The sequence below is a fragment of the Macrosteles quadrilineatus genome, unplaced genomic scaffold, assembly GCF_028750875.1.
Source record: "Macrosteles quadrilineatus isolate MER2022 unplaced genomic scaffold, UCM_ALF_1.0 Scaffold_35__1_contigs__length_1230758, whole genome shotgun sequence".
Taxonomy (NCBI): domain Eukaryota; kingdom Metazoa; phylum Arthropoda; class Insecta; order Hemiptera; family Cicadellidae; genus Macrosteles; species Macrosteles quadrilineatus.
In genome coordinates, this window is record NW_026542628.1 from 978,947 (window position 1) to 1,230,759 (window position 251,813).

Genomic DNA, 251,813 nt, shown 5'->3' on the forward strand with positions numbered 1-251,813 from the left:
AAGAAGAGCAATGAGGAAAGTTTTTAGCAGTTACATAGATTCTGAGACGTCTCCAACATTTACCAAGCTTCAGAACTTAAGACTTAGGGAAAAGGTGTTAGCAACAAGAAAACTGAAAGCGTGGATAGGGAATCAGATTAGAAAAAGAAGATTGCAAGATGAAGATGATAATTAATTTCAACGCTTAACTTTCCGAGTATCTGCTCCAAATGTTACATTGCAACATTAATTAGATCAAATACTACATTTGTAGGTATATGATAAAAACTTTTAAATTCATAATTGTCGATGGTGTATAAAAGAAACAAAACAAAATCTTTCATTTTCAATTCGTCTCAACACGTGTATTTTTTCAATTGCAAAACAAATGTATTAACTGCAAGACCACTAAAACATCAAAGTGGATGGGTCAAAAGTGTAGTGCTTGTTATCAATGGGAAATCAACAACAATGGGGAGAAAAGGCCCGAAGGAATGGGGAGAGGAAAATGGCGGCAATTGCCAAAGGTGCAGAACAACTCGGAAGAAAATATTTAAGACTTACTTAACATGATCCAAGACAATTTTTTAGACGTTCCAAGCTTCCAAGAACCTGACACAACAATTTGTTACTTTTTACTCATAAATCACATTTTAACACTATAGTGACCTGATGTATAAGTTCTAACACGTTTATGGTAAAAAAGCCCATAAGTTTACCAAATGATAAGTGACAATAGTAAACGTTTAACAAAATGCATTTATTCTAGTAGTACCAGTAGCATCAGTCACTCTCTGATTCTCGGTCTAAAGATCGAATCTGAAGAATTTGACGGCACTACGGTTGCTTACGGAACTTTGTAAGCAAGACTATCAAAAATATTGGAAACCTTCGACAAAGGGGAAATACATAAGTATAGAGGCAAAGGTATTGATGACATCAGTATTGATGACGACGTACAGTCATCAACATCTATTGATGACCCTGCAAACCCTGTTGTCGTAGAGGAGGACGTAGACCTGGATGTGCCTCTAACAGTCGAATGAAAACGGGGAAGAACCGTTTAAACAACACCAGAAAAGAAAAAAAGCGAGGTATCTTGTATTACTACCAAGTACTAAGATCTATGCTCTATGCGCCACAAGGCTCCCGCCAAACCAGACTTTGAACCGAACAATTGCTCAAGGACCTACCCCCCCCGAAAGATTAAGGTATCCCAGGACCTCTGATGCCAATATTTAAATCTATTAGCGCATCACAGCCCGGAAACGACAGTTTTGGCCTGGTTACTCCTACCATCCCAGAATTCATCGGAGCATTTTCTACCGCGGAGGTAGAACAGGTAGTCCTCGACACCTTAAACTATTAGTACACATTACTTTCTGTGCTCTTTGTATATAAACTATGTTGTATTCAGCTATTCAGTCTTCCTGGAGAAAAGTTACTGAAATGTCGAGTTTCGCTGAACTCGTTTGTTTTTTAATTTTTTCACTCTCGGACTTCATGTTACACGACGCAAAACCAAAAGCATTAGGCGTAAAATCGTTAACTTCATTGCGAACTCCCAAGCAATTGAATAAATACGTATTTTAAAATAATGTTTAAAGCTCTTAAGGTATATGTTTTACGAAAGATAATAATTTCTCAGGCCTGAGCCATGTGATAACAGTAAGCTTGGCAATTACTACGAGAAAACAATAATTTCCATAGTTTCTACAGTTTCTAAATAGTTCTTTATAATTTCTATAGTTATTTTAATGAAAAATACCCAGTTGTGGCATTACAATAGAAATTCCAGTAGTATATCCAGTTGAACGACAAACATCGAAAGGAACAACTAAACGCCAGCACAAATGTTATTGTAAAATAGGCGAATTTTCAATAGACCGTTCAAAATGGAATAAGATCATAAATGAGCAAGAGAAACTGATAACATCTCTGTTTATCCAACAATAATTAGTGACTATTTCTAAAACATAAATAAGGGTTGTATTATACGAATGCAAAATTTAAACTATTCATGTAGTAACACTACTAAGAGAAGGATTACTGGCAACTCAGAAAATCTTTTTACCATCTATGCCTACTGTAGCCACAATCACGAGACAACATTTAAGTTACCTTGTTACCAAATCAGTATTTGTGATGACGTAAAAGTGGATGTTTATTGTAATGCTACAAAATACTAACATTCCGGCGCTTGCGAACTACATGCATTCACAGACAACATGTTCTCCGATGAAGAAGTTATCGCTGCCGCTGATGAAGCAGTTGAAAAATTCAACCCGAATTGGAGACTTATAGGACCGCGGCAACTCAGCAGACGCATGATGAGCGCAATTCATCCATCACGGATGAAGAGGTAATCACCAGTGCTGATGCCATAGATGCGAGGATTGTCTATGAATTGGAGGATAATAACGTCGAGCAGGAGGAGGAGGAGGACAACAGTACAACATCAATGTGCTGTCAATGGAGGAGTTGCTTCAAATACATTTGGAGGCAACTACAGAATTGAATGAGGGATGGTTAGCTCAACCTAGGGATGACGGCGAGGAGGAAGCTAAGTTGAGTAATCTATTAACCTTTATCCCCATGGTGGAGGAGGTAATATCATCCATGCAGCGGAGAGAAGACACTGGCTCCCCAAGGGTTCGAGGGGGCTTTTAAGGGTCGGCTTAAAACCTACTGTTTATCCGAGCCTGCCGAAAACACCGTCTCACTTCTGGAGTTCCTGAATGGCATTCGTGATAAGGTAATCACACTCATGTGGACTATTTTAAATCACACTCATGCCATTAAGTGTAATATATTTGTGTAATGTAAATTTGTAAATGTTCATGGTGATACATGGAAGCGAGGTTTTACAACTAAAAATGTACTTTTTTCAATTGTCTCACATTGACGAATTAGTTCAAGAGTTTATTCGAAATGTATTATTAGAAAAGGAAACATGTGAAATGAAGGGATCTGGCTGGAGCTTTATCAGGGTTTTGGACATGCAGATCCGTGTTAATGCCTATAGCCCACTCAAAGGCAGTTCTTACATTCAAATGATATCACCATTAAAAAAGGAACGGTTAATGTGCTAAACGATGCGGATGAACGTTGTTTTGAATATTCAATACTTTCTAAATATTTTGATAAACGTCAATATCAACTAACGCCTAACATGTTCACAGCAGAAATTAGAGAAAGAGCAAATTTTAACTTTAATGACTCAATTTTCCCTGTAAGTCTTAACCAAATCCGCACGTTTGAGCGCAATAACCCAGGCGTTAGTGTTAATGTATATGGTCTGGACAAGAAGAAAAAGAAACGTTTCATGGACCCAGATACCCTCTTCGTGTCGCAGATCGTGAATTGGCGAATCATTTTGAACTACTCCTTCTAACAAACGATGTCACCAACCACTACATATGGATCAAGAACTTTACGAGATTGGTTTCTTCACAGCTGAGTCTAGGAGAGCATCACCTTTATATATGTAAGCGCTGTTTTGCATACTTCGATAATCGGATCTTTAGCAATGTCTGCTAGGTTCAGCGACCCTCGTGCTTGTAACTGTCACCTGAGGCAGTCACCCATCTGTACAAGCCACTCCTGTCCCTTTAAGAATTGTGTAAGACGTGCCTGGAGGCACCGTTTCAACAGGTCTGTTGTTGACGGTGGCAACATAATTGGTCATCGCCGTATGTCCTAATTCATCTACCTTCACCTATGACTATGTTTATGGTGTGTGCTGCATCTACTTCCCTAACGCTTCGCCTTTACCGTCACGACATGAATCCTACTACATTTGCCCGTGAGGTCGTCGCCTTAAGTTTTGTGCGATTGTGAATCAGGGTATGTTCTTCACGTGATTGTGTACACTGGAAAAGAAACTGAGATATATGACTCAGACAACCTAGGTTTGTAGGGTGCGATTGTCACAACACTTCTCGCACTTTACAAAGGCCATTGTTTGTACGTTGATAATTGTTATAGTAGTCCTGATCTGTTTATGTTTTTGCATTTGAATGAAACAAATGCTTGTGGTACAATAAGATGGGAGAGAATAGGTATGCCTGAATTTCTGAAAGAGTTACTAGCTGGTGGACGGGAGGTTAGTAGTCTATAAAGGACAGGAGTAGGGAGGGCGGAGGCGGTGGATAATTAGTGTAATTACTCTAATTACTACAATTTAGGATAATTAAAAGTTATTAATTTAATAACATGTATCAATTTAATTAAATGAATAATTTAAAAATCTGTTATGCAAATAATAATATAAATTATTAAATAAAATATAAAATCCCCCTCCCTATCTGATCAAAATTATCGCCCTCAAGACGGGTTAGAGACTGGTGAGAGACGGGTTAGAGACTGGTGAGAGACAGGTGAGAGACTGGCGAGAGAAAGAGAAGATAGAACCCTCGCCGACCAGTTGGATAAAGAGCGCCACCGCTTTCAACCCAGAAATCAGAGACAGGATGATGACTTCATACCACCGCATATTAGATGTGATAAAGGAGCATAGCCCACGGCGAACTGTAACAAAACATTCGACGTTCAAACACTACAAGTTTTAAAATTTGTATTACAAGTTATTGCAAAAAGGCAAGAAGACATTGAAGGACAGAACATAAAATCATAAAAACACAACTGTTTTGCATATTAAAATCAACAACTGAGGATGGAAATTTTGGTAAAACTATCGACCTCCAGTCAACGCTCTATTTTTTTTATGTTAGTTTTTTTAGTGCTGATTCCAAAAATGATATTCATTTTCTGCAGAAAAGTCCCGTTTTCCCAGGATATGGGAAAAACGGGAAACATTTTTTTTGCTCAAAACCCATGTTGTGGGTACTACTCAAATTGTGCGGAATTGCACAATGAATTCAACGGTATACTGTTTAATGCGATACGACCTAATAACCTCAAAAACGGCCGCCGAACACTGCGAATGCGCCGTCTGTGAGCGCGGAACGTTTACCTCCACACCTACCCACCCCCATCAACCCCCACTCCAAATCTCGCAGTCGTGCGGCGCAGTCTCTCTCGTCAGTTCAGGTCGGGAGTTTGGTATATACGGACGTGTCATTGTTTAGTCATTGAGTCATTGTTTAGTGTTTAGTATAGTTGTTTTGTTAGGGTTAGTTGTTAGTGTTGGCGTTCATGGCTGTGAATATTGGGTGCGTTTCTTGCGAGGCGGGTACGCGGCTTTATTCTCCAAAAGCCAAATTGTGGACTTTTGGTTAACCACAAAGTGATTAAGGGCGTTACAAACTGTGGACAGGGTTAGTTGTTAGTGTTGGCGTTCATGGCTGTGAATATTGGGTGCGTTTCTTGCGAGGTAAACTTTTGGTACGCGGCTTTATTCTCCAAAAGCCAAATTGTGGACTTTTTGGTTAACCACAAAGTGATTAAGGGCGTTACAAACTGTGGACAGTGTGGTAGTGTCGTATAATTGGACCATGATCTTCTTGAATTCCGCTGCACTAACCACGTAACTGTACGGAAACAAAAGAAGGCTACCTGTTTTTGGCGGGCATCCGCAAAATCAGGAACTTTTTTGAACAAAACAAGGATAGACATTGCCAAGTTCTGGCGTATGATCCTCTATCAAAAGCCACCGAGACATCCCTTTTTAGTTAAGACTCTTCATCTAGGGGAAAATACTATAGTTGATAGGTTTTCCTTCTACAGGGAAGTGTTGTTGGACTATCAAAAAAAGAATAAACAACGTATGGGAGGGCCGGGTTGTGTAGTGGAGTTGGACGAGGCCAAGTTCGGTAAACGAAAGTACAATCGCGGCAGACTCGTAAAGGGGCAGTGGGTCCTGGGAGGGGTGGTGCGTGGAACAAAGGAGGGGTTCTTTGTCCCGGTACCTGACAGGACAAGGAAGACCCTAATAAAACTAGTTAGAAAGTGGGTCTGTCCAGAGTCCATTGTTATCACAGACTGCTGGCGGGCGTACTACACTCTCCGGAGCCAATTTACGTACCTAACTGTCAATCACTCGAAAAACTTTGTGGATCCGGAGACCGGGGCCCACTCAAACACTATTGAGCGCCGTTGAGAGAGATCCGGACAAATATCCCCAAATGGACGGGAGGTCGTCCAAACATTTCTTGGGGTACTTGGCCAAGTACACATTCAAAGAAAGGTACTCCGAGGAATACCGGCCACACAGTTTTTTCGCTGCCGCAGCTGATCTCTTCAGGCTCAGACACTAACCCCTTCTATGGTAAGTAGTCTACAATTTACATGCTTTGGGTTAGGTTAAGGTATTTAATGTGTAAGACGTTAGGTTAGGTTACCTTAAATTAACCTAACCTAACCTAACCTAACCTAACGTTTTGCGCTCACAGACGGCAGGTTTTTAAAAATATAAACTTTACCATCTTAATATTTAGCACTGTTAAACCTAGGGACTTCTTTGATATTACCATAAAGAGTTAGGATTTCAATGAATAAATTTATACAAAAATATTGACCACAGTCCCGACGGCACGACCGCAGTGTTCGGCAGTTTTTGAGGTTATTAGTGGTCTTATCGCATTGAGCAGTATGCCATTGAATTCGTCGTGTAATTCCGCACAATTTGAGTACCCACAACATCGGTTTTGAGCAAAAGAATGTTGAAAAAAATTTAGAGCGTTGACTGGAGGTCGATAGTTTTACCGAAATTTTCTTTCTGGAACTCCTTGCATAATAGTGACTGGTTCCCAAGACATCCTGTATATAAATGGTCCAAAAATGATATAGATGAAATATTAGTCATTGGAAACTCCAAACACATTGAATCACAAAATGCCCTAAAACGCAAGAACATGACTTTTTCGACTTGCCTTGCTATAGATGAAGTGGAACCAAAATTTAATATAAGAGGTGTATCAATTCCAGTCAGCAAACTTGGTCAAATATACCTATATTAGACGGATACATATCAATTTTAGGTCGAGTCAATCCATTGCAGTATAGTGTACTTAAATACGACATATGCATATTGACATTTGTAAAAATAAAGCAATGTCAAAAACTTCAAACAAGGTATAAGCTAACTATAACTTCACTTCATCTTTAGTATTACTATACTTGAAATTGTAAGAGAATTCAAGAAACCAGTCACTCCTGAAATAAAGAAAAAAACTTTTATTTGCAGAAGTTATTTCCAAACAAATAAGAGAAAATTACAAGGTGCAGGGAAACAATAAAGGGAAAAGAAATTTGGCAGAAGCGGTAACAGGAAAAGTTATTAAAAAGTATTGATTTACTGAATATTTAGCCTCTCTTACATCTGCAGGAAGTTTGAGGAGAAAGCACTATTTTAGACGAGTTTATTTGAGCAGAGAAATTGAGGAGGCTAAAAAGGAAGTATGCAAGTTTTTAGCTAAAGATGAATCAAGTAGATTGACTGCAGGCAAGAGAGAGAGACTTTAACTAGAAAAAAAATAAAGAAACAAAAAAACCGATGAATGATTCACTTTAAAATCATCAACATCCAAATTTTAAGAACATTTCATATTCCCTGTTTTGCAAATTTTGAGCATTCTGGATTGTTCCACCAAACGCAGCAAACAAGAACACATGTCTGTGTAAAGTTCATGATAACATGAAACTTCTAACTGCAAGAATAACATATCACAAAATAATTTAACAAACCTCTGTCAGTGATTGAATTCATAGCTTATGCTGCAAAGGAGAATTCACAAAAGATTTTCTTGAGCGAAAATGTACTTAGTGTATCAATAAGTTTCTCAATCCTAATGAATTCGACCCTGATGAACTAACATTCTTTGAAAATGGAAAAACTTTAAAAGTTCCTGTTATTGTTAAGGGGAAAGAAAAGATTTGCAAACAAGGTTGTTGTAAAAGTTAAAGTCAGTGTACAAAAGGAGAACTGTTGTCTAGGTTGAAAACACAAATCAACCCGTTTATGCAACACCCGAGTAATATTAAACACCAATTCAAGGCTATTTCAGAAATAAAGAAAAACCTTGGGACGCAAGATGTATTGTTGCAATTTGATTTCTGAAAATTACAGTTGCAAATATACGGAGGAAATTCAATCTGCACATTTTGGGGGCTCCAAGCCTCAGATAACATTACACACGACAGTGTGTTACTACAAATCTACCACCGATGAACTAGCACATAAAAGCTTTTGCACTGTCTCAAAAAGCACCAGATATGATCCAGCAGCTGTAACAGCTCATCTTGATTGTGTCCTTGATAAAATAAAAGCGACATTAGTGTCTAGGTACAAAAAAGTCCAGTTTGTAAGTGACGGTCCCAGCATGCAATATAGGGGACACAACTGTGTTTCATTTGCTTGTAAATCATATCGCCCCCCAGAATGAAATGTGAAGAGTGTACCTGGAACTATTGTGAAGCAGGGCACGGGAAAGGATCCCCAGATGGAGTTGGTGGTTATTTGAAAAGAACTGCTGATGGATTTGTTTCCACACGTATAGACATACCCGATTTTGAAACTTTTGTCTCTGAACTTAAAGCAGTTTCTACTAAAGTAGTAATTTTGACTGTTGACGATAAAGACATTAATATGATTGACATTATGCTCCCAAAAAATGAATATATTGCACCATTTAAGGGTACAATATATTATTATTTTAATGATGATCCATAAAATTTCTTAGTCAGTGGAATCATCAAGCCTACAAGCAAGACTCCTCAGTTGTATTGAGTGTCAACCACACATTGATTGTGCTCATTATGGGATTGGATCAATCACTTTTTCAAATGAAATTTGTATCCTTTTATTTGTATGGTTCTTTTTTTATATCATTTTGAGGTTCAACGACCAGGGGGAGAAACGATTGCAAAGAAGAGAATTTCTAGATCGGCTTGTATGGAAACTCGTCCAGTCTCAAATAATAAAATGACTTACAGTTCTTTCCTTACCTAGGCAGTTGAAGAAAAGGCTATGGCACTTCTGGGAATTGAGGAACCACAACACCAGTCTCTACCTAATGACAACCGAGTGGGATGATGCCACTTGTGTGGTAGACAGCGGGATAGGTCAGCCCGGAAATCAAGTTGTAGGAGTGGACAAAAGTATGCCTAGAACACTCTACCTTTGTTTGCCTAGGAAGAATAATGAATTGTGTATGGCTTGATATTTGGAACAATTTATCATATTTGTAGGTAAAATAACCTACAAATGTATTTTTCAACATAATTAGTTATATCAGTATGTTATAATAAATAAAAATATCTAAAACGTATACAAGTTAACTTTATACCTTGTCTTTAAAAAAACTACTACAAAGTTTGAATTTTTCTTAAAAAAAATCACTAAATTTGAAAAATAAAACTAGTTTCTTATTAAATAATTTACATTGATTGACATTTGGTATTACAACTCATTGCCAGTCGACCAAACACTTACAGAAGATATGTGTGAAATAAAATTTATTTAAATTGTATAACAAAAGATAGTAATAATTATAATACAAGAGGTTCTACCCGCGAATTCACGGGTGTACAGAAGCCTAAATTAATTTTATAAACTTTTTTGACTTTCCCTATTTCATTTAAAGGGCCCAAGTTCGAGAAATTGTCATCTAAAGGATGTTAAAGGCAATGGAACCTCATACCTTACGTCTAAGGTGGCCGAGGTGGGTACGGTTGTACCTGAACTCGCCGCTCTCTTTCACAATGTCTTTAATACTTTAATACTTTTCAATGAAATGGTGACCTGTTAAAGATTGGTGACAACCTCTTGGAACGAACAACATACATGGTTTGTTAATCTCATATTCATCGTGTTTCGAACACCTTTAATCACTCACTTGTATCAAACAGCTAGAAATAGCTTCACTGTCCATTCACTGCACCTCTTTAAGTACATAAAAGGGTCATTCTCCGAAAAACGTTAAATATAAAGTCTCCATACAAAAATTACATTGTATAAAATATAATAATAATTTTATTTTTAAGAAATGTGTTAAATAAGTTTGTTTTTTATCATGAAGATGTTTTTTTTTCACATTATAAAGAAAAATAAATAAATTTTAATGTCCACAGACCATGACAAGTCATGTCCGTGGACTGTCACACCAAATTTTTCTATCACTTATAATTTATATAAAAAAGGAAATAAGTTTTATTTTTGAATTTAATCACTTGTATTGCAACAGTAAATTATATATTATCGTAAATTATATATTAGTTTCAAATGTTTAATGTTGCATTTGCTGTTTTATCTTTCCTGAAAAGGAAGATATTTGCTCAGTTGAGCTAAATGATATTGTTACTAAATTAAATCAGCCAACTGCTAACAATCGGCAACAGTACATTTTTTTCAATTCCTGAAGAATTATTGAAGTTACTGTAGACTAATTGATTACAATTCAGATAAGAAATGACTTGTACTACTTTTTTAGATAATAAAGAACTATAATTATAGTTATTTTTATATTGTTGTTATTAATTTCCCTAAATAGTCATGTCCATGGACATAGCAGTCATGTCCGTGGATACTCCAAAATAAAAATGTAATTTAAAGCTGAAAATAGAGCTGAGGTGTATCTAGGCGAGTGTTTCAGTCCTAATAATTATTATTAGGACAACAATAATTTATTGTTTTTAATCCATAAAATAAACTTTTATAAATTTTATTTCCACCCAATGAAACTTAACGTTTTATGGAGATTGACCCAAAAGTAAATCATAAAATTAGTAAAAAAAAAAACAAACTAGGATTGTCAATTGCATTGGCCAGCTGTTCACTAAATTAATTGAATAATGTTAACTTCCAAAACATGCAAGGCGTAGCCCTTTGGAAATCAGCCTGTGGGGCAGAGCCCTTAAGGAATTCGTCCACGAACAGTTTTGCTAATGGAAAGCAACTAACATTGCATTCTTTTAATAAATCTGAGATCAGGACCTCCAGTATCGATCAAGACAATGCCAATGTATCTAGCCCTAGTTGTAGTTCAACTAAAGTCAATCTGTCTAGGCCTAGTTGTAGTTCAACTAAAGCCAATCCGTCCAGGCCTAGTTGTAGTTCAACCAAAGTCGATCTGTCTAGGCCTAGTTGTAGTTCAACCAAAGTCGATCTGTCCAAGCCTAGTTGTAGTACAACTAATATGGATCTGTCCAGGCCTAGTTGTAGTACGTCTGAGAATGTTGGATTCGGTAAAAATTCTGTAATCCCTTGTACCATAATATTGAATCAAGTAGGAGTATGCCAATTAGCAATTTCTTGCTAAATGAAGGTGTAACAAAAGCTAAAATTTTATAGTGTGCCTACATTGTAACATCTCGCACATCCACTCGAATGGGAGGTACAGCTGTAAATATTTTCCCGAGTATGTACCTAGATGGCATTATTCCATGTGGGGCATCGAAACTGAAGTTACAAAAAGATAAAATTGGCTACTCGTGGACTTGGTCCATATTTTGGCAACCATGTCATATCTAGTGTTAAACGAAGCCCTGTATTTGCATTATCAATTGATAAGAGTTTAAATGGCATTTGTCAAAAACAGCAATTGGATGTTGTTGCAAATTTTTGGGATACTGAAAGTGAGATTGTCTGTACAAGAAAATTAACATCGTTGTTTCTTGAAAAGTCAACTTCCCGAGATGTGTTGGATACTTTTCTCGGGTTTTTAAACAATGGAAATCCACCCTTGGATAATCTTGTACAGTTAGCTACAAATGGGCCTAATGTGAATTTAAAACTTCTTTTTGGTTTAAATTGCCATATGAAAAGTACATTGCCAAGTGAGAGGCAAATATTAGATGTAGGACATGCTCTCTGCACATTGTAAATGGTGCATACAAAACAACACATAATCTGTGGATTGGGACTTGAACCAGTTTTTGAGAGCTATCTAAAGGCAGAGGTGTATTGAAATACTACCTCACTTAAAACATATGTGACTGATATAAAGAAGCCTCCTGAAACTAGAAATGTTGGAATCGTCAAGAAGGTATTGGATGCAGATAGCACTCTTGGTGCCAAGCTGAATTTTTCTGCTATGATTGCACTTGAACTGGAAGTTTTTAACAATATTTCAAAAAATTCAACTGTTACTTCCGTTCCTACACCAGGAGGTTTTTCATCTTATGAGGAAGTCATTCATCTTATTGCTAGCAAGTTTGTTAAAAGCTCCGTTATGGAAAAACTGACAACTGGACCAACTGGACAACTATGTTCTCTTGACCTCAATTGTGAATCTAATTTCAAGAACCTGGATGGACAGCATTGACATTAGTTTTGGAGAAAGAAATTGTTTGAAAAAAAAAATGGTTTCAAAAAAAAAATTTCAAAAAATGGTCCTATTCAAAAACGAGTGGTGTTAGGTGTTACTTGTTTGAATCCAAATGTAATGAAAAATGACATAATGAGGGAATCACTCATCAAAGTAGCCATTGAAGGACTCATTAAGTCTTCTTCACCCCTGCGAAAAACATTTAAAACATGACTCGGGCGTCCCTCGCTCCTGATGGAATTCGTAAAGATATATTGCTAGAACTTTTTTTCATTACAGATTAATGTTGGTTCTAGGTCCCTCATATACGATATATCCAAGAAAATCAATAGTATAAGTACAAAAAAATGTTAAAAGTAACGTAAATTCAGTTACTTATAAAGTTCAATAAAACTATTTTTTGTTTAATTTTCAATTTTTTGAGGTATAAGAGCCTAAACTAAATTGTTGCCAAGTTTAAAAAAAAATCTGTTGGAAAACAGCGTCCGAAACGGGGGACAAAATAAATATGTTTTCTCCCAAACTCCGGTCGGCGTAAGGAAGGCTACTGCGCTACTAGCCTTTTACAAAACTTGGCTACGACCATAGACAAACACAGGTGAGTCACTGACACGTGGTCGCTATTCGCCTACTGTCACTGTCCACACACCAGACTAGAGGACTCGTGCATTACGTGAGTGAAGTGTTGGTATCCTGTTGTTTACTACAAGAGTTGTTTCTATATCCAACATCATATTGTGTTGATTTAGTATTATTTTCACTGTTTGATGCAAGAAAATGGCAAGAAGGTGCGGCAAGAAATCTAGGCTTTTATTGAGTGCAACGCGGAGGAAAAAAGTTGTGAACGCAGGACTTGTAAAATGGCGACAAGACAGATGTATGAACAGGTGAGGCATTTTTGTATACTTTGTCTGTGTACCTATAATATTATCAATTTATTCTTAGATTGAAGAACAAAACAGGGTGTGTTTTTCATGTATTAAGTTAATTTCAGTGTCCCGTAAAGCATGCATTCCTACCTCTAGCAAAAATTATTCAAATATTTTTTTAGAAAGCATAGCTTAGAATAACCAAAAATATTTTGTAACTGTTACTTTAACATGTATTACACAAGTCAAGAAAAATTAACAAAAATGTAAGTAGGCTAACACAGATCTAGTTTTCAACACACATTTTTTAAATATATTTTAGTCCTTATTGTTGGAATTTTTGAAACATTTCTACACGATTCCATTTATTTATTCATTTATTTAAGTTAGTTAGGATACAATTTAGGCCTTTTAATATGCTGATAAAGGTATATAGGGCTTAAGTAATTATTTTTTTCTGTTCTACTCTTTTTAATGTGGCAATTCGGAAATCGTCATATCTGTAACATAGTATGATGATCGGCTTTTAAGAAAAAGAAAAAAAAAATACTTATGCTCAAAACACAATGATGAATTTTTACATTTCAATTATTATCTACTAGAAGTATATTTTGACAAAATTTCAAATTTTTAAGTTTAGTCCTTTTTGAGATATAGCACTCCGAAAAACTGATATTTTGCTAAAACGACAATATTTTAAGGCTCGTAAAACTTAAAGGATGGAATTGACAGATCTCAAATTTTTTCTAAGTGTAAGCACCTGTTACATCCTTGTGGGGAAAAATATTAAAGATGTGTTTTCATCCCTTCCATAGGAAATAAATTCATAAAGTCGGCAATTTGTTCTAATTGAAACCTAATTTTTCAGTCAAATTTTAGGTAATTTGCTTACAAGATACAAAAACTTTGGTCATAACATTAATTGTAGATGGTTTGATTTAGAATTAGATGATTTTTGTTTCAAGTTGATATCTTAATAAATAAAAAAGTTATTAGACTTATCGCTAACCCTTGAAAACGCGTGAAATGCGCAATCTTCTTACACAAAATGGCCGCTAGCAGACAAAGCATTGATGAAAAAAAATGGAAAATATTGTCTTGTGCTCTCAGATATATATAGTAACAGAAAATAAGCAAATAAAAATTAAATAAATTATGTCAGCAATAAAATATTTTTTTATTGGTTGATTTCATTTGGGTTGACCCTTACAGTTTTTTGTTCATTATTATTTCCTAAACAAAAATGACGATGAAAAACCTAACGTAACATAATTTTTATACATTAATTGTTCTACATAAATAATTACAATTTACTTTTTAATTTTAGGTTGCAAGTTGAGAGAAGTTTGACTATTAGACAAATTATGCCAGAGATAACAAATGGAAGTTAGATTCCACATCTGTAGCTGAATTTCAACAGTAAGTACAACGTTAAACTGTCAACAATATTTGACAAACAATGTTTATAATACTGACATAAAATGCGGTAGAGTGATAGCTAAACAAAATCCACATACCTACTTAATTTGCTATGAAAATTACATCTAAATTTAAAATTCAAATAAGAATGGATTTGTATAGAATGAAGTTAGACGAAATAAATAACAGAATTGAACGAATGTTTAGAACTAGTGACAAACAAAAGGACGTGTTCAGGGGCAGTTGTGAGCTTCTATGACAGGTGCCGGGATTAACTTGTACAGTGATAGTAATGTTAAGAACTCATTTGCATAGCAAGTTCGCTGTTTTAAATTATAATGGGAAAATGAATTGAATTTCGTAAAAAATCCATTCAAATTGACTACTTATCAATTATTAATCACTTTGGCTAGATAATTCTTATTTTCACACAAGTAGGCCTAAAATAAAAAAATTCAAAATCGTATATATTCATTTTAATTCACATTTTTTCAGTGTACGCTGTGCGTACCTCGCAGCCGTAGGAGTTTAACGTACAGCGTGCCTACAAAACCATAAGAAACGTTGAATGATGAAATTAGTTTTGACAACAGTGATAGTAGCGAAGGAGTTCACTCAGTTGATGAGTACGGAAATGACATCACCCCTTTAGATATTGTTGGAAGAAGAGTAGTGGACTTTAGTTATTTTTTTCAAGAGGTTAAAAAGATAAATGACCACAACAACACGATGGGATGCACAATATCAAACATGAACTGCATCAAAAAAAATAGATTCGGTTTAAAATCTGTGTTTACATTGAAGTGCAATATGTGCAATCTCATTTGTAAACTGAGCACAGAAGGAGATTGCAATGAAATAATGGACATAAACACTGCTAGTGTAGCAGGCACCATGGCAATTGGCATTGGTCACTCTCAGCTGGAGGAGATTTTATCAGCCATGGAAGTTCCCTCTATGTCAACTAACACGTACATAAAGTACCATGACCAAGTTTCCGATGGTTGGCAAGCTGCAGCTTTGGCGGAAATGGAAAAGGCAGCCAAAGAAGAAATTCAACATGCGATCGATGAGGGAAGATTTACTAATGATTCCGGTTTTGACGGTAGTCGCGGATGGCAGCTGGTCTAAGCGATCCTACCGTAAAAACTACAATGCATTGTCGGGGGTGGCAAGTAGGCTATTTATTCAATCCAAAAAGAACTACAATCAATTACAACCCTCACATTTTCACACTTTACCCTCACGTAGCGTACTTTACCTTACCCTTATTTTTAAATAACTTCTTGATCAGCATTGTACGTGTTATTAAATTTACGGAAAGTAAATAAAAGAAACGTCTTATAACACTTAAAACATATATTTACGCTTATACTGTTACTCACAAGACGGTAAATATACAAAAACGATGGTAAGTGGTGATCGATTTCGATTGGACACCCAATCATCATCAGACCCAATAGGCGAATGACTCATTCGCCTATTGGGTCTGATGATGATTGGAGTGTCCAATCGAAATCGATCACCACTTACCATCGTTTTTGTATATTTACCGTCTTTTGAGTAACAGTATAAGCGTAAATATATGTTATAAGTGTTATAAGACGTTTCTTTTATTTACTTTCCTTATTTTTAGATAGGCTAATCTGAGTAGCGCACCACGCAAAAATTCCAATATTCGCAATGCATTGTTTATTAAAAAGTAGATAGTACATGTTTCACTTACTACTGTACTGCCAATATTCAAGTATCCCAACCAAACACATTTTGAACATTAAAAATGCATTATTTACAATACTTTTGATGGAAATGTAATTGAATAATTCATTAAAAGACACGTAGGAATGTGTGATTTTCACTTTAAATTTCCCGGGAGAAACACCCGGACCTCCCTCTTTGATAGGGGCATTCCATACCCCACAGACCCCCCCACTGTCGCCCAATGTAAATTCCTTAAAATATGCTATGAATAATGTTACCAGTGTTTAAAAAAATGATCATAGCTCCACACCCGAAACAACTCTGAATCTAACTATGCTCTGAATAACTTTGCCATCATCAGACTGTTCAGCCGAAAGGCGTCGTTATAACATAAACGTCTGTTGTGTTCTAACGACACCTTTATAATAATAACGGTAATATTTCAATTTAGCATCTAATTTGGTAAAGCTGGTAGCCGTTTAGAATGTGTGTTGACATGGAACGCATTACATTTATGTTTCAACCTTTAAGCATCAATTGATTTCTAAACTCGTCATAGATATATGTATAGTTATGTGAAAAAAACATAGCATTCAGTGGATTAGCTTGTTAAACTTATTATTATACTTCGTATAATGTCCTCTTCTTTAGTACAAACAAGATGTATTCCAAAAAAATAATTCCTAAGTTTGATAAACACATTTATTCCTAAAATTTGTTTGCTTTACTTAGCAACCTATAAAACTACGACATCAAGCTCCATAGGTAAATTATTTACTAATTATTATTTTTTTTTACAGGCTGCCATTGTGGGAGCACACACTAAAAAAGTTTTGTTCTTGGGGGTGAGGAACAAATATTACACCACCTGTGCTCGAGCAGAAGCCAAGTTTATGCCAGTCACAGAACACAAGTGTTACAAGAACTGGGGTGGAAGCTCGGCTGGCATGGAAGCAGACATCATCGTAGAAGGGTTTAAACGGAGCGTTGAAATGTACAATGTCGTGTACGGTACAATTTTCGCTGACGGAGACTCGAATGTTTACAGCCAAATTTTAGATTCCAGATCATACATTAACTGGACAGTTGACAAAGTAGAATGTACTAATCACCTGCTTAGGAATTATTGTACCAAACTTAGAGACATTGCCTCAGACACAAAATCCGGTCCCTCAGAAATGCGTAAGCTGCTCAGCAACAACATTTTAAGACTGAGAACTGCAGTGACAAAAGCTGCACAACACATACAAAAAGAAAGTGGCAAGTATTTGGTTGCTGCTGCAAGATATTACGAACTCTGCCAGTCATGTTTTTTGGAGAGCATCTTCACTGCAAGAAACTGAAATATTTTTGCCAAGGCCCAAAGGAGTCGGAGAAAAACCATGTTCCAGATTTGAAGAAATGCGGAATGTATTCGCAGATAATGAAACATATTAGCTACTAAACTGATAATGCAAGGAGTCTGATATTACAAGAAAGCAATAACCCTGCGGAGCATTTTAATTCCGTTGTTGCTAAGGTAATTGGCGGTAAACGAGTAAACTTCTCGAATCGCAGATCGTATGAAGCAAGGTGCTCAGCAGCGGTAGTCTCTCACAATTCCAGACTAGCGTTGTACACTCTCCACAAATCGATGCGTAAGCATAGCCCAAGAAAGATTTTTAAATCTTTTCAGCAAAGACGGGTGGAAAAAGTACGCAAAGCTGCGATCAAAAGAAAAGCATCAGTGAAGAAACGAAAGTTGAAAAAAATTCTGTTATTGAGGACAGAGAATCGATGAAAAGCTACGGGCCTTTGGCTCAAAAACCGGACATGTCGCCAGACTTGCTGGAAAAAAAGAAAAAAGATTTCATCAAAGGTCTTAAAAGAACCGAGGAAGAGCGGTAAAATCTTCAACAAGCTACGGTAATGCAATCGCAATGCGGAATGTGGAGAGAAGAGAGGAGGAAACTACTGACTGCATCTAATTTCGGAACTGTATGCAAACGCAGGAAAACAACTAGTTGTGCGGGCTTAGTAAAGACATTGCTGTATTCGGACATTAATTGCCCAGCAATGCGATATGGAAGAGGGAACAAAATTAATGCAATTTCATGGCTTGAAGAACACCATGGTTTATCCGTGTCAAAGTGTGGGCTCTTCATTCATAAAGAAATCCCTTATCTGGGGGCAACACCAGATGGACTTGTAGGCGAAGATGCGGTTGTAGAAGTGAAGTGCCCCGAATCCTGCAAGACCTTATCACCGGAAGAAGCAATAATTAAAAAGAAATTTAACTTTTGGACGGTCACTAAAGAGGGTGGTGTAGGAGGTATAAATAAGAATCATAACTACTTTTATCAGGTCCAAGGCCAGTTACACGTCACCAATAGAGACAGGTGCTTATTTGTGTTGTGGACCCCTTTAGGAGCACGAGTTGAAGTGATAGAACGAGATGACAAATTTTGGCAAGAAAAAAATGTTAGAACCTCTCAAAAGGTTTTATATTGATTGTCTACTTCCAGAACTCATCGACCAGCGGCACACCAGATCAATGGAAATCAGAAACCCAGTGTACTATGTGGAAGCAAAGAAGAAGACATGAACAGTACTAACATTGTTTTTATTGCCTTTTTCTCCTGTAATTTTATAGTTCGCTCTATTTTATAATTTATATTTTGGAAACTTTGTGTAACAATAGTTTACAACATTTCAAAAAGTAAAACTTCTTTTGAATGAGTTTGAGGTGCGGGCGATGTAAATAAAAAATGTAAATACAAAACCCATGTAAATAACAACCTGTGTTTGCAACTGGCTTTAGAGGTGCTGACTTCATTTTATGGTGAGTAAAACGAGTGTTATTGTTTCATATGGTCATGCGGTATTATATATAAATCGGCTCAGCTTATTATATTATATAAAATTGTATGAAAATAAATCATACAAAAACAATAATTAGTATGACAGTCGAAATGTAATTGATGGTCATTCCTTAGTATGACAGTCGAAAAAATGAATTTGAATGTTTTCAGAATTTTTGCTTTCTGCAAAGGTTTTTGGTAATTATATTAGTTGCATTTTTCTAAAAAACTGCAAATGCTAAACAATCTAAAAGCTTGTTTTGAAGGTCATTGTAATTATTTTGAAAATATCCATAATGCTAAGGCACACAATGTTACGCATATTATTGATATTAACAAACAATTAGTTGCGCTCGCCACACAGCTAGTGATGTTAAAGATCGATAAGTTCGCCGCTGCGCGTGCGTAGGTGCGGAGTCGCGTCTTTAGTAGTAGTTTGTTTACACACGATGTTTTCAGAAAGGCGCGCATAATGACCCTGCGCTACCCGCTCGTCCACACCACCTTCCCCCCAAGGCTATCCCCCCAAAACTGAACTACACCTAGGGTGATGAAGACTCTTAAGCCAACCAGCTGACTCATGCCAATGGTGACATTATTAATAGGGAATACATCAAGATTTGTAAGGAAGACAAAGTCAAGAAGGAATTGGACAGTTTTAATTGGAAAAAAGACATCCAGTCTCCTTGTGTACCGGTACCCTGTGATGTGCCCCCCCCCCCTCCAGTGTTCTATGCGAACGATGGCCAGGTCGCAGGGCCAAGTGACAGAGCAAGTAGGTATGAGGCTTACAGGACGTGTTTTGAACAAAAAAAGTGCCCCCGTTACCCCTCTGTGTGAGAGGCTACCTTACGAACTTACGACCAAACCGGCACAAACTTTATGGGGCCATATCCTCAATGGTGCATGACGAAAGTGATGTTGAGGATCTCTACGACTACCTCGGGCAGTGGGGAGGAGTACCAGCCCGTCTCTGAGGATATGGACTCGACCGACAGGGAGGAAATTTCAGGCCTGTTAAAGACCAACCCAACAACTTTACATGACTGACGAGACAATACATCATGAAGTAGGCACAGGCCCGCCACCCAAGGTCCCCAGGGCAGCCTCCCGTCAAGTTGACGCCCCTCACCAACCATCACCTGATCACAAAACAGTACTTCTACAAGGGTTTACAATTTTATTAATCATCCTGCACCATAGGTTAAAGGCCTAATTTATTTGTATGAATACATTTTGATTACTGTTTTACAGACGATGAACCAGAACCACTTTTTGGGGATGACGACTCTGATGCTGATAGAGATTATGTTCCCAACGAAGATGACATCAGCAGTGATGGTAAAATCTTTTTGGTCAACATTAAAATTTTTTAATGTCAAAATTAACTAAATTATCACAATTTTCCCATGAGAATTTTATTATTACTCAATGGGCTGCAATACTACTGAAACCCTATCACCCCAATACCCTATAATGTCTGGCTAATATAATGCCAATGCAATTAACATTAAAATAGCCTTGCAAGTTTGTAATGTTGATGTTGTTTTCAGATGAGTATGCAGAAAGAAATGGGAATGCTAGACAAGAAGGTTTACCCTGTAATGCGACCCCCCCCCCCCCCGGCCAAAGCAGACAGGAAAAAAAAGGATCCAGAGGCCAGAAATGTGGAAGCGAGCTTGATCCAAAAAAGCCAGAAATTCTGGTGAAGCTTAAACGGACAAGAAGCAAAACATTCATAGAGCTAAAAAGGTACAAGAACTTGGAGATCATCGTTGCAGGTATGGATGTACCACTAATATTTCACAAGAACATAGAGAACTTCAGAATCTTCAGAGAGTATTAGGCACTAGGTAACTGGATCTCCAAACAGCTTTCCTAAATGGGACTATAGAACTAGACGAAGTAAAAAGAAGAAATCCAAATGCAGTTACCAACAAACAGGTGTCATGTGTTTACTATCTGGGAGTCTATAGAGTATGTAAAGAGTTTGTAGCGAAAACTCTTGACGTAACCAATAAACGTTTACAAAACCTAATTGTAAACAAAAGAAGAGCCTCCACAGGTGTAGCAAGTAGGCCTAAGGACAAAAGAGGAAAGGCAACCCCTGCTAACAAAATTCCTGACGAAAAAATTGAAATCATAAAAGAGCATTTGGGTCTATCCATATCAAGTTATTCAGAAACAAAATAAATGGTTGCTTGACCATTTTTTTAATAAATAATATTTTTATCCTAGATAGGCTACCTATATCAATTCTGGGTTCAAAAGTGATTTTATATTTTTTTTTATCCCTTTTGTAGTCTACAGCGGCCATTTTTGTTTTGCGGAACACACAAATTTTTGCTCATGTATGGCCTTGCGTTAACTTGCACAACTCGGTAACCATGAACACTAGAGTAATGAAAAAAAAGCATTTAAATCTGGAAGAAACAGCCTAAATATTATAACATAAATCAATAAAGTGTTTATTATGGTATTTTGGAAAAGGAACAACTCATATTCTGTGGGAACTGATACAGTCTCCAGTCCCTACAGGAAGTCGCAAATGAGTCACAAAACACAGAATTTCATAACAAAATAACTTATTTTCATAACAGATGAAAAAATCACTCTACACTACAACGACAAACTCCTCGACTGATTTGAAAACTGTTTAAAGACTACTGGAACAAGATGCTTACATTGTTTTATTCCTGTACCTGACGGTAGTAATGTTAGGTGCTTCATAACCTCACTAGCAACTGAATATGAAGTTCATTCAACATCAAAAGCTGTAAAAATTACACTTCATACAAAAAAAACTCTGTCGCATGTGTGTATGACAGTGGTGGGTGGCAGAGGTGATCGACATCAGTGCCCATAATAAAGATCCAGCAGGACCAAAAACCACCTTTAAAAAATGAGAAAGACGAAGCTTGGGTGCCTATAAACAAAGTTTTGAGAAAATCAAATCCCTTGAAACTGACAACAACCACTGGAAGGACATACAACATCACCCCCAAACTGAATGAAGACATATCCAAACTTCTTAATTTATTAGCAAAATCGAAGTAGAACAAAAACCACTAACAAGTTGTCTAGCCTATTTGTTTTTCAAACAACTTTTGTATGTGAAATTTATAATATTCTTAATTAAAATAACAGTGGTTCAATAAATTTATAAATAAGCTAGAAATATTTATTGAAATAAAAAAAATTGTGTAAACCTGAATGAAGATAATTTTTTATTTTATTTCACAAAGACAAAAAAATTGCAAGAAAAAGCTATACCTACATTACTTTAAAGTAGGTAAGTTTACATTGAATAAAATAATTACCTACACCTATAAATCGGTTTTTGCGATTTTCATGATACTGTAACTTAGCTTAAAAGTAAATCTCAAAGATGAAATTTATACAGCAGTACCTATAACAACCAAAAGATGGGTTTTTAGTAAAAATTTCAGATTTTTAAACATTGTCCCAACAAAGATATTGAGACTCAAAATTTGAATTTTTCAAAAAATTTCACTTTTTGAAAAATTATAACTTTTAAAGGAATTAAGTCTCAGGGTTGATATTTGAAATACAAACAGTTCTACTGACTTGCTACACACACACACAAAAAATCATGTCTGAGATTTTATTCGTTCCAATGGTAATACACCTTCAAAAGTTGAAATTTTTCTGTATTCTTATGAAATGTTGAGATGGGTTGAAAACTGTTTTTTATACATATTTCAATAAATATGTACAGAACATAATATTTAGGCTGTTTCTTCCAGATTAAAATGCTTTTTGTTTCATCACTCTAGTGTTCATGGTTACCGAGTTATGCAAGTTAACGCAAACCCTTACATGAACAAAATTTTGCATGTTCTGTAAAACAAAAATGGCCGCCGTAGAAGTAACAAAAGAGATAAAAAAATTTTAAATTTCTTTTGAACCCAGAATTTATAGAGGTATCTAGGATAAAAATATTATTTATTTTAAAAATGGTCAAGCAATCCCTGTTGGATCACTTGATATGGATAGACCCATATTAATAAATTCCCCCGCTACACAAGTCACTATTCTAGGAATAAAAATCCGAATAGTAAGTACTTATCTCTGGATTGTAATTTGGAAAATATGTACAAACTCTATTATGAATTTTGCAGGGAGGAAAAACAGGATGAACCTGTCAAATAAAGTTTTTATAGACATATATTTAAAACTCAGTTCAATCTTAGTTTTAAAAGACCAACCACTACACCTGTGACAAATTTCAAATAAAAATTGATCATGGTGAAGCAGAAGAAAAGACTTTAGCTCAAAGAGAGAAAGAACTTCATTTGCGTAAGGCGGATCAGAACAGCAAAAGATGAGTTTCATAACTTAAGGGATCCTAGCCAAGTTGCGATTGTCCTCAACTTGCAAAAGACTGTGCCAACTCCTCATGTTTTCACTTCTAAGGCATATTACCTGAGACAACTGTGGACCTACAATTTAGGGATCCATAACTTACAAACTGGAACGGGCCATTTTATTATGTGGCACAAAGGGCAAGCTTTGCGTGGCTGTCTGGAAATATCATCTTGTTTGCTGAAATACCTACATCAAAAGTCTTCCCTCTTCAGTTAAACACATAACAGCATTTAGCACACAACTGTGGGGGCCAAAATAAGAGTAATCACACAGTCAAATTTTGGCTTTACGTTGTCAGAAAAACCAACATTGAAACAGTAGATCATCGATTCTTTGTTTGTGGGCATTCTTATAATGGGTGTGACCAAGATTTTGGATTAATTAACTTAAAAAAGAAAAAACAAAAAAAACCGGTATATCCCTCAAGATTGTATGGAACTTGTAGCCACAACAAGTAGAAAGTTTATAACAGTTAAAATGGAAGACGAGGACCTCCTTGACCTTGATGCTCTTGGGCCATACTTTAGGAAAGCCGTAAAAGGGATACAAAGTATGCAATGGTTAAATTTCCAAAAGGACAAACCTTTCACTCTGTTTTATAAGAAATCAGCCGGGAATGAAATGGAAGAGTTTAGTGAGCTTTCAATGAAACCAAATAGAGCTGGGAGATTTCACAGCTTCCTGCCTAACCTGGCGCCAGTAGCTAACAAAAAGAAACCTCTCATCAAACAAGCTAAATACTCAAACCTCCAACAATTGCTGAGCTATATGCCTCCAATTCACCATGAATTTTTCCTGAGTCTGAAACATGACGGACAACGAGCAAATTTGGAAAGGATTGAAGAGGAACAAGGTGAAATTGATCAGGGAGAAGAAGACGGTGGCAATTTGGATCAGAACTATGATACTGATGATGAATAATATTACAAGAGATTTGTATCTTAAAATATTTTTATCTAGTGACCAATAAACCTGTACTTTACTACTATGATTTGTGCTCTGCTATTTCCTTCTGTCATACTCTTTAGAAGTAAAGGGGTTTAAGTGCGTCAGATAGCTTAAAAATAGGTAATTTAAATAATTTTGACTCAAACAAGTAAACAAAGACTAGATCTAACAATCTGCCAAAGATGATAAATGTAAAAAAAAATCATTGCAATTACAGTAAAGGCTCAACTTTGAGCTCGATTTACTCAAAACTTAATTTTTGTCACTTAAGTTATACCCCTTTGGGTCCTCAATTGAACTTCAGTGGGGCGATGTAAAAGGCAAAATTGATAATTTTTTTTACAAAATAATTTAACTTGTGTGCAACATTTTTTGAAGAATATTCTCAGGGGAAGTGAGAAAATTGTTGAGCATGTAATAAAAGTTGAGAAATAATACTGTATATACCTCTCAAAAAAGATAAAGTGAAGAAACAGTTATAAGAATGATAAGTAATAGGCCTAGCCTATTGGGCCATTCCACATCAATTCAACCAACGAAAAATTATTATCTCACCCACCATCTCAGAATTTGATGAAACTTGGCTTGTTTGTTCTAACCATAAAGATAAATCACCATACCAGATTTTAACTCAATACCTCTTACCTTTTCCTTTTTATAGCCTTTTAAAGTTTTTCGTTTCCGCTAGTGCTAACCATCAGATGTCGCGGAGTAAAACTCGCTTACTTTTAGAAAATAATTTATAACTTTTCTGTTTACTGAAGAATCTTCATAAAAATGCATGTACTTATTCTTTAAGACATGAGGATTCCAGAAAAAAATACTAATACCTCTTAGTTTAATGTAATAAAGCTAAAAAAAAATTCTTTTTTGTACCTATGAATTTTTTAAACGCGAAGACTTAGTTTAGCGTAAAATGGATTATCTAGAAAAGGGTATTAGATAAACACAAAAACCTTTTTTTACTAATAATCCTTATTAAACTAGCTATCATATGCTGCAAAAAAATTCATGAGGTTTTAATACATTCATAGTTTTTTATCAAGTTAAAAATCAAATTATGAATTTATTTATTTTCCGTTCGATTTACAGAACTATACGAGTTTCAAGGAATTAAAATGCTCTAGACTTACACTACTACAAAATGTTTTTAATTGCTAAATTAATCTAGTCATATTTCAACCCCTTAACTGTTTCAAAAACTTAATTTCATATTACAGCAGTAATTTAAAATATATGAATGATAAGATACTGCCTTTGAGCTGTCTGAGCAAGTAGCATCAGGCTTTCATAGTCAGCATACTTTGAAGCATGAGCTTCCTGAGCAAGTAGCAACAGGCTTTCCTAGTCAGCACACTTTGAAGCCTGAGCTTCCTGAGCAAGTGGCAACAGGTTTTTTTCAAGTCTTAACATGAAACTCTATTGTTGTACTGTTTATTGGCAGGTCTTTGAAACATAAAATATTATATTGCAAGTGTTAAATGAAATGAAATGAAAAATGTCTTTATATTTAAGAGTCGAAGTTAGGACTTGCAATTCCTCTCTACCACTTAGCCTCTAAAACAGTTAAAAAACTTATATAATAACTTCATGTAACTTATATAACACTTATATCAATAATCTAAAGTCCTATATATTCAAAAAGTAATTGTGAAGAAATTCAATTTAGTAACCCTAAAAAATCCCATTCACACAAGCTGCCAACAACCCGTCACACCAGCGCCAGAGACTCACTCACGCCTGATGTTCAATATAATAGATTTTATCTCTGCCCCAAACCTCGCACGGTTTTTTCTGAGTTTTATATGGTCAGGAAGAGAATTCCACACTCAAATTGCTGATACCAAGAAAGATTGATTAAAAACTATTGAATTGGTGTAGATAAAAGGTGAGAGCCTCTACGAGTGGTACGGGTGCTGATGTCAGAAATAAAATGGAAGTTATCTGATAAATACTTGGAAATTTTACTATTGATAATGGAGTGTAGAAGACGGAGGGTGTGAAATTCCTGAAGTTCATTTAACTTCATCAATGAAAGCAGGTTAAAATAGGGAGTAACATGGTCATATCGCCTTTTTATGAATCCGATACAGGAATTATGCGTTAGCTGAAGTCTGCTAGAAACTGCATTAGTGATGTCATTGATCACCACATCACAGTAGTTGAAATGAGTCAAGATGAGAGTTCTTACTAACATGATTGGAGGGAAGAAGTTACCAGTTGTGACAGAAAAACATTTAAATCCATCAAGCTACGTGGCTTGTACATATGATGATCGATGGTACTTAGGAGTCATAACTGAAGTTAATAAAGAAGGCTGTGATGTGACAGTACAGTTTTAATGCATCCTGCAGGGCCATCACCATAATTTCAATGGCCTAAAAGCGCGAGGACATTTGCCCTGTACCAATTCCGCACGTACTGGCAATTGTTGATCCACCAGACACTGCTACAGTAAGAACATACAAATTCCCAGAAAAATGTACAGTAGGCCTATGAGATCAATTGAAGAGAAATGTTCAAAACTCCATTAAATTATTTGTACATAGGTACTGAATTTAATTAAGATACAAATAAATGAAATATATATGTAAGTACAAGACATTATTGTTCATAATTTTAATTATGGCGTTAGTAAATATTAAATTTAAGTTCTTGAGACAGTTATGGGTTAAAATATGATGATATTAATTTAGTAATAATTAATCATTAACAAGTTCTTTGTAATAGTGTAAGTCTAGGGCATTTTAATTCCTTGAAATCCTTACAGTTCTGTAAATCATACGGAAAAAAAATAAATTCATAATTTGATACTGTATTAAGCTTAAGAAAAAACAATGAAGGTATTACAACCCCATGAATTTTTTTGCAGCATCTGATAGCTAATTTAATAAGGATTATTAGTAAAAAAAGGTTTTTGTGTTTATTTAATACCCTTTCCTAGATAATCCATTTTACGCTAAACTATGACTTCGCGTTTAAAAAATTCATAGATGCAAAAAAGACATTTTTTTCAGCCTTATTACATTAAACTAAGAGGTATTAGTATTTTTTTCTGGAATCCTCATGTCTTAAAGAATAAGTAGGCCTACATGAATTTTCATGAAAATTCTTCAGTAGGCCCAAACAGAAAAGTTATAAATTATTTTCTAAAAGTAAGCGAGTTTTATTCCGCGACATCTGATGGTTAGCAGAAATGAAAAACTTTAAAAGGCTATATAAAAAGAAAACGGTAAGAGGTATTGAGTTAAAATTTGGTATGGTGACTTATCTTTAGCCTATGGTTAGAACAAACAAGCCAAGTTTCATCAAATTCTGAGATGGTGGGCGAGTTGACCTGGTTGAACTGATATGGAATTACCCTATTGCTAACTTAAATGATAATGATAAATCAACAGATTACAACTCGCCAGACACTGAACAAAATCGCTAACTTAGGCCTATATTCAGGAAAATAAGTTAGGCCTACCTAATAAAGTTTCTCATGATTGATAATTGAATTGATAATACATGATGTATAAATTAGGCCAAACTGAGTTAACCCTCCAAGTGTCTCTAATTTTGGTCTTAATGTTCGCCCATTTAATTGCGCAATCGCAGGGTTTTATTAAAATGTATCTTGGAAACTTAAAAACAATGTAAAGTAGGCTTATACTGTTTTATATATCATTTTGTTTGGAAAATTATGGGCTTCAATGTAACATATAAAACATTAAAAAAAAATGTTCAACAATTTTTGTGGGGTTAACATTTCTCAAAAATTATAAAATAAATGAAAAAAATGTATGTTTGCGCTCAATAAATTGTTATAATTTAAGTTATAGGTCTACAAATATTTTAAAATAGCCACTAAGTTCAGAATTTTATGAGGATTCCAAAAATATAATAATATAAGGAAGTAGGTTTGCAAATAAATAAGTTATGGGCAAAAAACAATTTCGGTACATAGCGTTTAGTTAAAAATGCATAGCCTAACCATAGCTAGGAATATGGCTGATAATTTACATCAATAACTTTTTAAGTATCACTACCTACTTCTTCAGGATCATCAACCAACCCTTCAAAATCACTTAAATCTTCTTATAACGCACCACGTAAGTATATCACTACACTACTTTTGATTTTTAAAACTCAACACTGATAAACGTAATAAAACACACCTTAACCTTTACCTTTACCTAGGTCCTCTTCACCGTAGTCATTGAGACCAGGGAATCGTCATTCTTCTTTTGTTACGTGTATATATGTGTGTATTTGTGTATTAGTGTAGGTTGTGAGCAGTTTAATGGTTTAGTCTATTGTAGATGCTGTGATCTACGTACAATTCATTTAGGTTGTAGTATGGTTTATTTAGCAAATAACTTATTGTTTTAGTTTTTTCAAGAAAGTTTTGTCATTGTGGATTAGTTTTAAATTCTCTGGTAACATATTAAATAGCTTTGACCCTATTATTTGCGGATTTTTACACATCAGTCATCGATGCGAGGTTAACCAAGCTGTTTACAAATACGCATGTCAGCTGTCTGCTACAATATTTTAGGAACTAAAATGAAAAGCAGGCCCATATAGAAAAGCATATTGTCACCCTAATATGCACAATATCAAAAAGGTTTTTCAGAGCCAATCTAATCGCTAGACCAACCATGTCAGATAACTTGACAAAATCAGCCGCCGTAGGCCTACTAGGCCTCGTTTTAGGTTAAGCCTGGATACACTGCATTTTATCCTAGGCTACGAACCTAATAAAGTAGGTCCTATAAGTTAGGCCTACTTAAGTTAACTTAATCAAAATAACATTGTAGCCTAATTGTTATTTGTAACCAGAACAAAAGAAAGCCTAACTTACTTGTAGGCTAGTCTCAGTGCCCGAAAGTAACCATTAAAAAAGCACATCAAATAGTGGATCACCTGTCGTTTACGCTAAATAAATATAAATACAAGTTCCTCAACCACCAAAAAAACACCAAGAAGCAGTCATGAAGAAAAATAAAAATCAGTGTAGGCCTGGCTGTCTGAGTGAAGAAAGCCTGTTCCAAGCCCAGGGAACTGCAACCAAAGATTCATCGACAAAATGTGTCCTAGGCCTAGAGTAGGCCAATCATAATTGACAAACGACATAGTCCCCTCGCAGCATTTAATGGTTAAAGGTCGATTCACACACATCAGGCCAGTCACAGTTCCGTTACAGTCCAGTTGCAGTCCAGTTACAGTCCAGTCACAGTTTGCATCCGCAATTTCTCAGTGAATTGTCCGTCAGTTGGTTTCAGTCAGTCTTCCGTCTCTAATATTTACAGTAATTTACAGTCAAAAAAATAAATTTTAAACCTATATTCTATTAAATTATCATTGTCCATCTTGTTGATAGTTACAAACAGTACTCAAAATGCAAACGCAACCATTTAAATAACAATAACACTATTTTCTAACCTCAAACAGTTCCGTCAGGCGTCCGAACAATCAAAAAGTATCGTTGGAAAGAAATCTGAAATTGACTGACGGATGCCAGCAGAGTGACTGACGGGACTGCAACCGATGAGTGTAGATAGCGCAATAGAAAATCCATCAAAGAATATTTTTGTTAACTGTGACGTGCCTGAAGTTACTTTACTGTGACGTGCCGTAACTGATGTGTGTGAATCGACCTTAATACGGAGTTGAGGGAAAATCCCTGCAACACATTCCCACTTCCCAGAGCCAGAAGCCTAGGCTACGCAACCAACAATTAAATTTTAAAAATATCCTGCAGCTAAATCCGATGGAACACTAGGCTAAGTTACGTGGGCTATTTCACTACCCTATGGCAATAAACGAATAAACCTATCATGATAACTAAACAAAGTAAAGCACTAAAATCATGAGTCATAAGTGATGGCGGTGGCGTGAGGCGTGGCGGTCGGTAAACGGCAAGCGTAGGACGTCGGGCGTCGGCCCCGTCGGCGTCGGCGTCAAGTCGAACAAAGAAAGAACAAAGAAACAAAGAAAAGAAGATGAAATTGAAGAAAAGAAAAAGAAGGTCAGTGGAACTAGAACAATGTTGCCAACTGCCATAGGAACAGTTCTGCTAAAGCCTACGATTATTGAATCTATATTATTTATCTATACTTATTTAATACGCAAGCAGGTTTTTTGTGACAATTACTCCTCCGAAACTACTGAACCAATTGACATGTTTTTGGTGTCATTGGAAAGAGCGTAACGTGAAGTTGTGCAGGAAACTTTCTTTTTAAGGAAATAATTAGATAGTGAGGCCCTGGGGCCCTTTAAAGTTTCGTATCTATCCATAAGATTAACATGGGAAACAAAATTTGTCATGGAACTCCAGCTGTTGTCAGAAATTAAGAGTGAAATATTTATTGATGGTATCCATGGTAACAAAGAACAAACCTACAAAATTTAAAAATGTAAACAAGCAGAACTAACTGTCAAATTAATTTTGATTTCACAATTCCACACAGCTGGTTCAAACATATTCAATACTGCATGATTATTAGAACAGGAACGGTAGGGATCATAAACATTAATCAAATATGTCACTCGCCCGTATCATTTTTGTCTATGCCCGAATGTAAACATTTAACATAGATTAAATGTAACTGTCAAACTATATGTTAATGTCATTAGTATGGAATTCTTTCAACATTATTTGTTGATCGAGTTTGTTTCAATATTTTTGAGCTGCTGTAATAATATTTTACAGGAAATAATCGTTAGATAAATTCATGGATATAAGTAATAAGATTCTTCAATCTTTGCTGTTATTAAAATTGTGTATCCGCAGCATACCTTCAGACTAAGCGAATTTCCATTTACCTGGCTTAATTAATACAAAGATTAATTATTCCCTTAAAATGGTCATTTTTTTCCTATTTCCATAACATTAAGTTAATTTTAATATGAGTACTTAGGTTTGCTGCTACAGGGAAGGTAGGTGTGGTTTTGTTGAAATGTTGATAGCTAAGTATGATTGTTATTGGTTTGCAAATCCTGTAATAGGTACTTTACAATTGCTCGAATTCGAGCAACATGTACACTAGTACTTATTTAATACGCAAGCAGGTTTTTTGTGACAATTACTCCTCCGAAACTACTGAACCGAATGACATGTTTTTGGTGTCATTGGAAAGAGCGTAACGTGAAGTTGTGCAGGAAACTTTCTTTTTAGGGAAATAATTAGAGAGTGAGGCCCTGGAGCCCTTTAAAGTTTCGTATTTCTCCATAAGATTAACATGGGATTACAAATATTGTTATGAAACTCCAGCTGATGTCAGAAATTAAAAGTGAGAAGAAGAGCATATGTCAATATTGTAAACAGTCAATAAGTCTGCTAATTTAACAGTTTGCTACAAACATTTACTTACTTGGTTGAAATGAAATATTTAATACTGTATTTGAATTTAGGTTGGCGTAATTATTACAATATAAAAAGCAAAAGAGCCTGGATAAATTGATATACTAAGAAGAAAACTGAATTAACACTGACTGTGCTGCATTTCTTAGTAATCATTGAAAGAGCCGATTTGCAAACTATGGAAACATAGGAAAGTCATAGAAACCCACCAACGAGAAGAAATAGAAAAAATGTTTTTTTTTTTAATATTTAAAATCGTTATTATGGACAACCTAATGCGGCTATGAGTTAGGCTATTTGTAGAAAACACTAAAAAACAAGACCAGATTTTGAAATATTCTATACTTATTTAATACGCAAGCAGGTTTTTTGTGACAATTACTCCTCCGAAACTACTGAACCAATTGACATGTTTTTGGTGTCATTGGAAAGAGCGTAACGTGAAGTTGTGCAGGAAACTTTCTTTTTAAGGAAATAATTAGATAGTGAGGCCCTGGGGCCCTTTAAAGTTTCGTATCTATCCATAAGATTAACATGGGAAACAAAATTTGTCATGGAACTCCAGCTGTTGTCAGAAATTAAGAGTGAAATATTTATTGATGGTATCCATGGTAACAAAGAACAAACCTACAAAATTTAAAAATGTAAACAAGCAGAACTAACTGTCAAATTAATTTTGATTTCACAATTCCACACAGCTGGTTCAAACATATTCAATACTGCATGATTATTAGAACAGGAACGGTAGGGATCATAAACATTAATCAAATATGTCACTCGCCCGTATCATTTTTGTCTATGCCCGAATGTAAACATTTAACATAGATTAAATGTAACTGTCAAACTATATGTTAATGTCATTAGTATGGAATTCTTTCAACATTATTTGTTGATCGAGTTTGTTTCAATATTTTTGAGCTGCTGTAATAATATTTTACAGGAAATAATTGTTAGATAAATTCATGGATATAAGTAATAAGATTCTTCAATCTTTGCTGTTATTAAAATTGTGTATCCGCAGCATACCTTCAGACTAAGCGAATTTCCATTTACCTGGCTTAATTAATACAAAGATTAATTATTCCCTTAAAATGGTCATTTTTTTTCCTATTTCCATAACATTAAGTTAATTTTAATATGAGTACTTAGGTTTGCTGCTACAGGGAAGGTAGGTGTGGTTTTGTTGAAATGTTGATAGCTAAGTATGATTGTTATTGGTTTGCAAATCCTGTAATAGGTACTTTACAATTGCTCGAATTCGAGCAACATGTACACTAGTACTTATTTAATACGCAAGCAGGTTTTTTGTGACAATTACTCCTCCGAAACTACTGAACCGAATGACATGTTTTTGGTGTCATTGGAAAGAGCGTAACGTGAAGTTGTGCAGGAAACTTTCTTTTTAGGGAAATAATTAGAGAGTGAGGCCCTGGAGCCCTTTAAAGTTTCGTATTTCTCCATAAGATTAACATGGGATTACAAATATTGTTATGAAACTCCAGCTGATGTCAGAAATTAAAAGTGAGAAGAAGAGCATATGTCAATATTGTAAACAGTCAATAAGTCTGCTAATTTAACAGTTTGCTACAAACATTTACTTACTTGGTTGAAATGAAATATTTAATACTGTATTTGAATTTAGGTTGGCGTAATTATTACAATATAAAAAGCAAAAGAGCCTGGATAAATTGATATACTAAGAAGAAAACTGAATTAACACTGACTGTGCTGCATTTCTTAGTAATCATTGAAAGAGCCGATTTGCAAACTATGGAAACATAGGAAAGTCATAGAAACCCACCAACGAGAAGAAATAGAAAAAATGTTTTTTTTTTAATATTTAAAATCGTTATTATGGACAACCTAATGCGGCTATGAGTTAGGCTATTTGTAGAAAACACTAAAAAACAAGACCAGATTTTGAAATATGATAAGATATTTACAATAAATGTTGATTATATCGATCTGCTATGTACATCTTGAGTATTTCCATAATCTTTGAGTTGAATCTTAGTCATCAGAAATTATGAGTGTTGTTCATTTTAAAATAACGCCTGTAATACTTAGCAATTGCTCGAATTCGAGGAACAGGTACACTAGTAGAATATTAAAATCGTATCGAAAATAGTTTTCACTTGATACAATACTATAGTTCGGCCGCTTAGAAAACGACCTGCGCGCTAATGCTAAACCAATGCTGGAGGAGGTCGCTTTCTAAGCGGCCGAACTATAATGATTTAATTCATTGTATTTTTTCCAGAAGACTTTTTTAACACGATCTGCAGCAATTTGGTTTGATAGGTTCGTTAGTCGTCGACATAGACCAACCAACACAAGGTTTAGTTTCATAAAAATAAACAAAGACGTTGTTGGCCCGAATCCTATACTAATAACATTGAACATTTTTATGTTTTGGCAGTTCCATTTAAGTAATGTTAAATAATGTTTATTTTTGGGCCAAAAACGTCATTTGTTTATGTTTATGATCCATACCAGTATTTTTCTAGTAATCGTGGTTTATTCTATTTGTCTATGGTCACGGCCACCTTTAACTCTCAGTTTTGAGTAGCTATAATATTGTTTATGTTTATGCCATAACAACAAACATGAAACAAACAGACTTGAGATTTTGTGAACATATTTTTCTTAAGGAGTTAAGAGCATACTGAAATGACAAAAGACATTATAGCCCAGTCAATCTAGGTAAAAAATTATAGAAACCCGAAAATGCGAGATATAAGCTGAATTTTGGCACAGATGTTCTTTATGATATCCTTGACCATATCCTGAAAGTCCCCTACCATCCCCTGTGTGCTTCTTCCGGTATAAAGAAAAAAGGGGGGAGGGGCGAATCTTATATATTAAAAAACTTGGTTTTTCTTTTCCGAGTTCGTTTGGCTCTTCCACCCGACCGATTTTCATGATTGAGGTCTCAAATTGAAGGTATGCACGCATAGATTTGCCATCAAGCATCGGCATATCCAGTTCCGAATCTTAGGTATTCTTGGTAACCTTGTAGAAGCATGTTGATTGATATTGAATTTGCCTTGTGAATGCCTTGTGATCATTATGCCTTGTTTAACTGACGATTCCAAATGCATGTAATTTGTCAAAAAGAAAATAAATATTCTTATTCTCCTTCGCAACTACTTCAAAGTAGAGTTCTGAACACAGTTATCTGTAATACCATCAAATCTTAAACCACAGATTATTGATGATAAAGATGTGACAATCAAACTTGGCCAGGGTATGCAGTATAATAAAACAGCACTAGGGAAGGCCAGTTTTTTTCATTAAGGGACAAAAAGTATTAATCAGGAATATGAATTAATGAAATAATGAAATAATTAAATAATGAAATAATGAATTTATTTCCTCCAATAAAAACACACAATGGATACAAAATTGGCTTGGAAATTAACTGGCCACTTTATCCAGTACATGTGGCCAGTGTACAAAGAAACTTATCAGGAACTTATCAGTGAGTCCAGTCTTCCACTTAATTGATTACAAGGTCGCCGCTGCCTGTGACGATTTCATTTTCTTAAAAATTAAAAACTTAACTTTAACTTCTTATGTAACAATATATTTCCAACCTTCAGTGGGAAGAAGGTATAATAGTTGATGTGCTGGGATGGGAAACAGATCATAAATTGTTGAAGTAAATGGGAGAAAGTTGCGTCGTAATTCGTGGTATATTCGACCCTTCATTGAACGTACCAGAACCAGGATAGTCAAAGCTAAAAAAAAATTATATTTGTGAAAAGGGGCATGTTTGGTTAAAAGTATTCCTTGATCTGTTTATAGTCATACTAGCTGCACCCGCGGGCTTTGCCCCGTTTAACTTCACAAGTGAACTCGTTCGTATGGCTCAATCACGTCCTGGGGCCTATTTCATAATAAACTACAAACTAATATTATTAGTAAATCAGCTGATCGCCCAATGCAAATCTAATGGAAATTACAAGTTACAAGTTGTAACTTGTAACTTGTAGTTTATTATGAAATAGGCCCCTGGTTGAAGTTCGTTCGCTACGCTCACTCACCTTTAGGTTAGAGCTCGTTCGCTCCGCTCACTTGCCTTCAGGTTAGCTCGTTCGCTACGTTAACTCGCTTCCAGGTGGAAGTTCGTTCGCTACGCTCACTCACCTTTTGGTTGCAAATTGGCTGTAATCGTAAATTAAAAAAAAATAATAGTGCTGCACCCTGTTGGTAATCCTTGTAAATTTAACGCTATTGAACATCATAGAACAGAACCAAATTGTTTAATTGAAGTAGCTGTTAATAAATTCCTTTTAAATACGAAAAAATCATAAGGTTAACATGGGAAACTCCAGAGCCACTGGGGCGGAGCCCGAACGCCCGATCAGAATAAAAACTACTTAGTTTTCCTATTTAATGCCCAAAGAATCGGTGTACCGAATTTCAGCCTCCTATGTAAATGGGAAGTGGGAGAATTAGTGATGAGTGAGTGAGTGAGTGAGTGAGCCAGTCAGTCAGTGAGGGCTTTTCCTTTTATATATTTAGATGTCATATTGTGTTACTGTATTATTGTTATTGTTTACATTTGAATTTTTTACAAGTTGTACACAGATTGAGTTCAGTAATAAAGAAACTTTTGTTAAATATGGAAATTAGTAAATTCTATTAAACACCTTTTTTCGTAAGTTTAAAAACTATTGATGTAATCAAAATATGACATTATCTATTTCGACATGAATAATTATTCTAAAAAAAACATGAAAGTTGCAAAATGTACCCTAGGGACACGTGACGGTCGTAAGTTTCGAGACTTTCAATACCTAGAACCATTTACCATCGAAGTCTTCGCCGCAGTCCTTGGAGACTGGGGAATTATCAATTCTTTTTCATCTTTTCTTGCTAGCTTCTTGATTGTGTGTAGTTTTGCAGTGTGACCGAATGTATGATTTGTATTATGAGTGTTATTTTGTGGGAAATTTATGTTCTTCTAGATATTCTGTAACTGTGTAATAAGGTCGATTTATGAGGTATTGTTTCAGCTGTTTTTTAAAGATAGAGAGCAAGTTTATGTCTTTAAGTTTGTTGGGTAAGATGTTGTATAATTTTATTCCCATGTAATTTGGTGTTTTGCTGGTTTTCGTTAGTCTATGTTGGTTTAGATTAAAGTTTGATTTTACTTTGAGGTTATTCTGAGTTGAGGTGGGTTTGATTTGATAAAGAGGATGGTTTCGTAAAGATATAAGGATGTTAAGGTGAGGATCTGGTTTTTGACAAAGAGAGGTTTACAGTGTTCTTCCCGATCAACTTGTTCCAGAATTCTGATTGCTTTTTTTCTGTTGTACTAGTTTTTTCAGGTCGGTTTCATTTGCAGAGCCCCATGCAATTATGCCATATCTAATGCGTGAGGAGAAGAGAGCGTGGTATGCCATTTTGCAGATCTCTTTGTTTGTGATTTTCCTGATTCTCCTTAGGGCATATACAGCTTGGGATAGTTTATTGTCCAGATTTTCAGTATGGTCGTGCCATGTTAGTCGGTTGTCCAGTGTGATTCCGAGAAATTTAGCGTTTCGTTTATTATTTCCTTCCTGTATCTGGCTGTTAGAAGTGAAGTTTAAAACTGTTGTTTTTGTTGATTTATTTTAAGGTATAATGAGTTGCAGGTGGCTATTGAAGTTTGAAGTGTTTTTCCTATTTTTTTCCTTTTGGGTGTTGGAATTAGATGGTGTAATTACGGTAGTGTCGTCCGCAAACATTATGCAGGACCTATTTAAAGCCAAATAATTGTGTGTAACATGTTGCCCCCGTCCCAAAAAAATATTAAAACACATAATGATAAACTACATATTCAGTATCTACGGAGTAAAAGGCCAGGGACATAAAAACGTACGTTTCAAAATTTTCACTCACCTACAGATCTAGATTTTTAATTCATATTGTTTCGGTTTTCAATTCTGTATGTTTTATTTTCAATAATTTAATAAATTGATGTTCATAAACTTTAATTTGAATCAATAAAGTGTGAGTTAATTAAATGATGTCACCTGTTTCCTGTTTGCCATGTTATCTTATGGGACGTCTGTCACTAAACAACACCACTTGCGACGTTGCCAACTCTACCAGGCTGAGGCCTGTAGTTAAAGGTGGCCGTGCGTGGTGGTGCCTTGACAGCGACTACGGCCGCCTTTAACACGGCCGCCTTTAACTACAGGCCGCGGCCATCGAACTGGCAACGTCGCAAGTGGTGCTGTGTCACGTGACTGTGTTGTTTACATTTTGTTTGGATTGGAAGCAGCCGACGCCGACAGCCGACACGCACTTTTAATACACTTTGCACTTGCAGAATGCAGACCAGACAAGTAAGTTAAGTACAGTTGTGTAATGTGTAATCAAGTAGTCTGTTGTTCCACTTGTACTATTGTACAGTAGACACAAAATATGCTAAGTTAATTATTATTTCTGTAAATCATTTGAAGAATCGAGTTTTATCAGAAACAATACGTAAGTTTGATTTTGGTAACAAAAACTAAAAACTACAGATTAAAGAATCAGCTCAGATTTCCGTTTTAATCTTATTGTCAAATTGCCCACGTATTTATTAACTTATTAAGTAAGCCTATTTTGTAGTTTGATCTAGGCATTTGTCTTTATAAATATAGCCAACATAGATCTGAAAGTAACAGACATAAAAATTGCGTCAATTAATCCCTTCATAAAGTTGAACGCAGATAAATTTAAATGTATTTTTTAAAGCAATAATTGAACAACAAAATGACCCTCACGAAAGTATTCGTGCTACTGGCCTATTGTCTTAACTTTACAGCATTATCATAGACATTAAGTTTATGATCCATATCGTGTCTGTTCGTTTAAAGCCTATCATTGGCCTGTTCCTGTTCTAAGTTAAGTTAGTACTGTATTCGTGGGTTAGACATAGCCTATAGAAGCATTACATAGTTAGTTTCTCTAAATCTTTGTCCAGACAAGGTAGTATCAGAGAGGGCCTAGGCTAGGCTTCACTGTGGACATCTAACTGATAACCTATTTAGTCTACCATGATCATTTAATGCTTAGAGAATTAAGTTAACAGGCATGTAGGCTATTGGTTAGTGACTGACTTAAATAAGGACAAGACTCTGCTAAGAAAACTCTTTAATGTAGTGAATGGTTTAGTGACTACTAATTTGACAATTACAAGACGACGACGACGACAACGACTGGTATGAGTTTTACTGGTATGAGTAAAAGTTTTTATGTCAGCTTACTGCTGTACTCGCCTTGTAATCAAAAGGTAGCTGGTTTGTAATAACTCTAAGCTCACATGGAACTGCCTCCGCTCTGAAACTTGCATGTTGGAGGTACCATCAAAGTTGGATCGATTGCAGACTAAATTGTCGTCCATCTCCGCCAACTTATCTTCTCTGGAAACCCGTGTGTCAACAGTGGAAGGTCGTCTCACCAACTTGGATGCGAGAATGGCGGTGGTTGAGCAGAAGGGGCCTTCATCAAAGTCTACTCCAGAGGAAACCATTGCAGAGATCAACGATCGCGCTAGACGTGCTAACAATCTAATGATTTATAACTTTCCTGAAAATGCATCTGGAACAGCTGAGGCCCGAATGGAAAAAGATATATCAGTATTTAAAAGACTGTTATCTTTTTTTGCACCTGATATTCCTTCTGATTTTAAGTGTTATCGTGTTGGGCGTACCCTGAAGGATAAAATCCGCCCTATGAAGGTAATCTTCTCTGGCCCTGAGCAACCTAAATTGCTTCTAAGTAAATTCAATAAAGAAGATTTGGATAAAATCTGTCCGTCCTTTGGATCTTGAAAATCGAGCAAAGGGAGGTGAAGCTGATCTCACAATCAAATACATAAACGGTATTCCCACCATTGTTAAGTCTACTCCAAAAAACTAGATCATCTCAGCGGCAAATGTGCTGCTCTTCTCTACTCCCAGAATGTAAACGGCCTGCGCTCTAAACTGACTGCTCTGTGCTCTTAGGAAAAATGTTTCATCCTCTATTTATGACATTATAAAATTTATTGATACTAATTTATCTTCTGATATTGCATCTTCAGAACTTGGCCTGGACTGTTTTTCAACCTACATAAAAGATAGGTCCCTCGAGACAAGCACTAAACTATCTCATGGAGGCGTTCTAGTTGCTGTACACAAACATTATAATTCCCGTCTTATACATACCTCATTTCCCAACATCGAATGTGTCTTCGTCTCAGTGAACTTTCCTTCTAGACTTTTACTTCTGGGGGCTGCTTATATACCTCCTGCATCAAATCTAGCCACTTACCAATTGTACACTAACGCATTAGACGAGGCCATATCTTCAGCAAATTATGACAAGGTAGTCCTCACAGGGGATTTCAACCAGCCTGGGTCGGATTGGTCAAATCCAACTAACTCCCATTTCAACTCTAACTCTCAGTGCCTCATGAACATGTGCCAACTACATAACCTAGCTCAGAGAAACTTTATAATGAATTCAAGAAACGTTATTTTGGATCTAATATTCACAACTAACCACGACACTCAAGTTTCACTTGCTTCAGAAAATATCATATTTCCTGAAGATCATCATCCACCCCTGTCAATGGAAATTCTTTTCCCATCTCAGAAGAAGGAGCAGCCTATATTCGTCCCTAATCTTAGACGTTGCAACGTAGAAGCTGTCTTCGATTGGTTATCATATCAAAATTATCCTCTGGTAAACCCCTGTAATGTCGACATGATAATTACTTCGTTCTGCCAAGACTTTCGTCATGTGTTGGAAGCAAATTGCCCCCCAATGAAGATCGGCCCAAGAAGATTCCCTCGCTGGTTTTCTACCGATCTAATCCATTTAGTAATTCGTAAAAAGTCAGTGCATAAACGCTACAAGATGTCAATGGACCCGAATCTACTGGTAGAATTTCGTAGATTGAGACGAATTTGCAAGGAACTCTCAGCGTCATGTTATAATAATTACATCAGAAAAGTGGATAGTTCTCTCTCCTCTAACCCCAGGGCCCTGTGGGGGTTTGTCGGTGCGTTGAGAAAAGATTCAAATCAATCCCCTCAGATGTACAAACTCAACGATGACATCTCTGAGGACCCTGCCAGGGTTGCAAACCTATTTGCCAGCTTCTTCTCCTCAATCTTCAAAACTCCCCAAAACGAACCTTCTACTTTTGATAGTAAGACTGAAGAATCCTTTTCTTCATGGAAATTTTCCGCCCTGGATGTTGAAGGAAAGTGCAGCCGGGTCGATGTTTCGAAAGCTGCCGGCCCTGATGGAATTCCTCCGCAAGTTATAAAGCAGTGCAGCCCAGTTCTTGCTCCCATCCTAACTATTTTTTTCAATTGCTTTTTTTCTTCTGGCATTTTTCCTTCGTATTTGAAATCAGGCATCATAGTCCCAATTTTCAAGTCAGGTGACCGCAGTGATGTCTCAAACTACCGCCCGGTTGTCCTCCTTCCCATCATCGGCAAAATATTTGAAAGCCTGGTACTTGAAGGACTAAACTTCGAACTGGGGAAACACATAGCCACTCAACAACATGGTTTCAGGAAGAGCAGATCCACCTCGACCAATCTAATTCTCTTTGAAGACTACATTGTTTCGGCATTTGGGAAGGGACTGCATGTTGACTGCATTTACCTTGATTACTCGAAGGCTTTTGACCGAGTAAGTCATAAACATCTTCTTGTCAAGTTGGAGGCATACGGTGTGACCGGTGCACTTCTCAATTTCATCAAATCTTATCTGACCAATCGCTCCTTGGTGGTAAGGCACTCGTTGGCCTTATCGGATCCGTTTAGTGTCACTTCTAGCGTTCCTCAAGGGTCTCTGCTTGGCCCTTTTTTATTTAACATCTTTATAAATGACATCGCAGATATTCTGGACGTTAGGTTTCTCCTCTTTGCAGATGACCTGAAACTCTTTTGTGAGATTTCCTCAAAGGATGACAACGCTCGCCTTCAGAGAAACCTTGACAATGTTATTCATTGGTGTCGAATCAACTCTATGGACCCGAATGAGAATAAGTGTGTGGTCATGCAGTTCACACGCTCTTCACAGATGAACTGTTTCAATTACCATATTGGTCTTCAAGTTCTGCAGTCTGTCAAAGAGGTCCGCGACTTGGGTGTTTTCTTCACATACAACCTTCACCCTGGCGCTCACATATCTCGCATCTGCTCCAAGGCCTACTCCGTTCTCGGTTTCATCTTCAGAGCCACCAGAGGACCATTTTCTCTTACCACCATTAAATCTCTCTATATGACTCTCGTCCGCTCAATTCTGGAATTCAACTCAACTGTGTGGTCCCCTTACCAACTGGGATTGGTTAATGAACTAGAAAAAGTCCAAAACCGTTTTCTTAGATTGATCGGAGTCAAGATGGGTTTTCGCTACACTGAAGTTGAAATCAACGAGATTCGTCAGCTTCTTGGCCTCCCGCCGTTGCTACTTCGAAGAGAGTTGATGGACTCAGTATTCCTCTTCAAGCTAGTAAATGGCTCATTGGACTGTCCTGAGCTGCTGGGAAAGATTGACTTCCACGTCCCTCGTCATTCCAGACATCAACAATTGTTTAAAAGAGATCACTACTCCACCTCTTACATTCAGCACTGTCCGGTACCTCGCTTGATGCGCACAGGGAACAGCATCAGCGGAGACGTCAACTTCTTTGGCCGCAGTGATTAACCGAAGAGACGTTGATTTACATAAAACAATTAATAAAATCAATTACAACAATGAATATTGGCCGATACGTGGCAGAGCTGACCACTGGGGGTAGATTTCCGGGGGTAGATGTCCGGGGGTAGATGTCTGGGGGTAGATGTCCGGGGGTAGATTTCCAGTCGCGGGCTGTTTCTCGACCATGTATAAGCCCCGCCCCTCGTGACGTCAAAATGACGTAGGCGTTTTTTCATGGGGGTAAATATCCGGGGGTAGAAATCCGGCGACCCGCAAATTCAATATCAATCAACATGCTTCTACAAGGTTACCAAGAATACCTAAGATTCGGAACTGGATATGCCGATGCTTGATGGCAAATCTATGCGTGCATACCTTCAATTTGAGACCTCAATCATGAAAATCGGTCGGGTGGAAGAGCCAAACGAACTCGGAAAAGAAAAACCAAGTTTTTTAATATATAAGATTCGCCCCTCCCCCCTTTTTTCTTTATACCGGAAGAAGCACACAGGGGATGGTAGGGGACTTTCAGGATATGGTCAAGGATATCATAAAGAACATCTGTGACAAAATTCAGCTTATATCTCGCATTTTCGGGTTTCTATAATTTTTTACCTAGATTGACTGGGCTATAATGTCTTTTGTCATTTCAGTATGCTCTTAACTCCTTAAGAAAAATATGTTCACAAAATCTCAAGTCTGTTTGTTTCATGTTTGTTGTTATGGCATAAACATAAACAATACTATAGCTACTCAAAACTGAGAGTTAAAGGTGGCCGTGACCATAGACAAATAGAATAAACCACGATTACTAGAAAAATACTGGTATGGATCATAAACATAAACAAATGACGTTTTTGGCCCAAAAATAAACATTATTTAACATTACTTAAATGGAACTGCCAAAACATAAAAATGTTCAATGTTATTAGTATAGGATTCGGGCCAACAACGTCTTTGTTTATTTTTATGAAACTAAACCTTGTGTTGGTTGGTCTATGTCGACGACTAACGAACCTATCAAACCAAATTGCTGCAGATCGTGTTAAAAAAGTCTTCTGGAAAAAATACAATGAATTAAATCATTATAGTTCGGCCGCTTAGAAAGCGACCTCCTCCAGCATTGGTTTAGCATTAGCGCGCAGGTCGTTTTCTAAGCGGCCGAACTATAGTATTGTATCAAGTGAAAACTATTTTCGATACGATTTTAATATTCTACTAGTGTACCTGTTCCTCGAATTCGAGCAATTGCTAAGTATTACAGGCGTTATTTTAAAATGAACAACACTCATAATTTCTGATGACTAAGATTCAACTCAAAGATTATGGAAATACTCAAGATGTACATAGCAGATCGATATAATCAACATTTATTGTAAATATCTTATCATATTTCAAAATCTGGTCTTGTTTTTTAGTGTTTTCTACAAATAGCCTAACTCATAGCCGCATTAGGTTGTCCATAATAACGATTTTAAATATTAAAAAAAAAACATTTTTTCTATTTCTTCTCGTTGGTGGGTTTCTATGACTTTCCTATGTTTCCATAGTTTGCAAATCGGCTCTTTCAATGATTACTAAGAAATGCAGCACAGTCAGTGTTAATTCAGTTTTCTTCTTAGTATATCAATTTATCCAGGCTCTTTTGCTTTTTATATTGTAATAATTACGCCAACCTAAATTCAAATACAGTATTAAATATTTCATTTCAACCAAGTAAGTAAATGTTTGTAGCAAACTGTTAAATTAGCAGACTTATTGACTGTTTACAATATTGACATATGCTCTTCTTCTCACTTTTAATTTCTGACATCAGCTGGAGTTTCATAACAATATTTGTAATCCCATGTTAATCTTATGGAGAAATACGAAACTTTAAAGGGCTCCAGGGCCTCACTCTCTAATTATTTCCCTAAAAAGAAAGTTTCCTGCACAACTTCACGTTACGCTCTTTCCAATGACACCAAAAACATGTCATTCGGTTCAGTAGTTTCGGAGGAGTAATTGTCACAAAAAACCTGCTTGCGTATTAAATAAGTACGAGAGGTCGTCCAGTGGTCGAAACTCGACCAAAAATATGTAATGTACAGACTTCTCTATTTTCTCCCCACTCTGTAAATAAAACATGTGATTTGAGTTTCTTCCATTTGTTTTGATTTTCTGTTTATATTTCGTTGTTATTTCGTAACCAGCATGGCAACCCATAAAATCCATGTTAATTTTTTCAAATTTTTAAACTAATTTTTTGTGCTTATCTTTGAGCCTATTTTAATTTATAAAGGGATTGTGCACACCTACAGGAAAATAGCTTTCTAACGGTATGCGTAGATTTTCCCTACGATGCACACGAGCTGAGAAAAAAGGTTTTAAAGAAACATGCTTGCCTATTAATATATAGATAAATAATATAGATTCAATAATCGTAGGCTTTAGCAGAACTGTTCCTATGGCAGTTGGCAACATTGTTCTAGTTCCACTGACCTTCTTTTTCTTTTCTTCAATTTCATCTTCTTTTCTTTGTTTCTTTGTTCTTTCTTTGTTCGACTTGACGCCGACGCCGACGGGGCCGACGCCCGACGTCCTACGCTTGCCGTTTACCGACCGCCACGCCTCACGCCACCGCCATCACTTATGACTCATGATTTTAGTGCTTTACTTTGTTTAGTTATCATGATAGGTTTATTCGTTTATTGCCATAGGGTAGTGAAATAGCCCACGTAACTTAGCCTAGTGTTCCATCGGATTTAGCTGCAGGATATTTTTAAAATTGATTAAAAAAAAATGATGTCACTAGCTTTTTATTATAATAATAGTTGTTTTATTACAAATCCAGTTTTTTTATTATAATAAACCTTTTAATTGGAAGTCAACTATACTTTTTATACTAAATAAATTGTTGTTAATTTAATTCCCTCATCAGTAGATTGAAATATATATAAAAATAGTCACACAATGTCCACAAAATGTCAATATCAAGCAGCTGATTCGAATCCTACCTGGTTATTTCTAGTTATGTTTAATTTTTTTACTCCTATAATAAAAAGTGTTCCAATAGTTACATGAATAACGAAACCCGGTTCTTATAAAAAAAAGTTGACCCATAAATTGAACTAGGTATATGTTGCTTGAAATCGAGCAATCGCAAAGAAGTACATAAAGGAGTTATTTAAAAACAAATAACTTGTTTAAGAACAAATATAATTTATAAATTCCGATGAGTCTAAAAGAGTCAACTCAAAGATTACGTAACTAATGATAATACTCACAATGTAACTTACCAGTTCAACATAATCAACATTTCTAGTAAATATTTTATCATGTTTCAAAAGCTGATCTGGCTTTAGCATGGTGGAAGGAAAAAAACATAGGTGTGCTATTCCCGTCATATTCTGATGTCACTTGGATTGCAAACAAAAGATCACCTGATTATAACTGTCAAATTAGTATATGTATTTGTTTTGATTTGGTTGTTATTGTTTTTATAATGTGTGTTTTTATAAAAAAACATTAACAATCAAATCAAAACAATTACATACTAATTTGACAGTTACAATCAGGTGATCTTTTGTTTGCAATCCAAGTGACGTCAGAATATGACGGGAATAGCACACCTATGTTTTTTCCTTCCACCATAGGCTTTTAGTGTGTTGTAGAAATGTTTCCCACTTATAGCCACAATAGGTTGTCCATGTTGGTCTTTGTCAATGATAATGTAGTTTGCGTGGTATCACCCATTGTCGCCAGTACGTTTACAAATTTCAGTCTTTATTTTAATAGCACCAAATAACCATTAACTACCTGATTTTCTGCATAACCTCTCTGTCACAATTTTACAATTAACATATGTTCTTCTTCTCACTTTAAAATTCTGACAACAGCTGGAGTTTCATAACAATATTTGTTTCCCATGTTAATCTTATGGAGAAATACGAAACTTTAAAGGGCCCCAGGTCCTCACTCTCTAATTATTTCCCTAAAAAGAAAGTTTCTTGCACAACTTCACGTTATGCTCTTTCCAATGACACCAAAAACATGTCAATCGGTTCAGTAATTTCAGAGAAGTAATTGTCACAAAAACCTGCTTGCGTACCTATTTAATAAGTATAGATACAAAATTAGGTACATCAATCTCCTTAAAACCAAATCACAAATCCTTCAATCACTCAAAAGTCACAATAAATCATTAATAAAAACACAAACATAAGCTGTTATAAACTTTAGAATATTGCTATGCCTTTTTAATAGTGTGTCATCAAAATATATAAAAAAAACAACATTTCATTTCATATAATTTTATTCATTTCAGTACATCAATACAGGAATAGCAATCTGGAAATGATTAATTTACCAAGTATCGAAATATAAGAAAAGGTTTCTACTGACTTATACAATCCCCGCCCATAGAACAGGCACCCTGCTAGTTAAATATCAAGATAGGTATCTCTTTTTACCCAAGACAAGGTCAGTTAGTGAAAGTAATCATTTTAACAAAGATAATAATAGTTATTTGTGCAACTAGTGAGCAAAGTGATAAATTGACTCACTCGAGAGAAATACTTACTCACGAGCCGTAGGCGAGTGAGGAATGGTTTCTCGAGTGAGGCAATTGCACTTTGCACTCGAGCTGCACATTATATTTTTCCTACAGTTACCATAAAACAAATAAATTGGTAAAGAAACGTAACATATTTTTACACAGAAGTGAACTTTTAATATGACATTTAATGATACAACAGTAAAACAGCTGACCAGCTGATTTACAGCCAGTGCTGCCAACGTATTTCGCGCACATACGACCTTGTCTGCATGTTACGCGCTCACTATTTTGTGCCTTCACGTTGCAAATCTGGAGTGAGACAAAGTAATTAGAGTGAGACAATGTTAACATTGTCTCACTGATGAGCGAATTGGCCACTTTGCTTTCTCAAATCAGTGAGAGAACATGTACATTGTTAGGTAACTGTAGGAAAACAGTATTTTTTTACCAGGCAGAAGTACAAACAAATATTAAAAATGTAAGAAAACATCTTCATAAAAACAATAAAATTATCTTAATTTAATAATCTAAATGAGAAAAAAATTTAAATACTGATGTTCAAAATAAATGTTAAACTAATCAACATAATAGATCTAAACTGATTTGTCTCCACTTCTTCAGCCTCCTCTCCCCCAACCTCCATGCCTCCATCGCCATCCACCCTGTCATCAGGCCTGGATATAACAGAACAAAAATTAATATTAAAAACAGTATTCTGAACAGAACAAGAGTCTTTTTATGCATACTTCTATCATTATTAAATGTACTCAGTGGCGTACTGAGGGGGGGGGGGAGGTTTGCACCAGGCCCCACACCAACATAGGCCTCCAAATCAGGGCCGTATTCCCCTGACGGTGGACACTGCGATTGCCAAGGGCTTCGGCCTGGGAAGGGGACTCACTTGGGGCCTCAAAAGAATGCTTTTTCTCTTGGAAAATTTTCCCACAATCTGTTAGAATTAGGGGGTACAATAATCCAAGTTTGTCTTGTATTCTCATGATAGCCGAAAGCATCTGCAAAGATTGCGTGATCGAAATTTACGACTACCAGCGCGTAGTCGTAAAATATAGCCTACATTTCCTAAAAAACAAAAGCAAATTTTTGGGCACATCTCCAGTTAAAATGCTGGTTAAATACTAGTAATTCAGGAGGGTTATGCGACATAGGCTTGGGGGCAATGGACACGGCCCTGGATTTATAAGTATTAAATTTAAGTAAAGGGCAAAACTTACCATTAGTTAGTTCTCTTCAATCTTAGTCTTTACTTCGCCCCATCCTCCATCTCCTCTTCCTCTGACACCTCTCCCCTGTATTCTCCAATGTCGGAGGATATTAATTACAACGCCCCCATTTTACTGGTAGGCTTCAGTTCTGTACAGAAATATTGCAAAAAATAGTGTTATACAAATACTTTGAGTCCAACAAATAATACAAGTCTGTACACTCCTTTCTATATTTGTGATATTCAAATAGGTACAGATAATAGGAAAATGTTTGAGCAAATCTGGGTCAAGTTAGTATACAAATATTATAATTTGTAACAATAATTTGGTTTAGACAAAATAAATTGGTTTAACACGTTCGCTACCACAATTATATAAAATTTACGTTTGCATAAACTAGCGACGCAATTGTGCGTCGACTCGTTTCTCACAATAGACCACCGACGCATATTTGCGTCAGCTGATCATATTGAAATAGACTAACGACACACACTTGCGTCGGTGTTCAATGTTATTAATCAGCGTATTTCTTAGCAACGGTCTATTTTAAAGCCCTGATTTTATCGTATCAGTCTAGAGGGATATCTGCCGCAAATGTGCGTCGCTTGGTGTGTATGACGATTGGTTACGTCACACAACAGTTGGCAAAATTGTTGTTTACATTGTGCATTCCGCGACATCTCAGAACAGATGTAAACATTATAACCTTTGCAGTTTTGGCGAGTGTTTGGAGTTTCTTTATTTGTTTGAGTAAAAGCTTGAAACAACCAAATTTACAACGACGCTTAAACGTGCATGGCCAGGTCTATCGAAACAAAAATGTAGGTAATCTTTTTATCTGGATTTTATTAAATAGACTGACCGACGCATATATGCGGCGTTTTAAAATTTGCTCAAAACGATAAATAAAAACAATATTTTTTGCTTACTAATTCACTTAAGGTCAATATGAAGTCAATTAGTCCATTCAAACGATATTTCTCTTTTGGTCTGTTGGCAATGTTATTCCTATATCACTTGGTCTGTAAGCAACGTCATGAAAAAGATCATTCCTTTTGGTCTGTAGGAGTGACCGGACCGACGCATATGAGCGTCGCTCGGTAGCGAACGTGTTCAACATTAATTCTTTGTTATTCCCCAATTTGCAAAAATGCAAGCTCTAGCCTAATTAATACATTTTCAAACAACATGTTTTGAGATGTAATCCAAATGCATTTTAAGTAGGGGCCTAGTTTTGAATGTTTATAAAAAAACTATAAATTTGCATAAAGATTAATAATTATCCTTATGTTCCACCAAAAACTATTAATAATAGTTTATTTGTGTAGGTAACTAGTGGGCGAAGTGGCACTTTGCTACACATGAGAGAAATGTTTACGCACGAGCCGTAGGCGAGTGTGGAAAGTTTGTCGAGTGCAGCAATGGCAGTTTGCACTTGTGTTACACATTATATTTTCCCTACAGTTACCATAAAACATATAAATAATTAGTTGTTCAAACTCTGTTCAACACAAAATGCAAATGATTCAGTTTGGATCAGTGTCTATGGTTGTCGATAATATGGAACCCACCCAAATATGGACAGTAGGCCCTCCGGATAACACTTACCAAAGTACCGATTTGAACTTTGAATAACTTAGTTAACAAACATAGCCTAGAATCTATCACAAAGGGGAAAGAATGTTGACTCACCTCACTTAAGTTATGGTTAGACCAAGGAACATTATCACGGCAGTATGGTAATTGCCTCCAGGGTCCACAACTCTGGTCTCTCTTTCTCTCTCATCTGCTGTGATGTCGATGGCAATGTCGTCCAGAAAGGTTAGTCCTCTTAACTTGTTGGTTCAAGACAATATTTAAAATAGAGACCAATTTGGGTTCAGGTCAAATTACAGCCTTTGCTCCAGGATCATCTATAAAATTAACATTGATGTCATCAGCAATGAATGATATAATCCAAGTCTAGTCTTACACCAAATACAAACAGCTCTAGAATATTTTACAGCTCTTAAGTTTACGTCCTACACTCATTCCAATGAATATATTTCTTTAATACTTTCTTTCTTATTACTTGGCGACCATACAAAGTAGGTATTTTAAGCCAAGTACGAATGGAAATGAGTGTAGGATCAGGATGAGTGGCGCGATCTTGTAGTCTTGTTAGTGACTAAGGCCGACATTCAAAGATTCAAAGATTTATTTACCATTAAATATTTACAAAATACAATAGGCTTCGTCATGCTTATATCTAGAACAGTGCAAATCACAAATCACATGCAAGTGCTTAACAAACTTACATAAGAATGACAAACAATATAAATAAGACACCTGATTTGGAAAAATATAAATATGAAACCTGATTTGGTCCGGATGGAAGGTACAGCAGTTAGGGGTTTAATAGGGCAGAAGAGGTGTTGAGGTTGGTGTTGTAAAATTCATTAGTGTGGTAAAAAGGATGCAGAATGAGCCAAGACTTCATGACCTGAGTGAATCTTGGAAGGGGAAGGTTTCTGACGGTGACAGGCAGCTTGTTAAAAAAACGTATACCTGAAACAGGAAAAGATTTCTAAGTTTTTTCAAGCCTAGTTCTGGGATAGAACAAATTTCTATTTGACCTTGTATTATGCTCATGAACCTCACCAACGGATGTAAATAAACCATTTCTTTCCTTTATAGCAACAACACAATGAAATATGTATAGACTATATACAGTTAGGACCCCTTTCTCTATGAAAAGAGGCCTGCCATGATCAAGCCAACTAGCACCTGAAATGACTCTAATTGCTTCCTTCTGCAGCAATAAAATTTTACTTACACTTGGACAATGTCCCCATAAGATGATTCCGTAAGTGACATGGCTTTGAAAGAAGGCAAAGAAAGCCTGTCGTACAAAGCTGTTTGGAAGCTCAGTAGCAAGCCTCCTTAACAAACATATAACTCTACTAAGCTTACTACATAGTTGATCAATATGAGCGTCCCAAGACAATTTGGGGTCAATTGTGAACCCTAACAACTTTACTGGTTCACTGATTTCAGAACTGTTGCAAAGACTAAAAACTATTTCCTGGGTCTTAGAATTATTGAGTGAGAGCTTATTATCAATAAACCATTGTGAAGCATTACTAAACAATTCTCTTGTTGAAGTTACAGCTGCCTGCCAACTGGTGTTACTAGATACAAGTGTTGTGTCATCTGCAAAGAGCAGGACACCATCCCCAACTCTGTGGTACAAGTCATTAATTGATACAATGAAAAGAAGTGGCCCCAGTATAGAGCCCTGGGGAACTCCGTGTTTTACATGAACAGGGGTAGACATTCTACCGTCCCAGCTAACAACCTGATGACGATTGTCAAGATATGATTCAATCAATCTGAGTGCACCACCCTCTAGTCCATACTTCTCTAGTTTCTCGAGCAAGATTTTGTGCTGAACGCAATCGAATGCACGAGATAAATCACATAGAATTGCCGAAGCAGATTGCTTGGTTTCAAAAGCATTGATAATTACTTGAACAAACTCTTCGACAGCCATTGAGGTTGATTTCGCTCTGCGAAAACCAAATTGGGCCGGTACTAGAAGGTGTTGCTGCTCAAAATAATTATAGAGCTGACTGAACATAATAGATTCAAAAACTTTGGCTAGTACAGGAATCAAGGATATTGGCCTATAACTAGCTACCTCATTCAAAAGTCCTTTTTTGTAAATGGGCACGGTCCTTGACATTTTAAGTACCTGAGGAAAAACTCCCTCCAAAAAACATGCATTTAATAGATACGTCAAAATTGGGGCAATTACATGTATAACCCGTTTTAACAAATTGGGGGTCAAGTCGTAAATATCTTTACTGTCAGATGCTTTAAAACTATGAACAGTATTAACAATATCAAGTGAATTTACATGATTCCACTCAAAGTGAGTAGCTACAGCTGGAATATCATTTGCAATGTCACACAGGTTAAGGTTGGATCTAGGTACATTTTCCAGAATGGAATCCACCGAGTCTACAAAGTATTGATTGAAATCATCTGCTGTAGCAAAGCTGGAATCAGCAGATGGACGTCTTGACCTGTTCCTGTTGATCAGGCTCCAGGCAGCTTTGCAAGGGTTAGATGCTTCAGAGATAAACAGAACATTCGCATTTATCTTAGCTTCCTTTAGTTTTTTGCGGTAGTCTCTCCTCAGATTACGCAACAAAGGTAATAGATGAAGTTCGGTAGCAGCGAGGTCGCTAACAAGGACAATGAAACCTCTTAGCCTAGCAAGCTCCGGAGTAAACCAGTTCTTTACTTTGGGGGAGTTACTCAATGGTTTATTATGAGGTTTCTTAGGTTTTATGTTCTTGACCTTTTTTGGGAAATATATTTCAAAAGCTTCTTGAAATTTCTCAAAAAAAAGAGAAAAAGCATCATTTGCTGTTAGAGTCTTTACTACATCAAACCAAGACCCAACATGCGTAGTAAGATAAAGAGAAAAAAGTTCAATTGCATACTCATTGACTTCTCGGTAGGAAACACTTTTAGGAACTAGGCCTATATCTAATTCATGGTTAGACTGTCTATTCAGAAAAGCAGTAAGAAAAATATGCTTGTGATCAGCAATCTGATCATCACTGACCACAACCTCATAGTCCCACTTATTGAGGTTAGTAATAAAAGAGTCTAAAGATGCTTTACCTCTGGTAGGCAAAATCACTGAACTGTAGCAGTTAAAAGTTCTCAAAATATTCAGGAACTCGGGTGATTTATTCTTAGAACTGAGCAGGTCTATGTTGTGGTCAGTACCAATCAAAACAAACATGCCTAAAGTCAATATATAGGTTAGACACTTATCAAGTAGTTCAAAAAACCTACCCACATCACCATTTGGTGATCTGTACATGGCCAACACAATTAGGGAAAGGCCTTGGAACAACACACCTGAAAACTCAGCATGAAAGTCCTCACAGTACTCGCCGAGATCAAGTGGTTTACAGAAAGGCTTAAGCCTATGGTCTATGTACACTGCGGAGCCGCCACTACAAGATTGTCTACAGAAGTAAGCAGCAAGCTCCATATTACCCAAAAAACTGAAAGAATCAATCTCACTATTTGTGAGCTGATGCTCACATATACACATGATATCAATGTTATTTTCAGAGCAAAGAATCTCTAGTTCAAGTGTTTTGTTTCTTAAGCACTGAATATTAATTCCACAGAGTTTGAGGTTATGTAGGCTATTCACTGGTACATTAGGCCCTTCAGATAAAAAGTTGTTATTATCTAGGACTGAGGGCTCTGTTTCCCTAAAAAAAGTCCTACTGTGTACAGTGAGACCTCTTTTAGGGACGTATTTCCTTATCAGTGTCCCTTCAGGCCAAAATTCAGCCTTCCACACTGTATCAAAATCTCCAAGTGACACACCTACCTTGAATGAAGCATATGTAGGGTATTTAGTTTCTAGTTTTTCACACTCAAGGTTATCGACACCGCCTTTCTTTACAAAATTTTCAAAGGATTCTTTAGTGACATCGGGTTGAACTCTTGAGACAAATAACCACACTTTTTTTTCAACAATTTTTAGGCCTTCATCTTCCGATGAGTCACCTTTACTCTTTGTACCAATCAAGGGCCTATTGCCTTCTGATGTCTTCTTTTTCACTGAAGGATTCTTTACAGCATCTGCAAAATTTTTCCTGAGGCTAGGCTGTTCACCACCTAAGCCTACCTTATTATTTTTGCGCCGGCTGTTGGGATAAGCAAAGCCAAAGCCTGCACTGTCAGATTTCAAAGGGTTACGACTGTGAATGTTGGGGTTATTACCGGTAGATTGCTCTACTTCCTCATCCCCATTGTCTTTAGAACAGTTGTTATTCTCATTCGATTTAATCAACAAATTTGATTCTTGACTAAGCATAGGCCCAGAACAGGTTTCAGCAGAACCCTGTTTTTGAGTTTTTACAATACCATCAAGTTTGTTATTAAGTTCAAGACATTCCTTAGACACAGCTGTTAATTAATAGCCCATACAGCTAATGGCAACTAAGGGACCTACAGTTCATAGTGGAATCCGAACCACATTATTGCCTTGGTCTATAGCCTATATGAATTGGTCTAATTATCAGGATAGTACTGCGGATAGTCGTAGTACTCACTCAAGCGGACGTTAATCCACACCAGGGAGTATCGCATCCACAGTGCATGCCCATAAATATCCACAATTCGTGACCTCCTAGTAGCTGGATTACAGGACGACGCCACCCGTCCCAGTCATATTGATTATTTCATTCGATAAACTTAGGCCTATATCAATTTTGGGTAATGTTAGGGTGAAACCTAACCTAACTAACGGAATGAAGTATTCAAAATATTAAATAGTCTAACTTATGTACTCATATCGGGTACAGTTTCTTAACTGGTCTATGCTAATATTGATTGAAACTATCGAATTGAAAATATTGATTAGTAATCGATATTTTTAAATACATCTATTGCAAAATAAAACTATCATAACCTAACCTAACCAACCAAACTTGCTGATGGTGAAAAAATCGCATGAAGGTTTACTAATCGAAACGATAGTTGCAATCGATATTAGCATAGCCCAGTTAAGAAACTGTACCCTTAATATCTTTCATTTGAATGAATAAAGGACATAAACTAAAGTGCAGCCGCATATTTTTACATAGGCCTAAACAAATTCTTAAAGTTGACACTGGCCACTGGGTCAATGGGAATAAGAGACAATCCTAATAGCCTAGGGATATGCCTATTCAAACATTTGCTACAATATTGCTTGATGATTCAGAATTAGCCTACGAATAAGCTGTATCTTAAGTTCTTGTTGGTGACTTGCCTAAAGTGTCTGTTATCATGTTGATTAGCCTACATAACCTACCTATACAAATTATTTCACATTGTTTCCCTTAAAAACTAACCAGGCTGAAGTTAGCTGTCGAGCATCTGACGAATGCTAGGCCATAAAACTGTCAGGACGAAACAATAGGAACACTCGCTTCAACTTACAACAGACCAGCGCTTGGTCCTGGTCCTGTCTCGTTTCTAGTAGACATTGGAATAGCCTTATATGGCGTGTTACACGATACAACGATGAGATATCTGAATAAATTGTATTTTCTACTATTTATAACGTAACCACAAAGGTGGTGACATATAATTAAAATGTGTCAATGATATCAATAAGGATTAGAACGAAAAATTGCCTTCCAAACATGACGTCTTAAACGCTATAGCGATGAGCTAATTGAATAAATTACAAGTTTCAACTACTTAAACAGCAACAACCTAGGTGGTTGCAGTCCTAAGCATAAAATATGGCTTTAATAGTTATTGAAGCTAGACCATTAAACAATAAAAAATGATTTCTATAGGTGGAGAGCCTTGGATAATCCCGTGTGAACATTGCGTGTTAAGCGATACAACGATGAGCAAATTGAATAAATCCTAAGTTTCGACCACGTCTACGGCAACAACCTAGGTGGTGGCAGGTCTAATGTTAAAATATGTTATTAATAGTTATAGGAGGTAGACCATGAAACAATTTAAAATGATTTATATTTGTGGAGAGTCTGTGATATTTCCGTCTGAAGATGGCGTACATATAGAATAAATATTGTAAGTTTCGACAGCTTCTACAGCAAAAACCTAGATGGTGGCAGATCTAAGCTTAAAATATGTCATTTATAGTTATTAAAACTATACTATGAAACAACTAAAAACAATTTCTATAGGTGGAGAGCATTGGATAACCTCCTTGTGAACATGGCGTGTTAAGCGATACAATGATGAGCTTCGAGCTTATAATGAATAAATCGCTAATTTCGGCGACTTCGCCATTAACCACCGGATTTCCACTAAAAATTCCAAATACACTGTTGGATTTATAATGGCTGAACTACTTCAGAAATTACATAGATAGGGCCATATGTGAGATTCAAATCTGTAAATGGCATTAAAAGGAACTAGAACATGAAACAATATAATTTTTGTGTAGATCTTTATACTCTGATAGAATGCGAGTGTTTTTGTCTACATTAAACTGATTTTTGAGTATGACTTCGTATATAGTTACTTGTAATTTGTATACTTAAACATTATATTTGAATACCTAATACTTATATACTGATTATTCTTGTTGTGATGTATTGATATCCCGTTTTAGGGATAATTTGAAACCGCTATAATTTCTTTATTAAACCAGCTGATTTTGCTAGAAGATCATTTTGTTTCTTTTATGGGTTTAGGACTTACGCGTCTATATATCTGATCTAAATATATACTGAACTATATTCAATAAAACTAGCAGTACACAAAACCTGAAAACTTTTAAAATGATTTCTGTCAGTGGATAACCTTGAGAAACCTTGTGAGTCTAGCAGTGATATACGGCGTGCTTGTAGAATAAGTTGTAAGTTTCGTCCACTTCTACGGTAACAACCTAGGTGGTGGCAGATCTAAGCTTAAAATATGTTGATCATGGTCATTGAAACTAGACTTTTAAACAAATATAAATGATTTCTATAGGTGGAGAGCCTTGGGTAATCCCGTGTGAACATGCTGTGTTAAGTGATAGACGGCGTGCTAATAGAATAAGTTGTAAGTTTCGACCACTTCTACGGTAACAACCTAGGTGGTGGCAGATCTATGCTTAAAATATGTCATTAATAGTTATTAAAACTAGACTATGAAACAATTAATAATTATTTCTATAGGCGGAGAGCCTTGGATAATCGCGTCTGAACATGGCGTGTTAAGCGACACAACGATGAGTTAGTTGAATAAATCATAAGTTTCGACGACTTCTACAGTAACAACCTAGGTGGTGGCAGGTCCAAGCTTAAATTAGGATATTAATGGTTATTGAAACTAGACTTTGAAATAAATATAAATGATTTATATAGGTGGAGAGCCTTTGATAATCCCGTGTGAACATGGCGTGTTGAGTGATAGACGGTGAGCTTAACACGCAAGGTTAATTATTAGTTTCCCCGTCTCACATTAAGACGACTAAATAATATATTAGATATCATACTTCCGACTAAATCATGTTTCAAAAACTAAGAACTTATTAAATGTAATGTTGAAAATTGTTATATAGTTCGGCCGCTTAGAAAACGACCTGCGCGCTAATGCTAAACCAATGCTGGAGGAGGTCGTTTTCTAAGCGGCCGACCTATAGTCTGTGACATTTTGTAAATCGGTTTTTTAACATGTTATGTGATAGCATAACTCAGTGTGAACATTGCGTGTTAAGTCATAGACGGGTGGACGGTGCACTAAGGTTTTAAGCTTAGATGGTGGCTGATCTAAACTTAAAATTAACTTAATAAAACTTAAAAAACGTAAAATATGTCAATAATGGCTATTAATACTAGACCATGAAACAATTACAAATTATTTCTATAGGTGGAGAGCGTCATACGCTGAGGGTAGTGGTCACCGGAGGAGGGATGGGGAAATTCTGAATCCTACCGGGAGGCGTTAACTTTTTGTCAAAGAGTAAACCTGTATTCGATTTTTTTCATTATCAGCAAGTTTGGTTGGTTTTGGTTAGGTTATAATAATTTTATAATTAAAAATTTTAAAAAATTGAATTTTAGGCATGTGTAATTTTATTTCATGAACAGAACGGTTTTGTTTAGTAAACCTTCATTTGATTTTTCATTTTCAGCAAGTTTGGTTAGGTTATGACAGTTAAATTAAATTTATAATTAAACGTAAAAACGTAATTATAAATATTCGCAGTAATTGGAAACCAGGGCTTTGGGGCATATTACTTAGAATTACACTATGATTTATTAGAACATTAGTTTGTTCTGAACCCTTAAAGTCTATTACATAAGATGTGTTTTGTACTAGATAGTGCACTTTTAGAATTGGTACATTTCATACGGTACGTGAAGATGGTTGTGTTGTAAAAAGGCCTATAAATAATATAATAGACAACATATGCCTAATTGCCGTTTCGTGATGTTGGGACTATAAAATGAGCTGTTTATTGCATGAACTATATTGTGCAAGAAATTACCGAAATAATCTCAGTTGGAACTAGAGTTATAACTTCAACCAATGGTTATACAACAACGGGTCGCCTACAACAAAGGTTGAGGCCAATCGTTACGGTGAAGTTGACAATTCCTGGAACTGACCACACTGGTAATGCCACTGGGAACAAAAACAGAACCCCTTCTTAAGTGTTTGCAAAGCAGTTTTACGTCTCATTTAACACCCATTCAACCCCCTTTTCTAACAGCGTGTACAATTCTAAGAAGTGATAGACGAAAATGCGGTCCGTGCTAACTGAAGGATCAATAGACCCTTGACTCCCACAAGTAGAAACAATTACTAACTCAACGAATTTAATTAGCGTAAACTTAATTCTCGCATTGACATATTTCTTGAGCGATCATCAAAAGATCCGATTTATAAATGACTGAATAACAGAAAGGTGCTAGAAAGCTAATTAGAACAAATAGAGATAATCTATAGGTTTTTTTTTTAATAGCCGTCGTTATGAACATTTTAATATACAGTACAACATTGACTATGTGAAGAACGGTTAGCCTAAGTTCTAAGATTATAATATATTATGAAACATACTGTTTTTGATCAGTGCATAAAAACCTCTCAAATGCTAAACCAAAACTGGCAGGCCTACGTCAACAACATTTTAATCTGAGTTCCCATAACAGTCAAGTGTTATTTTGAAAGTATGTCTTTAACCTAGAAACCTTCATTATTACTTTAGTTGTACTGCTTCCGCGCACTGATCCGGGTCCCCCAAAAGGATTAGCGAGGGTCACTTATTCCCGTTCTGGTTTGCTCTTTATTGGGGCCAGATAGCCAACGTGACGGTATTCACCACCATACAACTATTTGTAAACAAACCCTTACGAACTGGATAAATATTTGTAATTATAGTCACCACTTGCCACAGGGCCGGATTTAGCACTTTTGCGCCCCTAGGCCCAAATCATTTTCCGCCCCTAGTCTGGTCACAGTTACTTTCCTTCAAACCTTTATTAAAAACTATATCATGCCCATAGGCCTAAGTTAATTGCTTGAATACCACTCCTCGTCGGAATCATTGCAAGTTTTTTTTATTGACTTGTTTAGCCTTAACAAAATGCCGTCTTAAACACAGTTAGCAATTTTATACTTTTAATAAATGCTCACGTTTGTGGCCGTGGGACTGAAACAAAACAAGTAACAATTCAATCCACCGAGAATTCCTGAAAAAAAAGAAAAAGAAAAAAACATGGACATTGATTCCAATTCCAGGCCCAAAAACCTGAACTCCATACAGTACGTTATACCATAGATTAAACATAGGCTACTCCTTTAGTAGATTTGTCATAATTTTGGATTAGCTGAAAACAATTCTCGTTATTTAAGGAGTACGTTTTATCTATGTTTAAACCTAGTTTATCCAAAATAAAACGATCTAATCATCAACAATAGGTCGTCTCCTGTTTATATTACAAGAAATTAAAACACAAATCATAGAACTAACCCTAAAATTATAAAAACAAAATTACGTTAAAACTAACGTCCAGTATCATCAACATGAACTAGACATGAAAAAATATTGAATTAACAATGTCATGAGATGTCGACTTGAGCTATATTTAATCTATGGTCGTACTGCATCTCAGTTTATATTTCCAAAGCAAAACAGAGCCAATACTCCTGCCAACCATACCGATCCTTAGGTCTGAGGAGAAAATGACAGCATTAATGGTGCTTTGGAGGGTATTGAATGTTTCTAAAATCTAATGCAAACTGAGATTGATATTTTTTCGTTAAATTTAAACGTAAATTAATCGTTGTTTTAATATTCAACACAACGTATTATATATTTTAACTTTTGATCCTGCAGATTGTTGTAAACTAATCAAAAGATTAGTTAATAACTTTTGTTTTGTAAAGTGAGGGTGGTAACAATGTCTAGCACGCTTCCGCCCTTAACACTTTGATCAGTAGTGCCGAGCCCGAGCCTGAGCCAGCCAACGAGCCAGCATAGTGGCCCAGTGCAATGACAATACGTTGCGTACCCCTTGGGCGCTCGTCAACGTCAACATCCCTACAGCCTACTCCCGTATAACCAATATTTTGTAACGAAAATAATGCGTAATTCTGAATAATATTTTTAATTTCATAACAATAATTTCTTCTTATGAACTTCAGAAGTTTTTTTTATAAACTATGACTATTTATTTTTATTTTTAGATAGCCTATAAAAAATTCCTCTTGGCCGTGCGCCCTCTGGGACCTTGCGCCCGGGCCTATTGGGAAATCCGGCCCTGACTTGCCATCGCCTACATTATTTTCTACCCTAATCAGATCGGCTGAAATATTTGCAAATATGCCACTGCCATTTACCTGCATTCTTTTTCTATCCTAAATTACATTCTATTTTACAAGGTGACTCAGATTTTTTAAACTACATTATTTACAAATAAATATAATTTATTAGTGTAAAAAGCGTATTGCAGTTATACTCTAACATAGCGATTGCAATGGGGAAGGACAAAATTTTATAAAATTTGAGTCTTTAAATTTAGGGTATGTTAATCCTAAAGAGGATGTTCGTATATATATTTAAACCTTATGGACTCCGAAACCCCTAAACAGATAGTAATGAAACTTTCAGGCATTATTACGCATTATTCAAGGATGGTTTGTGTGCAGTTTGGTGCAGATCTGTCAATAGATGGATTAACTAGACTTTGTCAAATCTAGTTTGATTAAAGCACAATTGTTTTATTTTAATTTTAGACGTAAAGATTTGTTTGACATGACTAATGCAAATTTGTATTTGTTACTTTGGTTTAATAAACGAGTTATTGAGTTATAGAGCTCCGCCCCAGTGGCTCTGGAGTTTCCCATGTTAACCTTATGAGTACTCATATTGGAGTACAAATAACTAAACAATTTGATTCTGTGATTATCAATAGCATTAAAAGGTAACAAAAATGTACCAACAGGGTGCAGCACTATTAATTGTCTAAACCTTTTCCTCGAGTAGAGGGGTGATGACCGACGGATTAGTGGTGGGACTGATGACTCAACCAACCAGGTTTAATGGCTCCGTGTTTAGCCCGGACGTGTTTGACGCGGACACCCTCAAAATGGTGGTGCGCGCGGACAGACGCTTTAGAAATCCCCGCGCCAAGGTCGGTTGGGTAATTCGGCACCTTTCGCCCCCGTTATCGAGTAAGGACGCTCGGTGGCGTTTCCCTCACAACACAAAGATTTATAATTATCGTAACCAGAACTGGCCCATAGCTACCAGTGGGAGAAAAAACTTTGATTTATTATTAATTCCATTAAGATTTCAAAAATGAAACATTACTATTATAAGACCTGTATAATTGCAAGCACGTTGCAATGTGCAACGGAATCTATCTCTAATATATAAAATTCTCGTGTCACAGTGTTTGTCTGCAAACTCCTCCGGAACGACTTCACCGATCGTTATGAAATTTGGTGTGTAAATTCTGTAGGTATGCGAATCGGACGTAAACTATTTCCCGTTTCGAAATTCTTAAAAGGGCTCCGCCCCAGTGGCTCTGGAGTTTCCCATGTTAACCTTATGAGAAATGGAATTAATGAATCTTAACAGCTGTTTCAATTAAACAAGTTGGTTCTGTTCTATGATGTTCAATAGCATTAAAGTTACAAGGATTACCAACAGGGTGCAGCACTATTATTTCTTTTACATTTATGACAACAGCTAATTTGCAACCAAAAGGTGAGTGAGCGTAGCGAACGAACTTCAACCTGGAGGCGAGTTAGCGTAGCGAACGAGCTAACCTGAAGGCAAGTGAGCGCAGCGAACGAACTTCAACCAGGACGTGATTGAGCGATGCGAACGAGATCATCTTGAAAATTAAACATAACGGTACTTTCTTTCCATCGGTCTGTCTTAGGGGAAACCTATAACTTAGGCGATACGAAGTTCACCGGGTCAGCTAGTACTATTATAAATTATAAATATTGGTTCTAGTAATCACTTTTAAATTTAACAATAAAATTTTAAAAAAATTGAAAGTAAAGCCTTTAAATTTTAGTATTACATCAAATATTGCACATGCTTATGAACAATTAACCTGAGCATGTTCCATAACAATTTACTTGATAATGATTACTTAGGTGTCTATTTTACAATCAAAATTTAAACTTCACTTTTAGTCCTGAACCACGGATGGGAACAAGACTGTTTCATGATTCTCAGCCTGTATTTTATATACTGCTTTACTGCGGTTCCGGATTCTTTTGATTATGACACATCTATATACTGTATATTAACTAGGTGGCGTTTGCAGAGGCATTTACAAAATTGAGCGGAGTCATCAGGGTTCCTTATAGTATATTGTTATTGACCGTCACCATTGAGCTTCATAATTATTTTTACCAACAATTTTAAGTGAAGGAAGAGAACGTTTGTGTAAAGATAGGTATTGGTGTAATTAGATACACGTTGTTCGTAATGAAGGGGAGTAAAAAACACAGATAGACTAGAGATGTAATTTTAGACATTTTCGGAGACCTGAATTTACATGTTAATTAAAAACCCTCAGGATTGATCATGAACTTATTCTAAAACAGAGCGGTACAGTTCTAGCTAGCTATAACCTAGAAATAAATCCTTAACAGTTGGTTTCGGATTCCACCATTTTGGCTACTAATTACTGCATAAGAGGACATGATGGTGAGTATATCAGCGAAACCACGAAATATAAACGAAAAATATCGTTAAAAAAGTTATATTGACATTCACATTTGCATTGATTCAAGCGTTTAAACCACAAGAAAATAACCCATGTGTTCCACGTTAATAATTGTATAAGCAATCGGAACTGGGCTATAATGCCGTTATTTTAAATACAAATTTAATGTAGGTTAAGATAAGGTTTCCGTCATAAATATGACATATTTAAGTAAATAAAATATACATGTTGATCTTTAGCTTGTGTTCTTATAAGCATCTAGACTGCCAGTGCAAGTCCGAGGAACGGACTCAGATCAGGATCGTGGATCAGATCAGTGGATCACCCCCCACCACCGCTCAGTGCCGATGGCGTGACGTCAACCATTACTGCAACGATACGGAACTGAGTCATGAGCCCTTGTGGTGAAGTGGATAGCGTGTCGGGCTGATAATCTGAAGGTGCCGGGTTCGAATCCCACCGGGAGCATTAACTTTTTGTCAACAATTTTTTTCATATCAGCAAGTTTGGTTGGTTTGGTTAGGTTATGACAGTTTAATTTTATAATTAAAAGATTGTAAAATTGAATTTGAGACATTTATAATTTTATTTTTAGAACAGAGCTATTTTTCGATTAGTAAACCTTCATTCGAGTTTATCATTATCAGCAAGTTTGGTTAGGTTATGATAGTTTAATTATATTTAATTCAAATTTAATCTACAAATTATACGTTTTGACAGCGACAGTGATACAGATAACAATTTTCCACGAACAGTTAGGTACTGATCTGATCCACGATCCTGATCTGAGTCCGTTCCTCGGACTTGCACTGGCAGTCTAGACGCTAGTTATGTTCTTTATTTTCATACCTACTAATAATTGTTGCGGCACGTGATGCGCCAATGTTTTGGTAATAATACAAACTAACACTTTCAACTAAACTATGATTTTATTGATGTAGACATGAAGAAATTATATCAGTGGACTGTATAGTGAAACTGTAATAAATTAATTTACATAATGAAACTACTAAATGTGGATTAAGAGTCATAATTTAAGACTAATGAAATACGTGAGATGCTGAAAGAAAACAATGTTACTCGGCTGACACGACAATCAGTAGGCTACTGATCACATAGACCACAGACCACATAGGACTACCACCCCACGGTCCTAGATAGAAATAGTTATTTGTGCAACTAGTGAGAAAAGTGAGCAATTGACTCACTCGAGAGAAATCCTTACTCACGAGCCGTAGGCGAGTGAGGAATGGTTTCTCGAGTGAGGCAATTGTACTTTGAACTCGAGTTGCACATTATACTTTTCCTACAGTTACCATAAAACAAATAAATTGGTGAAGAAACATAACCTATTTTTACACAGAAGTGAACTTTTAATCTATACTTATTTAATACACAAGCAGATTTTTTGTGACAATTACTCCTCCAAAACTACTAAACCGATTGACATGTTTTTGGTGTCATTGGAAAGAGCGTAACGTGAAGTTGTGCAGGAAATTTTCTTTTTAGGGAAATAATTAGAGAGTGCGGCCCTGGGGCCCTTTAAAGTTTTGTATTTCTCTATAAGGATAACATAGGAGATAATTTGTATTTACAGAAACATATGTTTGTTACTTGAAAATAGTCAAAGTATACTACATAATAATTGCTGTACATTATGACTGTTAATGTATACTACATTTCAATCAAGGATTGTGTACCTTAAAGTTTACTCATAATGGATCTTACTACTTTATTTTAATGCTGGGAATAGTAAAATTTAGTTGAGAATAAGTTGCCATGATTTAGAAAACTTTACTATAATAATTTATGTATTTAAAATCACAAATCTTTGACATTATTAATTCATTTGAAACAAAACAGCTGATCGATAAATCAAACAAATCATCTACTTCATGTTAATAATGGTTGTTACACAAACATACAGTTGTTTTTTTTTTAACCAATAACTTGATTCTTTTTTACTTGTGGGTGTAATCTAAGTTTGCAGTTATGAAAGCACCAAGCCAAGTAACTTTTATTTAATTTTCTTTATAAACTAACAGTATTAATTAATTAATTACTACATGAACTTGACAAGTTAGGTAATTAATTGTCAGTATGCCAAGGGGAAGAGTGGGTCCTCGAAAACAGACAAAGGCGGAGACACCCATTTAGAAAATCCAACTGAGTTTTAACTATAGAGGTCAGTGGATTGCCAGGACACAGATTAGACTAATAAAAGAAGGCAGTGGTTTTATTGATGAGAAATACATCAAAAAGAGCCTCAATAATGGCACAAGGCGTCATGTGATCAGAACGGGTAACAACTTAATAGAATATTAAGTCCTAACTGGAATAAGTGAGTGGGGACATATTTTGATTTTGAGAATAAAAATTTGCCCGTTTGATGATAATTTCTATTATCTTTGGCACTTGCAGCACAAGCCCTTTAATTAAAGAGCAGCGCTGTTCGTACCAAGACCAATTTCAATCATGAACAACTATATTATATGTTGTTTAAAGTAAGGCTACATCTCTTAATAGGATACGCATATTCATTCAAATTCTGACCAGGATAATATTCCTGAAGGTATCTTTAGGAAAAAATCGTAGTATTCATGAAAGTGCTTTTGTGATAAAAATGTAGTTTTTTAGTGTTTATTTTTAGAGTGTTTTCTTCAAGCAGAATTTGACCCTCAAAATATGCTACATAGCCTATTGGTTATTGGTTCATTGGTTTGATATGATAAAATGTTTTGTTAAATGTGTTTAATTTTTTTTTAATAACTACCCTATAACATACTTGAACTTGAACACTTATTAATTTACTAAATATAACACACATACAGCTAGAAAATGGCTGCACTGCTTCCCTTCTAAGGCTTCATTATTACTGTATTTAATTTTCAATGTCGATTCAATATAAAACACGATGATTTTGTTTGCTAAAATCATATTTTATTTTGCGGTGCATTGAGCCGCACAGGTTCACTAGTATAACATTTAATGTGAAGTGACAAATACAACAGTACAACAGCTGACCAGCAGACCACCTGATTTACAGCCAACGTATTTCGCGCGCATACGACGTTGCCTGCATGCTACGCGCTCACTATTTCGTGCATTCACGTTGCAAATCTGGAGTGAGACAAAGTAATTAGAGTGAGACAATGTTAACATTGTCTCACTGATGAGCGAATTGGCCACTTTGCTTTCTCAAATCAGTGAGAGAACATGTACATTGTTAGGTAACTGTAGGAAAAGGAGTTTTTGTGACCGTATTTGTTCTTTACGCAGAAGGACGGTCTCAACTGCTTTGTTAGGAAGCCGACTAATTGCCCTAGCAGAACGAATGAGTGGTTTATGCGATCGTAAACAACTCTAGATGTTTGACAATATTTGAAATTTAGAAACGTAACTATCTCCTAACAGCATAAATATACCCAACAGATTAATTAAATACACTCTCCCCAACAACGATTGTTTCAAGCAAAAAATACTCATAAATAAAAAATGTTTGAATGAACAGTATACAAGTATTTGACAAAAATCGTTTACGCCATCTTTAATTTTGGACTTCAGAGACTCCGATTTCTTTACACCGTTTCACTAGTAAATGCACACAATTCTTAGTCAAAATAACCAATCTTTAATTAAGCAATTTTCTTAGGGTTGTCTTACGGATTTACTCGACTATATTCAAATCTTTGAATTAAGTTTCAATTGTTTACTTATTAGTTCAGTATATTTTAAATACACAGAAATTTATGTTGATGACTAATGCTGTGAATACAATTCAGTGACACAAGAACCAAAAATCTATGTAAATAATACCCCCGCCGCAACAAACCTGCAGACTTTGCAGAATTTCCATTTACCGGGTTCGATTTTTACTAAAATATTCATAAAAAATTGTAAGCTCTACAAAATGGCTTGGAGGGAAATTATAAAACTTTGTGTTTTTAGGGTCAAACATAGGAAAAATCAATTTTCACCCCGTAAAACACCCTATCAAAACGAAAAAGTAAATCGGTCCTGGATCTAGTCTTACCATGAGACCTACTGTAATTGCTATATGGAATATATGGGAAATTCGCTAAAATTAGAGTTTTGTCTGTACATGGCTTAGAATGATAAATGTTTCGGTAAGTTTCATCGTATGGAACGAGTCATACGATAGGAAAGCAGAAACGCGTGCTTACTCAATTTCTGCCTGTCTGTCTGTGACGCACAAGATGTTATTTTACGCTCTCTTCGACGGGAAAACGAACAAACAGATCACGATGAAACTATTTTGATGTATTCCTCTACAAGCTTGAGAAGGCTTTTAATTACTTGAAACGTGCCTATGTCCATTGGAAATAAAAAATACGAACACTCAAAACCCCAGTTTTGCGCGTAAGGCTCATTTTGTTCTAGGTGAAACCATTGACTAACCAACCACTAGTAGACTTTTTATCCCATTGTAAATTTTGAAGCTCGTCTTTCGTGTCTAGTTCATGTTCGGCGACACTGCGTGCGTTAGTGTCGACGGATTTTTATTATTATTTTAGGGTTAATTTAAGGATTTGTGCTTTACTGTTTGGTTATGCACCGGCTTCAGCTGTTCCATACGGGATGAGAAATCTACTAGGGGAGTATGTTTGATCTATGGCTTTACTCAAGTGATCTATAAATTAAATAATACTAGTGGTCGTCCGGTGGTCTAAAACTCGACCAAAACATGTAATGTACACCGTATTCACTATTGGGTACTGAATAAACATCCCATCTATATGGACCAGCTGTCGCCATTTTTTAACTAAAAAAACATGTAGATGTGTGAGCCAATCACCGAATCTTTGTCTTTAATTCTATTTTCTACCTTATTTTTGGTTGGATTCCACAGCATTTTAGAGTTTCATGATTTGTCTAACCCTTCTAAAATGTTAACATTTAAAATTTGGACGTCCACGGGGAGTAACCAGAGGTACTGTAATTGGGTTATTAGAAATCTACTAGGTGAAACCCGTCGAAATCGACGGTTACTTTCTTCAAGGCTTACCTTAATTCATCTAACTGCAATAAATTGGGTGAAATATACACATTTTGAGCATTTAGCATTGTTTTAAGAGTAATACGTGTAACAACAATAATGATATTAATTGCGTTAGTTGCCAAATTTGGTTGATCATTCAATGAATAACATATTCCCCATACCGTACGTCATCGGTATTATTATTAGTATGTTATATTGTATCTCTTTCTTAGGAAGAACTTTTAAACAGTATTAAAATCGTATTGGTGGATCTTTTGTAGTTAAACACTTCCGTGATTTGTAACATGGTTTTATTTCAAAAGAAAATAATGTTTGGGAAGACATATTCTAACTTCAAAGGGGTATATCGGTTACAGTGTAAGTTTCATTTTTCCTTCGTCACGTCGCGTCACTTCATATCGTACTTCTGTGCTAATGAATGAACCCTCTAGCATATTTTTGAGAAATTGATTGTGGTTTACTGCTGGAATTCCTTGACATGGGGGATGTCAGTTAGTTGTCTCAGCCTTATCCATAAAGTTGTCAATATAATCTCTCTACGGAATGTTAGGTGTAGTGGAATACTTGAAGTGAAGTTGGCTTTTATTCTTGAACTGTTAGGGGCCTTCTAGTTCATATGGTCATGCGGTTTCATTGACAACAAATAATGCAAATGACATAGCAATGGGACATTTCCAAAAAGCAAAAATACTGTAAATTGGCTGTTACGTATATATTGACGTTTACATATTGTTAATCAACGTATCTTATAAAGGATTATGTGATCTAGTTTAAAAGGAATATGGCCTTTCTGTCATGAGAGTAGCTGCTTAAATAGTATTTTCTCTTTGTGCCATATTTTACAGCCAAAACGTCGTGTTATTTTCAATAATATTACCAAACCAGTGTGCCAAAGTCCGTAACAAAGGCAGGTGCAAATATTTTTTCAAGATGGGTACCATTTTAGGCAAGGTTTCTATGTTTGGATTTTATTAGACACGATAAGAGCAGATATTTCCACATAAATATTTGATATGTGTAGAATAATATGATAAAATGTAATGTAGGCAAAAATGGTGAAAAAGCAGACACCTACCCATACAATAGATATAAGATAGTTCAATAAGAAATAATTTAAGAATTGCTGTGATAAAAGGATTTTCCACTGATTTCGTAATGGAACGTTGCAAAACATGACATGATAAAGAAGAAAATCAATTTTTGTTTAATCAGAAAATAACATTGCAAATACTTATTTGGTAGAATTCAGTAACTCCCAATAAATGTGTGTTGTTTGAAATACAATTTAAAACTGAACAGCTGTTTCATTAAAAAGTATTATTCACATGGCCAAAATGTAAACAACTCTGTGGAGGGATCTTTAAAGGCTTCTGGGGCAGAGTCCTAAGGGATTTTGCTTAGTTTTTCTTTTGATAACTCATCTACAGACCAAGACCTTTCTTTGGACACCTCTACCAAGTTTCTACGCCGAGCCGTTCTCTCAAATTAGTGGGGACAACGTTTCCAATTAAATATTTTGATTCACCCATGTTAATCTTATGGGAGAAACTCCAACATTGATGGCCTGTGGGGAAAAGCCGGAGGACTTTTATTACCGGTATTGGGGAACAAAAATACTTTATTTTGACTCGTCGTTTGTAAAAATCCGTCCATTATTAACGGAGGAGTAGTGTTTCGTAGAAATTGCCTTCACGTATTATACATAATATAAGGATACTATTATAAAGAAGAGGTGGTGTCTGTGTGTTTGTATGAGATAATCTCAAAAACTACTGAACCAACTGGGCTCAAATTGCACACAACTGTAGCTACAGCTCGAGGATACATATAGAACTATTCCCGCTTCGATATTGTCCTAGGGCTCTGCCCCGTGGGCTTTCAAAAATTTGAGGTGAGAGATTTAAAAGTAAATATTGATTGATGGTATCCATGGTAACAAAGAACAAACCTACAAAGCTCAAAAATGTAAACAAGTAGAACTAACAAACTGTCAAATGAATTTTGATTTCACAATGCCACACAGCTGGTTCAAACAAATTAAATACTGCACGAATGTTAGAACAGAGAGGGTAAGGATTATAAATTTAAAATAATGATGTCACTAGCCCTATTGTAAACATTATTTAAATGGAGCTGTCAAACCATAATATGTTAATGTGATTTCATAAGTATATGATTCTTTCAGTTACTTCATTTGTTTATGTTTATGATCTATTATACTGAGTCTGTTCTAATATTTGTGAAATGCTGTAATAATGTTTTACTGGGAAATAATTTGTTGTAAAAAAAAATCATTTATAGATACCGGTATAGGAACTAATTAATATTCTATAATCATTGCCGAATCAACCTAGGCCCTTATCGTGAGCTTTATGAGGTTTATTTCTTTGAATTATTTTTGTGTAAACCAGTAATATATAATCCCCCTGCCGCAGCAAATCTATAGACTGAGCGAATTTCCATTTGCCTGATTATAATTTCACAAAAATATGTTAGAAAATTACCCATAATTTTCCATATTTATTTATATTTTCCTTTTTTTCTATTTTTTTGGTTTGGAACTATTGTGATAGCTTTTCGTTTACAATGCAAACCATTAAACACATTCTTTTATTATTACCTTTAAATCCATCATTGGTTTTGTATCGTAGGTAGGCCGAGCCTAAATAAGTATTAACAGTATGAGTTAACAAAAACGTACTATTATCAAGTTAAGTAATACAGTTAAATTTTGTTTCTAAATTAAATGGTAGGAGTGAAACCATTTGGCATTTTCAAAGAACCTATGTGTATCTTTTGCATACTGACCCCGTTGCAAGGCACGGGTCGGGTATAGCAAATACGAATAGTAGCGCTGATTTGCAGTAGTAGTTCAATAAAATAACAAGCGACCGGCTGACCGGCACAACTAATTGTGACCAACGGGATTGATTTATTTAGTATCTTATATGCATTAGAAATCATGTACTACCACAAAGTCTTCTTTTTACATCAATTGCAATTCCATAATACCCCCACCGCAGCAAACCTGCAGCCAAAGCAAATTTCCATTTGTGTGGCTTTATTTTCAATTCAATCTAATTCAATAACGTTAGGTTTAACGAGTACCTAGGTTTGCTGCCTACAGGGAGGGTAACGAAGTGTGAATTTAGAAAAATATTATTAGCTTAGTATGAAATAAATAAATTTGCTAAGTTTAAAGAAAATCTATTCATAAACGAGCAATATTACAACAGTTTACTTATCCGACTAAATATTATAAGTAAGAAAGTTTAGATGTATATGGATGTATGGATGGATGGATGGATGGATGGATGGATGTTTGTGACAAGTAAACGCGAAGAATACTAAACCGACAAGGTTGAAATTTGGTATGACGATAGCTGACATTCCCGATTAACATATAGACATATTCTTACCTCAAAAATCCTTTCAGGCTCCACCCCAGTGGCTCTGGCCATGGAGTGCCTCATGTTAACCTTATGAGTATTCATATTTAAAGAAATTAAAGAATTTTGTCAGCCTTTTCAACTGCACAAGTTGGTTCTATGATATTAAATAGCATTAAAAAGTTATAAGGCTTGCCAATAGGGTACAGCACTATTATGTTTTTTGCATTTATGACCACAGCTAATTTGAACCAACTAGCAACAAAAAGTTGTGGTACACAATGAGAACTTTACTTTTTTCCATGGTTTAGGTGCAGTGGTAGAACATTAGGGCTATGGTAGATGTGTGTTACACTATAGGATACCGTATAAATTAAAAGACCAAATTGTCTTAAACCGCGTCTTCTCCCATAACTGCAATAAACATTTATACTTATATGCAAACCCCGTAGGAAGGACGGGTACTCTGCTAGTTATAGATAAAACATAGTCTCTTAACTATTAACCTACAAAATCAGAGCTATATTGCTTCGGTAGTTTAGGTGTGGTTGAAAGAACTGGGCGCTGGGAGGCAAAACACGATAATTCCTCGGACGATTCGGTAACGGGGATATTCCCCGCGAGCCGGGTAGATGCAGGGAGACGTCCGCTCAATTACCCACCCGAACCAGTTTTGTCCGGCTCACGCACTGTCCGCCTCACGCACGTCCGGGGGAAACACGGCACCAGGTTTAATGGTGGCAAATGTCACAAATCCTAGAGTGTTAGCAAATATCACTGGTGGCAAATAAAACCTATTCGCATAATTTAGTATACAATATGATATTGAATATTCAATTGCCTTTTCATCTTAGTATAGGTTTTAGAGACTTAATATTTTTTATCTCAAGTAAGACCTAAGCATCTATCACTGGTAACACGTCATTTTCACACGGCATTATCCAAGGTACATATAGAAATCATTTTCAATTGTCTCATGGCCTAGATAAAATAACCATTAATAATGAATTTTAATCTTACATCTGCCACCACCTAGGTTGTTACCGTAGAAGTGGTCGAAACTTAAAATTTATTCTATTAGCACGCCGTATATCACTTAATACGCCATGTTCAGACGCGATTATCCAAGGCTCTCCACATAGAAAAATTATTTATATTTGTATCACAGTCTAGTTTGAATAAACATTAATATCATATTTTAGGCTTAGACCTGCCACCACCTAGGTTGTTACTGTAGAAGTCGTCAAAACTTATGATTTATTCAATTAGCTCATCGTAGTATCGCTTAACACGCTATGTTCAGACGCGGTTATCCAAAGCTCTCCACCTATAGAAATAATTGTTAATTGTGTCATAGTCTAGTTTTAATCAATATTAATGACATATTTTAAGCATAGATCTGCCACCACCTAGGTTGTTATCGTAGAAGTGGTCGAAACATACAACTTATTCTATTAGCATGCCGTCTCATCGTTGTACCGCTTAACACGCCATGTTCAGACGCGATTATCCTAGGCTCTCCACCTATAGAAATAATTTTTAATTGTTTCATAGTCTAGTTTTAATCAATATTAATGACATATTTTAAGCTTAGATCTGCCACCACCTAGGTTGTTACCGTAGAAGTGGCAGAAACTTACAACTTATTCTATTAGCACGCCGTCTTTCACTTAACACAGCATATTCACACGGGATTATCCAAGTCAATTGAGGGTCAATTCCCGGAATTCCCACAGTGACGATTCGTATGCGTCTCAACAACTGTTGTATATGATTTGTTAATTTCTAATAACAAATGGTTGTGGTATCTGTTATAACATAACAAAGGAGTATAGTTTAATCAATTATCTTTACTTATTTAATACAGTTCCCTATCAGCTCATTATCTATTTTTTTGCTAATTTCTTTAGTGTGCAGTTGTGCAGACCTGCAATTCAAGCGTAGAACATGACATTCTTAGGATTTATTCAATTAGCTCATCGTTGTATCGCTAACCACGCCATGTTCTGTCGGGATTATCCAAGGCTCTCCACCTATAGAAATCATTTTTAATTTTTTAATGGTCTAGTTCCAATAACTATTAATAACATATTTTACATCTAACATCTGCCACCACCTAGGTTATTGCAATAGAAGTCGTTAAAACTTACGATTTATTCTATTAGCGCACCGTCGCCACCCGTCTATGACTTAACACGCAATGTTCTCACTGAGTTATGCCATCACAACATGTTTAAAATACGCTTTCAAAAATGTCAAGACTATAACAATTTTAACATTACATTTTATAAGTTCTTAGTTTTTGAAACATAATTTAGTCGGAAGGATGATATCAAATAGATTATTTAGTCGTCTCAATGTGAGACGGGGAAACTAGTAATTTACCTCTTGAGTGTTAAGCTCACCGTCTATCACTTAACACGCCATGTTCAGACGCGATTATCCAAGGCTCTCCACCTATAGAAATAATTTATATTTGTTTCAAAGTCTAGTTTCAATAACCATTAATATCCTAATTTAAGCTTAGACCTGCCACCACCTAGGTTGTTACTGTAGAAGTCGCCGAAACTTATGATTTATTCAATTAGCTCATCGTTGTATCGCTTAACACGCCATGTTCAGACGCGATTATCCAAGGCTCTCCACCAATGGAAATTATTTTCAATTGTTTCATGGTCTAGTTTTAATAACTATTAATAACATATTTTAACCATAGATCTGCCACCACCTAGGTTGTTGCTATAGAAGTGGTCGAAACTTTAGGTTTATTTAATAACTAATCGTTGTATCACTTAACACGCCATGTTCAAAAGGGATTATCCAAGGCTCTCCACCTCTAGAAATCAATTTTAATTGTTTCATGGTCTAGTTCCAATAACTATTTAAGACATATTTTAAGCTTAGATCTGCCACCACCTAGGTTGTTGTAGAAGTCGTCGAAACTTCGGACTTATTTAATTAGCTCATCGTTGTATCACTTAACACGTCGTGTTCAGACGGGATTATCCAAGGCTCTCCACCTATATAAATAATTTTTAATTCTTTCATGGTCTAGTTCCAATAACTATTAATAACATATTTTACATCTAACATCTGCCACCACTTAGGTTGTTGCTATAGAAGTCGTTAAAATGTACGATTTATTCTATTAGCGCACTGTCCACCCGTCTATCACTTAACACGAAATGTTCACACGGGGTTTTCCAAGGTTCTCCACATAATATAGAAATGATTTATAATTGTTTGATGTTTTATTCCTTTACTATTAAAATGGTTTATGTGTTAATAATATTACCCATTTGTTAGTCAATCTCTATACTGTTTTTGAAGTCTTTAGACCTTTTTAAGGGTATAATTTAGTGCATTTGTTCATAGGGCAAATGCCTATTACCGTACTTACGGTACGTGGCACGGTTAAAAACTCGACATAAAACCACAATTCGTTTGAATTGTTGTATATGTGTATACACGTACGTGAACGCAATAACTTGAGTAATCTTTGTCCGACTTTGATAACATTTGGTTTTTGAGATGTAGGTTGGGATACACTTTATTATGAGTTGGCGAACCTGCATGATTGGACCATAAAAGGAGCAGGGTTTGATATATATTATCAAAACTCTTGACACTTTCCAGAAAGTTATAATAATAATGTCACACATAATGTAATAATAATCATAATGTAATTTACATACAATAATAATTGTAATACATTTTTTTTACTTATTTACTGGTAGCCAAAAACAATACCCATATCAACTTAAAATACCAAAATTATGAATGATAAATAATAATTTAGTTAGTTGGGAGCTGTACATTTCTAATTTAAGTTCAAGCTAATTTTCAGTTCTGGGTGTATTTCAATAAGGCCATCCACCTTTCCAGGCAAATTCTTACTCATATGTTTTGGGAGTTCAGCGTTCAGCTAAGTGGTATGCATCTCGAGTTGGATGTTTTGAATCTTTTCATTCCACTTAGGCTTAGGTCGCATTGCTATTTCTCCTCCCTACCCTACCTGGGACCTGGATTCTTTTGAATACCAAATGTATTTCATCATTTCTAATATAGTTTCTAATATAAATAATAATATGTGAATTATTATGTAGAAGTGAAGTAGTCCTAAACAATTTACATATTTAACACGAAAACATACATCAGTTATACAGATACATACATACAACGTGGTCTAAACGATGAAATTAATAATGTTTAATTTAATCAAAATATAAAATAGCAAACTACATTTTTCCAAATGTATCCCATCCACATGGAGGTCTACTATATTTTGAATTCCGTCCAGTTACCACTCGGCCTGTCATAAATCAAATGGGCAAAAAAACAGGTCGTCAGATGGACCGTCAGCTATCTTCAGCCTGGTTAAAAACTATTGTTTGTAACACACGAGTCACCAATTTTCCTGTAAGCAAGGAAAGAAATAAAAAAAGATAAATATTTACAATATAAAAGTAATAACTTAATGCTTAGTCAAAATGGCCAGCTTATCATTTATTCATTCTCATTGTCCGTCGGAATTCGGAATTAAATATTGCGACTAAATGCGACTCGTGAGTTGAGGAACTGAACGATGAATTAGAACAACTCCTTTTCAAGAGTAGCTCCGAAGAACGGGAGCTTGTCGATATACTGGGACTATTTCAGTGTCGACATAGTGAAACTATTTCATTGTCGACAATATGGGATGTCAACAATTTGTGGTGTCGATCATTTGCGACGTCGGTTATTTGGGATGTCGGTTAAGTGGGAATATTCCAGTGTCGACAAACTGGGAATAATTCAGTTTCGATCAATTTCTACGGTTGTCGATATTATGGAACCCACCCACCACAGTTTATTCACTTTATCCTTTAAGAAATATAAAACCATGTTTATCCTTTTCACAAACCATGTGAAAAGTGCGCAATATTATATTATTTTCATAACTTGTTCATATCCTGTTTACAGTTGCAGACGATCATTCATGTTTTCACAACCTGACTTAAAAATTGATCTGATGAGTACTCCTCACATTTTTTCACTTTTAAACTGTTACTGTATAGTGTAAAAGTTGGTCAACCATTGGAAGCACCTTCTAGGAATAAATCAAAGGCTTAGGGGTCAACATTTTGAAGCCATAATCGAAATATCCTTTTAATTACCATTTTGTGCTGCGCTAGATCTTAAGCTTTTAAAAGACACCTCAATCGTAAAAATCAGTGAAGTAGGTCGGGTTGAAAAGGACTGTTACAACTTATTGAATTATAAATATGGATAATGTTAAAACAGACATCGACATATCGCATGTTTACTACTGGATATAAGAAGGTAAAGCAATTTATAAAATCAATTATACAACACAATGAATATTGGCCGATACGCGGCAGAGCTGACCAATGGGGGTAGATTTCCGGGGGTAGATGTCCGGGGGTAGATGTCTGGGGGTAGATGTCCGGGGGTAGATGTCCGGGGGTAGATTTCCAGTCGCGGGCTGTTTCTCGAACGTGTATAAGCCCCGCCCCTCGTGACGTCAAAATGACGTAGGCGTTTTTTCATGGGGGTAAATATCCGGGGGTAGAAATCCGCTACCCCTCTTTGGGTCACATGCGCACAAGCACAAGCAACTGTGTTCACACTGGGCTACTTTACACGCCTACTCGCTCAAAAGCTGGCGAGTTGGCGTGTAAAGTAGCGGCAGTGTCAACTTTTTCCAGAGCTTTTTTACAAGCAGCTTTTGAACGAGTACGTCGTTCACACTTAGCTATTTTACTAGCTGCGTGTAAAAAAGCCGACGTGTAGCTTGTAAGCTCGCCCCGTGTGAACGGGGCTTAAGTAAGCTACTGGTACTGGTATAACCTTATCAGAATATTTGTTTACTAGGCTACTAAGTTAGTGAGCTTTCTGGACGGCCCTGCTTTCTGTCAAGTAAATCTAGCATTTTCCTTTAAACTAAGTAGCCTACTAACCAACAGAACAGTCAGAGTTGCGAGAAGATAAATTATTTTGAACTACAAGACTAAAACCGGGCTTAACTTACCTAGTTTTGAAATGAGAATTTTTTTAGAATAGGATAGGCTAGGAGTAGGACATTGGACGGATTGGTCACTGGGCTAGTGGGTTAGGGCTATAAAAAACGACTCCTGTTTGAATGTAGAAATAGATTTTCAATTAAAATTGTTTTGGTTTAGAACACTATATGTTTTATATTAAATATTTTAATGGATTTATAATCATTAATCATACATTTAAATTTAAATAAATAATCCGTAAATTACTGAGCTGGTGTCACTTGCTTTCCATGTTATCTTATGGGACTTCCGGGGCTGGACAGCACCACTTGCAACGTTGCCAATTCTACAAGGCCGCGGCCTGGTAGAATTGGCAACATCGCAAGTGGTGTTGTTCACTGACAGACGTCCTATAAGATAACATGGCAAACAGGTGACATCGGCTCATTAATTCGCCCTTAATTGATTAAAATTTAAATTAATGAACATAAATTTATTAAAATATTGAAAATAAAACATGCAGAATTGAAAACCGAAAAATTAAAATAAATTAAAATCTATATCTGTACATTTTTAAGCGGAGTCACTATTAATTGTCATAGTCCAGTAACCATATCTTTCGTAAATAAACAAATACCATAGCTTCTTCCAAACAAAACAGCTGTTACAACACCACTTGCGACGTTGCCAGTTCGTTCGAAGGCCAAGGCCTAAAGGTGGCCGTGCAGCGACCCGAAAATCAACACAGTCACTCTTAAGAAGAACCAGCTATTTTTTCATTTTTTTTGTTAATCGTCTTGATCTTTTTTTATTTTGCAACTTGTCTGTTGCTGTTGTTTTCTGTTGTTTTGCTTAGGTTTGATTATTCTGTTCTGTTATTGTTGTTTCTATTCTATTGCCTTATGGAAAATAATTGTGAAGTCATAATGACGAAATTTGTATAAATCTAGTTTTATAATAGGTTGTGTTGTTAGGTTATCTACTTCTGAATTTGGTATTTAACCTAGTTAATCAAATGAACATTTTTATCATGTTAAAATTGCTAGAGGCCTAGTAGGCCTACTCAAACTTTTAATTAATTGTAGTCCTAGCGAACTCAGCCCCGTCTAGCTTCTAGGTTTTTATTGATAACAAATAATTTGCATGTTAGTCTAGCTTTTATCTGCAAGTTGACTGGTAGGCCTAGCTCTAAAACAATCTCAGTTAAAATATCTTAACAGCATTGTACTTCTGTTGAGAAAGAGTTAACAACTTATTAAAATCATAGGTTAGTGGTCAGTTTTGGTTAACTTCTTACTGTAAAGCCCTCATTTTATTAGTATAGGCTTCAAGAAACCCATTATTAACATTACCAACATACTTTTCATTAAAGAACTGGACCTAGGTATTAGCCTAATTCCTTTGTAAATTTATATAAGTAAGGAATGTGAATTCCAAGTCTAAAAATAAAGTTTCAACTTAAATGTTAACCATCATAGGCTAGGCCTATCTTATACGGCAAAATTAAGTGTCATTCGTGTGGTAAAAATAGGCCTACCCTAGTTTAATAATCTGATCAAGGTAGGGTTATGTACCTATACTTAAATTTAATAGGGTTTTACATGAGCTTTTTTGGGAAGACAAATTTCAAACCCACTTAGGCTGTGATGCTGTTTTATGGGTTTTCTTAATAAAATAAGAAAGGGGTTTCCTGACTTGTTTGAACACCAATATTTTTAGTATCAATAGAAACTTTAAATGGCCACCATTTCACAACGGGTGAACCTTATGAGACATGGTTTCCGACATTGATCCCACTTAACCAGCCCTGTAAAATGATGTGCATATTTACCTTTGCTTAACTTACATTTAAGATTTTGTAGGCCTACTTAAGGACGTACTCCCCATGGGCCGTCCCCCCGTGGAGGTAAAAAAATGGTAATGCTAGTAAAAAGTAGTTTTTATACATAGGCCTAGGCCTATATGTAGTTAAATTGCAAAGTTTTAATTTTCCAACCAATTTGGTTAAAAAGATATTTAACTCAAGAGGTGTCCAGACCTTTTGAACATCCAGTACAAGAATTGATAGGCTAAGTTAATACAATGGTGTCGGATATGAAAGTTTTGCCAAATCTATCTTATACAAGTAAAACTTAAGTAAGTTAACTTATATTAGGCCTACTTAAAAAATAAATAAATTTAACAAAACTACAAATAAATAACCAACAAATAGGCTTTAACCAATGTAAGAACTAGATTCAGGTACACGTAAACGTTAGAAAAGTAGGTTAACTTAGTTATAGGCTTACCAGTCTATCCTGAAGTGTTGCTAGCCTACTTTTATGTGCTTATGGAAAGAAATAATTTGTTTTACTGTATTCTTTGATCTTGTATAATACATTATTAAGACATTAACAGATGCAGCTTTCTAGGTTAACTTATACGAGCCTTAATGTGTTGTTTGATGGTAGTTGCTGATTTTAAATTTTGCGGGATATTTTTATTACTTCTACCAAGTGTTTACTACTGTGTAACTCAAAATTACCAATCTGACGACTTCAAGCAAATGCTAAAACAATACCTTTCCTTAAAATTACTCTTGTTGTCGTTTGGTTTAAATCGACCTGATGATTTTAATACCTTTCTTTCAGATGAAACAAGAATGAAGAAACTGAGTCCAATCTCTACAGCATCACAAATATCATCAATGTTTATTTTGTTTGGAAATAGATAAATATATGTGACTTATATATGCCTCTGACGGACCAGTCTATTTGACCTGGTGGTTTTTGGTGGTATTTTGTGCTAATGTGTGGTTTCAACGCAAGTTGAAGCCTATATAAGTTACCCGTACTTTGTGATTGATTAGAGTGACTATCTTAAAGTTTTGAGATTTATGTTAGAATCTTAATAAGTACTGGGATTTAAAGAATTTGCACCTACAAAATTTAAAAAACAAATTATATAACCCTTACTTTTTTTGTTAGACCACATTTTGTATGTGCTCGATGGAATTGTGATCACAAGGTCTATATCTATATAATCCTTAGACCTAGCGCTGTCCAGTTGCTAAAATACTGATTAGATTCGGACTTCTAAAACTGTTCTTGCTGGCTTATTGAATAAAATGTCGCTTTTATTAAATTTACCTCTTGGCTCATTGGACCTTTCAATACTGGTTGTAGACCAAAGAACCAGTTTGTAATTGTGAGGCCAAACTACAAAAGACTTGTCACTCACACTCATTAAACACTTGTTTCACTTTTTATAGGTACCTTGTTAGAAATTTGCCCAAGATACATTACCAACTTATTTTCAAGAACTTTTAATTGGAGTTTTGTAAAACCTTGAATTTGTAGTAGCTACTAGAAGAAACTTGTTGTCATTAGCTTTTTAAACATATTTAATTAAGCTTTATTATGTTATTACTTTAACATAGGGATGGGATGTGTAGTTCTATTAATACTCGTTAAACTTAGCTTAACTGTAGACCTAAGTTAAAGTTATCCCTAGTTTTTAATCAAAATTACGTAGTTGAAGTGAGCCATTGACAGATCAAACCGATGTAAATTGCTGATTTATGTCGCAAATGCAGACTTTTTCCATCTCAAACTGATAGGATGCCTTATTGTCAGCTGTAGCATCTTATATGTCACGTCAACTATCTCGGTAACTATTATAAGGTAGAAAAATAATTAAAATGTAAAGTATATTCTTCACCAGTCAACTCAACCTTTCTCGTTTACTTTGCACAAGATGTTCTTGTTGCAAAGTATGTTCTTGTTGTTGTTCTATGTTACTTATTTTACATAAAAAGGTTTAAAGAAAGTGTGTTGTTTTATTTACAAGTCCAATTTCATTTTCAGTTAACATTTTTTTAAACTGTTCACACTGGTTTCTTCATCACACAGGTAAGACAGTTATCATACTATACAATTACTTATAAAAAGAAACTTTATCTATAAAGCTCACTAATAATAACCAATGGTTACGGGATAGATTTCCTTCATCGAATATATATTAAGGCTTATATACTATCTGCTTTTGGTTAAAGTATATTTTAACGGTAGGCCTATTGTAATTGATGCTGGTGAGTGTATCTAATTAAACCTTTTTTAATTGTAGTGCGAGAATTTCAACCTCCAAACTGGACTGTGCAACATAAACTGAAAACCCCCTCAAAAGGTAATATTCTCTTATTTATTAAAAATAGGTTTTTACTTCCTTCCTTAAGAAATTTCTGAACCCCCCTCCTCTAACTTAATTAATAATATTTGATCCAACCAGTTACAACTGAACTCCATCCTGAACAACTCTTTCTGTTGCATGTTGACAGATGTGAGACGTGAATATAAAATCAAATGTTAGGATGTAGATGTCTGCAAGGTGCGGAGGAAGCAGTCGTGAACATTTGCAGATTGTAAGCCAGCCGGCTCTAATTCACCAGTTTCATTTGAGGGAATGACTAAAGTGGGGGGAAGAATTTTACATGCGGAACATGTGACAATACAAGAGATTTTAGAATTGACCCAGAAGGCCCCTGTGAAACTATCGACAACTTCAAACTGTGCGTATTAACCATGCCGATCAGCAAGCAAAGTTTCATCAATTTTAATTTCTGCCTCAATGGAACTAATGTACACTTGCTGCTGGCATTGTTGAGCAAATATGTATCACCTAAAAACTCCCTTGCATTTTCAACCCCTAAGCATTTCTGCATAAAGATCCATCCACTGGCAATGCATTTCAGTAAGGGTCAACCCCATTCCATTGAAACTTAATCACAGATCATCTCACTCTATTCTACTCTAATCCTTCGGTTAGGTTAAAATACACCTTCACTTAATATTTTAACCATCATCATATATTTATGTTATCATCAACTGCGGGTTCCCATCTAAATTGATTATTATTGCGATTCACATTTGGCAAGATCAGTGATTTTCTCTTACATTGTTTTCGGCAACAAGACTAATCGTCGGCTCGTCGTCTATGGGTCGGCACTGATTATAATAGGGTCTAAGATTTGAATTAGCTTATCCTCAATTAATTGTCAGTCACTGTAGGCACTGTAGGCATTGCCTGTTGTAGATTCATGAGAAGTTTTCAAACTGTTAACATCCACCGGTACGAAAAGCCAATTAAACAGCTGTGGCACACAGGGGTTTCCTCTTTAAGCTACCATTCTGATGTTTTAGCTCAGATATTGTGTTTCAGATAAAGCTGTGGTCAATCCTCATTGGCTAGAAGGATCAAAAGAGCCTGTACAACAAGATGGTAAGTGGCCATAAACATTGATATTACTAAGTCAAATATCCATTTCAGTAGGTACTGTACTCTATTAGACAGATCATTTTTTGAATTTGTAACTTTCAATTTAGCTTAATATATGTGTAGGCCAACTAAACTTGTATAATAAGTTTGATCCAGATCTTGGACATTTATTTAAAATTATTAATATTTTAGAGAATTAATAATCTTATTATAGCTTGTGACATGTAAGCTGGCTTTGGGCCCAGCGTGGGTAGTGTAGGTAGGGTAGGGAGGGTGGAGGAATGGAAAAGACCAGACTACAGACACATCCGCTGACTCACGGGGTTGACTCCCCATGTTTCATGTACTTGAGTGCCTTCATGTGGATCACAAGGACAGTAGACGCATCCCGCACGATGGCAAATAATGTTTTTGGAATAGATGCTAGTAGCAATCAGTCAAGTGCCAGCTTACTGTCACGAGCTATACATTTAATAATAACAAAAACAGTCTTTAAATAAACCCAGTAATTTTTGGCTGAAAGTAATACTTGCCCAGAGCTTTTAAAAAATTCAAACAATCCTGTTAGCTTTAAATCTTATTTTTTCATCACACACATTTATATTTTAATTCCAGTGGTATTTTGCAATTATAAAATAACAAATTACAAATATCCAATCACAGGCTTGAATTAGTTGGTGACATTTATATTTATTAATAAATATAATTTTGACCAGCAGCCCTTGCACTGGTGAAAAAGCCTTCACCAGCCACAGAGGAGAAGAAGCCACATATCAAGAGACCCATGAATGCATTCATAGTCTGGGCCAAGGGCGAGAGACAGAAGATTCTTAAGGCTAACCCCAACATGCACAACTCTGTCATATCCAAAATTCTTGGTGAGTTAAGTTTGACCACACTTATTCACAGTTTTATTGAACAGAAAAATATATATATATTTATAAACAGCAAACAGAAACAATCGAACAGAATCAGCAGCGTTATTGAAACTAGTGGCCCACTACCTTAATTTTGTTTTTCTCCCCCTGTAGCTTACAACAGTTGTATATAGAAATCATTTGTAACAGCCACTATCTTAGAGGTAGAGGTCCGTTAGTTACTACAAATGCCCAATGTAGCTAAACAAGCTAGCCGAAGATGATAATATCACAAGTTCATTATCAATGACACTAGGCTCAAACTGGACCACTTTTGGCCAAACTATGTAGCCTATTAGTTTGCTATAAAACTATGACAAGAAACTTGTTTGTCAAACATTTGCCCAGTATGAATTAGGCTGTTTACTATTCCATCTCTCGTAACATATTTTCACTGTAATTTAATGATCTTGAACTTAAACATAATTTGTACGCACCGCGATGTATGCAGACGTACTGAATGTAATGACTTATGTAATAAATGTTGTGTAATGAACTTGGTTGATGGAGCTGAAATATAAGACTGCGCATGGAGTAAAACACTGTTTATTGAAAAATTATGATAATGCTACTGTATAAATGATAATGAATAAATGAGAATATGTAACTTTTAACTTGATTGTTATATGTGACAAATAATTTATTTGAAATACATGAAAATGACAATCAACACAACCGAACGTTACTTACTGACCTGTGCCACTTGCATCCCCGAAGCTTGCTTGGCCCGAAGCACCATGTCAACTGGGTGCCATGAGGGCTGATGATTTTGTTTTAAGGCTGTTGACAGCGACATCTCTGAGTTATTTGAGGATGGTGTTGTACTGGTGCCTAGAGAATTAGTGAAATGTGTCTTAAGTTCTACAGTAGGCCATGCCATGCTAGATTGTGGCTCATATACATGCAGCAAAGTATTATGCTTATAATCACACTTCTTACACCCTGAAGATCTGCATTGTTCGATCTTATGTCCCTGGCTTGGACAGTTGTGACATAGTCTTGAATTTGAAAGTAGTTTAAGTTTGTCATCATGTGTAGAGTTTAGCAGTTTATTACAACGGTAAATTGCAAGATTACTGTTGCAAAGTTTGCAAGTTTGCGTCTGAAATTCGTGAGACTTGGGTTTGAAAGATTGGTTTTACCAGTTGGAGTGATTTGAATGTTTCTGTGTAATTTGTGTTTGTTGGAAGAAATGTTCTCAAGGATTTGACAGCTCTTCTCTAGAAAGTCTGCTCTCTGGGCTCAGTTGATAGCTCCCATTCGCGTTGTAATAAAGGGTGGAGTTTGGGAATGATTATGTGTATGAGCATATTTACAAGTGCTCGTTGGTTAATTTAGACATTTCAGTGCCCAAAGATGTGTGTGGAGACTATTGATAAGTTGCTTAAGTTTTTGAGGTTCGTGCTTGTGAATTTGTGGAAGGTTTAAAATTGATTTTACATGATTTTGTACGATGATTCTTTCGTTTTGGTACTGATGCTTCAGTAGCGATAATGCTGTTCCATAATTATGTGCAGTCAAATCCAAATTGTCTAATGTTTTGCATCACCTGTCAAGGAAGCCTTGAGGTATTGCAGGCGTTGTACATCGGTTAGGGCGTCATTGTTGACAATTAACGAAGAAAAAGTGTCATAGAAGGACATCCATTCTTCATACTTTCCCGAAAATGTCGGGAGGTTTATTGTTGGGAGCTTGACTGGAATTTGATTGTTGATAGATGGTGAAATTGACTGTTGCGGAGTTGTGTTACTATTGTTCTGTTGTAGGTGTTGTTTTACCTTAGATATTACGTCAAAATACTGAATTTCAAACTCATCTCTTTCCGCTGAATGATCTGACGTGTCATCTATGATTTCTATTTGTTCTTGTACTGTTTCAAATTCACTAAGGATGTTGTTTAATTTATCATATCTTAATTCAATTTCTGTTAGGTTTTGTTTGTTTACTGGGTTTTGAAAGAATGTGATGAACCGTGTTAATTTTTCCTTTATCTGACCGCTATTGTTGGTTAAAACTTTAAGGGTCAATGTCACATAATGATGAATTTTCAGGAAAGTAAAAAAAATTATTTTTTACTTTTAAAATCGATATACTACTAGCCTATTACAATCAGTATTTACCAAGGAATAATGTATACTAATCAGCAGAGCTGAATTTTACTTACCTTAATTTATAACTCTATTTTTATCTTGAAGGTCACACAAAAAATGCCAGTCGGTCACGCTGATGAATTGGCAAAAATAAAATAGTAAAAATGATATTAAATTAAAAATTTCATCATAAATGTTACTTATACCCTTCAAAATTCAAATAAACGAAACCAAAATATTTAATTTCCTTCAATTTGTGGAAATTTTGACAATTTTAGCTAACCTAAAATGAATTGGCTCTACTTTGCAGACGAAACTTTAGTATGAATGACAAATATTTCAACAGTAAATTGTTGTTTGTACTGAAATATGATTGCCAGTATGGCATGTATCAGAAAACACATAAACATCATAATATAGGATAAGCAGTTAGTGAAATATATTTGTTTTGGTAAGCGTGAACTACTGGCGTTGACCGTGAACTACTGGCGCTGACCGTGAACTACTGGCATTGATGGCATTGAACAACGTATAACTGGAGTAAGTTACTGAAAAACACACAGAGTAATGGATATAATTTTAAGAAATGTAAACCCAAAATGTAATGTTTCAACAATATTTTAATGAAATCTTTTTTTTTATGAAATTACAAACATAGCCTAACATTCTTTGGTCGTTTGTGAAAGATTCATTTTGTTTCGAATTTGATGTTATAATGAAAGAACAACTACCATTGAGAATATTTAACAACTTTTTAACAACTAATCTAAATCTTTTTAAGGTAAAAAAACATTTTTTTTTAGCAAACAGAAGTCCCCTCTCATCAACAAAATGTTGGATAGTCTTCGTCAGTTCCATTATACACATTTGTTGTTACTATCACAAAACCTAATTTTTGGTAGTTTCTTACAGGTAACACATTTAAACTTTGTAATATATAATGAAGGAACAACTACCATTGAGAAAACAAAACTTAACTACTAATCTATAAGGTAAAAATAACATGTTTTAAAGCAAACAAAAGAAGTCCCTTGCCATCAACATAATTTTGGATAGTCTTCGTCAGTTCCATTTTATACATTTGTTACTATCACAAAACGTAATTTAGTAGGGTAGTTTTTTACAGGTAACGCATAACAATAACATAACAGCAACAACATAGCAATAACATAGCAGGTAAACATTGTAGGCCTAATATATATAGAAGGAACATCTACCATTGAGAAAATAAAAACTTAACTAGGCCTACTAATCAATAAGGTAAAAATAACATTTTTTTTAAGCTAACAATAAGTCCCTTGTCTTCAATGTTACTTTGTTGGTGTTCTAAACAACTTTTTTAAATTTATAAAAAACTCTGTCTCCCTTAAGGATCATGGTTGGTGTGGGAACAATTGCTTTTATTTGTGATACCGGCACAGACGGTTGATCTTTGTCGTTAGCAAAAAACAAAGTGTTTTCTTTTTCGCAGTTTTTCAGGAATAAAACTTCCACTTCATTGTTTATTACCCCGCCTTGACAGATCCCAAGGTATTGTTTATTCTCAAACTTCTTCCCTTTCTTGACTGGGTACTCCACAATAACATGAACATCCGAAACCAGTTCGTTTTTAAGTATGGGACCACAGACGTTTCCAGCATACATACTAACAAGGTCTTGAGGGCCTGAAGTTAAATCAGGTGAAGCTTGAGATCGTACATCATCATCCTCATCAGAAGAACTATAAACATCTTCCACTGACAGTTTAGTTTTAGGAGGGGGGTGGATATCTCCTTGACTTTTGCTAGACACCACGTCAACAACAAAGATTAATTTTGCTAAAGTGATAGTGGTCACATTTTTCGCTAGCGGGGCAGTCGAAGCAAGACAAGGTGCGGGTGTACATAGAACCACCTTTATACCATGTCACTTGGTGGACCTGCATCACACCTTTAATGGGGGGAACTTTTACATCAGTCAACACGGTTTTCAGTCGTTCTATGTCTGCAACAGGAATTTCAAACATGAGAATATTAAAGTCTTTTAGAGCTATCAAAAATTCTGCAGCACATGTTATGTCATTGCCACAAAGCACTTTTTGGTCTGCACCTCTTTTAAGGGTCCCGCCCACTCCATCCATGGGACCCTTGCCGTGTCCGGCCTCACTGAAATTCCATGTAAGAACTTTTAATTTGGGGAAAAACTCAGGCATCATGTTATTCATTAAATACATATTGTTCCTGTTTCGGTATTGGCTCGACGGGCTGTCCGAAAATATGTGGACAGTGTGTGTGTTTGGGAATTCATTGGCCGATCTTTCCAATACTGGTCTCATGTGAGCCCATACTGCGTGGGCCTGGTGGTCCAGATTGTCTGAAGCTGTAGCAAAACAAAGTGGATCAACCTTGCTGTTGTCAACTGATGCATATCGGACGCCAGTATGAAGAGATATCTGTTTTTTGGAAGCTCCAAAATGTACAGATTGTACCTCAGACGCAAACTTTGCCACATAATTTTCGGAAAAATCAATCCTAAATACGAGTGTTCCGGTTTTAATGGAGTCAATAACTGTTCTTAGTGTTGAGGATTGGTGTTTATCATAATAAGTATGTTTTTTAAAAGCGTCAAGTTCCTTTTTCAGGTAAGATTTCATTTGTGTAATTCTCTTTCTCTCTGTAGATTTTATTGTTTTTTTGATTAATCTTACTTTGTCTTTTATTTTTCTCTTTTCTTCAACAGTTACCCATTTAAAAAATTTGACCGTGAAGTCGTCATGGGATTTTAGCTCAATTGTTTTGTTTTTACAATCTTTGCACTGTCCCAACATGCACCTTTCATTTTCTGTTGAGCACACGACAGATTTAATTAATTCATTGGGATTGCGTTCTTGAATAACATTTGTGTTCTTCAAAGCACTCACTAATAACTGCATGTTGGAGTGCTTAATACATGCACAGGTCTCTCTATCCGACATTTTCGGAAACGTGACCCAAAAGGGCCGTGCTCGGAAAAACGTAGAGCGTGATATTTTTGAATCAGTATTTTCTGCTAAAAACTTCTTGTGCAGATTTTCAATTGTGTCTAGCAGCACTCTACGTTGTTTTTTTGTGTTACCCTTCTTGACGAAATCCTTCTTGCCAGGACACATCCTACTCACTCTGTCATCCTCAAAAAACTTGACTAGCTCGGCAGATAGTTTGTGTTGGATACATTTTCTCTTGTTTCTAGAGTAGTCAAAAGAGGCCTCATTCGAAGCAAGATTCTTTTTGGTAGGAATCAAGTTCTTGAAATATTTCTGAACTCTGTACTTTTGAAAAACGTCTTTTCCAACAACTTTACGTATGATTTGTTTATTTTTCTTGGTTTTGGACACTTTTTTAAACTGTGTTTCAAGTTGTTTTTTTAACGTCAGTCCTAGAAATAATTGTTTCTTTATGTTAGGAGATATTTTTTCTTTTCCTACTATTTCTTTAACCTGTCTTCTCGGGGATGGGGTAGACATGACTTTTACCTTTTTCTTCTCTCTATGTAATCTCTTCTTATACTTCTCAATTTTTTTCTCCAATTCATGTATGCGCTCATTCTGTTTTTTTACGGTTCGATATACTTTGGCTTTATCTTTTCTAACTTGTTTTCTGCCCCTTTTCCTCTGTGCAGATTCATTTTCAACTCTGGTCTCAGGAGAATTTGGTGGAGTATCCTCAAGCATATTTTCTAGAGATTGTTTCTTTATTTTTTGTACACGGTGCCTTTCTCTCCAATACTTTCGCATCTTTCGTTGTTCTCTAGGAGTCATGTCACCTATTCTCTTCACCTTTTTCTCTTCTCTTAATTTGGCCATCCTTTCCCTATCGTATTTTTTCTTGGCTTCTTTCTGCTCATCTGTCATCCTCTCCAACTGTCTCTTTTTGCGGTTTCTGGCCAGCTCCTTTTGCCGTTCATATTTCTGTTTTTCCGAAAGATTCTTTTGCCGAACCATCTTCAAAGGAACTAACTGGAAAAAAAATCCTTATTTACCCTTAAATTATATTAATTAAGATGGGTTTTAATAAACACATACTCACAAGAACTAAAACAATAAAAAAAGCACGATTACTTGATATATAAACGGTAAAATCAAAGCCAATACGTTGGAATTGCTACCAGGCGGCATATATTTATTAATACAAAGTTAGAGTAAAATCACCAAAATAATTAATTTACCATGAAAATTAAAGAATACAACATAAATTAGCAATAAAATATTATACCCTAAACCTTATAGTTGTAAAAGAGCAACGACATTTAAAGTACAGCCAGTATTGCGCCAATCGTTCACGATATTCAACATCGTTCACGTGAACGACTGGAGCGTGAACGACTGGCAAATCTGATCTAAAATCTAGTCTATGAAAAGCTACATTTACTGCGTTGGCATCCAATTTGAGGTTAGGTTCTAGGCCTAGAAACATTGTCAGAATATGCAATCCTTTTTATTGTAAGTTGCAAAGTTTGTGAGTTATTAAAGTGAACGACTTGAATCTTAATTAAGGTACTGCTGCATTTCTTACCTGTTTATCAGTTCATTTCCAAAAATCTTCTTAAAATTCACAAAATTGTTCAGATGTGGCTACTGCGCAAACTCATCACAAGCACTAAAATGTGTTTTGCCGCCAAATTACGCATCGCCCCGTTTCGTCTAGAACCCATTTCGTCGAAACGTCTTTGACATGCTGTACCTTGGGGACTGCCTTTAGACAATTAAAAAAAAAGGTCCCCATAGTATTTAGCATTTTATTACTGCTTGTTATTGAGAGCAGACGATCTCCCGATGTTTATAGTTCCATTATATTGCAAAATTGTGAGGTTATGAAGTATTTATTTTTTGAGTGAACATTACGGCATTAGGCTGGGGACAGTGAACGACTGGCAAATTATGATAAACAGTCCTGCTTTTCTTGTTGAATAAATTATTATTAGGATCTAAAACTATGTTTGCTGGAAAGGTAAGGGGTTGGATAATAATAACAACACATTATTACTTAAAATAGTATTTTTATTTTGCATTTGTGCCCAGAGGACTTCAAAATCACCCATTATGTGACATTGACCCTTAAGTTCTGTTTCCATGTTCTGAATATAGTAAATACTGAATATGGTTGAATGCGTGAGAGGCTTAAAGGTTAGGTTAAGAAAAATGTTGTTTTGGAAGTACATAAATAGTAGGAGTTGACAATACCATCCATGGATGTAGACTTTGAGAGGGAGGTTATGTTTTGACACCTCGGTCACTTACCCTTGTCAGCTGTTGTGTCGCGTCCTGTCGGCTGCGCTCGAGACGGCAGGAGTTGGTGAATGACGATTTTGCTCGAGTAGTGTCGGCTGCAGTCGCTATAGCTCGGCTCCGTCCAGGGTTGATGCAGGGCGAAGGGGTTGTCCTTGAGGGGGTTGATTGACAGGCAGTAAACTGGCAGCTTTCTCCTCTTCGAGGTGTCCAATTTCAGCTCAAAAATTGTCACTAAATCTTTGCTATAGATGAACTGTATTCCACTTAACGAGTAATCCGGCTCGAAGGACCAAAAACTGTACGCACTGCGATGTACGCAGACGCACTGAATGTAATGACTTATGTAAATGTCATGTAATGAACTTGGTTGATGGAGCTGAAATATAAAACTGCTCCTGAAGTAAAACACTGTTTATTGAAAAATGATGATAATGCTACAGTATTAATTGTAATGAATAAATGAGAATATGTAACTTGAAACTTGTAATTTATACTTGATTGTAATATGTGACAAATAATTAAATTTAAATAAATGAAAATGACAATGAACATGACCGAAGGTTGGTGGCTTACTGACCTGTGCCACTTGCACCCCCGAAGCCCAGGGGTGGGCACAACACTTGCCGTTTTGGTGCGATCATAATTCATGATAGTTTTCAAGTTCCTTCACTTCATAAAATTTATCCTAGAAACAATGTTACCATTGTCTGGATTGCAACTGTCTTAAAATGTATTAAATTTACTCAGCAGCAACAAAACATAAAGCACAACCGCCTGTGTCGATGTTTTAGAAGAACTACCTCAGTCAGTGACAGAACGGTATATAAATCATTTGCCGAGCTTAGGAAGAAGTTTGATGATGTGATTACGCCAATTAAGACTAGTAAAGTTAACTTCGCCTTGGTTAGAAACTATGATGAACCATTTTATGAAGACTAGAGGTCGGCCAGTGGTCGAAAACTCGACCAAAAGTATTGAATGTACAGACTTCTCTATTTTCACCCCACGTTGTAAATAAAACATGAGGGTGATTGAAATTTCTTCTATTTGTTTTGACTTTTTGTTTATATTTCGTTGTTATTTCGTCACCAGCTTGGCAACCCATATGGTCTGTGTTAATTTTTTTAAATTTTTAATTCATTTTTGGGCTTATATTTGAGCCTATTTTAATTTATAAAGGGATTCTGCACACCTAATAGCTTTCCAACAGTAGGCGTAGATTTCCCCTAAGATGCACACAAACTGAGAAAAAATGTTTTAAAGAAACATGCTTGCCTATTAATATAAAGATTTTGTGAAAATTATAGTACGGTACAGTAAAACTCCAACAATCCATTCACCAACTATTTGACTATTCACCAACTATTCACAACTATTCACCATTCACAACAACAACTATTTCACAACTATTCACCAACTATCGCTCAATGTACTTACGCCACTGGTTGTGTGCGATTGTGGTGAATGCGTGTATTTTCTTAGCAAAATCTTTGTACATGTAACCTGCCATGGCGATACTAATATATTGGCTTAACTATACCTAATTTGTATAAACCTCGAATTTCAGTAAAACTCCAACTATTCAAATTTTCTATCATCTGAATGTGGTACGGTACGAATTATTTCAGATACTTGGAGTTATCCTCGTAGTACTCATTGTATTCCAAGTTGTTCTCCTACATATCCATGGATTGAGCATTCTATTTAATTTTCACAAATTTTGAATATTTGAAAATCTGTTTACAATTAGTTAATCTTAATTTTTTCTTCTAATATTTCTACTTAGTTAATTTATTTTAGTCTGGTCCTGAGAAGTGTTTACATCACTGTTGCTCCCCACTACTATGCTAAGCCAGCACCTTGCCAACTGTTATAAGTGTACCTGTGTACTGAATAACATATGTTATACCCCCAGGTGCTAGATGGAAAGAGATGTCTGACTATGAGAAGCAACCGTTTTATGAGGAACAGAAAAGATTGATGAGAGTTCACATGGAACAGCATCCGGACTACAGGTACAGACCTCGACACAAACGTTCTCACATCAGGACTCCTCACCCACCCACGAGTAGCATCACATAGAATCATTCATCACATGTAACTAGTGTTTGTAAAAAGTGAAATTGCAAGAGTTAATGAAAAGAATGCATTCCACAATGCCCATTCCTCAGTTCGTAAAAGAATAATATTTGCCTAGCAAACCTCAATTATTGAAAAAAACCGCCTTCAAAATTATTTCAGTTAGGCATGTCTAACATCAAATAAACCGTTGATTTTATTATTAACAATAAATCTGATTAAATATTTCAAACCAATACTAAGATAAAATAGGTTGCACAGGTAGATTAATTAGGTATGCAATCTATTTTATCATTGTTACATCAATCCTGGGGCAAATATGATTGAAACTAATTTAGGGCTTGAATTGTTATATCAGAATTTCCACAACAATTTATACTGACATTTACAGTACTTGCATTCAGATTTTTCAACACTACCATTATTTAATTTTCACATTTTCACCACTAGTTATTATGTGATTTTTTATATTTATATAAAAATAACTTAAGTTTTTAAGCTCTAAACACATAAAATGTGTCTGGCTGTATTTTTAGTTGTTATCAAGACGAGAAACGTCTTTTTTGTGTTGCTAAGATATTGAACAACATAATATTGAACTAAACTGTGCCATCACTTTTGGTATATATAAGACAAACTCGATGATGAACCTAAGATTAGGGATATCATACAAGATTCAACCAAAGTACCAGCAGTAATTTTGTTATAGTATGTATATGAGGGATCTAAACTAAACTTCAACTTTAAAACAGCAGTTTTTGTATGAAAAAAGAGTAAAGGCGATTGTTAAAATAAACATTTTTTGATGGAGCTTAATAACATTGACCCGTCCAAAAAGTCTTGTTAAAGTTGCAAAAGTTAGCCTTAAGCTACGGTTTCCAGGAACACGCTAGCGATCTGTTTGGCATGATGTATGTTGGCGCTAATTTTCGTCCGTGGGATGTCCGACGATATCCGGCAAGAGGGTGGTTTGCAAGAAAGCGGACATTCTCATGTTTTTTCACACGGTTATTTCTCTTGGGAAATGAACTATGAGCTAGTTGTCAGCAATGACAAAAAATTGCATATAAATGAGAAATTTACAAATAGACTAAATGTATCATATAATCAAAACTGTTAGAAATAACATCGGAGTTATTAAAACACCTTTAAAGTCCTTAAAATAAGTAAAATAAAAATAAAAACTACCAAACATAGCTCCATAATCCGGATCTATAAACAAAGAGACACGTAAAAGTAGTTTTGGTAAATAAAAAACACACCATTGTTCAAAGAAGTTGGATTTTATTGCAATCACACTTAAATAATCTAAGTGTGATTTTTAAATTTTTACAAAAGTGTTCAACTCCTCGAGGGTTGGATCGAAAGCATCTTGAACGTCATTTGGTGAACTGTAATTATTGTAGGACGAAGAAGTAGCACTGCTGATGTTGTCACTAGGGGTATGCAGGGTATGCACTCGAATGTTTGGGGGGAAATGGTTGTACGCTGTAAGTAAATTGGGGAGGCCAGCTGTAGTAGCAGGGGAGGGGCAGTTTGCTGGATGGCACGATTCCAGGTCAGTTACCACTTGGCAAACCTTCATTCTAGCCTCCGCAATGAGGTGGGGAGGGAAAAACTGAACAACTTCTGCCATTTATGACAAAATTTATCCACAGCATGTTCTTTCACTGGATTTTTAAACAAAATTTAAAACAGTGTTAGTTGTCACAAAACAAAATAGAGTCCTACACCTGCCCGCTCGGCTTGCACGCCAAAGATGACCGTGGGTCATCTTCAGCTGCCACGCTGAGGACTCATGCCAGACAGATGGCGGAAAAACTCATGTCCAGCGTGATCGCTCGTGCTTGGAAACCGACCCATATGGGTCTGGCTTCAACTTGGGTTGGGCATGGCTTCAACTTAAACTTTATTACATAATCTTGCTTGTTCCACTCACACTGTCCGTACGGCGTGATCTTGGAAACCCTAGCTTTGAAAGGATGATGATATCGTTCATAACTATTGGGTACTTTTTTTATAAGTTTTATTTGTTTATTTACATTATTTGCTATATGCTCTCGAATCTGAATTACAAATTTTGTTGATCCAGCCTAGTTCAATTTCATAACAATAGAGTGTAATGTTTTCTTTTGTTTTATTTTTTAGTTACAGCGTAACACTTAGTTGAGATAATGCTCAAAATGTTAACACATAACTTTAGAGGTACTGTAGAATACCCACCATTGTATTCAGGCATTCAAAGTATTCTTAACACTTTTGTTTATGGTAATTCCATAATTTCAATTTGCAAAAGTTAAATAATGAGATTTTTTGTGTTGGAGAGTAGTCTACCCCTAGAGTTTACATTTCAAGAAAGAAAAAAATGCATACCAACCCATAATTGAGTCCCATAAACTCAAGATATTGGTTTATAATTTGGATCCTTTTAAAGGAATAATCATTTAACTAAAATCATTAATTTGTGTAATTTCATTATCAGCTGTGTTTTTTTGTTTATTTTTACTTTTTTCTTCTTTAATGTAAAATGGCACTTTTAAATTATTACTAAATATATTTAAAACTTTATAACTACTAATAGCAGTGTTAAAAATTTGTATGAGCCTAGGACTTGATTTTTAAATTCCTTAAAAGCATTGCACTGTTAAAATACTAAACGTGTAATTAAAAAAACTTGAGTTCAATTATCAAGAAGGCCTACTGCATTTTATAACTGTATCATATGAGCATATGAACAAAAATAACACTAAACAATATTTTGCATCAAACAATTAAATATAAAATGATTTAAAATACCTGCACACTCCTTGGTTTGGGTTTATAGTAACTAATTACAGTAATTAGGGACCATCTTCATTCCATTACATATTTTACATTATTAAACTTAACAATTTTCTGCTCTAGTGTTTTTATTGGTTGAGAATACAGTATATGATTTAGTAGGTTTTTTTTATATTAATACCAATTGAAATAATTAAGTATCCTCTTTACCATGGCCGATTTTAATTAATTTTTTACTAAGGGTAATGACTGACCAAGTGTTATTCCGCTCTTGGCTTAGTCTAATAATAATTTATCATATTACAGGTTTACAAAAAACTAGCACAATTTTTGCTAGCCTATATTATTTAGATTAGTTATTTATTTTTGTAACGTGGTTTATAAAAAAAAATTGGTAATGAAAGAGTGGGGTTTTCATACGAGTTCTGTAATACAATGTTTTTTCTTTGGTGATTGTTAAAGATATTATCAGTTTAACTCAATCATTTTACTTTTAATTACAAGGTAAAATGTTGAATATTTGGTGTTCTGATCATGTGTAATGTTTAATTATAATATATTTTGAATGTAGAAAAAAACCATGACATACTTATATCTCATGATAGGTATAGAAGAGATTCCAAGTCAATTTTTCCAGAAGCGGAATATTTTTATGTATTCATTCACTTATTCAACCGGAATTTCATATAGCTGTTGTTTGATTAAAATCAAAAAACTATGTATATTTTTCCATTTAATATTATTGTTAATTTTGTTTGATTTATCTTCTTGTTACCTTGTCTTATTACTCCTGAGCCAGTTTATTTTGATGATGGTGCTATCAAATATATTTTTTTTCAATACCGTTTGGTCAAAATAGGTAAAAGTTATCACTTTTCTTCAATAAGATTTATCAACCTATTTTTTAACATAGATATAAGAACAGTGCCATTTTTATGTAGATCTTTACTTAAATCAATTCTAAATTGTAGTCAAATCAGCCACGTATTATAATTTAAATGAGTTAAGGAATTTTACCATTTCCATTTCTGTGTATTTTTCACTCTGGGTCTAAATGTCTTAAAAGGGTTGTATAGCTCTTTTCCAACGGTTTAAAATAAATTTTACAATTTCTTTGTGTCTTTTACACACTCTTGATACTAACAATTTTTTATCCAATTACTAGGGATTAGCTGTATCAGACAGGAATGGAATTTATGTGTGTTATTTTAGCAACCTCTATAATACTCTATATGATTTTCTCTAACCCTAAATCTTCCAAATTACATTAACTGCATAGCACTAACCGATTGGAAAAATCGAAAATGTTCTATTCTTTTTATTTAAAAGATAAATATAGAATCACAAATCTGGTTGAGATAAAAAAATATAACACTCTGGTCATCTTGCATGGAAAAATACAGTATAATAATCCTTTTAGATACTTAACTCTGCAAAAACGAAAAAAACAAAAATAGCCACAATCGTCATTTAGTCATTCATTTGATTTTGAAAACTTTAATCTTAACAGGGTCGTTGCCATCTAAAATAATGTTTTAGTTCTAATATTATTAAATTAATAGGTATGGTATGTAACATTAATTAGTTGTCTTTCATGTCGTTTTATGTAATTGTGTAGTCTTTACAATCAAAATGTTGTAATGAGTTAAAATTTTGCAATTCTAAGAACTTGTTACTTACTCTATCTTGTATGAATTCATTAAAAATAATGATGCTTTACAAGATAACTATGTATGTATTGTACTAAATTATATACTGTTATGGTTACAAATAATGGTGCAAGTAAGAAACATAGGTGTGATTTTCTAGTCATAGGCTGACGTCACCCAGATTGCAAACAGAAAATTAGCTGGTTGTAACTACCATAAGTATATATTTGTTTTGATTTGATTATTATTGTTTTTATATTTTTTCTAAAGAGTGAAATGGTGTTTGCAATCTGGGTGGTGTCAGCCTATGACGGAAATATCACACCTATGTTTCTTCCTTTAACCATGGTTACAAATATGGTCAATGACTAAATATGATAAGAAAGAACAAATGCTTGAATACACTTTGTGGCAGTGTAGAGTAGAGAAAAACATCAGCTCCTCATCAACCGTGATACACCAGCTAAACCTCTGGTTTGAATAATTTATTTAGATAATTTGAATGTTGTAATCAGCTGTATTTGATCAAAATATTTTCAACTAATACTTAGAGGTCAGGAAACATTGTAGGCCTCATCCTTGTTCGCTTCGAGAAAGATAAAATTTAGTTTTAAATCCCTCAGTTCAAAAAATGTTCGCTTGGAATACTCCTGGTATAATCATAACAATTATTAATCAGTACACACTTTTATAGTATTTAAATATAACCAAACAAATTCAAAATCTGACAACCATTTTTCCCCAGCTGCAAATAAATGTGTTTTGGATAACTATGATGGCAATTTGTAACCTCATTTTATTTCTTTACATCAAAGTACTGATTAAATTCTAAACTTTTACAAAAAATTAACAAATTAGTATAACAATAAGGTGCTGTATTTTAATATTGTAATTTAAAAGTATTTTTCACTTTCTCTTATTTTGTTACTTATATGATTTTTATTTAGGTATAATAGTGTAAAATCTATATATTGTTGTTTTTATTGTTAACTTTTAAAGTGTGTGGTTAGGTAAATAAATGGTTTTTAATAACTCTGTAATGCTCATTTATTAACCCATTATAAATATCATCACTTAAATAACAGAAGCACTCTTAGCTATAGTAAAAAATAAAATGTACGTACATTTTGCATTACCAAAACCCAGAAATTGATATTGAATAAAATGAAAGGTGGTATAGAAACAAAGTAGTCCCACACTGTCAGAACCAATGCACACAATTCTTGAATTCAAAAATGAGTTGCGTTAACACTTTTTAATTTACATAGGTTCAGTGTAAAAGAAAATTTACATTTGGATACAAGTCCAATATAAACAGACTCAATGAGTTCTTAGGTTTGATGCTATGAGGAGAACACATATTTAGTTTATTTGGTTAGTTAATTATAATAAAAGCCTACCATGGATATACAAAATCTTGGCAAACATTATGAAGTTTTATCTGTGATCAAGCAATCTACATCTGTCAGTTGAGCGTAGCAAAATCATAAAACCTTATGCATCATCACTTGTTTAACTCTCTCCACGTAATCTCTTTCAAGAGGACTGGAGAGAGTATTAAGTACCAATATCTATACAATTTTACAAATCCCCTGAGAAATAGTACCATACGATCTCACAGTTGTAATCAAATTTCAAATTCTTATTGCAGAAATATTCAAAATTATAACACAAGTGAACTTGAGCGTTGCTAGTGTGAGTGAACGATTGACCACATCTTGATCTTAGTGTCTATATTTATAGATGATTTATTAAACATCAGTAAAGCCGGGTTTTCCTAGACGTAAAACGCAAAGTGAAGAGAAGCGATTAAAATGGTGGTTGGCTCTGCCTCTAGAAAAGCAGTACAGTTAAATTATCTAAGACAAGAGAAGAATGGACACTGCGATGCGCTTCCGTGCCAAGGGAAACCCAGCTTAACATTAATTTAAGCTAATGGAAACTAGGTAGGCCTATAGTACCATTAAAAGACAGAATTTACTCCCTCCACACTTCTTTAAACTGTCTCAAATTTTCTTAAAACTTTTTCTCCTTTCGCTGCCAGGATTTCTTCAATGTTCCTACCTTGCGGGTTTTTGAACCAATCTAAGTTGTCAGCTATCAAATGTAATTTCTTACATCCGTCACACCTTACAATAACTATTCCGTTTTCATAAGCGTGTTTTGATATCACCTTATCATTTCTAGTTTCACATTTTTTACAAGTGAACACTAGCCTCATTTTTGTATCTATCTTCCCTAGCGCTGATGGATCTGTTTCAACCACACCAGCAGCAAAACGCAGGGAAGAGTTGTGTTGGTCGGTGACTTTTTGAGACATCAAATTGGAATGTAAAGAAATATTTGGCTTTATAGACTCGACAGAACTCCAGCCAAATATAGTTAACAGACAGAGGATTCTTGGGGTAGCTGCAATTTAAAAGATTTCATCAAGAAATACAGCAGTAAGAAAGTGTTAAGAAAGTATGTATGAACATAAAAAAATAAATTATAATAATCCATTCTGGTTTAAATCAATGCTGTTGGATATAATAATGTGGAATAGTACTGTGTGTCTCAACAGTCCTAGAAAAACATCTTTCTACCCCCTTTTTATTTTATTTACAATAGAGATGAAATAATAATATTCAGGGAATGTGTATATGATAAAATACCCCCGCCGCAGCAAACCTGCTGTCTTAGCGAATTTCCATTTGGCTGAATTGATTTTCAATTGATCTATTTAAATAACATTAGGTTTAACGAGTACCTAGGTTTACTGCTACAAGGAAACTAATAAAGTGTGTGTTTTAAGTAAAATAATTATTGCTTAGTATAAAATGAATATATTTGCCAAGTTTGATCAAAAGATATCCATAAACAAGCAAACTACAACATTTTACAATATTCTCCATAAGAATAACATGGGAATTTTAAATTGACCATTTTTTTAGTTTTCTCCGTAACCAATAACCGTACAAAAACACTTTGATATACTGAATTGTTTGTTTTTTTAAGCTCTTTAAGAAGGTTTAGAGAAAAATTGGGAAATTTTGTGTTTTGAGGGTAAGAAGTGAGAAAAACCAATTTTTACCCCATAAAACCCCCCATAAAACCTTGTTCCCATGGTCCGATCATGCTGGATCGCGAACTCATTCAAGTTTATCCCGCCTTACACCTTTAAACCAAATTTCATCAAAATCGGATAAAAATTACTCAAGTTATCGTGTTCACGGACACATATATATATATATATATATATATATACATATATAAAAATTTGAACGAATGGTGTTTTTGGCCTCTGGGGACATCAAAATGAAAAAGTAAATCGGTCCCGGGCCTAAGTGTTACCATGAGACCTACGGTAATAGCTACTTCCCTATAGGGAAATTCGCTAAAAGGAAGTTTTTGGTGTGTGTCAATTTTCTACCCCCTCCCCCAAAAAGGAATAGTTTGGGGTGAGTAAATTTTTTCAAACGTAACCCTCGATATAAATGTATCGAGTTTTACTTAATTGTAAATGTCATAATAAACTAATACCCCCGCCGCAGCAAACCTGCAGACTAAGCGAATTTCCATTTCCCTGAATGGATTTACACTAAAATGTCTCCTTAAAATTATCACATTTATTCCCTATTTAAATAGAATCAGTTTAAAACATACTTAGGTTTGCTGCAACAGGGAGGGTAAAAGTGTTTTTTATGTAAAATGTTAATAGTTAGTAAGAAATAAAAACATTTTCCAAATTTGGGCAAAATATGTTTATAAACAAGCAAACTACAACAGTTTACTTATTCTCCATAAGAATAACATGGGATTTTTAAATTTACAATTTTTTGGAATTTTCTCCGTAACCATTAGGCGCATTATAACGCTTCAATATACTAAATTATTTGTTTTTTTAAGCTCTACAAAATAGTTTCGAAAAAAATTGCAAAATTTTATGTTTTTTGGGTCAAAAATGGGAAAAACCCATTTTTACCCCATAAACCCCCCTTTCCCATAGTCCGATCATGCTGGTTCGCAAACTCGTTCGAATAAACGTGGGTTTATACGTTTGTACCAAATTTCATCAAAATCGGATCATTTTTGCTTGAGTTATCGCGCTAACGGACACATATATATATATATATGTATAAATATATACAGGGTGTTGAAAATGTCTGGAACCAACATTATATCTCGTGAGTGGTTAAAGAAAAACAAATGATATTTTGTGTACGGATATATTATGGTTTTACCTATCTTTTAGTGCCTTATGAAAATTTTTACCACTTATAGGGAACGTCCTGTGGAGGATGCAGTAAAAAGTTTTAATGGAAGCCTATGGTAAATGATACATCATTTTAAAGGAAATTTTTTTCTGAGTAAGGAGCCACAAGTTTCATCTCAAAAGGACCACCCTAGCAATAATGGCGACTGTTTGAAATTTAAAAAACCACTTATAGGGAACGGAATTTTTAAATTTCAAACAGTCGCCATTTTCGCTAGGGTGGTCCTTTTGAGATGAAACTTGTGGCTCCTTACTCAGAAAAAAATGGCCTTTAAAATGATGTATCATTTACCATAGGCTTCAATGAAAACCTTTTACTGCATCCTCCACAGAACATTCCCTATAAGTGGTTATTTAAATTTCAAACAGTCGTCATTTTTGCTAGGGTGGTCCTTTTGAGATGAAACTTGTGGCTCCTTACTCAGAAAAATATGGCCTTTAAAATGATGTATCATTTACCATAGGCTTCCATTTAAACTTATTACTGCATCCTCCACAGGACGTTCCCTATAAGTGGTAAAAATTTCCATAAGGCACCAAAAGATAGGTAAAACCATAGTATATCCGTACACAAAATATCATTTGTTTTTCTTTAACTACTCACCAGATATAATGTTGGTTCCAGACATTTTCAACACCCTGTATATATATATATATACAGGTTGGTAAAAAAGTCCCTGGACAGTTAAATATTTTAAAAAATAATGCAGATAGAGCTACAATACTTGGTACAAAGTTACAGGGCATAAAACTCTATTTTAACACATATTCAGTGATCCAATAACTCTTCAGGGGGACGGCCCACAAGGAGTCGGAAGAAAATCTTAAATGGAAGCATAGGTCAATATGCACATCAAATTAAAGGTCTTTTTTAGTAGAATACAATGCCGCAAACCGCACTTCAAAAGGTTGATCCTGCGCAAAATGGCAGATGATCAAAGATTTCTTGAATCCGCCATTTTGAATCTTTGAACGACTGCCATTTTTTACTCAGGCATTCTTTTGAGCTTGAATTTACGGCATCGTAATCTACTAGTGAAGACCTTTAACTTGATGTGCATATCGACCTATGCTTACGTTAACAATTTTCTTCCGATTCCTAGGGCTGTGCCCCCTGAGAAGTAAGCGTATAATAGCAATGTAAATTAAACGAATCTTTGAACAACTGTCATTTTGCGCAGGATCAACCTTTTGAAGTGTGATTTGTGGCATTGTATTCTACTAAAAAAGACCTTTAATTTGATGTGCATATTGACCTATGCTTCCTTTAAGATTTTCTTCTGACTCCTTGTGGGCCGTCCCCCTGAAGAGTTATTGGATCACTGAATATGTGTTATAATAGAGTTTTATGCCCTGTAACTTTGTACCAAGTATTGTACCTCTATCTGCATTATTTTTTTAAAATATTTAACTGTCCAGGAACTTTTTTACCACCCTGTATATATATATATAATATATATATGAATTTGAACGGATGGTGTTTTTGACCTCTAGGGACCTCAAAACGAAAAAAAAATCGGTCCCGGGTCCAGGTCTTACCGTGAGTACTACGGTAATAGCTTATTCCCTATATGGAAAATTCGCTAAAATGAATGGCGCAAATTAGTCAATCCTATCAAAAGCTGTGGCAGTTCAAAGTTTGCAAATTTCAACTTTAGTTACCCAGTTTGAGGGGAAGGGGGTGAAAATTTGCATACACCAAAAACTTATTTTTTTATCATATAAACATTCCCTTAGTATTAACATTTCATCTTTATTAATAAAAAAATATCAGGGGTAGGGACTTTTGAGACACACGGTATTACCACAAGGCAGGGAAGTAGGTGTTAAAGGTATAGGTAGTTTTATCTATGGTATAAGCATGATAGTTCCTGTGGGAGGCTTTTGAATGAATGAATCAATATATTATAGTTTAAAATTGTACTGATGAAGTAGTGTCGCTTCATGGTTAGTTAAACCAAGCCAGCTTTTCATTCAACTAAAAAAGAAGAAGAAGAATAATTCTAGCAGAAGAACATTAAGAGCAGAAGCGCAGAAGGTACCTTTTGCTAATTTGCTTTTATTGTTATTTTTGTAGGCCTAGCCTATTTGTTGATTTTTTTTAGGTTGAAGAGTTTGAACGTAATAATATTGCTACAAAATATTGGAAGTAAAAATGGATTTTATTAATCTCTCTGCATCGATGACGATGCTAGAGCTTGTCAGATTTCTGTTACAAGAAAGCAATGACTCTTTTTCCTTTTACAGTGGAAAACTCTGTGATGTTGAATTAATTAAGGTAAGGTTAGCGACTTGTGTGAACCTGGCATAGTTTAGCCTAGGCCTTGTTCTTTTTTTATCGCTATCACCCCTGTGATATACCTCTATATTTGTCTACTTTGTTTAAGATGAAGACGGTATTTGTTTACTTTAGGGGCTTCTAATGAATTTTGAAAAAAATGTTATTTTCTCATTAATTGGCCTATTTTGAACACTTTTTACATTTGGCACTTTTGGGGCAAACGCCTATTTCACCCTAAAAATCGCGTTTGAAAATTGCAAAAAGTGCTAAAAATTTGAGTGGTACTTTTACTCTTAATGTGTTTTTACTATTACTTAGGACCTACAGAACTGAATATAATCCAACCTAACTTTATCTAATCTAATCTAACCTAACCTAACCTAACCTAACTTAACCTAACCCAACCCTACCTAACCAATGCTTAGATTAGCAATATGCCGAAAAAAGCGGATTATTAGTTAAACCAAGGTTAGGTTAGGTTAGGTTAGGTTAGTTTAGGTTAGGTTAGTTTAGGTTAGGTTAGGTTAGTTCAGGTTAGGTAAGGTATGGCTAGTTATTAAGTTATTATTTAATTTAATTAGCCTAAAATCACCTGAATATTTGAAATCTAACCTAACCTAACCTAACTTAACCTTACGTTTAAACTAACCTAACTATTTTTAAACTAACCTAACCTAACCTAACTTAACCTAATCTAACTTAACCTAACCTAACCCAACCCTACCTAACCAATGCTTAGGTTAGCAATATGCCGAAAATAGCGGATTTTTAGTTAAACCAAGGTTAGGTTATAATAAACATAACATCTGCTTATTACTACAATAATAAAAACACATTTAAAGAAAGGCAAGGGGGGGGAAACCCTGATTTTCAAAGTAAAAATGGCAATTGCTGAAAGATTTTCGCGATTTTCAAACGCAATTTTCAGGGTGAAATATGCGTTTGCCCCAAAAGTGCCAAATGTAAAAAGTGTTCAAAATAGGCCAAATAATGAGAAAAAAACATTTTTTTCAAAATTCGTTAGAAGCCCCTAAAGTAAACAAATACCGATGAAGACTCTTCATCACCCCTGTAAACAAAAGGCAAAACACGCCTTTTTATCTAGGCCTAACTTTGATAGGCTACTATTTGTTGAGACTGAATTTGAAATAAGCCCTTTGCGGTTAGGTACACTTCCATATTTGTTGGCACAAACAACCGAATGAGTAATATAGATTATTCAATTGTTTAATTCGATATATCGTTTGGTTAGTTAGGTTAGGTTAATTTTCATTCGGTTGTTTGTGCCAACAGATATGGAAGTGGATCCCCCTTTACTTGTAGTCAAAGCATGCTTATAGTAGTTTGGGCAACGATTGTGTAAATATAGTGTTGACGACACGAGTACAGCAGAAAATCTAAGGTGAACAAGCCTTGGCGAGGGCCTTAAAAACTTCTACTAGTGTCGTTAACACTATCTACGCAATTTTTGCACACTACTTTACCTACGAGGCTGCGACAGTGTTTTAATTACAAAAAATCGCTACCGGTAGGCCTACTCATAACTTCTAATAGAGGTTATGTTTTAACCTTAACCTAATTAATAGAGGTTTAGTTTATAACCTCTAATAGCCACCGACAGTGATGCAATTAAACATTGTACCAAATACTAAGTAATAGGACCACTCAACAATTAAATTGGCCTGAACAGCATTGCATGAGTAGTGATGGGTAGTGAGTAGTAATGGCATTGAGTAACTGGCTTACCAACTCACCAAGGCTCATATTTTAATTTTTCTACTCGTGTCGTAAACATTATCTTTACGCAATCGTTGTGTAAACTACTATTAATGACCTCAAATATAAGTTATAAATATATTTTCTTATGAAGTGATGATTTTAGAGCCTAAATGAAAAAATAACATTTTAACTAAGCTACAGCTTACAAACAATTTAAAGGAATACATTGTGGTGCAGCAACTCTTTTACTACGTTAACTAAATTATAATAAGTAAAACAATAAGATTTGGTCAATAACGTAAGAAAAAACAGCTACACTTAAATAGGCCTATTACACCATGTTTTGGCTTAAGCGTGTGGCTGATGTCTACTCGTAGCCATTGGCGAAATGTCCAGCTGCTGATTATTTCTTGTCATTGAAATGGGGCGTATGCAAAAACCCCAGCACTCAAGAAGCTTCTTCCTTTAGTCGTCGGTTGGCATGTGCAATGTGCATATGCATTAGCGTAGCAATGGTAGAGCAAGTGGAGCAGTTGCTTCATTGCTGATGGCTGGGGGGGGGGGGGGGAGTTACTTCTCAGAGCCCCAGTACAGTAACTTATCCATATTACTGGGGCCGAATCCCTGAAGTCCCCGGTGGCCGAATTAACTGCCTTCTGGGGCCATGAATCCTCCGGGAGGGGATGTAGGGGCTCTTACCATAGCTAAGAGAGCTGTCTGATACAGAGAGACAGTCTATGTCCAGAGAGATTTGGTAGATGGAGAGGTTGGAGAAGCTGCTGTTTAGGGGACACCCAAGAGCCGAGGGGGAAGGTATGGGGGTTTAGTGAGTGGGAGAAAATTTTGCGCCGTTCCGGCCAAACCTCGCATGCGGGGTTGGTTCGGCAGATTGGCCACAACCTAAACCCCAACTCTCACTTGTTAGTTAGCTGCGGACAGCTACCTTCTGCCACTGGGTGTTGGTCCATCTACAGAACCAAGTGAGGGGAGCCCTAGACTAAGGTGTAATGCGATCCGTGCCAAGAGTCTTGTGGCACTGGGGGCCTAATATTCAGTGTCTTAACGGAGCCTTCTGGGAACCAGGGGTAACCCAGTCGTACGCACACCTTACCTCTCTAATCGGGTCACTGGGGAGGTGGACTTAGATATCCGGTATTCAAGAGAACAATGTAGACAATCTGACCCAAATGGAGGAGGAAGGTCTACTGAAATCTGACAATGACGACAAGCTCGCAGAAACCGGAAAGGAAAAGGTGCTATCCAGAAGTGAGAGGAGGCTGGTGTGGGCTGCCAAGTACCCTAACTCTGCTTCCTGCAAAGCCAGTTCCTCCTGGAACTAGTATGCTGGGAAAAAGCAGGGCAAGGGTGGTACCCCCAAAGCTGACTCTAATGAAGCCTCCAGGAAGAAAGGTGGAGGCTACAAAGGATTGGCTGGTCAAGCAAGTTCAGGAGCTGAGTCCTTTCAGGGAAATCTCGCTACTGCTTGCCCCGGCCAGAGACCTTGTGAAAACTGTGAAGGTATATTTTTGTGCCCAGCCCTACAAGGTCTGCGTATGAGATCCCTTGGCCTATTGATGGGAGATCAAAGGGAAGAACAGGTTACCATAGTCAAAAGGCTCTCACGGTTCACCAAGGACCTGGGATGTGACGGAGAATGAGGACCTGTGAACAAGAGTGCACAATAAGCTGTTCTAGCTGCGATGCAATCCCATGGTAACTTGTAAGCCTGGCCCTCTATAAAAAAAAAAAAAAAAAAAAAAAGAGCCGAGGGGAGCTTTGGACAGGAGCAGTGGAGGACTATGAGAGCCGAGTGTTTAGGAAATTTTCAACGTGGGGCGTGTGAATACTTTTAGCGCCTAGGCACATCAAAACACTAATCAAGTCACTCAATTTTAATGACTTGGTCAATTGTCAACGACCGAACGGCTTAGTAAATCTTGAACAGGACACAGGGATCTAGAGTCAAGCTGGTCCTGGTCTGCTACGAAAAGGATAACCTAAGCAACTGTACTGGCTTTGAGGAACTTTGAGTTGTGTTGAGTTTTAAATGGAATTGTTAATATTGTAGATAGACTTCAGAGTAATAAATTTATGAATCATATTTTAGTCAGTCAATGAGAGAGTACTGAAAAACCACAGAAAATTTGTAGCATATGCAGAAAATAAGGCAAAATACATAGTAAATACCTTAGAATGGGATGCAAACAAATATATATACTCTCTAATCACTCAATAGTGCCATTAAAGTTACAGTTAAAACTCTCATAAATACTTTTTTGAACATTATTATTCAACATGCATCTATCCTAACTCTAAATAAATACCAAGCAGGTTGAGAATTAGTGTATTATCAAACATTAACAAACATTGGTCTACTTGTGAATTTTCATGTAGACCAATAAAATAACAAAATTATTTCACAATTAATTTGGAATTTCACATAAATGGCTCAAACTATTTTGATTAAAATTTAGTATGTTTTAGGTCTTATAACTCTTAACAAAATTGCGCAACCTCCATTGCTGTACAAATGGCCATTGCTGTTCAAAAGTTATTGCAAATTTTGTGATTTTCCCCATAAAATATTATAGTACTCCCGACGCTTACTCATGCATGATAAGGATTGTTGAATGGAAGAAAATAGATTTCAGACTGCTGATATTGTTGTTTGTTTTAATATGTTTCAGGAAAACTCAGAAAAAAGCAACAGTATTAGTACAGTGTGTCAGTATGTTTGTAAAAAGGTTCGTGAAGTATGGAATGTCCGCAATCTTGGCATAATTGCTGTGTAAGTGATCATTAGTTAAGTAGAATATTTACTAAAGTGAACTGAATTTCAAGCTTAAAATCATAAACGCTCCCAGTATGATAAAAATTATAGTAATATACCGTAATAATAGTACTTAATATATTATTAGATAATTATAAAATAAGGTTAACAATTAATGATTTGAGAAAATATACGATATCGACAGGTTGATATTTACCTGTTTCAAAACCAAACGCTTAAACCAAAAGCCCAATCAACCTTTAGACAGTTTGATTAAATCACCATTATAGGCTAGCTAATGAATCTTCTTTAGTGAGAAATATATTGGCTCACCCCCTACTTTCCCGGATAGGTTCCACACACAAGCCCCAGGTGTGGGCAGTGAAATGCAATCTTGAAAGGGGGAATATAAACTGTAACCCTTCAAGTGGCAGTGCAACTATAATAGTCACGGTAGTTCGTGTCTGTAGTGGCAGCAACTATAATAGTCACAGTAGTTTGTGTCTGTAGTGGCAGCAACTATAATAGTCACAGTAGTTTGTGTCTGTAGTGGCAGCAACTATAATAGTCACAGTAGTTCGTGTCTGTAGTGGCAGCATCTATAATAGTCACAGTAGTTCGTGTCTGTAGTGGCAGCATCTATAATAGTCACAGTAGTTCGTGTCTGTAGTGACAGCAACTATAATAGTCACAGTGGTTCGTGTCTGTAGTGGCAGCAACTATAATAGTCACAGTAGTTCGTGTCTGTAGTGGCAGCAACTATAATAGTCACAGTAGTTCATGTCTGTAGTGGCAGCAACTATAATAGTCACGGTAGTTCGTGTCTGTAGTTGCAGCAACTATAATAGTCGCGTTTTGTATGGATTTTTAAAACTCCCAATAAATGGTTGAAAACGATTGTAAAATTCAATTTGTACAACAATTGAAAGATAAGATTCCAAACTTTCATTTTATTATAACTTTAAACTGCCAAACATAGTGTGTTAAAAAAAATTACAACAAGGGATATTTTCTTTCTTCTTGGTACCACTGCAACGAGAAATAAATTACCTTTTTTATGGTGTAATGGTAATAATTTTGAAAAAAACTTACATATAATATAACATAAACAGTTACAATTCAGTCACTGTTTATGTGTTTGTGAAGTGGCAGAGCAAACTATAATATCTAGGCACTGTAAAAAAATTATGTTATTATAGTTTTGTCTTTGCTGCACTCGAAAAACTTTCTACACTCGTCTTCTACGGCTCGTGCGTAAATATATCTCTCGTGTGCAGCAAAGTACCACTTCACGCACTAGTTACACAATAGTTATTTGTGTAACTAGTGGTGAAAGTGGCACTTTGCTGCACACAAGAGCAATGTTTTGATCTCGAGTGCAGCAAAGGCCTTTTTCACTCGTGTTACACATTATATTTTTCCTACAGTCACTATAAAGCATATAAATAATTAGTCTTTCAAACACTATACAAAGCTTTTTTAGGTTCAGCTAGCAACAAAAATGGTGCCCTAGAGAAAGTAGTACCCGCGGTCCGTATCACTCCGCTATTTTTCCTCGGCAAGAAATTTGCTACGCGTTTTGAGAATATAGTTCCGTATGTTTTAGCAATAATTTGAAGTGGTTTCCGGGCCTTAAAAGATGCTTGAAAGGTATTTTTTTTTTATTAAGATCGTAGGAATATTTTAAAAACGTTTAAAAGAAAAGTCCAGAAAGTTCAGGAATATCGAAACTATAAACACTAAATGACAGGTTAAATCGTAGTTATAATTAGTCAATCAGCTGCTCATAGAATTATTATCTTTAAGTGTTGCCAACCTATTTCCAAGCGTACACGGATTACGTGCATAATAAAAAAACGCTGTTTTGTGTTGTTTGGTTGGAATCCTGATGTGCGGCAAAGTATAAACCGTACGGCAAAGTATAAACCGTACGGCAAAGTATAAATATGCAGCAATTAGCAGCTTTCTGTACTATAAACATTACAGGGAAGCCAACTTTGTCGGGTGACTGTAGGAAAATAACTATTGTTTAAGGAGTGTACACATGCAATAGAAACCAGTAATTTACATCTTAGCAATCTGTTGGCAGCTCTCTTCAACTATGCCATTTGGATTTTAAAATCTGGTCACAATTTTAAAATGAAGATGAAAAATGTTTAGTTCTAGTAATATTCATAGGTTAGAGTTTGGTTTAGTCTTCTAATTAATATTAAAGTACCCAAATGATACATTAAATTGTGAATTAATTATTCCAACTATTTTGATGTATGTTGTGAAAATTATATGCAATAAACTTACCTCTATTGTTAAGTGTTCTATGAATAATCATATTTTATTTAGTGGCTTATCAAATGATGGTCTGATAGCAATTCAATTAAAAATAATGAGTAATGCATTTGCATGGTTTGTAAGAATTGTATGTAGGCTACTTCATCATTGTATATTAGAAATAAGACTTATAAATATTTTATACAATTTTTATTTTTTTATTTATTGTAGCTTAATAAATGCAGCCTTAGAAAATATTTATTAATTACTAACTAAATCTATATAATTAATACGCTACATAAAGCTTTGTCGGTTGACCTCCTCCGCAATTTCTTAACCGATTTTATCCATTGGTGTCTCATTGGAAAGAGCGGGTAGCGTAGATTTGCAAACTGACCTTACATTTTTTTTTAAGTCCATTGGGCTCTGCCCCAGTGGGTGTTATAGTTCCCATGTTATCCTTATGAAGAACATCATTGTTTACATTTTGATCAGCTGTATAATTTAATTGCTGTTATTTAGTTTTCAATTCAATTTAACGCATTGTGTACATTTCTTGATTTTGTTGAAATGAAATATTTACTACTAGGTGAAACCCGTCGAAATCGACGGTTACTTTCAAGGCTTACGCTAATTCATCTAACTGCGATAAATTGAGTGAAATTAGACATATTTTGATCATTTAGCATTTATTTATTCTCCATAAGAATAACATGGGAATTTTAAATTTAGACTTTTTTAAATTATCTCCATAACTGTTGGGCATACTGAAATAAGCTCCTACTTTAATAAATTCAAACTAAAATTGTTAGCCAACATTTATTGTAAGATAAATCCAAGTCAGAATCAAAATATAAACAAAACAACAAATAGAATTAAATTAAAACAGCTGATAGGATAGATAAAGAAAGTCTAAAGTCAAATCCAATATGTAACACACAACACCGCTTCAATATACAAAATTATTTATTTTTTTAAGCTCTACAAAATGGTTTGGAGAGAAATTAAGAATTTTTATGTTTTTAGGGTAAAAAATGGGAAAAAGCTACTTTACTTATTTGCAATTGCTCGATTTTGAGCAACATGTACACTAGTATTAATAAATAGGCCTATTAGACTAAACATTATTTAATAATATAATGTCAGTCATTAATATGGTTTCACACACTTTAAACCATATTATTGACTAAATAACTATGGACATGTTTTTCACTATTACTTACAAAGTTTTGAGAGTCATTTCACGACAACGTGAATCTCATGGCAATATAAAAAGTCCAGGAAACAATTGTCAATTGTTTCAAGAATTAGATTTTAGGTGGTAGTTGTGAATTTTGAGATGATAGTAGCTTATTAAAAACAAAACTTGACAAATAAATGTTGTAGATCTTTTCGAAACAACATAGCTTTTAAATTCCAATCATTGATCCAATCAGTAGAAAATAGGCTATCAGAAAGGATGTGACAAACATCTACTCTGGAAGACTCGAGTAAAATTTCCTAACAATGAATTTCTTTACAGAAACCACGGAGAACTGATGATTTGTGTAACCAGTCCAGACCCCAGTGTTCCTGCGGAAACTGTCAGCTTCATGGTTGAAGCAATGGCTGTGTGCTTGACCTCCTCAGTTCCAGGTCATCTACAATACATTTGTTGTAAAATCTTTCTGACAGTTGGGATTCATTTAACGTATTTATTGTAACTAGTGTACCTGTTGCTCAAATTCGAGCATTTGTGAAGCATTACAGGCATCATTTTAAAACGAATAACAGTCATAATTTCCGATGACTTTATAAGAGTCGACTCAAAGATTATGGAAATACTCAAGATGTACACAGCAGTTAAGATATAATCAAAATCTTTTGTAAATATCTTATCTTTTTTCAAAAGCTGACCTTGTTTTTTAGTGTTTTCTACAAATTTTCCCCACTCATAGCCGCATTAGGTTGTCTATAATAACGATTATAAATGCAAAAAAAAAACATTATTTCTATTTCTTCTACTGTACTTGGTTGTGTTCTATGACTTTCCTGTTTCCATTGTTTGCAAATCGGCTCTTTCAATTATTGCTCAAGAAATGTAGCACAGTGTTAATTCAGTTTTATTTTTAGTATAACAAATTGTCCAGTATTTGTCACTTTTTTCCATTGTAATTTTAAAAATTACACCAACCAAGTATCGTCTACTACAGATGCAATACGCCAAAGAATATTGTCTACGTGTAATCTCCAAGAAGTGGTAAAAAAGACAGAAACCAACCCATACAATAGATATAAGTTAACTCCATAAGAAATAATTTTAAGAGTTACTGTGATATTAGGATTTTCCACTGATTTGGTAATAGAACATTATATTGCAAAACATGGCACGATTAAGAAGAAAATCGATTTTAAAATCAGAAAAAAAACATTGCAAATACTTAATTAACCCTTTGAGTGCCAACGTCCGGGGAACCGGACGTTTTTAAAACGAGCCAAAAGTGCCGACGTCCGGCTGACCGGACGTTTCGTAATGATCGAACAGTTGTCATAACAACCGAATGGATACTCGGATTCTTTTTACCCATATATTAACATTGAGTCGAAAGTTACTAGATGCAATACATCGATTTTCGTTGGTCGAAATATCGAAAATTCGATTTTTACGAAATTTTAACCTAAAAATCACCAGATCGCGCTCGGCATTTTTAGCGCGACCTTCGGGAAAAATCATCGGCATTTTTTGAGCGTTACTTTTATTTCTCGCCTGGCACTCTAAGGGTTAATTTTGACCAATTTAGTAAACTAGCAGAGGACCCGTCCTTCGTCCGGGGTTGATGAATGTTTAAATGGTGCTTTTTGAAATCTGACATGAAAAAAAGAGTAAAATGAGATTATATTCCAATAAATTTACCTATCAAAAACTATTAACTAACTAATTAGATAAAAAAACATTTTCAAATAATAAAACAAATGAAAAACTCAAAGCTTTTACTTACTTTTAAATGATAAAATCAAACAAAGTAAAGACAAACAATAATTTACAACATCTGGTTAATATTATGGGTTGAATTAAATTAAACATGTGATCTTGTTTCTAAAAAGCATTGCTCACTAAGCATTGATTATAAAATATATCATTATATACTATGTGAACAAACAAAAACATTAACACTCTTACTACTAAAACAAACAGAAACATACTTAGCCCTACTATTTATAACTCCTACTATTCATGTACCAAAGGCAAGTGCATATAAAACTAAGTTTTTTATTGTTCTTTTTAAATTGAAATATTTGTATATAGCTTAGAATTAGGAAATGTAATGTCATTCAAACAATGTTTATGTCAAGGGTCGGTTAAGTTAAGAGGAACTTGGTTAAATATATACATGTAATGACCATGGAACGCTCGTAAAAAGTCAAGTCAAGTCAAGTCAATCATTTATTTTCACATAACGTTTTACAGATCCAGCATAGCTGGGAAACAGGTGAAATGGTCATGGACAATTAAAATACATAAAACTATAATAACTATACAATATGCTAAGAAATCAAATATATACATCATTTAAAAAATCATCAACTTTGTAATACCCTTTATTAAGCAGCAATTTGGTAACTTCTTTTTTGTATTTTTCAAAAGATTCTAATGATTTAATATTATCAGGCAGTTTATTATACAGTTTTTTCCCTAGGTATTGTGGAAGGGTTTCTAATGAGGTAAGTCTATGAATGGGCAGTTGTAAATCATTTGCGTTCTCTGATTCGAGACAGAGACGACAGACATGGTGAATGAAGATGCTGAGGACGCTCCGTGTAATATTTGTAAAAACATTATTCCAAGTGATGGAAATGGACTATTTTGTGATGGTTTCTGTCATAATTGGTTTCATCCTACGTGCATAAATATTGGACTTGATAAATATTCGCTAATTAACAGTGTGGCGGATCATGTTAAGTGGTACTGCTCAGCATGTGCTTCTAAGATTGAGAAGATCGTATCAAACCGTTGGGACATCGAAGATGTAATTAATCTACACGCAACAGTGGATAAGCTGGTTGGCGCGGTGAAAGGAGTTGTAAGTGACAATCTTTCATTAAATAGTCGTGTCAATGAAGTAATTGCTAAACAAGAAAGCATACATAACCTTTTCTGTGAACGTGAACAGGTTTCTTTGTGTAATCGTGTTTCGACGGGTTGGTCTGAGACTGAGAAGTTAATGAATGAATACAGACATTCCGATATTACACCGACTACTCAACAATCGAATGTTCAAACACCGAATGTTTCCTTAGAAAACAATACTCCACTCCATATAAGGTCAGAGGATATAATCTCGGGCGGTATACACCCCGACTCATGCAAAGCTAAAGAAGATATTATTAGTAACGACGATCAAAAAACTCTTCAGAACAAATATTCGAAGAAAAATCCCAAGTCTTTCGGGCCAAGGGAATTTAGAAGTAACAACCACAGTGACAACAACTGGAAAGCAAAACGTAATAATAAAGGCAGTGACTCTCTCGAATCCAGACGTAATCCCGTGGCCGTGAGTTATGCTGAGGTAGCAGCAAGAGAAAAAGTGAATTTAAACATAACCAAGAAAACTAGAGACTCCTATTCTTCAACCTTAGTGTCGACACATAGACCTAGCTCTGTAAATAAAGACTCCCTACCAGTTCCTAAGCATATTATCATTGGTTCAAACGAAAATACTGATGTCCTAGCGGGCGAAAGGAAGGCCTGGTTTTATTTAGGTAGAATTAAAAGTGAAACTAGTGTCTCAGCTATTGAAAGCTTGATCAAGAACTCTCTAACAGGTAATTTAGACTTAGTTATTGAAAAACTAGAATCTAAAGGCTCCAACGCTAGTTTTAAAATAGGAATAAACTTTGATAGGAAGGATGAGTTGATGTGTGGTTCACTCTGGCCAAAGAACTCGATTTTCAAGCGTTTTTTATTCAAAAGACAAGTAGGGAATCATCTACTTTAGGTAGCATTCCTACTCTATCTGCACATCCAACATCTACAGTAGCAGCAAACACAATGTTCTTAAAAACTAAGGACCACCTAAAGGCTAAGTCAAATTTAAATAAAGGTAATAGGCCTAGGCCTACTAGTGAAGTTTTATCTGTAAGCCTAGGACTAGTCATGCTTTTTCTAAATGTACAGTGCATAAGCAATAAGTGTAATGAACTCGAAATGATCTTGTCATCCAGTAATTTTGACATTCTCTGTTTTACAGAACACTGGTTGTCACATGATCAATTATGTATGTTTAACTTAATGAACTATAACCTAATTTCAGATTTTAGCAGGTCCTGTAAGAAGAACGGAGGCGTTGCGTTGTATGCCTCTAAAGATTATGCACCAAATTGTAAGGCTATAGACGTTAGTGGTTTCTGTTTGGAACAACATCATGAATTTGCCTGTCTCAGTGTGCCTGATTCCAATCTCATAGTTATAGGTGTGTATCGCTCACCCGATGGAAATCTGGAGTGGTTCCTTGACAGCCTTGAAAAACTAGTCCTATCCCTTGAAAATAGAAGAACGAAAAATAATCTGGTCCTGGGTGGTGATGTTAATATAGACATTTTAAAAGGTGAGAAACACTCAGAAGACTTTTTAAATCTTTTGAAATCCCTAAATCTTTATTGCTTGGTGTGGGAACCTACAAGAGGCAATTCGTGTCTGGACAACGTTGCGACGGATTTACCCAAAAGACTCCTGAAAACGGAAGTGAAGAGACTTGCTGTAAGTGATCACGACGCAGTCAGCCTCCATGTACAAACTGCATCAAGTGCAGTACCTGATGGTTCTGGTCGAAGAGTATGTAGGCCTATTTCAACAGACAAGATAAATAATTTTATATATCGCCTAGATAACACAAACTGGGACTTCCTTTATAATACTGGTGCGGCTGAAGATACCTTCAATTGTTTTTTTCAAAATTTCCTTCTTATGTTTAATGAATGCTTTCCCACAAGGTTACTGCCTACAAAACGCTCCAAGAAAAATCAAAATCTTCCGGACTGGAAGGACCAATCCCTAGTAACGTGGAAGAAGTGGGTGCTCCTAGCCTATGATCTCTACAGGGACAATAAAACACCCGATTCAGAGCTACGCTACAAAACTATTAAGAAGCAGTACAAACAAAAACTTCTATCAGCTAGACTGGAAAGAAATGCTCGCTTCATAGAATCTGCCAGTAATCGCTGTGCAGCAGCCTGGAAAGTTATCCATGAAGAAGGTGCTCCGTCCAAATCCCAGTTGATATCTTCAGTGACTGCGGAAGCTTTCAACGCCCATTTTATTGACTCCGTCCAGCAGACCAGAGATGCTATCAACGGTTCAGCCACTTCTGCCCTAGATATGCTGGAGAAACGTGACCCTGCAGCCTCACGGTTCAACATTACCCTTTTATCCTGTGAAAGTGTGATACGGGTGGTCCAGAAGCTCAACAACTCTCCAAGCAAAGATATATTTGAGGTATCTGTCAATCTTATTAAGAGTGTGTTTCCTAGCATTGTTAAGCCTTTTACCTATTGCCTGAACCTATGTCTCTCTGAAGGAGTCTTTCCCCAAAGACTAAAGATAGCCAAAGTTATACCTATCCATAAGAAAGGTGATCCAAACAGTCCTGAGAATTTCCGCCCTATTTCCCTACTCCCAGTATTTTCAAAAATATTTGAATCTGTAATTAAGGATCAGTTGTACAAATATTTCGAAGAGCACAATCTGCTCATGACCGGCCAGTGTGGCTTCAGGGCGGGTCTCTCGACCATAGATGCTCTGGATAAGCTTGAAGCAGTAGTACTGCATGGTTTTGAGGCTGGAGGCTTTACTGGGGCCACCCTGTGTGATCTCAGTAAGGCTTTCGACACGGTCGACCATCGGATACTGCTGGATAAATTGAATTTTTATGGAGTAAAGGGCTCTGAACTCAGGCTCATGGAGTCATACCTGGCTGGGCGTGAGCAGAGGGTGCTCATAAATGGACATATCTCTAGCCCTTGTCAGATCACTCATGGTGTCCCACAGGGGTCTGTACTTGGCCCCCTTTTGTTCATTATCATGACCAATGACCTCATTCCAAATTTTGGAGGAAATGTCATGCTATGCTGATGACACTACCCTTTTCAGTTTCTCTAAAGACCTGATAACTCTAAATGGTCAAATGTCTGAGTCCATGGGGATAGCATCAGCATGGTTCCGAGCTAACTTTTTTAAGTTAAATGAAAGTAAATCCCAAACCATTGTTTTCACTTTAAATCAGATGGATCATGAAGTTTCAAATGTTAAATTACTAGGCCTATATTTGGATCCAAAGTTAGACTGGCACTGTCATATTTCTCATGTCTGTAGTCGTTTGTCTAGGGTAATTTTTCTCCTGAGAAGACTTAGAGACTCTGTACCCAAGGAATGGTTAAAAACAGCCTATGTAGCATTTTTTCAGAGTGTACTTCTGTATGGTTTGCGTCTGTGGGGCTCCGCATCTGGGGTCGAGAGGGTCTTGCTTCTGCAAAAGAAAGCAATAAGGATTGTGAATGGTGCAGATTATCTGGACCATTGTAAACCAATCTTTGTTGCCGAGTCCTTGATGACAGTTTACAATCTCTTCATTTTGCAGTGTCTCATGTCATGTAAGAGGAAGCTTGGCACTCTCGAGCTCAGAGGAGGGGTCCACCACTACAACACTAGGAATAAGCAGGATCTAAACATACCTTATGTTAGACTAAAGAAAACCCAGGCTAGTAAGGAAATCTTAAGCTTGAAATTAATGAACAAATTGCCTTGTACAGTTCGGAACCTGCCAATCACTAAATTCCAAAAGAGGGTGAGGGAGTTCCTATTGGCTAACCCACTTTACTCAATCCATGAGTTTTTTGAACTTCCTGACAACTTGTAAGTATGTTTTTTTGTGAGTTTTGCAAGTGTGGTTTTATTTTATTTTCTATGCATGGAGTGTTGCAGGAACAAACAAATCATGTAATTTTTGCAATTTTTTAGTACTCTAACCTAGTATTAGTTCATTTGACTTTTTCCATACATGTATCATGTTCACGGAAATAAAGCATTTCATTTCATTTCAAAGCATTTCATTTCATTTCATTTCATTTCGATGTCGTGTTAAATAATTATAGTTATGGTTTTCATTCATAAAATATTCAAGATTTTTTTAAATAAATATTAATGTTTGCAGGATATAAACAGACGGAAGTGTTAATATTTTCAATTCTCTAAATAATAATTTACAGGATTGCCTAGGCTTTGAAAATGTCACAATTCTAAGGATCTTTTTTTGAATTTTGAAAATGGTTTCGGCATTTGAGCAGCTGCCCCAGAACTCTATTCCATACAACATGTTTGACACAAACAAAGCATAATAAACAATCATCCTTGTTCTGAGGTCAGTAACATGCTGCAGGACAGACATCTGGAAACAGACTGTATTTAGTTTATTAGCTAAAACTGATGTGTATTTATCCCAATTTAAAGTGTTTTGTACCTGAATACCTAAAAATTTTGTAGATGACATTTCATTAATAATTTCCCCCTGAAAATTAATATTTAATTTGATGGTTTCTCTGTCATGAGACGTTTTGAACCTGACAATTTGAGTTTTAGAACAATTTAGACTCAGACTATTTGCTCTGAACCATTTGTTTAAATCTTCAAAAGTTTGGTTTATCAAATTTTGTAAATTGTTAGGGCTGTTTGATTTTAATATAGCTGTTGTGTCATCTGCGTATAGAACAAGCTTTGAGTTTATGTTAAAAGGCTGGTCGTTGATATAGATTAAAAACAACAAGGGTCCCAATATAGAGCCCTGAGGTACACCACAATAGATCATTTTCCATTTTGAAAAGCTATAGATGTTATCTTTAAAAATAATAGTTCTTTGAAAGCGGTTTGTAAGATAGGATTTCAAAAACTTCAAAGCAATTGGAGAAAAATTGTAAAATTTAAGCTTAGAAAATAAAATATTATGTACAACACAGTCAAAGGCTTTTGACAAGTCACAAAACATTCCAGCAACATTCTTCAATGCTGCAGCCGACCTCCCACAAGAAGTCAGACAGAGCCTGAGTTGTATTACGTCCTGATCTAAAGCCATATTGTTCTTTTACAAAAATGTTATTACTTTCAAGGAAAAAAGAAATTTGCTCAGTAATAATTTTTTCAAAAACTTTAGAAAAGGCTGGTAAGATGGAAATTGGGCGATAGTTATCTGAGTTTGTTTTACTGCCATTTTTATGAAGCGGTTTCACATCAGCATATTTTAACTGATAAGGAAAAATTCCACTTTCAAAAGACTGGTTTATTATCTGACTTAAAGGTCCAGAAACAATGTTGGCAGTTTGCTTTATCAGTTTAACAGGAATTTCGTCCCAACCAGCTGACATTTTGTTTTTAAGAGTAAAAATTACTTTTGCAACATTCTCTCTGGAAACAGGCTGAAAGTTGAAATGAGGTATGTAATGATTATTGAGATTAGTATCGCTAAGAAATTTGTGGGCATCTAATTCATTGAAGAGAGCAGAGTTAAATTTCGCAATGTTGGCAAATTTATTATTAAAGTGTTCAGCTATTTCTGTGCCATTACCAATTATGCAATTATTGTCTTCAATATTACTGAAACTAGATTTATTTTTAAGGACACCTAGCTCTGAGTTAACAACTGCCCATACAGCTTTACTTTTATCTACAGAGTTCTTAATGTAATTACTGTGAGATAGTTTCTTGGCTGAGTTACACACAGATTTGAACACCTTTTTATACCTCTTAACATATTGAATAAAATGCTGGTCATTCAAATGTTTAGCTAGCCTTCATAATTCTCTTTTTCTAGCACTTGACACCATAATACCTTGGGTGATCCACTTTTTTGATTTTACATTATTTTTACAATTTGCTTTAATGCTTTTTAAAGGGAAGCAATGTTGAAAATCTAACTTAAATTTTTGCAAGAAATTATCAAAATTTTGTTGGGCATCATTAAGTACAGTGACATTCCATGAGGATTCATTAAGCACTTCTAAAAACCTTAGCGTGTTTCTTTTATTAAATATACGTTTTTTTAAACTATTGCTAGTGTTTAGCTCAGTTTTTACCCCACAATCAGTTAAGATAAACAAGGCTCTATGGTCTGATAATCCTAATTCTATATTGCAATACTTTGAAAGGTCTCTTCCTCTATTAAAAAGTATGTTGTCTATACTTGTTTGAGATTTTTGATTAATTCTGGTTGGTTCATCTGAGTAGTACATATAGCCATGACTTATTATAACATTTAAAAAAGAGTTTTTATCTTGCTTGTTTTTACAATCATTCAGAACATCAACGTTGAAATCACCTGCTATATAAACAAATTTGCTTTTGGTTTCCTTTTTTAATAAAACAAAAAACTGTTCTAACTTTTTTAAAAATAATTTAAAATTACTAGCATCTGGTACACGGTATATTGAAATGATGACTGATTTTGAACTTGGTATCTCAATACAACATCCCTCAAATACATTATCTACAAAATATACATTTAAATCATTTCTCTCCTTGACTACTACATCAGACCTAACTAAAATACAGGATCCACCATGTATACCTTCTTTTCTACAGTAAAAAGCAGCTAAGCTAAAAGAATTTAAAGCATTAAGAACAGCTATTTGATCAGGTCTTAGCCAATGTTCTACGAGACATATAACATTTATATTAGTGTTCTGTAAAATAACATTAAGATTATTGAGCTTGTTTGGAATCCCGCCTTGAATGTTTAAGAGCATAATACTCTGAAAATTCTTATTTTCTAACTTATCTAGGTTGTTAGGTCGATAAGTGGGTGTTGACAGTTTAAAGTGAGAGGAGACAGGATGGGATTGGAGTCAAGTTGGGATACATTTTCACTACAACTACTATTTACATTACTATTTACATTGAGTGATGTTGTGTCAGAAACAGGTGCATCCCCACTGTCACTTGTGATTTTCTCCAAAGTTGATGCTGTTGCCGGTCTTCTATCAGCGACATAAAAGGTCTTCATCAGGTTCCCTAGGTGTTGTCTAATCCTTTCAACAAACTCGACATAAGAAAGACCACATCTTAGAATTCTGGTAGAAGATTCGTTGCTTACTACAATCATGACTTTAGCTTTTGTTTTTTGGTGGAGCTCACATATTTTTGTAACAAAATGTTCTTTGGGGATATTGTCTCTGACACAACCCATTGGGGAACAAACAATTAGTTGATGTCCTTCTAGTGATGTGTTCTGTATGAAGCTTTTGAAAGATTCATTGTAGTCTTCAATGTTGGGTTTTGTATTAAACTTAGGCTTAGTTACTAACCCATAAACAACTGCATTGTGGAATTTTTGGAAAGTCAGAGTTTTATTAACAAAATCTGTCGTCAAAGGTTTGTTGAAATGTTTCCTGAATGCAGTTGCCACACCTGCGCTCATGTGCCTGTCACTGTCAATGTCGGCAGATGTGCAGTGGGCAAAAGCTGTATGTTTTAGACCCCTTAACTTGTGAATTACGGTGTTCATGTCCGCCTCCATCACAGTGATCGGTGCATCTTTAGTAGGCATTTTGATGTTAAGTTCACTGTAAGACGACGAACATAAACACCAATCCTGGAGTAGTCTTTTAATTTCCTCAGCAATCTACCTTTTTCCTTTCTTGTTAAAGTGAAGTCCGTGGTTTGTATATAGGTCACGGGGCAAAAGATGTAGTTCTAGAAGTCTGGTGTTTGCTGTTGAGTTCTTCACTTTTTCCGTAAGCTCATAATTAATTTGAGTGATTTTACTGTCTAGTCTAGGTAAGTCATGGCGCATAGGAAGAGAAGCAACAATTAAATTAGCCTTTATAGAACTATTCAGTAAAGTGTGAAAGTCTTTCATGACATTCTTTGCGCCTTTGTGGTCAACATTGTTGGTTCCACCCATGATCAAAATGAAATCATTCTGGTCAAAGTCTTTTGAAATTTCAGAGATATCTCGAATAACATCAGTCAACAATGCCCCAGGTTTTACAACGGCCGTTACATTAAGATTGGTATTCTGCGATAAGAGGTTACTAAGTCCTCGGCCATGACTGTCAGCCAAAATTAGTAGCTTATTAGATTTTTGTAATTTTGTCAAACATGGATTTCTTTTTCTTTTTACAGGCATGATCTTTTTGTTTGTATGGGTCACAGTTTCACCCGATGGGTTATTGTGGGTTACTTTTTCACCTGTGGCACCTGCTTCAGAAAGAACCAAAAACTTGTTGTTACATTCAATAGTAGGGACCTCATTGTTCTCTGGTATTTTTAGGGGATTTTTAGGCATTTGCCGCTGATCACAATAAGGTTGAGAATTTCTTTTATTCAAATTTGGAAAACAATTTAGACATTTTGAGTTATACTGATTACTTTCCTGTGATTCTAATTTTGATTTCCTTAATTCAGCATTGTCACATTGTAGCACACTAATTACAGCCTCTAAAGATTTTATGGAGTCAATCATATTTTTGGTTTCTTGCTTGAGTACTTCACATCTGTTACAAATAGCTTCAGTAGAAATTTTTCTCAAAGTGTCCTCTTCGATAGCAGCTTCAGTCGTTAGTTCTTTATTAACATACATGGGGAAAAAACTGTACAATAAGTTACCACTAGGTTTAAAAAATATAGCCAATACAATGTCATTTAAAAAGAATCTATCAAAATTTTTAATAGAAAAAAACTACTATCATATTAGTGAGTATTTGTTGTAAACTATTTTTAAATCAAAGTCAGTATTTTTATTTTTATTGTATTTAATTTTTTAACTATAGAATGTAAGATGATCAACAATGTATTTATTATAATTTTGACAATGTCACCTGTTTTGTAGCTAAGCTATGTATAAACGTTTTGTGACAATAAAGTTTGATTTGATTTGATTTGAACATTTTGTAACTTCTTTATCTGGTTTTCTAAGTGTGAAATTTTAGAAATTAAATCATCTTCCTTTTCTAGATGGGTTTTAATCAGATTTTTTATTTCATTGTCTTTCCCTATTATTATATCCTCTAGTTCCAGTTCACGGCAAGATTTAGTATTTTTTGTCTCATGCAAGGCTTGTTTTAACTCTTCATTTTCACGCAACATTGCACTTCCAATTTCGGTGGCTAAAGTAAGGGAATCTTCAAAATCATTTTTCTCCATCGAAGCAGCAGAAATATGGCTTAAATTCAAGATATCTTCCTCACCAGAGTTAATGCCTGAGCATGTAGGACACTGCCATGACTTTTTACAGGTTGATGAGAATTTTTTTGTTTCAATATAAGTCAGATTTACACATTTTAGATGGAACCATTTCTTACAAATCCCATTACACAAAATAGCTCCAGAGCTGGCATTTTTCTGACATACACCACACGGATATTTAATAGGTTTTAAATTTCTTTTGTTCATTTTAATTTTACTAAAGAGCAATACAATTTATTTATTATTATTATTTTTTTACAAAGAAAATGTGCTTAAGCACTTGTCAATTAAATAATAGTAAAAATGTTCAGCAAGTTAGAATATAAAATTATACTACCATTTAAAAAAATAAATAATAATAATAATAATGGGTTAAATTAATAAAAGTCCAGAAAGCAATGTAAACAAACAGACGACACAAGTCCACCTGAGTTACATAGTGTACATAGTGTTACAAAAGTTATTCATTATTAGAATAGAATGTGAAATCTACAGAAAGTGTCAAAAGTTATACCAGTAGCTTTTCAAACCAGCAGCCCTACTCCAAACACAAGTGTTCAAAATGTTAAAATGATTCAAGTTAATGTGAACTTTATAATTTCACTATTTTTTACACCAAAATCTTTCAATACAATCATTAAACATTAGCAAAATTTTAAATAATTAATTAGGGTTAGATACATTAACAGATATACAATCTCACTTATTTCATAAAATCAATAATCAATGAACCATCAAATATAAGAATAAATAAACATGTCACATGATTGTAGAGAATATTATATGCCTATTTATAAACCAGCTGTGGAATCTATATAATTAATACGCTACATGAAACTTTGTCGGTTGAACTCCTTCGCCATTTCTTAACCGATTTTATCCATTGACGTCTCATTGGAAAGAGCGTGTCGCGTAGATTTGCAAACTAGCCTTACATTTTCGAAAAAGCCCCTTGGGCTCTGCCCCAGTGGCTTTGAAAGTTCTCATGTTATCCTTATGAAGAACATAATTGTTTACATTTTGATCAGCTGTATAATTTAATTGCTGTTATTTATTTTCCAATTCAACGAAACGCATAGGCTACATTTACTGATTTGGTTTAAATTAAATATTAGCTACTTTAATTTACATTCGTACTTTATTCCAATGGGCAATTTGATATATTTTACCAAAAAAGAAAAATGAATTGACAGAGTACTGTATTTCTTGAGCAATAATTGAAAGAATCGATTTTTTACCATGGAAACATAGCAGTCATAGAACACCACCAAGTAGAAAAAAATAGAGATTTTAACCCTTAGAGTGCCAGGCGAGAAATAAAAGTAACGCTCAAAAAATGCCGATGATTTTTCCCGAAGGTCGCGCTAAAAATGCCGAGCGCGATCTGGCGATTTTTAGGTTAAAATTTCGTAAAAATCGAATTTTCGATATTTCGACCAACGAAAATCGATGTATCGCATCTAGTAACTTTCGAATCAATGTTAATATATGGGTTAAAAGAATCCGAGTATCCATTCGGTTGTTATGACAACTGTTCGATCATTACGAAACGTCCAGTCAGCCGGACGTTGGCACTTTTGGCTCGTTCTAAAAACGTCCGGTCGGCCGGACGTCGGCACTTTTGGCTTGTTTTAAAAACGTTCGGTTCCCCGGACGTTGGCACTCAAAGGGTTAAAAAAACCATTTACTATCGTTATCATCCTAAATAATGAAGAGCACTTACAATATGAAGATTCCCACAAACAATGAACAGGGATGTTAGCCAAAGTGTTACTATTTTGTAGTAAACACTGACTTAACTTTATGATGATTGGTAAAGGAAAACACTATAGGGCTGAATTAAACTGGTACGGCAAGGACATTAAATATATGTTTTCATAAAAGTCAAGTGATTTTAAAATAATATGACTACATCCAAGAAACCTTAATAAAACTTTCACTGAAGGATTTGCATTATTCACATTTAAGGGAAACAAAAAACCATCTGAACGACATTTGGCCTTTCAATTCTGCATTTTTTTCAGGTAAATATAACTTACGTTATAACAGTAACTAGGTAGCCAAATTAATGCCAATTGAAGCAAATAAAATTATGACAGAGAGGTCATGCAGAAAATCAGGTAGTTCTCAAGTAATGTAAACAAAATGTCATCGCTATATAAAATTACTGAAATTTGTAAACATACTAGCGACAACGGGTAGTACTATGCAGACTACATTATCATTGACGAAGATCAACCTGGACCACCTAATGCGGCTATTATAAGTGGGAAAGATATGTAGAATACACTAAAAAACCAGATCAGCTTTTGAAAAATGATCAAATATTTACTGGAAATGATGATTATATGTAACTGTTAGTCACGTAATCTATGAGCTGAGTCTTTTAAACTCATAGGAAATTATGACTTTTATTTGTTTTGAAATAAGTTAATTATTTGTTTTTAAATACTGTAACTACTTTACTTCTTTGCAATTGCTCGATTTCGAGCAACATGTACACTAGTTGTGAATTAATGTGGTTTGAAAGTTCAGCTTGTTTACATTTGGGTGGCATAGCAAACTGCAAACATTGTATGTGTTTTCATGGCAGCCATGGAGACCAATCAATATTTACTTTTAAAATCCTCAACTCAGAACTTTTAAAGCCAAAGGGGCAAAGCCCACAGTCAGTATCAAAGTGTGAATAGTCCTATAATGGTCCTTGATATGGTAGCTATATTTTTGTAAAATGTAAGCCCAGTCAGTTCAGTAGTTTATGCGCCTATTAGTAATACACATACAGACAGACACCACTAGATTTTTATATAATATTATAGATCACAATTTAAATATTAACAGCTGTTTCATTCAAAAGTAGTGTAAATGTATGCATATGGCCGAAATGTAAACACATCTGAAGAGGGAACTTTAAAGGCCTCTGGGGCAGAGCCCCAAGGGAATTTACCTTGTTTCTCTTTTGATGGCTCATCTACAGACTAAGACCTCTCTTTAGAGACCCCTACCAAGTTTCTACGCCCAGCCTTTCTCTGTAATTAGCTGTGACAAAACCCCGTTTTTCCTCCATAAGAATAACATGGGATGGGAATTTAAAGGCCACTGGGGCAGAGCCCCAAAGGAATTCACCACGTTTCTCTTTTGATGGCTCATCTACAGACCAAGACCTTTCTTTAGGGACCCCTACCGAGTTTCTACACCCAGCCGTTCTCTCAAATTAGCTGTCACAAAGAAAAACAGTTTCAAATTAATATATAGATTTTTAGATTGCCTAAATATTGTCAATAACTGAGATGTTACAGGGCTGTATGTCTGAATCAGAAAAAAATGTTACCCAGTACCAGTACTAATTGGTGGCAATTTCAAATTTCACAGATCATGGGTGAAAAACACACATTTCAATTGACTATTATACCTATTTTTCCAACTTTCCTCCTAAGGGCAAAGTTGCTATTTCACTCAAAATGTTTACGATGTTTGGTTTTCCTGATGTCGACTGTTAGTAAATGGTCTTCAGTCTTTAGCAAGCTATCAACGATGAAGTTTTTTGTTCAAACAATTAAGAGTAGTTTTTGTTCAAGCAACAAACAGTTTGTGAAGGTACAAACAGTGCCTTGGACTCTGGTTATTATTAAAAAATCTTACATTATATTCATGCACCTGTGCTATGATTGAAAAAGTATTTTTTTTACATCTTTGCCAACAAGACTGATTTTTGTATATATAATAGGTTAAGTACCTTAGTCCGTCTTCAGTCTTAAGTTAGTCTAGGGATGACTAATTTCGGGTCAAAGAACCATTATCAAATCCTTGTAAACATCAATTGAAGTTGGTCATAAATAGGACAGAAGTCTTCATCAACACATAAATACAGTTTCACACATAAAGTTCACAATTATAAAAAAAAAAACATAAATTAAAAACATTTAAAAGACAATAGGCCGGCCACATGTCGGTTCATTACGTGTATCAATGTTGCTTCTCTGTAACTACTACTGTGAATACTACTTTATAATAGCTTGCTAAAAAGAACAAAAGTATAGATTAATATGGTATAAAGTATAACTTTTTTTGCAGAAAATTCAAAAGTGACTCAGGATAACCTAAAAAATGATGGGACAATGGATATGGATGTATCACCAGATTTGATACAAGTAAATGCTTCAATTAAAGAGGTAAAATACAATAGTGGTTTAATACCTTTTACTGCCCTGATTCTTGTAGTCTGTAAAACCCGCGCGAAGTTGGCCCCACCATAATGAGCACAAATTATAAAAACATGTCCATAATTTAGTGCTGAATTTGTGCTTCTCAAAGGTATATATAAAAAAAATTGTGCTCAACAATAACACACCAAAAAATTATAAAAACTGTTGGCGGGGCTAACTTCACGTTCAGCCCGCCACCAAAAGAATTAACAATGTATTATACATAGAAATTTAGTGCTCATTTTGTGCTACAACAATATATGGTTTTTATAATTTGTGCTCTAAAACAACCGAGTAAATTAGGAAAAACTGCCGCCGGTGATAACGTTATCCGCCCCGCCACATTGAACAAATCGGTTGAAAATGGTGTCACGATTTAGTGCTCAGTTTGTGCTACAACAATATATAAGTTTTATAATTTGTGCTCTTAAAACACCCGAGTAAATGAGGAAAAACTGATGCCGGTGATGACGTCATCCGCCCCGCTACATTGAGCAAATTGTTGAAAATAGTCACTTAGAAATTTCTTATTGAACACCCTATATTTTTATCACGTTTTGGATAGAAAATGCAATTTAAAAACTATTTTATACATACATTTTTTTCCGTAAACCCACTCGTTTAGGAGTTACAGCCTATGAAAAAGAGACTTCCGGTGTAAATTTAACTGTATGTAGCCCCTAAACAAGTAAGTTTAGAGCAAATGTGTGAGGATTAAATACATCTTAAAATTGCATCTACAATCCTAAAAGAACATAAAATACACAGTTTTCCACTTTCCAATTTTGCTGCCATACTTTTTTATTCTTCACATTTTTGCTCTAAACGTACTCGTTTAGGGGCTACGTTATATTAAAAGTACACCGGAAATGTTTGTTCATAGGCTGTAACTCCTAAACGAGTGGGTTTACGGAAAAAATGTTAGGTACAAAATAGTTTTTAAATTGCATTTGCTACCCGAAAACGTTATAAAATATAGGGTGTTCCATAAGAAATATCTAAGTTTACAAACATGACGTTTAATTATTTTTCAACATCTTTAAAAACAAGAGAACATGAATTTAATCCAAAACGACTATTTTCAACCGATTTGCTCAATGTGGCGGGGCAGATGACGTCATCACCGGGGGCAGTTTTTCGGCATTTACTCAGGTGTTGTTAGAGCACAAATTATACAAATTGTATATTGTTGTGGCACAAAATGAGCACTAAATCGTGATACCATTTTCAACCGATTTGTTCAATGTGGCGGGGCGGATGACGTCATCACCAGCGGCAGTTTTTCCTCATTTATTCGGTTGTTTTTAGAGCACAAATTATAAAAACTATATATTGTTGTAGCACAAAATGAGCACTAAATGTCTATGTATAATACATTGTTAATTCCTTTGGTGGCGGGCTGAACGTGAAGTTAGCCCCGCCAACAGTTTTTTAGGGATGGACGAGATTGGATTTTTAGTTCGAGACGAGACGAGATTTTTTATTTCTCATAAAATTTTGAGACGGGATTTCCCTTCTCATAGACAACGGGAAATGCACGTTCGGAATTTTTACCTGATTTTGTAACATTGTTAGATGACTGTTTAAATACAAAAATAATGATAATAGGCAAGAATATTTACAATCTTTTATTAAAAAACATCAGCATAACATTTTTTTATTAATCACGCCTAACTTATTAAAAATGCCTACGATTAGGAAACATAGAGATATCAGTTAGGATAGAGTTCAACTTATCCTAAAATAAAATAAATCATAAAATAAAATATTAATTTTTATAAAATAGTTACTTGTTTTGACTTTTTTATAGTAATAAAACATTCCTCACACTGCTAACACTTAACAAAACTTCTCAAATGTTATTAAAATAATTAAAGTAATATTAACATTTGAAGAATTAATTAAATAAGAACACCTTCGCAAAGGAAACGCAACTACAAGACGCTCTTGTATTGGGGGTATTGCATTGACTTTCTGCAGGCGTTTAAAATTTTTTTTTTTTTATTCTCGTCTTGATAAAAATTTCGGCCAAAAATAAATCTCGTCTCATGTAACGAGATTTAAAATTTCCCGAAATTTCGAGACTTGACCATCCCTACAGTTTTTATAATTTTTTGGTGTGTCATTGTTGAGCACACATTTTTTTATAAATACCTTTGAGAAGCACAAATTCAGCACTAAATTATGGACATGTTTTTATAATTTGTGCTCATTATGGTGGGGCCAACTTCACGCGGGTGTCTGTAAAGGCTGCCGAATTCAACTGTGAATGGTAGTCTTCATCAGGACACAATTTTTCAATTTTTGTTAATTTAAAACACATCAGTTTCAAATCAATCAAATCAAATCAATCTTTTATTCATAATGTGTACATGAGTCATACAACGGAATAGTGTCATTTCCTTATAGCTAACAGGGCTTATAATACATATTTACAACTGGTTATACTCCTCAATTGAATAAATAGGATTTGATGTAATATAATTTTTTAACTTAATTTTAAATTTATTAACATTATTTTCTTTTTTTATTTCTTTAGGTAAAGTTCTAAAAAACTTTGCTCCTGCATATGATGGTTTTTTGGTGTAGAGTTGCAATCTGTGATGAGTGGGTATGATTTCCGATTTATTTCTGGTATTGTATGGGTGAGTTGGATGGTTTATTAATGGCTTGCTTGAATTCAAAGTTTTGTAAACCATAATTGTATCAAAAATATACTGTCCATAAACTGTAATAATTTGAAGATTTTTGAAATGCTCTCTACAGGATACTTCCTGATGAAGATTTTTAATGATCCGAATTGCTTTTTTTTGTAATTTTTGAATTTTATCAAGATTTTCTTGTTTGGTGGAGCCATAAAGACAGATGCCAAATGATATATGGGAATGTATATAGGAATGGTATATTAGTTTGAGTGTTGATAGACTACATAAATCTGCCATTTTTCTCAAGGCACATAAACCTGAATTAATTTTTGATATGATTTTGTCCACGTGTTCATTCCAATTTAGGTTGCCATCTATTAGTAGACCGAGAAATTTTGTGCTAAAAATTTGTTCAATAGGTTCGGAATCAATCATAACAACAGGTTCTGCTGTGGTTTTTGACTGAGCTGTTTTAAATGATATATAATTTGTTTTTTCAACATTTAGCTGTAAATTATGATTTTTGAAAAATTGAACAATATTTTCTAATTCTAGGAAAGACAAAATTTCAATTTGTTCTATTGTTTTATCTGAGATTTTTAGGTTAGTATCATCGGCGTATAAACATATACTGCTTTTCTCAGGGTTTGATAGTGAAGTTGATATATTTTTTAGATAGCATATGAAAGGAAGGGGCCCTAAAATTGATCCTTGAGGAACTCCGAATCGTACTTTTTTTAATTGTGATTTATGATTTGAAATTCTAGTTTGTCAATGGTATCACGTGTATGTTGGTTTTTATAGGTTTATTTATGAATGAACTGGGATTTGTTGTAGCAATACGCTACATTATACCTGTAACATCTGGCTGGTATGTTTGCTGAGGTGACAAGAGTGTTGTGCTAACTTATGAGTTTTTGAAATTGTTTTGTGTTGGTTTTATTCTTGTATGTTTGTATATCAAGCTTATTAATTTAGAGCTTACCCGATGGTGTTCACCTTATCTGGCTTGGGTGGGAGCTGATGGTATCTGTTTATGGGTCATATTAATTAAAACAAGTGTGTAATTAGTAACACAAGTTTATTAATAAAACCACATTGAAATCACAACAGATACACAGGTCACATGTTGAGGAGTTGTGTGTGTGGAAGTGGCAATTGGAGTGTGGTCTTGGATGGAGACTGAAGGGTAGAACGGAAGGGGAATGGAGATACATAGAGGAATGGAAACATAGTACATACAATCATACAATACTGTATCAACAGTATCAGGGAATTAAACAAAAACTATGTTTGAGGGTTGTCTAAAAAGTAAGTTACACCTATTTCCAAAATAAATAAAAAGCCAAATATGATTGAAAAGGGTATATTTTAAAAGATACCGGTACATACATAGACTATTTTTCTACGTAGTCACCATTTTTTTCAAGGTATTTTTGATAATGTGGCAACAGTTTTTTTAGTCCAACATCGTACCACTATGCCACCATTTTGGTTAGCCATTGTTCCACCTCCCGTTTCAGTATGTCTTCGTTTTCGAAGCGCTTCCCGCCTAAATGCCGCTTCAACTCCGGGAAGAGATGAAAATCACTCGGCGCCAAGTCAGGAGAGTAAGGTGGATGGCTGAAAACATCCCATCTGAAGGATTCCAGAAGGTCTTGTGTTTTACGGGCAGTGTGTGGGCGAGCATTGTAGTGAAACAAAAACACTGTTTTGGTCAACTTTCCCCTCCTTTTGTTCTGTATCGCCCTTCCCAGCTTACGTAGCACTTCACAATAACGTTCAGCTGTAATTGTTTCCCCCCTTGGCAGGTTATCAATCAACAATACTCCCTTAGAGTCCCAAAAGATCGTTGCCATGACATTGCCAGCTGATTTGACGACTTTTGCCTTTTTTGGAGTAGGCTCGTCCTTTCCCTTCCACACCATGCTCTGCCGCTTGCTTTCGGGCGTCCAAATGTGCACCCAAGTCTTGTCCCCGGTTACTATCCTGTTGAATAGGCCATCTACCTCATCATCAAAAAATTGTTGGAACTGGAGAGCAGCATCAACCCTCTGCTCCTTATGCCTTTCTGAAAGAAGGCGTGGCACCCGTCTTGCACAGACTTTTGACAAACTGAGATCGTCCAAAATGATTCTGTGAAGCGATGCACGACTAATTTCAACATTTGGAGGAAGCTGTGTAATGATTTCATCCAATGTCAAGCGCCGGTCGGTGTCAATGACCTTGCGGACATCTTCAACAACAGTCAAAGCGCGTGTAGTGGACGGGCGGCCACTTCGTTGTTCATCGTGTAACGATTTTCGTCCATCAATAAACGATTGACGCCAGCGGGAAACCATTAGCTTAGACATCACATTTTCACCATAAACACTGCACAATTCTCGATGAATTTCGCTTACATTTTTATTCTTTGCAGTCAAAAATCTAATTACTGCACGGATTTCACAATCGGCGGTGGGAACAAGTGGTGTCTCCATGATGGCCAGAGCGATACTGGAGGGGCGAGTGCCGTAGGCGGGCGTGACGTTTACAGTGTTGCCACTACATCCAGACGAAAATTCCCCACGACTCCCAGCTTTCTATCGCTCGACGCTGTGATTTAAAACAAATGTGTAACTTACTTTTGAGACGACCCTCGTATATTGTAAGGATGTACTGTTTTATCCTCTTTGGATTGTGTCTCAATGTAAAACAAACCTGATGCCTAACAATCCTGCATTTTCCTAACATGATAAGCTCAAAAGGTCGTTTGTATACAAGAGCTAACACCTAGGGACGATATGTAAAATTATCAGTACTTGATTGATGTATGTTTACTGTATGCAGTTTATATTCAAACATAGGGACTATATGTAACACCTAACACCTAGGGACAATATGTAAAATTACCAGAACTTGATTGATGTATATTTACTGTATGCAGTTTATATTCAAACAAGTTACTACAAAAACGGTAAGAAAACTGTTGGTTTTGCATGATACCAATCACGATACATATATTTCTTCGTCATATTGCAGCAAAAACAGTCAATTTGAAGGATTATGTGTTTTCTAAGCTGCTCACTGTTTTTATATTTGGTAAGCTCCCATGTTCGTGGTCACATTGGCCTAACGCACACCATCACCATCACCTACAATAACAGCAAAATCTTTTACGTCTTACTCCGCCATGAAGACATCATTGTTTACCACAATAGCGGTAAAATCATGGACATCTCCTGGGATTGCGGGGACGTCACTCGCTGTTGTAGCGAAATCGCTAGCATTTAAAACAAGTCCAACTTTGAGAAAATCCTGAAAAAATTTCTCTGAATTTGGGGACCCGTCCACCCATACTTAATTGTGTACTCCCCAATTCAAGATATCATCGTAATATACCCCCACAAACATGATGTAATCATACTTTAATACTACAATCATGCCTTCTTCATGCTTTACTCCCCCAGTCATGATATAATTGTGCTTTATTTTCACATTAAATCATGATATCACTCCTTTGTGGAGTTTTAACATGAATTGTTGACTACTGTGCAAAAATCTTCTGCATTTACAATAAAGGATTTTTAATGGATTTCTGTAAAAAAAAACTAGAACAAAAATTTTTGTATACTTTCTCAGTTTTCTGGGTTTCAAGTTCATTGAATAAAGTAAACATTAAGGTTTCATTGTATTGTTGTAGACTTTGATACAAATTTGTTTGATCTGATTGCAGGAACTCGCTGAATCGGGAGACTTTGACCATACGCTAGATGGTAGCAGGCCTGTAAAAATGTTCCATTACATTATATGATGACAACAGTCTATCATTCGAAAAACATATAACACTAGGACAAAAGAGCATCAAAAAGCAAAACCTACTACTGTCACTGTATTTGGTAAGCTCATTGATTTTTTTATCAGAATACCTTTTGACAGCAAACTGTTCTAATATAGGACACAAGGGTTTGAGTTTTAAAGATTTTTGTTAGGATAGCAGACTTGCCTGAATTGATGGTAAGTCTGCACCTAGTTCAAGAAACACACAACTTGAAAGAATATACCAAAATTAGAATATGTGACTTGGGTACGGTATTTGATTATTCAATGTAAAATATTGTAATGAATGTTCTAGGCCTGGATCCAAAGTATAAAGACAAAGGAGCAGTTGTGTCCAAGGTTTCTGCTTATGCTCATGTAAAAGATGTAGTGATCAAAGATACCTACTCAACTTTTACTGTTTTCCTATTCACAGCTTGTTGATTTGATTGCTTGTTTCATAAGTGGTAAAATAACCATTGATATTTTAATTGTATAGCAAGTTAGAATTTGAAAAGTTAAAGGTACCATGACGATAATAGTCTAAAGGTAGATGATTTGTTGATGAAACATAATAAAATAATACAAATGCAAATGTGGGAAAAATACAAATAAAAACAAAATTACTCTTAACTACAATAAATTAAACAATAGGTACTAGAATACATTTCATCAATAATCTATAAGTTTTTTATATCTTAATCCATTGAACGTTTAATTTTCCCTTGATAAAAATGTGTATTAAGTTAGCAGTCAGATTCCAGTCAATCAAATAAAAAGTATCTACCTATAACTATATAAATAAGTGTTATACATATTAAATTCAACTTACGGTAAAGTGAAATTCAACTTGAACAGTAAAAGTTGAGTAGGTATCTTTGATCACTACATCTTTTACATGAGCTTAAGCAGAAACCTTGGACACAACTGCTCCTTTGTCTTTATACTTTGGATCCAGGCCTAGAACATTCATTACAATATTTTACATTGAATAATCAAATACCGTACCCAAGTCACATATTCTAATTTTGGTATATATTCTTTCAAGTTGTGTGTTTCTTGAACTAGGTGCAGACTTACCATCAATTCAGGCAAGTCTGCTATCCTAACAAAAATCTTTAACACTCAAACCCTTGTGTCCTATATTAGAACAGTTTGCTGTCAAAAGGTATTCTGATAAAAAAATCAATGAGCTTACCAAATACCATTTTTACAGGCCTGCTACCAACTAGCGTATGGTCAAAGTCTCCCGATTCAGCGAGTTCCTGCAATCAGATCAAACAAATTTGTATCAAAGTCTACAACAATACAATGAAACCTTAATGTTTACTTTATTCAATGAACTTGAAACCCAGACAACTGAGAAAGTATACAAAAAAAATTTGTTCTAGTTTTTTTTTAGACAGAAATCCATTAAAAATCCTTTATTGTAATGCGGAAGATTTTTACGCAGTACCGGTAGTCAACAATTCATGTTAAAACTTCACAAAGGAGTGATATCATGATTTAATGTGAAAATAAAGCACAATTATATCATGACATGAGTAAAGCACGAAGAAGGTATGATTGTAGTATTAAAGTATGATTACATCATGTTTGTGGGGGTGTATTAGGATGATATCTTGAATTGGGGAGTACACAATTAAGAATGGGTGGACGGGTCCCCAAATTCAGAGAAATTTTTCAGGATTTTCTCAAAGTTGGACTTGTTTTAAATGCTAGCGATTTCGCCACGATAGCGAGTGACGTAAACCCGCAATCCCAGGAGATGTCCATGATTTTACCGCTATTGTGGTAAACAATGATGTCTTCATTGGTGATATCCTCTGATTGTAGGAGATGATAATAATCAAGAATTATCATAATAACATAGTTATAAATACACATTACTAAATGTATGATTACTAAAAATAATACTACTTCACGTGATAAAGTAGACCACTATGATTTCATATTGTAGGTGGATGCAGGCTGAAAAGATAATTGTGGGTGAAAATCACGACGATATTGGACGCATAGAATTCTGTAGATCATTCTCCTAAAGACACAATATTATGGTTCGTACAACAGGAGGCAGTCAAACAGTACAGTAATATATAGAATCAGTAATTGTTAGGAAATACAGTAGACCCCCTCTTAACCGACCTCGTATTAACCGATAATCGGATTATCCGCCTTTGACCGTAAAATAATACAGTTTGTTTTAACCAACCTTGCTTTGAGAGCAGTTCGGTTTAACTGCCGCTTTCTAGGAATCTTGGCATTTTCGCTCCCACGCTGCGCGATGAGAACTGAACCATACGCTTATCTCCACAGGATATGACTAAGAATAAGCTATTTTGTATTGATAAAATAATATAGCATATTGTCAGTTTGTCATAATGGTTTGTAGTGCGAGCACATCTGATCTGATTTGTTATCTGTGCGGCAAATTTATAACATCGTAAAGTGCCTTAGAACGGCTGGCGGGAAAGCATACATATACAGGTGATTTACCTGTCACGTCATTTCTGCCCGATCCGGGCGAACCCTACTTTCATTGTGTCAATGGTTAATAAATAATACATATACTTCACAAGACACGACACAAAAAAATTAAACCATGTTGAAAACTGACAACCAACCCCGTTTTTAGCCGTGCACAAGCTGTTTTTATGTCATGTCTTGTGGTGTATATGTATTATTTATTAACCATTGACACAATGAAAATGAAGAAATGTAATAAAAAATTAGGGGTGGTCAAATCTCGAAATTTCGGGAAATTTTCAGGGCTGTGCGAATCCAGAAATTTTGGTTCGAATCCGAATCCGAATCATAGCTGTACAGATTTTATCGAATCCGGATCGAATCCGAATATTTTAATTAATCCCGAGTCGAATCTGGGTCGAATCCGAATCTCAAATTTACAGCCATTATCGAACCTGGATCGAATCCGAATCTGAAATTTAAAGCTGTTATCGAATCCGAATATTTAAACCTGTTCAGAGTCGAATCCAAATCCGAGGAAAGTCAGCAGTACCAATTTTCACATATTTAGACCACATTTTCTGGGGCTAAAATAACTTAGGGAATTGCTTAAAAAATTTTTGAAATGGGCCAAATAAAAAAGTTATAAAATTTAGGCCTACCTATTTGAAGTTTTGAAACTAAAAAATTGGGCATAAGTTAGGCATACCGCCTAGGCCTCAGTTACTCGCTAAAAGTGATGGACTACTAATTTGTGTAGTCTAAAACATAGGCCCAGCCTATTATACACCTTGGTGTTAATCCTCCACACAAGCCTATGTCTGCATTACTATTACAAGTAACTACTAACACTATGAGGTTAAGTTTACTGATAGCCAAGATAGGGTTCAAATGCGACCTACACTAATGTGCCTAAAATCTAACACCAAGTTGGTCAGGTTCCTAACATGAATCAGTCAACAGCAAATCGGAGTGCACAAGTAGTTTTTTAGTGTCTAAAAAATTATATTGAAAATTATATTCAATCAGAATCTAGTAAATTTGAATATCGAATCCCAACTCGGATCTATTTCCAAGAAATTCGAATATCGAATCCGAACCCGGATCTCTTACCAGTAAATTCTAATATCGATTCCGAATCCGAATCCAGTTAGAAACAGTAGATTCGTTCTCGAATCCGAATCGAATCTCTAAAAAGATTCGGATTCGATTCGTTTTTCGAACTATTCGCACAGCCCTGGAAATTTTAAATCTCGTTACACGAGACAAGATTTCTTTTTGGCCGAGATTTTTATCGAGATGAGAATAAAAAAAAAAAAATAAAAAAAATAAAAAACGCCTGCAGAAAGTCAATGCAATAACCGCAATACAGGAGCGTGTTGTAGTTGCGTTTCCTTTGCGAAGGCGTTCTTATTTAATTAATTCTTATTAATTTAATTATTAATATTGCTTTTATTTTATGATTTATTTTATTTTAGGATAAGTTGAACTCTATCCTAACTGATATCACTATGTTTCCTAATTGAGGCATTTTTAATAAGTTAGGCGTGATTAATAAAAAAATGTTATGCTGATGTTTTTTAATAAAAGATTGTAAATATTCTTGCCTATTATCATTATTTTTGTATTTAAACAGTCATCTAACAATGTTACAAGATCTGGTAAAAATTTTGAACGTGCATTTCCCGTTGTGTATGAGAAGGGAAATCCCGTCTCGATCTCGTCTCGAAATTTTATGAGAAATAAAAAATCTCGTCTCGTCTCGAACTAAAAATCCAATCTCGTCCATCCCTATAAAAAATATAACATTAATTTAGTTTAGTGTATGACTAAGCAACCGAGAATGGAGAAATCTCCAAAATTATAGCTGTAGGTACTATACACACAATCTGTCACACTAAAAAATTCTACTCAAGATCCGTTCTGATTGTTTTATTCTGTTATGTTTGTTGACTGTTTTCCAGATCAATGATAGGATAGACAAATTTATACGCTACAAGAGGGATCAAGCCAACATTAACAATGTGCTGGACTTTTGCGGTGCATCTAGTGATCGTCAGTTCTGTGCTCGGGTGGATGCTGTGCTTGTAAGGAAAAAAGACTCTACCAGTCACATGGCAGGTGTGTTGCATGTGATATCGTCAGCATCAAGTGTATGTTTACTATTAATAATAATCAAAAAAGTGTTTAATTATGATGGACATATATACTAGATATTAGAGAGTTTTTGTATCTTCGTGAAAATCCTGTTAAACACAAACGCTCAATGTTAAAACGTAAGAGCGCTGAATTTAGAGTTTTTGCATCTCTGTAAAAATTACGGTATCACTAAAATGTTAAATGGAGCTGATGTGTTGTATTTGCCAATGCTTAGAGGTTAGGATCGTTTAATATACTTGTTTGTGATTGCTTTTGTAGTTATAGAGGACATTTTAACTTATCAGCTATAGGAACTGTAACTGATCATGGTTTTATGGGTTGCACATAGAACTTCTTTTAATAACATTAATTCATAATTTAGGGTGAATTTCAAAAGTTTTTTATCCAAGCAAAATATCTAATTACACCTTTAAAATAAACTCAGTATTCACTTCCAACTTAAGTTACTGATGTTAATTGTTTACACTTAACTGCTGGCTTAAACGGTAAGATAAAACACTACGATAAATCCTATGAAATAGCGGGCCCGGTATAAGTTTTTGAGCCCGGTAAAACGCTAGTCACTAAAAATTAACGCTTAATGTTTAGCCTATTTAGTTATAATTCTACAAAAAAATTAAGTTAAGTTCTTAATTAAAGTGGTTTAAATACCTGTAATGTCGACAATCCAAGTGGTTGTGTAACAACTAGTTTCGGTTCACAATGGAGCCATCTTCAGGTTTTTCAAGAACATTATCACTTCTTCTGAGGTCGTCAAAGTTCACAAATAATTGACATACATAAAAACATTTAAAAACACGTAACACGTATGCCTAGCCCTAGCTTTAACGACGTGACCAGCGTGAAGTTTGGACGTATACTCCTGCCAGACACGTCGTTAAAGCTAGGCCTAGGCATGCGTGTTACGTGTTTTTAAATGTTTTTATGAATGTAAATTATTGGTGAACTTTTGACGACCTTCGGAAGAAGTGATAATGTCCTTGAAAAACCTGAAGATGGCTCCATTGTGAGCCGAAACTAGTTGTTACACAACCACTTGGATTGTCGACATTACAGGTATTTAAACCACTTTAATTTATTGTATCTCGATAATCCGGAGGCTACCCATAAAAAAAAGTTCTTACCTATAAGGTAAGAAAAAAATATCAGCACACAGGCACTTGATATTGAAATTTTAGTACTAAAATTTTACACCCTAATTGCTTTCTGATAAATCAAACTAATTCATACACAAGTTATTAGATATGTTTGATTGGAAAGGGCTAATTGCCTGAAATTTAAGGTGAAAAAGGACAGGCTAGCAAAGGCTAAAGACAGGTAAGTAGGCTTACCTTAAAAATTGTAGGCATCCCACTTCAACCAAAAAGAAATAACAAAGGAAAGCCACTTGCCCCTTTTTTAACATTGAGAGTCACTAGATTCTGGAAGTCATGCACTGGTAAAGGAAGATTATCCACGAAGGACTTAGTGACTCTCAATGTTGAACAAGGTGCCAGTGGCCACGAAATATTCAGTTTTTCATTTGTGATTTCTTTTGTGCTATTGTGGAGTGGGATGCCTACAATTTTCAAGGTAAGCCTCTTTATCCAGTCTGTTTTAGTTGTAGATTTTAACTTTTTTAACAATTTGTCGCATAACTCGTATAAGTTATGTACAAAGGTGAATGAGTAGTACAGTAGAACTTGAGTACAGTACAACTTTTACATGTGTAAGTCAACAGTAAATTCATTGTTTCAGTACGAAATGTCCTTGACAGATACACTGCAAAACACAACAGGGAAAAAGAAGACAGATCTGGAAACCTTGCAAACGTGAGTATTTCATTTCATTTAACTTATTTGTGGATTGATTCACCATTTTCACATAAATCACAGGAGAAATTACAATACTTGTTTGTTGAATATGCAAAAGACATCAATAAGCACATGCACAAAAAAAAGAATATGGAATGATGAATAGATAATACAATGACAATTATACTTTTACCATAAATTTAACTTGGGAAATTGTTTTAAAATATCTAAATTTCAACCACAAGAAGGCTTCATACGTTTTTCTTGAGTTGTAATCATGTATAGCGTCACATTATCTTTCACAATAGCAAAACTTAAGGGTGGTATGGATGAATTTTAAGACTGTAGCACCTATGTGAGTACTGTTTTACCGTCTATAGTACTAACCTTCCTCCGTATGCAGGAGCTCTGGACGTCATGCTACTGGCAATGGCTTTGGACAAGGTGCTACTGCTATGTTTTTAAGAGCATAAAGTGCGCTGTTGAACGACGATCAATCCCGGGACGTCCAGACTGTTTTTTGCAGTTATTGTACTTTTGGACATGATGAGATTTGGAGGTCATGAGACAGCTCAACATTTAATTTTGGACTTTTTGATACTGACGTATATCATTGGATGTTGTGCAACAACTCCTATATATAGATGGGATGTATAATTCCACTACAGGTCATGTGGGACATAAATTGTCTTCTACTTCCATTATACATAGCAAGAAACGTAACATACTTTCAGTATGTCTTCTATCGTTTGTATTGGAATAATCTGAAGAATATCGTCATCTTCACTAAATTGTTTTCCCAAACTTCTAGAAGATTTGGAAGAATGGAAACGGTTATGAATTTGATTTTTTTGTCATACTGCATCTGCTTTTTGTCTTTTACTCACTAGGGAGTAAAAAACCTTTTTAGTCCCTAGGGAATAGAAGACAGCTGTTATAAACCGGTTGTAAACTTTGATTTTAGGCTATCACATGTTTCAAAATTATCTATCGATTGATTAAATTGGTTGTAGCTTATCGTTGCATCCTTGTCAATAGTTTGACATATCAATATTATTATAATATACACTATAACAATCGTAATAGACTCTAATTGAAACACTCATTCACGAAACAGCTGCTTGTTTGCAATAGCAAAATTGAAAACGAGTTGGAAGTCGTGTTGAGAGGTTATCTTTACATAAAAAGTATTTTTTTCTAACTTAGTTTCTTAATTAATCTTGCAATATGACAAAAATATACATAACACAGGAAATAAGTCTTTTAAACCCTCGCTCAAGTTTCAAGATGGAGGCGAAGACGAGGTCGGAAAATGAACCACGGTTGAAAAGACACTTAACACCCTAGTGAAGAAAACTATTTTAAAAACTAAATACCATCATGAAATCTTATTGATCTAAAAAAAATCTAATGTATTACAAATTGCCCTTTTGATCAGGTTACGAAAACCAATCAAGATTCCTTGGTAGAAGGTCAAATCCAGTCATCTACACAACACGACTCGTCTGTTCTGAGAGGAGAAAAAAGGGTAAATATCTCTACTAGGCTAATTGATTTATTTTTTACAAATTAACATAGAATTGAATAGGTATAAAGAATTTTTACTAGAAACGTACATAAATTGTAAAAGCTTTAATTGAAATGATTACATACCATTGTGTACCTAATTAATTGTTTTGAGAGGATTTAATTTTTAAAGTTTGAATCAATCATGCATGTCACTTTACTATAAAAATACTCAATTCAAAGCTTGCGAGGTTCTTTGTAAACTCAACTCGACCCATAAATTTACTACTCGTATACACCTAATTAAAACCATAAAAAAAGTTGAAGTTGGTAGTCAAACGGCAAGGTGCAGTTGAGGTTAATTAGGAGACATGATAATATAAAAAGTTCATAGCAGACTTTAATGCAATTTTGGACGGCAAGTTGTTAGATTTAGCAACATTATACACACATTAGATTATTATAACGCATCAATAGATTATTATAGATTAGATTATTATAACTACTAATCTGTCTCTGCGCTTCCTACCCCCTCCCCCAAGTTCTCCAGTTATCAGCTGATTTACGTCTGATGCGTTGCCGCTGTGACGCAAGCGTCACAACCACACAACACTCAATTAATTGTGACTTTACTTAGCATTTCAATCAGGTGGGAAGAAACTACAATAGTGGTGGGGAGTAAGAACAGAACATTGTGCTGGTGTCAGACTTGGAATAGTTCGCTTTGTATTGATGGGAGACCTTGATTTACAAACAACCTCTATATAGATACACATACGTATCCTCTCCCGTTCCAGTTATCAAGAAATTTAACAAAATTGCCATCCTAGATTAGATCTAAAACGGTATCAGGGGATGAGTTTTCTGCATTGGCTGTTTAGACCTTCGACATACTGCCCGTTTTGACCCTCAGCAACAAGTACAAAATGCACAATGTATGCCGAAGGTCTAATTAGACCATCTGGGATTTAGACCTTCAGCAACTAATCCTTCCGTTAATGTGAGGCTCACTCATTTTCCATTCTTCTCAAGTAGCCAAACCATCTCTTTCTCAATTTCTCTACTCGTTCTCTCAAACTTTCTCCAACTCTTCGTTTCTAATTCTATCCAATCCTGTTTTCCATTTAATACCTCTTACAAACTTCATTTCCCCTGCCTGAACCCAACTCCATTCTCTCTCTGTTAATATTCCAAACTTCTGCACCATAGGTTATCGGTATATAAGTTTTATGTAAGGTAATTTTTGCAGTCTTTGGTATATCGTTATCCCAGACACACTTGAGAATCTGTACCTTTCCCCAGTCTAGCCGTTACCTCTTGTGCCATCCTCCCATAGTTTGATAACACCGTGCCTAAATATGTAAATTTTTTGACTAACTTAAGCGGCTTTCCCTCTATTTTTCAAACTACTTTATAGTATAATACTTTCAATTAGAAGTAATGAACGTAAAATTACTATCCTAACCTAACCTAGCGCAACTTGCATTCTAAAGGGTTGGGGCAGAGCTAACGAATTTTGACCATTTAAGTATAATCATAATTTTTTTTCAGGTTCTTGATCTAGCGTACATTGAATCAATCAACAATGTGAAGAAGCAGCAGAAGATGTGATATTCTGAGATAAGATTAACTGAGTCTCAAAAAATACTAAAATTAAATAAAAAATAACTCATATCATCATTGTATTACATTGTACATAAATCAACTTCTAATATTGTGTAAATAAAAGTTTTTTACTTCCATTTAAGAAAACTGTACTATTTTTCCTTGAAAATCATGTACTAGTGCATAGGTTTATAAGTATAGTATACTAGCTTACCCCGTTGTGGCTTTGCTCACGAAAATTCACTTCTTCTTTTACAAAGCTTCTTATTGCACACCTAGACCTAATTCTCCATGCCAATTCCTGAGTTCTTATGGTTAGTAGTTTTTGAGTTTCAGTGATCAGAGAGTGGTATTTGACTTGTGTAAGTATATATTTCACTAGGGCGTAAAGTGACTCTTTTCATTAAGAGCTCAAGTTTCACGGGTGAGGGTTGAACAGTTACTATTTGTCCGTGTGATTTATGATCTTTATCTGAAAAGTGGTAAGGAATGAAAAGAACAAAGAATCTAAAAGCACTTTATATTACAGCTGTATTTTGGACATGAATTTTAACAACACAAGAGTATAGTATACAATTTACAATATTGTGCTATATAAAATATAAAGAACTACAACAAATAATAAGCTTTGTCTAATTCATAGAAGTAGTAAAAGACAAAGCTCAACTTTTTCATATTTACAAATACACAATCTTGCTTTACAAAAACCAAACGTAGAGAGAGGGCAGTAAGAAAAAATATACACAAAAATTATTGAAACAATTGTTTGTGCCAAGTTTAGTGTTTTTAGTTCATACTATGGCTTTATTTTAAATAAAGTTAGTAAAGTTTTCACCTGCAACAAAAAAGTAATTTTGACTAAAACATTTTTGAACAGTGAAAAAATGACAAAACTGTGTTACAAATTTTATTGGACATGCGTTAATAATTAACATAATCACTATAACAAAAGTAAGCATTTAATGATGAAATCAATTGATTTTACAATCATAGCTGTCATACAAAATATTAAAGCTATTTGTATTCAGTATTAAAACTCACCCATTACAAACTATTACAATAAAGCACGGTAACTGATGCAATTTATTCAGATCATCTTCCAAAATATAAAAACTTTAAATAAAAAACATCACCGCATTACCTAATCTAATAATTTGGTCTACACGCTTATTTAGAGCTAAACATTTACAATTTCATACAGTTCAGGACACTAAGGTAAATACCAATATCATTACTACAGGAGGTTACATTTCATGGCAATAGCCCGAGCATTCGTTTAATTTTGGGCATAAAAGCCACACTTATGACATAATATTATGTTATAAGTACAAACAGGTTTGAGTAAATCTGTGCAAACAACAATTTAGCAAACTTGTTTTTATACCGTTATTGCAAAACGTTTAGTTTATTGTTCAAAATGTTCCGGACTCAACTTTTTTTTTGATAGTTTTCATTTCTTCCTATATTCAGTTAAATATTAGGATTCAGGTTGATATAATTTTTTTTCCTACAGTTACCTAACAATGCACATGTTATCTCACTGATTTGAGAAAGCAAAGTGGCCAATTCGCTCATCAGTGAGACAATGTTAACACTGTCTCACTCTAATTACTTTGTCTCACTCCAGATTTGCAATGTGAACAGTAAGCGCGTAACATGCAGACAAGGTTGTATGTGCGCGAAATATGTTGACAGCACTGGCTGTAAATCAGCTGGTCAGCTGTTGTACTGTTGTATTTGTCACTTCACATTAAATGTTATATTAAAAGTCACTTCTGTGTAAAAATATGTTACGTTTCTTCACCAATTTATTTGTTATATGGTAACTGTAGGAAAAATATAATGTGCAACTCGAGTGCAAAGTACAATTGCCTCACTCGAGAAACCATTCCTCACTCGCCTACGGCTCGTGAGTAAGGATTTCTCTCGAGTGAGTCAATTGCTCACTTTGCTCACTAGTTGCACAAATAACTAAAGTTGAAATTACAGAAAGTTTTAAAAGTTCTAAAAAAAATCAGAAAAATTATTTAACATACAAAAATAATTCTATCCTGTCACATTTTTATTGTGAACACAATTTAGTTAGTTTTTTTGATGGTATATAATCCAATTTTTTTTTGCAAAAGAGCACATTTGGAACAGTTTATTTGTAAGCATTTTACCATAGAAAAGAGAAAAGATTACACGGAGAAAATCAATATAACCGATTTGGACTATTTGCAATAGTGCCTAACAGTGTGCTTACCCAGTTTCAAAAAATATTCAATTCACACGTGTAAAAATTCTGATGAAATGTAACCATCCAACCTCTGCACACAGCCGTCTTGGAAAATACACCTAAAGGGTAAATAAAGCAAGCTCATTGGACAGTGAAATCAACACACGTGCTTAAACTCCGCCTATAATTACTGATATATTATTGATTTCTATACAAATGGAATATATTACATAACAGAGTATGTTCCACTACACACAAGCAGAACAGCAACAGAGAATCTGCATTCCAATACTAATGATAATACGTATTGTCTATAGCACGTTGACAATCAAGTGAACTGCAGCTGTAGTAATCTCTAACTACATTACTGACTTGAACAAATTAATTGTACAATCCCACTTACGAGAGAAATAGCGACATTTACACCCACAGTAAAACATAACTATAACACTATCAATTAAAATGTCATATCAGTCATTTTCTCAATATTTTTACTACATGGTTATCTATATCTCAATAAAAATAAAGACTCAAAAACTTAGCTACAAGAATGAAGATTGAGATGCAAAGTAAGTAACATAGTATAAAAAAGGTATCTGTACAGAAACCATCCTCTTGATGTTATTTTCTATGTTTGAAAATAGTACAAAATAATTTGTATTTAACATTTGCCATTAACATAGAATGGATTTCAAAATCAGCTTCGAGAATAAATTCTCTTAACAAAACTATAAAACCGCTTGCCAGTGAGAAAACCTAGTTTGTAATAGGATTTTAAAGGTATGGCAAACTTATATTAGATTAAGGATGGAGAGGGAATGCTTTGCCAAAAGTACATAGGGGATTGGTTAACATAGGATAACAAAATATCTAAAGACCCTTAATTATTTATGAAAAAAAAACATAGAACCACTTCAGTTAGCTAATACAGAGTAACATTAAGCAACCATTTGTAAAGTTGTGACTTGTGTAGCTATGTTTCTTTGACATATACCAGAACAAAGACAAACATAAAAATACAACAAGATGTTATCTATAAAATATGCATTATCTCTGTCTTAAAGAAACACCTTAAACACTGTGGTTACTACAACTACGCTTACTCTGGGATCGTATTTGTAAAACCTGCTGACTGAATGGTAAATTTAGGATTTACAAATTTGATATCAAAGAAATAATAGCAAAATGCTGTAACGCAGCAATCGTTAATTTATTGCACGATTATTGTACATCTTGTAGCCCTAGACATTCCTTAGACTAGAGCTGGTTTCATCACTCAAAAGAAGACACATAGATAAGATTTTTTGCATAATTTCGGAAAACAAGTGTATATTTTCAATGATGATGAGAAATTTTTAGCTCAAGCAGTACACAAATTTTGTAACCACCAATTAATTATCAGATCTTCATGTCAAAATGTAAGCTTAATGTTTTTAAAATAAATACATAACTATTTTGACAATTGAAATAAAAATAAATTCTTTCATAAAAATTAATCAAAAGAAATTTTGAGAAAAATTTCTCACAATTTGTCGATGATTATAACAAAATCATTGATTTTTTAACAACAATAAGGATAGTGTTTTATGCTGCCTCTTTGAAAATATATAAATTTTGAGCAGTGAACACTGAATAACTATTCGAAAAATATAATAACTACATTCGGTTCTACGACAAGAGAGAAAATGTTAAACTTTACAAGTGAGAGGGAAAACATGAAGAATAACACAGACTATCATTAGATTTCTTACGATATATATATTACAAGTTAACAATGTCCTAATGATATACATCATTGTAAATATAATTTAAATAACAAAAATAATAAAAAATAACACTGGTTAACAACTAATAGGCATATGTATATGAGACTAAACGGCTCTTTAAAAGAGAATAGAATAAATTAAATAGTTACAATAACCTAAGTCCGGAAACGATAGAAGTCACAGATCTTGGGCAACCCCAAGGCACAGCAGATTAAAACTGGTCAGCCAGCAGTTCACATATCTCTATTGACACTGGCTCTTTACTGGACCTGACAGTCAGCCTGTACATCTGCAACACGGCATACAACTCTTCTGTCACTATTTTAAGTTATAGGCTACAGGATGCGGAATGGTAAAATATTTTGAAAAATAATAAAGATACAGCTACAAAACATGGAACTTAATTACTGGGCATAAAATATTGCTATTCAGTGATACACTACCTCTTCGGGGGACAGCCAACTAGTTGTCAGAAGGGTAAATATTTCCGACGCCCAACTTACCTAAAACGTACTACAAGACGTTTTTAATCTGTTCTTAGGCACCAACACTACGACTTTCTTAGATGACTTTTTTATCGCCGGGGCTTCCTTTGACCCCTACATTCGGATATATATTCAGCAATAACTCCTACCATCTAGGGGACTGGTGGGAATTTGGGGTTTTGGGTGGAGAAAAAACGTGCTTAAACAACGTGGCAGGGCAGTTCCTTTACTAGGCACCACACCTAGATTACTAGACACCTTGTGTAGCTTAACCTAACCTAACCGTAATCTGGGCATGGTGTTTAGTAATCTGAGTGTGGTGTCTACAGGAAACCTTGGCAACAAAATATTAATCTGAGAAAGTTATAGTGTTGATGTCTAGGAACAGTTTAAAAACATCTTATATAACGTTTTAGGCGAGTTGGGCGCAGGAAATAATAACAGTCAGACGAAAATCTTAAAGTAGGCATATGATGATATGCACATTAGCACATTGCACATCAAGTTTAAGGTCTTTGATAGATTTGGCCAGGTAAGAGGCAACCTCAGGGTTTGCTGAAGAATTGCTATATCGCTTTTGAGAATCCACAATACTGGGTGTTTATAAAAGAATGCCGGGATTTTAAATGGTAATTGCTTGGATACTATTGAAGCTAAAATAACTAAGTTATGCTTCCAGTGTAGGAAGGGAGGAAACTTTGACCTTGGCATGCGCAAAACAGGTAGGCCGCTCTTGCGACTCACACACCTGAGTTTGTCACTAATGCTGAGGTATGTGTTGCAACAGCTCAGAGTGTAATCTGTGGTTCACAGAGTTTATATCAATTGCTAAATTAAACTAAATTTAAATCTACTTATCGATAAAGAAATTTGATGAGTTTTGTGGTACCGTAGTGTTTTGAAAAGAAATTCACCTGAAAGGCCCAAAACAAACGATGACTTAAGCCCTGTTCCCACAGAGCGAGTTTACAAGCTACACGCCGGCTTTTTTACACGCAGCTAGTACAATAGATCAGTGTGAACGATGTACTTGTTGAGCAAGTACATCGTGCTAAAAAAAAGCTGCTTGTAAAAAAGCTCTGGAAAAAGTTGACGCTGCCGCTACTTTACACGCCAACTCGCCAGCTTTTGAGCAAGTAGGCGTGTAAAGTAGCCCAGTGTGAACACAGTTGCTTGTGATTGTGCACATGTTATTCAAAGATGTCGGAGGATTTGGTTCAAGCCAGCTACTGAGCGAGTAGAAAAAAAGCATCGTGTGAACAACTACAAGCACACCCACTGACTCGCCAGCATCTTTCTACACACGTCGGCGAGTGGACAAGCTCCAGGTGAATGAATACAAGCGCACTTGCCAACTCGCCTGCTTCTTACACGCTGGTGAGTAGCTTGTAAACTTGCCCTGTGTGAACGAGGCTATAGTCGAAGAAATCCGACAATTCTGCATCAGAAGCCCCAAAACATCAATTGCCCGATGATGTCTTCAGTTGAACATACCAGTACCTAGATCAAAACTTCATGATTTTATCTATAAAAGATAGGCTTTGTGCCTAAAAATATTTGGTTAAGACATCAGATAAACCCGCCGATCATCCTAAGCGTACAGACTTAGCCAGTTTTACGCTCATATGAGATTGACGAAAATCTGAATTTTATTCCGAATTGTATCAAAGTATGAGAAAAAACTTTGTTCTTTTCCTTTCAATTCGACTAAATCATTTAATTATCTTGAATAGCCCCCGAGCAAAAACCGTTTAAAATCCTAGCGTTCTTTTAAAAACATCCTGTATATACACAGCATGCTGGAAATGTGAATAGTCTGAGGAGACTGCACAGTTCTGAATAAAGTAAGGGAAATCACTTTTGGAACTACGATATGGGCGGACACCCTCCTTAAGAATGGGTCATGAACAGGATTGAGGGTTTGCAGAATTTTTTAGACAGAGAATTTGGTGGGAACCAGAAATAATTTCAAGTCAAGCCGAGTTTGTTTCTCGCAATATCACCGAGATATTGAGATTGTTTGAAAGACTCTGAGACATCAAACGGGGAATACAAAAAGCCCATATAGGCTGAACATTTAGGCATAACTGGTTTAGTATTACGAGGAGACTTAAGCGAAAAATTTACACTTTTATAAGGTCCGATTCCGATGCAAACGAATATTGCAATACCCTTTTACTTTTCAAACATTTGATTTAATTAAACAAAATGCAAATCACTCTTTGTGTTGTAGATCTAATAGCAAATAATTAATTAATTGTTAATTGGTAGTTTTATTCACCTGTTAGTTTGACAACAAACGATCTCAGTTAGGTGAATAAAACTACCAATTTACAATTAATAAATTTATTTGCTATTAGATCTACAACACAAAGAGTGATTTACCTAACTCAATCAGGTTACAGTTATTAAAAGTAGCCTATTTTAAATAAATTTCATCAACAGTTTTGTCTCCTGTTTACAATTTGACTGCAGTGAAAAAGTCAACAGAAAGATCAGCTGTTCATGTTTTAAATTCAGATTTTAAACCGTTATAAAGAAAGTTGGTCAGCATCACTGAATCTTTGAAGCAAAATCAACACAACATCAAACGCTAGGGGAGCAAAGCACTAAAGAAAAGTACCTTTCTAATTACCATTTGAAGTTGTGTAGATCAAAATTCCACCTTACTCGTAAAAATCAGTTGAGTAGAACGGTCTAAAAAGGGGTTTACGGGAAACTTAAGGGGGGGGGGGGGGGGTGTACTTATTGTATTAACTATACAGATAATAATAATTTGATATTGTTGTTACCTGGGCTTGCTTGTTGGGTTCCAGACGCAGAAGACAACCGATCTGCTGTGTGCGTGTGTGTATGATGCCAGCACACACAAAGTTGTCCGGGTTGGGGTCTATACCATCCAGGAGCTGCATGCCAAAGCCCAACACCTTGGTGCGAGCTGCTGTCAAGTCCATTGACTGTGAAGCGCGAAATATCTTCTGAGATTTCTGTGGGTTACTGCAAAAAATCATGCCACCATGTATTATATGCAGACAAAACAGATATAAAAAATATGTCTTAGAATACCAAGGTTTAATTCCATATGAGGTTAGAGGTTATCTTTGCTCTTCTCAAGTCAGGCCTTTGTCTTAAGATCTAATTAGGGGGGTACAGGGGTTTTTAAAAGACTCTACCTGGTGTTTTCGCAAGCTCAAAGAATATGTATTGTAGGTACTTTAAAGTAAACTAGTTGCTTTGCCCGTGCTTCGCTACGGGATGAGAATGAAGAAAAGAATGATTCGGTTTTACTATAAGATACTATAAGAAACAGTTACAACACACTTACCAGGAAACATATATAGGCAAAGGCTCAATCGTGCTTATTGATTATTTAAATGAAGATCTTTTAATATTTTACAATCATTTTATATAGTGTATTGCATTTATAATATATGAAAAAGTACAATTCATTGACCACATGACACCAAGAAAAATTATTCTTGTAAACAAATTAAACTAAATAGCAGAACAGCATTTCTGACAACAGCTGGAGTTTCATAACAATGTTTGTTTCCCATGTTAATCTTATGGAGAAATACGAATCTTTAAAGGGACCCGGGGCCTCACTCTCTAATTATTTCCCTAAAAAGAAAGTTTCCTGCACAACTTCACATTACGCTCTTTCCAATGACACCAAAAACATGTCAATTGGTTCAGTAGTTTCGGAGGAGTAATTGTCACAAAAAACCTGCTTGCGTATTAAATAAGTAAAATAGATAATTGGTTTTATCGCAAGAAAAGTTTGAAATAAAGTTTCTAGGTGTGATTTCAGTTCCTAAAAATCAACTATTAGAGAATTGTCAAAATTGAAGGAAGCCGGATCTGTAAAAAACAAAACCTATGGACTTTTCACACTTGTTGGCAAAAAAACCATGTTGAGTCTAAATTTTTTGTCTCAAGGTTTTGTATAAGGGCCAATTTTATTCCTAGTTAATGTAAATGATCTGTCATATTGCACAAATTCCTCAAAGGCCATCATATTAGCTACGGGCCGATGACAATTTGAATGTGTACACTTTTTTTATATACCTTTTTCAATAGCTACACTTTTGTGTAATATTTTTTATGCTGAGTATAAGACTAGCCTTTTTGGTACTAACGCTTAAAACCGACTGAAAATGGAAAACTAATTAACTAAGGGATTTTCTAATGAAGCTTTTTCTGGCTTCTTTGGATGCTTACCCTCCAAGATTTTTCCACCTTGCAAAGAAGGACTCTCCATTCATTTCAGTTGGTTCAAAGAACTTGTTAAGTGTTAGTGGCAACTTCATAATGACTTTCTGTGGTACGTTGTTGTACATAAATGCCACAATCATGGATGGTGAATCTGAAAGAATTAAAATATCACAGATTGTCATAAATGGGTAATTACTTACACTCATACACTATTGTGATATTCTGTCTGCACTTAACTAAGGAAAGACTCACTAAGAAAGTACCTAATCTTGATCCAACCCCATCTAAATTTGGGTCAAGTTAAAAGAATTAACATAAACAACAAAAGACTAACTTAGTTTAAGCTGCCAGCTAAACTCTGGCAATCATTCACAATGTAACTAGACAATCAAGTGACATCATTATTTTGGCGTAATTGCACAGGAGATTACATGGAAATTTCTGGTTTCTAACATCACTAATTCATAAAAAATGTCAATCCCAAATGGCAAAGGCAATGTAATGTGTGGCTATTGCAACTACAGAGTTCGCCACTTAGCCTTGAGAACCTTATGTAAAAATTATGTTTGTGTTCTCCGACAATATGCGGCCAGATGGGTTATCAGATGTCAATAACTGACCTGTGTAGTCCTCTATACACTCGGCATTGACCATCTGTTGTATCTGTGCACCAGCCTCCAACACAGGTTCAACGGCCCTCACTTGAATATTCAGCTTGTTGACCCACTCCCCTGGGTTCTGCAATGTCGCTGAGAAACTCTAAAAACATACAAAACAAATCATACAAATTTTTTAGGATTTTTTGAGAGGATAGCAGGCTTACCTGAATGGGAAAGAGTCCAAACTGGCACAGGAAACACAAAACATAACTTTACACTATGGACACTACTTTAAACTATAGTGTAAAGTTATGTTTTGTGTTTCCTGTGCCAGTTTGGACTCTTTCCCATTCAGGTAAGCCTGCTATCCTCTCAAAAAATCCTAAAAAATCTAGGCCCTTGTGCTCTATGCTACACCCTTAAATCATACAAATTGCAGTTTTTAAATATTACTCTGAATAAATAATCACAAAATTAAAAACTAATTCTTAATCCGCAAATAATTAATAACTTCTTAAAATAGTGATGTGTCGATAAAAAAATCTATTGATTCTCCATACAGATACCTAAAAAATAGATTCTCTATACCGATAATTTTATTTTTATCAAATTTTCTGTAAGGATTACTACACCAATCAATGTCTTTATGTACTTTCATAAAGTGTATAATTTTGGAGTTATGGGTTTTTTTTCAAGTGATGTTATCATCGTCCTCCGCGATCGTGTAACATCGTCATTGTCTCACAAATCACGGCAAAACCATGAACATATACTGCGACTGTGTGGACATCATCATCGTCTCCCGCGGTCAATTTAACGTTATCATTGTCATGCACAATAGCGGTAGATTTAAAATCCCCAGTAAAAATACAAAATTCACTCATAATTTTGCTAAAACCGGTAAAACCGACAACCGACTCTAACAACCGGGAAAAAACCAAGAATCTAGGGTTGGGTCATCCCTAAATCCCTGGGTTTTCCCCGGTAAAAAAACCACACATAATTCCAGGTTTTCCAGATCGGCGGGTATCCTTATTAAATTATTTAATTAGGTAAGGAATAAGGTAAGGTTACTCTAGGAATTATAATTTTACAAATATTATGTTGTGTAAATAACATTACTGCAGGTAGATGACCATAAATTTGAAAAAGTAGAACATTTTAAGTACTTAAGGGTTATCTTATCCAGGGAAAACAAAGAAGAAATAGAAATTCAAAATAGACTAAATCTGGCAAACAGATGTTTCTAAGCTTGCAACAGTCTGATGTCCTCTAAGTTACTGTCAAAAAACACCAAAGTTAGAATTTATAAGACAATAATAAGCCCAGTATTATTATACGGAGCTGAAACATGGAAACCAAATAAAAAAGAAGAAAAGAAGTTAATAACATTCGAAAATAAGATTTTAAGAAAAATCTATGGACCAATTTATGAAGGTGATGAATGGAGGAAGAGACACAACAGAGAACTGAGAGAACTCTACAGAGATCCAGATGTGGTGTGTGAATTTAAGTGTAGAAGAGTTAGATGGGCTGGACATGTTTTACGAAGAGAGGAGCAAAATAAGTTAAAATTAGTTTTACTAAGAAATCCCGAAGGAAGACGACCGAGAGGAAGGCCAAAACAAAAATGGTGGAGCCAAGTAAAGAAAGACATGGAGCAACTAGGAGCAACTGAGGAGGATGCAGAGGATAGAGCAAGATGGAGAGGCTTTGTTGGTGCGGCCAAATATCTTCTTAGATATGCATGGCCCTGAGAGTAAGTAAGAGTAAATAACATTACACAATAACACAATAAAGTAAACTGAAAGGTACAATTAAGTAAGAAGAATGTCAGTCCTAGAAGAAAGATAACCATACATTATCCTCATTAAAAACCTCACCTGAAGAGGAAATGATGTCTTGTTGCCGTAGAAAAGGCCAAGCCTACCAAGGTTTTGCCGAAACTCACACTTGACACCGATTTGAATAAGGTCATTTTCAAATAGCACTCCATTATTTTTGCACACAAACCTGAAAAAAACATTATGTCAATAGTATTACTTAATTTAGGCACCTCAGTCAGATGTAAAATGCCAGGAATTATGTTTGAGCTAATTTTCTGCATGCTCTTTAATCTAGCCAGATACAACTGGAGGTGAAACTCCTTAGGCATTTATCTTAGTAAAGTCAAAGTAGAAAGATATCACAACCTTCAGCCACAATCAGGTCACACACATTCAAAAAGTCTACTCAAAATAAATATATCTACTTTTAAAAGACAATCAAGAAATTATGGATTTTTAAATATAAAAAGTTTGGCATTATTATTTACTGGAAACATTCCACGCATGGTCAGTTAGTCTATGACATAGACTAACTGACCATGCGTGGAACGTTTCCAGCAAAGCAAGTCTATGTGAACGGGCAAATGCAAGTCTAAAAGAGGAATAATAATGCCAAACTTTTTATATTTAAAAATCCATAATTTCTTTATTTTAAAATACATTACATAGGCTACCAAAATATTGATAGTTGAAAAGAGATATTTTGAATCTCAAAACTACAAAAATCTTGATAAATAAATACAGTACTTGTTAAAGTGCCTAGTTAAGGTTATAAAAAATATTATAGGCAATAATTAAAAGTTTAGTATGCAATATGCAATTGCAATTGAAGAAAATCAGACTCCTTAATCTGATTTCAAAATGATAAATGAGACTAATACTTAGGCTACTTCAAACCTAAAATAGGATAACTTTTCTTAATAGCCTGTGGAAATATTATTATTGGCGGTAACCTCGAGCAACGAGAAATTAAAAACCCACTACCCTAACGTGCACACTAAGGCACAATATGCGTTTCCTTCTCAATAGCTAGACGAAATATAATCGCAACATGAGAACACAAAACGACATGACCAGAAAACTACGATTGTATGCTATTATTTTGAAGATACGCCAGATTCTGTGAGTCCAGTCATGGTCATAGACTAACTGACCATGCGTGGAACGTATCCAGCAAAGCAAGGACTGAGCTGATACAGTACGGAGGTGAACTGTACTGATAAAATGTTCGTGGCATACCAGGATCCGAACCTACTACATTGCTGCCTTGGGCCCGAAGTCCGCGACGCTACCGACTGAACCACCGACTCACCGTAAGTTCTCCTATACTATTATATATAGGCCTATATATCAAATGATTGAAAAAAGTTAAGGTACCTCAAAACTAAAACGTTACTACTTAAATGGTGAAACGATACTCAGGATGGTGAACAGTTTCAAAGAATGTAAATAGACAATAGATTGTGATAGTTACTTCTTGGGGTTGTAGGTGTTCTGTGTGGGGGGAGCTGGACTGCTGTTGTATATATCACCCAGAACATCCACCAACACTCCGGTGTTGGAACTGGGTACAGAGGGAGTCGACAGTCCCAACAGGTCAGTGGCCACGTTGTTGTTGGTGTGAGAAGTCTGCAACAAACAATATCAACAGCTGTAACAAAGAGCACAAGGTCTAGAATGACAGGCTTAGATAAATGGTCCACTCCAGCACGGGAAATGTAAACATTCAGCTTCATACAAATTAAACATAATAGCTATGTGTAAGTATCAAGAAGTGCTTGGATAGAAAGTGATTATGAGCACTTCATTTGTAATATGTTTACTTAAAATTGGTAAAATAGGCCAACTTAAAATATCATTCCTCGAAATAATATTTTTATTCCAATCAAGTAAAATTATTCCTCCTAGGCTAGAATAAAAAAATATGTATACATAATGTCCCATAAGTAAACACCTGAACTCCGAAAAATCATTCTATGGGTCAAAATAAAGAGAATATCAAGAATAACATATTTTCCAAAATCGCTTTGTTATCTGCCACCAGATATCCGCCATTTTGTTTATTCACAGAAACATTTTTATCTTAGAATTTTTTCAACCGATCATTATGAAACTTGGTATATATGTTGAAATAAAACAGACCCACGTAAAAAAAAATTCATCTTAATCCAATCCAAAACCACAGCTGTTAAATTTTTTAAAATTGAAATAGCAAAAAATGACTAATTTTATGAAAAAAATGTCTAGGAACACTTTGATTTGACATTTAAAATTTCCTACCAAACTACACAAAGTTCAAAAAGATTGAATACAAAATTAGGGAAATATCATAATTTATAGCTGTAAATGAGGAAAACCAGACTAGCTTAGCCTTGTTTAACCTCTTTTTGCACCTAAAAAATTTGATAATTCAGTTATTTTTTGTAGATCTTATTAAACTTTATGTCGTATGATAGGAGTTTTTAAATGCAAAATTTAAGTGTTCTAGACATTTCTTTTGTAAAAATAGCGATTTGATAGTAGTTTTAAAATTAAAAATTAAAATGGTCGCAGCTTTTTGATTTTAGATTAAGATATTTAAAAAAATACAAAACCAACCCACCCTTTGCTCTATCCCCCCCCCCTGGAAATTTACCCTTACAATCAAACTTTCCCCACCCCACCCAAAATCATGTCCTGGATCCTCCACTGTCCCACTATAATGTGGATTGAGTATTAAATGTAATTTTCTTACGAGAAATTTTTGTTGATTGCCCTTGCCAGAAAACAAGACATCAATGGTAGAACCATTCTCTAATGCAATGCAGATATCAAGCCAGCTTTTTACGACCCAACAACTGAACCAACGATCACACATTTTCAAGAATATTGCAGAATGTTAATACTATGTTCACTTTGTAGACACTAAGACTCACATGCGTTGCCGTCGTGGTGGTAGTAGAGTCAGCTTGATGGTTATGAGAGTTGTGCGCAGGTCTGATCTCGTTTTCAGGCACTCGTCCCGGCTTCTTCTTCTTCAGCACTGCAAGGATTGATGATTCCCGTTCTGGGAAGGATGGCATCTCTTCTAGCACCGTTGCCTGAAATTGATTTTATTCATGTGAAACAGTTCAAAGGTTTTGAGTAACAATAAAGAGTAATTAGGTGCACAGTTTTCTGTGTTAATTCTTAATAACAACCATAAATAAATTCGTAACATCAAAAAATTACCATATATGAAAAGAAAGAAGAAATACACAATCAACCGACTTAAAACAGGTATGACTGTAATAGCAATCAACAAAATTACTAACAAACGTTGTATGATACTTTGAGGTTTGACGATTGTCAAATACTTTAGTCCTGGTAATAGATTAAATCTGCCTGAATAGTTTGGCAATCAAACGAGGCTATTCAAGCTTCGGTCGCAATTGACAACAGCATCTTACAAAAACATCTAACACGATTGGAACTGCTGACAGGTATCTTAAATCTACAACAGTTGATACAGTAGAGTCCCGCATACTCGGCACTCGATAACCCGGCAGTCCGGATAACTCGGCCATCTCCTGGCTCGGAAAATTATAGATTTTTTAGTCCGAGTTAAACATGGACTCAAGCCAGCTCAAATCAAGTCGTTCGCAACACGAGTACAGTACAATATTTTGGATTAATGTTGGCTGGAATGGAGCGAGTAAGGCACGAATTTGAATGCGAACAAATGCCGTACTCACGCCCCCTATAAAAAAAGTAATTTCTGGCCATATATGGCCATATCAAAATTCCATGTATGTTTTTATAAAGCCATATATGGTTTTTATAGCCATATATGGAAGCAGATATGGCCAGATGTGGTTGTATCCATATATGGGGGTGTCCATATATGGTCATATATGTAGTCTATATATGGAATTATTGGCCATATATGGCCATACATGTTTTCTATATATGAAATGATTGTCCATATATGACCATACATGTTTTCTATATTTGAAATGATTGTCCATATATGGCCATAAATATCCTCCAATATGGAATTATTGTCTATATATGGCCATATATGACTCCCAGGTATGGAATTAAATTACTCATATATGGAATAATAATTTTCCATTTATGCTCATGTATAAATGAGTTTTTGACAATAACTGGAATTATTATAAGGAATTGTTGCCACATTTGGGTTTTGTAACTGGAATCCCAAACACTTCTTATAATATATATAATATTTTTGTTGCTCTCGCAAGCACAATTTACTGAACTGATTGAGTTGAAATGTGGTACAGTAAGGGGGCAGATAATATAGGCATTTCTCCTTTAAAGTAATTAGTAGTAAAGTAATAAAGTGTCCAGATTTGAACCCAGATGACAAAATCCTGTACATACATCTATTGTACAATTTTATTATAACACAACAAAATCTTTAAACTGACGTATAATTTTAAAATTGTAAGTGTAGTGGCCTATAAATAAGGAGAATATTATATTAATAATTAATTAATTGTACCTTTGCTATTAAACAGCCGAAAATATCAATGTCACGCAGTTAGGCTATTTTAATGATAACAAATTACATAAAATGTCTTAAGAAAATCTTGTTTTACGAGACCAAATACAGCTTCTTTTATTCGTAATGGGTTTTGTTGACTGTACTGATATGAAGCGGTTGTGGTGTAGTGGCTAAAGGGGCCGACTCCCATGCTGGAGTCCCGGGTTCGAATCCTAGATGGTTGTTAGAAAATTTTGTTTTGAAATTTTCGTATAAAAAATTTTTATCAAGGTTTTAATGCATAGTTTATACCATTTATACCATTTATTATACCATATATTATACCATTTATACCAGCGAGCCAAAGGCGAGTCTAACTAACTATACAGCCCGATGTGTAACTGACTCACTCACTCACTGGGGATACTAATTCTAGACAACTAACTATACAGCCCGATGTGTAACTGACTCACTCACTCACTGGGGATACTAATTCTAGACCACTTCTAGATGAGCTAGAGACTTGAGATTTTCGGTGGTTGTAGGTCTAGTGCCCAAACCCCTGGGAAAATTCTAAAAAGTGACATTTTTTTATTTTAACCCCCCCGTAATCTCGAATTTCCCCCCCATGTTATTCTTATGGGAAATAGCATAGAAAATTGCCGACTTTGGTAAGCTCATCTGAACAACTTAGAAACGTGCTAGAGACTTCAAATTTGCGTAGTGTTGTAGTGAGAGATCTTACGTTGGCGGTGGAATGTGCAAAAGTCCCATTTTCAAATTTTAACCCATCCAAAAATCCAAAATGGCGGACCTCTGAAAATGAAAAAAACACTTTCTTTCAACCGGATGTAGCTCGAAAACGGTAAGAGATAGAAAAGATTTGAAAGTATATCCAGGAACAGGAATTAAATTTTCTACAAAACCCTCTTCAGCGTTTTCCAAAAATCGGACTCCTTCAGCTTAAAAAAACGGCCTACTTTCAAAATTTGGTAAATTTTTATTAAATTTTTACCGGTTTTCGCCATTTTTTCATACTTAAACAATTTATTTTTCAAAAATTATTATTGCTTTGTATTCTCCTTACTTTACTTTAAATTTTACTCATTACATGTTTTTTCGTAACTTCACTCCTTGACCCCCAAAACTTAATTTTAATCTCAAAATTTGAAGGTTTTTTGCCACTTTTACGAGCCCCATGTTATTCTTATGGAGAATAAGATTGAAATTTAATGACTTTGGTATGGTCATACGAATCGTTTAGAAACGTGCTAGAGACTTGGAATTTGGTAGTATTGTAGTAAGGGATCATAAGCTAATGGTGAAATTTTCAAAAGTCCCATTTTCAAATGTTAACCACCCTAAAAATCCAAAATGGCGGACCTCTGAAAACGACAAACACGTTTTTTTCAACCGGATGTAGCTCGAAAACCGTAAGAAAAGATTTGAAAGGATCTTAGCGAAAGGAAATTAAATTTTCTACTAAACCCTATCAAGCGTTTTCCGAAAATCGAACTCTTTAAGCTTCAAAAAACGCTCTACTTAAAAAATTTGGCAAAGTTTTATTAAACTTTTACCGGTTTTCGCCATTTTTTCATACTTAAATAATTTTTTTTTCCAAAAATTATTATCGCTTTGTATTCTCCTTACTTTACTTTAAATTTTACTCATTACATGTTTTTTCGTAACTTTACTCATTGACCCCCAAAACTTAGGTTTAATGTCAAAAATTACTGTTACGAATCGGTGAATTGGTTCTCGCTCTTATTTCTGCGTACTCATTTGACTACCCTAGTTGGATTTGAGTTGCATACTTTAACTCTAATTTTTCGAAGTTCTTCGTGTTATTTGAGTATTTATTGCTTATTATGGATTTTACGTGCGTTGCTGTTGGATCCTTTCACCAAGGAGATCCAAGATTCATTGACAGTAACAACTCTCAGTGTGTGGCCAATGCGGCCTGTGCTCTAGCTTGGCAAGTGTTCCACGGTGGTTTCAACACTAATGCTATCGATGAAATACTCACGGCCGGTGATCGCTTGTATAGAGAATCTCGCCGTGAGTATAACGTTGGTAGCCGGTACTTGTTCCCCGAGGAGCTTGCCAGGCGTTTTGAAATTGCAGATAGGGACGTCACCGTCGAGGAAATGTCGTTCGTCTGCAACGGATTGTACCCGGCTAATGTAGACAGCCTTGATGAGGCAGTGACATCACTGTCAACTGTCTTGGAAAGTTCAATGCCCGTTGATTCTCTCGACGGCGGGTTTCTGTTCACGGGGCAATTAGTGACTGTGGCCTTTTGGCGTCACCGAGAACACTCATATCTCTTTGATTCCCACGCCGTGAATAATATCCGCCGTAGAGATGTTGTCCCCGATAACAACAAAGCGAGGCTATTTCAATGTGGTAGTTTCACTGCATTGGCCTCACTTTTATTGACAAATTCCGCGTTCGTCGGTGGAGAGTACAGCATCATGAGACTCAAGTTTTCGATTGACTGTACAAACCAACCGATCGAACATGCGGTTATTGATCCAAATCCTATTCCCCCCTCCCCGACGGTTTCAGATCCCGTATTGGATGTCAAAAAAGGTCCTGGCAGACCTAAAAAGGTAAAACGCGGGCGTCCGAAAGTTTTGAACACTACGCATGACGAGCAAGTGCAAGCGGCAAAGAAGAAGTACAGAGAGACGCACTCTGATGACATCAGAGAAAAAAATAGTCAGTACTCCCAGAACCATCCTGAGGTGAACAGGGAGGCTGTAGGCCGTTACAGCCAAACCCACCCTGAGGTCAACAGAGCTGCTGTTGGCCGTTACAGCCAAACCCATCCTGAGGTCAACAGAGCTGCTGTTGGCCGTTACAGTCAAAATAACCCTGACATACACCGGAAGGCTGTTCGAGAGTACGACTTGCGTCATCCCGGAGCTTCTTCTGGAAGAGTGCAGATTTTCCGTCTGAAAAATCCTCTATTTACCGATCTTCGTCACTTGCCAGCTTCACTTGCTCGAAGCATTTCTGATCACGGTCCAATGGGGTCTTGGAAGGGGGAGCTGTTGAATGATATTCCAGCTTTTAGTCTTAAAAAAGTTAGTCTTTGGGACAATGATATTTTTAAATGTATGCACTGTGGCGCTCCACTTTTTGAGGAGGAAAAGGGTAGGAAGAAGTGGTGTTGCGGACAAGGGGCATACAACGTCCTTGATCTAAGTCCTCTTGATGAATCCTTCTATTCGGATCGGCGTTTTCTCGATAGGGCTCGTGCCTACAACGACCTGTTTGCGTTCTGTGCTTTAGAGGTATCTGGTGGGTACAGGCACCCCAGTGGTCTCTCTTTCTTTAAAATCGAAGGGAGAATGTACCACCAGGTCTACAATCTGTCCGACCCTGGTCAAAAGTTTACCACTAAGGCTGGGGACGTACAGTTTGTGAACCGGTCCCGTCTTTACATCGACGACGGTGAAGAACGGCGGAACATTGCCTTGGGTAGATCACTTGACGGTGACGTTGTTGACTCTATCAATCGATACCTGTCACAGCAGAATCCATACGTCACTCACTATCGGCGTTTGGGTAGTGAGCCAGCTGTGAACGCTCACTTGGATTTCCAAGTGACAAGTAGATCTACCCATGGTCCCGTTCTAGGTGACAGGCAAACAGGCGTTGAGGTGCACGCTGTCATAAGCACCGACAAGACAGTTTACGAGCCCCGCAAGCTATCCGTATGGAAAGTTGGATCCGGAAGACCCACTTCTATCAACCTTTTCAGTCCCCTCATGGAACCCTTCCAGTACCCTCTGCTCTATCCTCAAGGCACTTTGGGCTGGCATATTGGTCGCCGCGACAATTTTAACAACAAATTGTCCCAGTATGATTATTCCCGTTGCCTTCTGCTGTCTGAGCCTCGTTTCTCACACCTCGGCCGACTGTCTCAAGCTTGGCAGGTCGAAATGTATGCCAGATACGAGGACGAGAAGCTCAACTACATCAAGTTCACGCAGACGAAGGCAGCTGAAAATGCCATGAGGATAGGGCCGTTGGATGAGATTGAAGCGGCGAATCGTGGTGGACGGCAAGTGCTCAACGACATTAACAATGACGAGACAGTTCAGGGGGAGGGTGGGGTACAGGCTGGCAAAGTTTACCTCCCAAGTTCGTTTACCGGGGGGCCGAGATATATGAAACTTCGATATGAGAATGCTATGGCATTGGTCTCACGTCTCGGCTTCCCCACATTTTTTCTCACATTCACTTATAGTGCGACTTGGGAGGAGAACAAAAAAGCCTGTCCTCGAAATAGCGGTCGCAGTGATCCCAGCACGGCCTGCAGAGTTTTCTATATCAAACTGCTGGAACTCCTCCGTGATTTGCGCAGCGGAGCTATGTTCGGTCGGTCTATCTACATAGTCCACGTCATCGAGATGCAGATGCGGGGTCTTCCACATGCCCACATCGTGTTCAAAATCGATGGCGATGGACCAGTGCAGGCTTCGGACATAGACTCCCTCATCCGCGCTGACATTCCATCTCCGGAGGAGGCAGGAGGCCGATTAAGGTCGTTGGTTCTGCGGCACATGATCCACGGCCCTTGTGGTACGGATCACAGGACCGACTTCCCTTGCTGGGACACTGCCAAAGGCAGCTGTTCAAAATTTTTCCCCAAACCTCCCTGTGAATCAACCCATGTAGACGAGAGGGGCTTTGTAAAATATCGACGTGATTATGGTAACGAGGGGAGTATAACTTCAAGAAACAAATCGATTCCTGTACATGACGGCTGGGTCGTGCCGTACAACTCGGCATTACTACTTAAATACGAGGCACACATCAACTTGGAGGTAGCTTCCACTCGTCGTGTGATCAAGTATCTGTTTAAATACCTCATGAAGGGTGGCTCGCTTCAGAACGTCAAAGTTACTCCTCTTAGTAAACAAGACGATGAAGTTGAGCACTACGTCACGAAGCGTATGGTGGGAGCCAGCGATGCATGCTGGCGTCTCTTGGACTTTCCCATCTCAAAGTCTGAGCCCACAGTCGATTGTCTCCCTGTCCACCTAGAGGGAAAACAGACTGTGTGCTTCCGCCCTAACAACTTGACACACGCCACTTCGGGAGCTACCTCTGACCTGCTCTTGTATTTCAATAGGCCTCTTGACTCGGTATTCGACGATTTAACCTACCAGTCTTTTTTCGAGCAGTACGTTATTCATAACAAACGCCCTAGTAATGCTGAGGTGTACGACCATCCAGACGGCAAGCATTTCCTTACCTCAAGAAAGCGTGGTCAAAAGATCTGTCGTCTCTTCTGGGTCTCGCCAAACAGAAGCGAGCAGTACTTTCTTAGGCTCCTTTTGATGGTCATTCCGTGCCGGGGATACGCCGACCTGCTTGCTCGTGGTGGTGATGGTTGCACGACATATCAACAGGTTGCGCGCACCCTCGGTTTGGTTGAGGACGAGGACGAGTACCACCAAGCCCTCAAGGAAGCAGCTCGTTTCATGGTCGGCCCGAGGCTCCGCTCTTTCTTTGTCCTTCTGTGCAACATGGGAGCTCCTGCGGCCCTCTTGTGGGATGCTTTCCGTGACGCATTGTGCGAAGACCATTTGGAGCGGAATCCTCTTGATCACGAGGTTGCGTACAAGCTGGCTCTGATTGAGATCGATCGAAGCCTTCGACGTCAGGGATCCTGCTTGGCCGATCACGGTCTCCCTACTGTAGACGACGACACGACCGAACTGGGGAGGGAACTTCTCATCTACGGTGAAAATCGTCAGAGATCACTTGTAGATGAGTGGGAACCTAAACTTTCCCGCGACCAGAGGGCGGTCTTCGATTATGTTCGGTCTCTACTGCAGGGCCAAGTCTACAGCCGGTCTAAAAAACTGATCTTTCTTGACGGACCCGGAGGCTACGGCAAGACCTGTCTAATACATGTTATTCTTGCATACGTCCGTAGTCGTAACCAGGTCGCTATTGCTGTCGCTAGCTCCGGCATTGCCGCTGGTAATCTGCCAGGTGGCACGACAGCACACAGCATGTTTCGGCTACCACTTGATCTCGGCGATGGCACTGGATATTGGAACTTGACGAACGGGTCTCAGCGAGCAGAACTCATCAGAGCAGCACAGCTCATTGTTTTTGACAAGGCCCCGATGGCTCACCGGTACATTTTTGAAATCATCGACAGATCTCTGCGTGACCTCATGAATTCACCTGAGCCATTCGGGAATAAGATCTTTATCTGCTGCGGGGATTTCCGTCAGATCGCACCAGTTGTTGCAAAGGCTCGTACTCCGGCCGACATTGCCTGTGTATCACTGCGTGCGTCATCTCTTTGGTCAAGTTTCCAAATCTTTTCTCTGTCCACCCCTCACCGGACTTCTGGGTCCACTGCCTACTCTGACTTCCTCCTTCAAGTAGGCAATGGAACAATTTCATCTGTTCCATTTGGGGAAGGCCGTGACTCTGTTGGCCTGATCCCACTGTCCGGTCTGAAATACGTGACATCCCTTCCCGACTTGATCGATTTTGTGTTTCCTGCTTGTGACCTACACCACACTGACAGAATTGCTGGCAGGTCCATTCTTTCAACCATGAACGCCAATGTCCAGCAGATCAACAACACCGTTCTCAACCTGATGGACGGCGTCGTTCATGAGTTGAGGAGTGCGGATTCCGTCGACAAGGAGAACGACGATGGTATGGATGTAGACGTTCACTTGTTGAACCAAGCTACTGGCAAGGGTGTACCAGACCATGTCCTGCGACTCAAGATTGGCTCCGTGTGTCTCGTCATGAGGAACTTGAACATTGACAGCGGACTCGTAAACCGCACTAAAGTGATCGTGACTGCAATAAGACCTCGTCTGATCACAGTGCGACTCCCTGGACAACATGATCCGATTTGTATTCCCCGGATTCAATTCGTTTTCCCGTTCGTCGAGGGGTCACCGCTTCGTGTCCGCCGTCTTCAGTTTCCTCTCATGCTGGCATATTCCATGACTGGCCACAAAAGCCAGGGCCAGACGATTGATCGCGTCGGAGTCGATCTTCGCAGTGACTGTTTCACTCATGGTCAGTTGTACGTCCTGCTCAGTAGAGTCAGGCATCCAGACCATATAGTCGTCCTTGTCCGTCCCGACCGTGTCCAAGGTGGAATCGCATACGCGAAGAATATCGTGTATGACGATCTCCTCCTCTAACCCTGACTTGACTTTCCCAGACTTGACTTTAGCTGTAGGTTGTTGTATATATTTTCTTTTGGTTTTTTCTTTAGAAATAAGTCGTTTTTCGTGTGTTTTTAGTATTTTAGTTTGGCAGTACGATAGGGGGCCTGCCTTATCAAAAGTCCCCGTTGTTGTATATATTTTTCTTCTTCTTTTTATTAGTTAGTTAAGTTTTTGTTTATATTTCTTTAGGTACCTAGTTAGTAACGTTTACTAACTTGTACATTTGTAAATAATTGTAAATATGGTTCCGACGTTTCCTGGCCTCCTCGTGGCGGAACTGGATATGCCATAAAGTTTATGGCTAACTGACAGGGTAACAAACATTACTTGATCTATTTTCATAAATATATATACATGAATATCTACTATAATCTTTTTCGTTAATATAACACTTTACTATTATCTTTGCTATTATCAACTTATTCACTTATCAATCTACTTATCTTATACAAAATTTTACTAACTTGTACATTTGTAAATAATTGTAAATATGGTTCCGCCGTTTCCTGGCCTCCTCGTGGCGGAACTGGATATGCCATAAAGTTTATGGCTAACCGACAGGGAAACAAACATTACTTGATCTATTTTCATAAATATATACATGAATATCTACTATAATCTATGTTATTAATATAACACTTTACTATTATCAACTTATTCACTTATCAATCTACTTATCTTATACAAAATTTTACTGACTTGTACATGTGTTAATAATTGTAAATATGGTTCCGACGTTTCCTGGCCTCCTCGTGGCGGAACTGGATATGCCTTGCAGTTTATGGCTAACCGACAGGGAAACAAACATTACTTGATCTATTTTCATTAATAAATTTATAAATATTTACTAACATCTCTTTACTTGAAATACTATAACTGTTAATATAAATAATTGTAAATTAATATGGTTCCTAAGTTTCCTGGCCTCCCCGTGGCGGAACTGGATATGCCATACAGTTTGTGGCTAACTGACAGGGAAACAAAAAATAACTTCATCTATTTTCATAAACATATACATGAATATTTACGATGAACTATTTACTTAATATAATACTTTACTATTCTCTACTTATCAATCTACTCGAATATTTTGTGAAATGGTTATTACTTCAATATCGATTTTCGCTATTACAACCCCACAAAGAATTTAGAGATGCGGAGAGTGCTTTCTAGACCACTTCTAGGTGTGCTACGGGCTTGAAATTTCCCCGGCTTCTTGGTGATGGCCTCTCACCCCTTCCTAATCTACTAATGACGACTAACAGCTAGGGGGCCTGGGGGCGGAGCCCCCAGCGAGCCAAAGGCGAGTCTGGTTATATTTGGTCCAAAACCAAATATAACCAGATACAAAAAATTTTATATGGCCATATATAAACTTTTTCATAGGGGGCAAACTCATTCTTGACACATCACTAAGGAGAATCCCCGCGCAAGCAGACCGGCTAAAGGTCCCTGTCCCTGTCGGGCGGGGGCGTTCCTATGTCTCGCGTCACACTCCCACTCCACTACGTTATTGGTTGTCTAATCCCCCACTCCGCATCCCCCACACCTGCCACCTGATGTGTGCGGTCCGCGGCCATTCCGTGTTCAGTCGATCAGTAACAGTGGTGGCGAGGCGACGTGTGTTTTGTTCGGTAGAGTACAAGATTATTAACACAGGTTATTGCACATGTTTTAGTTTTTCATTTTAAAATGGCGACTTCAGTGAAAAGAAAACAAGTTAATGTGTCTATGGAATAGGGGTGTGCGATGCATTGAAAATGCATCGAAATTTCGATTCGATTCGATTTGATGCATCGAATCGCGATTCGATTCAGCATGCATCGAAATCACGATGCATCGATTTGGCCTCGATGCATCGAAAAAGATGACCGATGCAGCGGTTAACTCCCGATGCAACGATTACGTCCCGATGCATATTTAAAACTAATTTAGGACTCCAAAATGAGTTTTAGATAGGGAAGTGTCAATTATCGCTACCACCGATACTCGGACATTGCCGATACTAGGAATATCAGTATCAAGAATCGATTGCCAAACATCGATTTCGCCGATACCGACAGCCGACAGGGATGGATAGATATTTTATTTAACATTTATTTATTTGATATCTATTGGTTTAGTAATCACGCTAACAACTTTAGTAACCAACTTAGTACACTATTTAGTTCAAAACAGCTAAAGGTTATTTTCAGCTGTTCTCTCTGCAGGCAGATGATATTGCACAACACAATACAATCTACATTTCAAGATGTCAGACAGTCAGAATTCAGTCTCAGACAACCGGCGTGCGAGTGTCCTCAACACGAAATTATACTAAAAAATGTCTGTATCAATAAGTCAGACCTTTAAATGTATTATTTTTATTTTTAGAACAAAATAAATAACCTAAACTTGTCTAAATGTTCAGTTTCATCCCTGCATTACGCATCATTAGAAAAATTCGATTCAATTACAACATCGAAGTCAGAGGGTTATTCGTATCGTAATCTACAACGCAGTGCGCGTGCGTGATTGGCTAAGTCGCTATGACGACACACGGTTGCCGTGGCAACCTACAGTGCGCACTGAGCTCTGCGCCTTGTGTGTGAGGGAAGATTATACCAACAAACTATTTCAGGAATTCCATTTTGGGACGGATGAAAGATAAGGAAGAAACAAAAAGTGGTCACGTGTGCAAATGTAGTGGTCGAGACAATAAGGCTATAAACGAGTATTGTCGCGTCGTTGTTCCTTGTTTGTTTACTTTTTCATATTCCCTATCAAACGCCCTTATCTGCTATCTCTCTCTCCCCCTCTCTCTCTCTAGCGATGTACTGATTAAACAGATTGTGGTTGACGACTTTTCTAATTAAGATTCCCTGTGGTTATTTTAGTTCAATCAATCCCATAACCTTTCTATCGTTTATCAAAATAATTAATTAATCTGTTTTGTATTTTATTTCCTTTAAACCAACCCCTATTTACCATCTGTATTTTATAGAATATTTTTAAAATGTTTGTTTATAAAGTTTGACTGGCCACACAATTTTGTACCTATTTTATTTTGTATAAAGTAACAGATACTTTGATGATTATATATATATATATATATATATATATATATATATCAATAAGTGCTGCGTGCTGTAATGAATGCTTTTTATTATCAAAATAAGTAATGAATTATACATTTTTGATAATACATGGGTAATTGAATACCATAATGTCATGTAGTTTCCTATTTTGTAACTTGCAAATAATAATAATTGATAGTTAATTCTGGAAAATGAAAAATAGTGAACGCATTCATAAACCTGTTGTCAAAACAGCAACGCAGGTGTAAGGGTTTATTGTTTCAGAGGCTAGGGTGTGTCACACCCGCCCCTCCTTGCATTATATTAATATTCCATCAGCAAATTTGAGGGATAGTTTGGAATATGTATTTATTATAAGTTTATTGACAACCAATAATCACAAGTTTTTTTGGCGGCTGTGACTAATTAAAAATAAGCCAAACAATACTCCATAACATCAGGAAGCATCGCCAGCCCTTCGTTGATTTCTTCCGAGCCCCAAAGACCGAAATCAAATTATTCTATTATAATTGTGAGCAAAGTTATGAAGCTGGAATAGTGCGATCTAGCCTCGGACAATGTACGTCTTGCCGACATCAGCACGGTCAACGGCACTAGCCTCGACCAAATCCGACGCTCTGATTGGCTGAGACACCTCAGGCCTTCAGCATTGCGTCGGTTTTTGAGTAGTTGCGCGTGAGATGTAGAAGTGTTAATTACGCAGTAGCTCGTCCGTCCGCTCGCCCATTTTTAAATAATGTAAATTTTGTATTAACATAACCAGATCGTAAATCTAAATTAGTAATCGTAACTAAATTGTAACCCTTGTGATATGTTGTGAACCCCAATTGTCAAATATTTATTAAATTGATGTTTCTGTCGTGTGTGATCTAATATAAAAATAAATTAAGTCAAGCTCCCAACCAGCAGTTATTAATTTTTCCTTTACACCACTCGGGCCGGACGTTACAGTGGTGTCGTATGTGTGGGGTGGGTGCGCAAAAACCACCCGAAGATTGAAGAACAGGACCCACGGCGGCAGAAGATGAATTTGGGTGAGTAGATATTTTGTAATTTAAAATTTGAATATTTGCATGGGGTTCACCTCTAGTAAGATAGGGAATTTTAATTAATGAATTTTGGCGAAACTCCCATCTTAAAATGTTGAATTTTTGATTTTATACAGAATTTTGAAGTAAATTAAATAATTAGAGTAAATACTAATCGCCATTTTCTAACTCGTGTGACCATCACGAGGTAAGGCGTTACTTTTCCCCCCCCACCATTGACAGCTCTTCTTCACTTGTAAAGAAGACTGACAAAAACAATATGGCGTACTGACGCTTGACAAAAGACGACATTAACAAAGGCGGACGGACTAATCGTGTCAAGCAGAATATTTTTGGGGTGGATACTGATTATTAAATAGATATTTCAACTAACACACTTCTCTGGATTCGATTACAACTTGTTTGATAATTCGTTGATTGGCGAGGAACTTAGAAAATTGTTGCGAAACTTTGAAATGGAAGCGGGGATTCCAGTCGGGGAGCATTTCCCTGTGCAGGGTAATTGAGGGAAATTATTAGGGAAATTATTTGTGCGTGATGAACAATGCAGTTCCTTGACTCGAATCACTGACCGACTCAGTATTGAATTCATAGAGGAGAGCTGTTCTTAGGTGGACTGAGTTGGTAGTCGGGACTTGTGATCTGAACAGTCGGAGGTGATTGTCATCGCTTACTTGTTTAATCTGTCAATAATAAAGAGTAATGATTGGAAGAAAAATTATAATGTTCTATGTAATTATCTTCTATTGAATCTATGTAAGCTGCGGTGTCGAGAATCATTATTATTGTTGGGTGTCTAACTACATTAACCTACAATTATATTGCATGACATTAACCTTGTGGACTTGTTGTGATTCCTGGGTACCGGTAATTGAAAGGGCTATATCCATGATGTTTAAGAGGAAACAGTAATTGTAATTACTTAAAACTAATTGGTAAAAATATATATATATATTCATTTATATTAAACTAAAAAAAAATAAATAAATAATAAAAGAAATAAATAAATAATTTGTAATTTTTTTTTTATTATCTCTTTTGAGTCAGTGTTTCCTCTGTACCGTGGCTATATGCACAAATCAAGTGGGAATCGCACGAGTACACTATAACTAACCTAGTGATAGATTATTTCTGAGTCGTACTGCTGTTTCCCTGTATGCAAATTTCTGTTCCATTGTACAACCTAGTTTCGTTTCTCAACATGAATTCATACTATTTGAAAAAGTCGGAGAACCAATACGAACTGAAAATCCGAGGTCAGAGCACTGACGGTACTGCTGACGAATTGCGACGGCGCTTAAGTAAATGCTTCAAATCAAACACACCGGTAGACGACACCGTGGTTGCCACGCTAGTAGTTGAAGAGGAGTTGACAGAGTGTGAGACAAAATTTCGAGATTTGTTTAAATTAACGCGGGACTACGATGGAGATTATACAGACCCCGAAGCGCAGAGAATTCAAGCTCGAGTGTTCCATTATTATACAAGGGTTGAGCGGATCCCGGTTAGTGAAGACAAGGAGGACGACGTGCCACGCAGGGAAAAATTGCTTGGAGATTTAAAAGCTCTGTTAGACCGTTTTGATTCCGCGAAGAGAACGGATCAGGCAGGAGGCAGGAACGCTCCTCCGGGACCACCTGCCATCCCCACTACCACCGCTGTCGACCCACGCGCCACGATCACACCAACAACACAAGTGGCATCACCAGATGTGGTGGTCGGCCCTGTTGCGCCGATCGCTCCGGTAGCTGCCCCTCAAGTGACCCAACCGAGTTGGAACTCCTCTCTGACAAACGAGCAGAGCAGTTGTACGAGAGCCGTTCCGGTATATAAATGGGGACTCACTTTCGACGGCCAGACGCAAAGTGTAGGCGCGTTCCTTCAGCGAGTCGAGGAGCTCCGTCGGGCCAGGGGCGTGACCCCTGCCGAGCTCTTCAACTCCGCCGTTGATCTCTTCACCGGACCAGCCCTAGTGTGGTATCGGTCCACATTAGGCCGGATCCGAACGTGGGATCAGCTATGTAAAGATCTCGAAGTAGTTTTTAAACCACCGGACCACGATATCCTGTTGACGAGGGAAATTTTCAACCGGGTCCAAGGACCCACTGAGCCTATTGATCTCTACATCGCCGCGATGGAGGGCCTTTACGGCCGACTGGCATCAAATGTCCCCGAGGAGACTAGGCTGAAGCAGATATATCATAATTTGAGTCCCCAACTACAAGACCGTTTAGCCCTATTTGACGTAGAGTCGATCGAACAGCTGCGACAGCTGGGTCGAAAGGCCGAAGCAGGTCGTTACCGGTCCGATGCAACGCGGGGCACTCGTAGGGAACATGACGTGATGGAGCCTGATTTGGCGTATACCCCTGTGCACCTCAGACAAGGGAGCGGCGCTCGCGACCCCCCAGCGAGAAAGGTGTTCCAAACCGTGAGAGACTCCGAAATCACCTGTTACAGATGTCATTCGAAGGGACATCTCTCTAGGGAGTGTACAACGCCAGGCCCCAGCCCAGCGACTAACATAGTCTGCTGGCGGTGCAACAAAAATGGCCATATACAGCGCTTTTGTCGCGTGCGGCCAAACAACCTTGGAAGGACGTCGGGAAACGGGGAAGGGCCCAGTGGAGTCGCCGCCGCTGGACCCCGCCAATAAGATGACCCATAAAAATTAGGGTATTACCGGCGACCAGTAGACAGTGTCGTAGGGTAGAGAAGAGCGTTAGAATAGTCCCCGAGGTCAGAAACTTGACGCAGGAACTTGTCGCCATTGGGCGCATTGAATCCGCTGAGGGCAAGGTATTGGTAGACACAGGCGCTCAGGTGTCACTGATTAAAAGAAATGCGTCGTCTGCTCCCCTGGCCAAGCCGGATGTCATTTTACGTGGCATGTCAGGCCGGGAATTGAAGGTTTACGGTAAACAACGGGTGGCGCTAGAACTAAAACCGGGAGTCAGTGTGCCCGGAGAGTATATCGTAGGTAACTTGCCACGAGGCTACTTAGCCGTCATAGGCTGTGACATCTTCTGCAGCAGGGAGCAGGCTACATCGATATAAAAAGGGGCGTGCTCAGAATTTTCGGCAAAGAAATTTGGCTGAATCGTCTTCTGAAGGGCGAAAGTGTACCTGACCCGAGCCGCGAGGCGACGGAGCCCGGTCCTGAATTAGAACCGGCCCCGAAGTCTCCCTCGAGCGACCGAGAAACCGTTAAGAACCGTGCCACCCCCAGAGAACCCTTCGTATACAATTATACTAAGGTCGTTCTACCACCACGATGTGAAAAAAATATCGAAGTAAGATTGAATAAGTTCCTAGCACCTATGGGTTCGCTGGAGGGCATGGACGTCGTAGCTGAGCCCGCAGAAATACTGCAGAAGGGCGTTTTCCTGGCTCGCACCTTAACCAAAGTACGCAGTCAGCGCTGCTGGGTTAGAGTTGCCAATGTCAGTGGAGAAGAAGTGACCCTCGAGAAAAATATAAAGGTAGGGGTGCTAGATACCGAACCTTACTGTGAACCAGACGAGGAGCGAGGTAGACGGAAGATTGTCATCCTAGCAGACAGCCATGGGCGTGGCCTGCAGGAAATAATATCCGAACGGTTGCCGCGGGATATAGACGTGTCAGTGGTATTCCTACCGAACGGAAAAATGAAGAATATGGCCGCCCTAGGGCGTACCACGATACCGACACTGACGAGTAGGGACACTGTGGTCTTGATCGGTGGGACGAATGACGTCACAGACAGGTCCGCGCCCTACCCGTTAACTTTGCAGCAGGCTTTCCATGCCTGGCCGGAGACCTGGTCAACACTAAATATTCCCTGTAAAAAAAAAAAACGATGACGTGGCGCGCGCCCACTCCGATTTTCCCCACAATTTGATTTCGGTCTAATAAGGCTCGCACTGGCTCCACAGTTGAGCCGACGATACTACGGAACAACGTGCTGAAGGAGATAAGAACGTCATACTCCCATGCTGGGGGCAGCATTGGCTTAAGGTGGGGGGTGTGTCACACCCGCCCCTCCTTGCATTATATTAATATTCCATCAGCAAATTTGAGGGATAGTTTGGAATATGTATTTATTATAAGGTTATTGACAACCAATAATCACAAGTTTTTTTGGCGGCTGTGACTAATTAAAAATAAGCCAAACAATACTCCATAACATCAGGAAGCATCGCCAGCCCTTCGTTGATTTCTTCCGAGCCCCAAAGACCGAAATCAAATTATTCTATTATAATTGTGAGCAAAGTTATGAAGCTGGAATAGTGCGATCTAGCCTCGGACAATGTACGTCTTGCCGACATCAGCACGGTCAACGGCACTAGCCTCGACCAAATCCGACGCTCTGATTGGCTGAGACACCTCAGGCCTTCAGCATTGCGTCGGTTTTTGAGTAGTTGCGCGTGAGATGTAGAAGTGTTAATTACGCAGTAGCTCGTCCGTCCGCTCGCCCATTTTTAAATAATGTAAATTTTGTATTAACATAACCAGATCGTAAATCTAAATTAGTAATCGTAACTAAATTGTAACCCTTGTGATATGTTGTGAACCCCAATTGTCAAATATTTATTAAATTGATGTTTCTGTCGTGTGTGATCTAATATAAAAATAAATTAAGTCAAGCTCCCAACCAGCAGTTATTAATTTTTCCTTTACACCACTCGGGCCGGACGTTACAGGTGTTTCAAGGACAAAGTGCTGGGCCTCCCGGCTCAGGGGGGGAGGGGTGGTGGTGAGATTGAGAGAGAAGAGGGGGAGGAAACTGGTTTTGGCTATTTATTGATTAGTTCACCGACCCTTCTAGACAACAAAATTGAGTGACAGTGACAGTGTTAAATCACCATGTTCTGTATTTAATTTCTTGTTTACTTTGTGTGTTATTCTATTAATTTAAGTGTTTTGTTCTACAGTAGAACGTCGATTATCCGAATTAATTGGGGATTGGGGGTGTTCGGATAACTGATTTTTCGGATAATCGGTCATTGACGAGAAATGACGGGAATTGACGGGAAATTACGGGAAGGGATAGCGGCCGGCGGCGATTTGCCGATTTTGCGTCAGTGACGTCTGTGGATACTTTACAATAATATAAATTTAATTAATTAACATCCAGATTTATTTTTACAATACAGCAACAAAAATGTACAACAGTACTTAGAACTGGACTACAGAATCAGAATGTGTACAGAAAGAAATTTAAAAAAAGTCCAAAATAGATTTTTGCTTTAGTCCAGACACTCGTTTTTTTGCTGCTAAATCTCGCAGTCGTTTTAAAGACAGCAATTGAACAGAATCACATTCTTCTTGCTGCTCTAACCACAGCATTGCAGTCTCTAGGCAGTGAAAGGCTTCATCGTGGGATGGGCCGTTTTCATTAGGGAGGTCGATGTCATAATCCTCTTCTTCATCGTCATCGCCGTTCTCTTGGACGTGAGCTATGATTTCATCGTCCGTCATCACTTCATATCCAGGGTCATCTACATCACATTCAAGCCACTCTTGAATATTGTCTTGATCGCAATCTTCAAATTCTGGAGATTGGTTTATAAGGCCAACCAGTTCTGACACAAATTGGGTCGGGGGCTCTTCAGGTGTAGGAGCAGCCTCAGTTGGGCAAAGCTTATTCCAAGCTTTCTTCAGTGTGGTCTCCTTGACGCAGTCCCAAGCTTCTGCAGCCATATAAACAGCATCCTTCATGTTTATTGCTTTATAGAGCTGAAGAATGGGTTTGTCTTCTTCTTGCCCAAGCAGAACCATCCGTAACAATGCTTTTCTGTAATAACGTTTAAAGCTCTCAATTACCCCTTGGTCCATCGGTTGGAGAACTGAGGTTACATTTGGAGGCAAAAAAACCACCTTGAACTTGCCATCTTCTCTGTCGAGGTCCATCGAGGAAGGATGACTTGGAGCATTATCGATGATTAGCAAAACATTTCCAGAGCTCCCAGTTGCGATGTGTTGCTTTTTAACTTCCGGTATAAATACGGTATCATACCATTCGACAAAAATGCTTGTGTCCATCCACGAGTTCTTTTGGCTTTTGTAGGTGAGTGGTAATTTTACAATTCCCTTAAAGCACCTCGGGTTCTTAGATTTCCCAATGATAAGCAAAGGTAGCCTATGAGTTCCAGTTTTATTAGCGCACACCATTGCAGTGATGCGGGACTTGCTTGCCTTAAAACCAGGAGCTGACATCTCTTTCTTAGAAACTAAGGACTTTGTTGGCATTTTCTTCCAATATAGGCCTGTTTCGTCTGCATTATAGACATTGTTATCATCGTAGCCTTCCTCACTGAGCAAACTTGCAAACGAATCTTTGAATTTTTCTCCTGCTTCAGTGTCAGCAGACAGCTTTTCCCCTTGAATATCCAACTCCCTAATACCATGCCTAGATTTAAACCGTTTCAACCAGCCGGTTGATGCCTTAAAGTCAGCGTTACCACCAAGTTTCGCATTCATTTCTAGGGCTTTTTCACAAAGCAAAGGGCCACTTATTGGTTGTCCTTGTCCACGTACCTGCATAAACCAAGTGTACACTGCGGTGTCCAAGTCTTGGTTTTCCGCCATTTTCATGGTTTTCCTATGTAGGCTCCCATCTTCACTGTCGAGAACACACGCAAATTTTGTGATGGATTCACTTTTCTTTTTAATGTCAGATATCGTCGCATTTCCAACTCCATATTCCCGAGCTAAACTCGATCCACTAGCACCTTTTTTTAACTGCTCCAATATCTTAAGTTTATCAGAAACACTAAGCACAACACGTTTGTGTTTGGACGACATAGTCAGTGTAGAATGAAACAGTACAATAGAAACCCGTACGAACTGTCGCTGTCGAATGCTCACAGGCGACTGAGACTTGAGACGGATACTGAGTCAGTGGCAGTAGGAGTGGCGCGCGCGGCCATAGTGCACGACAATTTCGTCACGTAGGCCCGCCCCGCCTCCCACCCTGCCTCCCGCCTAGCAGCTGTGCGGTGGCGTAGCGCTACGGCCAGTCGTGATTGGCGCGCGATTTTATTGATTTTTGCTTCTGTCTTCCTTTCGGTTAACCGACGTTTCGGATGACCGAGCTTCGGATAATCGACGTTCTACTGTATTTCCTCCTGGTCCCTTGCAAATTGTATTATCAATGCTAAATAATTGTGGTCAATTCAAATTATATTTTTGATTATTCAAATCTCCTACACAAAAAGACAAAAGTCAAACCAGGCAAGGAAAAAACCTGCTATTGTAATCCCCATACCCAGCCATTTGGGAAGTGGTAAAAGTCTAGTCTAAATATAGCTCAAAGGTCTCACCCTCCCCTTCCACCCCTTCCAACCCCCTACTCAATGTTACTATTCCGCTCATTTCGAGGTCATTGCACAACGCCTGCCTCCCTTCTATTGTTTTGCCTTTATAGTGTTTCTATTCTGACTTTTATAAACATAAATTTATTGCTTACGTAACAGTTCAGTAGTGAAATTTTCTATTGTGAAACACTAGGCCTACTTTAAAACAAAATCACTACCGATCATGTCATTCTATTCTGTGTCAAGTCAGTATACCATTGCCAGTCAGTCGCCGGCGACTGCTTTGAGTTGACCTATTCTGTCGTGCCAGCTATAAAAATAGGTTAGGACAACTACCTCTTGCTTATTTCTATATTTGTATGACTGTAGAATCTACAGTAATACAAATTATCCATCATTTTATGTAAACACAAGTTACATTTCAACAAATATTGATCTTACAATTAAAGAAACCAATTCAAACTAACACAACACTAGCTGGTTTGGATTTAAGTACTGTACCAAACTAGTGAGTTCAAAGATAAGCTCGAGTTTCAAGGCCGTACTCTACTCGAACTCAAAATCTCAAATACTCGCCCATTTAGTGTTAATAGTATAAATTAGGGATGGTCAAGTTTGAAATTTCGGGAAATTTTAAATCTCGTTACACAAGATGAGATTTCTTTTTGGCCGAGATTTTTATCAAGACGAGAATAAAAAATAAAAAAAAATAAAAACGCCTACAGAAAGTCAATGCAATACCCGCAATACAGGAGCGTGTTGTAGTTGTGTTTCCTTTGCGAAGGCGTTCTTATTGAATTAATTCTTTAAATGTAAATATTGCTTTAATTATTTTAATAATATTACTTTAATAACATTTGAGAAGTTTTGTTAAGTGTAAGCAGTGTGAGGAATGTTTTATTACTATAAAAAGTCAAAACAAGTACCAACTATTTTATAAAAATTAATATTGCTTTTATTTTATGATTTATTTTATTTTAGGATAAGTTTAACTCTATCCTAACTGATATCACTATGTTTCCTAATCGTAGGCATTTTTAATAACTTAGGCGTGATTAATAAAAAAATGTTATGTTTTTTAATAAAAGATTGTAAATATTGCCTATTATCATTATTTTTTTATTTAAACAGTCATCTAACAATGTTACAAAATCAGGTAAAAATTTTGAGCGTGCATTTCCCGTTGTGTATGAGAAGGGAAATCCCGTCTCGAAATTTTATGAGAAATAAAAAATCTCGTCTCGTCTCGTCTCGAACTAAAAATCCAATCTCGTCCATCCCTAGTATAAATAAAATCGGATCCATTAAAACCGGATCCAGCCTAAGATCTGATTGTAGTAGTAAAGACTGATTATCAACTTTTTTGGTTCATGCTGATTTAAGAATGAACCAAAAGTATTGAAAGCCAACAAATATAAATGTGAAAACTAAGTAACAATACTACCTGTACATCATAAAATAAACTCTATTTTATTTAATACAGGTCAATAATAATAAACTTAACGATTGCGAGGGTGAATTTCCTTAGGCAAACCATAAAATTAGCAGTGTCCATTAATGAGGTTAGGTCAGCAACTATCCTCTTGTTCATAATTTTATTTAGTACATTTTTTACTTTAACTTTTTTAAGGTAAAGGATCCATTACAGAAACACATGTTGTATTTAATTTTTGAAGAAAATTATGCCGTGCTGCATCGAATCGAATCGCATCGATTCGAATCGAAATTCTTTGAATCGCATCGATGCATCGAATCGAAAAAAATATGCTGCATCGCACACCCCTACTATGGAACAAAAGTTAAGTGCTTGCAAAGGAGAAAGTGTAAATGAAATTGCATTGAATCTTGGAGTTGGAAGAAGTACGATTGGTGATTGGAAAAAGAAAAGAGCTGAAATTGAGTCTTGGTGTTAAAAGAGAATGTGTACTGAGTCGTTGAAAGACAGGAAAAACATGAAGGAAAGCGAATTTCATGAGGTTAGTGAAGCTCTATATTTATGGTATCGACAGCAAAGAGAAAAAGGGACACCTATATCAGGACCCATACTGCAGGAAAAAGCTATTCAATTGTATGAAAAAATAAAGAAAGAAGGAGAGGCAACATTCGTGGCTAGCATCGGTTGGCTAGACCGATGGAAAAAACGGTATGGAGCAAGGCAACTAGCAATATGTGGCGAAAAACTCTCTGGTAACAATGAAAGTGTTCTGAAATTTAAGGAAAACTTTCAAAAGCTTATTGAAAGTGAAGGGCTGTCTGGTGAGCAAATTTATAACTGTGACGAGACTGGACTGAATTTTTGTATGTTACCTGAGAAGAGCTTAGCTTCAAAACAAGAGAAATCTGCTCCAGGGTACAAAAGAAGCAAAGAAAGAGTTACGATCATGGCCTGCAGCAACGCAACTGGTGAGCATAAGTTAAAGCTTTGTTTTATTGGAAAAGCTAAAAAGCCTCGTGCTTTCAAGAATATACAAAACTTAAATGAACTTCCAGTTTGGTACACAAACCAATCTAATGCCTGGATGGATGGAACAATTTTCAAAAATTGGTTTTACAATCAGTTTGTTCCGTCTGTAGAAACGTTTTTAAAATCAAAGAATCTTGAAAGGAAAGCCATTTTGAATCTGGACAACGCTTCCTCACACCCTGATGCTGAAGAGTTAGTTGATGGCAACATAAAAACGATGTTTTTATCGCCAAATGTGACTGCACTATGTCAGCCTATGGACCAAGGTGTTCTAGCCGCAATGAAAAAAAGATATTTGTGCAAACTTCTATCAACTCTAGTGACGGCGATTGACGAAGGCCAAGAACTAGTGAATAGGCTTAAAAAGGTTGATTTGCTGGATGTTATTGGATGGGTTGCTGAGTCTTGGGATGAGTTAGAGCAAATAACATTAGTGCGATCCTGGAAAAAACTTCTGGATCATTCAGGAAATTCGTTTACTGATGTCCTAAAGGAGGAAGATTCTGCTTTAGTTGATCTATTAAAGAAGATTCCCGGCTGTGAAAACTTCAGTGATGGGGATGTACAGGAATGAATGGACCAAGATGCCACGGGGAATGCTCTTTCCGATGACGAAATTGTCACCATGGTGAAAGAAAAGGAACAGCCTGAAGAAAGCGAATCAGAAGACAAAGACGCATGTGACACTCAAGAAGTACAAAAAATGAGCCACAGTGAAGGATTAAAAGCTGTTGATGGGGCCTTACGATATTTTGAGGAGCAAGGAGCTTCGCCAATGGACATAATGTGTCTTCGCCGCCTTCGAGATGTAGCAGCAAAGCGCAGTGTTCAGTGTGAGAAACAAATGAGCATTAAAAACTTTTTCTGCAAAAAATGAATTAGGTTTTTATTTGAACTGTACTGAGTTTTCCTGGTGTGTACTGTACTTATTTATCTTTTCTATAAAAGTACGTAATACATACTGTACAATATGTATAGGCCTACAGAATACATTTTTTTATTTCTTATGACTTAATACTGTAATATAAATACTGTAAAAATAAAAAAACGGCGGTTAAAACGCTTAAAAATTGTATTGTTCTTATTTTTAACCCTAGTTCCCGATAACCCGGCATTTCGCAAACTCGGCACCCTTCCAGTCCACATTACGCCGGGTTTGCGGGACTCTACTGTATTGCAGTTCTAGAGCTATTGCAATGCATTTGAAAACAATTTACATAACGGGGCAAAATGTTGTGTCCATCAAATTAATTGTGGTCTGATTTTAAGGATTTCTGGTAAAGAGATTAAAAAGCAGGCTTACCTTACGAGTTATCCGAGTTACGAGTTGTCGAGTTATCCAGAACATTGAAATTTTAAATTGGTTATAATAAATTAATAAAATAACAGACTAATTTTTACAAATAAATTTATTACTTGCACGAGTATTTTTACATATTGATTAATCTTCAAAGAAACGTTGAATATTCAACAATTAAAACAAAACTAAACATTTTGAAAAAATACTTGTTTTGCATGCATCCTGTCAGCTGTCGACTGTCAAGTTACCGGGTGTTGAGTTAGTGAGGTTTCTCAATTAAAAAGATTTGGTGTTTATCAGTGTTTTTGTGCATTTCCATTTATTTTTGTCAGTATGGTAAGCTTGCTGTATAACTGGACTCCACAAAATCCTTTAAAATCCTGGTCTAAGGCCATCTTTATTGAAAATGTCATAATTGTTCAGTTAACTTAGTGTGCTAACTAGGGGTGTGCGATGCAGCATATTTTTTTCGATTCGATGCATCGATGCGATTCAAAGAATTTCGATTTGAATCGATGCGATTCGATTCGATGCAGCACGGCATGATTTTCTTCCAAAATTAAATACAACATGTGTTTCTGTAATGGATCCTTTACCTTAAAAAAAGTTAAAGTAAAAAATGTACTAAATAAAATTATGAACAAGAGGATAGTTGCTGACCTAACCTCATTAATGGACACTGCTAATTTTATGGTTGGCCTAAGGAAATTCACCCTTCACTAACAATTAGAATAAGCCTATATATCAATAAAGCAATCGTTAAGTTTATTATTATTGACCTGTATTAAATAAAATAGAGTTTATTTTATGACGTACGGTAGTATTGTTACTTAGTTTTCACATTTATATTTGTTGGCTTTCAATACTTCTGGTTCATTCTTAAATCAGCACGAACCAAAAAAGTTGATTATCAGTGTTTACTGTCTATTAGTGATGGTCGGATCCGGATATCGGACTACCGGATCCGCCGGATCTGAGCTAGACCGACGCCCGATCGTATCCACAAAAAATCGGATCTTGGGCTGGATCCGGTTTTAATGGATCCAATTTTATTTATACTATTAACACAAAATGGACGAATATTCGAGATTTTGAGTTTGAGTAAAGTACAATATAGAAATAAGCAAAGGTAGTTGTCCTAACCTATTTTTATAGCTGTCACGACAGAATAGGTCAACTCAAAGCAGTCGCCGGCGACTGACTGGCAATGGCAATGGTATACTGACTTGACACAGAATAGAACGACATGACCGGTAGTGATTTTGTTTTAAAGTAGGCCTACTGTTTCACAATAGAAAATTTCACTACTGAACTACGTAAGCAATAAATTTATGTTTATAAAAGTCAGAATAGAAACACTATAAAGGCAAAACAATAGACGGGAGGCAGGCGTTGTGCAATGACCTTGAAATGAGCGGAATAGTAACATTGAGTAGGGGAAGGGAAGGGTGAGACCTTTGAGCTATATTTAGACTAGACTTTCACCACTTCCCAAATGGCTGGGTACGGGGATTACAATAGCAGGTTTTTTCCTTGCCTGGTTTGACTTTTGTCTTTTTGTGTAGGAGATTTGAATAATCAAAAATATAATTTGAATTGACCACAATTATTTAGCATTGATAATACAATTTGCAAGGGACCAGGAGGAAATAGAACAAAACACTAAAATTAATAGAATAACAAACAAAGTAAACAGCAAATTAAATACAGAACACGGTGATTTAACACTGTCACTGTCACTCAATTTTGTTGTCTAGAAGGGTCGGTGAACTAATCAATAAATAGCCAAAACCAGTTTCCTCCCCCTCTAACCACCACCCCTCCCCCCTAAGCCGGGAGGCCCAACACTTTGTCCTTGAAACACCCTAGCCTCTGAAACAATAAACCCTTACATCTGCGTTGCTGTTTTGACAACAGGTTTATGAATGCGTTCACTATTTTTCATTTTCCAGAATTAACTATCAATTATTATTATTTGCAAGTTACAAATAGGAAACTACATGACATTAAGGTACCTATTCAATGACCCATGTATTATCAAAAATTTATAATTGATTACTTATTTTGATAATAAAAAGCATTCATTACAGCACGCAGCACTTATTGATATATATATATACTGTATATATAATCATCAAAGTATCTGTTACTTTATACAAAATAAAATAGGTACAAAATTGTGTGGCCAGTCAAAATTTATAAACAAACATTTTATTCTATAAAATACAGATGGTAAATAGGGGTTGGTTTAAAGGAAATAAAATACAAAACAGATTAATTAATTATTTTGATAAACGATAGAAAGGTTATGGGATTGATTGAACTAAAATAACCACAGGGAATCTTAAGTAGAAAAGTCGTCAACCACAATCTGTTTAATCAGTACATCGTTAGAGAGAGAGGGGGGGGGGGGGAGAGAGATAGCAGATAGGGGCGTTTGATAGGGAATCTGAAAAAGTAAACAAACAAGGAACAACGACGCGACAATACTCGTTTATAACCTTATTGTCAAATCTAGGTCTTTGTAAGACAAAAGAAAATCACACCGTTTTAAACTTTAACCTAATTTTATACTCTTTACAAACAAACACGTCCTACATAACGGTTCTTGATATTTATCAATGTATCTTAGCAATCGTCACTTGCTCCATTGAAACACGAACGTCGATTGGCTGACATGACAGTGCAGCGTGGCCTCTCGACCAATGAGAACTCTTGTTACATACTTTGATTTATCTTAGATGGTCAACATTTACCATTCATTACAATATTACAAAATCGACATGGACTATGCGTATGGTGTTTTTCAATCAAAACTTATGTTATAGTAGCACTTAAAACTTCACTTAAACTCTTAAACTAGGTAGATAGTACAGATATAATATGGATCTACTTTTTGTTGCAATAGGCAAGTGCAAGCCTAACCCTCTGACTTCGATGTTGTAATTGAATCGAATTTTTCTAATGATGCGTAATGCAGGGATGAAACTGAACATTTAGACAAGTTTAGGTTATTTATTTTGTTCTAAAAATAAAAATAATACATTTAAAGATCTGACTTATTGATACAGACATTTTTTAGTATAATTTCGTGTTGAGGACACTCGCGCGCCGGTTGTCTAAGACTGAATTCTGACTGTCTGACATCTTGAAATGTAGATTGTATTGTGTTGTGCAATATCATCTGCCTGCAGAGAGAACAGCTGAAAATAAACTTTAGCTGTTTTGAACTAAATAGTGTGCTAAGTTGGTTACTAAAGTTGTTAGCGTGATTACAAACTAATAGATATCAAATAAATAAATGTTAAAATAAAATATCTATCCATCCCTGTCGGCTGTCGGTATCGGCGGAATCGGGCGAAATCGATGTTTGGCAATCGATTCTTGATACCGATATTCCTAGTATCGGCAATGTCCGAGTATCGGTGGTAGCGATAATTGACACTTCCCTATCTAAAACTCATTTTGGAGTCCTGAATTAGTTTTAAATATGCATCGGGACGTAATCGTTGCATCGGGAGCTAACCGATGCATCGGTCTTTTTCGATGCATCGAGGCCAAATCGATGCATCGTGATTTCGATGCATGCTGAATTGAATCGCGATTCGATGCATCGAATCGAATCAAATCGAAATTTCGATGCATTTTCGATGCATCGCACACCCCTAGTGCTAACAACTAAAAATATATTTGGAATTCTAAAGCTGTTTATAATTCCTGATATTGGAGGAGAAATCTGGATGGCAGAGGATAGAGAAGAATGCAGCAGGTCAATCTACGAGGCAAAAAATCAATTGAGGTTTGTGAAGCCCCAGCAGTAAAGTAAGGCTCAGTTACCAGCACATCTGTGGATGCGATGATGCTGAGCTGTAGGTATTCTGACGCCCGTTGTTGCAGTTCTGCGTCGGCACTGCGCAGGTTACTGTGCTGCTTGAACACGTCTTGCACTACAGACTTGACCTCGGGGAAGAGGTTGACAAACTTGATGTAGGTGGAAAGCAGCAACGCCCGTGTCATCGGCGAACACAGGTGGTACTGTAAACAACATCTGCTGTCTAATAACCTCACAATCAGGTGTTCAACTATAATCTACTATTACTGTAACATGGTTCTTATATTTTCCAAACAATTAATTAAAGTCAACAATTAATTAATTAAGGTCTATTTAACAAGAAAATTTATGAAGGCTAAAATAAAAACTCAGTCTACTAAAATGCAGTTGTCAGAGGGTCAGTTTTATGAGCAAGTAGAATTATTATAATTGACATAAAACATGCATAGGGTTTTATTTCATAATATTTAAGACTGTAATGTACAAGAGTTTTTCATGATGTCGAAGTTCTATGATGTCTAAAGAACAGGCACCACTGATGCATTAGATCTCTGTTCTAAGTATCACAAGGTTATTTCAAGACGTGTACAGATTTATCAGATGTTATAATACTTTTCTAAAACGTTGGTTCTTGTTATTATGGGACTAGGTGATGGTCTTAAACATTATTAAACAATTAAATTCAATTTTTAAATATTTTGAAAGTTTTTTTAATATTTGCTTTTTGGACATTATGGAACCCTGGTTAATAGTCTTTGATATAATGACCTTCCCCCATGTATACAATCAAGACAGACCAAACTACAAAACTATTTTCGTTAGTTATGTCGTTATGTGACATGTCACACACTACCCTGGAAAAGTTCAAACACTAACCTTGGAATGTAGAAGTTGAAACTGTACAATAGGTGCGCTCCGTTGATCACCTGCTATCAAATTACCAAATTCGCCTAAAATATAACCTCCAACTTTAACCATGTTTTCATGACATGCTGGAGCTTGTAATGCCTGAAAAAAAATTTCTCTTTTCAATATATTATCTCGGAAATAAACGTGTAATGCTAAATAATCAAACACCCTTACTTTAATTTGCTTCAGACCTAGAAAATATGCTGAAACTGTGCATTTATTACTAAAATATTTACAGAGCTCAGTAAAAGAAAAATGTGTTGCTGTCACTTTACCAATATATTTTTTGGCAAAGATGGTTCTAGGCCAGGTTTTTAAGGATTTTTTGTGGATTGATTTAACAGCAGACTTTCATCGATATTGAGCCTTTTTTATTAAATGTGACTCTCCCCATGGATTGAACTATTGAACTAAGAGTGAAACTAATTTTAGTATTTGCACATTTCTATAAATCATAAAATATTATTGTCTAAAGGTTTTTAAACATTTGGAAAAAGATATCAAGTTTTTAGAGTCAGCCAGCGGAAAATAATCGGTACGTTAGAAAAGGCAAGACTTTAAACACCCACAGGAAACTTTGGGATGGATGCAGAAGAAGGAATTCGTGACGGCAATCTTATCAAACGACCCTACCTTAAAAAACTACCCTTGTATTTGACAATAGAATCTCTAAATTCCAAGATTGTCAATGGTTGGTGTAAATTGTAACACATTTGAGGTTTAGTTTGACTCGTGTGTTAACCATTATTTTGAATTAGTAGCCACTCCCTAATGTCACAAATACTATTGACATCAGTTTCCCATCACAGAGTATCGTCTGTGTTTGTTGATACATACTAGTGATATATGGTACCTCAAAGACAGTTTTAGCAGCGTAGCCCTGAACATCGTCTCTGTTGATGACTATCTGTATAACTCGGTACCACACTTCCTCCGACACATAATCTCCAGCTATCCGGATCAGGTTGAGTATGACATCCACATACCAGGTGTAGTCTGTCGCATACTTCTCTGCTAGGATGGCCACCTTCAGTACCTGTCAATCAACACATCACATTACAAAAACTGTTTATATTCTACAGGGTCTCTAGTGGAAAAAGGTATGTTGGTAAAAAAATCAAGAATATAATTTTTCCAAAAAGGTCTAGTTAACAGGATGCAAACCATTTTGTTTTTTGTGGTTAAAATTAATATATTACAACCATAGAATATCTTTGTGGAATTCGGTATGTACAAAAAAAGAAAAAATAAATAACTTAAAAAAATCAATAAAAATATTTTTTTGGATTCAAAATGGCGGTCATTTTAATTGTTAACCTAAATAACTTTTTTATGTCCCACCTTCACATCCTAAGACGCTAGTTCTACCCCGGAACTGTTTTACACATTAGCTAAGGCTTTTCCTAGAGGTTTGCAGCATTATCACATGGATAAAATCCATTGGTGATTGGTGGGATTTGAACCCAGGACCTCGGGCACTGAAGCCACCGCTCTCCCACTAGACCAGCTCGCTCCCCATAATCAAAATTACTAAAACACGGCTGATATTTGGGATTGGCAAATCTGACTTTGCCTAACCATAATAGTTCCTTTCCCTTTCCCATTTTATTCGTAGCCACCAGGATAAATGGTTATAACAGCCTGGACATGACATTCTGGCCTCTGTCACTCACCATTTCCTCTCTGATGGAGTAGTCGGCTGTCTCCAAGTAGTTGAGCATCTCTTGTACTATCTCTTCGGCATTACTCTTGTCACACATGGCATACAGCAAGTCCACAGCCTGTTGTCTCACTGACACGTCCTTCTCCATCTAAACAAAAATGGACATTAGGAATTGTTAGCCAAGTCCTAGGAGTAAGGCCAACTCCATACACCCTGTCATCTCTACAGCTATCACTAAAACATAGTGATAATTTCTTTTTTTATAATCTTAAAACACACGACGACTTTGGAATAAAATTAACAGACCTTCGTTAATAATGGACTATCAGCCAACAGGCTATTGGCGATTACTGCAAATATACTTTGGCCTCATATAAAATTCACTGACGTTTTCACCGTCATTGAAAGTTACTTTGGTTATATATTTATTTATTACTTACAAATCCTATCTTCCCAGTTGACTGTGTAAAACTCTCCGTTATATTTGTTTAGCACCATGGAAAAATACAGCCTACAGATCCGAAATATGATAACACTGACATACCTTCATGGAGAGGATGACTACTTCCTGATGTTTTTTGACAGCATCATGAGAGAATTCCGAGTTGGCCAATAAACACATTGACTCCAAGGCTAAGTAGCGAAGGTTAGTCTCCCTGTTGGACAAGAACTGGCCCAACTGATTACATGCCCTCACAAGCAGATTGGGCTCACTGCAAACATACAAAGTAATGTTTTCTGGCCTTCCGGTATAAAACTATTGTAAAATAGTAATAAAAAGTGAAGCATCATAAGTGTATTCAAGAGACAGAACTGAACCCACAATCAATTTGTTTAGGCACATTGTGCAGCATTTAACTATTACTTTGGTTTATCTAGTGCTAGTTAAGATAATGAAGGAGAACCTAAAACCACCCTGAGGTTCACAAAGAAAATAATATTTTTAAAGCTAAATATACCATTACCTTTTTTACAGGTGATACACAACATTTCCCCAAGATAGCAAATATGTTTTCACCTTCACAGATAGCTTTTTAACAGTGCTGCAAAATGTCTTGACATTAAATGTGTAAATATTTATTATTTGGTTACCATTGTTGACACAATTCATATGATTTAAATAAAAATATTTTAAAATGGTTTACGGTTTTATTAGTAATACTTGCAATGTATATCATTGGGACTTACCTATCATTGTGGATTATAAGACTGATGGCCTCAAACAGAACTGCGTTCTTAGCATTGGAATGTTGTACTTTCTTTGACTTTGGTGGTTCTTGCGCCTTGTTTAATATTGTTTCTAGACATTCATTTAGGCGCCCTCTCACACCAGGATCATCTGAACAATTTACAATTTCATAAACATCGATGGGTGAGAAACTAATAACCTTTTGTTAATGTAATGGACATTGAATAAAATTCTTCCTAAATAGAATATCTTACAATCAATGATATTATGGTACAATGTGTTATTGTAAACTTATGCCTGAAGGGCTATAGAATAACCAATATCAATCGAAAGGTAAAACTCCACTGAAAGAATAAGCTTAAAATATAATTGAAAGCAGTAGGCCTTTATAGATTACCTGGAGGAGTATAATTCTGCAGAAGCCTGAGCAGTTTAACTGACAGCCATGGAGCAGGGACAAAGTAATAAGTGTAGTCTTGGAGATCCGTATAGCTGGCCGTTACAATCTACACATACAATACCAACAAGTTAACATCTCTGTTGTCACAGACTAGCCTAACTGCTAGTAGAAGGAACAGTGAATGCACTAGTGGATGAGTGTGTGAAAATGTTTTAAATTTTATTTCATCTGATGGTAGATCCCCAGTACATCAAGTAATGTGCCCCAGTGGTTGTGGACATTGTAAAAGCAACCAACAGATAGCTAAGCTAAAGGTATGGCCAAATGCAGAGAAAAAGCTGGGGCACAAACATAAAATAAGTAAGCATGTCATACACTAATTCTAAGAAAACCTGAAAATAAAGGGTGTCCCAGTAAGAACGCCGGATTTCAGGAGCGTCTTAACCTATCTGTATTTCAATAGGAATGCCCAAATTATCAGCGATGTTATCAGTATTAGGTCCCATTTGTAGTCATGAATCGCTACACGACGGATCAACGCGTGGTCATAGTTAAAGTGCACTACAAGTACGGGGAATGTTTCGCTGAAACGGTCCGAAAGCTGTGCGCTATTTTCGGCCGGGATTATGCACTAAATGAGTCATCTGTCCAAAGATTTATTTATAAGTTCGAAGAAATTGGCTCAGTTTTGGACATTAAAAGACCAGATCGACATCGGGCAGGTCGCTTCCTTGAAAATATTGAGGCTGTAGATGATAGTGTAGAGGACAACGCAAGAACATCGATTCGTCGGTGTAGTAAGCAGTTAAGCCTAACTCGGAGCACGGTACAAAGCATTTTGGTAAAAGACCTTTACATGTTCCCCTACATAATGCAACCAACACAAGAGAATAAGCCAAGAGATCCCGTAGAATGGATTGAGTTTGTAAACTGGATGGTTGAAAATCCAGATGAAAATGACATGTTTTCTAAAACTTTGCTGTTCAGCGATTAAACAAACATTCATCTAAGAAAGATCGTGCCATTTAACACCGTGCGACTACTTTCTTTGGGTATATTTAAAGTCGCTTGTTTTCGCCAATAATCCTCAAACAATCCAAGACCTGAAGGTGGAAATTATTCGTGCCACGGAATTCAACAGGAAGTGTGTGAAAAGTAATGGAAAACTTTGTCATGAGATATCGGGCTTGTCAGCAGGCAGCAGTCGGGCACTTAGAAGACATAATATTCCAATAGTAATCGGAGATACTATGCTTAAGGATTCATGTTTCATATTGCAAATTTAGCGTGAAAATATATGGTTTATTAACATTTAAAATCCGGCGTTCTTATTGGGACACCCTTTATAAACACACTCTTTCTTTCTTACATGAGTGGCTATTTGTTACGCCATTTAAAGTTGGCATTGCTTTGCTCTACCCGTCTCTAGCTCTTCAAGGTTGGATTTTTTTAGTGCCCATCGGACCCAGCTAAAGTAGTTTTTTCCAAAATATCACCAAACCCTCACTCTACCGCCCTTTGTTGTTTAGGATTTCTAAAAAAATCCTAGGGGACTATTGACTGGAATTTTGGTTACGTATTCACAATTAAATATATATCTGTCTCAGTCATACTCAATACAATCGGAAACAATCGTAAAAGTTCAAGCAACAATGAACAATGTGCTGTAGACAGCCCTAATTATAAATAGTTCACAGATTTATTGTCAGATGCCTAGTGGGTTGTGTCATGATGATAAATTCCCATGAAAAAATAAAAATAGCAATGTCCTTTGACAATCACAAGGAACTAAGGATGCCTCAGCAAACCGTCTTGACGAGCTGGAGCTGGGCCAGTATGGCATAGTCTAATACACCCCCCACCAGCCAATACTGCTGCCCACAATGTGTTAACTAAGAAGCACACAAGAATAAAGGTGTTTTAATATTGATAGCATTACCCTGGACAGACGAGAGACGGCCAGACTGATGCAGCCTTTGTACTCATCTGGATTGCGCTTGACCAGGGCATCAATGAGAGACGCAGCTGCGGTGACCACGCCCAGGTGTTGGTCGTTCAGCAGATGTACGATACGAGAGGTCCACTCTCCGCCGGGGATAATCTCTTGTGACGTGCGGAATAGCCTCAGCAGACAAAGAGCCGCGGACTGCTTCACCACGTCCATAGTGTCTCTGTACCAACACGAGTGAGTGCATTGCTTCATACCATATACAACAAACATCAAACACATCAACTCATCTATAAAAGTCAGCAATATTTTCAAACAACAAAGCAAAACAAATGGATAAACAGCATTAATTACAGCTGTAAGACACAAAATATAAACTACTTAAATGGATGTTTTTATTGAAATGTTTAGCTTACAAACTCACCCTGAAACCAAAAGTTTTGGAATTTCGTATCCAAAAGCTTCTGCCATCTCTTTGCTCCCGATGTTTGCTATGCACTGCATCGCCAAGTTAACATGGATTGGATTTCTAAAAATAATACAACAAGTTAGAATTAGTTAAACAATTTTCTACGCGTTAGTAAAAAGAGTCATGTAAAAGTAAGAGTTTTCAAAAGTATCACAAATTAATATTTTAATATTCTAGGCTGGCATTCCAAGCAGGTATACCACATGTATGCCTGGCAAATCTCCAAATTGCATTATCCCCCACCCCACGGCGTTCAAAGGGTTAAATTAGATTTGGTACACCACAGTTGAAGAGGCCACCAAAAAGTGTTTTTTATTTACAAGGCTCTAGTCCGGGATTATTTTGTATACTGCTACAGAGTAGCCCTTGAGGTAACAGTATTCTAGATAAAATCCATTGATGTTTGGCAGAATTTGAACCCGGGACCTTTAGGACCTAAGTCCTTCGCTCTACCACTAGACTCATCACTCTCGAGAAACATACATATATCTTCAGAGTTCACACACAATTATTTGTACTTTTAGCTTTAAAAATATACAACGAATAAAAAAAACATGGCTTGCCTTGATGTGAGATCGTTTTTGATGCTCTGGATTATCAACTTGATGAGATCACTGTTGGTGTTGACCAAAACAGAAATGAAAAGGTATCCCTGCAAACAAAACATTGCACTTACTCTCGTGAACAAGAAATAATGTACTATATTGGTATCAGAAAAGGGAAATAATATCGGTATATTAAAATCCATTTTTAGCCCCTGAGCTGTGATATTAATTTAAAATAGGTATTTACCTTCGTCTACAGCTCAATCTGTTGTAACTTGAGTTACGGCCGTTTCGGCATTATAATGCCATCGTCAGATGTTGAACATCGGCATACTTATACTTTTTTATACAAATATAACACTTATGTCACCTTCACTCGGATTAACAACCACTACTCAGGCAAAAATAGAGATACATTTTCCATCCTAAACTTTTAAACTTGCTTTTTTAACTGATCTTTTCTAGAAAAGTATTAAAATAATACCGTTTCCATTAAAATAATATTAAAACGTTTAGGTTAGATCTTGTTTTGAACCTGATTTTTACAAATAAATTTGCCATCTCGATTATTTAGAATAATTTATACTATAAATAATAATGTTATAAATAAAGTATTTATATTCAACGTGATTAAATGCAATTTTGTGTGTGTTATTTATAACATTGTGTCTCTACAGTAGAGTTAATTGAAACAATTACGTCACCAAACCAATCACTTTCCATGCCTTCATTGTTACTTGGATAGGTCTGTTTAAGTATATTAGAGAATCGTTAGCAAAACTAAGCATTTGCAGAAGAGTTTTTCCGTTTTCATAATTTTAACATTAGGCCTAGATCTAATTCTGCAGTAGGCTATTTCATATAGTTTCATCCGACCTAGACCCGGTGCTGTAAGGGTCATGCTAATATACCTAGATTGTATCTATTTTATATAAAAGTTCACTTACAATCTGTTTCTCAGAGTACTTGTTGGAGGACAACAAGTTGACAGCTTCCATGTGGCCAAAGTCAATATCATGGCCAAGGAGGAAGATGAACAACAGTTTGCAGACATATTTCTTCTTCTGGTAACCATCAAGGGTTTTATCTCCCTTAAATTTGCTCCGAATATTGGCTAATTCTTTATTAATCCTCTTTATTTCCGCTTCTTTGCTTTTACCTGAAAAAACAAGTCAAATTTATTGGACGGTTATTTTTTATTATGGACACATATGGTATGCTCATAATCACAAATTGCGTAAACAAGTTGTGGTTATTTTTAGTCACAGTTGTGGTGGAGTTGCTTAACTTTTTTTTAGAATAAGGGGGCCAGAGGCAAACTGCCCAAAATTCCTGGCCTCAGAATAGATAACGACGCTTAAATCTTCTTAATTTAACCAAAAATACAAATTACGAAACAATTTTGGATCATCTTTCTTCTATTTGATAGCATTTTCCAGTCAAGTTAAATATTTATCAACCAAAGATGTTAAGTTTTAAAATGACTAGATGAACATTTTTTTAAATATTTATTTGCCTGAACGGATACTTTGTTTTAGTTTGTATCAGAATCACTCTATCCACCAATCATCTAAAATGGGCGTTATTGAACAGAAAGTGTGTATTATGCCCTAACTGTACCTGTAATATAATGAAGTGTTTTGTTTTTATTTTTAATTACTGACAATATACAAATTACCACACTTATAACTTCACAATAAAATACTTAAAACTAATTTTCTTTGAATAATCCAAAACACTTTAAAAATTAATATCAATTTGTTTAGATCTATCGACAGATAGTTACCAGACTATTACAAATATATAATTCATTGCAGTGAAAGTAAAAGGAGTGCCGCAGAATGTGAACAACCGGAATCAGAATCCTAAGTAGGTAAGAATCAGAGCAGAGTTCAGTTGTGATTTATACAATTAGAGTTGTTAAGGCACATTAGAGGGGCACATCCTGTTAGCTCTTTATTGCCTGCTTGTCCTTACACCGGGGGTCGGATAAGATGTACCAATTACTTAGAAATAAAAATCCTATTATCGCAGCTACGGTATCCGTCAACTCCCTACAGTACCTACTTATTAGATTATTTTTAAATGTGATTGTATTTCACTGTGCGAACATTGAACAAGTACAACATAAAAATGACAGTTCTATATTACTCTTGTGTGTAATTAATTTGAATATAAATATGTACACTTGTACAGGGTTTAATTTCTTCCAAAACCTTTTAAATCCACTTACTGTACAGGTTTATAACAGGATTTATGCTATCCCTCTATTTGCCAAACTGTCACATTTCTTGTCCCGAGGGTGACAGTTATTAGAGGTTCTATTGTAATTAACTTGATTTACTATTGTTCAAAAACACTCATATGCATCCTTTATTTTTGAAGTTAAATAGTAAACAAATATTGATAGTCTAGAGTTGTTGCCTTTACATTAATGACTTTTTTAGTTTGAGGCACTTCTAAGCAACGGTAACGCAAGCTTGTCTTCTCCATTATCTCGATATGCAGTAGTACGGTACAACATTACTAGTGTTAAATAACGTGTGCCAACTAATTTGCACAACTAGAATTACTGTCAATCATAATTTTAATAACTCTCTCGCTGTATTCTACAACTATAAAGAGATTACGTACAGCACAATTATATTGTTCCAAATTTTAACTAGGTTTAGTTTTTTTTTATTTTTCCCCCTATATACTGTATACGGTGGAAATATTGTTTGTATAAAAATGTTCAAGTTTGAGTTTTGAGTTATTGATACATCCGTTTTGGGTCTCCCTGAACCGAAAAAAGAGGTTTTCGAAGTGATGTATGTGTGTGTGATGTGTAATGTGTAATTTCAGAGAGCTGCAAGCCACACCTGTGTCCCAATTTTGATTTTTTAAAGATTTTTTAATTTTTGTTAATTTTCATATTTTTATTCTGATTTTTCCATACATAAGAACCCATGAAATAATGGAAAAATCTAATTTTCTCAAAAATGGCCTTCAAAACTTAATGGAATTCAAAACTTAATTGGATCTTTTATGATTTTCCACATAAAATATCATAGTTACTCCCACCTCTCATCCATGATAAAGGTTGTTTACAAGCTAATGGGAGAGAAAACAGCCAGATTGGTGATATAATTTATTTTAAACAATCAAACACACTCTTACAATACAAGAAGTGGGAATGAAATCCAGACTGATCAACATCGATTAAAATTCTTTGAAAAGAAAACAACCTATAATGGATCCAAATTTTTGAAATACATACCAAGTTATATTAAAAATAACAATAATTTAAATTCATTCAAACGTGCATTAAAAAGATTCTTGACTGAAAGGGCTATTTACTCACTAGATAATTTTTATAGAGGTGCTGGTTAGTTAGTTTAATTTAATTTAGTCCATTTAGTGCTGATGTTTAAAACCATTGTCTGTAACTTAAGTTCTGTTCGATATTTTAAGAATTTGTACTATTAATTTTATTTTATTACATTTTTAATTTTAGGGCCTAAGTTACAAATATTTTAAATGTAATATAGGCTATCATTAACACTATTCAATGTACCAAGCATGTACAGATGACGAATAAAGATATTTTGATTTGATTGATTTGATTTAAATAACGTGTTTTGGAACTACAGATGAAAAAGCTGTTAAATTAATGAATTCAATCCTTAAACTGATGCTGTACAAATTCTTCGACTAACTTTGTAATGATTTGATCTGGAGCGACAGTGGAGGGAAAGAGTTAATCTAGAGAAGATAACACATGGTCGGTGGGCGTCACCGAGCAGATAACATATTGAGACTGACCTTTGTGCATAGCCATAAACAAACTTACTTCTACTTATGACCTATGACAGATAGCACTGTTGAAAAAAAAACAAGTTTAGGAAAACCATATTACAAGTTTCATTGGGACAACATATATAGATGTTGTAATTTAATAACAATTAATTTTAGCAAAAACAAATTATATATTTTGATTTTTCAAACCTAAGCTACTGTTAATAAATGTTTATAATTAATTTTTAACTAAATAAGTCTCCAATATAAATAAAATCTCTAAATAAATATCGGATGTTGAAAATACATTGTGAAGATTGATAAATATTCCAGGCAGTAACGTGTCAGTTATACTAACACTAAGCAAGGATTTAGTGTGGGCTACTAATTATACTAACAGTTAGAGTTAATTAATTAAACACTTTATGAGACTAACAGAACAATTCAGACATTTTTTTTACAAATTATTTGTGAAAAATCTAGATAGGAAAATTTGGAATATTAAAGAGAATGAGGTTTGCTCAAAACAAGAAAATACATGGATTGGAATGACTAGGTAAAACAGGACTCTGAATGTAGGAGCAAATTTTATCGGACAGTCATAAAACAGACAGATAATTGATGGCTGCACTTCAAATCTGGACTCTGAATTTATCTGAACAAAATTAGGCTAAAAGCCATCGACCAAGCAAAATTATTCTGTTTGGTTGTTGAATAAACTAAACCTGTACCGTAACGTTTGTTTTGTAATGTAGTTCATGCATCAACACTACACAAATAAGTTTGCCTACTTTACCTAAAATAGTCTGATTTATTATTTTTTTATCTTGGGCAATTGTACATTAAAATATGTTTACTGCTAATAAGTTATGTGATTGTATGATTGACTTTGACTGTAATGAATTGTTCAGTAATACTTGGTTGACAATTTTAGCCACTGTTGTTGTTAGTTGGCAATGATTTGAAAAGGTCAATTGAGGCATTGCTTGGCCATCAGTCAATGATCTCAAATTGACAACATTCACTTTCACAGCAGACAAATGTTAGAAAATTTATAGGCTAGTAAGTTTAATATAACTCTTGACATTTACAGCCTAACAAGCCATGTATTCCTCCTACTGTGATCATTAAATAGAACAGGAATAAGGGGAAATAGGATGAATAAATGTTCCTTGAGAACCTTGAATTGCGTAAGCGTAAATCTCACTGAATGATAAAATTTAAGTCCTTTTTGCCAAAATAAAAAAAATAAAAATAATTTTAAACTATAGTGTATTGTTTTATTTCTAACCCCACCTGCCTTTGAATTAAACATAGTTTAAGACGACAATAATTATTTAATTTTATGTAAAATGCCTTATTCAACAGTAAAACACCAGTCGTTCCTTGTCATTTACTGCTCCTCACAATGTTAAAGTATAAACAAACAATTCAACACTGCTCCAGTTGAACGAATTAAACAGTTGTACAAGACAATACGATCTGCTGTTCTAGATAATTGACAGTTCAAAGAGATCAAACAACAAAATATCATATTTTTGTTGTAATTGAGACAGTCCTTGGAGGACGGTATACCAAAAACGACTAAAATGGGAACGGTTATAAAAAAAAAGTGCAGGAGAATTTCCCGCGTCTGAGGTTGGCGACAGTCCTACTGAGTTGTAAGTTGATTTTGAGAGTGATTTGAAGTACAAGTGAGCAACGGTTTCCAGCAAATTAATTAATAAACAGGTAAGAATCATACAGTACCTTAATTAAGCATCCAGTCGTTCCTTCACATTATTATAAACTTCGATGCTAGGAATAAAGAAGAACTCTGTTGCGTAACAGCAAATGCCGGTCGAAGACATAACCTCAAATTCTAATGCTCCCTACTTGAAGCGTTTGTCGGCAAGACAAAGTTATGTACGAAAACCACCCGTCGTTCCCGCGCCAGTCGTTCCTGATTGAACGACCCGCTATAAGGGAACGACTGGACCTGGTGCGGGAACGACTGGACTGGGAACTATTATCGTATTTGATCCCATTAAATTTCATATTTCCTTTGCTTGAATAAATGCATTAGTCAATACTTGATGAACCTCTATACAATAGATTACATTGTTCAACATAAAAATATACTTTGATAGTATTTTTTTTAAATTTTGGACCCAAAATTATTATTATTATTTTAACGAACAGAATTGCTTATTTCTCCTTATAATAAGGAAAATAAAACTTTTCAGGACACAAACAGTAATTTTTTTTTTTTCACAACTCTAGTAAACTTAATGTTATGTAGTAATTTTAGGCTTTTCATACTAATACGCTAATACTTGTACGCTTTTTAGGCGGTCACTTCAAAAGTTGTTTTTTCAGGGGGACTTGAATGGAAAATGGCCAGAACTTCAAAGGAAAGCTCTGAGAGGTAGAGGGAGCTATGGAGAGCCAGCAAAAGAAGGCAGAAAGAGAAAAAAACCGAAGAGCAGAAAGAAGCTAAAAGAAAATATGACCGTGAGAGGATGGCGAGATTGAGGGAGGAAAAGAAAGTCAAAAGAATAGGGGACATGAACCCTAGGGAGCAGCGGCAAATGAGGAAGTACTGGCGGAAGAGGCGACAAGAGCAAAAGAAGAAGAGAGAAAATGAAGAAATGCTTCAAGATACCCCAACGAATAGTGTTGAAGAGGAGTCAGCACAGAAGAAAAGGGGACGCAAAAAAGTCAGAAGAGAAAAGGCAAAAGTCTACCGCGTCGTAAAACACAAACAGAAAAAATTAAAGAATTGGAGCGTAAAGTCGCGAAGTATAAAAAATGATTGCATAAAGAGAAAAAGAAATCTTTTGTGGCGACGGGCTCTCCCTCGCCGAGAAAAGAGCTGAAAGAGATCGTAGGGAGGGAAAAAGTATCCCCTCATATCAAAAAACAATTATTTTTAGGTCTTGCTCTTAAAACACAGATAGAAACACAATTGAAACAAGTAGCAAAAACAAAAAATAAAAACCAGATTTTACACAAAGTGATTGGTAACAAGGTGTTTAAAAAATACCGCGTTCAGAAGTATTTTAAGAATTTGGTAGGTCAACCGGGGCTAATATGAACACACCAAAATATTGGGGCTAATATGAACAATGACTTAAAAAGCCATTTATCTGGGATTTTTAATCATGAAAAAAAAATATCATTAGAAAGGAAATTTATTGTATTTTTTGTGTCCATAATGAGAAAACTTCAAATTTGACTTTTAGGTCCTTTAAAAAAATACTTTGTTAAAACACTTTTTTTCCGCCCAAAAAACTTTTCCGCGCAAAGTGAAAACTTTTGTTATAACAATTTTTACATTGGTTGTAAGAATAATCTTAAGCCTGAATTTTGTTAAATAAGAATTGGGGATTATTTTTCTTTTCCCAAAGTTAAAATATATTAATAACAGCCAAAGTTATAAGCTTTCAAAGTTGGGGGGCTAATGTGAACAGTGAATGGGGGCTATTGTGAACAGTGACATGGGGCTATTATGAACAACAATATATACAGTACATTTGGTTAAAAATGTGTTTCTCACTTTTATATTTTTCCAGATGTGTTCTAACTTTCACTTTCTACTGGCTAATAGATTTTTTTTTCAGGTGGCTTTTTTTTGGAGTCTGGCTTGACTAACCAAAAACAAAACAAAAAAAACAATAACATACTAACCTAAAAGTTGTGTGTTGTGATTGTTGTGCATTTACTGAGTAAAGAGAAGATGCTTGTGTTTAGATTAGTGCTAAGTGGACTTAAATAATTCTAATTCAAAATTTATGGACTCTCATACTTAAATATTTATTTGTGAAAACAAAATGGTGCGAAATTACAAAAGTAAAGGAACAAGGAAGAAATACCCCCAGAATAAACTTGACCAGGCACTTCAAATGGTAAATAAAGGTACACCTGTTCTAAAAGTTGCTCAAGAACTAAATATTCAAAGAAATTATTTAATAAGATATATTAAAAAAAACTGAAAATATCAGGCTTTATTCAGCCTTACATAGCCCTAACACTGAAACTAGGCCAAATGCAAACCTCTCACTAGATGTTGGCCTAGGCCCATCCAGCCCTAATATCAGTACAAATGCAAACCACTTACTACATGTAGGCCTACCTTCAAATGAAAATGCAGAGGTTATACCTACATCTATGCCTATGCCAAACCTTCCAAAGTTACCAGGCCATCAGTTGGCATTAGGAGTGGAAACGGAGAAAATACTTGCAGAGCATCTTAGAACCATGGCAAAAAATGGGTTTGCTTTAAGCAAAGAAGAATTGCTTGATTTGGTAAAAGATTATGTGGACCAAAATTCTCTTACCGGCTCTGTCCCATTTAAAAACGGTCGACCTGGACATGACTGGTACAAGAACTTTTGTAAACGCCAAAAACTGAGTCTCAAGAAAATGGAAGCTCTCGAAAAGGCACAAAAAGTAAATACAAGTGACCCTTTTGTAATATATGAGTTCTACGACCTCTTGGAAAGCCAAATGAAGGCGCTTCAGCTGGAAAATAAACCAGCACACATTTTCAACCTGGATGAAACTTCATTTTGCTCTGACCCTTCAAGGATAAAGCTTGTGTCTGGTATAGGTCAAAAAGCCCACAGAGTTCAAGAGGGCACGGGGCGAGAAAATACCAGTGTTTTGGCATGCTGTAATGCAGCGGGAAAGGTTTTATCCCCTTTAATCATATTTCAGGGGGCTAACTTATGGTCAACCTGGAAAGGTGATCGAGATTTACCAGGCACCTTTTAAGCTTGTAGCGAGAAAGGCTGGATGACATCGGTGATTTTTCACGAATACATCCAAAAGTTTGCCGAAGAAGTTAAAGAACGGCCAATTGTTTTGATATTTGATGGTCACATGACTCACCTAGATGTGGATTCTGCAAAGTTTGCCAGAGAAAACGAAATAACCATTTTGAAACTGCCAGCTCATACCACCGATGTCTTACAGCCCCTGGATACGGCTTGTTTCAAAACCCTCAAATACATGTGGGACCAGAAAATCTTGGAGTGGTACAGAGCCAACCAAAGCAAGATGCAAAAAAGTGAATATGTCAATATCCTTTGTAGTATCTGGCATTCAGGTCTGACGTCAGCAAATGTGATCTCAGGTTTCAGATCTGTAGGAATCGTACCTTTTGACCGGAAAAAGTACCCTGAGGCCCGCCTAGATCCAGAGAAGCTCAAAAGATACAATGAAACGAAAGAAAAGAACTGTGCTCCATCAGAAGACTTAGAGCTTATTGGCCAGGAACCTATTGGCCTAGGCCTAGACCTCTTTTCTAATGAAGAGTTAGAAGATTTAAGCATTAGAGGCCTACTTTCTGAAGCAACAGAGCCCGAAAATAATGAGATTTCTGTAGGCCTAGGACTAGATGTGAACATGCCATGTACATCTGCCACAGCACGACTGCATACTTTACCTATAGGACCTCCTCAAGATAGGCCTATCACAAACAGTCCTAGAAATGAACCTGAACGTTCTACTGGTAGTCCTTCAACACCTATTGCTGCTACAGTAAACCCAGGATCCTTTGAGAGATTACTGCTACAGAAAATAAACAGAACTGAAGCACCAAAGAAACAACGTCGAAAAGTTGATACTCGAGCAAAGGTAATCACAAGTGAAGAATGGATTAAAATTACCACCGAGCAGATTAAAAATGATGCAAAAAACAACAAACCAAAAGGAACTGGGCCTAAAAGTGTTGACCTAAAGCGGAAGAAAGCAGCACAAGAAAATAGGCCTACTAAACCTAGATGCAAAGGGTTAAAATTTGTTAAAGAATACAAAAGAATTAGGCCTAAATTCCGCATTGAGAGCAGCGACAGTGAGGACAGTCTAGGAGTAGCAGATTTGAACGACATAATTCAACCCTCAGAATTAGATTATCAAGATCTAGACAGCCCAGAAAATCTAAAGGTTGGTGACTTCATTTTAGTAAAATGCAAAGGTGGAAGCCGCCAAAGTACGACCTTCCGCTATGTCGCTACAGTGTTAAAAACACTGGCTGACGGGGAGATCGAAGTGATGGGATTTAAATCCTGTGATGAGGAAAAAAAATCATTCCTGAAAAAAGAAGATGATATATTTATTGTTTCTACCACTGACATTTTGGGGAAACTTCCAGCCCCTAATGTATGTGGAACCAGTGATAGACATAAGTATGTCTTCGACAAAATTGTCGAAGTTTTTGAGGCGTAAGTTCCTCAATAAACTTCTTTGAAGGCCTTACAGTGATAAAACAGTTTTAATTTTACAAAGACAACAGTTAAGGTGTTGAATAGGCCTAGCCCACATTTTTATATTTACCTAATAGGCCTAAAAGTGCAATAAACTGTCATTTGCCTAAACGAACAATTTGCATTGTCTTAAATTATTGTTTTTTTAAGTGCTTTAAACAATTTGTATGTGGAAGAAATTTTTAATAAATACTCAGGTATGTTGACAGATAATTTTTTTCTTGTTTATATCTTATTATTAGCCCTGTATAATATTTATAAATGGTTTAAAAAAAAGGGTTACCGTAGGGCGACCCGCGGCTCTCCAAAGATACCTTCATATCTCAAAAACTATTTAAGATAAAATATTGAGACTTATTGCAACTGGTAGACTAGACCCTAGGCTTGTTCACAACAGCCCCCACATATGCCTAGTGTTGTAAATAACAGAGTTATTAAGAGTGTTCACATTAGCCCCATGGGCTGTTCACATTAGCCCCTTTTAGCGGGGCTAATGTGAACAGTGGTTTTTAATTTTTTTTTTTATAATGGTTACATTTATGGTTTTTGTTAGTAAATAAATAGATTCAGCTAAAAGAGCTGGATACACGACTATTTTTTCTTTTCTTCTGTCATTTACCATTTTTGAGTTAATGTCAAAAGTTTACTTTTTTTGTTCATATTAGCCCCGGTTGACGGCCTACCCTACGCAGAAAACAAAAGACTTTCAGATCATCTCCCAAGTACCTCATTTGAAAACACAAGACCCCCCCTAGAAAGATCCGTTACAAACTGTCTGACAAGACAGCAAACTTTTTTGAAGATGACAGACACTCTAGGATGTGCCCTGGAAAAAAAGATAGGGTGAAGAAAGGACATATTGTAAAACAGCGACGAGTTCTTCTTGAGAGCGTCGAAACATTACACAAAAAATTCATGAAGGAAACCAACATAAAAGTTTCCCGCACAACCTTTTATCGCTCACGACCTTTTTGGGTAAACTTTCCTAAAATGGCCGATAGGGACACGTGCGCTTGTATAAAGCATTCTAATATGGATTTACTGGTCAGTGCCCTGAAAAATGTCAAAGCCGTTAAAAATACGGACAACTAAAGAGTTGTTAGCATCTTTGGTATGTTCTGTGGATAATGAAAGCTGCATGCTTGGCCAATGTGAAAAATGTAAAATACCCCCGCCGCAGCAAACCTGCAGACTAAGCGAATTTCCATTTGCCTGATTTGATTTTCAATTAAATCTATTCAAATAACATTAGGTATAACGAGCACCTAGGTTTGCTGCCTACAGTGTAATAAAGTGTGTTAAAAAAAACACATATTTTATAGTAAAATATTAATAGCTTAGTATAAAATAAATAGTTTGGGCAAGTTTGATCCAAATATATGCATAAACAAGCAAACTACAACAGTTTACTTATTCTCCATAAGAATAACATGGGAGTTTTTAATTTACAATTTTCTCCGTAACCAATAACCATACAAAACCCCCGCCGCAGCAAACCTGCAGACTAAGTGAATTTCCATTTGACTGATTGGATTTACATTGAAATGTCTACTTAAAAATATAACATTTATTTCCTATTTAAATAGAATTAGTTTAACAAGTACTTAGGTTTGCTGCATCAGGGAGGGTAAAACTGTTTTTTTTTTTTTTTTTTGTAAAATGTTAATAGTTAGTAAGAAATAAAAACATTTTCCAAATTTGATCAAAATATGTTCATAAACAAGCAAACTACAACAGTTTACTTATTCTCCATAAGAATAACATGGGAATTTTAAATTTACAATTTTTTGGAATTTTCTCCGTAACCATTAGGCGCATAATAACGCTTCAATATACTAAGTTCTTTAAGCTCTACACAATGGTTTGGAAAGAAATTGCTAAATTTTATGTTTTTTGGGTCAAAAATGGGAAAAACCTATTTTTACCCCATAAAACCCCCCGTAAACCCCTGTTCCCATGGTCCGATCATGCTGGATTGCGAACTCGTTCGAATAAACGTAGGTTTACAGGTTTGTACCAAATTTCATCAAAATCGGATCATTTTTGCTCGAGTTATCGTGCTGACGGACACATATATATATATATATAAATTTGAACGGATGGTGTTTTTTGCCTCTAGGGACCTCAAAACGAAAAAAAAAAAATCAGTCCCGCGTCCAGGTCTTACCATGAGTACTACGGTAATAGCTTATTCCCTATATGGGAAATTCGCTAAAAATGAAGTAGAATTTCATTATGAAGAAGATTTTACTGTAAAATATGCTAAATGGTTAAATATTCATGAGGAAAAAATCATAAAGCTGAAAAAGAAAAATCTAAAAAAAACTGTGAAATCTATTCAGAGAAAAAAAATTTCCGAAATGAAGGCTTTATTAACAATGGAACTTGACACTTTCAAAAACCATGTGTACTATCACCATCACCAAGCAGCTGTTGTTAAAAGCAAAACGACGACCCTAAAATCGGGAGGGATGATTTTTAGAATCGACTTCTCTGAAAATTATGTGTGTAAATACGACAAAGAAGTCCAATCTGTTCACTTCGGCGCGTCAAAAAACCAGTTGAGCTTGAACACTGGTGTTATGTACGCCTCAGTAGACGGGAAAATTAAAACAGAGTGCTTCGCTACTGTGTCTGATAATGTAGATCATCAGGCACATGCAGTTTGGGCTCACATGAAGCCTGTACTAGAAAAAGCTTCCAGCGAGTTCCCTAACGTTGACACTGTCCACTTCTTTTCTGACAGCCCAACAAGCCAGTACAGAAATAGATTTAACCTCTTCCTGTTTAAGACCATGATGCCCCAGTACTTCCCAAATCTTAAAAACCTAACTTGGAACTTTACTGAAGCAGGCCATGGGAAGGGTCCAATGGATGGCGTGGGGGGGAGCTTCAAGAGAGGAGCAGACCAAAATGTTCTGCACGGAGTGGACATAACGTGTGCGTAGGATTTTGTCGAAGCTCTTAAAAAACACACACAAACGTCACTCTTTTTGAGGTACCTTCTGCAGATGTAGAAAGGCTAAAATCTGTGGTAGCAGACTTAAAACCACCAGAAATAAAAGGTGTTATGAGAGTTCACCAAGTGACTTTGACAAAGGGAAGTCCCATGTTCACTCGTACTTTATCTTGTTTCGAATGTCCTCTTGATGCTGCTTGTAGTCACTACCACTTCAGCAAAATTACTTTCGATATTGACACGAGCAATAAACAAAGACCGGTTATTGCTGAGAAGAGAAGAAAATTACTTGTTGAAGAGGTTTTCACTTCATCAGACGATGATGACGACCAACAGCCAACTACATCTTAAGCTCATCATGATGTGAAGGACTTGAAGTCAATTTATGCAGGCATGGCTACCACACCAGTCGTTGAAAGTGAACTTACATCGGGTGTTCATGTAGTTGTTGAATATATGATTGAAAAAGGTAAAAAATGTTCTGATACCAAACTGTATATTGGCGTGTGCCAGAGTAAATCATGTAACCAGGTAATTGACGTTTTGTTTATGAAACAAGTTTGTGATGGCCGTGATTTGTTTGTGATAAACGAAACAGATCGTTTCCCAGTGCATTTAACTCAGATTAAGGCCATATTACCTCCACCAAACATTATAATGAAGGGAAACCGCGTATTTTATGAATTCTAGCGCAGCAAACCATTTGTGACACATTCCTGTTTGTTCTGTTTTAAAAATGAAAAACATGTGTCAAGAACTTGTTAAGTATTTAACTTTGCTGCTTTTGCTTCTATTTTCATTTATTTTGAACCTTAAGTACCGTTGAAAACATCAATGTTTGTGATGTGCCCAGCTCTAGTTTATTCTATTAAAAGTTTTGTACCGAGTACCTCATGTATATATTTAATCGTTATTTGTTTTGTTTTTCTATGTAGTAACACATAGGTGCAATAATTACCAAAGAAACCAAACACTGAAAACAAAAGCTTGTGTAATTATTTATATACAAGGACTATTTCTAAAGGTATCCAGTTCCTGAAGACTAATTTATCACGCTACACTATATAACATTGTATTGCATATTTACCAAAATACAATAATTTGTTTTATTCATAATATGTTATGTTAATATTAGATGTCCAATGACTATTGTATTACAAATTGAATAGTTATTTGTATACTTCAAAATGAGTAGTTATCACGCTAGTGAAAACAATCCAATGTTTTGTAATGCAAAATGTCAATAACACATTCTATAGCCAATACAATGTTTTCGTATTCTCAGAATTTGTTATTATTATTCTCTACCCATAGAATAAATTTAGTTGCAGGTGTATAACAGAGTCTGCGTTATTCGTTCACAGTCTAGCGCCAGTCGTTCCTCGTCTCGGCCAATCGTTCCTTGCAAGTTCCAGTCGTTCCCGCTCACAAGATCAGAGATAAATCGCTATTTTTTCATCATAAATTATTCTTTATGGAATTTTATTGTTCCCAATATTTCAGAATTTGCTCCTTGATATAAGTTTCATATAACTTACAAATCGCTTAAAATTTAATATTAAAGTTATGTTTATGTCAAACCAACAATTTTAGGTTAGGTTGAGTTTAACTGTTAATATATTACTTTAAATGTATTAAATATATATTTTTTTACTTTAGTTATACTGTCTATTACATTTAGATTTGGATTTAAGATCCCACTGAGTCTAATTTATTGTGTATTACTTTATATTTAAACATTTTGTTACGGGAACGACTGGACTTTATTAAGCGTCTCTTCACCTAAAAACACATAAAAAATCTAGAAATAAGTGAAATTCAGCTCTGCGCTTATCAAACATTGTTCCAGGTGAAATAACAATTGGTGCAGGTAAGTAATAAAGTGGAAAAACAAAAATTATTAAAAAAATTTTATTTTGTTGATATATTATTCAGTGAGATTCACCCGTAACCCTCCGATTCCTGTAGGTTATCAATAGATATTTTGGAAAAATACTCGAACTTGAAAATATTTGCCCGAATATGAGTTTTGAATAGGCAACATCAACCCTTCCAGTGCCTAACGTCAATTTATTGACAGTCACATATCGTCTTTCAGCTTAGTCGATTTTGCACGGATTTGGACTGGATTTACACCACAGTAAACCGCAGAAAACTGGCCTCTATTTTATTCCTAGTTTGTCTGTCTCCAGATGTTTTAAAGAATAAGTCAATGATTATTAGTAATTGCGGCAAAATCAATAACATATCCCGCGGCCATTTAGACATCATCATCATATCAAGCAGTCACGGAAACGTCATCGTCGTCAACCGCGGTGTCACGGAAACGCCATCATCGTCCAAGATGTATGGAGTAAAAGAGGTGGGCCAGACAGAGCGAACTGCGATTACGTCACTGCAGTCCTGGCGGCGGCCGCCTCGCCACTAGAAACATGTTAAAACAAGCAAACTTGACCTATTTCGACACGACTTATGCTGATGGAGGTGGTATTTTCATTGTAACACGAATGTCTTGTGTCTACAAAATAAACATTTGTAGTAAAGCATTCAGTGCATTAGCAGACATCGAACAGTACAGTAGTTTGTGAAAGTGATTCAAGAAAATTGCATTTAAATTCAGTTAAACTAACGTTGGTTGAATTTCAATTGATTTTTAAGTAAAATTAGTCACATCTTGTATATTATACAATTATTTTTTTTTTCATTTTAAAGTTTATATTTTAGTGTTAAGAAGATTTTCATCTAATATGAGTGTGTGTTTGTTCGTTGTGTGTATAATCATTTACTGTCTAAAAACGGAGATGAAAAATGCCAGGTATGCGTTGTGCTGTAGCTATATGTAATAACAGTTATTTTAAAACTAAAAATCGATGCCTTCCACAAACCTCTTACCTTTGGAAAACAGTATCAAAAGTGATACGGAATGTTCTAAAAAACGGAAATTAAGACAAGTATCGCGGGAAAACAAACCGTTTGTGCAAGCTGCGTTGTCAAAAAAGATTATATAAATGTAAATGATAACCCTACAGCTAAAGACCCTAAGACTGCTTTGATACACCGACTATTATTTATGAAGAAGAGTATAAGAAGTTAAGTAATGAATTGGAAAAGATGAAAGAAGAATACTGAATGAACAATATCAGCTTTACGGCATGAAAATGTTCGACTGGTCGAAGAAAAAAGTTCTAGCGTTAAAGAAGAAATTAAGAACATTCCTAAAGGAACTTTTTCTGATACCCAAATTAATATTTAATTTAATCGGAACAAAAAAGTTTAAGTGTGGTCTAATGAGAACATTACGAAAGCTTTTACCATACTATAGAAAGCAATGCTACATTTATATGAGAACGAGAACTCAAATGAAAATTCCTCTCCGCTGTTTAAGCACATTAAAATTTGGGCATCGAAATTGCATCTTAAATGGGGAATACTCCAAAGGGTTCCAAGCCTTATGAGGGTTGCTGCACAGCAAATGACAACTCTGGAGAAAATTGTAGTTCTACAGTATGACGAGATGAAAGTAAAATCACTGTATGAGTACGACCCGATTATTGCTAGAGTTATAGGGCCACATTCACAGATGAAAGTAATAATGACAAGAGGACTTTTTTCGTCGTGGAAACAGCAGATTTTCGTAGATTTTGTTTTTTCTATGACAAAATCACTTATTGAAGAGATTATTACAAAGCTTTTTGAAATAGGATACACTGTAAGAACAATCGTATCCACCTGCGGAGATGGAAATGTAGGTATGTGGAGTGCTTTTGAATTGACACTCAATAAAAGCTGGTTTGTTTTCAAAATAATAGAAAAGAAGGTATATTTCCTAGCCGACGTTCCCCACCTTTAAAAACTTGTTAGAAATTGGCTCATAGACGGTAGATTCACATTGCGTGATGGCTCACCAAGGCCTTTGAAGGCCTTATATAAAGACACCGAGATTTCGTCCTGCTACAAATTATTACCAAAACAAGCGACGTGCGAAAAATTTGAGAGGCAAAATGTACCATTGGCTGCTCAACTAATGTCTCATACAACAGCCTGTGCACTTCGACGATATGACGTAGGAGATGAGAATGAACGACAAGCAACTGCAGATTTCATACAGGAAACTAGTGACATAATGAATAGCAGTTGATTCTCTTGTCTAGTGTCAATCTTAAATGTGGTTGTTGTATGCAATTAGAAAAACAAGGAACTGTATTGGAAAAGTATATAGAAATTATAGAGAACATGAGGCTGATTCTCAAATTATGGGACAATTTATGTCTCCATTAAATAAAAGAGTAGGGTAATAAAGAAAAATGTTGTGTATTTTTTTATATTATATATCTCATCCAACCCTTAACTGTTTAGATTTAACATTATTTATTGACAAAAAGGGTAAATTTATTTATGTTTTTTAATTTTTATACTGTAAAACGTCATTTTGGTCACTGTCGGTGTTGCAACTTTCACTTTATAACTCACCATAAAATGTTATTAATGATTGTTAATTTTGTTTTAGCCAATAGGCCTATAGTTTTTGTTTAACACTCAAATGTCAGTGTTTCACAGCGTATTATTACATTTTTCAAAGTTATTTCGTAAGATATACAAAAAAATACAGATGTCGGCCAACTATTAAGGTCACGGCAAATGAGTTTGATTTTCCCGCCGTGCGCCGCAATATCGGAACTAAACGGAATCGGACCGCTCCAGTGATGAATCAAATCTTAAGTATGAAAGAAATAAAAAAATGACTAAGGCAAAAGAATCTTGTTCAATAATGGCCTTTTACGATGACAATACTGTGTCAAAAATGTGCCCCGGGGAAAAAGATTTTGTGAGGAGGGGTAAGTTGATGGTTCAACGAAGAATTTTATTAGATTCCCTGAAGAACCTCCACAACAGGTTTGTTGAAGAAAGTAGCCATAACATTCCATATAGCACTTTTGTACGTGCCAGACCCTTCTGGGTAACGCACCCAAAATCCAAAGATGGGATACTTGTGCTTGCATTCTACACAGTAACATGGACCTTGTTGTATCCGGATTTAACAATATAAAAGCCTTAAAAGCTAAAACAGGAAAAGATGCCCTGGAATATATCGTGTGTTCAATTAAAAACAGAAACTGTTTAATGGGTATATGTAAACTATGTAAAAACAAAACTATACCGTTTAATGAAGAAGTTGACGACAACATAAATCTCAAAGTTTATCAATGGAAAATGATCAATGAAGAAAGAGTTATTAAACATGGGAATTAAATTGTTCAATAAACTTCCAAATTAACTTAAAAAACACAGCAATGAGTCCAGCACAATTTGCAGATAACGTTGAGAGTATTTTGATCAGAAAGGCCTACTATAAAGTTGACGATTTTCTAAATGACTCTCGAATGTTATAAGCAGGTCCTGTTACTTCCATAGGTAATATTTTATAGGGTAAAAAGTTCCTTCTCCATGTTAATCTTGTTGATTTTTAAATGTTACATATTATATATGTATCGTTTTTGTTGTGAAATTTTAATTAAGACCTTGTTATTGACAAAAAATTACATGTTTTGTACATTTTTTATGTTTTATTTATAATGAAATTCTATAAATCCTGTTATTTAGTTTTAAGCTTGACATTATCTTTTTTATTAAACCTTTTGGCTACTCTATTCAAAGAGTTCCTCAAATGTTAAACAACTATTTTATTTATTATTACTAAATACATTTTAAGAAAGGACATTATATAATATTAGGCTATAAGAAGAATGACGAAGCACCTGTGCATTTATCTGTAACCTCTGTACGTTTATGTGCTAATAAACATGATTTGATTTAAAGGAGTAAAAAAATGTGTAAAACTAACGATAAAGGAGAAAGAATTTATTAAACTAGGGGCTGTAAAGCAAAAAGTTTCAAGCATGTTGGTCCGATTCAGGTTACATGTTTAATTTGATGCATCAAGCCACTCATAAAAAAAAAACCCAACATAACTTATCAGGCAGAGAATTGATGATAATGCTTGATTTTTCAGAAAACTAGGTGGCTAAGTATCAATGTGAGGTACAATCGACGCACTTTGGTGCATCAAAAAGACAAATTAGCTTACATACAGTTGTATCTTATTATAATAATGGTGAAGAAATTGTTCCGAAGTCATACTGTACTGTCTCCGATAATCTGGCCCATCAGGCTTTTGCAGTGTGGGCTCATCTGGACCCCATTTTGTATTCCCTTTCGAAGGATTTCCCTCAAACATCAACAATTCATTTCTTTTCAGACTCTCCGTCGTCTCAATACAGAAACCGAACTAACATGTATTTATTAAAGAAGCTGGTTGTAAATTATTTTCCGCTACTAAAGGGTGTCACATAGAACTATTCAGAACCGGGCTATGGGAAGGGGCTTATGGATGGGATTGGGGCCACCCTAAAGAGAAGAGCCGACCAACTTGTACACTATGGAAGTGACATAATCAACGCTTTGGACTTCAAAAGCGCCTTTCAAGACAGTAAAATAGAGGTTATAAAAATAAATGAAGAGAAGTTTGCATCAGTCAAGAAGTCCTTGCCATCACACATTGCTCCAGTAAGTTTTGAATTTACTCTGCCTCTGTTGGCTATCAAAATAGCTGTTGTTTAAGCCATTAAGAGTGGTAGATTTTAAAAACAAATTCCTTTTAGTTATTGAACTAGTTATACCGGAAAACCTATTAGGCTACTTTAACTTTTTAATTAGCTGATTTGGAAATTCAATTTAAGTTCCTTTAATGAGTCTAGATTTTAATGATTTTGTTTTTTCAGGTTCCTCAAATAACAAAAATGAAACAGATCACATATTGTGTCGAGAGCAATAAGATGTTTGGGAGAACACTGTCATGTTCTACATGTTCTTACAGTAAAATGTGTTCTCATTTTAATTTAAGAGAAATATTTGCCCAATCTAATACAATGGAAAAAAAAGGAAGGCCTAAGAATAAGCTACACGTATCGGACGTTTGGTCTTCTGGTGAAGATGATGACGTGGCTTCCCCCCAAAGTGGTCCAAGTAAGAACCTCAACACATCATACTGAATCTACTTGTACCTCAAATAGCTTAGTAACTGATGTATCTAATATTAAAATAGGGAATCACCTGTTAATAAGATTCACTGCCAAGCCCAATAACATTCGGCAGTATGTTGGAGTGTGCCAAGAGGTTGACTCTGACTCTGAAGATATTAAAGTTAGGCTAGGATTATACTAGGACGCTGGCGTCCGGGATGCTGGCGTCTGAGAGGCTAGCGTCCCACCTCGAGCCGAAAAATGACGTGATTTGTGTTGGGATGCTAGCCTCTCGGACTGCCATTTTATTTCAATGTTTAGTCACTTTTTGTTTATATCTATTTAATTAACATTAGGTTTAACGAGTACCAAGGTTTGATGCTTTAAGGGGGCTAATAAAGTGTGTTTTTAGTAAAATACTGTATTATTAACTTAGTATAAAACAAATCGTCCAAGTTTAATCAAAATATATCCATACACAAGCAAATTCCAACACATAACAACATTTTCTATAAGAATAACATGGCAATTTTTAATATAGGCCAAGGCCTACTCTTTTTTTAAATTTCCTCCATAACTAATAACAGTACAAAAACACTTAAATATACTAAATTATTTGTTTTTAAGCTCATTAAAATTGTCTGGAGAGAAATTGGGAAATTTTCAGTTTTATGGGTCAAAAATGACAAACCCCCTTTTTTAGCACATAAAACTCCGTTCCCAAGGTCTGTTCATGCTGGTTCGCGAACTCATCAAGTTTATCCCACCCCTCACCTTAAAACAGAATTTCTTTAAAATAGGACAAAAGTTACTCCAGTTATCGCGTTTACAGACATATATATATATATATAATATTTAAATCTATACGAACGGATGGTGTTTTTGGCCTCTGGGGACATCAAAATGAAAAAGTAAATCGGTCCCGGGCCTAGGTCTTACCATGCCACCTACGGTAATAACTTCGAGCTTTCGGTGGCTTTTTTTAGCATCCGACGCTAGCATCCATAGTATAATCGCCCCCATTTGATTTAATGCCCCGCTAGCGTCCCGGACGCTGGCCTCTCGGACGCCAGCGTCCTAGTATAATCCTAGCCTTATGTTTCTAAAGTCTGTCAATAAGGACAATAACTTGTTTTAAGTAGATGAGAATGACGTAGCGTATGTGTCTACTAATCAGGTCGTGGCAGTATTGCCACCACCAACCTTAGTTCTAAAGGAAATCGCGTTTATTAAGTTTGACCATAATGTATCTGTTTTTTAACTCTCTTACTAAATGACATCTAGGGTTTAATATGCTTCTGGTTAGGCCTCGTTCTTTTGGTACTTTGGTATTATACGGAGGCCACATTTATACAGCGCACTGCAGCAGTTGACTTTTCTCATTGAATGTGCCATACTATAAACGCCATACGCTGTACCCGTGTTGGTTGTTTTTGGCTCATGTAACATTATTAGTTTGCCTTTTTTTACTAAATGCTAATTTTCTATTGTCTTTTGTGCATTGAAAAAATGTAAATATACTATGATAATGTACTTGGTTTGTCATGTTTAAGTTAAAGGCTTTCTGGGAATCAATTTTGATCATTTTGGTAATGGTACAATCATTTCTGTCACTGTATATCATTCAGGTAATGTACAAATTTTATTTTATTTCTGCCAAATCTCTACAGGTTTAGAGTTTTTTAATATTTGTAAATTTCATTAACATACTAACTAATGTATCCACACACAAATAACAATTGTTTGAGCTCTATTAATGTAGTAATATGTTTATTGTAACACGGCACCAGCCTCTTTTTAAAAACCTTATTACATTTTTTATAATTTTAAAGTTCATTAATAAAATATCACAATTTTTTTGTTAGTAATAAAATGTATTTCAGTAGTCCATCTTATCACAAATTTTATTTAAAAAAAAATAGGGTATTTTACTTTTTAATGCAGTTGGAAATACATTACAGAAATGACACAATTACGTGAACCTATTGAAGTAAAAAGTCAATTAAAAATATAAAAAATAATTTTTTAGCTTAGCCCTTATGGTATGATGTTCCTGGAGTATTTTATTAACTTGTAAGGTTAACAATAAAAACAGTTTGAATAGTTAAACTTTGTATTTTATCCTCCTTGAAATTTTCCTATAATTTGAGAATCACACATGAAGTGTATGAATAAAACAAAAATTTAATTGTATCAAAAAGGTATACTCATGTCTACTAGGCCAGTAATTGAAATGTATGACAACTTGAAATGTAATGATAAAATAACGTATATTTTAACATCCAAGCTAAATCAAGATAGTTTGGAAAATCTTGTTTCCTTAATAAGAGAAGGTGGGGAAAGAAATACACCTATGGAATGATTGTATAGAATGTGCATGATTGTTTTGAGAAGAACACGGGTATGGTTAGGAGTAACGTGAATACTGAGAACACATCAGATGAATTCGCAATTGGGAAAGTTTTAAGAGAAAGCTCTGTATCATGCAGTATTGACCAAGAGATAAAGGCGCCCTTCGACTACGAAGAGAATGAAAAAAGTTATGTGGATGAGAAGGAATCAGTAGAGTTGTTAAAGGATACAGTAGTTTGGAAGATTGCGTATCGAAAGATGGACTAACTATATTGTAGAATGGATACTATAGCCAAAAAGTTCAGAAATAAGTAGGGCCTATCCTAATCTTGGAAATTTTACCTACCAACGCGAAAAAAACATCAACCTGGATGGGTGAGATATTCCTAAGGGGGTTTAACAGAAACAACAGTGGATTTCATGGGAAAAGTTGAGATTTTAGAAAAGGAATTATTTCCAAAAAATTTAAATTTAAGATTTTTAAGGCCCTAATGTGAAGAAACGCCTTGTGGAGAAATTAAATGATCAAGTTGACTGTTGCCCTCTACACATGATCGAGCTATTTGTACAAAGAAGAATAATAATGAGGATAAAGTTTTTAAACAGACAAAAAATTACGAATGACAAAGAAAAAACTGAATAAGGTATGTCAGTAGAAAAATTGTGAATATCAGGAACTCTAATATCGTAATGTATTTATGAATAAGTACATGTCAAATGGTGAGTGATATATAATACCTACCTTTTAAATAAAGTGTATGTTTTATTAAACATGTTTTTATTTCCTTAATGAATTATAAAGTTCCATTCCAATGACACTAATTTAATGAATGTCACATTTAATGAATTACATGAATGACAAATGATTTAACGAATGTGCATTGCCAAAAGCTACCGGTACTTGGATTTGATATATTTGTATAACAATAACTGTTTGTTTGTTTTAATAATTTTAAATCTAAAGGGTATATCATTTATTTACTAAAATAATATTCTTCAATAACTGTACTTAGGTCTCTTAAAAATATAGGCCATTATAAAATTGTAGCTAGCCTAATTACAGAAACGGTGGAAATTTATTTGTGGTGTTATAGAAACATAAAAGGAATGTAGAAATAAACAATCATTTTAATCATAGATTAATATAATATTTTAGGAGTGATCAAATAAAAATTAACGGAATCCAAGCAAACTGATTTCAACATCAGATTTTTCATGAGCTAAGTAAACTTTTGTTAAAGTCAACCTTTTGCAGAAAAATTGAAATTTAACTGTCCAATCTTTTCAATCAAATCTCATATCAAATTTTATTATGAAAATTTGATAAATTTCAAATTTCAGATTCAATTTTGACATCATATTACATAAATAATATGCTGCCATACTAAGTTACATTTAGGAGATTAGAGTTTTATAGACCTAGGTATAATGATTCCATAAAGTTTTGTAGATAAGGCCTACTCACAATTTCTGATGTCTGATATGAAAACTGCCAAACCACGCATGCCATCTCCACGCACTGCTGGCATTTTGCTGACTATCTGAAATAGTTAACTTATTTATAACATATGCAAGTTATAAATATAAATAAATACCGGTACAGGTTTTATAAAGGGCTTTTTTCATATTATAAATACTAATATCCCAAAAAGCACATTGTCAGGGACATATTACTATTGGTCATATTGTCTACATTCAACACTAAGTTCTTGAAAAACGCCCTTTCTAAAAAACATAAAATCCATATTTATATCGTATGTAGCCTAAACTATATCGGATATGATATTTAAATATTGAACAAATAAGTTATCCGATAACGTATCGTAATCTCTTTAGAACCATCAACTTTGCAGGGCGCTATCACTCTAATTCCGTCCTGTTTTAGCCAGTTGAATCTTTAGGGGTACAGTTCTGAAAAGAACCAACTGTAGCTTCTCGGCCCTAGATAAAAATTTATATCATATTGGATAGCCTATAGTTTTTATTCAATAAAGTTATAAATCCTACAAAAGTTTGTAGGCTATTTTAATAAATTTCTTCTTTAAAGGGATAAATTACAAAAACATCAATTTGTATTCATATCATCAGTTTCATAAATTAAACTAGGCTAACAGTGATTATATTGATCACACAGATGTCACGTTATAGTATTTTCTACACTACCTATATAAAAATTCTAAATACGTCATGAATTCAAAAATGATTGTTGTTTTCTCCGGAAAACTCAAATCACACATACAGAAAATCAGAAAAACGACAAAAGTTAGGCTAATTATTTCTTTCCTATGCGATGAAAATTATATGCGCTCTCATAAAAAAAGTGGGTAAAGTGTTACCGTAGATTAGATAGGGTAAAGCATGTTTTGCCCTAATTTAGTTTAACCATGTATCTTCTAAGTAAGGTAAGCCTACTTGTATAGGTACCGTACCAAGAGCAAGAATAATATCCAGGCCTATTGATTATGAAATTAACCTGTTCTAAAATAACCTAACCTAGCCAAACTTGCGGAATCATTTCAAAATTCGGTGTGATGACACAAAGACAGTCCGGTTTTTATGTGGTTTCTAGGGTGCAAGTCCTTTGAAGTTTGGATCAGGTAAGTTTAAGTGTAGATTGTAAGTAAGTAAACCGAATTGTTTATTCATGTGACATCCAGACTGTTGTTTTTAAACAACAAAATAGGCCTACAAATTTAATAAAATGAATTTTTTAAATAGTTTTGTTGCTTGAAGCCAAGTTAATTCAATGGCACAAATAGTTCTGGCACATCCTAGGCTAAACAGCTCGTTTCACTAAGTTACAACCTACACTTTACCTTCCTTACCTTACTTTAAAACACTTAATGCAAATAGGTGATTCGGCGTAACCCGCAAACTTAAGCCCAATATCTATCCTCCCTATTTTTCCAAAGTCCTTGAATGGATCACAAGTATAAGAGGAGACAACTCGTCTCACCATGAATAATGACGATTTTGACGACCATGAATGCAGTTAAGTTTTGAAGCTTGCGATCAACTTACAATATGGGTATTTACTTATCAAAGTAAACAAATAAGTTACCAACCATTTAGCTAGCTCAAAATTAAATTAGGCTAATTACAATTCATTACTTATTCTTAGTCCTAGGTATGTACGAAGATGATATTGATACAATTTACAGATATAGGCCTATTCATGTAGCATCTAAGAACAACTTAACCAGTAAACTAATTTACAAACCCTTAACTCTCAGCATAACAGACTATCAAGTATCTTAGGCCTAAATGATAACTTAGGCTACCTTTAATCTCCCCCTCTTATCAATTTAGGTAGGCTACGGTAAGTTTGACATTTAAAAGTTTGCATTACCGGTATACTAGGGATCTAATTACAAAACAAAATAGCAGACATTACAAACATTATATTTGTAATATATTAAACAAATCTAATATCAATAATCAACCACAACTCATAGAGAAGATATAGCTACTGGTGAGCACAAATTCTTTCAAAAGAAAAGTTAGCCCATCCCTCTTATTGACTTTGTTAGAAAGATTAATATTAATAACGTAGAAAACAACACTGTAAAATAAATAAAATATGATACTTACACGTTAAACTCGGTTAAATGTTACAAGAAACACTACAAATTTGCCTTAAACAACTTCTTCGGTGTTTTTTACCAAAAGTTCCGACTCCTCACACACTTGGCAGACGCCATTTGCAAGTGGTTGAAGTTAGTTAGTTGAAGAAGTTGAAGGAGGCGGTGGAAGTCTGAGTTACGTGCAAGGAGTATCATTATGTGATGTGACAAAATGTTATACATATAATAACAATGTTTTATAAAAATGAATGAGTGATTTACTATTTATGGATTACGTCTTTTAATTGTTGTTTTTGAATTTGAATGGTACAAAAAGACTTCTCACTATAGGTACAATATCGCAAGATAACAGGTTAATCATACCAAGAAAATTTATGATTCCCGGCACATCCATAAAACGTTAATGGTTTGGACCACTTTTCTATTAAAAGCGTTTCTATTTTGTATTGAAGGAATCCCACTATTCACGGGAATGAAATAGCCATCTGCAATCCCACAAGCTGGGTCAAAGACGAAGACATCAAGTATCAAGTATTGACTTCGTTAAAAATGCTACTGCTGTACAATAAAAAATATATGTACCCTATGTTTACCCAGTTACCACCACCACCTTACAATGAATACAATGTATTTATTTGGCCAATCAACAACAACATTGTTACATGCTATGTCAGAGTACAAGCGTAATGTACAAGCATAAAATAAAATAAATATCAAGAGTTAAAAATCAAACCAACCAAAAATCGATCAAAACCAACCATGTGAAAAAAAATATGTTCAAGACCATGCACAAAAGATACAAAGCAAACAAATGCAGTTCATGCAAAATGCATGCACTATGCAAAAACAGCAAACAGGCTGTTCAGAGGAAAACTTACTTTACTAACTACAGTTTCAAAAAACTCTTTAAATTTGAAAAAAGGATTTTCAATCAGCCAGTCTAATATTGCGGTTTGGAAGTTCTTTCTTTCCTGATTTCTCACATGACCAGGAAGAGGAAGGTGATTGAACGGTTTTATTCCTGAAACAGGGTATGACCTAGCTCTTTTATCAGTCCTGGACCGAGGAATGACAAGCTTAGAACTATACCTAGTGTCATGATTGTGCACTGAACTGGTTACATGTAAATCATTCATGCTGTTCTGTACTAACAAGGCATTGGAATATATACATATTTACAACTGTCAGAATTCTTTGTCTCTTAAACAAGGGCTTACTGTGTTCTTTATAGTGAGCATGACAGAGAATTCTTACTGCCTTCTTTTGCAGTCGCAGGATCTTTTCGACATTGGGTGAGTGGCCCCACAAAATTAACCCATAGGATATGTGAGGTTGGAAAAATGCAAAGAAGGACTTTCTAAGGGTACTCTGTGGCAATTGGTCACTTAAGTCTTTTAACGTCTAATTAGACGTCTTAAAAGATGTACTACTCTACTTAGTTTCACAAATTTCAATAATTTTATTGAAGTTTACACAAAATATCAATGTTCTTCTCAATGCTTAAAATTTCGATTTCATTAGTTTTATTTCGCATGCACTGAATGTTTATTGTGCAAAGATTTATCATAGGCCTAGCAGCAGTACTCTTTTGAGCTATGAATGATTTTTCCCTAAAAAAGTTCGAGAAGGGAAAAACCCAGTCCTAGGAGTATTTTGCCTTTCAATGAACTCCCTTACAAGAATGTCTTTAGGCCAAAAAGTATGTGACAACACCTTAGATGTTAGTTCAGAAGTGACACCGATTTTAAAGGACTTATACCTGCCGAACCGAGATTTCAACTCAACACACTCAGCATTTACAACCCCAGAGGTCTTCAAATAATCACAAATGTCATCTTTGGAACAGTTAGGACTAACTTTGGACACAGATATCCATTCCAGTTTACTTACTGCCCTAACCTTACATGTAATGTCATCTACCTTTGACCCAATTATTGGTTGTTTCCGGGTTTTATGTTTAAATCTCTTACCATGCCACTGATTCCATGTAGGTTGGTCGTTATTTTTCTGTCCCTCAGAAGGACCTGATCCGAGAAAAGGTGGAAACGCGGTCTCATAATTGCTATTGCTGCCATGAATAACACTATTGACACTGACAGCTTCAATTTCAGGTTTGTTTGTTTACATCAGAATCAGATACCTTTAGCTCCAGGCCGCGGCCTGGTAGAATTGGCAACGTCGCAAGTGGTGTTGTTTAGTGACAGACGTCCCATAAGATAACATTGCAAACAGGTGACATCAGCTAATTAATTCGCAATTTTATTAATTTAAATTTATGAACATAAATTTATTAAAACATTAAATTTAAAACATACAGAATTGAAAACCGAAACAATATAAATTAAAAATGTATATCTGTACATTTTAATTGGAGTTAGTCATAGTCCAGTAACCAATCTTTCGTAAATACAAAAATACCATTAGCTGCTTCCAAACAAAACAGCTGTTACAACACACCACTTGCAACGTTGCCACTTCGAAGGCCGCGGCCTGGAGTTAAAGGCGACCAGGCCGCGACCTCATAAGTCATAAGTCTTTATTGCCATTAAATACAATAAGTACAATGGGCTCGTCCACCAATTGCTTTTGTCGCAGTTGAAAAATTCGGAAATATGGTAGAAAGGATTTAGAGTGAGCCAATTTTTTACAAAAGTTGAGAATTTTTTTGTGTGTAAATTTCTTGTACATTTTGGGCAATTTGTTGAAAAGTTTAACTCTTTGCCTGAAATAGGAAAAGAACACATTGATTTTTGAAGCCTATTTCTAGGTACAAATATATCAAACTTATTCCTAGTATCATAACTATGTACATCGCTGGTAGAATTGGCAACGTCGCAAGTCATGGTGGAAGGAAAAACATAGGTGTGCTATTCCCGTCATATTCTGACGTCACTCGGATTGCAAACAAAAGATCACCTGATTGTAACTGTCAAATTAGTATATGTATTTGTTTTTATAATAATAATAATCAAATCTTAATAATAATAAAAATTTTTATTATGATAATACAAAACGATAAAACCAAATCAAAACAAATACATATACTAATTTGACAGTTACAATCAGGTGATCTTTTGTTTGCAATCCGAGTGACGTCAGAATATGATGGGAATAGCACACCTATGTTTTTTCCTTCCACCATGGTCGCAAGTAGTACTGTTTATCATGTTCATTGGCTGTGTTAGTGATGCATTTCCCTAACAAGTTTAAATTTCTATGCTTAGGTTATAAGTCTCTAAAATACCCATGACATTCTAGAAAGTATGTTGATTAAGATTCCACCCCGTAAAGTCATTTAAACAGGGTATGGTAAATGGTAAATCAGTCTAATCATTAACTATTAATATTCAGTATAGTGGTTCAAACCATGGTGGAAGGAAAAACATAGGCGTGCTATTCATTCCCGTCACTATGACGTCACCCAGATTGCAAATACCATTTCACAATTTAGAAAAAAACCTAGCTGTAATCCACGGGCCTCACCCCGTTTGACTTCATAAGTATTAATAAAACGATTGATTGGCTGAAATAAACAAAACAGAATACAGACAACAGCGTATATAGATTGAAAAGATGCCATGTTTTGGACTTAAGTTGTCGTTTTTAGGAATTAACGGACTTTAAACTTTGTACCGAATATGCAAAGTTTGTGTGTTAGCTTTATTGCTAGATAAAGACTATAACTACCAACACTGTATTTAAATACAGTACACAAATACACAGCTCACAATGGAAATAATAGGGATGTTATGAGAAATATTCCCTTATCAACTATATATCACGTATTTTTATTTGTTTAGAGTGCTCTCTTTAGCGGATTCTTTTGATTTTATAGTTATAACATGATTTGGATTGCTCTTTTCTGAAGTTCCAGAATAGGCTACTATTTAGATTATAACTTGATGTGCCACAAAGGCACAATGACGAATATTGTAAAAACAATTTTCTTTTGAAGTATTCGTGGGCACAGCCCAAAAGAAGCATTAGCTGGCAGCTGCCACAAAAAAAACAGCTGTACAGTTACGTAACACAGCACTACTGACAGTGTTCCCGTTGCCACTTCTAAGGCTACGGCCACACGGGCGTTTTTTCACGCAAGAACGCAGCATGAAAAACCGCGAGAAATATAAGCAGCATTAAATGTAATGAGGTATGCCACACGCAGTGTGTTTTCCCGCAGTAGCGGGTGCCTATTTGTTTCAATGCTACTTTAATTTTTCGCGTGTTTTCACGCTGCGTTTGTGCGTGAAAAAAAAACGCCCGTGTGGCCGCAGCCTAAGACGTATTTGTTTATTGTATAAGGCACGTCCTGGGCCCATTTCATAGTACAAACTAATATTATTATTAAATCAGTGATCTCCCGATGGAAATCTAATGGAAATTACAAGTTATAAGTTGTAACTTGTAGTTTATTATGAAATGGGCCCCTGGAGTTTAAGGTGGCAGCGCTTGGAATATGTTATCATAAATGTAACACTCTATTTACAGGCAGTGCTTCTATGGATTTCCCCCTTGGATTTGAGCTGAGCTTGGTCCCCACCCCCAGTCACCTCTTAGACTAGATTGTAAACTTTCACTTTCATCATCAGTTCAGTAGTTGAACCAATTGATCCATACCGGTACAGTAAACTTACGTTTTCTGATACTAAAAATATATAAACGGTAAAACACTCTGAGATTAGGGCAGTTTTTTAAAATTTGAACCCTCGTTAGGGTGGTCCAAAGAACTCAAGTTTTTTTTTTAGAGACCTAGGGACCCTCCCATTTTGTTACATCTAATAATAGAATAATCTATGCAAAATCTTAGTACCCTAAGACATAAGGAAGGCAGTGCTCAACAACTTTTAGTTTTTGAAAATTTCAATAAAATAACACTGAACCCAACAAAAAATTCTTTTGTTTTATTTCCAGGATTCAGAAGTTAACAAAGCTATTGAATTGCAAGCTATTGAAGCTATTGACCCTAATACAGTTGATACTAAACATTTTCAGCATAAAGGTATCAGATTACAAAGGAGTTATATAACTTGAAATAATACCGACTTTTGGGTTTTTAACGCTTTTTGGTTTTCTTTTGTTTCAGGTTATTTGAACTGCAATATTTAACTTGGGAAGCTCAGTGTATTCATCAATAGAAACTTAAATAAATAACTGGCCTAGTAAAAGTGTCTAGTTCCTTTTTTGACAGTGTGATTTTTAGTTTGAAACCTGAGTCATTCAAAATATGACTGCGCTTAAGACGCGTCAGGCGGATAGTGTTTACTTAATTGGTGTAAAGGACTTAGAACCTTTAACTAAGAAGAACCAACTTCCTACAACAAAAGAAGTATTATTAAGATTTAATTTCTTTCTAAGTGAAAAAAATCTGTCAGAAACGCTAGTCATAGCACAATTGAAGAATTGAATGAAGTTTGAAGCAGCCCTAATCCCGACTAAGTATACCAAGGATTCAATTGAAAAACTCGAAAGTGTGCATTCACAGTGGTTACTTCTAAAGAAAAATAAAGGCAGAAGAACTGAAAAACAAAGAAAAAACAAGCACTTCTTACTTATTATTTGTAGAAAAAATAGAAAAATTGTTTGATATTGCTCATTCAGATGGTCTAATCCTCATGAAAATACAACAAGACAAAGATTTCTTAACTGACCAAAGAACTGAGAGAAAAATTATCATTTCATCTCAAGACAAGGAGTATACTAAAATACCCCCGCCGCAGCAAACCTGCAGACTAAGCGAATTTCCATTTGACTGATTGGATTTACACTGAAATGTCTACTTAAAAATATAACATTAATTCCCTATATAAATAGAATTAGTTTAACATATACTTAGGTTTGCTGCATCAGGGAGGGTAAAACTGTTTTTTTTTTGTAAAATGTTAATAGTTAGTAAGAAATAAAAACATTTTCCAAATTTGATCAAAATATGTTCATAAACAAGCAAACTACAACAGTTTACTTATTCTCCATAAAAATAACATGGGAATTTTAAATCTACAATTTTTTTTGAATTTTCTCCGTAACCATTACGCGCATAATAACGCTTCAATATACTAAATTATTTGGTTTTTTTAAGCTCTACAAAGTGGTTTAGAAAGAAATTGCTAAATTTTATGTTTTTTGGGTCAAAAACGGGGAAAACCTATTTTTACCCCATAAAACCCCGTTCCCATGGTCCAATCAAGCTGGATCGCGAACTCGTTCGAATAAACGTAGGTTTACACGTTTGTACCAAATTTCATCAAAATCGAACATTTTTGCTCGAGTTATCGTGCTAACGGACACATATATATATATATAAACATATAAATATATAAATCTAATATATAAAATTCTCGTGTCACAGTGTTTGTCTGCAAACTCCTCCGGAACGACTTCACCGATCGTTATGAAATTTGGTGTGTAAATTCTGTAGGTATGCGAATCGGACGTAAACTATTTCCCGTTTCGAAATTCTTAAAAGGGCTCCGCCCCAGTGGCTCTGGAGTTTCCCATGTTAACCTTATGAGAAATGGAATTAATGAATCTTAACAGCTGTTTCAATTAAAGAAGTTGGTTCTGTTCTATGATGTTCAATAGCATTAAAGTTACAAGGATTACCAACAGGGTGCAGCACTATTATTTCTTTTACATTTATGACAACAGCTAATTTGCAGCCAAAAGGTGAGTGAGCGTAGCGAACGAGCTAACCTGAAGGCAAGTGAGCGCAGCGAACGAGCTCCAACCTAAAGGTGAGTGAGCGTTGCGAACGAGCTCCAACCCAAAGGTGAGTGAGCGTAGCGAACGAACTTCAACCAGGACGTGATTGAGCGATGCGAACGAGATCATCTTGAAAATTAAACGTAACGGTACTTTCTTTCCATCGGTCTGTCTTAGGGGAAACCTATAACTTAGGCGATACGAAGTTCGCCGGATCAGCTAGTATATATATATATGTGAATTTGAACGGATGGTGTTTTTGGCCTCTAGGGACCTCAAAACGAAAAAAAAAATTGGTCCCGCGTCCAGGGGCCCATTTCATAATAAACTACAAGTTACAAGTTACAACTTGTATCTTGTAATTTCCATTAGATTTGCATTGGGCGATCAGATGATTTACTAATAATATTAGTTTGTACTTTATTATGAAATGGGCCCCAGGTCTTACCATGAGTACTACGGCAATAGCTTATTCCCTATATGGGAAATTCGCTAAAACAAGAAAGATCACTAGAAAGATTTCCAAAAGAAGAGATAAGAAGAAAAAATTCTTTTTCTGCTGCCGAATCCACATCCTCTTCTATTGATCCACCCGATGATGACTTAAATGAGAACCCAGTTGCCGAAAGCAGTTCAGAAAATGGTTCTGATGATGAATTATATAAACCTTTCGACCAAAAAAAAGTTAGCACAAGTTTTAGTTGGCAAGAGTGAAGATGAAGATGTTTTTGAACCAAAGGCTAAGAAGAGCCTTTTTGACATGAATGTGGCAGGGACTTTAGACAGAAATAAAATTTACTATCGTGAAGCTGTGAGGATAATTATTCCTATTGCCGCTGCACTTGGGCATGATCCTGCAGCATTGCCACTTTCAAGAAGTTCTGTAAAAAGAAAACGAAAAGCAGCAAGGCAGAATTTTTCAACAGAGATGAAATCAAACATAGACATCAAAGTACCAATTGTAGTTCATTGGGACAGCAAAATCTTGCCCGATATTTTAGGTACACAAAAGGTTGATAGACTACCAGTCCTAGTTTCCTATGCTGGTGGAAATGAGAAACTACTGGGGGTTCCAAAACTGTTCAGGGAACAGGTGCTAACACTGGAAATGCAGTACTTAAAACTCTTAAAACATGGGATCTTGATGACAAAGTGATTGGTATGGGCTTTGACACAACAGCTGTCAATACTGGCGTCAAGAATGGTGCATGCACTTTCATTAAAAATAAGTTAAACAAAGAACTTCTATGGCTAGCGTGTCACCATCACATAATGGAAATAATTTCGAGCAAAGTATTTACATTATGTTTGGGACCTTCAAGCTCTCCTGAAATACCCATATTTAAATAACTACGAGGGTTTATTTATTTACAGTATGCATGTGGAGGTTAAGCCTAGACTAGAGCTTGAACTTTGTGTAAATCTGTTTAGTGGTCTCATACAGAATGATGTAGAACAATTGAAAAGTTATGAATCACTTCATGAATTTATTTCCTTGCACCAATCGGGCAGTATATAAGGCATCGTGCCACATGATAGTCAATAAAATTATGCTGAAAGTTGTGCATTTGCTGTGCCTCAATGTAAAATTGGTTGAAGGATTTGTTTCAGGTTCCTTAATGTGATCCTTTAACATAACTGGACAAGCACACCTTAAGATGTGTTTGCTATATGGGACCTCATTCCACACGGTGACTAGTCTAAATTTTTTGAGAATTATACCACTCATTATACAGTAGACCCCCTCTTAACCGACCCTAATGGGACCGGACCTAGGTCGGATAACTCCAAAGGTCGGTTAAAACAGGCAATCCCCAAAATCATAACATAATGAAGTGCTATTTATTTGGAATTATATAATCATTATTTTGAAGTCATACTTGCATTATTTATAAAATAAATTATTCTTATCTCCTTTTTCGTATTCATAGAAAAATCACAAAAAACACAAAACATGGTTAAGTCAAATAGGCCTACTTTCAGTGGAATATATTATAATACAGTACTAGGCAAGAGTCAATAAAAATTCCTATCTTACAGAACCTTTTGTCGAAATTAAAGATACAAGCAACCATTTTGTTACAAGACAGGATGTTTATTTATAGCCTCTCACTGGAGGCTCCAGGCACAAAAACTATCTTGACCTTGGAGTTGTTAACCCCCCTTCCCTGCCCACCCTACAAGTTGAGTTGTTTGTTTACTCCAGCGATAAGAATCATTTCTCAAAATCGTAACGCACTTTATGATGTTATAAATTTGCCACGCAGATAACAAATCAGATCAGATGTGCTAGCGCTACGAACGATGATGACAAACTGACAATAGGCTATGCTATAATTTTTTAACTTATTCTTAGTCATATCCTGTGGAGATAAGCGTATGGTTCAGTTCTCATCGCCCAGCGTGGGAGCGGAAATGCCGAGATTCCTAGAAAGCGGCGGTTAAACCGAGCTGCTCTCAAAGCAAGGTCGGTTAAAACAAACTGTATTATTTTACGATCGAAGGCGGATAATCCCATTATCGGTTAATACGAGGTCGGTTAAGAGGGGGTCTACTGTAACAACTCTTAATTAGAAAATTATCACAAGGAATCCACATGTAAAAAACAAAACACAATGTATCAAATTAATTTATTAAACGAACATGATAAACCAAAATAGCAAATTGAAAACCAGAAAAGCTGCTGGGAAGATGATTCGACTTCGCCTATCAATCCAGTGTGCCATTTCATGATTTGTCATGTGAATACCAGCAAAGGCCTGACGTCTCTGCATTAGCCTACGCTTTACTTTCTTATCACTCGTGTAGTCGCCAACAGCAAGGTCGAAGGCAACATTTTTCTGAAAAAAGTGGATAAATTACAAAAATTTAAAAATGATAAGATTAATATTATAATAATATAATGGTAACTTATGCCTGCTTTATGATAATTCCTAAAATTGCAATGACAAAAGATACTATAATATTTATTTCCGGTTCCAACCTGTTGCATTCTGCGATCTCTCATTGCCGCTCTAGATCGCTGCCTCAGCTCGGGTGAAGATGGACAAGACAAGGCTTTGCGCTTCCAGGCCACTCTCTCCGACCTCAGCGACGACTTGAGTATGTATTTGCTGGACGCTCTCTTGAGTGGAACGTGGGATGTCCTGGAGAACACATCACTTCAGTACACTCCTGCTAACTTATCACTCACAATCAGTATACAGTGTAGTTTCTCATAACTTAAATGGGATATTTAATTGTGTTTCTGTTGGAAAGTTGTCATTAACTAAGCAAGCAATGTAAAAAGGTAACAAACTCAAGACAAACCTGTAAAAGCCACTACAAGGGGCCGTCAACTCAAAAAAAAAAATACCCCCGCCGCAGTAAACCTGCAGACTAAGCGAATTTCAACTTGTCTGATTATATTTCTACTAAAATATTTCCATAAATAAGACATAGGTTATTTATTCCCTATTTAAATAACATTCAATTTAACGAGTGCTTAGGTTTGCTGCTTATTCGGGGAAGGTAAAAAGTGTTTTTTGACCATACGTCAATAGTATAGAATGAAATAAATAAATTTGCATAATGTTATCAATATATATCAACTAGCAGAGTACCCGTCCTTCGTACGGGGTTGGTATATAAGTGTAAAATGTTTATTGCAGTCATAATCAAGCTTTGTGTTTGCAATGGGGCGCGACACAGTTTGATAAAATTTGGTTCTTGAAGTTTACGGTATGCTATAGTATAACACATTTACCATAGCCATAATGCTCTACTACTGCACCTAAACAATATAAAGCAAATTATCAAACCTTTGCACAATATCACAAATGATTCATTAAATGGTCATATAGGCCTAAAAATAACTGTAAACAATCCTACTTTGATAGTTCTCATTGCGTATCACAGCTTTTGTTGCTGCTTAGTTCAATTAGCTATTGTCAAAAATTCAAACAAAAAATGGCCTAATCGTGTTGTACCCTGTTGGTAAACCTTATAACGTTATATATCATAGAACCATCTTGTTTAGTTGAAACAGCTGACTAAATTCTTTAATTCCTTTTAAATGTGAATACTCTTAAGGTTAACATAGGGATCCATAGAGCCACTGGGGCGGAGCCCGGAAGGATTTTTGAGATAAGAATAGGCTTATATGTTAATCGGGAATGTGAGCTATCATTATGCCAAATTTCAGCCCAATCCGTCCAGTAGTTAAAGCGCGATTGAACTTCAAACAAACAAACACACAAACTTTCACATTTATAATATTAGTATGATAAACAAGTAAAGTAGGCCTACAACCATTTTTATTTTCTCCATATAAGAATAACATGGGAATTTTAAATTACACTATTTTTGAATTTTCCCCGTGACAGTTAGGCATACAACAGCGCTTCAATATACTAAATTATTTGTTTTTTTAAGCTCTACAAAACGGTTTAGAAAGAAATTGAACATTTTTTTGTTTTTAAGGTCAAAAATGTAAAAAAACCCATTTTTGCCCCATAAAACCCCCCATAAAACCCCCCATAAAACCCCCCATAAACCCCTGTTCCCATGGTCCGATTATGCTGGATCGCAAACTCGTTCGAATGAATGTAGGTTTACATGTTTGTACCAAATTTTATCAAAATCGGATCATTTTTGCTCGAGTTATCGCGCTAACGGACACACACACACACATATATATATATGAATTTGAACGGATGGTGTTTTTGGCCTCTAGGGACCTCAAAACGAAAAAAAAAATCGGTCCCACGTCCAGGTCTTACCATGAGTACTACGGTAATAGCTTATTCCCTATATGGGAAATTCGCTAATATTCCCTATATGGGAAATTCGCTAAAAATAAACCTGTAACCTCTGAAATTCTAGAAGAACACCGAGAAAGTTTAATTTAACCTATGGTATTATTGCGTTGGATGATCTAAATGTAATCAAAAACACTGCATCTGATACTGTTGAAAAAGGATTGGAGGTTAAATCACAAAAAACTGCGCCTAAAACCTCACAGAAAAAAAACCTTCTAGAAACCAATTAGAAGAGAAACTTGATCTAGCAACAAACTCAAGAGGTAAGTTATTTTTAATACCAACAAAAATTTAAATAACATTCAGCGATTTATTTCTCGGTAACCGAGATCCGCTGAGTTTAACAAATATCACTAAAAACTTCCTTATTTAAAGGGCTTTAAAATGGTGTATAATAGTTTTTTACCAAGTTTCAATCAAATTTCCTAATGTAATTCAATCATTGTTGTGAAAAAACATGGTAGGGCAAAGAAAAGCTATTGTGAAGAATAATACTTTTAACTGCAGGCAACGAATAACTTGTATTTTTTTCTCGCATGCAACGCCTTTTTTATAACTATTAAGCTAAGAAAAGAAACATAAAGTAGCAAAATGTGTTTGTGATAAATTAACGGTTATCGTATATTTTTCATATTTCAGATAAGATTTAAATTAACTCGCGGAAGTTCGGTTGTGGCTATACCAAAACTTCCCGACATGGATTGGACGTGGAGGAAGTGTGACATGGCCTCCTCGATCTCCAGACTTGAGCCCGTTAGATTTTTTTGTTTGGGGTTACATGTAAAGTCTAGTTTACTCGACTGTTGTAAACTCTGACGTTGAGTTACGGTAGAGAATCTTTGAGGCTGCTGGGAAAGTAAGGGAAAAATTGACGTACAAGGTCACAGTTGGCGCAATTCACAAGCGAGCTAGGGCCTGCTTGCGGGAAAACGGAGGGCACTTTACACCCAGCTGTGATTCCACCTTAAGTTGTGCTTCGGACGAAGTATGTCATAGATTTTATTTGTATTGTGTGTTTTTACTAATGTATTGTGTTTTTTTAATAACAAATTTTCCAAAGTCTAAACAAAAACTTTTTAGTTTGATGAAAGTGTAGTCTGGTCAATCATTAATTACACAAACCCTCATCATCAGTGGTCAGCTCATAAAATAGTAAGTAAAATTCATTATTTTTTACAATATCTGTTTTGGTTTAACCGTGATTTTTCACAATAGTACATAAAATTCACCATAGATTTGACAGTAGATAATTGTAGTTATACATCATTGTAAAGCCCTTTAAATAAGGAAGTTTTTAGTAATATTTGTTTAGCTCAGCGGAACTCGGTAACCGAGAAATAAATTGCTGAATGTTATTTAAATTTTCGTCAATATTAAAAATAATTGTTAAACGAAGAAATTTAAATAGAATTTTTTTCTGTACCCCAACGATTATGTGTTATATCTATTTAAAATTTTGTGAGGATTCTGAAAATGACATTTAAATTAACAATTAGTGCATTTTTAACAGAGTAATATAACCTTTTTCATAACAACTACAAAAAATTTTGAAAAGTCTTAATTTATTTGTTATTCCCTAACGGTTGAGGTTGTGAACCTCAAATGTGCGTCATTATGTCGCCATTACCATGTAGTTTGATGCAAAACTTTATTTAACACTTATGACCTGACACCCTGTATAGGTACGGTAGGTAGTCATTTAATTCAGGTTATAACTGTATTGAAATTAATTTCTTATTCAAGAATAACGTTTTAAAATTAATTTTGATATGTTAATAAGAAATCAACCAAAAACCAAAATTTAACAGTTTACGCTGCTACTATGATTTTCCATTAAAGCTTGAGGCATCGTAAGCTTTACTCTGTTGTTCTTCATTTTGTTGTTTAGATCGCTTGGTTATGCCTAAAGTTCCAAGCATTACAAATATTGTTTGTAACATTAACTCTACAATATTTTCCAAAATAGATTAATTGATAATAATTTGGTGGACTATTTCGTATTAGATTAATTTAATATAATGGTTTTTTTTAATCATTTATACAAATAACTTCAAATTCTCTCTGAAGTTTTACTTAAGGAATAATTTATTTTTTTATTTTTCCCCAAACCTTATCTTCAACTAGCTTTAGATATTAGAATAACTATTTACTGCTTGTTCAATAATTTCAATCTCCGAGTGATTTGATACCCAGGCACATCAGTTACAAATGAAAAAGGACATTTTTCGAACCAAATTTTAGCATTAAAAATCTTAAAATACCATAAAATACTATATACAGCTTCTCTTATTATTTCAAATGCAATTTTTATATTTCCATTCTACTCATGTGTTTAGATATATACTAGCTGTACCATCGGGCTTTGCCCCGTTTAACTTCATAAGTATTCGCATGGCTCAATCACGTCCTGATTGAATTTCGTTTGCTACGCTCACTCACCTTTAGGTTGGAGCTCGTTCGCTGCGCTCACTTGCCTTCAGGTTAGCTCGTTCGCTACGCTAATTTGACTCCAGGTTGAAGTTCGTTCGCTACGCTCACTCACCTTTTGGTTGCAAATTCGCTGTTGTCATAAATTAAAAAAAAAATAGTGCTGCACCCTGTTGGTAATCCTTGTAACTTTTAATGCTATTGAACATCATAGAATAGAACCAACTTGTTTAATTGAAACAGCTGTTAAGATTCATTAATTCCTTTTAAATATGAAAAATCATAAGGTTAACATGGGAAACTCCAAAGCCACTGGGGCGGAGCCCGAGAGTCCAACCAGAATAAAAACTACTTAGTTTTCCTATTTAATGCCTAAAAAATCAGTGTACCAAATTTCAGCCTCCTAGGTAAATGGGAAGTGGGAGAATTAGTGATGAGTGAGTGAGTGAGTGAGTCAGTGAGGGCTTTGCCTTTTATATATATAGATTAAGATTAAATAAATCTATCTATATATATAATACGTGAAGCCGTATTTTGTTAACGCAACTCCTCCCTTATTTGTGGACCAATTTCAACGTTTAAGGTGTCAAGAGATTCGTCTCAATATGTAGTTTTGCAATAAGGTTTTAGAACTTTAAAATTTTTACTCTTAAGGGCGTGAGACCCTCTTAAAGGTCGGGTTTTCCTCATAAGAAATACATAGAACAAATTTAAAAACAAAAACAGCTGTTTATAAAAAGAAACGCTTTAGTAAATATTGATGTTTTAATATTCAGTAGGTTAAGACCAAGTTAAACATTAATTCAGTTTTATTGTAAAAACGGAAAATGCCTCAAGTTGAAAGAAGAAATATTGAAAACGGGAGAAGGAGACAATTAATAATAAGGTATCTTATGCGTATGAGGAGAGTAGAGAAAGAGAGGCCTGATCTAACAGATACACATCCATATACACATGCACTTGGTGAGATGAATAATATTTTCCAGTTCTGCTATGCAACTTACTTTGGAAGTGAAAAATATGCGAAGCACACAGTGTTGTTACGGTCGTAAAATAAACTTGCCTAATGTCAGATCAAAAAATGTATGCAAGACATTTTTACTTATGACAACAGATCGAGATATTTCAAAACATTTATTAGAAACCATAATAATGCCTTGAGTTGATAAGTTCAAGTACTGTAGTAAGATTATACCAAATCTTGGCGGTCTTTATGTTTTTATTGTAAACTTTTGTATTACTCGCTCTACTTTAATTGAGGAAAAACACAAATGGATTGTTTAGTTCTAGGTTATGTTGCCAGTTCCTCGGACAAACGTATAACAAGTTTTTTGACTGAATTTTAGTGACAATATTAGACATAAGTGAAGGAATTAGTGTTCATGTATTCAATGATCGAGTAGTTACAGTCAAGTTTATTTTTATGATTCAGGAGAGGAAAATAATATACGCTGTTCAAAAAGAGAAAATGAAAATTGCTATCCAAATCGTATAGCTAAAAAAGTTATCCAACCTATTTCGACAAATGAATCCATACTTTCAAAACTTTGGGACAGGTATTAAGAGAAACCCCACTGAACAACGTGAGGACGTTCTGATGCGGGGCATATACTGTGACTAACACACACGTTAAAATACGTTAACCAGCTTTCAGTGTTGCTGGTTTAGCCTATTCAAAGCAGATTATGGCTGTCCAGTTAGTTGGTAACCCATAGTTTTTGGGTAAAATAATGGAGCACATTAAATGGTTGATATCACTCCACTTTTCAGGATTCTCTACGAAGAAAATTCGTTTGATTAGGGGGATGTCTAGGCAACAGTTTTCTTCAATTCTCAATGCTGGAAAAACTTGTTAGCTCGAATTGAAGCAGATCGTTTAGCATTCATTAGAAGCTACCAGTTAAAACTGAGAGCAGAAATAATGCAGGTTAACCTTGACGACGCAAATAGAGATATTTAAAATTAGTTTCTAACAAGTGTTTAAACAACTCTAAGATGTAGGCCTAACTAGAATTACTCGAATTTAAGCATAACGTTTTCCTTGGCGTTATGTTTCATACTATGCGGCTCATTGAGCTACACGGGTTCTCTAGTAGGTATATATTTTGTAAATGGTGTATCCGTTGGAATCTTACTAATATTATAAATGTGAAAGTTTGTGTTTGTTTGTTTGTTTGAAGTTCAATCACGCATTAACTACTGGACGGATTGGGCTGTAATTTGACACGATGATAGCTCACATTCCCGATTAACATATAGGCATATTCTTATCTCAAAAATCCTTTCGGGCTCCGCCCCAGTGGCTCTGTAATTCCCCATGTTGACCTTATAAGTATTCATATTATTTAAAGGGAATTAAAGAATTTTGTCAGCTGTTTCAACTAAAAAAGTTGGTTCTATGATATGCAAAAGCATTAAAAAGTTAAAAGATTTACCAACAGGGTGCAGCACTATTACTTTTTTTCATTTATGAAAACAGCTAATTTGAACTAAGCAGCAACAAAAAGCTGTGATACGCAATGAAAACTGTCAATGTAGGATTGTTTACAGTTTTTTATGTTTTTAATTTAATGAATAATTTGTGATATTTTGCGAATTTTTAAAAATTAATTTTTCTCTATTGTTTAGGTGAAGTGGTAGAACATTATGGCTATGGTAGATGTGTAATATTATGTATACCATAAATTTAAAGAAGCAAATTTTATCAAACTGTGCGCTCCCCCATTGAAAACGCAAAGCTGGAGTATAACTGCAATAAGCATTTTATTCCTATATGCCAACCCCGTACGAAGGACGGATGCTACTAAATAAATAAAATAAATAAATAAATAAACATATACAATACATACTCCTGTCTATGCACTATATTAACGAATGCAAATTCTGCCAGTGATAAAAATATGAATAGATTGCATCCAATAAACCAGATGTCATTCATCTTCAAGTGAGAAAGTTTTGGCATTGCATCATTCATAGCACCAAGTCCAAAAAGTCCAAGCATTGTGCATGTTGCTGAAATAAAAGCAAATATGAATAGAAATATCATCATTCTATTCTATATGATTTGATTATTGATACAACACTTCAAAACAGCATTTTATTCATAACAGTCAGCAATTTAATAATATACATATAAACATTATGTGAGTATCCCTAAAATTGACAAAAATGTATCTGTATTTGAAATTTAATAATTTTAGAGCATGTATACTTGGCAGCAGCATTAATCTTCTTCCCCGACGTTTTCAACGACAAAAAAAAACTAATCCCCTCAAACGAACCTTTGTCTCAGATTTGAGCTCACTTGGCTGCTACGAAAGCTAAAAGGAGACCTTAATTTACAGACAACCCACATACCAGTACACAATAAATGTACCAAAAGAACAGAATGAGGAAATATAATTTCTTCACTTACCTAACCAAATACGGCATGGCACAACTTCAGGATGGACCCAGAAGGTTCCCCAAGACGTTATGACCAGCAAAACACTTGGTCCATAGTAATCCCAGAAGTAAAAGCCAAATTTCCTATCGAAATAAAAGGTAACAATGAGAGAATTCTTGCGTATGCCTAAAAAGAAGAAAATATGTCACAATTAGTACAATCTTCACTTTATAATTTTGAGTATAATGAGGAAATAAGTATTCTCGGGCAAAATATTAAAAGAACTTTGTATTGGTTTTTGTAAATAGTATTAAATACTATTTAGATACTATTTAAATAATATACTATTTATTTTTGCATTTGCAACCCAAGGCCAAGTTAACACGAACGGCCACCGCACCTCAGGCCAAACTTCCCTGCGAACTTGTTGAAATTGTGAACAACTCTTGCGATCACGGGGGTTATTATCATTGTCACCCCTCAATCATGGTAAATTATTAATTTAAAAAATAAAATCCATTTTTGTTCTATAAAAACTGTTTTCGTACAAAACGCTGCAACACCCTTTTGTTCGTAGTGGTAAATCTGACACTTATTATACTGAAAATGTTAATTACAATTTAGTACTATCACTAGCTCTTATTTTTGAATTTAATAGTCTACCTTACAAACACAAAGACCAGACTCACCACAAGTATGTACATCTTCAAAATCTCCTTTGGGTTTGTCATTATTCCACTTGTCACAATTATCTGTAATGGTAAAATACCATACAACTATACACAGTAAAATAATATATTGCTGCACATAAATATTAAAATTTACTCAGAATGTAACAAGTGATTGGTGGTTATAAATTATATGAAAAATTTTGAAATAACTCACTGGCCTTCTAATCATTAAAAATAAATTTTGCAAATCAATCACATTTTTTGAGTTTGAATCTGTCTTTAATACTCGGAGCTCATCTTCCTCGTTTGGAAGTGACTCACCGAATTTACCTATTTGACTTAGTTGGGAAATAAATAAATACACACTACTCTTGCCTGACATTTTTACACCTTGTTCCATAGCAATAAATAGTAATGTAATATCTATATTTTCCCAAAAACAGAAATATCTGACATTATATACAAGTTACTCAAATTATGTTCAACATTCACGTATTGCCGTTTTTACATCATCGATAACTGGTGCCAGAGAAAAACAGATATCGGAAGAGGAGTTGAGTAAGAAGAGAAAGGAGGAGAGAAGAAAGGAAGGATGCAACCGTGGAGGAAGAGTAGAAAGGAATGAGATGAGTGGGAAAATGAAGGAGATGAAGGTGGAGGAAGAGAAGAAATAAAGGAGAAAAATATAGAACAGAAGAAAGGAAGGAGATTAGTGTGGAGGAAGAGTAGACAGGATGGAAAAGAGTATGGGAAGGAATAGAAATGAAGGAGATGAGTGTGGAGGAAGAATAGAAATAAGGAAACGAGTTGGAGGAAGAGTAGAACCAAAGGAGATGAGTGTAGATGAAGAGTGGAAATGAAGGCGACGAGTGTGGACGAATAGTAGAAGGAAGGAGATGAGTGTGGAGGAAGAGTGTGGAGGAAGAGTAGAAAGGAAGGAGTTGAGTGTGGATGAAGAGTAGAACCAAAGGAGATGAGTGTGGAGGAAGAGTAGAATTATTTAGGCAAGTGTAAACATCTAAATTAGTTTTTTCAACGTGAATAAACTAAGGGGTAAAGAACGTTACCTACGGAGGTGATGAATGTGTCACTGGTGGTTTGGTTTGTAGAAGTGAAGGCCTTGAGACCATTTAAGTTGAACTCGGATAGTCCTGTGGCTACTGAGGGAAGCACCACGACAGGCACTGAGCTATCCCACTCAAGTATAACAACGCTCAGGTTGTATCTCCCTGTTTAAAAAATTTACCTTACATTACAAACTGAATCAAACTAGAGTTGTTTAAAGCAAATTGAACCACTGTTAAAGCTCAACAACTGCTTGCACAGGACTGATAAAAAAATTCTCATTTAAAAACTAATACTAACAAGAATACGTGTATCCATTAGAGAAAAATAGTGATTTGGAGCATTGTCTCCTCTTAAACAAGGCTGCGTTGCAGCAATAATGCAATGATGGTTGGCCACTGGATTGTTAAAATTAGCACTAAGAAGGTTTATGTTACCTGGCTTCTGTCTACGATCGACGGTAGTTTTAGGAAACTACAGCTGTTTCATGTAAAAGAAGCCTGGAAAATGATTAAGAGTATGAGAGGTAAATGTGTTAGTAGAGAGAGAAATATTGTACCAGTTAGAACCCTCCTAGATCACTATAAGGAACTATTTGATAGTACAGATAAGTGGGAGCCACAGCACATTGGAAGGCTGATAGTTGTGGAAACCGTACCAGAATTGGACAGACAAATAGACAGAGGAGAGCTAGTTAAGGCATTTAAGTAATTAAAAAATAGGAAAGCATGTGGAGTTGACCGAATATGTCCAGAGTTCTGAAAATATTTTTTCAATTTGGTTCAGGTTTTAATCGGCGATTGCGAAGTATAATCATAATAATAATATATAATAAGTTGATATTTTATATTTTTATTTGTATTTAATAGATATAAATCAATATATTTTTTTACCGCGTTTCTGGTACAACATCTATTTTGAATGAAATTTAAATATGTATGTTTTTGAGCTTGAGGTAGTGTTTTAATGAATTCCCATTGGCTACCGCGACCATATCCATGCATTCAGTGTGGTGTACATACTTACCGCTTAACCACTACATCAGTGCACCCAACCGACTGTCTCACTTCCGGTTCTCGGCCCGTGCGTAGCCTCAGACTCAGTTAATCAGGAGATGTCTGAATAGTCCAAACAATAATGATGATATTATATTTTCATTTGAAACTTTAATACAAGGTGGTCTAATAAAATCCGAAACTTTTAAACAGTGTTTTCAAAGATGCTCTTTTATTTAGAACGCATCAACACATTCAACTATTTTTTTTGTTGCATTTACCCTATCCTACGATTTCAAGCTTTGAAAACGTGTGTGAAAGAAGCGATGACGATATACAAAAATGCCAAAGAAGATCTGGTTTGCCATGAAAAACAAAATATCGTCAATTTTCAATGGAAAAGCCTGTTGAATTAAAAAAAAAAACAATGGATTTTCAGGAAAATATAATTGATATGGTGATTGATAGCAAGAGTAATAAAGTCATTGAATTGAACAGAAAACGTTTACGGCTGATTATAAAGACAGTCATCTTCTGCGCAAGGAGTTATCTACCGCAACAGGGGCATCGTGATTACGGATTGATTCCTGACTTCAGACAAACTGGCGAGGACAGTTTCAGTTTGAGAGGTAACCACGGAATATTTCAGGGCCTTTTAGCCTTTCGAATTGATGCAGATGATCAAGATTTAAAACACTACTTAGATACCTGCAACAAAAACAGTAGTATGATAAGTAATACTGCGCAAAATGAAAAAAATAGACTGTATTGGAGAAGGCATAAGAGAAAAATTAGCAAACGACATAAAAAATGCAAAGTTTTACTCCATTTTTTGTGACGAAATAACAGACATCATCACTAAAGAACAAATGATGTTTTAATTAAATAACTTACGTCATCAATCCATAAATTGCTGTGGAGTACGCGTTTCAACCATCAGGTCATCCTCAGCTCCACTGTCACTAAGAGTGCGTGTAGCCGCAAACCTGAGCCCGTCCAGCCGTGCGCACGGTGTTATCACAGTATTTGTTATCTAAATGTTTCGTACGTGTCGTGTATGTGTGATAAATGTAAAATATGTTTGGACTATTTATTTAATATATCGACGCTGTTGCTATAATGCAACATAGAAGCAAATTCAACCTAGTGACAGTGGAGCTGAGGATGACCTGATGGTTGAAACGCGTACTCCACAGCAATTTTTGGATTGATGACGTAAGTTATATAATTATTTGATTACTCAATCCGTTGTGCTACAATCTCAACATTATGAAATGACGTTTTGCGTTACATACGTTGACAACTGGGCATTCAATTAAAGAAGCCATTAACAAAGAGCTTGAAGCATTGGAATTGAGCTATTAATACCTTTGTGGCCAAGGCTACGATGGAGGATCCAACATGGCCGGAAAGTTCAAAGGGGTACAGGCCCGCATAATAGAAAAATAGCCTTTGCCTATATACACACACTGCTTTAGCTACTCGTTGAACTTAGTAATATCAAAGTCGTGCGAAACTCCAGCAGTAAGGAATATGATGGGAATTGTGGGATCATTATCGGCATTTTTATCTGCATCAGCCAATAGAATGAATGCTTTGGAGGCTATTATCTCACAACTTCCAGTCACAGAAACCAAAAAGACAAAGCTGAAAGCCATGTGCCCAACTCGTTGGGTCGGGAGACATGATACTCTAATTACTTTCAAGGAATTACTGATCCCAGTTGTTACTTTACTTTGACAATCTGTCAAGCAGTAAAGATGTAAATGCTGAAACAGCAAGCAAAGCTTGTATGTTTGGTTCTGCAGTTCATAGGGGCGAGTTCCTTGTTGCTCTAGAAGTTACTGCATATTTCTTTTCCATCACTATACGACTTAGTGGACAGCTACAAAATCCTAAGGTTGATCTAGCATTGAAACACGTTACAGAAGTGTTGGAAGTTTTGAAGTGTTAAAGATGGGCTGGGGAACTAGAGTTTGGAAATATTTTTGAAAATGCCTTAAGTGTAGCGCAGGACATTGGGAGCGACATTTCCATGCCAAGAAGCTGCTCTAGACAGACCCATCGAGAAAATTTTCCTGCGTCAAACGTTGAAGAGTAAATGAAGTTTCCTGGTCCATATTCTGTCCAGTTATGGATCATTTTGTTTCGGAGCTAGAAACACAATTCTCCCAAAACTTCTTTACCATACTATTACTTGAAGGTCTGATGCCTTCTTATAGGTATAAATACAGTGAAGAGGAAGTACTGAAGGCAAGTAACATCTATGAATCCCTCCTAGACAACGCAGCATTTCTCAGATCAGAACTAAAACTTTGGAGAGCAAAATGGGAAAAGGAGGCGGCACTGCCAGCAACTTCAATAGAAGCTTTGGAACTCTGCAACAAACAATTTGTCCCAAACATATTTACATTCCTCCAAATTTTTACGACAACCCAGTTACAACCAGCACTGCGGAGAGAAGCTTTTCCACTCTTTGGCGCATTAAAACCTACCTAAGGAGTACAATGGGTCTAACCAGACTAAATGGACTGGCTTTGGCAAACATCCACAAAGAGGTGGAGATTGATGTTGAAAAGGTGATTGACATTTTCTCCCTAAAAAAGATAAGATATATGCTGATGCCCAAGTGGAACGAAGATTGAAGAGGGAGAATGAGTAATCCATTGTGTATAAGTGTATAAAATAAATAGAGTATAGTAAGATATGGTTAACAATGTTTTTTATTCCTTAAAGATCAACCTAATTATCAGGGAACAATTGAACACAGTTTTAGACGTTAAAAATTGCTTTAGAAAGTCACCAAAGGGCCTTGAAAATACAAAAAAAACCCTGAACACCCCCCCCCCTGCTTGGGAGGTGTTCCATAATCCCCAAAACTCCCCAGTAGCCCCCCCTCCCATTTAGAATGTCCTAGAACCGCTATTGGAGGCATGAAACAGCTGTAGTTTCCTAAAACTACCATGGATTGTAGACAGAAGCCAGGTAACATAAACCTTATAAGTAACAAAAATATGAACGTTGTACCTTTGACTATTGATGCAACTAGATATTCCATCTCCATGTTAAATTTGTCACCAGTTATTTAATCAAAATCGTCATAGTTTATGTAAGCCGCCAACAGAGTGTGTTGGTCTAAGTTACTGATTTCTGTTGAATGAATATACAAACTTTTTTACTGAGCCAAACTAATGCAATAGCCTATTGTGAGCTATAGCAACTGTTATGACCCATAAACTTGGTCAGCAACAAAAAATAAGGTGGAAAACAGAATTTTAGACAACAGCCCATTCTGTGACTGGCCACGGCCAACTTTAACTCCAGGCTGCGGCCTGGTAGAATTGGCAACGTCACAAGTGGTGTTGTTTGGTGCCAGATGTCCCATAAGATGGCAGATAGGTGACATCAGCTTGCATTTTATTCATTTCAATTTAAATTTATGGATATAAATTTTTTTAAATGTTGAAAACAAAACATAGAGAATTGAAATCAAAACAATATGAATTTAAAATCGATATCTGTACATTTAAAGCGGAGTAAATATTTTCATAGTTCAGTGACCAAGTTTTCGTAAATACACAAATACCATTAGCTGCTTCCAAAAAAAAACAGCTGTTACAACTCTACTTCCGACGTTGCCACTTCGAAGGCCGCGGCCTGGAGTTAAAGGGGCTATCGCTTTCTTGAGTCGAGTTCTGAGGGGACATGAGCTAAATTTATTTACGACTGAAAAGAAGTTTCTGTCCATACTTTTCTGTCTTCACAAGACCAGATAAATTGTGATGGGAGCTAAGCTGCGCATAATAACTGACCATAAGGCACTATAATTTTCATAAAAACTTGCAAATTGCCCAATTTCACGATTAACTAGATGGGTCCTTGCTTTACAAGAATACCAATACACAATCGAGGGATGTCCGGGTATGGATAATATAGTGGCAGATTCTTTAAGCCGCTACTGTAAAAGTGATATATCACAGGAAAGAAACGGTGATGATGAACCAAAAATAGTGGATGCAACTGTGAAAAGACAACCAAATAGGTACTCAAACAATGTTAGACTTAAAAATTTAAAAGAACATCAACATTTGGACCCACAATATAACAACATAATACAACAAAAGTTAAGAGAGAAGGATGGTGAAGTTTTACCAAAACCTTTGCTAAATGATGAAATAGAAGATGGACTTTTATTAAAGAAAAACAACAATGATGTATGGAAGGTTGTAATACCAGAAGCGTTAGTAGAAAGTTTGATATGGAGTTGTCACTTTTATTATTTACATTGTGGTCCTCAGAAGTGTTACCAAATTTTAAATAAGAGCTTTGGATTCAAGAATATGACCAGGACCAGGACGTAGGCTTTATTAGGCTTAGGAGTCCGTCAGACAGAAATCAAAGAAGCAAGGATGTCGCTAGGCCCTGATTCTGCGGCTAAGGCCAGTGGAATGCAAGTGGCTGTGCCAGGTGCAGATGATCCTGATTTTACCACCTTTAATTCTGTTTGACCCTGAAGAGGAGTACAACTTTTACTTAATAGTGGGAAACCCTGAAGACGTCCTGGAGATGGAGTTAGAAGAGGACTTCACTCTGGAGTTCTAGAGGACAACCACTCTTCAAGACAACCTAAAGCTTCATATGTATTATTAGTTACAAGATTTAATGTTCCTATTAGTTTATTTATTTTTTTTTGCTCAATTTCAAGACTTTGATTAATCTAAATGTTCAAAAGTTTTCTGTGATATTAGAATTTTGTGAAACTCGCAATAGAAATTAGCTTCGTCACGAAATTGAGGGGACAATTACGACATTCCCAAAGTTAACTGCCGTAATAATCATATAATAGGCCTACTCAATTAACCAAACTTAAGATTACTATCAAGGTTGTTGTACAGTTACCTACGATAAACACCGATCTCTTTGATGCTTTGCAATTTCAAGGTAATAATAAACTACCAAAACTGATTGTTGTAAATGAACCACTAGTTACGGAAGTATTAGATGGGCGGGACCCTAGTGAATTATCCGACGATGAGCAGGCACGATCTGATTTCGATGGAAGCGATATAGGAGATCCCAACTATGTACCGTTATCGGACAATGCTTCGTTGGGTGGTGAAGGAGACAATTATGAAGATGAAAACTACGAGATGGAAGTGATATTGTTGACAGATGGGAGAACATTTCACCAAGATGGTGTCTAACGCCATAAACCAACAAGCAGACATCTAGTCAACAACACACTCGGCAGAGGCGGAGACAATGAGACAATGGATGAAGGCGGGGACGACGGAACAGTCGGGGGAGGAGGGGAAGATGGAACAGTCGGCGGAGGCGGAGGACACGACCCCAGGTGGTACCGGCACATCAGAAGAACCTGACATAAATCAATTTGGCTGCTGTTGGGTCAAAGACAAAACACCTTATACTTTACATGAGACAGTTTACTTGAGAGATTTTTGTGGAAATTCAAAAGTGAACATTAACATTGAAAACCCTGCTTCCCCTATTTATATTTACTTGCACTTTCTAGAAGAAGAGCTGTTGGACAACATAGCACAAGAAACAAACAGGTATGCTTTTCAATATTTATCAGGTAACCAACCATCTGAAAACACATAAATTTGTATTGGTTAAATGATATGTTATATGGAAATCCATTGATCAAACAAAGTATGACGAGAGACCACTTCTTGTTGAAGAAATGTTGGCATTTTGTTAATAATGAACAAATTCCTGACTAAAATGATTGTTTGGCAAAGAAAAGAGTTATTGTGAACTACCTGAACTCCTACATGCATGAATGGAACCCGGCAAGGATCTTGTCATTGAAGAGACGATGATACCAAGGCGAGGGAGGCTTGTGCTCAAACAATAAATAAAGAATAAAGTCCATTAGTACGGAGTGAAGGTGTACAGTAGACGGCTACACACTAAAAAAGATTCTGTATGCGGGGAAGAACACCAAAAGCATTAAGGAGCTAAATAAATACAAATTAGAGTGTCAAAACCAGCAGTTAGTGATAAAGATGCTACAATCGGATAATGAAAACCTAACTAAGGAGCTAAACGAGTTAAGAAATGGAAATGGTTTTAAATGCTTAAAATGTTACCCACCCTTCAAAACAGTAAACAATAGTTTTAAGTCACTCAGTGGACAAAGCAACTCCATCATACAAAATGTAGGGATCACCTGTGAAAACCGTTTTAGCATTCTCCAGTCAATAAATAACGATGAAGTCGAGAATATTACTACAGATAGCTCGGAAGATAGTGTAATCCTAACAGCACCTAACCACACAAGTCACACTCGTAAACCAATGAGTGGTCGTAAACTGAACCCGAATATTGCACAGCCCAAACTAATGATCTTTGCAGATAGCCATGGGACAAATTTGAGCAAGTTGGTACATCAAAGGTCATCTCACAACGTGTCAGCATATGTCAGATCCGGAGCAAAATTTAGGCAAGTTGTGGAAGAAGTGAAGGTGATATCAAGAAATCTGACTAGCAAAGACCACCTCATAGTGCTGGCAGGTGCTAACAATGTAGAAACTACATCCATTAAGCAGCTCATAACTGAAATCAATCAATTCATTACTGAGGTAAACAATACAAACCTGCTTTTTTCGACATTACCAATGCGACATGACCGGCCAGACCTGGATTTGAAAATCAGCAATATAAATACTGAACTAGCAAAGATCACTGGTTTACATAGTCACATGACCCTCCTACCCTTCCATCTTTTTCCTAGACACTTTTTTACAAACCACGGCCTCCATCTAAACAAGAGGGGAAAGAACCATCTAGCTAAAGTGACAGTGGATATTGTGAACAAGATAAGTAAATTACCATCAGTATCCGACAACTTATCTAATGCTTCCAGAAATCCTCCTAGGCTTCAATCAAATGTCACAAGACAAGATATTAATGTTGTCAATGTTAATATGGAAGATATGATTACTAAATATAAAAATGACATCACCACAGCCTTTGCACACACCATCTCTCAGGATTTTGAAGACAGTAGACACATGTCAGCAGGAGTTGCATTGGTCTTCAGGAAGAGATTTGGCCGACCTCAAACTACAGACTTAATAGACAGTAAACTAACCATGCAAAAAGTACACAATGGAGCTAAAATTTTCAGTTTATTAACAAAAGCAAAGTTCAACGGCAAGCCCTCTGTTCCTGATTACAACCAATCATTCAAGCAATTAGAGAAGCAGTTTAAAATTCAAAAACTTAAGACACTCATATGCTCTCCTATGGGCTGTGTGCGTGACCAAATCAATGTGCAGCATTTTGCTCAAAACATTGCCAATTTCCAAAAAAGAACCAATGCAAATATATGTGTTGTTTCATATGACCAACCTACAGCACAAAGACCACTTTGGAAGGGTCTTTAACATGATCAGTTTTTGGTGGTTCTTCAGAGCGAAATTTTAGAAGCAATGTCTCAGCTTGAGGAGCAGGCTTTACTACCAAAAGAGCCCATAGAAGATGGTACACACCTACGAGCAGTGGAAAAGCGGAGTACCGGACTAGAAGAGCAGCAACCCACTAGCCTGAGCCAGGTTTCACAGCCTCTAACAGCCTCTATTTGCATCTCGAACTCAACACCTGAGCCAACCACATCCTCGCCGGCAACAGTGGTAGAGACTACCGCTGCTTCAGTAGCTTCTCAACAACAAAAAAACTCTTTAGCAAGTCTGACATTAATTGTGAAATAGCTGTAAGAAATAATTTGATATGGCCAGATTGTAAACAAAATGAAAATATTCTATGGTTAATGCACTTGAATATTGAAGGAGGTTTTATAAGCAAAAAAAAATGATTTGGAAATTATCTTGGAAAATTCAAATATTTCTGTGCTTTGCTTGAATGAACATTGGATTGAAAAGAAAAATATGTTAGTATTAAATAGCATTCCTAACTAAAATCTGGCTCATTTTTATTGTAGGGATTCAGGTACTCAAGGCGGTTCCTGTATTTTATTAAAATATAATTTAGAATATATTGTAAGAGATGACTTATGTGTCCTAAACAAAGATTCAGTTTTTGAAGCCTCATGTATCGAAATTGTAACTCTGGATGTTATCGTAATCTCAATTTATAGAACTCCATATTTAGAAAATTTCAAATCTTTTTTATATAAGATGGAAAGTTTACTTAAAATGTTGTGTAAATCTTCAAAAACAAAAAATATATTTATAGCAGGCGATTTTAACGTAGATGTATTAGAAGATTGTAGCCTTCCCAAACAAAGGTTAGACTTTATGTCCTTGTTAAAACAGTACGGTTTCATACTCAATTTTTCTTCTCCTACAAGAATCACCAAATCTACAAAGTCTTGCATTGACAATGTTTTAACACATAAAATGAAGTCACAAAACTCAGTTTTAACAATGAATGTGGAGTTAGGTCTTTCTGACCATAGGGCAATATTTATAAATATTTTTAGTAATTCTGATAACAATAACAAACAAAACAAAAATTTCAAAAGTAAAAAACGACTATTCTCTGAGAACAATATTAACAAGTTTGTAGGTAAATTGAGAGTGACCACATGGAATGTAAATGCCAAAAACTGCTTTGATGAAAACTGTGTAAATTTTTTCCAAAATTTTCAAAACATATTTGAGGAGGCTTTCCCTCTCAAGTTTTACAATAACAAAGTTCGAAATAAAAAAAAGCCATGGGTTACCAAAGGGATAAGAATATCTAGCTTAAGGAAACTAGAGTTGAGTCAACTAGCTAAAACATCTAATGATGTTGATTTTATTAATTATGTTAAAAAGTATAAGGTCATTTTCAAGCAAATATGTAATAGATCAAAAAAATTGTGTAATGCTAAATTCATTAGAGAATCTGAAAACAAGAGTAAGGCTGCTTGGTCCGTAATCAAATCTGAACTGGGTCTGGTTAAGGCAGATTATGATTTCCCCGACATTAAGGTAAACAATAAAACACTCAGCAATGCTAACGATATTGCAGAATTTTTCAATACTAAATTTGTTAATATCTCAAAAGAAATCGGGTTACCTCCTTCTGAATGTGAGGCATTAAGGCTTACACAAAATTCGATTACAGATTCTCAAAATCAAAAGTTTGATTTTCAAACAATAAATAAGACAGATGTAATTAAAGTTATTAAATCTTTCAGTAATAAAAGATCAGCAGGCTGGGATGAAATTCCTCTTGACATTATAAAAACTGTTTCCAATTCTATAGCTGAACCTCTTTCAATTATCATAAATCAATCTTTTCAAACCAATATTTTCCCAAATCATTTAAAATTTCAGAGCTTAAACCTCTTTTTAAAAAGGGAGAAAAACATAACCCAGACAATTACAGGCCAATTTCACTCCTGCCTACATTCTCCAAGGTGTTTGAGAAGATTGCTTGTAACCAAATCACAAATTTTATGGAAGCTTTTAATATATTTTCTGAAAAACAGTTCGGTTTTAGAAAAGGCCTTGGCACAATGAATGCTTTTGTCCAAGGCATTTGATTGTGTTAACCACAACCTTCTTCTAAAGAAATTAGCATTTTATAAATTTTCAACTAAATCGATATCTTGGCTTGGATCCTACTTAAATGCTCGCTTCCAAAGGACAAAAATAACTAAAAATAATCAAGAAATAAAATCTAATTGGGAGGAAATTACAGTCGGGGTGCCTCAAGGGTCCATTCTGGGGCCACTTCTGTTTCTTATATACATAAATGATTTACCTAAAAATGTTTCCAATAGTCTTATTCTGTATGCAGATGACACTACTGCAGTTGTCAAATCAAAAAATTATGAGGAAATAGTTGTCAAAGTTACTGAGTGTCTTGATGAGCTAGGGAACTGGTTTGATAAAAATGGATTGAAAATGAATCAAGATAAAACTCAATTGGTTAGATTTTTTACACCCCAGAATAGACAAAATGTAAATGCTTTCACACAGCTTTCAACTGATGAAAATGTTAAATTTTTAGGCCTGTACATTGACAAGCATTTGGCGTGGGATAGGTGTGTTGAATATGTTTTGGCCAAACTCAACTCTGCTTGTTTCCAAATTTTATGTTTAAGGGATACAATAGACTTAAAAACTTCAGTGATGATGTATTACGCTTATTTTTACTCCATACTTCAATATGGTATTGCATTTTGGGGCTACTCAACAGATATAAATAGAATTTTCAAAGTCCAAAAAAGGTTTTTGCGAATCATAACTTTTTCACCATGGAAAGCTTCATGTAAACCAATTTATAAACAGTTAAATATAATGACAGTTCCAAATTTGATTATTTATAAAACCTTGCTAACTGTACAATCCAACTACCCTCAATTTTGCAGCGGAAACTTTGAGCATTCGTATAATACGAGATTCAAAAATAATTTTCAGTATCCTAGACACAATCTCAAACTTGTTGAAAAAACACCTTCCTACATGGGGAAAAATATTTTTAATAAATTGGACCCAAAATTAAAAATATTAATAAATACTAATTCTTTTAAAAGCAGCCTTGCCAACTTTTTACTAGGTAAAACTTATTACAGCATTAATGAATTTTTAATGGACAGCTCGATTCTGTAATAATTTTCATCTTTAACTTTCCACTTAATCTCCTTTTATTGTAATTTATTTCTATTCTAAGACATTGTTTATAATTATTATATTAATCTTTAATTTCTAGCTATTCATATTTATATCTACTTTTTAATGTTATTATTACATAATTTGACAATGTCACCTGTTTTTTTAGCTATGCTATAATTGAAAATGTTATGTGACAATAAAGAGATATTTATTTATTTATTTATTTATTTAAGCCCCCAAGGGCACACCTATGATGTTGTACTAGAGCTAATGGGAGATTTTGAAAGTGATAATGTCTCGATCGAGGGATTCCTCAACAAAGGAATTACTGACAATTTTTATACTGGCATCCCCATTGTTAACAAACTACTAGAGCTAAAACAAGGATGTGTGGAACAGTGAATGTAAACAGAAAGGATTGAAAACTAAGTTAAAAAAGGACCAATGCATCGGATTCAAGTGCCAGCATGGTACAAAAGTGATCAAACGGACGGATAAGAGAAACACAACAATGGTTTCATCATCCTCAAATCACGACAGTACCATGTTAAATTCAGTGAAGAGGAATCAAAGAAATGAGCCAATACTGAAGCCTAGGTGTGTGCTAGACCACACGATGTTACGTAGAAATCTAAAGTGGTACAAAAAGGTAGCCCTTGAGATCATCTTGAAAACCACATTGGTGAACCCACGGGTTATTTACAGGAATCTGAACAACACCTAAATGTCTATGCTAAAGTTTAGGGAATTTTTGGCTCGAAACCTAATGGATCTGGATGAGGCTCCTATAAGACTTGTGACCCACCGCATAGGAAGAGCACCTTGTTCAATTAAGTGTTTAAGTCAAAGAGGCAGCCAACCTCTTTTAAACAAAAAAAGTTGTGATTAGTATTAGAATTATAATAAACTTGAATTTAGCCACCAAAGGACTGTGTTGATGTCAACTTCCATACTGATGTATGTTGTACACGCCCACATAAAGGCACAAACATAAGAAATTAAAAACATGTTTTTGTATTCTTTTATTTGTAATTCTTAAATTTCTAATTCTTAAATTTCTAATTCTTAAAACTGCCGAAAAGAAGTCGTTCCTGTTTGTATCTAGGCTATCACCGGACACTGACTCTAAGGATTTGGAATCTTTCCTATTAGAAAAATTTAGCAATGAATCGTTTAAAGTAGAATCACTAAATTCTAAGTACCCGGAGGAATACTGTTCATTTAAAGTCACCATTCCTTCCAGGATTGACGAAGTAGTGTATAAACCTGACTTCTGGCCGAAGGGAGTGTTTGTGAACAGGTTTGTTGTCAAGAAATCTTTAAACTTACAGGACAAACGAGTTGTACCTCCAATGTGACTGACTTTGAAAACCAGGTAAGCACTGACGTAGCCAACCCTTGTGCACATATAATTGACGTAGGCCTAGGCCTAAACAATTTTAACTTCAATACCTTGCTATGGAACTGCCGTAATCTTTGTGACAAGGTCAACTTCGTTGAAATATTTGCTAATGACGAAAACAGTGATGTTGTTTTTATTACTGAACATTGGCTTTTGGATTCTGACATAAAATCATTACATCTAGAAAACTTTACACTATGTTCAAGCTTTAGTAGGCCTCGGTTAGAAAGAGGAGGTTCAGCAATATTTATTAGGGACAACAAAGCTATTAATTGGTCTCCTGCGCCTATTATTACCAGTTTAGCCTTGGTAAATGTCTTTGAAATTAGTGCTCTCTTCCTAGACAATCCGAAGATTTTATTGGTGTGCATTTATCGAATCCCAGACAAAGACAATACTGAGTTATTCTTGCTCAAATTCGAAGAACTTTTAACTGTAACAGCATCCTTGGAATGTGATGTTCTTATAGCTGGTGACTTCAACATCGATGTTAAAGATAACGTGTCTCACGTCTGTCATGATTTTTGTAACTTAATTACAAGTTTTGGGCTCAACATTATGCTAAGAGACGAAGTAACTCGACCCAGCCTTTTAAATATGCTTGATGGTTCGTGCATTGACAATTATGTAACCAATTTGCATCCCTCGAGGTGGAAGGCTACTGTTATTCCGACTACGGCGTCTGATCACTACATCGTAAGTTCATCTATGTGTTTGGACTTGGCTCCTGCTTCCACACAGTCACATCCTCCGAGGTCCATGGGTGCGTCACAGTCCAGGCGCAGGGTGTCAGACAATAACGCTGGTGTTTTTTGTAATCATATCAAGGATACAAACTGGAATGAAATCTACAGCGTAGATGATGTAAATACTAAGATATTGTTATTTCTTAATCTAG

At 35.7% G+C, this 251,813-nt stretch overlaps 5 protein-coding genes across 6 annotated transcripts; 3 read left to right on the top strand and 2 right to left on the bottom strand.

Annotated features, from left to right (window-relative positions):
- Positions 1 to 92,737: 92,737 nt before the first annotated feature.
- LOC129005814 (transcription factor sox-3-like) lies at positions 92,738 to 94,804 on the top strand. Its single transcript, XM_054434823.1, has 2 exons — positions 92,738 to 92,873; positions 94,608 to 94,804. The coding sequence occupies exons 1-2, from the start codon at positions 92,738 to 92,740 to the stop codon at positions 94,802 to 94,804; spliced, it is 333 nt and encodes a 110-aa protein (XP_054290798.1).
- An 8,876-nt stretch (positions 94,805 to 103,680) lies between these two features.
- Positions 103,681 to 144,073, top strand: LOC129005819 (molybdopterin synthase catalytic subunit-like). The gene is made up of 8 exons (XM_054434830.1): positions 103,681 to 103,847; positions 108,257 to 108,357; positions 112,130 to 112,242; positions 127,889 to 127,986; positions 138,893 to 139,049; positions 140,826 to 140,899; positions 142,320 to 142,409; positions 143,939 to 144,073. Exons 1-8 carry the CDS (start codon positions 103,725 to 103,727, stop codon positions 143,996 to 143,998), a joined length of 816 nt encoding a protein of 271 aa, XP_054290805.1. The 5' UTR covers positions 103,681 to 103,724; the 3' UTR covers positions 143,999 to 144,073.
- Positions 115,641 to 243,417, top strand: LOC129005818 (uncharacterized). Its single transcript, XM_054434829.1, has 3 exons — positions 115,641 to 117,079; positions 118,393 to 118,495; positions 243,330 to 243,417. Exons 1-2 carry the CDS (start codon positions 115,742 to 115,744, stop codon positions 118,429 to 118,431), a joined length of 1,377 nt encoding a protein of 458 aa, XP_054290804.1. The 5' UTR covers positions 115,641 to 115,741; the 3' UTR covers positions 118,432 to 118,495; positions 243,330 to 243,417.
- LOC129005817 (AP-2 complex subunit alpha-like) lies at positions 144,507 to 218,998 on the bottom strand. 2 transcript variants are annotated; one of them, XM_054434827.1, is made up of 20 exons: positions 218,888 to 218,998; positions 216,762 to 216,837; positions 193,889 to 194,100; positions 192,960 to 193,048; positions 192,352 to 192,456; positions 191,919 to 192,150; positions 189,977 to 190,085; positions 189,579 to 189,729; positions 188,935 to 189,103; positions 188,401 to 188,538; positions 187,581 to 187,763; positions 186,695 to 186,826; positions 185,824 to 186,021; positions 158,017 to 158,181; positions 156,576 to 156,730; positions 155,159 to 155,288; positions 153,297 to 153,435; positions 152,683 to 152,827; positions 151,254 to 151,458; positions 144,507 to 148,265 (listed from the first exon to the last, which is right to left on the bottom strand). In XM_054434827.1, exons 2-20 carry the CDS (start codon positions 216,823 to 216,825, stop codon positions 148,188 to 148,190), a joined length of 2,799 nt encoding a protein of 932 aa, XP_054290802.1. In that variant the 5' UTR covers positions 216,826 to 216,837; positions 218,888 to 218,998; the 3' UTR covers positions 144,507 to 148,187. The 2 variants fall into 2 exon arrangements, with proteins under 2 accessions (XP_054290802.1, XP_054290803.1); XM_054434828.1 differs by having other exon boundaries at positions 216,762 to 216,833; positions 218,888 to 218,992.
- Positions 228,213 to 238,244, bottom strand: LOC129005815 (pH-sensitive chloride channel 2-like). The gene is made up of 7 exons (XM_054434824.1): positions 238,235 to 238,244; positions 237,929 to 238,090; positions 236,880 to 236,942; positions 236,221 to 236,376; positions 235,655 to 235,817; positions 228,563 to 228,725; positions 228,213 to 228,419 (listed from the first exon to the last, which is right to left on the bottom strand). The coding sequence occupies exons 1-7, from the start codon at positions 238,242 to 238,244 to the stop codon at positions 228,213 to 228,215; spliced, it is 924 nt and encodes a 307-aa protein (XP_054290799.1).
- Positions 243,418 to 251,813: the final 8,396 nt, after the last annotated feature.

Bases quoted from the DNA above. Each gene is read 5' to 3' on its own strand.
- LOC129005819 (XM_054434830.1), top strand. From the start codon at position 103,725: ATGGATTTTATTAATCTCTCTGCATCGATGACGATGCTAGAGCTTGTC. The intron at 108,358-112,129 runs GTAAGTGATCAT...ATTTCTTTACAG, and splicing joins AATCTTGGCATAATTGCTGT to AAACCACGGAGAACTGATGA. The intron at 112,243-127,888 runs GTCATCTACAAT...CTTTTTTTGCAG, and splicing joins CTTGACCTCCTCAGTTCCAG to AAAATTCAAAAGTGACTCAG.
- LOC129005818 (XM_054434829.1), top strand. From the start codon at position 115,742: ATGCTTTTTCTAAATGTACAGTGCATAAGCAATAAGTGTAATGAACTC. The intron at 117,080-118,392 runs GTATCTGTCAAT...TGCCTTGTACAG, and splicing joins CAAGCAAAGATATATTTGAG to TTCGGAACCTGCCAATCACT.
- LOC129005815 (XM_054434824.1), bottom strand. The intron at 235,818-236,220 runs GTAAGTGAAGAA...CTTTTATTTCAG, and splicing joins GCCATGCCGTATTTGGTTAG to CAACATGCACAATGCTTGGA. The intron at 228,420-228,562 runs GTTGGAACCGGA...CACTTTTTTCAG, and splicing joins GAGATCGCAGAATGCAACAG to AAAAATGTTGCCTTCGACCT.
- LOC129005814 (XM_054434823.1), top strand. From the start codon at position 92,738: ATGTCTGACTATGAGAAGCAACCGTTTTATGAGGAACAGAAAAGATTG. The intron at 92,874-94,607 runs GTAGCATCACAT...AAAACAAAATAG, and splicing joins GACTCCTCACCCACCCACGA to AGTCCTACACCTGCCCGCTC.
- LOC129005817 (XM_054434827.1), bottom strand. From the start codon at position 216,825: ATGCCAGCAGTGCGTGGAGATGGCATGCGTGGTTTGGCAGTTTTCATA. The intron at 186,022-186,694 runs GTTAGTGTTTGA...TGTTGTTTACAG, and splicing joins TTCAACTTCTACATTCCAAG to TACCACCTGTGTTCGCCGAT. The intron at 155,289-156,575 runs GTAACTATCACA...TGTTTTTTTCAG, and splicing joins AACACCTACAACCCCAAGAA to GTTTGTGTGCAAAAATAATG.